The 288358-nt window shown below is 28.2% G+C and overlaps 4 protein-coding genes across 7 annotated transcripts; 3 read left to right on the top strand and 1 right to left on the bottom strand.

Moving 5' to 3' along the window:
- Positions 1–61539: 61539 nt before the first annotated feature.
- Positions 61540–256018, bottom strand: LOC107164967 (glutamate receptor 1-like). Its single transcript, XM_089220024.1, has 20 exons — positions 255853–256018; positions 222716–222868; positions 133104–133231; positions 130998–131127; positions 126692–126824; positions 123313–123433; positions 120589–120753; positions 117459–117692; positions 111681–111788; positions 111237–111353; positions 109750–109870; positions 100730–100824; positions 93590–94029; positions 82392–82590; positions 80678–80922; positions 74433–74532; positions 73190–73330; positions 63519–63593; positions 62857–62950; positions 61540–62316 (listed from the first exon to the last, which is right to left on the bottom strand). The coding sequence occupies exons 1-19, from the start codon at positions 255959–255961 to the stop codon at positions 62912–62914; spliced, it is 2853 nt and encodes a 950-aa protein (XP_089076150.1). The 5' UTR covers positions 255962–256018; the 3' UTR covers positions 61540–62316; positions 62857–62911.
- Positions 86244–86890, top strand: LOC149058698 (uncharacterized). The gene is made up of 2 exons (XM_089221213.1): positions 86244–86709; positions 86839–86890. Exons 1-2 carry the CDS (start codon positions 86327–86329, stop codon positions 86843–86845), a joined length of 390 nt encoding a protein of 129 aa, XP_089077339.1. The 5' UTR covers positions 86244–86326; the 3' UTR covers positions 86846–86890.
- On the top strand, positions 142122–154426 carry LOC107164965 (tudor domain-containing protein 7-like). Of its 3 annotated transcripts, none has more exons than XM_089221318.1 (12): positions 142122–142391; positions 145959–146081; positions 146737–146895; positions 150043–150210; positions 150272–150451; positions 150521–150685; positions 150752–151000; positions 151076–151285; positions 152498–152743; positions 152878–152982; positions 153171–153376; positions 154214–154425. In XM_089221318.1, the coding sequence occupies exons 2-12, from the start codon at positions 145959–145961 to the stop codon at positions 154218–154220; spliced, it is 1818 nt and encodes a 605-aa protein (XP_089077444.1). In that variant the 5' UTR covers positions 142122–142391; the 3' UTR covers positions 154221–154425. The 3 variants fall into 3 exon arrangements, with proteins under 3 accessions (XP_089077444.1, XP_089077445.1, XP_089077446.1); XM_089221319.1 differs by having other exon boundaries at positions 142122–142395; XM_089221320.1 differs by lacking the exon at positions 146737–146895 and having other exon boundaries at positions 154214–154426.
- A 19413-nt stretch (positions 256019–275431) lies between the features above and the next one.
- On the top strand, positions 275432–277659 carry LOC107166923 (uncharacterized). 2 transcript variants are annotated; one of them, XM_015515768.2, is made up of 2 exons: positions 275432–275802; positions 277158–277659. In XM_015515768.2, exons 1-2 carry the CDS (start codon positions 275670–275672, stop codon positions 277478–277480), a joined length of 456 nt encoding a protein of 151 aa, XP_015371254.1. In that variant the 5' UTR covers positions 275432–275669; the 3' UTR covers positions 277481–277659. The 2 variants fall into 2 exon arrangements, with proteins under 2 accessions (XP_015371254.1, XP_015371255.1); XM_015515769.2 differs by lacking the exon at positions 275432–275802 and adding an exon at positions 276545–276692.
- The last annotated feature ends 10699 nt before the right edge of the window (positions 277660–288358 follow it).

Raw genomic sequence — 288358 nt, 5'->3', positions numbered from 1 at the left:
TACTTGGGTGTGTTTCATATTTTTTTTTTATACACGTACATCTACATACATACAAAATACTACCCTCCTGCGCTAACTCGTCCGACGTGCGCGTGAAATCTTCGTTGCTCCTCACCACGTTATGAATGTTTTAAGGGCTCGCTCACGTATAATATACCTATACCGAAAGCGATAACGATGAATAACGGCGGTAAATGTTATTCGGAAAACGTGCGAAGGGCAAACTTCGCTGATGCAGTGTATACACCACGTATATAATATATATATATATATTATATATATAAGTTGAAGGTTTTACACGTCGAATTATTAACGTCATGTCCCACAGTTCTTCGTGGGTGGGGTTAGTCGGGTGCGTTTGGTGGAGTGAGAATAGTAGTCCGCTCTCACTCTCTCTTTCTCTCTGTTATTGCCATTGCCACGTGTAACAGGTGTGTTCCGATAATGTTATAGCAGGCGTGGTGCCGTGGTTTATGCGTGACGGAGAGACGTGATGCGTGTACCTGCAGTGTCTTTTTCTTCCTTCATTCACTCACTTATACACGGTTTCTCCTATCTCGCTTTCTCTTTGTCATCTTATTTCACTCTCACTCCATCTCTCTCTCTTCTTCAACCAGCGTTTATATAATGATATTTACACGTGTTCGTTTTATAATACACTATATACACACACGTCTCATCTCTCTTGAGTCTCCAGTCATTTGGCTCCTTCTCGGTAACCTTTCCAGTTTCCGTCTTACGTAAACTTTGAGTTTATACACGCACATAATACTATGAATACCTACCATTTGAAATTCAGCTATTATTATACTGCGTGTGTGTTATTTCACTAAAACTTATTTAATAGTAACTGTATTAATAACGATAATTATTGTCTCCAGCGTTAGTTAATGTGTCTCGCACGCTCCCTCATGTACCAAGTAAGCGTGTGCCACCAGGTCAATCAAATTCCGCATGGGATTAACATGAATACGTGTGAGGGTACGTACGTGCAGAATTCGGCTAATGTATACGTGAATACAAACTCAAACAATCCGTGTTTCCGTTGCCATGTACAAAAGTCGATGAGATCCAATAGTGAATTTTTGGCTTCGATCAAAACACGCAAATATTTTCTCTGAATTGTTTATCGCACAATATACGTAGTTACGATAATTCCTAAAAAAAAATTATTAATCCGTATTTATATCGAATCTTTTCGGCGGAAAAGGATACAAAATGATTCAAAGTATGAAAATAAATATATGATGTTGATAATGAATTATCAATACCAAAAATTTCTTACTTAGGTATGCCCACTAAAACAACAAAATGTCGTGCGAAAATAAACAATATATCTCAGGGGTGGACAACATGAATACGTCCACGAGCCACATGAATAAATACAATGATGTCAAAAGCAAAAATGTTTAAAAAAAAAAACAAATTTTACAACTTTTGTAATTTTATCGTTAAAGAGTAAATATTGCCTTTTTTTAATGAGTCATGAGTCGTAAGTTGACTACTTCTACAATATACCATTGAAAGACTGGCAGCGATGTTACATTAGTTGTCGTCAAGGAGTGTAGTGGACGACAAGCCCCAATGGTTATATATTCTTCAATTATACTTCAATTATAGATTTATCAAGAACCCGTTAATATTTATATGGTTAACCTTCAGATTAGTATATTATATATATATAATTCTATTTATTCTAAAAATAGATAGAATGTAAGTGTTCAGTGTATAGGTCAAAAGTAGTTTATATATATATTGTGCTAAGATTTTAACGATACGGAGATCAGGCTAAACTTACTTTGGGTAGCTAATAATTCATCTTTCTGGAACCTATAGGGTTTCCAAATTTTTTTTTCTTCTCGAAATCTATACAAAAATTAATAACACCACAGGTCAAAAAATCTGTATATAATAAATAATTTAATATCCTCCTGTATTAGTTGACCATAAGCCGTATATTCAGATTTGAAAAAGTGGTGAAACTAAACATATTATTCACGTTTAAATACACGATTCAATAGATTAGCATTAGTAATAAATATAATATAACATTGAAGTGAATTAGAATAGTTCAGCATCATGTCATTTTTTTTTAACTAGAAATGTTTTTAGAATTTGTATACCTAGTGTGTTTTAATAAAAATTAATAGTTATAATTATAAATTATTGATAAATCAATAGTCTTTAACTCTGAATTAAAGAATTCTAAATCTTACTAACAAGATAGAGTTTCTTACTCCATTTAAATAAAACTAAAATTATCTTATTAAGTTCGAAAATTTTAGACTTAATTTAATTTAACTAAATTTAATTTTTTACTAAAAAAAAAATAGTTAGTAAGTTTAATAAATTTACAATTCTATCTTTAATTCCTTATTAGGTTGATATATTAATAATAATACAAAAAATCAGTCATCTGATAAAAAAAAAACTAACAAAACAAAACTTTGTACAACTTTAAACAGAGCTATTGAATAGAAAAAAATAAAAATAAAATAGTACTTCTAACAACCAGGGTTTATCCAAACACTCGAGTACATCAGTGGCGCTTTTAATGTCCAAAAAAAAAAAGGAGTCTGCAAGAAAATAAGCAGAGGGGTGTGCAAGAACTAGGGAAGTAAAGAGGGAATTGTTATGATCCAGAGTGACCCTTTAGAAACCTTTTTCAACATATCCATTGCGACTAGAAAAACGTTTTAGTTTTACGCATATGGAAATGTCAGGGCAACTGTATTAGTCAGTGCCCCTGGGGGAAGAAAATAGGTCTAAAAAGGGCAGTATTCCATTTAGTTATGTTATAGACCGGTAGCATATTTTTCGGACTATAAGATTCCCCCAAATTTTGTTTCTAAGTACCATTTTATTCGTATATTAATATATGTGCACTGGTTCGCGGTGATTTTTGGATGTTGGTAAATATAATTTGATATACGTTTGTTATAGTAATATACTTTTTAGTAAAAAACTAGTAAACAGTCTTCTGTGTACACAATAATTTTCACTAAAGATAATTTTAAGCTAATAACTAAGTAGTTGATGCTGTAAGCTGTAACATAAAAAGTAATAATATTAATATACTTAAATTGTATTGTTTTAATTTTATTTTGTATATACCTAATAATGAGGTAAATTTTAAATTAAAATGATGATCCTACCATTTAAAGAGGCCTGAAGTAAAATTGTAGCCATTATTGTTCATTAGTAAATATGTAATATGTATTTCTTTAGTTCGTCGTTTTTTTTTCTTTATTTGAAGTAAGCAATCTATACCTTTGGGGCACAATAGGCTTTTATGATTAGAGTATACATATAATTAATTTTAATCATTTCTAACACAATGTTTATCGTATTAAAATAAGTAGAAAACAAATGTATTGAAATTTTACAAATTATCTTAATTTTTAATGATTAAAAACCATAATTATGTAATAAAAGATATTTTTGTGAATGTTGTTGTTGTGTATTGTGGTATCATATTTTTGTTGTTTATCGTATAAAATATAATAATATAAATCTATGTTTGTCTTGTAATCATAATCACACGATACTAATTTAAAAAATATTATTTGATGAATTTTTCTTATCAGTTTAATAGAATACAGTTAATTTATATGAATTATGTCACATGTTTGAGCTGTGTAAAGTTTATCAACATTGGATGATAATCATACTAATGATAGTTTTTTTTAATATGGTGTTAATAATATTTCGCAGATAATTGGATAAATAATAATTTATACTTTGCTACTTTTAAGTAGTGATTGAAAAATTCCTATGTTAAATATTTTATGAAATATGTACGTTAATATTGGCAGATAAAGGTATAAAATATCGGTAATTTTGAGAACATTTACCTTCTTAACGCAAATAGAATTTTAATTCAAGAACATTAGCGTATATTATAATAAAATATACCAACAGATTTTTAAAAAACAATCAATAAATGACATGTTCATTTTGTTCTCGGTAAATATGAAAAAATTCAACTAATAACTACTTTGCTTGGCGATAATAAAATAAAAACTAACATTTGTATAGTAATAAATCATTCTAAATATTCTTTATTTATTCTAAATATTGTATATGAATTTTGTTTACTAAAAAACCATTAGTTTTTTAATCTTAATTTGAAATTTATTTATTTAAAAATACTTTACATGACACACACATATACATATGAAATTATTTAAAACACTAACAACAAAGCAGACTACTATCATCTATTAAAATGTATTATTGGATGGAGACAGCAGGCGTGTAGTTTACCTTTTTGAAGGTGCGTGGTACAATGATTTATTCACGATAAAATAGACCTAAAAGACTGAAAATTATTTATTGTTTAGAATACTATAAATAATAATATTTATACAAGTACATATTTAAAGTTGTTCACCTATTTGCAATATTCTAATAGTTTGCAGGTACCATTATTGATTAAAATATAATTATTTGATGTTTGTATAAAAACTGAATTTATAATCATAAATTTATCATTATACGTTATAGTGATAGTGATATAGCCTGATTTAAGCAATACTATAATGGTATTTAAAACCAATAAGTTTATCAAAACTTTAAATATTGAATTAAATAAACGCTGTTATATAGCAGGAAATTTTTACGTAATGACATGTTGAGTTATTGTAAAATCGACAATGGATGCGGTAAATTATTGAACGATACAGTTTGCTGAAATTATATCTAATAATTTTGTAGTATATAAAATAGATGAACTAAAAAACATCTGTGTTGTTATTTAATTTGATAATTGAAATTGCGAATTGGATGGAAGATGGAATCAAATCATATTATTATACTCCTACAAGCCATTCGATGTGCAAATTAACTAATTGTGAGCTCTTGAGCATTATCGTAATTTCTATTTCTGCAAATAAATGTACAGAAATTGAACTCTAATTCAAATTGATAATTATAGATCTTTGAGTGTATTAATATAGTAATATATACTAAACGTAGACTCTAATAATATATGTATATGTGTTCGTATTATGTATACATTTTTTAAGTGTTGCCAAAAACTGCAACACTTGTAACTTTTTTTTTTTTGTCAATATACGTAATAATTAGTATAAGAAATTTGAAAACCAATTTATAGTCGTCATTGAGTACACTCTCGGTTTTAAATTTTCCAAATATTTCTGTTATTGAAACTATACGACCTATACTATGTTCTTACTAATTTTAAACGCTAAATAGACAGAATTAAAAAAAAAAGCATTATAAACAGCATATAGCACGCATACAAGTGCCTATATACAATATAATTTAAAACTTTTTTTCGGATTTGTTTGCTTAGTTGATTCATTATTTAGTTCACAAAAAATTATATTTAAAACAAAAAAATTCCAAACACCAACTCCGATACCTACTAAAGTTTATATTATCTACCTATAAATTCTGCAAATCTTCAATTTATATAAATAGCAGAATTTTAGAAACCATATTTATATTTTACAAATTTGTTAGTTAAAATAAATAAATTATAGCACAAGTCATAATGCTACATAATATATTAATATATAACTACGCATTGTGTATACTGTTAAGAACCACTGTTTTAACTAGTATATGTATATCTCAATATTAGTATAATATGTATATGTTAATATTATTATATGTATATGTGTGAGCCGTCGTCGGGCTCAAGGAATGTGCTGATGAAGCCATCGAGACCCGACGACCGGCCTGGACGCCTCGCGCATAGAAGGCGAGTGCGGCAGTCCAGGATTGGAGACAGAGCATTACGTTTGTACAGAACATTCAGAGCCTTATTTTTCATTAATATAGTAAGTTGTACGTTTATTCTTAATTACAAATACAGAAAGTTAATCAGTCCTAAAGACTAAAGTGTTTGTGAATTTATTTGTGAGGACATCTCAGAATCGTCCATAACACTACAATACATGTACATCGTACAAATATAATACTTATATTATTTATTTTATTTAAGATTGGTTGTATATACGTTAGTACATCGGGCTTACCATGTCTATGTAAAAAGTATAATTTATTTTAAAATATATTTATATTAATATGCTCGTATATAGTTTAAAAAAAAAATTATTTAAATGATAATACGCTACTCGTACATATAGACTAGTAGATGTTATATAATGAATGAATCAACTGTTCAACCGAAAATAATGTTGAAGTTTATAATTTTAAATATTTGTATTCATATATTACGATATATTCAATTAAAAAAGTCATACAATCGATGTAATATGCCCAATCAGTTACACTACAAGTTTTTAATAGTTATTATTGACAGTAGATATGTATATTATTGTATACGAGACTGCGTGGAACGATACATTAACAATAAATTTCATTCATTTAGTAACAAACACTACCGTAGACGGTTTCTGAGTATTTACATGATTTACATGCTATTCACAACAGTGAAAATATACAAAACTAAATGTAGAAATTATTGAAATTATCCTATACCAATTATATAGGTACCTAAATTAACCATCACCATAGATTAGTACCTTTAACACTAACCTACATTTTTGTAAACAAATTTCTTGTTGCGTTATATAGAAATTTTATGCTATAATATGATACAGTGTATCAATTATTTTAAATTATGTGTTTGGAATCTTATCCATAAATACTTTTATTTTTTTTTTTAAACTTCAGTACCATTCTTTAATAAAACGTCATGTACTTAAACATTAAAATATTGAATTCAGATAATACTCAACGTATATACCGTTCAACTTTTAATAAAGTAAAACATCTCTAAAAAATAATTTATGACGTGAAATCTACAAAAAATGTCCTAATCTTATAAAAAATAAAGTGCGTTTTTCTAAACCCTTAATCAAAGACTAAGGTAAATTAATTGTATGTAACTAGTAAAATATAAATAATTACTAAATGGTGGTTTCATTTTTCAGATCTCAGTAGAGAATGGAATATTTGAGTTATAATCATCAAGCACCTTGACTTTAAATGAAGATTAAAATAAATTTAGTTCCAGCTATTCAAAGTGAATTGACTTCTATCAATTCTACAATATATCATAGAACAGATTATTATATACATGTAATATGGTTTAGCACCAACAAAATAATTTTTGATTGGAACCTGCACATAAATATATGTACAAAAGCTATACATTTTAAATATTATTTGATTTATGATGATAAGTTGTTGTTATGTTATACAACTAATTTAAAGTATAATTAATATAATTAATTTAAAAATATATTAATATTAATATACTCGTATATAATTAAAAATGTTTATTTAGGCGATAATGGTTACTTAGTAGGTAATGTAATATAATGAATAAACCAACCACCACCATTTTTGAAGTTTACTATTTTAAATATTAAACATTTGTTTACATATTACTTTATATTCAATTTTTTTTAAGTGTGTGTACGATACGCACAATTAATACATAAATGGTTATCTTAAGAGGGTAAAGTATATAGTATTTACTTATAATATTATATTAATGGTGAACATTTTCATGCACGTTGTACGTGAGTTTTATTTAGTTAACGAAATACGCTGTTATGTATGATACATTTTTGAATTTGGTTGTTAGAGATATTTTAATTATATTGTCATTAAGTAAGCCTAATAATAATATTTCTATGAATTTGACTCCTGTTTGTTGTCAAGGTTGCAAGGTATGAATTACAGCTATCAAATTATAATGGGCATACTTAATCTCATAAAAATATAACATGATGTCATCAAATAGAAATTAATTAATTCTATTAATGTTTAACTTAGTTTTTTTATAGTAATTTTAAATTAATCTATGTGAAAAAAATTTATATACCTTTTCTGAAAATGATAAAAATGCAAATTGGGTAAGCAGTTAAATACTCTGATGTACTATTTTAAATGTTAAGCGCATTTCATCATTGAGAAAGCCACTGTGATGGTTATGTTAAATTTGAGTTCGATGATAAATCATTGCATATCAAGAATAATCCTAAGAGAAAACAGTTTCCTCAGCCTATATTTCTATATTTATTTTATTACCTATATATTTATACTTTTATTTAAATCATTAAGTACACGGTATGTGTTGAATTATTTATAGCTGAAAACGTTGCAAAATTAGAAATTATTATAACAATATTTTACATACACTTTCATTTTAAATATATATCATTTTTAATATATTAACATTCAATATCAATATCAATCAATATCTAAATATCATAGAGCGAGGTAAATAGGTTCATTGAGTAAATACCTTGGAAATAACTTAATATTAATCTAAAAACTTTAATAATATTATTGTTGTGTGAAACAAAATAATATTCTTTAAGTTTCATGTTTTCGTGAATCCTATTGTTGAATTACAACAAAATAACAAAAATTGATATTCATCGCTGTCGATATTCAAACTCTTGAAAATTAAAATTAAAAAAAAAAGTTTAATTATATATTAGTTTCAGGTTTTTAGGTTTCAGAACAATGAAAATCCTTATAAAACCTTAGCCATAAGGCTAAATTTACTTTTATACATTATTAACTACAAAATATTTTGCAGTATTTCAAGAATATATATTTTTTCAAAATGTCCACTTTTATATTCCAACATATTAAAAGAAAGTCACATATTTTTAAATTGCTCTTTATTAATATTAAATTTCTAATTTTTCAGTGTTTTCGATTGAGCCTAAAAATTTTTATTAGCACTTTTAAATTAATTTAAAATACCTAAAATGTATAAGAAATATTTTAGAAATTTAATTGAATATATAAAATTATGGTTTAAGTAAAATTGAAATATTTTAAGTTTCAACGCACAAAACTTTTTAAATGAAATCAAAAAACTAAAACGGTAGATTACAATTGAATATCCAATTTCACAAAATTTAAACTTCAGACGCTCATAAAAACGTTTTTGAAATTACACTTAACTTTTTAATAATTTGTATAAAAAAAATGTAAGAGAAATCTAGCATATTAAATATGCAATATTAATTTTATCAATTCAAATCTTATAAAATCAACAATCAATAAATACTCAAATCGCAGTACTTTAAAAAATAAAAATAAAAATAATATTCGTATTAAAAAAAAAAAAAAACCCTTCCCTTTCGAAATCTACTTAAATTGTGTTAATTTGCAAAATATTATAATACAAAATGTCACACTCCCAATCTTATTTACTTTTACATTTTACATTTTACACGTAATAACTGTGTTTGTCTCATCTTGCTGCGTTGAACTCGTAGTTGAAATTTAATAACATTTTCTACAACAAAATGTTAAATGCTTTTTTTTCTATATATATGATTTACATATTATATATGTAAGGTAAATAAATATTTGTTATTTTAAATTATTCGTCTTACTCAAGAAAATGTATTTATATTACAGCGTTTCTGCAGGCAAAGAACATTTTACAGAACATTTTTAATTCAGCAATCCAAGTGTAGGTCAATGTAATTTTATAATAAAACAATTAATGTTTGTGTTATTTGATTTAAAATTAAAAATATGAAAACCAAACATAATGACACAAGAAATGGTAAATAATATTGTTCACTTTAATATGCATAAATTAAAAACCAAAAGTATGTACCTAGGTCCTTGATATGTAATATTTGTATACGAAGTTATTATATTTTGTTTAAAAATTAAATAATATTTAAGAATTTTTATTTTATGTTTTTTTTAGCAATCATTTGAACACAGCCATTTCGCCTGAAATCTTAAATGATATTGAGATCAAGTTGACTAGCCGGTACAAAAATATCACCTGAAGTATTTTAGTTTCTGGGAATAATACTTACTATCAAAATCAAAGGAAAACAAATACGAAATAAAAGGTTTTTCACTTGTGCTATTATTACACTATTTTATATAGTATTACGGCATTTACTATGTAAGCATAAGACTAAACTGAATGTATATTTGATAACAATATTTTTGTTTTTCTTGAATTTTTTAATTGATTAACTAAATTTACGTGAATTAGCTGGTATACGTATTTATTAAAAATATGATCGACCGTCGCCAGATTTGATATGGCGTTGTTCGTATTTATTTATTTACATCAGTTACGGAGCTACTAAATTTGGATATTAAAGTATTGAACAGCAGTAAATATCATAAAGTGAATATCTACAAGAATAAAATCTAGTTCTTGTCATATATCATAATTTATTATTAAACCAATTGAATTTATAAAACTTTGTGATTGGGTGATTTATTGTGTGTTTAATAAATAAACTATATTAGTTTTATTTATAATTTAATGTTTTTTAAAAGCAATATAATTTCTGAACCTGTGAAGGAAATTAAATAGATTTTAAGTAAATTTTAACGAATATTTGATTTGAACTTTTAATCCTATATAAACTATTCAATTATTATTATTTACCTAAGAAATATAAAAATTATACAAAAATTACTATTAAATTATGAACTTGATAATACAATTCATATTTTATAAGCCTGTACTTCAACTAGTATTAAAAATGTGTATTCTTCATCTATGCTTACAGGATAGGTATGCCATTACAATAATTATATAATTTTAATTAATCTAAAACGAATATGTGTGCAGATTTTATTTGAGATATTGTTCACTAATAACCTTTTACTTTATATAGTTAGTAAATTTCTACATTGGGTGTATAATAGAAGCTCCGATATGTTATCAACGTTGAAATGTAAATAATCAGAGTTACATTAACGTTATATAATATGGGAAATTAGATTTGACTCATTGAAAATTGACCAATACACAATACAAAAATTTACAACACTCGTAATCAAACAAATGATTCTTAATGTTGACAATTTAGAGATGGAAAATCGTATTTTTAACACAAAAATAATGAATTCCTCTTATTTACAACTAACAATTATTTTGTCCTTTGACTATAATATATAGTATACATAGACCTCGGAGATTATCTTTTTGACTGAAACAATCGAGATATACCATGTTTGAATAGATATTACATTTTAATATTTATTTAATATCCATCGCACAAATATTATATTAACATTCGATTTTCTTTTAACACATACAACAATGTAAAAATTATTATTAGGATTATTTGAGTTATGTTTTTTAGTGACGTTCTAAGAACATCGGACGTGAAGTAATATCAACTGCAGGTATATTATAAATACAATGATATGTTCGTATTCAGTTACATAAATAAATATTTATTTTATAACCAACTAAAATCTAATTTTCTATCAGTTTACTTGTATTGCTGTTTCGTGAAATGTCTATTTTGTCTAAGAGCTATGCTACTAGTGCAACTCATCGTAATCGGATAAATGGCAAGTTTTAACGGTATAAAATAACAAATTTAAAAAAAAAATTATAAGCTAATATAAAAAACTATACGATTACACTAAAACCTAATTGTAAATTTAAAGGGATATCACTATGTGTGGATTTATCAAAGTACCTATATTTTATTTTTAAAAAATCAGATTTTTATCAAAACAATTAGCTTATTGATTTAATTATATATTATTCAATTTTTTTTTTTTATTGAGCAAATTTACATCGACAACAAAGGCCATTAGTTACACTTATTTATACAGTAATTATATAATATAATATGTATTGATACAATGGAAAGTTATTAATTTGGATAAAACATTTTTTTATATATATATAAGATTGAACAATTTTGTTTTTCTTAAAAAATTAATTATATCTAGATTTTTCTCATGAATAAGTTCGAGTGTGGAGTCAAGGTTGAATGATATTTTGTTCAGCGCGTTTCTGGTTGTAGATTAGACAGTCGGCTATTATATGTTTTACTGTTAATGCAGTACCACAGGTTTGACAAATAGAAGGATCCTCTTTTGCCATAAGGAAACCATGGGTGATTCTGGTGTGTCCTATGCGAAGTCGGTATTAAATTTTATAAATGTAAACAAGATAAGTTTTAAAACTTTATTTATTACAAACGTATTTATTTATTTTTTGTTCAGCTGCAGTACCTATATAGGATTAATGATTGCCTTTTATAACTTTAAGCTACTATTTAACACCATAAATGCTAAGAATAAAAATAAAGTAAATATATACCCTTACTTCATAACAATAAAATCAATTTCGGATGTTGAACGGAACTTCAAACGGTGTCGATAAATCTTAATACTGAAAATATAACAATATATTATTATTTGCGTTTGACTTTTGAACAATAAACGTAACGGGTACTGAAAAAGTAAAACTGAAATATTTCCTAACATAAAAAGTCTTTATACAATAATAATAAAACAAATTTAATCCACAATTTATTTTTAATTTGTTTAATTATGATTTAAAAATGTATTGGTATTCAGATCACATCTATTTTCAAATGCTGAGTGAAGCGAGGAATGTATTGGTTTTACAGTGATGATTATTTCTTTTTCTTTTTCTTTTTTATTCTGTAAACACTTTTTCTCCCTCTAAACTTGCTAAAAAGTATCAAGTGTAGCTTTTTTTCTGGAAGGTAATGTTCTTAAGCTGGTACTTTAAATAGGTAATTTTTCAATTTTCGAAACGATACTCGAAATAAAAGTGGTCAAAGGATAAAAAAAAGCGGGTAAGTGGGTATCGCTCTGCTGTACATTGGGGGTGGGTGGACCTCTGACTAGGGTAGGTTAAATTTGAATGCAATGATAGGTATCATTGCATATCATTGCAAATCTTAGATTTAAAAAGAAAATTTTTTATGAATTTCTAGCTTAAAATAGTTTGTGAATTTTCGTGATTTTACGTATGTTGTCAAAATTAAAATTTGAATGCATGTAAAAAAAATTGTGGCTATATATTTCTTTTATTTTTCAACTGCTATTGTAAAAATATGTTAGGAGCCTTGTATTAAATTTTCAAATCTTAGATATAAAAGGAAAATACTTTATGAATTTCTAGTCTAAAATAATTTCCGAATTTTTCATGATTTTTACGTATTTTGTCAAAATTTAAACACTTTGAATGCTTTAAAAAAAAAATAGTGCCTATGTATTTTTAATATTTTTCAACTGCTATTTTTACAATGTGTTAGGAGCCTTGTATTTAATTTTCAAATCTCAGATCTAAAAAGAAAAACTTTTATGAATTTCTATCTAAGATAATTTGAAAATTGCCGTAATTTTTACGTATTAAGTCAAAATTTGTTATAAAATAAATCGTGCCTATGTATTTTTATAATTTTTTAATCACTATAAGAATAACTTATGAGGAACTTTGTATTAAATTTTCAAATATTTTTATAGGGCCAAAAAAATTTATCGACACTTAAAAAAAAAATGTTCAGTAATATTGAAAATTTCAGTTGTTTATAAATATCTCAAAAAAAGTCAAAATATTTTGAAAATTAAATCATATAAAGAAAATGCCAATCTAAATAACTGATAAAATTTTCAAGTATCTACGACTTATACTTTTTGAATAATAACAAATATACATAAGTTTAAATAACAGTTTTCACCTTTTGTAGCCCCTCTAATTTTATTTTTGTGGAGTACAGAACGTTTGAGATTTTTTTGATTTATCATACTACAATATTATACAATATACATGGTCACTTTTACGTGTGCAAGCGTACCGATTAGACGTGCTTCCAAGTGTCGTTCCCTTATCTAACCGTTGCACATTCATTACGCAATTCTACGCCGACGTCTACTCAGGTAATACAATGCTTTATCATATTACGATATATATTAAAACATAATTACCCCGATAATCGTACATCCGTACAAAAGCGAACTAAATATTATGTCTGAACCAAACCGTATTCAATCTCCCGACAAAAAAAATATGACCGATCTTAATAAACCGTCAACCAACACTCAACACATACTTACACAAAGTACAAATACTCCAAGCTTTGCATCAAAAGTAGCCTCCGAACAACTACCAAAAAGAGAATTAGCCATAGTATTTAACACTATCGAAAATATACCACAAATTGAATATCTTATCGCTCTTTCCAAATTAATTTCACCGAAAGACATTACGTATGCTTCACGAGTATCTAATGGTCGTTTCTGTGTTTATCTCTCAAACAAAAATACAATCGACAACCTTCTTGACAATCACCAAAACATTACCGTCAATAACCAGATTATCAATATTCGCCGTTTAATTAACCCAGCAAAAAAATTAATATTATCTAATGTGTGCCCAACAATTCCTAATTCTATTATCGAATCGAGTTTAAACTATGCCGGTTTTACTTTAGTATCGCCGATTATTAAACTAAGAGCCGGATTTAATATAGAAGGTTTTACACATATAATGAGTTTCAAAAGACAAATTTTTGTCAAACCAGATGATTTTGAAAACAAACCTACATCGATTATAATTAACCACGAAGACATTGCATATAGAATATTTATAAACGACGACACAGTAACATGTTTCCACTGTAAATTAAAAGGACACATTTCAAACCAATGCCCTAACCTGAAAACACATTTAGTACTAAATGAAACGCACAATAGCTCTACACCCGAAACAAAAATAAATGAGAACATGACATTAGACAACGAACCCAACACCGAATCAAACGAAGATATTAACAATATTGAATTAAACATTGCACCTCCCATAGGAATAAAAAGACCGGCGCCTTCTACATCATCCCTTTCTCCCCCCCCCTACTTCCCCGAATAATGAAACCTCAAACGAATTCTCAATGGATCACACCTCACAAGATATAAACGAAAACGATAATTCAGATTGGATAACAAAATCAACAAAAAAACAACAAAAAAAACGAAAGAGAACCCCTTCTCTTGAACATTTCATCGCTAACCTGAATATAAGCTTAAAACCCGCAGAAAAATTTTTTGAAAGAAAAACACGTGCAATCTCATTTATTCAATTCAAAGATATGATTGAAAATGCACAAGAGAATAACAATATAATTGAAACAGTCCTACAATACTGTGACATACAAAATGCAATCTCTATAATCGAAATAGTAAACACAGCATATATAACAGACCGCAGCCTAAAGACTCGCCTAGGAAAACTACTAAAAATTTTAAAAACCCACCTCCAATCGTCCTAATATTTTCGATAAACTAACATAAAGCTTATAACATATCAAACTTGAAAAATGAATTCACTTATACAATGGAACCTAAATGGTTTTTACAAAAAAATAATTGACCTAAAACTCTTAGTAAATAATTTAAAACCTAGTATTATTTGTCTCCAAGAAACAAATTTAAAACCTAACCATAATGCAACAGTGAAGAACTACCAAGGATATTTCAAGGAAAGACAAACAAACCCAAACCGCGCCAGTGGGGGAGTAGCTATCCTAGTTAAAAATAATATAAAATCATCACCAATACCGATCATCTCAGAACTTGAAGTAATTGCAACAAGAATACAGCTACACCATGAGATAACCATATGCAATATATATTTACCTGATAGTATGGTTTTTTCTTACCAACAAATTATTAATATAATAAAGCAACTACCCTCACCTTATATAATGGTCGGCGATTTTAACAGTAGAAATACAAATTGGGGATGCAATCACACCGATCCTAGAGGAAAAATTATTGAAAAAATCATAGATGACGAAAACATTACACTCCTCAACAATGGAACCTGTACTCGTCATAATTCATCCAAAGGAACCTTTTCAGCGATCGACCTTTCCTTAGCCTCTCCGTCAATTTCCCCATACCTCTCATGGGAAGTCAAAACCGACTATTTTAATAGCGATCATTGGCCAATATTAATTAATATACACCATAGAAACAGTCCGCAGACCCCCTACAACACAAACAAATGGAACCTAAGAAATCCAAATTGGACGCTATTTTCAGACATAGTAGACAAAACTATGTCAGAAAACCAAATGCTTAACAACGAATTAAATACAGATGACATTGATATAATTGTAAAACAATTCACTTCAATCATAACTGAAGCCGCCCATAAATCCATAGGAAAAACAATAACACACCCCAAAAAAACTCCCGTCCCTTGGTGGTCCAAAGAATGTAATAATGCTATAAAAAACTACAAAAAAGCACTCAACAGATATAAAAAAACTAAAACAATCCCTGACCACATAAATTTAAAAAAAGCCAAAGCCCTATCAAGAAGAATTATAAAACATCAAAAAATTGAATCTTGGAAAAAACTTATAAATGATCTAACCCCCAATACACCAATTAAAGAAGCATGGAAAAAAATACGATTAATAGAAGGCATACAATTCAATGAAACCCCTCAAACACTGACAATAGGAGACAAAACCTACCACTCCTCCTTAGAAAAAGCTGAAGCCCTTGCTGAAATCTTTGAAAAAAACAGCAGTGATGAAAATTATTCCCCCGAATTTAGAAACTCAAAATCAAAAAATGAAACAGATAATCCAATTACATTTTCAATGGATGAAAACCATCCAATAAACACACCTATCAATGTACAGGAACTCTATGATGCACTTTATAAATGCAATTCAAAAAACAGCACAGGCCATGATGAAATACCATACATATTTATTAAACATCTTCCTATCAGTGCCATCTCTATACTACTAAAAATCTTCAACTTAATATGGGAGAAGAGGACTTTCCCTACTTCTTGGGAAAGAGCCATTATTATACCAATACTTAAACCCAACAAAGATCGACACGAAGTTACATCTTACCGGCCAATATCTCTAATATGCACCCTAAGCAAATTGCTGGAAAAAATTGTTAGCAAAAGATTATATTGGACTTTAAAACATACAAATTTTATCAGCAACCAACAATTTGGTTTCCAAAGAAATAAGTCCACCATAGATGCTTTAACTATACTAACAGAAGACATTTACTCAGCCTTCAACATCAAACAACACGTACTTTTAACTTCACTTGACATTGAAAAAGCCTACGATATGGTTTGGCGCCATAGAATACTAGATATACTCCAAAAAAATAATATTAATGGCAATACACTCGCCTATATCTCAAATTTTCTATCAAAACGAACCTTCTCTGTGAAATTAAACGAAACCTACTCCAGTAATCACAATCTCCAAAACGGCATTCCCCAAGGATCAAGTTTAAGTGTCACCCTCTTTATAATAGCTATTAACGAACTTCCAAGTATAATACCACCACCACTCAAAACCATTATGTTTGCCGACGATAGTACTATCTACTGCAAAGGAAGAAATGTAAACACATCTAAAACAATCATGCAAAACGCCATAAATGAAATCAGCAAATGGGAAAAATCTACGGGATTCAAATTTGGCCCAGCAAAATCCAAAAGTATCCTTTTTTCATACAAAACAAATATAACCCCACCTCATATTTACATGAACAATATTCTAATTCCGCCCACAAATGACTTAAAAATGTTAGGCTTAAACCTAAACAATCAACTAAACTGGTCCAAACACATAAAATTTTTAAAAACTAAGACCAAATCAAGATTAAATGTAATCAGGGCCATTTCCAATCGAGCATGGGGTGCTAACAGCATCATCATAATGAGAACATATAAAAGTCTAGTACTATCCGTCATAGATTACGGTTCCATAATTTACGGAGCAGCCCCTGAAGCAATCTTAAAACCATTAGATCCAATCCACAACCAAGGAATTCGACTGAGTATTGGCGCATTTAAAACCAGCCCCATACCTAGCATTCTATGTGAAGCAAATACTCCTCCACTCGAAATAAGACGAAACATGCTCACCTATAAATTTGCACTTAAAAGACTAGCCGACAAGAACAATGCTATATCACCATACCTTTTCAACACTTCACCTCCTTCATTACACTTAAAAAAAAATCAACCAATATCTACACGAATTAAAAAATGGCTTGACACAACAAATACACCACTGCCTAAACTGCTCTCCCCTACGCCCTACATATTCCCCCCTTGGAAAATGAACCTAAACATCAACACCTCAATGATCCAAGAAATCCAAAACATAGAGCCGTCCGAAATCCCTAAACATTTTAATGACATTATACTTAAGAATTTCTGTAATCATAAAATTATATACACCGATGGATCAAAATGCAACGTCAAAACAGGACTAGCTATAATCACAGATGAAGAAACCTTTAAGTTCTCTTCACTGGAGATTAATTCTATTTTCACCATCGAGGCACTAGCGATCCTGAAAGCCATAGAACTAACTGAACAAAAGTGGAAAAATACAAAATCTTTCTTAATCGCCAGCGACTCCCTTAGTTCTATTCTAGCTATACAAAACCAAGGGACATCAAATGAAATAATAAAAAACATACAAGAAAGAGCCTCTTCCCTTGCCCCCCGTTCGGTAACCTTCATGTGGATTCCTGCCCACAAAAACATACCAGGAAATGAAAAAGCTGATGTAGCAGCTAAAGAAGCCGCCTCCACCAACATCAATACCCCCAAATTAGACCTTTCGTCTTTCAAGGACACCGCCCGAAACTCCTTAATAAATAGCAAAAAGATTCACCAACGACTCTGGGACCAGGAACTGAACAACAAACTACATCAAATAAAACCTTTTCTGTCACCTAACCCAAATCCTCCCTCAAGTACGAGAAGACAACAAGTAATATGGACACGGATGAAAATTGGACACACTAACATCTCACACGTACACCTAATGAGAAGAGAGCCGAGACCAAACTGCGAACTATGCAACAACGCACCGATTTCCACAGCACACCTACTCCTGGAATGCCCTAATCTATCTGAACAAAGAAAAATCTTTCCACACTTAACATTAAAAGATATTTTAAGTATAGATAATTTTAACCTCCTAATAACATTCCTTAAAATAACTAATCTCTATAATAGAATTTAAATAATTATATATTACTGTTACCTATACCATTAACACCATATACCTGTATTATACTGTACTTCCTTTATTTAAATATTAATATTAAGATGATTGTAAATAACTTGTAAACATGTTTTTCCGGCTAATGACTTTATTGTTGAAGCCTTATCATTAATAAAAAAAAAAAAAAAAAAATATACATGGTATAACAGAAATAACTAACTTGTGGAATAACTTTTGTTCAAATTAATATTTTTTTTTTTTCATCAAGAGACCGTAATGCTATAATGTATATTTAATTTTTTTTATATTTATTTTTAATAACGAAAAAAAAATTGAATTTCATAAAAAAATTTTGGATAGGTTAAAAATATCCTATTTGTGAATCTGATTATAAGAACAATTTTTATGGAAAAAAATATTTATCTATTTCAAGCACTTTATTTTTAGAATTTTTTTAAAATTAAATATTGTTTTGGTGAAATTAATTTGGAACGTAATAACTTTTTTTTTTAAATTTGATTGTTGAGAATTTGCTGACATGAGTATATTTCTTAAATTATTTACTTGTCATACGTTTAATTTGGGAGCTATAGTTATAATTTTCTAACCACAGTAAAATTAATTCTCCTAACTCCTCCGATTATTCTAACTTTACCATCAAAAAAAGTGTATATTATAGGAGGGGTTTGAGGTAACCTAAACTGCGACTCTTTAACATGTTATTTGTAACTCTTTGAAAAGTTCATCAATATTTCAAGAACCGTAAGATATAAATTTCATGTAAAAAAATGGCAAAATACTATAACCAAGACTACAAAAAAAAAAAAGGTTGATTGGTTCCTTAGACCGAACAATCTGTGCGACTTTATGGGCATAATGTTTTAATAACTTTTTAAGAAGAATATCTTTTCTACGAAAAGGTTTCTGAACCCCAGTATATAGGCTTAAAAGTGTAGTTCAGGTTTAGGTTTCTACCAAGCTCATTATGAGGAAACAGCTGATTATTTTTCCAGTAATTATTAATGATTCAAGTAAACAACTTTCACATTTATACAGTCTACTAAAACATAGTAATTATTATAACACTATCCCATACGTAGACTGATTCGAATGAGGAAAGGTCCGTATTGCAACTCGAGTGGACTAATGTCCACTCGACCACTCCGCCCTCCATCTAACAGTTATAAATTGTATATTATGTAAATTAAATTTACTTTGATCGATTCTATTTCCCGTTCAGAGGCATGTCAATATGTTGGAGATATTTACCTTATTGATTTATAAATATACGTATGTGTAAAAGAGACTAAGTATAATTTGGTTAATATGCGATAAGCAAGAGTGACGAGTTTTATTCACAGTGTATATAATTAATCAAGGTTAGGGTTAAAATATCTCTTTAAAACAAACATAAAAATATGTAAATATTAAGAAAATATCAACATATTATTCCAATTTTTGAGAATTTAAAATTTAAACAAGAATCATTGCGTTAAAAAAAATCGATTTTCCCATATTTTTAATTAATACAATATTTCTGTTTGAAAATAAAATGGTTAAGTATTGTTTTAATTCACAAAGAGGAGTGATAATCTATATATATATATATATATATATATATATATATATATGGATTTCTGTCTGTCTGTCTGTCCTATATGCATTCATAAACGGCTGGACCTTTGAGCAGAACATAGGCTAAGTTAAAAAGTGATAGATACAACATGGGAGGTGCTCAAACAGACATTTTGAGATTTACGATGGAAATTTTTGTTTATAGATGGTTGCTATTATTGCGAAAGAAATTATTATTCCTGGATTTGTACGTCTCAAGCACGAAAAAAAATGGCTACAAGAGCTTCAGAAATAATCGAACAAAGAAATGCAAGATTGGAAACCGATATGAAATATGAAACAAATATGCGTTTACATCCACAAAATGATGCATCAGCCGATGATTTCACAAAACGATTGCTGGAAATAGGGAATGGAAAACTATCAATTGATAATTTAACACGATTCATCACATTATAAATACATTTCTGTAAAATAACAACAACGAACAATGAGTTAATTGACAAAGTAGTTTTACCAAAATTACAAAAATCGTCAGTGGCTACAGTGCACGGGCTATATTGGCAACCAAAAACTATTATGTAAATACAATCAATATCACCAATTTAAACGAAAAACCAGGTGACACGAAAACGTACCAGTCCATCTATGCCGTAATGAATCAAGACGAATTAGTTAAATATCTAATTTAATTCTTAAATTCACTTGATTTTCCAGGCATGACACCACACATTCTAACATTGAAATTTGGCATGCCTATCATTCTTTTACGAAACATTAATCCACCATGACTCTGCAACGGTACCAGGCTTTCAGTGAAAAACTTGATGAGCATTATCAAAGCTACAATTTTAAACGGAAAGTTTAAAAGCGATGATTTACTGTTGCCACGCAAGTGTGGACTGAATTTGGTAAATCATGTTTCTCACATGGGCAGCTGTATGTGGCATGCTCCTTCTGATTTATTTGTGTACACACCAGAATAAAGAACAAAAAATATTGTGTTGGTACTAAATCCACTTCAATAAATATCATGCAATTGAATAATTGAATTTTCAGACTAGATAAAATGAATAAAATTACATAATGATAAACCAAATTGAATATAATTTTAAGATTATTACTTAGTATATTTTAACTATTATTTATCTATATGTATGAAAATATACTGCTAGCATAATTGAAAGTAACGAATTTAACACACAACTTTAGACATACGAGTACATAATATAAAAGGTAGGATTTTTAAAGGCCTACGAAGTGCGCGGGTTCAGCTAGTGATGTTTTAATAATGATTATAATAGCTCATAAACATAGGTAACTAAAAACTTAAAAACGATATTTGTTACTTAAAAATACCTAAATCAACACGAAACTAGTTGAAAATTAAATTTTAACTTCGCATGAAATACAATCAATTTATAAACATATATAAATATTAATATATATAATTGCATATATAAATCATATTATATATTATTCAAACAAGTTTGAAAACTTTGAGTTTATAATTTGTACATGGCTGAAGTCCACTCCAGTTTTCATGCATACTGAATATTACGAATAATCTCAATACAAATATTTATCTACGTCTTAAATATTTTTGAAATAGACAATATTAAACATAGAAACATTATTTTGGAGATTCAATAATAATTAAAACATAACTAGGTACCGTGATTTTATGCACAAATATTTCAATCAGGTATAAAAAAAATTAAAAATTAAATAATTTACATTCATAATAAATTTGTAGCATAATAATTATTCATTCTTGGCACATTTAGTTATTTAATTTTCTATTATATAACTAGGGTACGAACAACGCCTTTACAACATACCATTACATTTGTATTGTATTATAATAAACAGTGTGTACTGGTTGCGGTAATAATCAAAAATTACGTACTAGTTGCGGTCACCCCTCAAAAAGGTTACATACTAGTTGCGGTCACCCATCAAAAAGGTTACATACTAGTTGCGGTCACTCAAATAATAATAACTAAGTATACTAAATAATATAATATTAAATAGTTTATATAATAATTAAATATGAAATTAATATTTCGTTTATTTATTTAATTTAGAAAAATGTATCAATCAACATTTTCCTTCCCATTTCTATCGAAAATATAACATACTTAGGACTGTCTACACACTATTATTTATTGTGTAGGTATGGTTAAAAATGTTGATATTTATGTTTAAATTATTCGAATATTCGAAACTATGATCGGAGTATACAATATTTTAATTTATTTTATTTATAAACGCTGTGTACATTATATCGAGAAAGATGTTTATCGTATGATATAAATTTCGCCTGGAATTGGAGTATAATAAAGCTATGACCACAATAATTAAGATATTACCTAAATTGGCGTGACCGCAACTGTTATATCTGTTTATCTCAAAAATCGTCATGACCGCAACTAGTATGCAGCTATAATAAATAGTTTGTAAATCGCTTGAGTTTATAAATTTATGATCGCTAAATAGCTTCTTTAATCTTTTTTTGCAACTGAAAGCATAACATAAAATTCAAAATTATCATTGAAATACCCATAGAATAATAAAACATACAATACAATGAATAATATTAAATATTATCGTTTAAGTGCTTGATTTGGTTTTGTTGTAGAGTAAAATATTCACTTGTATTAAGGCGATTTGGTTTATCGTATATTATTTTAAATGAATTATTTGGTTGGTATTAATATTTTAATCACACAATTTAAAATTTGTTTTTTGTGAATAAGAACAATTTACACTACGTCAAGCTCAAATAATACAATCCTAATGTAACGTTAATAATCGATTTCCCATTTTCCATTATTTAAAAATGCCAATCACCGTATACATAAAATAAATAATAATATATTAAATGGCGTTAAAATTTCAATTAAAAATTTATGAGTAGGTACATTCTACATAGACCTTTTAATACTTCACATATATACTTGTACAACTTTCATGTGACAAGCTATAAATTATGCGGGCCCAACATACAGTCAATAATTTTATATAAAACTTAATTAGCGATATTTTATTTAGTAAAACGAAATATATTTTCACTGATTTTCTTGTATACAGACGAATAGTGCTCTCTGTACAATAATTCAAGCTCGGATTTCAAAAATTATAACTTTTGTAACGATTATGATAATATTATTAATAACGGCGATGGCAATACAATACGGGTACGTGCGCCGATTTTCGCGATATATCGTCCGCATTCCGTGCTCTTATTCTTTAAATTGTACACTCTTCTAAGACAAACAGATGATCACGTAAAATGTGTTCGGAGAATAGAAAATGAAAAAAAAACTGAAAATAATATGATATGTGAAAAGTGACCAGCGGATAATTTTGAGACGCAATGCGGAAATATCGTAAGACGTATCTCGCGTGCTAGCTGCATAGTCAAGTCCAGAGAAGAAATACCGCGGTACTCGCGTATTTTAGTAATGAAATGTGTAAAAAATAATAATAATCGGAAATAAAAATCTAATACCAGACCACATATATAGATAGCAGCGGACAAGGCACGTTGGAATGGAAAACAGTACAAAATCGCCTGAACGGGCGATGTACCACGTGATACACACACACATACACACGGCTGCAGTGGCACGCAAGTTGGTTTTCCTCTTCGAAAATTTAACCGGCGTAAAACGTCACGATGATTTCCCACGAGATACCTTATGCACCGCTGCTTTATCCCCCGTGTAAACATGTACCTACTACTGTATACCCATAAGTGCAGACCACGATACCAGATATGTGTGGACGCCATATGCAATATGCCTAGAGATTTGACATCGCACTGCTGGCCGAGTATCGTTATACATGATAGGCAAATTGTGTGATTTTTTTCACATGTAATTATACGGTTCATTGAAAATAATATGACACTATACGGTCAACGCTACGACTGCAAGACGCAAGTGTGTATAATTATGCGCGCGTAATGTGAACGTATAATCATCTATTATTGAACCTTAAAACACCCAATAACAACAATAAACAATTCACTGCCTGACCATTCTCAATGTTGAGTGTTAAATTGTTTTTTTCCACAGATACAAATAAGATTCGCAGTTGGAAAATCAATACAATCATCGCTCCACTCAAAATCTAAAACATTCACAGCAAACTGTAATAATTATCAGATCTTATATAGCATAATTAAATATCAACAAATATATTTGCCTGACAACAAAAATGTATTTTAGTTAATCTCTCGGTTAATTATATAACCTAGTGTAACAAAAATACAAAAATTCTTACGTATCTCTTGAAACATTGTTTCACGTTTTAATATGCAACGTGCAACCTAATGAACAGTTGTTAACAATAATGGTATATTACCCAGACTAACTTTCACTGTATATTTTATACATACTGTTTTCAAGCAAGCTTTTAAAAATTGAAGAGTATTGTGGAGATTAGTGAAATCTGTGATTAGTTAAATGTAGATTAGACATTAGAGCCATTCCTCCATAGTAGCACTCATATTTCGATATACCTACCTAAGAAATTTGATACTTAGTACTAACCACCGAGTAAAATTTAAAGTGTAGCTGTTATTATAAAATGTTAAGATAAGAATAGTTTTAAAATAATGTCATTAATATCCTTTTTGAAAGATATTGTCTAACGTAGAAATGTTTGCGTTTTACGTTTTCTCATGCTATTACATGACCTACAAAAACTGTGAAACTTCTTCAACAGACAATATTTTACAAAAAAGCAATAATGAAATACGATTCACCGCTAACACGTTCTGCCTTCCGAATATGATATCTGTTTTTCAAAACGAATAGAATATTAACCTACAAAAATCAAATTCTTTGTTTTGCAGTCATTGGTTTATATAAAATAATATTTCGTTTTATACATGCGGATACAGATAGTAATATAGATTTAATTCAATTATTACTCTATGATTCTTCAATATTCAAATGAAAATTACGTGTTTAATAATAATATTATTTTATCCTTGAATTTTAAACTTAAAGATATTTATTTGCATTAGAAAGAAATATTTTACTAAATGGATGTTGAAAATACATTTTATTATTGACAAAATATTCTTTGAAAAATACTAAATTTATCGAAAAGACACAATATTTTAAGGTGAAAATCATAAGAATATGTTTTCTTTAATTCTAAAAAGCGAATAATAATAACTGTACGTTTGTAGACGAAAATATGTAGGAAGGGACACTAACGATGGGGTTAGGAGACTAATAAAAGTTTTTAAAACTTTAATTATCATAAATCATAGTTATACTAAATTTATGATCGTCTGGTAGGAATCTCTTGCGGATACTAAACAGTATGAATAAGTGGTTATAGCTTGAAATTTTTATCCGAATAAAAAGTTTATAACCACTAGTTGGTTCCATTCCAAAAGTTTTTAATAAATTTGAATATTGCACAACAATCGGAAATATAATTACTGATTTATATGGCTGTCTATCTGCCTTTTATTTTCCAATAAATACAATGATGTTTATTACTAGGTACTAATAATAATAACAACAAGAAATTTGAGTTTAAAGTATTTTTTTTATACATAATATTATATAACAAGAAACATTTTTGTACAAATATAACCAAAATACTAACCAAATAAGATAACAGATAATTCATTGAAATTGTGAAAAACAGAATATAAATACCTATATATTTGTATAAAATATAGAAGTTTAAATGTTTACTCTCATAATACGTGTCTTTTAAATACAATCGATGTTTACAGAATATAAACAAATGATCATTAATACTAGGTACAAAATAAATATTTTAAAACATATAATAAGTTATAAGTATACTCAAAGCAATAACATATAATTTTAAAAAATCAACTTATCCCCATAAAAAATCATGGAATGGAGTATGAAAGTGGAGTATGTTTCCTGATACTTTTCCTCCTTAATGGAAATTGAGGAATCATAGGAATATTTTTGGGTTTAGTGAAATGAACAAATATCTAGTGACATGCTTCATTTCGTAAATCAATTAAATGAATAAGAAATTATTATAAATTTATTTTTATGCATATTAATTTTTTTTTGGTTGCAAGCAAAGCGTTACATAAAACTGGTAGATAAATAGTTGTATTCATCCCAAAATCATATCTCTATGTTAAAAAAGTTTATAAAATAATTAAATTTAAAATCTTGTCATAAAAAGTTATTTAGATAAGATATGATAAATATTTTTATCATTATAAATTACCTTGATTTTAGACATTAAACAATATTTATGATTACTGTAATGATGTTTCAAAAACTTTATATGACATTAATTACCGATCTTTAATCGGTAAATTGAATTGTTTTCATCACAAAATTCCCGATGGAAAAAAAGAAAATGTGTAATGTATTATATTATTTGGACACAATTAGTAAATTGACAGCTGGGTCCATTGTCGAATTTTTAAGACTATTAGCAGAACACTAGAGTACAATGTAATATAATCAAAATCACCATACTTGCTAACAATGAGGTACACTTTATATAAAAAACTAAAGAATAATAGGGAAAATAGGTATCTAATTGTTTCATTGAAACATTTGGTCAATACTCAATAGTCATTAGTTAATTAATAAATCCATACCATGTTCGTTAAAATCAGACGTTAGTTTTTTAACTTGAACATTTAAACTTAATTCAAGTTTTTACTCGTAGTTTTTGTATATAGAATTAAATTATTAGTCCTTAAATACGAAATTTCACTTGTGCAAATTGTGTAAGTCGAATGCTATTGATCGACTGTCAGCCACTGATTATCTGCATCGGTAGTAGATACGTTAAGATTTATCACTAACGGTATCGTTCAAAGGCTAAAGTACTGTTCGACTTGTTTATTTTCTGATCGTCATGTTTCAACCATAAACTATTACAAATATTAAAGGTAACAACAATTAATTAGTTAGTTAACTGGCTTCTTTTTTACATTTACATAATATTTATTATAGTTAACACTATCAATATTAATTTATATTTTATCCAAAACCATAATCGGTATAAAAAACAATTATTATTTTTTTATAAAATTGGTCGTATTTATTATGATTTAAAGTTCAAACATGATTATTACACAGATGAAGTAAGAGTTCAATGATTTAATATTCTGCATAAATTGAATATATTATGTAAAACGAATAATAATTGTTTTTGGTATAATATAAACAAGTAGTCACTACAAAATAAGGCATTGTATAAAAACACAAAAATATTGCATAAAAAAAATATCCCCAGCGTGTACAAGTGGGTGATTAAAAATTAAAATATTCATCAATATCTGTGCGTATTATTGTTGATTTATAATTACTGATTGTATCATTATATTTATTTTAAATGTAAGCCAACTTTAAAAATGCATTTTCTTCTCAACATCCGATTACCATTGTAATTGTATCGACAGATGTCTAGAACAATTATTTCAGCGCACCTAATTCATTATGCGTGAGCACGCTAAAAATACATCTTAATTTCGTATTCGTAAAAACCGTTTACTTTCATTGTTATTAATCGGCTGGAAAAAATATTTTTAACATTCATTCGATTTCTCAAATCAGAATGTATATAAATATATTTGATTAATATACACTTGAAATTGCAAACATATATTTTACGTACAATCTCAAACATCAATCAAAAAACCCTTTAACACGAATAATTATATCGACAAAAATTATAATTGATAAAATATATTATATTAGTTTACCTGCTTATTATAAATTATGTTCAGTACACGCCCAATTCATTTTTTTTTTTTTTTTTTTTTTTTTATTAATGATACCCTCGGCAACATGGGCCATTGGGTTTGACCAATTCATTTTGTATTGCTGTATAACTATATATTATTTAATAAAATATAAATGCAAATATAAACACCTATTTAATATTTTTATTCGGAAATAATATACTTTACGATAAGTCTGTGGGCGTTACGACACATTTTAGTAACATTATAGTTCGAACGCTTGTGTTCTAAGGTCATATAGGTAAGCTGTGACTCAAAGACTGCCGAAATAGGACGAATGTTTAAGAACACATATACAGCACGAACGCGGGGGCGAGTTTAACGCGCTCCGTTTTTGTTTATGTTAACGGGTACTTTGTCGGGTGCCGATTAATTTCGGGAAAACTATATATATATATATATAAATATATATATAATATACCTACCAACTATTACACTATATATATATATAGCTGATAAGTTCTGTATACATAAAATATACGGCGCCCGCGGCCACAGCAATACGGTATGTCAACAACTTTTTGGCGCGTAAGTACACTATTTGTGTATGTATATAAACGTCCAAACACTTGGAATGTGTGTGTGTGTGTGTGTGTGTGTGCAATAATAATAATAATATGTGCTCCACGGTGGCACAACAAGGAGTAGGAGACGGCGACGTGGTGAAGCAACTGAAAAGTATAAATCGTCTGACCCGTGGCGGTGCAGTGTCACGCGCTTAGGAATTACTACTCCTATACTAAACGATCATAAATTGGCGAAACTCGTTGGCGAAACAAAGTAACCGGGTGTGTGTAATAGACCGTTCGTCGCCTGTATTTCTTTCTGGTGTGCGCCGGCAATAACGGTCTCCTAGAAAACAAAATTAATAAATTTCTATGATATTGTTCGCTAGATCAGTTTCATATATATAATATATAGGTGCCTATATATTATTGTTATTATTATATATCTATATGATATACGTTTCCGGTAAATTATTATCGTTTGCCGCCGGCGGGCGTGTTTGTTTTACACGCGCGCGAACTCCACCGGTGGACCGCTGCAATAATTCACGTCGTCAGCCGACGCGGTGGCGGTGTGAGCGGCCGCCGCACCGCACTGATCGGATTTATCGGCGGCTGCCTGCCCGGACGTATATTATTACCACAGGTAACATGTATATATGTATAGCGCAATATAATATATTATATACTTCTGCCGTTGACAATATAATAAAGTTATGGTCATTGTGTGCTGTTTATTCATTGGACGGAATCGCGGATTAACGTCCGACCCGCCCGCGACCGATACCAAAATTGATTCGTTTTCCAGACATATTCTTACGTATAAATCTCGCGAGTTCGTGTGCACGCCATCGCACCGGAGTATAATACAAAATGTGTTGTTTTTTTTCACTTTTCCACACAACCACCTATCCACCTATTATACTATAACAAGCTATGTTCCTACGTGACATGCACAAGCCTACTCGGGCTGCTGGGTATAACTGACAACACAATTGAACAAGATATACTTATATAGTTCCAGTAAATCGACTGATACATCTATAGTATGCTTACTGTCACGTTTTTAAACATTAAGGGTAGGGTTACTTAACGTACATCATCGAAGCTACACTAAGTATACACATCTCATCACACTTAGAAAGTTGTGACCTATTCGTATTTTATCACAATAATTATGACGACAATGCACCGCAGTCATCAATAATATAGTATTAAGCTATAAGTGATCGTACCGCGTCGTGTGGACACTAAAATCCATTGTTTATTACAGAGCATGTTTCTCAACATATTTTTTAAGCCATTGTAAAACAACATTTTTAAAAATTAATTATTTTTTTTTACTTTTAAGCCAAATAGGTACTTGTTGATATTTCATATTCTTGATTTGAATATTTTATTATATATTTAACAAGTAGAATTAGGAGTGGTGCAACGCAAAATATTGGTTTACAACTTCTCTTATCTAAAATTTAATTAATTATAAGTTATATCTAGTTAAATTATATACCTGTTGGAAATTCTCTTTTTGGTATTCTTAAATTTTTTATGAGATGAGAAATTATAGCTTCTGAATTATTTATTGTACACTCAGATACTATGAATGCGACAACTTATTTTAGTTACGAAAATTAATATTTATCGTCTTAGTAATGGAGAATGTGAATTTATGCGTTTAATACAATGGTCATTCATCAACCAATGTACATGTTATGGTGTAATTACTTAAAAAAGTACATAAAATGAGTTATATTCGCTGAGTTTATCAATGTCTTATCAACCAATCAAACTAATATAAAACATACATTTGACAATAGAAACATATGCCATGTTTCTCGTGGTAGATTCCCTAGATTATTTCATGGAACTGACAATACATATGTGACAAGCGATATTTGGTTTTTGACACAAAAATCGTTTCATAATAATAATAATAATAATAATTAATGCATAACATTCCTTATTGCAATTCAAATACTAAACTTGAATACCTAGCAATTGTTGACGATTTAGTTTTCTGTACATGAAATGTGAGCTAAAATCTCCTAGAGAAGTGTGACTGGTTGTAAATTTCAAGAAGATTATTACCTCGAGCTATATACGCACAAAGTATCTTGTGTTTATATGGCCCTTATGAATGAGAAATAATTCTGTGACTTACCGTGCACGTCAAGCCTAGACATTGTTCATCTACAAGAATTGAACAATTCCGAATTGATTAAACAACCGGCATCCACAAACATTTATTATATATATACCTTCCATTATATTACGCCATTTCACTAGAATATTTAACTAACACGCATCTCAAATTTCCTCTTCGTGGCCCCTTCATCAATCACACGTACAATGTTTGTTTAACAGTATAACATTATGTATAATATGCATATGACTTTCATCTTCCTTTAACCTATTTTATGATATATAATATATTTTGTGATCTTAAAGACTTATTGTCGTATTAATAGTTCGTTCCAGAATTCGTAATTCAACGTAATTTGTTTACGATAAAATATGTTTTACCGATTTTATTTTTTAAATTATTTATAGCAAGATAAGTATTAATAGGTATTGGTAAAATTATAATAGTTTATGAAATTAAATCACGATAGCTAAGACATCAATCATATATTATTTATAGTCTCAATTGTAGGCTGAACAAAAAATGAAATTGGTATAGAGATTTTAGTCTGAAATTACACCTATAGGTACTTTTGTTCCTATTAATGATCATAAAAACAACATTAATTTGTTCATTGAAATTTATATAGAATATAAGTTGTTGCTTATTGTTTAATATATTTTAACCATGCCCAATGAAACTAAAATACAACTAATTAAATCGATTTCTGTATTTATTTGTCTTCCTATTCATAGTTTAAAAGGTATTTTTTTTTTTTAATAAAACGTATTGATAATTTTAATATGCATAAAATATTTTTCATCTAAAAAGTTTTACTTATATCAAATACAAAACACCGTAAATAACTGAAAAAGATACGCAGTAGAAATTTTAAAACTGTATATCTTCACACTGTTTGGTTTTTCCGTCAGAGTTAAAATTCATAATACATTTATACAAATAAATTAATTACTCTACTAAAACAAAAACATGATTTACTCACTCTTGGACCAAATTTCAATTTCAATTATTCTCAGTACTATCTATTACTAACTAAACGATTAAGCAAGGTGTTAAATACAACGTAAAATGTATGCGTATATAAATTATAATAATAACAACCATAATAATAAAATTATATATTACACAGTTAAAACAAACTTTGTATGCTGGCAAATAAGTACAATAATAATATTATTGTATTAATTATTAAACACGGCACGTTGTTGAAAACCCCAGGTTGATACTATATTATCTGAGATTGGAACGGACTAACGTAAATAAGTTTGCACATATATTGTATGATTAATATGTTTCTGTGCTTTAGAATTAAACGAGTTAGTAAACTTCTATAAGTTCTATTTTTTCTATAATAACTTATTATTTAACTGACTATTAGTTATAATAACGTGTTGGTGCAATATAATAATTTCTAATGTAAATATAGTTTTTAAATGTATATTGAATCTATTTTAAAAACAGTTCATTACATTTACCACAAACCTTTTGTATGTCTAACCAATATAATAGTATTACTTAATTATGACATTATAGTATAATATATATAGGTATATATATGTACTATAACCTACTAACATATTTTAGTAAAACACTAAAACAATGTTGCATAACAAAAAATATTAGAATATTGAATAGTTATTACTATCCCAATACGGCTGTTGCAATAAGTGATACAATTTAAATATAATAACAGTCACATTATTTTGGTTTATTCTCGTGTAATACTCGTATAATACCATTAATTGTTGCGTTGTACTCAAGTGTTTGTTCATACGAAATAAAGTGTAAAACAAATTATGTGACTGTTTTCATAATTATTAAAGACAAAACAAGGACAACGACAAACAATAATTGTTTTATAATTATATAGAGAATGAACAATAAGTTCACTTGATATATTCTCGATAGTGTAGTTATAGTTTTACAATATTTAAAGAAAATTACTTATTATTCTATTAATTACAGAAAATTTAAACTAAGATTCCTTGACGGCTTGACGTGTATTTAAATTATCTTGTCACGCATATTCTTTCATTTTGAATAATTGGTATTCTATTATAATGCGAATTACGAGACGTTGCATGATTAATATTTTATAGCTTAAAACAACGATATTATTATTTTTCTGAAGTATTCTATTAATTATTCAAAAATAATAATAAAGTACTTTTAAGAGTCAAACTTATAAATAAATACGTGTTTTGGAAATTATATCACATTTTTTGTGAAGTCACGTCTACAGATTGTTAAAGAATTTTTTTTTATTTCATTTCATTTTATGTTATGATTATTTGTTGTGTGCTGGTTAATATTTTATCAATTTTTTATTAATATTTTATCTCGCTACAGCATACTAATTTAATGCCAAACGTTCATCGCGTCACATGAGTAACTAGGTGACAAAAATATATTTAATTTTAAAAACACCCTAAAAAAAGTTTAAGCCATTTTAAAAATTACCTAAAGACATGAAAAAAGACACCCAGAAAATGTATATAAAAACGGCTTATGTTTGAGTGGATTATGGAAAGACCACGGTTAATGCTAGAATCCAATATTCTTAAGTAAAGCGCTTCTAGAGATAAAACTCACTTAACCACTCGGGTGACATTACATAACGCTTTAAATTATTAAAAATATTATGTTTATTTAAAAAAAAAAATTATTGATGTAAGTTAGCATTTTCCAAAGAGATAAATACCAAACAAAATGTACTTTCGTTATACATAATTGTAGTGTGTTTGAATAAAGTCAGTGTATTACCTACATAATAATATTATACAGACGCTCATCGCATTAGTATTATTATTATTACATATTATTATATATTATCATTATAATACGTGTTGCCGTTATTATACGGGTAAGCTTATTTTCATTTAAGTGTTAATATTAATGTTTAGCATTTTTAGAATAACAAGCTATGATTGCTGGATTTTTAAATCACTTTTTCGAGTTCTGATTATAATATTGTACATCAGTTATCACCATCATCTATATTTTGAATGTACACACACGTAGGGATAATATTATTCGAACCCTCGTATTGGACGTAAGATGGACATTTTTTCATAGCTCCATAGATAAAGGATATAAAGTTCACCGTAAATATTAATAACGAAATTTAAGCAATTTATTATACGTAATGATATATATTTTAATAAAAAATATATAAGCAAAATAATTGTTCCTTCTTTATAAAAATATATGAATAATAATTTTTATTAGTCACTTGTCTGTTCAAGCTCTTCAAAACTGACACTTTGTCTAAAAAGTTATTTTTTACACATAAATATGTATATATTTTTTTTTATAATAATCAAATATATTTATTTTTTTGTTTGTTTGTTTTAGAAGCAAAATCAACAGACAAATCTCCATAAAATTCAGCATACAAATATACTATGGCTATTTTGTATTTTAAATTTAATCACAAAAAATAGATTTAAATATTCCATTCACAAGTATGCGTTTATGATTAACGAACGCTGGAAATCGGTTTATAGTTATGTAATCAGAAATGAATATTATATTTTTCGAAAAATCAACGATCAGCTATATATTATATTTCTAGCATCTACATCTATTATATCACTTTAATAGCACTTTGGAATTACATAAAATTTTAACCAAACTATCATAACCAGAACTCTTGCGCTTTATTGGAAAATACTGTGCACGAGTATACCGCATTGTACTCGTTAGTCGTACCATCGATTTGCAGTCATCTGTGGCATGAGCAAACCGGCAATATACCCAATGAAAATTTAAAATATACAAATAAAATGTCATAATACATGCACTGGGACATGAACTACGCGTACCTATTTATTGACGACCGTAGTTATCGAAGCCCAGTCGCCTGCTCACCGTAAAAAAATCTATTTACGTATTATTGCATTGAGCTCTGGATAATAATAAAATACTATTGGGACGTGGTGTATTATATAACTTCTCATAGTGAAATTGGACAACGCTGGATTATCCGAATTCAATGCTAATATAAAAATAACGAAGAGTTGACGATAGTCAGAATTATATTGTTGTGGTAACAAAATAATGTTATTAAAATATGCACCAAATAAAAATTTTAGATACTTACACGTTGCATTTACTATTACTATTTTATCTTATTACCTTCTTTTTACATTTAATAGTTCTACAATAATAATATAATAATATTATTGAAGCTATATTCTGAGATCAGCATATCGAAAAATTTATAATTTATTACATTAAATGAAATCTGTTTATAATTACCCATCAACTCTACTTAAAATATAAAAATACCCTACAACTCCAAGTGTAATGTTTAATAAATAACAAACGAATATTGATTTTTATAATAAATTGAGAGTTTAATAGTAAATAATAAGTTTATAAAATATAAAATTTCACCACGATCAATAGATTATTACTGATAATAAGTTTATAAAAAATCGCTTAAAAATCTTTTTTATGCGTTTACTCATTTACTGACTAGTCCAGTAAAATAAATTTAAACCTCATTTGGTACATATGTGAAAATAAAATAATTATCTTATAGCAACAGCATAACTACCTCTAACTGAAAAAATATTTTAATTTTTTGTATTGTAGTGTTTATAAAAGTGTTTAACCTTAAACTATCACTTATGAGTATCACTTTTTTACTGTGAATTTGGAATAAAAATAAATATTATTTCTATGTATTATTTATGATGAGTAGATATTTAAAATATGAATTTAATTGAGTTATTTTAAAAAGAACTGCATATAGTGCAATGATACTATAGGTATTAAATATTTAAAGTTTTTAAATAATATTTATTTTACTACAAAATAATCTAGATAAGAAAATGTACAGAAATATACAAAATGAAAATTTGTTTGAGAAATTTTTCGTATAGCTAAGCGAAGTTATGCTTCAAGCGTATAATAAATTACATTTTATAAAGACATTAAAAATTGTAAAATGGTCACACAAAAATGTATAGAATACTCAAATAAATTAACAAAGTAATAAAATTATAAAAATTATAAATCCAATAGAAGAAACTGAAAAAGTAAAATTTAACATAAACTTAAAAAATAAAAGTAACTCGAGAGAATATTATAAGATATATTTTTAATAATTCAATTAGGTATAATGTGTATGATATACCTTTATAATAATACAATATTTTATTACTCCAATAAATTAAATATTATATTATATTATTATGAAACCATTAAAATAGAGTCAATTTTCAATATTAATGATATGTAAAAAAAAACTTAGAAAAATAATAATTATGTACTTTTTAACTCGTATGGCGCTATTGTACCTAACCTACACCGGAGGCTTGTTTGGCCGAATTTCTAATCGTGCACCAATAGGTTTCTGCCATTCCCCGGAGTGGGAGATGGCGGCACTTTTTCTAGCTGTGCAGATGTCCCCATTTACAGTTGTTTATTAATTAATATAAATTTATTGATATATCGATATTGCAGCATATATAATAAAAAGCACAAAATTGAAAATTAGAATTCCTAAGAGTTTTTATGTTCAAAATGTCATGTAACACAAAACTGAAAAAATAATAAATAATTAAATTGAATAATTACATGAAGTTATTATAATATGATACATTGATTTATCTATAAACTAAACATAAATATTTTAAATAATTTGTATATGTTATTATAATTTATAACTCCAAAACCTAATCATATTACATTATACCACAAACATGTGGTACTGATTTAACAATTAAATACATAATGACTGAATGTTGATTATACTCTGAACCAAGATTGACCTTAAACCTTCAGGAACACTTATCAGAATTACTCAGCTACAGCAGATCATCGCTCTCAGGTCTCAGCCACCTTCGAGTTTATCACAAAGGCAAAACTACAAAACAAAATAATAAACACTTTATAAATATGTTGATGTAAATAATAACCATTGTAACCCAATGGCCTTTATGTCACCGAGGGTAAATTCTTTGTTGATAATAAAAAAAGAAAAAACCATTAAACTACATGTATAAATAAAATAATAATGTATATTATTGTGAATGTTTGATCATTTTTTTATATCTTTTTCCCGAATTAATTTACAGGTTAAATTTTATATCTTTGATTTAAAAACTGGGCATAAACAAATATTGTTGGCATTATTCCATTGTCCAAAGTTTCAATATTCCTATAAAGTTATTTAATTCTCATATCTGAATTTTTGGACTTGTCCCCGTTTTTACTCATGTTATATATTGAATATATATATATTTATATATATATACCTATACCTTACACCCTCCTTTCCAGTGAAAATGTGATATCTGCTTTTGAAACAAAGACCTACATTTTCAAGTGAAGTTATTTTGCAACTCATTTTTATGCACAGTTATTAATTTGGCACAGTATGAGCTCAGAATCAAAACGTGATAAATTATTTATTTATTTATGGAAATCTGATTTTTTTTTACACGGATTCACAATATTATTTATCAATGCTCTATAGTCTAAGCACTCTAAGCTCTTATTCAACCTTGTAGGTCCATAATTAAAAGAGTTATTCAAAACTAAATGTGTTAAATCGATCAAATGAACACATTTGTCATTTTATAGCGATTTAAATAGAACGTTTTGATTTTTAACAACAGTGTTAAAACCAAAAGTTTGTACCTACATCATAAAATAAATAAGTGATAACCAAAAATACTATATCATATTTATTGTATCGTATAGTATGATGTTAAAATATTTTAATTATTGCACGTTTATCAAAAAAACAGAAATTTCTATGTACAATTTAAAAATTATAAATTATATATAATATATTATATAATTATAAGGTATAGCTGTACTCATAATAAATTTTAGAGGGGGGGGGGATGTTATGAAAATCAAAACCATATAAGTTTAATGTTCAAATAAATATTTGTTTATAAGTTTATATAATCTGAGAAAAGGTTGTTAGATGTAGTAGGCTGGGTAGTGGTCAAACCTTTAACCCCTTTCCAAATATGGTCTTTTAAATATGAATCAATTTATATAAAAAGCTAATGTCACATTAATTATTATTTTCGGATTGGTAACAATTTAGTAAAAACATACATTTAATTCAGAGGGGAAAATTCTAAGTTAAATTAAATATAATATTAATAATAAAAAGGTAAAATCTGAAAATGTTTAAAGTACTTGTTAGATTTTATTTACATTGTCGTTTTTTTTTTAAAAAATATTAAGTTTTGATTGAAAATAAAAATAATTTAGTGTTAACGCAGAACAACTTTGTGGATTTTAAGATATGCTTGTCATTAAAATTCGTCCATTACGAAAAAATAATAATATTGTTTCAAGTTTAAAATAGATTTCCTGAAAAATATTATTATTTTGAGATCACACCTATATATCCTAAGCCCACTAAATTACAACCTAATAACCAAATAATAAATGGTTTAAAATCTATGGATCCTATAATTTCTTTGATAACAGGAACAAAGTATTAAAAAATTGTACTCCTACATAATTTTGAATGCATTTCTAATGTTCTTATTAATCATTTATTTAGTTCTTTGTAGACAGCATAATAGTGCGTATTTATTTTACGCCACTCCCAGGATATGTCCGACGTCCATTGTATGTTCCTATTTTTTGAACAGATCAATTTTGCAACTTTTACCAATCAGTGAGTTACCTTGCTCACTTTCTTTACCTAGATATTGAAATTCAATCTGCACAATCCTCAAATAAATATTACTAATAATTTTTATATTTTTATATTATTGTATCCACCGAAAATAAAAAAAATGCTAATATTATTTCCAATTCTTTTTTTCAAAAGTAACGCAAGTTACTGTTGAAAAACCACCTACACATTGGTGTACCGAAATTGCATATACACTACGCCGGCATAGTTTTAATTTTTTTTTTTTTTATTTGAGAGCTATTTCCTACACAATATTTTGTATTTTAGCTTGAGTCAAATGTCTTATTAATTGAACTTTTCATCTGGTCGTTTACATAATGTTTTATTTTTTTTTTTTTTAACGAAATATACCGTCGGCGACAGGCCATTGGGTTACAAAATTTTTATTTCATAGGGTTAAGATTACATTATTGACAACTATATTATTTACAATTTTCATATTTTATTTTTTAGTTCTGCCTCTGTGATGAACTTGATGGTAGCTGAAAGTGAAGAACTGTTTTGACGGAGTGACTCCGATAAATGTTATTGAAGGTTTGAGGCCAGCTTTGATTCGGAGTATGAACGACATTCGGTCATTATGTGTTTTATTGACAATTCAGTGCCGCATGTCGAACATACTGGAGGATCGTTTTTGCTTATTAAATGGCTGTGAGTAATTTGTGTGTGCCCGATCCGTAGTCTAGTGAGGATAACTTCAAACTTTCTAGAAAAGTTTGAGGGATGAAATCATGTGAACATATCTTGTTTTATTTCGTGGAGTTTATTGTGCACAGAGTTCCAGTTGGCCTGCCACATATTGATACAGTGCAGTTTTATTGTAGGTAATAAATCATGTTTGATTATGAGTTGGACTGCTGTTGCTAAAGGGTTAATTATTGCATCTTTGGTTGCCTTATCGGCCAATATTTTATTTATTAAGCTAGTTATTGTCTAAAACAATTATTCTTTTTACAGTTTTTTAAATTATCAATTATTTTTGTTTAATACTAATTTAATTAATTAATCAAATTATTTCAATAAGGGGATCAATTTTATTTATTACTCAATTTTTTTATTACTTTACCCAACATATTTACGTTCTGAATATAATATGTTTGAATTTTGAATTTTTCATAGTACATTTGTTTGTACAATTAGTTGAAAATTATAAATTGCTTATAACAAAACTGTAATATATTTAAACATTTCAAAAAAATAAAACGAATACGTTTGTATTAATAAATAATTTTAAAATATAATGCTTATTTTATATTAGTTATAGTAGTTTATATCAATACACCTGTATTGTATTAATTGAAGCTGATATTAATACATTTTAAGTTCTAAGAACAATAAATTTGGATTTCAACTATTAGGATAACTTTAAAATTAAAAAAAGATTTTAAACAACATAATTACAAATGCAAGAATATTTAATTAATAATTCAATTTAATTTGAAGTAAAAAAAAATTCATTAAAGTGCACTATCTGCTTGTGGTATTTAATATTGGATTGTTAATGTGAAATGAGTTACTTAAGTAAGTAATGACTTATAGTGGACTGCTTTTGACGGATGTATCAATAGATAATAGTATATAATTTGGTCTTGGAATGGAGACAAAATTACTATACAGTATACTGTATAGTATATATATGTATATTTTTACACTGATTAATTAATAAAGTCTTGAATTCAATATGGCTATTGATTTGTCAACGATGATACTTTCGGTCTACCATAAATTTTCATCAAATCAATTATCGAAATACTGTCTCGTGTTAATAATAAATGCTCGTTGAGGGTAAATTTTGAATAATGGTTTAAGCGTAGGTACTGTTTCACCGGAAAAAAACTTCCATAATGAACGAAATAATATACGTATATGTGTGTGTAAATATGTATATAAATCAAACAAGCGTTTGTTGAATTTGACTGTTCTCTTTTCGAACAATCAACAACCGATATGTTCAACAAATTGAATTTTTTTTATGATTATTATTATTATTATTTTATTAAAAGGACGTCCCGCAGTCGTCTATGCAAATGTAACGTTGCATATCACATTTTTTCAAAAGATACGGATAATCGGATCAAAGACTTATGTTGACATAAAAATAAATGAATGTAAACCAATGCTATGGTAAATAATCGGTCGCATCGATAAATTACAATTTTGAAATTAAAAGACTGTCAGCCATATTGATTGTGCGTATTAACAATACTATATATACACTATTACACTACTACCATTGCACTAACTGTAACGCATAAAATACCTGAAGAAGAGAAACGACAACAATGATATATAGTCATGGTATGAGTATACAATAATATAACATTCGGTCTTACGTCACCATAACTTCATCATCATCGCCGATATGGTAGTACTGAAAATTATCTATCGATGGATAGGATTTTGCACATCCTTATATGTGGATGTGTGTGTGTGTGTGTGTGTGTGTATGTGTGTGTGTGTGTGTGTGTGTGTGTGTGTGTGTGTGTGTGTGTGTGTGTGTGTGTGTGTGTGTGTGTGTGTGTGTGTGTGTGTGTGTGTGTGTGTGTGTGTGTGTGTGTGTGTGTGTGTGTGTGTATGCGCACGCGCGTGCGTGTGTGATGAGAAACTAATTGAACGGCGCTGGTTATTTATGTAATACCATTAATCCTCCACCGGCGAGTTATATACACGTTTGTATAGTAAATTAGCAATCGCCTATCGACTTCGGACGCTGATTGGGCCCAGTAAACCATTTGAAAATTAACGTGAGAATAATGTAACTCAGTAACGCATCTGACGTGCAATTCGTCACTCACATCCCTCGTATGATATTATTATGTATAATATAATAATATGTTAATATATACGTGTTGTGTGATATACCACGTGGGCAATTTGCGTGTCTATGTATACGTGTATTATTATTATAACTATTATTATTACCGTAAAATATGCAAGGACATAATTTGGTATAGTATAATGCTACAGCGTTGTATATGTAAACGCAACATGAGTATATGTATGGATCATAGATGAACGTATACATTATTGTTATTATTTGTAGGTAATTTCATCATTGATGTCCGCCCAATTGCATGCAGTTTACACAGACAACGTACTTGGTATACGAATCACTACAGTTTAAATTGGTATACAGTGAAACCTCTAAATACCGCACACTCTCGAGTGCATAAATGTCGTCCGCTATTTGGAGATGTCCACTATTAAGAGGATAAATACAGTGAGTGCTCGTTTGGCCGATCAAAAAATTCCATCCGTTATTTGGGGGTGTCCGTTAAAAGAGGTTTCACTGTATTATTATTGTACATGTGAGACTTAACTTGAGTTTTTGATAGTATAACAATATTGCGGACTTGCGGTTATAAATTGTCTTTTAAATTGATTCAAAGTGATAATATAAAATGTCAAATCGTATACTTATGTAAGCTGTATCGTCATCTCCAATACTATCACTCCAGCCAACACCATCATCACTATGTGGAATGATGTATAAAGTGGCGTGTAAAATGAAATCCCATAATCCTATATATAGGTAGTCATATTTGAACACCAGAAAATATCTGCGTCAGTTGACAAATATATATCTATCGATATATATCGATCTATCCGTATGACTTTTGACGAATAATAATAGCATAATATAATATTCAAAATGAATATATATACATATAATATCACATATAACTTGAAAATGTGATTTTTTTTCTAAAAAAAAAAAAATACAAATACAAATATGATTAAGTAATCCGCAATTTTTACGAAAATCATTAAGTACTAAATTCACATCTTTATATGCTGATAGACCAGGACCATGGATGTTGGGCATCGACCTCCCAAAAGTGAACACCAGCTGCCTGATCACTGCTATCATCAATTCTGACAAGAGCACCAAACAAGTTATATCAAGCTTACATTGCCTCAGTATCATGTACATTATTTGAATTTTAACCTTTGAAGTTTTGTCAACATTAATAGACACATTCTATAACAAAAACAAAAGTATACTATTTCTTACAGAGACTTTAACAATGCTATTATACTATTATGAAAAGATAATATTGTATTTCATTAAATTTTGTTCACAATGAATATTCTAATTGAAAATATCCACCAATGATATGATTACATAGTTTTTTTTTTTTTTTTGTTATAGGTTTTTTCAATTTTTACACATTAAAATGTAATATAGCAAAGAACCGAAATATAAAAACTTCACATGATATTAAATTGTTGCTCAAATATCGAAAATATCCAAATAATATTATATTCTCTATCATAAAAAATATAGAAACATAGGAACTAAAACCCATTATAGCTTGAACGAACATCTAAAATTCAAATTACAATGATATAATGTATGCGTGAGTGCGCGTGCACGCACGGGTGTATATGTGTGTGTGGTTTGAATACTACTTTTATAGCTTAGTAGTCACACACTCACGATGCAAATGTTTAGAGTTAAAAGTATAAACTTGTGTGTATATACCTACTCCTAAATTATACAAACCGCTTTTACACAAATTAACGTCTAATAGTATTTTCTTGCATAAATTTCATTATAATATATATAAATCTTCCGTAAGATCTATTCGGGCTTATAGTATACAATATATACATACATTTGAAACGGCTCTAAATCACCTCAAATCCACACCATTCAGGCTTTCCAATTAATATCCCTCCGCATCCGTGCTTCTGTTCCATGATACACGTGTACTACATACAGTATATTATAATTGATTTTAGAACAAACATAAAAACAAAACCATTAACTAATTAACAATCCATCAGAATGTCAAAAAATAATTTCGAAGTATTTAATTTCTGATACCTAAAAAATAACACTATTTATCTATTATCTGCAAACTTTCCTCACACTTTTAGATAGGTAATAATCATATCAGTCAACCTAAACAGTAGTAACTTTGATTTTGTAGTGTTTAAATATTATATTTCGAAAACGATTTTCATGTTTCACTAGTTTATCGGGTGAAATTGCGTAGTGCAGGTAATACATATTATTTTTAATCCAACTCAGAGACGTTTTACAGACTATTTTATACTATTAAATTTTAATATATCATATTTTATATTACATTAAAGAACGGGAGTATACTTGTACGCAGTTGTATGCCTACGACCACAGATTTTTAATAGTTCGGTCATCAGCAATTAGTAACATCATTTCCGCACGAAAAACTGAAAGGTTCATCCGTTGTGTTAATTGATAACAAATATTGCAGCAGAACCAAAGTATACAAAGTCAAAAGTATGTTGTAGGGATTACACTAAACCATTGTGTGGTCCTAATATATTGTTTAATGCAATATTTTGAAAACCTCTGCAAATAACATATAGGCATATAATATGCTTGTGTTTGACATACTATGTAGATATATTGCATATAATATAATTATCACTATTTAACAACACATTTTACATGTTTGTAAGTAATATAATATAAATTAGCGAAATTATAAGCAATAATAGTAGGTAAAATGAAGCAGATCGAATGTGATAAATAAAAATATAATTTATTGCAACGACGGATACGTACAATAATTTTTGTATTAACTGATGTTCATATATTCGATAAAAATGTTTCTAGCCATAAAAAATTATACTGATATTATATAAGAGTGTATATAAATAAATATATATATATGTATATAATTGACCTTGTGATAGGGAATAAATAGAGAAATAAAGAGTTCAAAATAAATTCTTGTCCTATGCCACTTAAACCCATTCTTTATTCTAAAAATCCTTTCCTATGACTATTGCCTCAACCTTCAAACATTTAAAATTTCTGCACTTTCTCCTTGATGCTATTTAAGGTGATCTTTATTCACTTTTATCTCTCTTCAGTAGTTTTTCCGACATGCCAAATTTCCTTTAAACAAGTTTCATTTCCAGACTAACTCCGTTAGTGGAATTGGCTTTTTAACGCCCTCGCTCGTTTAAATACTCAGATGTTAATAAATAATCAATTATAATACTTCACATAGTAACAAGTTACTAAAACATTTTTTTAAGTAAGATAAAAGAAATTCCTGAATTATGTGAACTTCTATAACGGTTGTTAATGATATTGAAGCGCGTATTAGATAACATTATATCATTATACAGATTGTTTCTAAATATATTTTCTAAGGGAAGTGTAGATTTTTGAGATTTGCTGAAAAATGGTGCAATTTTATGTAACCCTGGGGTCTGAAAATCTCAATTAGATATAACATTAAAAAAACTCGAAGTAGATTTTTGATTTCACCTACTAACACGAGATCACTCTTCACGTTTATACTTTATACAGAACATCGAAAACAACTTGTATTTATGATATGGGTAATATTGCAGTATTTGTCGAAAACACTGAAAACGGATATTACACAACCGATTAATTATTGTGCCAGACGTGTGGATCGGAAGATAACGCGGATCGAATACGTGAGAGAAACACAATATACAATAATGTCCTTCAGTCGAAAACGTTCATCGAATTGGATGCAAAAACAAATAATAAGCGTACGAGGGGTATATAAGATCGTTTAACAAATAACAGTACGTCAACTTGACTTAAAACCACGTACAATGCAAACAAAAAGCTGCAAAAACGAAATCTATGTAAATGCTATGTGTGATCTGTATACAATTTTGACAAAATTAAGTAAGTAACATGGTTCTGAGCAAATAATTTTAATTATTTTATTAGAAGCTATTTAGAGAGCACGAGAGACTTTAAACCGTAACATGATATTTCGATAAAATTAAGTATTTAAAAAAATATATATATAATTATGTACAGTATAATACAATTATAATTGAACTTGTAAGTTAAGGTTTGTTCTTGATATAAATTGTATGAAAATATTTCTTGGTTCTGGGTTTAGAGCTTCTAAAAGGTAGTTTGGAAATTTCCCATTTCATCCTCTTCTTCTAGAAGGTAGTCTCTACGTTCTATAAAGGTATGTTGTTATGTAAAAGAGATGCCAAAGCTAATACCTACATGCTATTTTCATAACATAGTTCTGATATTGTGTAAAGTGTGTACGTCCTAATCTGCCGTGGAACTATATTTTTTTATTACTGCGTTTTAGGTATAAGAGCCAAATAATATTTAAATAGTTTTAATAAATAAGGTTGAGAATTTGGGTCACTATTTTTTCATTGTGTACATATTTTCATCTACTTTTTCAGCACCTCTACTCGTATAAGAAAAAAAAAGATTTTAAATACGTCGATTGGTTATGTGCTAACTTGACAGTAATTTTGGCTCATCCTTTGACATATTTGTAGAGAGCGGAGAACTACTTGGATGTGATGTATTAACCAGTGAATTATATCCTTATTATACGAGTATTCGTATTTTACCAGAGATTTCAGAGGGGGTTTCTGAACATATGACATTAATGATGTCGACCATGTATATACAACATACTTTGAGACAGGCTAAAACCTCTGCAACACATATGAAACATTTGCTTGATTGTTTATTTGTATGCATTGTATTTGTGTCAAGTATGTATTTGCATATGATGGGTACCCAAATCTAACCTTCAATAACCGATGCATCGATAAATGTATAGACTTGAGGTTGAGTAATTCAAAGAATAGGTACTTTTTGGGTAAATTATGTAGATAATGGAACTAGTTGATATCGTAGAAAATTGATGTAAGTTGATATTACTACATGCTAGCCATGTTATAGACAGGATGGTTACCTAATTTATTAGGTGTGCATATTTTTTTTTGTCATTACATCGCGTTTGTGTAAAATAGTTTTTCAAATAAATAAATGCAAATTAAATGAATCAATACATCAATAGTAATAATCTACTACTCTTTTGGTTAATAAAACGTAACATGATGAGTTATAAAGATATATAAGGCATTTTAAATTATATGACTGACGAATATATTTTACGGACAGATAAAGTGAAAAATTAAAGGAAAATTAATTGAAGAATAAAACACAAATACAAAATTCAAAAGATTATAGATATACTTATAAGTATGATTCTTAACAATACATTTTATTGTTATAAATGTCTGTATAACAATATTAGATGAACATTTTTCAGACATTAAATTATTTGTGACGAAATCTATATTTCTAATCGTATAATATTATAATATATTCCAAAGGGTGCTAGAAACATCTACAAAAGATTAAAGTCGATCACACATTTCCCTAGTTACACGATTGTTTATATATTCATATTTTACAGACACAACGAAATAGAAATGCCAAAAAAAAAAAAACCAATGTATTCCCTTTATGTGTCTTCTTGGACGATAAAAATTGATATGCCGTTTAACACGCACAACTCATAAGTGATGGAAAACATTCAACACAGCTTTATTATTATATGTGCATTTTAATCACGGATGAAGAATATATTATGTAATAATGTATAAGTATCCGGGAGACTTGGTGGTTTTTGTAGGCGATTAACTGACGCACATACACGGAGCTTATCAGAATCACAAAATATTTAGTATTGTATTGTACATCTCATGTAGTGTTGGTATTATGATATTACGTTCGTTCGTCACCCTTACAATACACGTGACGTATACATTCAATACAACAATGATAATAATATAATATATAGGAACATACTTACAATGAAATCTCACAATAAAGTAATAGCATATGGTGTATTAAACTTGAAACTTTTTACTCGTAAGCTTTTAGCTATCATTTTTGTTTTTATCTCTTTATTTTTCGACGAGAGAACAACAATTATCAAATTAATATGCCACACATCATAAAAGAAACTGTGTGTACACACTCACCTTGCTAGTTGTGTTTATTTTAAGTTGGTATTGAGATAAGCAATATTAATCTACAATTATACATGATTAAATTCATAACAATATCGTTTTAAATTGATAATTTCTGTAAAAAAGGTTAGCGAATTTGTTCGTTTTTCTCATTATTTGTTTTCAATATACAAATAAAACATTTCAAGATAACAGGGTTTATATCACGCTATAACAAAACAAGTATTCTATATGCTTTATCAATAAGTGTGTTAAAGTATTCATGGGAAGTCATTATTTGGGATCGGAAGACAACAAATCCAGATGGCGCAAAACTTTGAGAGCTGCAAAATTGATGTCCAACCAACTTCGTGGGATACTTAGAGAAGATAGATTATGATCATTAGAAATACTTTCAGAAATAAACTGTCTAGTTAAGTTTGGGAGTTTTCATTCAAATACCCGTGTCCATTAGATTTAGCGAAATGTTGACCATTATGTATTTTAAAACCAAACAAATTAGCATGTAATCATATTATAACTCGGCGAAGAGTTCGTTTCAAATGTTTGGTTACATATTAATTAGAATAGATTATTATTATAAGATAATATTTTTAATAATTTTTCCAATCTGTTAAAGATATATTTTATTTTATTTTTATATCGATATTAAATCAAACCATATACTGGATGGGCCCATAATTTAATTTTTCATTTCTACATAAAATTAATACGTGAAACAAAGGGGCCAAAAACATTTTTTTTTCACCATACATAATATTATATTCTACTAAGCAGAGAATAAATTGCGTTTATCAAAGACATACATTAAATTTCGAGTTGTATAGGTTTAGGTTACAGTTCACAGTAATATGGCTACAGACCATTGTTTTTTATTATTACTATTATCCAGATCGTCGCTAATGAACAAATATTGTGACGAGCCGAAGTCTTCGAAAACAATATACATAATATAATACTTGTGCTGCACTGCTTGGGTGATTTCCGCTCAAAACGGAACCTTGGAAAATAATAATTGTGCATTTATTTTTTGTTCTCGTTTTTAATCATCGTCACCACCCCACTATATCGTCTATATATGTGGCGTAATGCACAAGGTATTATATTTTGTTGATCCACTGACGGAAGCCGCGAAATGTGCATAATATATGTTTATATATACACGCCTTTTTGAATCACAATACCCACAGTTGTGATGGTCACCGCAAGTTGTTGCCCTAGACAAAATGGAATTCGTAAAACAATACCCCATGTCCATTTATATATATTTAATATGTGTACGTATAGTACGAGTATATGGTATGTATATATTACGGTTGTAATATGTGCGGGTTACGATAATAATAATAATAGTACGTGTGCAAAACCGAGCGCCCAGTCATAAAACATAATAATCTATTTTTATTGAAACGCAAAAATATCGATGGGAGCGTGGTAAACGTGGGACCCGGACTCAAACCCGCCCAACCATACACCTAACCATCTAGTTAGCGTATTATATGGGATTAAATGTTTTTGACAACACGATGTTTAAGTCCCACGCCTATATACAGGCCATCGACTAAGGGGTTCAACATCAGTTTTTTTTATTGTAGTGATGAGTCACAGGAGGAGGGTTATTTTTCCTCTACAGTTTTATTGTTTTTTCTTGATATACGAGTAATACCTGTATAATATAATTTATATATTATATATATGTATGTATACAATACATACTACATGAGTAGTATGACACAACCATGCGCTTACTCTTGTATCCCTTTATAAATATATCTTATTAAAATCCTGATTTTTAGATTTTTAAGTATACTTAATGACCATATATTATATTTTTGAAACACTTAGATTTTGTATGCCATTTTAAGAGTCATACCTTTATCAACACAAACTTAATTTTTTTCAAATTAAAATTAAAATCACGCTTTTTAACAATAAAATAATTATTTTTGAAATTATATAAGTATATAAATAAAGTTCAAACAAGTTGTTTCTGAATTATATAACTGTGTGTATTACGGAAAATAATCGAAGAGGATATAATGTCAAATTGCACTTATTTTTTTTTTTAATTTAACTGGGTTTAAGATAAGGTAATAGTCGAACTGCATTTGGGGAAAAAATATATATTGATGATCAAACTGCATTTGGGTGAAGAGCAAGTTATGTTCGAACTTCACTTGAGTACTAAAAGCTTCAATAACTCATTTCCCTTCCCACATGAAGGCTTTAGACTAACAATGATTGTAATAATTGTAATAATTAGGCGATTATCATGGCTATAAATTAGTTTTTTATTGTACTTAATTGTAATTGTAATTAATGGGTAATATTTTTTTTTAATAATTTAATTACAAAAAATTATTTCATTAAATAATTGTTTAAGTATCTACCACTTACCGTGGCTAATATACGTTGAAAATTACCATTAATTGTAATAGATAATTGATTCAAAACCATTACTAAGGAGAAGGACTATTATCTTGGGAGACATTTAATTTAATAATTCAAAAACTATTCATTCAAATTTTAATTTATAGACATCGACATTTAAACATTATAACAGCGATATGTGTAAACTTTTATAGTATAAACGGGTAGTGCAATAGGATACATCTTGAATGGAAAGTAAATAACATTTAAATATCTAATAGTATGGTTACGGCATAATTGAATACTGAAAAGACGGTAAATAAATAAATAAATAAATCAGCCCGTAAATAATACAAAAATGCACGAATAAAATGTTATATTTCAATAGCAATGAAAAATATTTCAAAAACAAATTATAAGATAATATCAATAACAACAAAACAAATCTAATAGTGTGTGTGTGTGTGACCTAAATCCCATCATCGCTTGATAACGTGTATAAAATACAATTTACCATCTATACCTGCATACTACTACTCCAGAGTTACAGACTACAGAGTCACATGATATAGGCCAGGGGTCTCCAACCTTTTTTTACGGCGGGCCAAATTTGATATACGCTTTGGCATCGCGGGCCAACATTTTTAGAAATGTGTTGTCTAAAAAAAAAAATGTAAATGTGTGATTGACGAGTTTATCTATTATCAGTTAGTATTAGTGAATATGTATAACTATTATAAGTTGTTATGAATAATACCTACCAAAAGAAAATATTATAAATTCATTTTATTTTATTAATCAATTCAATAAAAAATAATATATTATTTTCAAAACATTAATTAGCTTAACGGGCCGGTGCAAAATGCTTGGCGGGCCGGAACCGGCCCGCGGGCCGTAGGTTGGAGACCCCTGATATAGGCCATCAGTATAATAAGCGATATTGATTATAACACTTAAGTCGTCCACGTTAGCCAGACAATCGTAGGTTGTATTGTAATCTCATGGCACACAGTGTGTAATATCATTATTAATTATTAAAGTCTCGATTACCTAGAATGGTTGAAGAGGAGTAGGAAATCGATAATTTTTCAAGATAACATTGCAGAGGATATTTGTAAGTATTTTACAGTTATTATTTATCATACAAGCGTAATCAATACTAATCATAAGTTCTTGTAAACTAACCATGCCATTTGGCACGTTGTTTTAAGTTATCAATATTTGGAGTTCTAGATCTAGAAAAACGAAATAAAAAGAAAGTTAAATTTTTATCTGATTATCTGCAGATAATCAAATAGTTTATTATGTATCAAGATAAAAAGATGAGGTTTATTTATTTTATCTGGATAATATTAATACATCAATATTTTTTATTTAAATAAAGCACAATACCTACTTATTAGAATAATAAATAAATTAAAAGTTATAAATTAAGTCCTTCATAAATTATAAATTTAATAGAATTAAATATCAAAGTATTTATAAGTATTTGCAGTAGCATAGTATGTGCCCCGTATTACTCCACTTGTCTAAAATTGAAAAAACGCAATAACACGATTAAAATTCAATTTTTATTGATTGAAGTTCTTAGAAAAAATATCGTATTTTAAATTAAAAATTTAATAATATTATTATTAAAAAAACCTTAAACTAAAAATAACTGTATCGATAAAAACCAGTTAAAATTTAGTTTCTTAAAACATTAAATTATAATTAAAAAAATACTGGCAAAAATGTTAATACTTTTTGATAATCAGTTTTAAATGAATTGTATAACATTGCATAATTCAAAATATAATATCTATAGTAATTAAATATATATTTTACATTGTGCGAAATAATGGCAACCATTATATAGCATTGTGCAATTTATATTTATAACTATAATCAGCAATCACAATTCACTTTGGTTTTATATTAGTGCTAAGGCTCGGAAGTTGATGACCTTAAAAACGATAAAAATTATCTTAAAAAAAAGCAAATGTGGCATAAAAATGGCAAAAATGTCCTTAAAAAATTGCAAATATCACTTTTAAATTAATAAAAATACATTTTTTTAAACATTTTACTCTATTTTACTATAAAATTCTATATAAATTTATCAAAGCTTCGAATTACTCAAAATATGACATAAAAATGACAAACATTTCCTTAAAATCAGCGAGATAAAATCGGATACTTATCGAATATTTGTAAAAAATAATAAAATGTAGGTATAATAATATTTACTACAATACGACAACAACAAATGTAATCGGATAAGTACTAGTCTTAGTCTGTGGTAATTTCCAAGTTTTAAGTTATCGACATAATGGTCAACAAGAAACGATAAGAATTGAATTAGTGTGAAATCAGTAAAAATTATTAAAAATGTAGGAAAATGTTTAAAAATGTCAAAAAATTACTTAAAAAGTAAACATAAAAAATGCAAAATAGAAATTAGTTATTCAGATGATTCACATGCTAGTGAAACAGATTTGTGGCCTGCAGGAGTGCACCATCTAAAAAGTTCCAAAAATAAATGCAATATGCATCAACTTCCGAGCCCTATGTATTACATATTTATATAATATGCTTTTTCTGAGTAGGTACCACAAATTATTTTTTTAAACGAATGCAGCAGAAAGAGAACATAACCTAACCTAAACTTCAAGTTTTGTTTTCGTTTTTGTGCCTTATCGCTCCCACAAATCGGAAACTAACTGCATGTGATCTATACGACGATCACCTTTCAGTCTATAATAGCCAACGTTGTTTCAAAACATAAAATATTATTATTACTCATCAATTGATTCATTAACACATATTTTATCTGCATAAAAAGCATAAAATTAAAATAGTATAATATAGTACCTATATTCCACATACTTGGGTATGCCTTACTAAATTGTTTCATTCATTATTTATCGAGTTCTGTTCAATCTCTTAATTCAAATCACAACGTACTACTGGACAACATAAAACTTTAAATGAAACTTTGAATGTATGTTAAATTTTAAATTATCTCACGTACATGATATTTATTATTATAGTGTATACGTCTGTTTCTCGACGAATGTATGCATTCTATGTCGGATTGGCGACCCTCGCCAACACTTCCAATAAATGTATTATTTAATTCCACATTAATACTAATTACGTAAATAGGTTGAATACAAAGATGAAAGATCAATGATCAATAAATTCTAATATGTGTATTGAAACATTAGACAAATCATGGAAATCACTCAGCCGCAGCGTATCATATGTGGTCCTAAGGTTATTTTATATCCTATTGGTATACGCGTGACGCGTTTTGAACACATATTTAAATTTATCGTAAATATAAATAATGTATACGAAACCGTCAGTCATAGCGGATTTATCGACGTTAGAGCGGTTATAATATTAAAATTGGAATCATGGAATTGCACGATAGCAGGAACTTCTGCAAATCGTTTAGACAAAATATAAAACTATAAAATAAAAAATACTTACGGGATGGCCATATAATAGTCAAACTCGAGTAATAGTACAGTCGACGTAAGCTTGAACATTTAAAAAAAACAACAACAAAAATATAGTGAAACACTCCGACCACCAACATTAACCCCTCACTAACCATTTTCCAGTGATGATGAGGCGCGGTGGTACAACACAGGAGAAAACCTTTTTACGACGAAGGTGTGTCGTTCGATATTTATAACGTTTAAAAAAAATAATTTAACCTATATCAGTCTCTTTTTATATACCATACACGTATAATATTATATGTGTTATTTTCGTTTCAACTATATAATATTGTATGCGACCCAAACAGCGCCGGAACTCAAGTGTACCGCCAGAATGGTTTCGTTACGTATTTTTAAATGAAATTTTAAAAGTCATCCGTGCTGAATACAATATCCAAACGCGCATACACCACTCATACTACAACTAGCAGTCTACATAAAAGTTTTTACGACCTTTCAAGACGGTAAATTTAAATATTTACGTAATAGCGACGATTTAAAAGTATATGTCAATACGGTTACGCATGTTTCCCGTTATGGGTAACATGCTGTCGAAAAAAGCCTCTGGATGAGATGAAGCCGTATAAAAAATATTTTCTGATCGTATTTTTATTTATTATTTGTATCGTTCTATTTTATCCATCATGTACCACTAGTGTAGGAAAATAATAATATGAATATGTACCTACTCGAGTGGTAGCCATATGCTATTAAAACCAGCAATACTCTTTGAAATTGCTCCTTAGCTTTCAATAATTCGCGTAACCATTTGTTCCGTTCAATATAAATACTATATATATTACGGTGTAAAACGAGCGTCACTCAGAACAGTTTTTCAAATGTGCCAGACAATACATTTGTTATCATTGTAGCGTTCGTGTTTGAAATAACTGAGCACTGCACTCTCTTTATACCCAATTATGAGTAACACAACTTTTTATGACGTGCCTCTACTCTCGATTGTCACCAAGTGGAATAATTTTAGAAACATTTAATTAAAGCGCATCTTAGTAGGTACACCTGCAACATTCAAATGTGCGATCTACAAAAATATCCAACGATCTTCATGAACACTGCTGTGATGGAACAAATCATGTGTCTATACATTTTTTTTTTTTATAACATATTGAAGTTAACTATATTATATAGTTGAATATATATTAGATAAATTATACTGATTGATAGACACACATTATAACTATGTATAGTAGGTACGTAATTGTATAACTTGTGGTTCTATGTCTTAAGCTGGTACATGATATTTTGTTTGTGAAATTAGAAGACGGTTTATCTGTCTAGGATATATTATAGATTATTAAAAATTTTCAAATCTTAGATTTAAAAAGAAAAATTTTTATGAATTTCTAGTTTGAAATAATTTGCGAATTTTCGTGATTTTTACATATGTTGTCAAAATTCAAACTTTGAATGCTTGTAAAAAAAAAAATTGTGACTACGCATTTCTTTTATTTTTCAATTTTTATTGTAAAAATATATTATGAGCCTTGTATTAAATTTTCAAATCTTAGATATAAAAAGAAAATTTTTTATGAATTTCTAGCTTAAAATAATTTCTGTATTTTCGTGATTTTTACATAATTGGAATTAAATTTGAATCCAATGATATTATATCATTGTATACAAAAAACGATTCTGAGCGAAGACGGTTTATCTGTCTAGGATATATTATAGATTATTAAAAATTTTCAAATCTTAGATTTAAAAAGAAAAATTTTTATGAATTTCTAGTTTGAAATAATTTGCGAATTTTCGTGATTTTTACATATGTTGTCAAAACTCAAACTTTGAATGCTTAAAAAAAAAATTGTGACTATGTATTCCTTTTATTTTGCAACTGCTATTGTAAAAATATGATAGGAGCCTTGTATTAAATTTTCAAATCTTAGAACTAAAAAGGAAAACTTTTATGAATTTCTATCTAAGATAATTTGAACATTGCCGTAATTTTTACGTATTTAGTCAAAATTTGAACTTTAAATGCTTATAAAAAAAATTGTGACTATATATTTCTTTTATTTTTCAAATACTATTGTTACAATGTGTTAGAAGCCTTGTATTAAATTTTCAAGCTTTTCTACCGAACAAATAAATTTTTATCGATATTAATAGAAAAAAAAACTAAAAAAGTTGAAAAATTAAAATGTCAGTAAACAGCTCAAAACAAATTTAAATATTTTGAAAATTTTATCAAATATATAAAACGCCTATATAAACATTCAGGCAAAATTTCAAGTATCTGCGGTAATTTGTTTTAGAGTTACACCAAAATAAGGAAATCGCTAAAAGTGAAAATCCAATGTTGTAAAAATTTAAATTTCAAATGCTCATAAAAATTTAATTTGAATTTCAGGTGGAATTTTTATTAGTGATAAAGATTGAAAAACTTGTAAGGAATCTTGTATTAAATTTTTAAATCTTAGATTTAAAAAGAAAATTTTTTATGAATTTCTAGCTTAAAATAATTTGTGAATTTTCGTGATTTTTACATATTATGTCAAAATTCAAACTTTGAATGCTTATAAAAAAAAATTGTGACTATGAATTTCTTTTATTTTTCAACTGCTATTGTAATAATGTGTTAAGAGCCTTGTATTAAATTTTCAAGCTTTTCTGCCTAACAAATAAATTTTTATCGATATTAATTTTAAAAAAACTAATAATGATCGAAAATTTGAAATGCCTATGAATAGTTCAACTTAAGTCGAAATCATTTATTTTGTGATAAAGATTGAAAAACTTGTAAGGAATCTTGTATTAAATTTTCAAATCATAGATTTAAAAAGAAAATTTTTTATGAATTTCTAGCTTAAAATAATTTGCGAATTTTTGTGATTTTTACGTATTTTGTCAAAATTCAAACTTTGAATGCTTTTAAAAAAAAAAATCGTGACTATAAATTTATTTTATTTTTCAACTGTTATTGTAACAATATGTTAAAACCTTGTATTAAATTTTCAAGATCTTCTACCAAAAAAGTAAATTTTTATCAATATTAATTTAAATAAAAACTAATAATGATCGAAAATTGCAAAATACCTATGAATAGTTGAACTTAAGTCGAAAATTTTTGAAAATTGCATGGTGGATAGAATATACTTATATAAACATTAGGTGAAAATTTCATGTATCTATGGTCATTTGTTTTAAAGTTACATCAAAAATCAAAATCGATTTTGTCGAAAAATGAGTGTGCGTAAAATTTCCCGTTTTTCCCTTAATTTTTAGTTTGTTTTTCTCAATTATTTAGAAAAGTATTAAGAATTTTTTACTTTTGACCACCCAAAGTACCAACTAGATTCACTTTCTGATCGAACGAGGTACTGAAGTCAAAAATCGAAGCATTTTTACTGCCCCAAAACGTGATGACAGACACAAAAAAAAAAAAAAAAAAAACACACATCATGGTAAAATCAATACATTCATCGCTCCGCTCAGAATCTAAAATCAAAAGATACTGCAGTATATAATCTTGAAGAGTTAAAAATAAAATATATTTTTATTTGCGTTTTATGTTTTGTATGATGATTGCACCATGTAATTAATCAGTATTCTGAAGTTATGATTTGAACCTTATATTTATTTGTGGATCGTTTAGTGAATGAAAAAAAAAACAATAACCAATGATTGATAATTGATAAATGATTGAAATTATTCAATACGATTTTGGCATACATTGTACGTGAACCGTGAACAGTTTTTTCATTATACAATTTAAACAAAAATAATTTCGCCATCTTAAACAACTGTTGTTCTGAGAAAACAGTTGAAATTTAATATCGTTTTATTAAATTATTAAAATGAAGACGTTTCAAAAAAAATATCTATGATATACACACTTATTCAAAATAAATACGATAAATAATGAAACATAAGTTTTACAATAATTTAAGTGTAATTCTGGTATTTATGTAGGATAAATATAGCGATTGGCCATATAATTGATTCAATTTTCTCGATTTGATACCTACTATACTAATATAATATTAACTTAAGTAGTGCCTTTAAAATAAATGTATTATAAAAGTATTACCTACATATATAAACACATACAGTTTCATAATATAATGTAGGCGTAAGTTTAATACATAAATTAAAGAATGGCACAATTAAATATACAACAAATTTATTTTTAGTCAACCCATTTAAAACGTCCAACTGTTTAATTTATATTAAAACAACACCTAATTTTTTAAAAAACAATAATTATAATAGTAATAACATTGCATAAGTAGATAATACAATTTACCTTTGTTGTGTTAGCAAATTGATTTAATTATTTTATATTAGTCATACATTACATTTTAGAAAACATCGAACGTTGTGGAAGCGCAATTTATGAGAAATATGATATGTATATCTATTTAGTCGTTACAATAATTAAATAATCGCGTAACCGTAAGGGAATACTCGATCAATATATTCATTTATCAACAAAATATTAATTAATATATCATTAGTTAACATAAATTAGAATCTCAAAAATAAAAAATAAATAAAATCGAATAATACAAACCTCAATGGAAAAATATAATGAAGAAGTATAGGATTTTATAGCACATAAAAAACACATTATATTATATAAGATATAAAAATGTTTGACTATATGTGCCAGTTGCGGTACACTCCTATCAATTAAACACATTGCATCCGAATGCCGTTTCTATTAAACGGACAAACGAGAAACTGGGATATCAACTATCATGTCTCTATCAGTAACTATCAGCTCTCCATCCAAATACCATAAATCACATGATAACCTTTTTAATTAAAACAATCTTATAAATAGTTGGTCATAGACGCTGAGGCTTATTTATGTAAATACAAATAAATTTCAAATGTTCATACAAAATATATATTGACTGGTGATAAAAAATTGATTTGAATTTGAATGTTCATAATAATATTGAAATGTATAATTACGTGAACAATATCGAGTACACGTCATTTTAATTTTAATTTTTTTTTTTAAATAACATTTACAATTTGTCAATTTGTACAATAAAAAAGTTACAATAAGCAAAGAGGTCAACCTAATATTTTATTGGACATGATGATGTGGAGAAGGGAAGGTATCAAGTAAGAGGACGCTTTAGACGTGTTTCAGCTGAAGTATACATTCAAAATAAAGTTTTAATGTGACTACTTAATGGTAAAAAAAAACCCATACAAATTAAAAGAAAATCGGCCAACAAATTTAATACAATGTTATATTTAAAAATCGGTTTAAAAAAAAATACGTGGATGCTTCAAAGGTTCTCAACATTTTTTTATATCCACGTACCACCTACACATTAAAAAAATGTTCTTGTTCCTTTTGACCAAATAACCTATTTTTTTTTTTATTTCAAAAATGTATACGTTATTTTACATTTATGGAATTTTATTTTATTTTATTAATGTAAAAATATTATTTATGTTATTATAAATATAATAAAAAAGCCAAGTATAATATTGGATATGAGTTTTGATTCGTTGAATATTTCATATTTTTTTTATTTTTTTCTATAAAGGGAAATTTCCTTCACGTATCACTAGTGGTACACAAACTACTGGTTGCTGAATGCTGTAGTACATAATAATTATGCGTGCTATATACAAATACTCGAAATTACTTCTTATTTATATTGGTGTACGATATACATTAACTCTATTATTAATATGTATTTTTTTATACCGAAAATAATTAGGATAGTCTATATAAATATAGTATACATAATTATCTTACCTTCTGAAAAAAATGTTTTACAGTATTATATTATTTTAATATGATTTACCATTTTGGCAGATACATGGTTCTGTGTTACTGTTTACATCAATGATCAAATATTTCCAATTGTATATGTCTGTTATTTTATTTTATTTCATTGTTTATCAGATGCAGATTATCATCAAAAAACTAATATATAAATTATAAGTACATAATTCTATTTAAACATACACAATATGTATTATCAATGGTTTTAATTTGTGTTTATCTATAAAAATATTTCAAGAAGCAATTTTAATAACCGTACTAGCTATACTATAAAACATATGTACTGCCAATAATAATAAAAACTCATGGTAGTTCTCGATAATTCCCATATGTGTATATTATCAATGTATTTTCACTTAATTTAATTTAACACGAGGACTCCCGGGTTTGATGACTTGCGGCTACAACCACAGACCTTACATTAGCACTGTGTGCTAGACAGGAGCCGTTAATTTAATTGATCAATGAATTGTATTCATACTAATTCTTACTATTTATTGATTCCTGTATCAGATCAAGATTTCGTCGATAAAATAAACAATACTAAAAAACATCTAATTTTTTTTTTTTTGATTATTAATAATAACATATTATACTTACGATATGGGCATATATAAATCATGCAGTAAACAAATATGACATAATGCTAAGGCATGATTTAAGACAAGAGAAGAAATGAGCTCAATACAAAAATCCTGAAGAGAGAATAGACCAGTTCTTTATGTATGACCTCGGTGACTGATTGGTTATCTTGTATTATCTTATATAGATTATCTTCAAACTTTATTTTTTTTTTCAAGTCAAAGTTTTTTTTTTATCAAGAACCCATGCGAAAGGTTATCACATTATGCATTTTTTATGAGGAAGAGATGCTTGTTTATTTAATGTTGGAATAAAAAGGAGTTTAAAGTAGTCCATTGATGATATACCTGGAAGTATACGTTGTTTGGCTAAAAATATTAACTAAAATATCTGTATGGTTTTAGAGTTTAAAAATGTAATGTTCGTTTGAAAATAATATATCTGATAATACAGACAGACAAAAAAGTCCACAATATCCAAACTTAATAAAATTAATAGTTCTTTAATTATTTAATAGTTTTTATCAAATATTATTACCTATTTTTTTTTTATTTTTTTTTTTGTTAACCCGTTGCAACATAAGCCATTGGTGGTGGGGTGGTACTTTAGGTTTTTTAACGGTGGTGGAGGGAACATGTGAGTGTTTTTTGGTAGAAATTTTAAATGGGCACCCGTAGATTTCTGTCATGCACGGGTGGGAGGCGGCGGTCTCTGTTTCCAGACAGCGTGAACTGCCCGGAAAACGATGCCACCCATGACTGGGGTTCGAACCGGTGACGGTGCGCTTCACAACCGCCGCCTTAATCAACCGGGCCACTATACCCCCCTTTTACCTATTTTATTTCTATTACATTTTTATTTATTGTGTAGTTACGATAATGCTCGTATAATATAAAACAATACTTTTTTAATTACTTTTTATGATGAAGAAAATAATCATCTAAAAATTCATTTTTTATTTTACGATATAGGTACTCGATATTGTGATACGGTATTATAGACATCATAATATATGAAGCCATATCGATTCTAAAAAAAAAAAAATCGTATACTACATTAATATTCATTAAAAAATAATTTTTCTGTATTTACTGTAGTATCCAATTCATTGGAATTAAAAAAAAAAAAACCATACAAATTATAAAAATTATTTTCAACATTATATATTATTAATATTTTAATTCTATTTAACTTTGTTTAAAAAAAAAAACAAAAATTGTATGGTGTTTAAATGTATGGTTATTACATATTCGATAATTTTACATGCAAAATGCATAATATAAATTTCAATAGATAACAATTTTTTTTTTTTTTAAACATTTATTAGAAAATACACAATCTGTAGTAATAGTTACAATAAGCATATACCTAAGCTGAAACCTAACTTATGAGTGCGTGAGGTGAGTAGCAACCCAATAGTAACACTCGACATAGATAACAAAATGAAATAAAATTACTAAGCTTTAACTTTCTTTAAATAATCATGACAATAATCACAAAACAAGTTTTAGTTATATTATATCGTCTGTATTGATTAAAATATTTGATTATTTTCAGAAATAAAACAAGTTTCATTAAATAATAAATATTGTAATGATATTTTATGTGGAAAAAAAATTTGAAAGTTTTTATCTGTATTTTTAATACTAGGATAACAAAAAAACATACCGTCTACTATTTATAAAACTTAATTATATTATTTTTTAAACATTAACACATTAATTTTTAGTTGTATTTTTCTTTTAATTATGACTTTTATTTTCGTTTTCAAGAACGTTTTAATTAAGTTTTATACGCAGAATTTGATCATTGATTGTTACGAAAACTTTACTTTCATCAACAGTTGAAACATGTTTGTTTACTTACTTGTTTAAAAAAAATATTAAACAACGAATGGGATCACAACCTTTTTTTTTTTGTTGTTGTTATATAATAAAGTGGAAAAAACACTTTCAAGGATTTGCAATTAATGGATTTTAATGGACAATAAATAAACACTTTTTTAAAAACAATTATGGCACATATTATATTATATTTACATACTTAATTTCTAGTGGTAATACAAGTTGTTCAAAAGGTTCATAAATTGTTGATACTTAAAAAAAAAATTATCTCTTAATTTGTACAAAATAAATGTGTAAAAACAAACAACGTCAACGTTAAATATTATTATAAATTTCAACTTATATTATCATTACTCAACTTAAAACAATTCAAAAATCCAACGAAAAAATAAAACAATATTTTTTAAAGAAAGTACTGAAAAAGTTAGTAACATGTTGAATAATATATATTTACACATTCTTATATTTTCAAACCATCTCAGTCGTCCTATAAATGTATCCAAACAACATATAAATGAAAACAATACAACAATGTAATAATTAAGTGTTTAGATGATGCTCAAATTAATAGTAACGATGGAATAATGAATGATATCTTGACATTTTTAATAACGCTGAAATATTACTATGTTTAATTAACTAAGGGGAGAAGGATGCATTTTTTTTATATATTTTTTTTTTTTATAACTGTACATCAATAATGAGCTTATATTACAAAAAAATTTAATTTATATATTTTTCACAATTCAAAATGTATAGGAATAGATATATGTACGAGATAGAGAGAGAGCAAAAGATATAGAAAGAGTTAAAGAAGAGAGAGAGAAATATAGAGCAAGAAAGAAAAAACAATTTCAAGTTATCGGAAAACAAATTCCTGAGTTTGAGAATTGAAAGTGTTTTTCATCTGCATCTGGGAGATGGGCTTCTGTATATATAATAAATGTACAAGGCATATTCCGTTTAGAACTTGAACGTATTGTTTTCCATCTGGAGAATAAATACATCATTGTCACAAGCATTGTATTAAGCAAATTGGTAAGTTGTATATTATATAGTTCTAAACGAAAAATATTTGACACTAATGTCACAATATCTCGCAATAACAGTATATGTAACGAGACAAACCTTCTTAAAAAAAAATAATAATAATATTAAAAAAATAATGTCTTAAACATATACTCGTATTGATTGATTATTGCGATTTGTCAAGGGCTAAAAATAATTTCCTTCTCTTTAAACTGTCAGGACCATAATTCAGTTAATTAAAGTACTATGTCAAATTTTATACAAAAAAATAACAATTCGTTACTTATAATAATTAGTTCCATTAGTTTTTTAGTTTTTTTTTTTTTTTTAATATTTTTGTCTTATAAATAATAAGTTTGATTATTTTCATTCGCTTAAATTAGATATATAAGTTTTTTTTTGATATTATTATAGTAAATAACATAATATGGACTAATCAATAATCAAACTCAATTTCACTTATATATTTACGATCAATTAATTAAAGACATTTACACTTACCAAAGATTATCTCCAGGGAGTTTCAATAAACGTGAGGACCAACATGTAATTTTTCCTACGTGCCGATCACTCTACACATGTCCACTGGAGTTTCCTATAAGAAAAATAAAAATAAAAACATTTTATTGATCAGGTGCAATACGAGACACTGTAATAAAAAAAAAAAAACAAAATATATTTTTTTATATTACTTTTTTATTGTTTTTAAAATGTTTTGAGAGAAAAACGATTGTTTTTAGTGCCTAAATACCCATATTATGGTATAAATATATTGTATACTGTCAATAAGCAAACATTATAATATCTCGTACATTACAAAAAAAAATTTATATTCACGACGGGTAGTGATAAACGAAATACCTGACTATCCGTCTACTTTACACACTTAAACTGCCATCTCGTTCAATATTATGAGCAATGGGTGCAAATTTTCAAATCGAAATCGAATTTCCCTAGTGTATAAATAATTCTCAACGCGGAAATCGAATTGTCCAATAACTACGCTGTTATGCCATACACTATATTATTACATCGTTCTGAACTACGCTGTCCCGGTGTAAACATGTGACTTTGGAAGTAAACTAAAATTGTTGTTCGCAACACAATCGGCGCCATATAATAATAACAAAAGTATAGTACCAAATATATATAAATACACTTACCCTGCCACCGTTCTCGGGGTCGTGCCTGTTGTTTTTGTACTTTCCGACTGTTTTCACGGCGTCCGGCAACTGAAACTAGAAACGGGAAAAATTGTATTAGGTTCAGGTTGAAATCGAAACACGGCCCCTGAGAGAGCGAGACCAAGATAACGCGAATGACGCGCGTGGTCGCAGAGTTGGCGTGGGGCACGCAGTCCCCTTCGAATTAATTGGAAAACTTGCTAAGTGGTTTTGTTGGTCCGGCGCTAATAGTTTTACACGCGTCGGATACCCGGGCTAACAACAACGCGATTACTACTGCACGGCAGTTTGTTGATTGGATGGGCAGATTATAATATTATTGTATTTTGCCCCGTTATTATCGAATAATATTCCAATATATTATTATTATTATTACTGGCGTAACGTTCCAGTCGAAATGTACAATATAATAATAATAATTGGTACTATCATTAAAATCCACGTCGTAGATCGCATAAGTTTTGAGGATGCGCCACTTAGCCACCCGCCTAGAATAATTTGAGTTCTAAAAGTGGACAAAAGTGTAGGTAAATATATTGGAAACCCACTGACAAAATGAGAGGGAAGGTATTAATTTCAGAACTCCACCAATAGACAACCGATAAGCAAAACCACTGGCTCCGTTTACAATAAACACACTCAATTTTGTTGATCAAACTATAAATGACGTTGCGAGATTTTCATCATTTATAAAATGTTATATTTACTAACAATACAAAATAATAAGATTAAGAGCACTCCAAATATTGGAATACAATAATTAAAGTATGAACACACATTACTCAACACAAAATACTTAAAACATTTATACTTATCAAAGTAAGTATATAATATTTAAACAATAAGAATTTCGATTTTAAAAACTCCATCAAGCCCGCACGCGTTTCAAAACAACTTAAAAGTGTTGCTAGAATTTTTAAGGTAAATTATTAAAAATAAAATTATAGGCTTTTCTTCATCTCTAACCTCTCCTCCCTCTCACTCCAAGATAACTCAATCCGCCGCCTCAAACGAAAATGTCCACGAAACCTACTAAATACCTAAATACAATTAAAATACATTAATTAGTCAAAATTAAATATCTACCAGACACATCAAGTTTGAAGTAGTGTCGCTGCATGGGCACCCTCTTCTACTACGCTACCACGCCTTGTACAAAATAATTAAAAACCATCAAAATTACCTCTTGTAAATACCAATTAATGATTGTATATTTTATCTTTTCTAACAAAAAAAATAAGGCTTTTTAACTGTATTTCAAATCCATTGAGAGGGGGGAAATGTCAATCTCACTAGAATTTAAATTCGACCCACTAAGTTGTGATTTCTCGGTTTGGACCTTGAATCTGTGTATATACAGCGAACGGCAACTGTAGACTAAGATATATTTTGTTATACAGCGCCATAAGTAATAATTATTAATAATTATAGTCAGTAGTAACTATAGACGGCCCAAGGACGTGAAACTTTGGCGACAAGTTTACGTCAAACCCCGGCTCCACTCGTTTATTATATTATTTCCATTCTTGGCGTAAACTTTTAAACACTGCCGAAACCGATTTCAGACAACGACTTCAAATACCAATCGAACGACAACCGTAAAAAATCGTTCTCGTTCAAGACGATAATTTTTCTAATTTCTCATCGGTAGCGGTATTTGCGTACGAAAACAATATTTATTATTAACGGTTTTCAGTGGCAGGCCATATATTACAAGCGAAGTTCCGACACACGAACCGATGTGTTTGTTTTATTTTTTTCCACTTGTCAAACGCCAGAAGAAATCGTTATAGTAAATATCAACAAAGACCATATTATAATAAAATAAACATTATAAACAAGGCGTATCAGTAAGTTATTTTTATGAGGGCTATGACACTTATTTATGACCCACGACTGTTTTTAAGCCTATAAGAAAATTCAAGATATGACAAATTTAATATCGTATATTCAAATAGTATTTCAAAATGTCTGTAACATATAGCAGTGTTCTGCTGTAAGGTCAAGTTGGGAAGAAATTAGGAGAAATAAAAATATATTAATTTTCAAACATTAAAATTAACAAGATAATTATACTGTTTTTATATAATTTTTATGCGTGCCTAACTTAAATACATGAAAGTTTAAGTATCGTTGGTAATAATGTAATAATTGACAATACATATAAAAATACGGTTCATTAGAACTTAATAGATTATAATCTCTAATTTTAATCCTTTGTAACAACATTTCAAAGAATATTTTACATTTTAGTACACGTAATACGCGTTTCTATACAAATCAAATCTTAGTCACACATCAAAAGTATCAGTACATAGTCAAACGACTACTATTGAATTTAAGTCTGTATTTTATTTATTAAGTAATGAAATATCAGTTTTTTTCTTATGTCTCGATGGAATACTGTCATATATTATCAGTAAAAAAAAAATTGTCAACTAAATTGGATTTTGATCTTATATTGATGGCCGATAAGCCACAGTCTCGGTGGAGCGTGAGGGTTTTTTGCAGTTATCCATTGCTAAGCCCAAAGGGATTTATTCAGACCCCCTTAATCATTCAACATGTTCCGTTAATAAAAAATAATTGAACACACAAGATCACTAACCGGTTATTACTCGACAAAGTATTTCAATTGTATTTAATTAAATAAAATATTACATGATTTTTTTTTATACTGTTCAGATATCGAAATTCATTTAATTCAATTATACAGTATATTTCGACGATACAGTTCTCTAAGTGTTATAAATAACTTCAATATAATAATCACTTGATAAATGATATTTTAGGTTATAGGTTTACAAACTTACTAATGAATCAAATCATATTAAATCATGTTATTCCATACTTAATAGCAGTCTCGATTGATAAAAATCCAGTAACACTTTTATTTAGCAAAAAAAAAAATATATAATTTGTCATAAAGTTTGTTTAATATAATTAAGAGTAAAAATACAATTAAGGAATATTAGAATATAAAGAATTTCGGTGATCAAGAAAAAATACAAATGTTTAGATTCATCGGTCCTATCCATCATAACCTCTAAAAAAAAAAAAACAAAAAAATTCTAACTTATATTAGAAGCCGATTACACTTAAAAATTACAATTTTATACGTTTATTCTGTGTTCTACATCACACCTAATTATTCTTTCACATAATTCAAATATATTTCTTATAAATAATAACTTATATTATAAGTTATAATATTTCAATGCAATGTGTGCGGTAAAATTTGTAATCATTAAGTAAATTTGTCTCGTCATAGAAAATCAACACATAGATAACCGCATAAAAATTTAATTCAATTGTCATATTTGTGGAATTTCGTTTACTAAGAATGATAATTTTACTCAATTTTACAAATAAGTCCATTGTTATCATAGTAAGTATATTTATAAAAAATTTACCGCAAACAACTTTTTTACACAACATGTAAACCCGCCGGGTTGCATAAAAAATCACTAAACATATTTTGATGAATCAATAGTGAACATTAGTTATACAATCACTTATCACATCACTTATACAATTATTTAGTTGCCCACGAATGGCCCAATAAGCTAATTAATTTTTCTAATAACTCAGTTGAAATATTTAAAATAAAATGTAAGTAAAAAAAAAAAGCTCTAATGGGTGAACTAGATATAATAACATCATTAAATTAACTTATATAATGAAGAGATTAAGTTACAATATAAAAATTCTATACCATGCTATAAGAAATAAATTTAAAATGAAAAATATTTTAAACAAAATATTTATCGAGTAGATAAGTTACTATTAAGTCAATGATTATATAAAACATGAACAGTATATTTGAGAAATAATTACATCAGTCAACCCAAATAAAAGATGGTACTGACGAGATCATAAAGATGAGAATAAAAATAATAATTTTACTAATTATCATTTATGACTTCTTTATTTAAAAAAAAAAATATTTTATTATAATATTATTGTGGATTATTTTTTGTAATCAAATTTCTAAAATCACTCAATTCAGCCATACATTTAAACATCCTATATATATATAAACCTATACTATAAGTGTAATACAAAATCAATACGATTACTATTGGATGATAATATTATAGGTATGTCGTATACTGTAATAGGTTAAAATCTAAATAACTATGTATCATTGGATAAATAATATTTTTCAGTTAATGTGATTCTATACTTAACACTTAACGACTATCTCAGCTTGTAAATTCTCCTCTCGATCAATGTTTTTTTTTTAATATAAATGTAGATGATATATTCTAATATTTTATGTAAGTATTTAGACTAAAATGTTTAGTTTAATTTCAAATATTAATTGCATAATCGTAATATTTAGATAAAAATAATTTCTAAGTTATAATTCATAATAATGAGTATAAAAAATTTATATTAAAAAAAATCATTAATTATTTATGATTATGGAAAATATTCTTTCAAAGGTGATAGGAAGATGACATAAATTAATGTACTCTTCTTAATAATTAATAAAGAGCGTGTACTACTAAAAATTACAGTCTTCAACATTTTAAGTCATTATAAAATTAAAAGTTAAAAAGTATCGTAGTGGGACTGTCTGTTCTTTAAAATTTTTTCTATTAAAGTAAGTGCAATAACCCGCAGGTGACGTTAATATATTTTTCTTTACTATAAAACAAATATCCTGCTGCTATCCATGTCACTTTGTTTGATTATAGTTGCTAAAAGGTGATGGTATGGCATTTTTTTAAATTATTTGTATTTTTGTACTAAAAAAAAAAAAAACCAAAACAAATTTTTATTTGTTATCAACAATAACACCTGTTTAATTTTGTAATTATTAAATACAAAATTCATTTGACGTCTAACGAATATAAATTGTAGAGTCATGCTATACCTACTAATTATATTATCCAATTTTAAATTGTAACTTTGTAAATTCAATAGGTATTTTTTTATTATTATTTATTATTAGAGAGAACCCGCGACATCATAGGCCATTGGGTGTGGTATGGTACGGAATAGGTAATTTTGTGTATTAATTGTTTGTACGTCTATAAGTTGATAGGGTTTTAACATGTGTTTGTGTATGTATGGCAAGGATATGTTGCTAAAAATCCCGATCGGTAACCCATTCGGAAGCTAGCAACTGCATTTCCGCAGATTGAGCTTACGACCACGCCTCATAAAACCACTGAATAAGTATTGTATTTTGTGTAAGAGCAATGTTTAAAAATGGCAGTTTATGTGCATATAATTTTGCATCAAATAGAGTATATTGATTAGTAAATGAAAATTATTTAATGGTTAAGCGTATAACGACGGGTAAACGGAAAACTGGTACGGTCTTTATAAATGCGGAATACTGATACCATTCACAATATGCATGGTTTCCCAAACTTAGATTTTAGAATAAGTTAATAACGCTTTAGCATTTTTACCCCTTAGTGAAGTAATAGATGGAATGGTTTATTTATATACAACGACACCTGCACAAATGTTACCTTTATTAAATTATTTTGACGAAACTCATGTTAGTGGGAACACTGAGAGCCCAATATTTTCTCCCCACTTTTGGAATGTGCATGAAATTACTTTACATAATAGCAACAGAACAAATAATCCATCATTTTGGTTAGTAGTTAAATGTAGCAACAAGATGAAACGGCAACGCGGATTGAAAGAACATACAATACAAATAATACCTTAAAAAAAGTTCAAAAAACAAAATATTTTGCAAGACAAACTACATAATGAATGTGAAAGCTATTTGAATAAAGAGATTAATTTGGACAATTTTTAAATAATTTAGGTAAGTGTACGAAATAGTTGTTTATATTTATTAACTATGAATTTATCATTGATCATAAATTATATATTGTATTTATTGTATATTTATTTTAATTATCAACTATTTTGTATGAACTTATTTGTGTGCTTTTTTCATTTTTATTTTTAACATTATTTTTTTGTTTTCAAAGTATTATTTAAATTTAACTTGTTGACGATGGTAATTTATCAAAACTATAAATAAACAATTCGTAAATATTTTAAGACACTGAAATTTAAATTTTGAAGAGTACCAGTATTCCGCGTTTTTGATTTCTTTTGTTATAAATTCTATGGACCATACCAATGTTCCGAGTATCATAACGACGAATGTATTTTTTCATAAAAGTAAATCGTTTTTTGGTAACTCGTTAAAATTAAGTTAAAATAAGTACAGAAAAATTAAACGTGTATTTATAAGAATGGTAATCTAATTGTTAATAAAACAAATTTAAAATAGTTATTCTTAGTTCATAAAAATAACTTCCATATATACAGATGATATCAGAAGATTTGTGTCATTACAAATACTGTACATTATATTTTGTACATAATACGAAAGTTATTAGAGATGATATATTTGAACATATATCTACTATTTTAAATAATAATTTAACTTTTTATTACTCAAGACAGTTTTAAATTTTGTGAAAAAATATCAATGTGATGATTAATCTTGTTGAAATTAATAAAATTCATAGTTAAAATATTGGATATAAAACACATTAAATAAATAAACAATATTCGTACTACAGTGTATCAATATAAAATTCACAAAATGTTTGTGTTATAATCATAGTTGTTATTTGTTAACATAAATAAAAGTAAATACAAATGTCATGTATTGCTTTTCTGACGAATTTCTGTTCCCTATAGTATTATTTTTCTATACATTAATTTTCTGTGTTTGTCATTGCACCAAATGACTTTCCTGGGTTTTATAGCCTCTCTATGCGCTGTCTTATGAAAATAATTAATTTTGATTTCTTCGACAGCAAGTAACGCATTAATATTTAAGTTAAGACGTGGTTTATCACTGTGACTATCAAAATATATATTAATGTACTCTAAAAAATGTGACCACTGGAACATAATTCAGTTGACAGAATTCATTAAGCATTAATTGATTCAATTGGAAGCATGGTTTCAGTGAGTGAAATAAACAATAATAATAGCGACGACAACAACAATGTTTTCTGTGCGTAAGTGCAACAACTAATTTGCATACAATTAGAGTGGTTGAGCTAAGACATTTACTAAGGAACATAATGTAAACAATTTGTTTTAAATGTCTAATGTGATATTCGTCGACACATAATTATATTGCTTGAGTTAAAAATAGGTACAACAATGCGTGTGCATATGTTGGATAGTGCGTAAATTATAACTGCCACAAAATCTTTATATGTAAATAATGTGTTATTATATTATAAAATTTTACCTATATAACTGAAAACGTTGAAAACTTTTATGCTGCAACAGATTCGAAATTATATTAAGCTACATGTACAGTACAAATAACACCAATTTTCACGTTGGGTAATATTTTTTGAATTCCATCTTATTCGTATAAATATAATAACAAATGTGTAACCAATGTATTTCATTTATTTAAATAACGAATTTTAATTTTAAGAAGATTTATTTTTAAATTTAGAAGACAATTAAATCAATGATATTCTTTGTAATGTTTTTAAGTAATTAACTTTCAATACCTATATAGTTAATTTTTGATAGGTATAATAAAATAAATTGTATCTATCAATATTTTTCACTTTAGCACTTAAAAGCTGATTAAAAATATTTAATAATAATGATTTATTGTTGAATTCAATAAATGGTACTAAAAACAATGCTTGATAAATTTCCTCAACATTTTTCACTAATAGTCGTAATTTTTCTAAAACTTCTGGAAACTACTTAGAAAATTGAAAAATTGATTTTCAAAATATAAACTCCTCTCAATTTCTCCAATCATAGAAATTTATTTTAAATTTAACGATAATTTATTTGTGTTATTCTACAAAGTGTTTAGTAGAGCATTATTTATACATAAATATTGTAAAATGATACATATTATGTAATTATAATGTTATAAATGTTATAATGTAATACATTGATATAATTATATGTAATATTAAAAATATTACTTTTATAAGAACAATTTAATTTTCAATGTTCAAATAATGTGGTCAGGTAAATTACATTTGATTCTGTTACGTTTAAAAGTATTGAAATCAACATAATGATAATTAAATTATCCAGAGTATTTAATCTTAATAGTTATTTTTAAAACTCCTATAAATATCTTATAATTCTTAAAAAATCTTTAAAAATACTTACCTACAAACATAATACTAGATAAAGTAAACTTTTGAGAAATGCTCTAGGCAATATTATCCAACTATTTTTATCCTTTTGCAGTTTATATGTAATACATAACAGGTATGTTATAACAAAATTAACATGTAACAGATGGTAAAATCTATTTGTAAAATATCTCATGTCTAGTTAGTAATTTATTATATTTATTATAAACGTAGCTGATTTCAAAGTTATGGATTTCAAAAATAATTTTCTCTTTCAGTTTATTGACAATTTATTTTTATATCAATAAATTATTCAAGACTAAATCGCAATAATTTAATTTAAAAAAAAGCGATAAGTTGTGGATGTCACTCTGCTGTGCAGTAGGTTACAAGTGGGTTACTTTAAAGGATGAAATTAAATTTGAATCCAATGATATTATATCATTGTATACGAAAAACGATTCTGAGCGGAGACGGTTTTTCTGTCTAGGATATATTATAGATTATTAAAAAATTTAAAAAGAAATTTTTTTATGAATTTCTATGTAAAATAATTTGAACATTGCCGTAATTTTTACGTATCTAGTTAAAATTTGAACTTAAAATGCTTATAAAAAAAATCGTGCCTATGCATTTTTAATATTTTTCAACTGCTATTGTAACAATATGTTAGGTGTCTTGAAATAAATTTTCAAGCTTTTCTACCCAACAAATAAAATTTTAGCGATATTTATAGAAAAAAAAACTAAAAAAGTTGAAAAATTAAAATGCCTGTATAAACATTCGGTGAAAATTTCAAGTATCTGCAGTCATTTGTTTTAGAGTTACACCAAAATAAGAAAACCCTTAAATGAGAAATCTAGTGAAAATCCAATATTGTAAAAATTTAATTTAACAATTTAATTTACTTTTATACATTAATAATATTTACAAAGATAAATTAAATTATTAATTATAAACCATTTTTCGTAACTATACATTATAAATTTATAACTTGAATTGAACAAGCTATGATGAGTAAAAAATAAACAAAAATTACCATGTTACCCAAAATTAAATGTATAAAAATCATTCACGTCTTTTGCTGTGAGACCACGCGTAAAATCGTCATAAAATCTTAATAACTAATTTTTTCCATTGTTCTTTAACATCTTGTTTCCAACAAGAGTTGACTATAAATGTATAGTAATGTACTAATATTTATTGTGTATTTCATTAATGCTGACCTCTTAGGTTTTTATGAACAGGTTTTTTTTTTAAAACTAAATATAACCTATACAATCAAATAAAATATCGCCTACCATTAAAAATGGTATATTTATTCAGGACTCTAATATTATATTTGAAAATGTCAAAAACATCCATACCCGAAAACGATGCCTAACGTGAGCATATAACACCAATAGAATTATAGAGAGCACTCGACTACTGACACTTGACTCAAAATTATGCATACCTACACTAACAATATCGCATTATTTATAAAACATAATAATATAAAAAAATATATTTTAATGATCGGATTACCTTTGAGTTGGCTTGATCCGAATGTGTCCGGTAGCAGAACTGGAACAATGCCACGGCAATAGCCACGATGAGTCCCAATACTAGTATGTAAAATATACCAGCAATGTTGTTTAACGTGAGCTCGGCATTGCGGAAAGACTCCTACGGGAATAAAAACGTGCGTTATGTAGAACGTTAGCAATTTTTGACTTTTTTAATAAAATTCAGTGATATTTCGTGTTTTATGATGCACAACAAGGACAGAGAGACGCGAGAAAAGTTTACCATCGCACTCCTGCACCAAGTTCAAAATAAAAAGGACATAAATTGCTGCTATAACCTATTTTTTCTTTCTTTTATTTTGTTTGTGGGTTTGCTAGTAATGTAAAACTGCGAACAAGCAAATGGACTGAAAGTAAAGTTTTAAAAATTCAACTACCGTTTTTGTTCAAAACGGTCTTTAAGTGGCCAACCCTCGACGTATTTTTCTTTTCAAAAAAAATTAATGACTTTCGGATTGTTTTATTTATACATTATTTCTATTCCCCAAAATTGAGATTTCTATCATTACCTTACTAAAACCAAAAAATCATATACCTACCAATTACCATGTATTTAACTATAATAGTCAGTCAACATTGCGTTACATAATATGAGTAATTTATTAATGTACCCTATTCGTTGAGAGTGATTTGTTTAACTTATAAGTTTAGGAAAAAAATAAAATGAACAACCGACGAAATATCCTCATGTAAAGAAATTATCAATTAACAAGAAAAATCGTGAATATTTTTATTAAATATCTTGCAATAACAATTAAATGTAATATTGTAGTAATTCAATGTTAATCTAAAGACTCTTTAACGAAATACCACATGTCCATATTAATTTTAATAAATTTTAAATTATATTTAAAATGTGTCAACATTTTACATGTTATTACAAGTTTGTATACAATTTAGAATTTAGAATTTATTATTAGGATAAATTTTAATAAATAAACAGTTTTATACAATATAATTTATGAAACTTATGAATATAATATTATTAATTTTAACCAATGATATTTATTATTTTTTTTTTTTTTTTTATATTTAATAATTTATATTTATCACATAAAATAGGTACAATATTTTTACCTATGTCAATAAAAATGAACCGAAGAAATAAATTTATCATTGAAAAATAGTTTCAAAAAATAATTTAAATTATAATATTTATTTATTTTATAAATAGCATGTAAGTATGGTTCTTTATTTCTCACCTTTGCCTCGTAACTGCACTCATCAATCCACCATTTGTTTTCCAGCCTTGTAAGTTCACCGCTATCAGTCAATTGTACGATTGCAGCGTTTATTCGATTCCTAAACAGAAACAACAACAAATCAACTATATTAATATGTATGTAAAAGTATAATTTATTTTATATATTATATTAATTGATATTATGTAAACAATACATTTATATAAAATAAATTAAATTATAAAATGATCTCCTTGGCTCTCAATGAAAAATATGGGCGGACTGTGGTAAGATTTATAGAAGATATGATTATATGAGGGATTAACACCGTACAATGGGCAGCGTTTATTAGATATGTTTGGTGTGCAAAAAATTAATTATAATTATTAATTAACATATGATACAATTTAATTTATAGATCTTCGACAAAAATACCATTAACTGTAATCGATAGTAAACATAATCTCATCATCAATGTATAAGAGTTATAAATAAAATTATATTAATAATAACTCTCAACTATTATATAATAAGTAAGTTAATTAAAAGATACTCTAATAATTACTTTCTAAAACTCCCTGCTCAACATAATTGATTTATCCACTAGTAGTATAAAAACCATTGAGACTTAATTCTTGACCTTCGATTGATGCTTTCATTTGTGTAGGTAGTTTAATAATTTTCGTAAAGATATAAATTGCCTTTGGATGTACCAAATATTGGCACGAAGCGCATAAAAGAGAAATAAGTTCAATATAGGTGTTGTGCTCGAATAGACCCAAGAGAATACCGTTTGGGCGGGGATAAAATTAACGGAAGGACAATCATATAGATCAAACTGCAAAGCACCACCATTCCTCTCTACTCCCCCCTTTTTTTGGCTCTAGAGCATTTTTCGGTGGCCCTTGGGGACCCTCTTGATACCCTTATAAATCGCTTATAGGATTCGATCGAATGGTAAAACAATGTTGAACGAGAATATTGTTTATATATAAAACCATTAAAACAAAAATACAAACGATTTATTACTTACTACAAACAATTTTCAAAAATAAATATATAAAAATATAAAATATTATTTTGTAAGTTTGATAAAAAAGGTATATAAATTATGTAACTATTAGTTTAAAGTTATGTATCGTGATGTACATACGGTACGAACTTTTGAAAATACCTATATGTAACACTGTTGAATTTCATAGGTACCTAACTGTTTTACTGATAAAACGTATATTTCTTTATAAGAGTTTCAATTTTGTATTTTGTACAACCTATGAATCCAAAAACGCATTATGTTTTCTATTTATTTATCTTAAACACATACGCACCAAGGCTAATCGACTAGATTTTACATCGATCACATGTAACTTTCTCTCATTTGGTGTCTAACTTAACATAGGTAGGTCAAACGTATTGATGGCGTACCAAATATAGGTACATCATAATATGTAGAATGCAATTTGATATTAACAAATATATTCATGACATACCAGCTTACTAGAGAAAGCCCAAAACTTCTCTATTTGTTGCTTAAGAACTTTGTCACCACTCAAACTCAATCACCTCCACAAGTGACTACAAACGCGGCCACCAACTTGTTCCGCAAAACATGCATAACACTCAGTTCTTTAATAATGTTATTAAATAGCATTAAATGTATTCATTGGCATATATCTCTTATTAAGTGAAAACTGAAAATATATTATTTAATTCTAAATCTATGCATGTCACTTGGCCACTATAACTACTAGGAAAACTATGAAAAGTAAATTAAATCATTTTTATATCCAGAATGTGAAACCATCTTTTATACAATTAAATAAACTTAACAATTTAGAAAGTTCTATATCGTAATTGTATTTACATTATACATTTTAACATTAAAAACCTTTCGTATACTACCATGTTATTGTGCATCTAATTCTATGTCTCCTTTGTAGTTATCATGTACGAGGCAGTTAGCCACAACATAATATTCAATGTTATAATTCAAACGCTCATAAAAATTTAATTTGAATTTTCGGTGGACATTTATTTTGTGATAAAGATTGAAAAACTTGTAAGGAATCTTGTATTAAATTTTCAAATCATAGATTTAAAAAGAAAATTTTTTATGAATTTCTAGCTTAAAATAATTTGCGAATTTTTGTGATTTTTACGTATTTTGTCAAAATTCAAACTTTGAATGCTTTTAAAAAAAAAAATCGTGACTATAAATTTATTTTATTTTTCAACTGTTATTGTAACAATATGTTAAAACCTTGTATTAAATTTTCAAGATCTTCTACCAAAAAAGTAAATTTTTATCAATATTAATTTAAATAAAAACTAATAATGATCGAAAATTGCAAAATACCTATGAATAGTTGAACTTAAGTCGAAAATTTTTGAAAATTGCATGGTGGATAGAATATACTTATATAAACATTAGGTGAAAATTTCATGTATCTATGGTCATTTGTTTTAAAGTTACATCAAAAATCAAAATCGATTTTGTCGAAAAATGAGTGTGCGTAAAATTTCCCGTTTTTCCCTTAATTTTTAGTTTGTTTTTCTCAATTATTTAGAAAAGTATTAAGAATTTTTTACTTTTGACCACCCAAAGTACCAACTAGATTCACTTTCTGATCGAACGAGGTACTGAAGTCAAAAATCGAAGCATTTTTACTGCCCCAAAACGTGATGACAGACACAAAAAAAAAAAAAAAAAAAACACACATCATGGTAAAATCAATACATTCATCGCTCCGCTCAGAATCTAAAATCAAAAGATACTGCAGTATATAATCTTGAAGAGTTAAAAATAAAATATATTTTTATTTGCGTTTTATGTTTTGTATGATGATTGCACCATGTAATTAATCAGTATTCTGAAGTTATGATTTGAACCTTATATTTATTTGTGGATCGTTTAGTGAATGAAAAAAAAAACAATAACCAATGATTGATAATTGATAAATGATTGAAATTATTCAATACGATTTTGGCATACATTGTACGTGAACCGTGAACAGTTTTTTCATTATACAATTTAAACAAAAATAATTTCGCCATCTTAAACAACTGTTGTTCTGAGAAAACAGTTGAAATTTAATATCGTTTTATTAAATTATTAAAATGAAGACGTTTCAAAAAAAATATCTATGATATACACACTTATTCAAAATAAATACGATAAATAATGAAACATAAGTTTTACAATAATTTAAGTGTAATTCTGGTATTTATGTAGGATAAATATAGCGATTGGCCATATAATTGATTCAATTTTCTCGATTTGATACCTACTATACTAATATAATATTAACTTAAGTAGTGCCTTTAAAATAAATGTATTATAAAAGTATTACCTACATATATAAACACATACAGTTTCATAATATAATGTAGGCGTAAGTTTAATACATAAATTAAAGAATGGCACAATTAAATATACAACAAATTTATTTTTAGTCAACCCATTTAAAACGTCCAACTGTTTAATTTATATTAAAACAACACCTAATTTTTTAAAAAACAATAATTATAATAGTAATAACATTGCATAAGTAGATAATACAATTTACCTTTGTTGTGTTAGCAAATTGATTTAATTATTTTATATTAGTCATACATTACATTTTAGAAAACATCGAACGTTGTGGAAGCGCAATTTATGAGAAATATGATATGTATATCTATTTAGTCGTTACAATAATTAAATAATCGCGTAACCGTAAGGGAATACTCGATCAATATATTCATTTATCAACTACAAAATATTAATTAATATATCATTAGTTAACATAAATTAGAATCTCAAAAATAAAAAATAAATAAAATCGAATAATACAAACCTCAATGGAAAAATATAATGAAGAAGTATAGGATTTTATAGCACATAAAAAACACATTATATTATATAAGATATAAAAATGTTTGACTATATGTGCCAGTTGCGGTACACTCCTATCAATTAAACACATTGCATCCGAATGCCGTTTCTATTAAACGGACAAACGAGAAACTGGGATATCAACTATCATGTCTCTATCAGTAACTATCAGCTCTCCATCCAAATACCATAAATCTAACACACACACACATCATGGTAAAATCAATACATTCATCGCTCCGCTCAAAATCTAAAACACAAAATCAATTAATATATGCACAAATGAGTTTTTGAGAGATTTTGAGTTTACTATATATTATGTTGTTGAATACACCATTTAAATTGATTAGTATTTATCCTTTCTGAATTCAGTGGTGTTAAAACATCGACTGTTTGATGTATTGTTCCTATATATATAATATATATAATATATATATATATATATATATATGCTCACGCGCTCAAGAGTATGCGTGAGTGTATGTAATATAATACATACACACTGAATAATGATGATAGACTTTGCACATTTGGATTTATTAAATCCTTTGCATATGGTCCTGAAAATCCTGAAGGAATCTAATTTGATTTCTAGTGATATAATAGAATTTGTTTGTAAAGTTGTTGTGTATAATAATTTGATAAGATACACGTCATAAAATTTCGAAAAAACAAGATAACAATTTAAAATTAGTCAAGATCAGGAGTAAAAAAAATACATATTTTACCAGGGTAAATAATATAAAACACAAGTAAACAATAATTATTAAAGAAGTAAAATGTTTTGTTATAATCATCAACTGTTTATACAGTTAACAGATTAATAAACATAATATCGAATATACCTTTATTTTGTCAAGTTGAAATTTATCATTAAACTACAATTGTCGTACCACCACAGAGTAAAAATATTTTGATTCACGTATGGTTAAAAATATGTATAATTTATTAATTGTTTTGTGTCATAATTATTTTTAGTTAGGTACATTTTAAAATGAAAAACTACATATTTCAGTATATAAAATTCATGGAATCTTATACCAACAACGATTTATCAGATTATCGTACGCATACCTAATATAAGTACAATATCCAACTGGATTATAAATAATTTAAATTAAATGGTTATTTCTCTCAGCTTGACTCAATCCCCGGTTTATTAAATAAACAGGACTGATTATTATTTCACGTATATTTAAAATTGACCATTTAAATAATTAAATCACCGTTAAAATGCATTGTTTAAAAAATACATATAAATTGGTTTGTACACTTCTGATCATTGAATTAGAGTCCAACCAATACCATTAGAATTCATTTACGATTTAATTAATTTAAAAAGTAAATAAGTACACAATAATATTATATTTGAAGTATCTAGATAAAATTTGATAGGTAATTAAAAATAAATATTAATAATGTATATGATTATGATAATAACTTATTAAATTATCGAGTATTTATATTATACTATTATCAAAAAAAAATTATGTAATTAACGTAGAAAAATGAAAATTATAACACGTTATTTTGAACATTAAAATGTACATAAGCTATAAACGTTTTTTCAACAAACTTCCTTCTCACCCTAACCTTCTAATATCTGGTTAGCCACTCACACAATCTCTAGAAATCCACCACGGTATTTAATTTAAAAAAATATATATAAATTATATTTAAGCAAAAGGATGTGCGATCACTAGATAATTTCTTCCCTCACCTTGTTCATGTTTTTCTTAAATTATATTGTAGTACATATTATTATTATGCTTGTGTATAAGTTGTATATTCTCAAATAAAAATTTTAAATAAAATAAAAAATTTCGAAAATAAATCGGTCTTTGCAATATTAGTATATAGTATCTTAGCATGTAAATAAATCTAGTAAACATATTATGCGAACACCCGCATTCTGTTAAATTTAGATTATCATCAGAATAAGATTAGAGAAATTTCATTTTTTATCATGAATATTCTAATAAATAGAAAACTCAAATATAGAAAACAACGTTTTGAAATCGGCGTCAGTTAACCAGTAGTTTTTACAAATCTCATTGAATAGACACGTGTGTCTCTCTATAATATATAATGTGTGTGTATAATAATATGTGTGTGTATATATATATATATATTTCTTGTGATCAAAAATGTGTCGCAGAAAATTGGGTTTTCTTTTTTTCTTTTTTCATATCAGACTCTCGTCTTGGAAAATGTGATTTCGCGGAATGTAATCCGAGAGAGTCATTCAACCGAAAGACGCGCGTAATATTCCCACTTGCGTCCCTTTACCCGTGCTTCACATCCCGTCAGTGATCTTATTTCCCAAAAGTCCCAAACGAGATTTGTCAATATTATATATAAGAAATATATAAAAAAAATAGATCAGTCTCACCTTAGCGGAGACCCAAGTGGCATCGCTATACCGTAGCCCTTGACGTCTAAGTTACGTCCGACTTTCATTGTATCACAAGGTTTCCTCATGTTCACAAAGTCATTTTTGGGGGACTCAATAAGTAAAGCAAACTTTCCATTTGAGTTCCTTACTCTTTGAATGCCTTCATCGTATGTATCCACGAACACGTGTGTCCGCGAGTTCATGAACTGCCACATTTTACTGTATAACGAACTGTGTGATCTCTATAATATAGTAATAAAACAAGTATAAGTGATACGTTTATAATAGTTATAGTTATTATATTTTATCGTTTGTATTATTTTTATAATTCAGTATCTACAGGCTACAAGCTACAACTATAGAAATGATTTAGCAAAATACAATTCACTATAACATAATATAATGTTATCAAATGGTAAATAAACTTTAATTATTATTAGTTATATTTAAAATGTATATTTCAATAAAGTATATGATTTACCTGTACATATATTTTAATAGGTAACTATTTATTTAAAATAATAATTAAGTAATGATAAAAGATTAAATACGGATTCAATATGATTTCTATGTTGAAATAAAAAATTAAATAACAACATATGTACAATTAATAACAATTAATGTACCTAATACTAGTTTTAAGTATACTAAGTAACCATTTTAGAAAATTGATTTATTCGATTGATTAGATAATCGATTATTCTCTTCATTTTTTATTTTTCCCTTCTCCGCGGGTTTTTTATGTGAAGTAAGAACATTCATAACAAACTACCGTGGCAAATAGCCCGAAACGAAAAGAACTCTCCGATAAAAGGAGTGGCCAACCCAACTCAAGATTTACAGTCGATAGAACTGAAAAACTGAACTCATAACGAAAAAATTATATATTAGTTCAACACCTTTTATTAATGTACCTACCTATATGAATTTTATTTTTATTTCTATTGCCGTTTTTCACATATCCCATAGTAAATGTATTGGAAGTTATTCAGAAAAGTGTTCAATTTTCACCCAGTAAAAAAGCAAATACAAAATTAATTCGGAGAATAATTTATCTCCATAGTTCTTGTGGTTTGAATTTAATGGTGTTGACGTTCGCAGACCTCGTTGGATAAACAGCTTATTAAAGAGGCAATCAAGTATTGAGAATAATTCCAAACGTCGACGCGACGAAAAAGTCACTGCCAGACGTAAAGTTTTTAAATAAAAAATGATTTTTTTTTTTTTGAATTTTTATAGAATAAGAAAAATAATAATAAAACCCGTGTCACTAGCCTCTTATAGTGTGTTATGCAGAAAGATAAAATAATACGTTTAAACAGGTTGGCCCTTGGTTGTTTACTTATATAATAGCAGTATAATTGAAAGTATAAATTTTATGAAAAATTGTTGTTTTTAAATCTTAAACAATTACATTAGTTTGAAATGTTGAGCAAAAATATATATTATATGAAACGATGATGCAATAATATTAAAGACATACAATTTTATTTTACATCCACATGTTTTGCTTAAATCAATCACAATGTCGTACGCTAACGATATCATAAAATTAAATAAATATTATAGTTTAAAGTGATAATATAGCAATAATTGATTCATAGAAGAATTATTATTACCCATGTAAATAATTTAATACATAAGGTATTTTTATATGTAAAAATGTTTGGAAAATTCGAAACAATAAATAAAGTGTGAGCAAACTACTAACTTTGAAAAAATCCCACGTAGACCCATGAGAAAGAACACCATATTCAATTTCAGTTTGTGCAGCTAAATCTTCTGGTGTGCTGATTGGTGTTGACATTTTCTGCACGATCAAATACGCAGTGAAATTAGATACGTACGATGATATCAATATCACTGCGAAGAACCACCAGACTGCTCCAACAATACGTCCTGGTGTAGTCCTAAGCACATGAGTTTATAAACAATAATATTATTATTTCATTTATGGTTTAATATTAATTTTTGAGTATATACAATCAGTTGATACATAAGACATAACATAATTGAATAAATAAGCTGAAATAAATTATAATACATACATTCCTAAAAATATTATTGTATTCGTAAAATAATATAAAAAGTTAAATAATAAAATTATTTACCTACAGTGTACAAAACAATGATATATCACTATTTATAATTTATAATAATATATTATATTAAACTAAAGTAAAATCGTTAAGATACTTGAAATTCTCATCAAATATTTATGTTGACATTTCCAAGACATGGTCAAATTTTAATATATTTTGAGTTGTTTTTTTTAGCTATTTATGATAAAATTTTCAAATTTATTTAATAATTTTTCTATTATAGAAACATTTTTCATCAAATTCAAATCTAACACATGTATTACACGTACCTACCATATGACATGAGGATTATAGTGACTCCAATTTTTTTAGTTTTTTTAACGTGTATTTATGAAAAGACAAACTTTTACAATATACATAATTATATCCACAATTAAAATTCAATTTTTTTTTAATTTTAATTAACAAGTTTATACTATCGTTTAGAAAATATGTAAGTTATCAAATCGCGTGGAAGAACAAACTTTTTTAATTTGCAAGAGCTTCTGTTGTATATTTTATATTATGAATTTGGTGTATTTTTTGTACAACGAGTTATGAAAGTTCTTCCTGTTATATAACAAACACTCCTTGTTTGATTAAAATTATATTTTAATATAAGAAAATAAAAATAATTTCTATAAAAATTCTGCAAAAACTATGGATACTTATTAGTTATTATATTTAACCATTATCTAATAACTATACAGAAATAATGTACGTCAGAAATCAAAATAGTATTTCATTAAAAATGTAACAAAAATACATTTTGACAGCAAAAGATTGAAATATATTGATAAAATAATTAAATTAGATATATCAAATAGTTGTGTCATATATGAAAATAAAAAATTGTAAAAATTGTAAAAACAGAAATTATGATGAAACAATTAAAATTTGATAAATAAAAAAAAAAATATATTAAAATTTTAAAATGACAGTTTTCAAATGTTTTAATAAATTACATAATATTGAATGTTTAATGAAACGTTAATTTTAATTTTTTTTTTTTTTATTGAAATAAACCTACAATCAAAACATATTATTTGTTCAATGAGTAGGTTTAATAAGTGACAAATAAAAGTACACATTTTTAACATATTAGAGAGAATATCCAGTGAATACCCTCATTTTAATAAAATATATTTTTTGGTTAGAAGTATATAATTTTTAATTATTCAAATTAAGTATCTATCATAAACTTGATATACATTGTCACACAGTTTGTTATATTAAATAAAATAAATACATATTATACAGTTTATAATAACTTTTATATCTAACTGTTTTTCAATTATTTTTTTTCTTTATTGGTTAAGCGTCAACTTATTGTAATCACTAAAAATAGTATTATTAATGTGCATGATATTGTTCACGGTGTCAATTAAAAAAATATTTTTTCATAATAATAATTCTTATAAAGTTATAAATATAAGTTTAATGTTACAAAATTGTTTGTTGACAAATAATAATAGTTATTCAAAATTATTTGATATGTATCGAAATATAAAATGAATATTTGGATGAATCAGTTTTGATTATTGTGGGTCACAAAAAAAAAAACAAAACCTCGCAGGATCCTCGACCTAATCTTATAGAATTATTGATGACTTTTTATGTACATTGTACATTTTTGTATTATATGTATACTTGAAATTATCTTTCTTTTAATTTTAATATAATGGGTTCCTATTTTTTAAAAGCTTTCATAAAATTTTTTTCATACAAACACGTTACATAGTAATATTGGCCTCAGTGTCTCCCGAGGTGGTCAGTGGGGGCCATTGCCGCCCCCCTGAGAATTTTCGTGTCGGTTACAAAATTGGAAGTATTTTTTACATAAAGCTGGTCTTGAGTATTCAGTGACTATTTGACAATCCTTGTATCTAACAAATCATATAGGAGGTATTTAATCGAAAAGAGTAAAAAAAAAATATTGTGATTTACGATTATATTCAATCACTCAGTCACTTTTCAGTGGTTTCTACAGATTGTCTTTTAGCGCGGATGAATCAAAGTAAAAAAAAATAGTCGATCTAACTCATTGCCAAAATCGGTGAATACACGAGTATGTATATGTCACAGTTAAAACCCGAAATCCGTCGAAACTAGTTTTAACTAGTCAAAACTAGTTTCGACGGATTTCGGGTTTTAACTGTAACATATATACGAATCCAGTATGAAATAGGTTAATTTATTTGATTCAAACAAAATGAGATTGTCATTAATTTTTGAATAAAATAATAAAATATGATGTAAATTCAATTAAATAAAGTTGTTTTTATAATTAAACATTATTATGTTTTTTTTATAAAAATTTGAACTAATAGTGTAATTTTATATTAACTTAAATTAGTTTTGATTTAAAAAAAATATATTAATGATAGTATTACAAAATATGAGTAGATGAAAAAAAAAAGAAAGATGTAGTGGTAAATATTCACATAAATATTTAGGTACTAACATTTTATTTTGTCTACCCCTGAGCTACCATTTTGTGTACGTCCCTGATTGGCCTAGTGTATAACTAAATGTTGCAAATGTATTGTATTGTTAAGTTATTTTGACAATATTCATAAACACATTATACATTCAGGTGCAAGATAAATGGTAACGGAAAACTTGCAGCAGCAGAAAACAATATTTTTTCTATTGTTCTTCAGAAAATTCCTCGTGGATGATTTTGTGTAATAATTCGAAAATTAAATACATTTTTATAATGTTCTGAAAACAATATCATTTAATTTTTAATGTAATAAAGATATTGTGTTATTCATTTGTACATAAATATTATTCCGTAGATTTAGAATATTATTGTGTCGTTTAAATTAGTAATAATGATTACATGAATATAATTTCATCTTGGTAGAACATGATATATACAATTGGATATTCTTTGAAGTCTATAACAAATAAAATAGATCGTATATGATAATAGTAATATTAGGGAACGGATTTGAATGCAAGTTGCACTTTTTTCTGAATATCTAAAAACGTTGCTTTTCAAGCACAAAGTTCATTTCCTGCATCAAGGAATTAAAAATGTATTTTTATGTTTTAAATTATTTTTATATACTATAATATAGGAATGGATAAAATTCGATGAAAATTTAGATTATTCATTCTAAAAAAAGCGAGTAAGTCGTGGATGTCGCTCTGCTGTACAGTTGGTTACAAGTAGGTTACTGTAATTTAGTTCTGTAGTCCCAAAAAAAGCAGAGGGTATAGTATAAGTTATAATAGTAAACATACTATCATTGGATGATACCGTATCGTCTCCCGTTGTACTTTAATGAGTCTGTATCGGCTTCGGGTCGTTATTCCTTGCCGTCCGTTGAATGGCCGTATTGCGTCCGGTTTCGATAACGAATTTTTGATACCTAGTTAATCGCATTTATACAGTTATATGAAATAACAAAATATTATCTGATGTTAGTTCACGTTTTATTGCGAAGTGTAGCGTGCCTAAGCATATTGTCAGTTATAAAATTATAAAAATATTACAATTATTATAAAAATTGCAAAGTGTAGTGCGTTTTTCTGTTTATTTTATTCATTTTTTGTCATGGAGTACATGCTTAGCAAAGCTGGTAAACAATTAGCTGTGATTGACGAATACAAATTCGGATTCCATAAAAATTTGTCAGGAGATATTGCGCGGTGGAAGTGTACGAAACGTGGGTGTACTGCTTTTATAAAAATCTTGAATGAAGTGATAGTGGAACAAAATCTTGATCATGATCATGGAGCAGATACTACTTTAGCACGCCAAAAAATTATTAATTCGTTGAAACGGAAAGCAAGTGATGCTCTATGTGAACGTCTTCCAAAAATTATTAGGCGTGAAATAACGAGCAGTGGAATATCGGATGTTGTGACTACTGATGATATGAATAGGTTTCGAAAAAATTTAAGTGCAGCAAAATTGAGAACATTTATAATGACGAGGTGAGTGATGTTATCATTTTTACATGCCAACATAATCTTGATGCACTTCAACATGCAACTACTGTTTTCGTTGACGGTACTTTTAGAAGCACTCCTAAACTGTTCTGAGAGAATTTCTTCTCATCGTAGGATCTGAGGACTGACTCAGCCTGTAAATGGGAAGGAAAATGTTGATTGGGAGCCGATACGTCCATACCACTGACATCGGGTTGGAGCCGATACGGCCACCTTCAAATGAAAGTAGGGAGCCGAAACGGACAAACGGGAGCCGATGCGGATACTTCCCTATCATTGGGTATCACTTTTATAAAGGGTAAATAACACAACACACATACATTAATTGTACAAATTACAACTAAACATTTTTTTTATTTAAATAAATCGTGTTTTATACAAATCGTCTATCTTAAGTGATTCTTAACATTCTTAGTTTTTCTATCAAAAACATTAGTAATAACCTAATGACTTTTATCTTTATATTTTTTGGTATTTCACTACAACAGAGAGTACACGACCTCAATCAGAAGGTATACGGTGTTTATTAGAAATAACCAAAAAGTACACTGCGTATACCGCCGTATACCGCCGTATACTCCCCACTACAGCATTGCTGTAATGTATGAAATTAAATTTGAATCCAATGATATTATATTATTGTATACGAAAAACGATTCTGAACGGAGACGGTTTATCTATCTAGGATATATTATAGATTATTAAAAATCATCAAATCTTAGATTTAAAAATAACAAATTTTATGAATTTCTAGCTTAAAATAATTTGAAAATTTCGTGATTTTTACGTATGTTGTCAAAATTCAAACTTTGATGAATGCTTATAAAAAAAAGTTGTGACTACATATTTCTTTTATTTTTCAACTGCAGCTATTGTAAAAATATGTTAGGAGCCTTGTATTAAATTTTAAAATCTTAGATTTAATATTTAAAAAGAAAAACTTTTATGAATTTCTATCTCAGATAATTTGAACATTGCCGTAATTTTTACGTATTTAGTCAAATTTTGAACTTTAAATGCTTATAAAAAAAATTACCTCTGTAAAGTACCAGCTCAAGAATATTATCTTTCAGAAAAGATGCTACATTTGATACTTTTGAGCAATTTAGAGGGAGAAAAAGTGTTAAAAACCTATATTATTGAATCCTTTTCATTCTTTCAAGAAAAAAGTATTTTTTAAATATTTTCCGATTTTCTCTATAATTCACCAATAATTTCATCAACAAGTAGATTTCGCTTATCTGCAGGTAATAATAAACTACTCGAGTAAACCCCTAATGATGAAACCAATTAGTTTAATCACTCATTATCAAAAGTTCTTAATACTATTAGTTCAAAAAACTTTAGATTCAAGATAGTCAAATTTAATGAAGTACGAAGACTTTAATATTATAAATTAAGACTTGATTATCTCTTTTTTTAATGTTATTAAGCCTTGGATATAATTATTTTAATAAAATAATTACATCTCACTAAATTAAACCTAGTATGACTACACAGTTTTCTTTCATACAATAATTAATCATGAAATCTACTAATATTTTAAAAGTAAATAACATAGATTTATTTATTACAAATAATACCATATAAATATGATCAAAACATGATTATGACGTATTAAAGTATACTCGTAATTTACTTATTTATTTTTCAAGTTAAAAAGTCACTGTAGTGAATAAACGTTGCAATAATTTCCATAAATATAGCTTTTTCATTTAAGTAATTTGCATTTCGTTCCAATCTCGATGGTCAAGCACATAAATAAACATGTTAACTATGTTAGCACTTACGAATTTCAGGTAGATATAGTTTTCCTTAGTCGACTGCTAGTGGTTTTAATGTAAATGTACGTAGATAGTAACACAACACGCGCACACGGAGAGGTCAGGTATAATATATTATACCTATACGTGTGCATCCATATACAATGCAAAGGGACAGGTGTAGAAGAAGGGAAAAATGTTATTTCATTAAAATGAAGACTAAAATTTATTTATGGTGATATAATTTTAATGGTACTGGAGAACCATCTAGGTATCATTATAGCGTTATACCCTAAAACATGAGAGTCAATTACATATAAAATACTTGTTAGTTGTTACTGTTAAAATTCTATCATTGCCAAACTTTTCACTCACGAGTTTGTAACTACAGGGTAGTAAAAAAAGTCTCAGAAACAAAATAATGTAGTTATGCAAATTCCATTTGAAGCTCACTACAATATAGGTACTTATATACTTTTTCTGGAGACAGAAAAGCGACAATTCAATTTTTTTTATTTCATTCATTATTTTAATTTTAAACAAATAAACATTAATATTTATTCTATTATGGTATATGGTTCAATATTAATAAGATAAGCATTAACATTGTTATATTGAGCTAATTACGGTATAAATGTAATTATCACAAGAAGTATAACTTATACAGTTGCGTGAATGTACTATTAAATTTACATTAAATAATGCCATGGCCATACAATAGCGGGTATGATCTATTTAACGTAAGACACTCATTATCTCAAAAACTATTAATGTTTTTGAAAATATTTCTTTACATAGTTTTAAGTAAATAAAATACAACATTTTCCATCAGAAATTATATTGAATTTATTTTATCATTTTCGTTTTTAAATTTTTAAAAACAACGTTCATTTAAAATTCCTTAATCCAAATAAAAATATTTTTTGGAATACTTTGATTCATATAAACTGAATTTTTTTACGAGTAGTTTATGAATTTATAAGTATTTAAAATGAGCCGTGGTACAGGAGCATATCACAAAATGTTAATCAACTACTCTCCTTGTTACGTACGTCTCCTCGTTTAAACTTAAAATACTTATAAGTTATAATACTAATAACTAATAAAATACTTTTTCGAAAATTCGATTTTTAATTTTTATAGATCGAAATTTTTTTGAATAATGTACTAAGTTATAAAAACAAAAATTATGTTGCCATTCAATAGTCAAAAACTAAAAAAAAAATATAATCATAAAAAATTGTAAATAAAACTATACATTTTCCAAAAATGTTGTTTTTGAACTAGGTACTTAAAGTTTTAAATTTATAAAATAAAAAATATCTTCAAAAACAGCAATGTATTCTAAAATAACGAATGCCTTGCGTATAGTGGATCACACCGTGTTAGTAAACAAATATACATGGTTTTATACGGTTTTAAATCAAATTTCAATTATTTTTTAATTAAAATGCTTCCATATTGTATAATAATCGATTATGTGAAATGTAAATAGAAAATGAAAGGATACTTCAAATTTTGTTCATTTTACTAAGTATTTTAGTAGGTAGATAAATAAAACTATAATCTAACAAAATGTAGTGCTAAGTAAATAAATATACCTACTAAAGCTTAAGTTTATAAAAAGAACAAATATTTGAATAAAAATATTGGTTTAAAGATTAAAACAACTGAACCGTAAATAAATGTATTTAAGAATAAATTTGAAAAAATTTTATTAATTTTAAAGGTTATAATAGTGGTTAAAACATAGACTGTAATACTTTCACCTGTTACAGATTAAAAGTCATTGAAACATATTGTTCAGTTAGATATAGTTATTTAAATTAAATGCTTCACCTGCTAAACATCTTAAACACTCAATAAAAATTATAACATAACTTATTTTATCCACTTTTATTATTAAAATTCTATTCACAAATATCTTAAGTTTAAAATATAAATTGTGAAAATAATTATGATAGTATAATATTACTTAGCAATATTTACAGAAGTTCTATGCATACATATGATGAACTTTAATTTTTATTAAAATTAAATGATAAGTACATTTAAATGATAAATGTATAGAAAAAATCGGTGAAGATAATCGGCTGCATTGTATACAATGTCGATGATACCTCGTGGTTGAGTAGGTATTAAATTTGAATTTAAGAAGACGCTACACTCCGAAACTCGTATGTGTTGTCTCCGTCTCCGTCTTACAAGTGCATAACATAACAAATTTTAGGCTCAGAAAATCACGTTTAGCTCTGTTAGTTTTTTTTTTTTATCGTTTAAATATACACAATCTGTAAATGTTGTTTTACAATAAGTGCATGTGATGGAGGTGACATGGATTGAGTGGCTGGAGATAAGAAGCCACCCATTGGAGGCACTTAAGATTAGGATTTTAGGCTAGCTCTGTTAGTTTAAAATTTAAAATTAGTTGACCTCTCATAAAAATTAAAGGTAACATTATTATGGAGAGCTTCTCATAGACTTTTTATTGTATTTTAATTTTAAAGCGAGTTATGAGTATTTTAAAATTATAAATTGTTTGTATATCTTAAAATACTCATAACTCGCTTTAAAATTAAAATATAATAAAAAGCCTATGAGAAGCTCTCCATAATAATGTTACCTTTAAGTTTAAAGAATATTTTATAGCATATTTATTTCAGTGTAACTAGTAGTAATACACTAATAAATAATTATACGGCAGGTTAAACTAATTTATTCCAAAATTAAAAATTCATTTTCTACGTTTAGATTTAAAATTTATTTAAAAATTTTAACTTCAAACACATATAAAAAAACTTGATGCAATGCATTTTTTATATTTTTAAATTATACAAAGTTTAACTTAAAGGGAATATTTTTTTAGATGTTCAAGTAAAAACCACTATAACAAATTGTATTAATGTTCGTGGAAGACAAAAAAATTCATAGATTTTAATTGTCTATCAACAATTTTAAATAAGTTACCTTTTCAAAATTTCAGCATGAAAATACGTACACAGATATCTACTTTGTGACGATTTCAAGTATCTTTCCCTCCCCCCTTTTATATACCGGGAACGGGTGGGAACTGTTTAGCACAATACTGCAACTTGAACCCGTATCGTAAACGATTTCAAGTATCTATAGTTATCAAGTTTTACAAAAGTACTAAATATTTTATACTTATTAGTAGTTATTACCTTCCAAAGCATTAATTGAATTCAATTTCTGCAATAAACTACCCTTCGCAATTAAAGATTGAAGAATTTTCCTAGGTACTATTAGAAGTGTCTTTAGGCATAAAAAATATATGCTTAAAAAAATAAAAATCATTGAAAATCAATACATAACATCACATCAATCAGATAATAAAAATAATTTTCATAGATATAAAATACGTAATATTACATTTGTTTCCAACATCGTGATTAGATCAAATCAATTAAAATCTTTTAAAGTGTCATTGATTTTCTATTTAAATTTAAAATAATAGAGATGTTTATAGTGAAATGAAAATATTCGGTGAAATTAAAACGATTGACGGAAACATTCATATTAATGTGCGGCTAATTTCAGTAGTAACTAATAAATTCTATGATTAAAAACATATAAAGAAATGTATAGTATTAAGAAACAAAATAAACAATTTGAATAGGCTAATGAATAATACAAAGGTAGTTAAAAATATAATAAAGTATAGTTTATTTTAAATATTTTTAAATGTATATAAAAATTAATAATATATTAAATTATATAGGTACCTAAAGGTGTACTCCTAATATATTATGTAAAAATACAAACCTGATATTTTAAATATTTTTTCTAACTTAATAATTTATTTTATTTGAGTTGAATAACTTTTAAATATTTCTACTCATTACAATTATTTTATCTTAAATTAATGGAATAACCAAAATCTATTTTCAACATTCAATGTAGCAATGCCCAATATAATATTTTTTCTTTGTAGTTTTTCCCTCCGTTTAAAGAGTATAAAGGGAATATCAAAAATGGCCTTCCAGAAGTTGAAATTTGATAAAACTTAGTATCGAAAATGGTCACTTATAACTTTGAGAGTGCTCCTTCTACTACGAAAAATGTTATCAGAAGAAATAATTTATCCTTGTAAGATCAATACTTTCATCGTTTTGCAGAAAAACTAATAAAATTAATCTAACAATTATTCAGTACAATTTTAAATGGCCAGTAGTAGTATATGTTTATGTATTATTATTAACCATTGTATATTGACAATTTTATTAACTTATATTATTATGACTTATGAGTTATGATTTAATAAGCGCCCCAAGGATGTGACCGAGACTTTCAATTACTGTAATCCCCTCAACATTTTAAAAACACCACATTAATCTAAATATAAATAAAATAGTGTGGCTTGGTGAGGCGTGGTCGTACGCTCAATCTACGGAAACGCACTGAGCGTACGTACCGGCCTCAGTTGCTAGCTCACTGATGGGTGACCATCCGGGATTTTTAGCAACATATCCTTGCCACACATACACAAACACGTGATACAACCCTACCCACTTAAAAACCTACAAACAAACATACAAAAATAACCCGTACCGTACCACCCCACACCCAATGGCCTATGTTGCCGCGGGTTCTCCTTACAAAAAAAAATAAATAAATAAAATAGTTTCTATATGTTATTAAAATACAATAAACCAATCGCTATTTTCATTTAAGTAGTATCAAATTGAAAATAATAAGAATAAAAATTATTTGTAAATAACAACCATTTGTTTTAAATTACCACACCAAATTTATAACTTTCATCACATCCCATTAAATCTTATCAATGATAAAAAATGGTACAGTGTAAACACAATTATAATTATGTTTTTGATTTTATGTTCTTCGTTATTTGTATAACTTGATATCATTAAACGTGACAAGGTAATATGTTTTTACCCAAAGTTATTCTCTCGAGGGTGCCAGTATAATGTACACCACCATAATGTATAAGTAACACAATGTTTAAATATTCAGCATGCAGTCTTTTAATATGGAAATTATTGACAACTAGGTATGCATTATTATTATTATTATTATTATTATTAATATTATTATTATTATTATTTCACAGTGAAACTTACTTCGGTGCGATGTCACAGGCCTGTTGAGTAATAGCCGCCACTGCAAACCACATGCTGTTTGCCAACGTGAAAGGATTATGAACAAACATTGGGGGTGGTGGTATGGTTTGCTGTAGTTCATGCCCTAAACCGCCACCGCCACTGCCTATGCCTATACCGCCGTAGCTGTTGTGAACTGGTCTTACATGTGCCGCGGCAGTGGCGTGTGCAGAAAACCGCGACACGACGTACATGACGATCACGACGGCTACATAAGCAAACCCGACGCTGATCCACACCTCTCGTGACAGTGGCGATAAGAAACTGAAAGCTCCGGGCTTGTGTTTCGACGGTTTTTTAATCAAGATGTTGATAGCCGTCGACATGAACGGCTTACTAAATTCAATCACTTTCTCCCGTTCTGCTGTGATGGTGAGTGGTGCAATGGCCAAGTCCACTTCCTACAATAATAATAGTACAATTGGTTAAGTCAAACAAATTAATTTAATTTAATATTTTAAATCACGGGCACTACTTAAAACTATTTAGGACATATTATATTAGGTAAATATTTGTTGTTTCTAATTTATGAACTATACAATTCCGAATTGATTATCGTAGAAGCCGTCGTGAAAAGTTATTTATAATTTGTTCTAAATCATAAGCTGTGGATCTCTATGCCTGTATGTTACATTATTTATAGTAAAAACAAACAGTATATTCTCTAGAACAATGGTTGAATCCTCCAAGAGTTAAAGCAAAACATTTCTCTTATATTTTCTTGACAAGGGAACAGACCAAATCATACTACTTTATCTATCCACCCGCAGTGAAAATAAAAATCATTAGATACCTTTACCAAAATTTAAATGTAAACAAAAACGATGTTATCAGTTAAGCCACTCCAATCGACTAAAGATGGTTAAAAAAAAAAAACCGCATATTTATGGACAACATATAAGATTTCAAACATTTTCATAGTTCACTATCAAAAACAATTATCATACAGTTTTCCCATTAGCATTAAACCCGTCTTCAATTGACAACTATTGATCAATTAATAAAAGTTTTGACGAATCACGAATAACATATCATCCAGCTAAAATTTTACATACAATTTTCTATTATAATAAGAAATCTTCAAGAATAATTATTCCCAAAAGTGTCCATATTTAAAACCAAAACAATAAAATATTTTGATTCAATACATTTTAATTTTTGTTACACAATTGCAAAATCATTCTAAATTGTCTTACACCTATCATTGCAGTTTTACAATCTAATTATCTAAATCATACAAACAAATATATTCCTTAACCAGGTTAATATATTACGTAATTCTATTTGAACCGAAAAAGCCCATAAAAAGCATTTTTTAATAAAATAATTATATACTCAAATTTCCAATGGTTTTTGCATCGCATAAATTATTATAATAATTTATAATAATTATAATATTTTTAAAACGAAAAACCAGAATGAAAAATTAACCAATGACCGTTACAGTCCAATCAGTTTATTAACACCATAATCAAATTTGTTGAAAAAGTAATTTAGAAAATACTTATCACATAGAGTGTATGGAAATAATTTCAAAATATTAAATTGGGTTTTTAGCACGCCATTTTACAATTCAACTATTTCTTTGTAAAAACCAGCATAAAAGTTTATAATATATATGTATATATACAATATATATTATAAGTAACTTATTTGAAAAGTACTGTCACACAGGTTTTGTTTTTTATTGATATATCTTAAAACTTTTGACAAGTTATCAAGACTTATTGTACAAACTAAAATTTATCAATGCACTCAACTACCTATAGGTATTTGAATTTCATATAATAAACTCATTTCTGACTAACATAGAACACACAATTTTCTGTCAAAATAAATTAAAACTTTTATATTTTTGAACATGCATATAACAGCTAGTGTTAGGTACTCGATGATCAATACTTGTTCCTACTGTATTCAATGTCTACATATTTTACGTCCCACAGACGCCACACACTTATTTAGTATGCCAATTAATTGAAAAGTTGGTACCCTAATTCAAAATATAATGCAGGTATAAAATCGTGTCACTAGGAGTATTTTGTACATTTTTAAATTATACCTCTAATTTCGTAACAAAGACCTGGTCCAATAAAACTGAATTGTGTATAATATCATAATAGATGTTGGTATTGAATAATATTATAAAACGAATAAAAAATATCATATACAGTTTCCACGATAGTGTGTTTTTTATTAATTACCTGAATTAGCATTAGTTATCAAAGTGTAAGATTTAAAAACCAAGAAATTTTAAAATTTACCTAATTCTCAAGTTTTGAAAATATAAGTTGCTTTCATTCGTTAAAAATTCAAACAATTACAAAATTGTTTTTTCCTTCAAATTATTTAAAAATAACTCAAGAAAATGTCTATTTCATAATTTTTTCAATTTTTTTTCAATCAAAAAAAATTTTGACATTTTTAAGTTTTTTTTTGACCATGATAAAAGGGAGACTTTTAGTCATATATATTAAAAAAACTGTTCTAAATTATCTGCATTATATTTATTATATACTTTATAATGGCCCATTTTGCTACGAATCAATAATTTTCACTAAATCTTAAATATAAGCATAATAAGCCAATAACAATCAATTTACAAAACCTTGTAAGAATTTTGTAGTCGTAGAGCAATAGTTGGAAAATATCAATAAATCCTTGAAAAAGTGTAAGTGTTCAGTCTACGTCGTAACCATACTCCACCCTTACTCAATTTCAACGATCTACCAATCCCTTAGAAGCTGACAGTTAAGTATCTTGATGTAATGTTGGATAAAAGATTAATTTTGTGGATGCACTTACCGTCTATACTCCTATAAGCTTATCATCGTCTAATGATGCTATTATCTATTCTAATCAGGAAGTCTATTTATACAGAATAAATGTTCCCTACTTTTTTATAAATAAGTAATGCACCAACTGTTTAGATATGCTTATTCTATTTTGGTCGAATTTTCACAAATCCACAAATTGAAAATATTTCAAAATAAAATCTTTAAAAAAGTAATAAACTCTCCATGTTTTATCCTTGACATACACAAACATTTTAGATTCCCTAAACCTCAAGACCACATTAAACTTTTGGCTGAAAGTTTCTTTAAGTTCAATCACATGTCAACGGATCCAATGCACCATCTCAATATAGAATGAAAATTTCTTTATGACTTAATCTAATCTTCTTTTGACGTAATTTTATTAATAACTATTAGCCACTCAGTAACTATACTATTAAAAAGTTTTAAATTTAGTTGTCGTGATTAGGAACCCGGGGCATTTGCATATTTTACATCCCGAATTGTAAATAGCGCAAGCTAAGAATGTCTTATTGTACCTAAGTATAAAAATAATACGATTTCGAGCTTGTTTCAGGAAACCATATATGATATTAATTCATACTTTAGGTTTTTATATAATGTAATCAAACAATTATTAAATTGAACTACTATTATAACAACAATAGAAGTAAAATTTATTTAAATTTTTTTTCTGGCAAAATATTTTAAAATGTATAATTTATAATTAATGTCTACATATTAAAAAACATATATAAACTGGTAGGTATTTCAATAAATATTCCGATTATATTTTTTTAAGAAAAATGTAGAATCGGAAAATAAGTTTATCGTAAAATCTGGATTATATAGGTATTTTAATACCATTTGGAAGAATTCCCTGCATAAAATAATCATAACTTTCAGAATTTATTTGTAATCATTTTTATGAGGCACGAAACTCGATGTATATTATGTCGTATTAGAGATAAGTCATTATTTGTTAAAGTACTTATATCTCTGTGTTTTAACTCTCTGCGAATTAATTTTGAAGGCTTCGCAAAAACATCTTCAACAGCTTTCCTTTTTAAGGAATTGCTCAGCGCTTGCCGCTTACTAATATTTTCCTCAATTTTGTCATAGTTATGATTTGTGTTGCTTTCTATAATCTTATTATTAAAATCGATTTTTAAATAACACTTACACTCTTGCTACAAGTCCAGCGTTGGATATCGTTTGCTAGCATTTTATGGAAACAAAACTTAAATCCATCCATTGGTATTAATGGTTTGGACTTTTCGCTCAATATAAATTCCATATTTATTCAAAAATGTACACAATACAAATACAGAACGACACAATTTATGTTGAACTAATAATGGTTGCAACAATACTGAAACACGCCTAATACTAAGAGATTATGTTCAACTATAAAAACTGCTATCTAACCATCTAAAATCAATTATCGTGACCAATAAAATATGCGTTATAATATATAAACATAGATAATAATAATGACGATAATCTTTGATAATATTGTGTTCGACCAACACACATGCGCGCATGCATGCGTGTGGTCTCGGTGGACAAGAGCGAGTTGTGTCGTTGTGTGTGACGGTCGAACTCTTTTCGGTTATAAACTCTTTTCTTGTGCAATATATTGATAATTAATATACAACAATAGGGAATCAACTTGTAAGTCCCTCTTAATGAACCGGGAATCAACTCGTACATACCTAATATTGAGCCGGGAGGTGGGAATCAACTAATACATAAAATAGGTCTCGGGAATCAACTCACCTACACCGCACGAAACACAGTTAATGTTTTTATTCAAAATTGAATAATTTTTTTTTTTATTGTCTTAAGCCCGGTGACGTAGGCCATTAGCTCTTTTAGGGGTTATGAACTGTAGTAGGGGTAAGGTTTTAGTACGGTAGGTTGTTTTTACGGTTGTTACGGTAGGTAGCAAACACGTGTATGTATGGCAAGGTTTCTAACTACTATGAACCCGGATGGTCACCCAGGCGCGGATCCAGAAAAATTTAACAGGGGATGCTCAAAAAAAAAATTGTTACACCTTACTATTTATTTAAATATTATCATTTTCTATTTGATTTATTAGTGCTAACTTTTTTTTCATAATAATTGTTATCGGTGCTTTCCGCCGTCGACGCGTGTCGTTGCATACAAGTAAGTATACTTCGAAAACAATTAACAATAGTTATTATTGTCATATGTGACGGTGATAACGAAAAGCACCGATATTATTATTATTATTATTATTTTTATTTTGAAAAATAACAAATTATATAATTTATAATATAAATTTATTTTGTTGGTGGCTAGATGACAGGGGGTGCTCGAGCACCCATAGCCCCCCCCCCCTGAATCCGCGCCTGTGGTCACCCATCCGGGAGCTAGTAGCTGTGGCCGTTACTTACTCCCAGTCGAATTCCGCTATTGGTAGCAGCCAACGCGCCACACCAAGCCACACTCAAATAATTGAAATATAAACTTGTGCAGCTTATAAAAATCTTTGCACTCCTATACAGTATTATGTTTCAAAATCATTAACGAAATAATCGGTAAAGTAGATATTTCAGTATGATTATTATTTTTAAAATAACAACCATATACCTACCTACATAAGTACTAATATACAACCAATAATTATTTTTAAAAACAAATACTCCATTAACATAATTTTCTATAGGTAGATCTTCAAAGTATTCAGAAAAAAAACAAAAAAACTTTTATGCTAACTTTTCAATGAAAACAAATTAATTAAATTGTTTATAGATATAAGCACTTAAATTAGCCGCATTTCATAATTGAAATATTGCCAATTAAATTATATTGTAAAGGAAAAAATATTACTTGCAAGTATTTGGTAATTGATTAGATTTCACACTTAAATATGCTGTACATTTTAAAATCAAATTAAAAAATAAATACAATAAATATTAAATATCCACAAATTTTAAAAACAGATATTTCAATGGCTAATTAAATCCATGATTGTAAATGTTTTTAATTGCAATCTAAAATCTTCAATAGTTTTTATACAAATTAAAACCTAATAAAGTATAAACATATTCATTTCGTTAGAAATAATTGTATCATAATTTATGGAGGATTACTATAATATTTATATAAAACGATGTTATTACTTACTTTCGTTTAGACCCAAAAACAAATATAATCAACAATCCCATAAACAATATTATTAGGTAATATTTATAGTGTTGTTTATTCAATTAATTTATTTCATTGTGTTTTATGATAATATGTAATATATAATATCTCAGCTATATTAGGTTTAAATAGAAAAACTGAGTACCTACCACCATGTATGTTTCTTAGGTATTACAAATTACAATAGTCACAAACGTAGTGATATGTGGTCTATTAATTAAATAGTAAAAATTCAATTGATTTTAATAAAATTAAATAATATTCATTGAGTGCACTATACAATGTTTACATCAATGATTAAAATATTTTGTGAAGGTATGAAGGTAAACAAGAAACCGGAATACAAACCTATATTATAAATAATATTCGTACAATCAACGGTAAAAAAAACCTTAGCAAAAGCTTTGCCACGGATATTGTAACCAATTTGGAGGTTTTTCCCTTTTTATTTTTCATTTTGTGTAAATTGAACAATTAAAGTAAATAAAAACTGATTAAGTTTAAAAAATTAAATAATATCAGAAACAGAGTATATAAAAGACAAAAATCCGGGCTATAAAGTTTTATACTTTCGTTATGCAAAAGTAACTTTTAGTTGGATTTTAATAATTATAAAAAATAATTTTAATGTTTATAATAAATAAATAATGCATAATGACAATACGCATTGTATTTTTAAAAAAAAAACTTAAAAAAACCAAAATTAATTTTAAAACTTCGGTGTAAAAACCATTAGCGATAAAGAATATTATATTTTAATTAAACAAACATTGATATAAGTTAAACGGTTTATTTGGTACCAGTCATATGAATGGTACTTCAAAATTGATTTCCAATACTATAAAATGTATTTTAAAAACAAATATAATGGATACTCTAATTTAATTTTATGTTGTGTTATTATACAGTTTATTATACACAAGGGGCATTTAAATTAAAATAGTATAAATAATAATGTTGACTAAACATTTAAACAGGTCAACTATATTTATTATTTATATACAATTATTTTTGCTTTATAGAAACAAGACGAAATGAAATGTTTAAATACTACTTTTAATTACTATAGTTATAAACAATTTAAAAATTATCAATTCAGTAGACGTTTTACAAAGTTTATATCACATACCTTTCTGATTATTTCGCCAACCATCCCGTCCCAACCACCTTTAACTTCATTATTCTCCATTCCATATCTTCGATCTTTGACAGTACGCAATTCATCTGAAAAAATACGTTAATAATAAATAATGAAATCAAATTACTAATTACTTCCATATTTCACCAAAAATATTATAGTATCTACATATAGATATTTAAATTATTATTCTTAAATCAAATTAAAATCATGTTTAATGTGCAATATTAGTTAATGTTTTATAGATATATCTATATACTTAATATAATAACTAACAATCAATACATACATCACTAAAGAAAAAAAAAATGAATATAATTAAATGCTTAAATTTATAAACATTGTTTGGTTTATTATTTACTCATTGAGAATTATTTTCTGACTGAATAGTTACTCAATATTGGTATTAGCAGATACCTAGAACTCAAACAGTTTTCGATATTAATGTAGATACCTCTCGTCGATGATAATAACTATATAGATCGAGTAATTGCGAGGAACAATATTAGGCCTTTGTGACAAACTTTAAAGTCGACATTGATGTGTAATAAACGACCATCGACACAGTTTGCATACCTACTGATCACGAAGCATACCATCGTCTTTTGTTTCATGAATATGTTGGATGTACTGTAGAAACGTAATTATCGAAATTAAATACTAATGCCATACTAGTAAGTTTAGATAATTAATTTAAAATGAAATGATCAAAAATGAAATATTTGATCAACACAAGAGTTATATAAATATATTAATTTAAATGAGCATTTATTTATTATTGTTTTAAAACTCTGAGTGGAGTGATTGGCTTTACAATGATGTGTAATTTCTTTTGGAGCAGCGAAAATATTTTTATTTTCAACTTTGAGCATGGTATCAGGTAGAAAATTGGATATAGTTGGTACTTTGAGGGTAAAAAAAATGTTAGTACCTACTTCTAAAAAATAAACAAAAAAAACAAAATAGTTTTCAGGAATTATTGAGCAAGATCAGTATTCCATAAAATCAAATTTGATTTTTTTACTCATAAAACAAAGAATATTTTTTTTATTTGATTTAAATTGTTAACTAATGCAAATCTTTAACCATAACTTTTTTTGTATGCAAACTGTTTGAATGTATAGTTAACATTTTAATATTATCTTTATAATATCGACACAACTATATATTATTTTTAATTTATGAAAACTCTATTAACATAACTGATATAAATATCACTGACATTGGGATTTTATAGTTTGTGCCTACACAGCTATATCTCATCTTTAGTAACAAGGAAGAAAAGGGAACTGTTAGCCCATTTTGCTAAGCTCTTGTTTGTTGTTAATGGATAGCATTAGTGATACTTGTATTCGGGTACGGATATGGTGATGTATATAATATGTAGGTACTATATTTTATATTATAGTCATATGGTCTAATCATCTGTGATGACCCCGAAACTTAGGGAATTGCCTAGCCTAACTATTGTCATAGATAACCTTTCCCACACATCTCCCAATTCTGAAAATTTTTAGTATTCAAGTATATGTATTTAGTCTACAAAAAAGTCGACTTTTTTCTTCTATCTGAAGCCGATGTCCCCATCATTATCTTAAATTTACAATTAACATAAATTAAATATGTATCTAGTAAATTACTATATTATAGAATATACTATTGATTTCCAACAATTAATTGAAACAAAGATTAGGTGATATATAAATTTGAAACTCCATAATATATTAAGTTAAAGAATAAACTTAACTGTAGTTTTGCCACCTTTACAGAAATACTGAATTCACTAATTATTTATATCATATTTTAAATCACAGATGCGAGGTCCTTGGGTTATGGATAAATATTTATGTGAGCTGCACCCAGGTATTTGCGTTTGTAAATCTGAGACGATACAATAACTATACAGAGTATATAATATAGTAGATCAATAATATTTGATATTAAATCAACCTGCAATCTGGAACATTCGATTTATTCAAAACATCGTAAACGAATTGTTTTGACCTCTCATACTGAATTATGGTGATTTAAATACAAAATATATAAATAGACTAAAATAACTTGCTGACGATATATTAGATAACATATTAAAATTCAAGTACCTAGCCAGATATTTTTTATAGTCTATATTCAATTTACGAAATTATTTGTGTTTTCATTTTCAACTTTTAACTATGAACGCAGTCGCAATAAAATTCTTATAGTAGGTACTATATAATTACCAATGGCCATATAAATGAATATTCATAGCAACAACTGCAACGAATACAATTCATTCTAATAAATTGTAACATTTTAATTTAGTATCTGTATCATATAAAATATGATATAATATTACATACAATAGTGTTCCTATAGGGTATACAGTATACTAAATCTCGTATATTATGTAGTATACTCTCAATCTTTTCTTAAAATATCATGGTTATACTACGCATATCCTCAAACAAACCATAAAAAATATATATATATTATATAATATACATTTATCATTTATATATATTTTTGATTTTAGTTTAGTGTTAACTATATATTCTAAATTTGAAAAGTATTTATATTAAATACTATTTCATATTACATAAGGTGAATCGTATAAAGCATAAATAAAATAGTGTAGATTTTCACTAAACCGTCACCCAACGTCCAATAACAGGTCACGGGTAGTTGACCAATACTTATACAGTTATATTACCGACACTCAATAGAAATGTAAAAATAATAAGTATTACAGAAAAATGGACTCCCCATCTTGGTCTGATTAGTTCACAAACCTAGGTGCACCAATGCTGAATTCCCGTGAACTGAGGTAAACTAAACCTACAGGAATACATCGATATATTATCATCGTATTCGTGTTTGTAACAATTTTTATAGGTGAAGTCCGATTAAGTATCTAGAAGCTTATAAAGTAATTTTGATAATATATAACGACGTGATATTGTTATTATTATTATATTATAGTAGTATAATCAGACATTTCAAGAGGAAAAACGAATAAACATCAAGATCAGCGTAGATCAGCACTACTAGACTGGTGTATTTCGGTTATTGTGTATCTTATAGTTCACGAGCAAATCAGAATCAGAGTACTTAACTTGATTTATGAATTAGTTCAGCCAAGGTTGGCAATCCATCTGTAGTGGATTAGTTATATTATATTTTCAAACGTGATTCAAACTTCTCTGATATCTTTAAAAATAATCTCTGAAACTTTCATCAAAATTGGTTTAAGATGTTTGGTCCATACATTAGTACAGACATAAAGACATTTCTCTTATATATTATGTATTATTCTTTTATATTTTCACAAAAAACAAAAAACAGTAAATTAAACATTATTCTCTTTTATTTAAAAAAAATCTTTCGTTGCATGGCTGGTCAAGTAGACTATATACTATATTATAGTGTATATAATATAGTAAAAGTGTACTATATGGTTATTTTTTATTTTATCAAAGCAACCCTATATAGTGTATACAAAAAAAAAATTATTCAATTTCTGTGAGTCACCTTATAGCAACCTATAAGTAATAAAAAAAAACTTGAAAGGCCTTCTGAATCTCAAAAATCTATTTATATAACTATTCTATTGAAATCGGTGCTTTTTAAGATAAGCCGTAAGTAAAAAAAACACATTCACATTTATATAAATAGATAGATAGATATATGCGATGTTTTTTCAAAAAATAGTTCTACCTGATTGGTGAAAGAAACATAAATATTACTAATAACAATCTAAATAAGTCATAAATTATGCATAGCAATGAGAACTAGCATGCGTCTCTCCTCATCATATTCATTTTTGTATGCATTGATTTGAAAGTTAACTCATCCGCTATATGACATGTAACTACTGCCTATATGCAACTTACAGCAATTTCCTCTGCTTTTTAATAATCATTTAAAAATGCATTCATTATTTAAAATCGGTTTTAACCTCCTTAATATTATGGCACGTTGATTGCTTACCACCCAATCAATCGTAAATATGTTCGATGGACCTAAATAGTTTCGTTTGTGACGTTTGGACGCGCGAGTTATTTGTAAGTACACCAAAAGTTTTTCAAGACTAGCATTACAGCATCATTATGTCGATCTTCCAGAGTCTCCTATTGACGGTCGAAGAGAAACACCAGCAGGCGCGTTTCCTCCGCCTAACCCTCTAGATTGTCAACAGCCAACAACCACAAATCGATTTCCTACAGTTCATCATTATTCGTTATCTTATCCGCACCTAAGAACGTTGGTGCCAACATATGAACAACTATACTGTCGAAAATTCTTTCTTCAAATGGCGTCTTTTCATGCCGTCTATCGTATGTTTATTTGACTTGCCATTTTTGGCATCATTGGCGATAATAATTATATCCTGTATCCTATTTCGGCAGAAATCAGCATAGAAACGATGAAAATTGTCGACATGACGTCTATCTGGGTTGATTCAACTATATCCAAAGCTGTACGGTAGTCAAAAGCTGTATCACACAATGATACGAACTAGCAACTGGCTGCTGTCATCCATCGCGTTAACCATTGATTACCATATCTGTATGGACCCTAGTCGTCTTACTGAATTCATGAATGTAGTAGTTTGATGTCTGTCAATAGTCGACATTTGAACTATAACTAAAGGAATACGTGTTACATCCCATAAAATGTTTGATATCAAATTTAATATTTCTGAAACAACAAGTAGGTACAACGTGTTACCACTCATGCAAGTACACAGTACATCGACACAATGAATTGCAATAATTTTTATTTTTTCATCAAACACCATTGAAGCCAGCATTATCATATTATTTTTATTTTTATAAAAATTAATTAAGTATATAAATATTTTAAAACAAAAGAGAGGTCATCGTCTTGTATATTTTTGAAATTTTGAGACATATTATTTTAAAATAAATAATACATAATAATATTACGTATATTTTTTAACACGTAATGCACATCATCATATTTGATATTAGGAAAAAAATGATAATGTGAAAATATTCTAAGTACCTAATTTTAGTAAAGCACATTATTTTAGACATAAATAAACAAATAAAAACAAAAGTTATTTTAAAATTGAATTAGTAATTACTTTGCCTAAGTTAGTTCTAATGAATTAATTTTAATTAGAAAATATTTTACTTTCTACAAAATATCTCTAATACAGAAAAAAATAATATATAATTTTAGATTTTAAAATTCACTATTTTTCAAGAAATCCCAAAGGACAAATTTATCACATCAAAACTTTAAATCATTATCTACTTAAAAATAAGGATAACTTTTCTTGAAATGTGTTCTACTATCATCAAATAATAATATTATGTTTACACGGAAGTATGATGAGATTCATAAAAGTTTTTTTCATTTATCTACCGTGTGTTCAATTTTAAAGATAACAGGAAATATTTCGAATGCATGATGATCTTGAATTTGATTCGGAGTTATTTTACAGGATACAGGACATATAAATACATATTTTTTTGATAAATTTATGTTTTTAACTTTTTTTTATCAGCGCATGCGCAGTAAAATAAAAATCTTAAATTTCTCAAAAACCATTATTTTTGACACTGGATTTGGATTGTTCTATTCTTTTTGAGCAACTTTGATCTTTACAGTTTTTTGATTACTTCAAAATTGACATTTTTAAGACAGTCGAAAGTTTTAAATTAGGTAATTCGTATTTATCGCATATTTTATGCGATAAATATCAAGCATTTTCAGATATTATAACTATTTATTTGTTAAAACTACTAAATTATTATTGGAATTATTATTAAATCATGTTTTTAATCAAATCAATAAACTATTATTGAAATAATTATCTTAATCGTTTTTTGATTGTATCATAGTTGAATGTTAGATTTTTAATAACCTGTGTGATACCTTTCTAAAATTGATTGTTAAAAGTTAAACGTTTTTCTTAACTCGTGTGTGACACATTAAATTTTCTGTATAATGGCATACAATTATTCCGAAAAAACCCGATATGGTATTAAATTTTAGAGAATGTCTTCAAAATTCGCGTAACGCAGCAGCACTTTATGCTGAACGATATCAAGAGAGATATCCTCCAGCTCACAATTATTTTTTACGATTAGTAAACAACCTTAAAGAAAAAGGAAAACGTCCAGATATACGTCCAGCTAACCACCGCCGCAATAGGAGACCACGAGCACATATGATATGCGATAAATACGAATTACCTACCTAATTTAAAACTTTCGACTGTCTTAAAAATGTCAATAAACTGTAAAGATCAAAGTTGCTAAAAAAAATAGAGTAATCTAAATCCAGTGTCAAAAATAATGGTTCCTATTTATATATTTATATATTTATATGTCCTGTATCCTGTAAAAAAAACCCTGAATCAAATTCAAGGTCATGCGTTCCAAATATTTCCTGTTACATTTAAAATTGAACACACGGTTATAATAGATTTTATATTTAAACACAAATATCCGAGTGAAATATGATAGTTTTATGACAGCTGTATTATATTTAATGTGTATATTTGTTAAAATATTTATATTAGTCACCGCAAATTCTTTATTTTTGCTAAAATATTCATGACCTTTAATTTTAGAATTTTTATTTTAATATTGTAGATTCCAATAGCCATTATTTTGTGCTGTATAGCCATAAAGTTATGAACATCGTGCCATCTAATATATCATATACTACTTGAATTTATAAATTTTTAATCCAACTTAAGCAGTTAATTATAATATTTTATTCGAAAATACAAAATATCATTTTTTAATATAAAAATGAGTTAACTTTTATTATTTTGTACTGAAATATTTTTAAATGACACTGCTATTATAAAAAAAAAAGTATTTTTCGGAATAAAATAAAATAAAAGTTATATGGGGACGATAAAACTGTATATTATCTGAGTTATGATTAAGCTCTTTAAAAAAAATGATTTGAGAAAATCTGTAAAATTTTAAAATTATATATCAAGCTTCTGTGATAAAATAAATATAGAGAAAATACAAATGTTTCTTAATCATAATCAGGAGTAAATGTATATGTATATATATATATATATATATTTTTTTTTTTTTTTTATGAAATAAAGTACTTACAACAACCTATTACATAAAAATGTATCAAAAACTCATTATGTGATATTTAGTCTTTTATCAATTTCTTTATATTATTTTTTCTTAAGACCAATTCAAAAAAGTAAAATATAATAGGTATGATGTAAGTTTTTCTATATTTTATAATTTTTTTATAATTTAATGATTATTTAAAAATTTAAGTGTTTGTGATTGATTATATTTTATTTCATGTTTAATTTACTAACTTTAAATGTAACTCGGTAATCATCAACTTCAAGTTTTTCAATTTTACAATTTAAAAATTATTTAAGTGATTATTAACTTTAATATAATGTATTTTTTTTTTATTATTATTAGCCTTCAGCCGTAGAATATTATGGCTCAACAAATATTACAATATTAATACATATTATGTAACAAAATCAATGATATAATAAAAGTGATTGTAGTAATAATGATATAGATATAGATAAATAACGAGTATATAACAAACAGTCAAGATAATATACAGCACAAAAGATAATTAATATTAATAGCTAGGTAGTATTTTTTTTTTTTTAATTTGAACATTCAATGACGATAAGTGATAGGACACTTATTGAGACATAACCCGCAAAGGAAGAAGACTGAGGAAGACATTCATAGGAGAGATGTTTGGACTGGCTGGATGTAGCAGGTATTCACATATGAAGACTCTGGCATTAGAGAGAGAAGAGTGGAGATCTATTTTCTAACTATGACAAGGCTAAGCATCATGGGCGCAACTAGGGGGGGGGGGGATTGGGAGTGCTTAGCACTCCCAAAATCAAAATTAGCACTCCCAAATTTTCTGTACCGATTTTTTACATTATCGGTGACAGTAACACTTCTGATTTTAAAACAAGGGGGGGGGGGGGTTCTCGTATTGTGCTTTAGATTTTAGCACTCCCATAAATTTTACCCTAGTTGCGCCCATGCTAAGCATTTAGAAAAGAAGAAGAAGTCGTAAAAGAGGATACGATTGGATAAGAGAGCGGCGAGTATATACTGCTAATAAACTAACGTGCGCACATTACGACAATTGGAACCGAACTGGATATTATGCATTATATGTATAAATACTAACCGCGAACAACAAAAAACCATTTTTTAGTCTGAAAAATTGTGTTCAATTAATAAACAATAAATGTATAACATTGTCAATAATCAATAATAAATCGAACAAATTTAGAATTGAAATAAGCTGAGTATTTTCATTGTTTTACAAAGACAATAAAATTTATAATTCAATAATACTTTGGTGAAATGAAAATGTATTTCTTCAAACTATTTTTAAATTTATTTATACCCTTGATATAATTTTTATTGAAAAACAATAATTGTGAGATACATTTTAAAATAATCTAAATAATAAGCTAACATTTATAATAAAGTGCAAATGGCAAAGCCCTTTCATTATTTTAATTTCAACTGTAATAACTAAGAGTTTCTATTTTATTTCTTATCCAAAATCCAATCTAGATAATAGAAGGTCCACTGCGTAAATAGTCTCAATTACCATCATAACACTTACTTATAATAAATAAAAATAATCGTAAAATATATTATTGGGAAATTAACTAAATTGCCGTTATATAATATATATTTATATACATCAAATACTAAATCCGAAAATAGTTTAAAAAATTTGAATTTCGGAACCAAAATATTAATCTACAATCATTAAATTTTTATTAGTTTATTCATACCATATAGAGCCTTGAAAGTATAGTTTTTATTATACTGACATGATTTAATAAAGAAGCATGTATAATAATAGTAGTTTCTTTAAAACTAATATTTAAATATGTAACTAATTATCTATTTTAATTAGTAATTACTAATCAGTTAAATAGAATATAATATAAATTTCAAATAGGTACATCAATAAGTACATACATATTTCTTATTATTATAACTTACATTTCACTCCAATTTTATCAGCCAATAGTATTGTTAGATCCTTGCAATATCCTTCAAATCTGTCATTTCCTGCTAGCGATTCACCATACTTAGGCTTTTTAAACATGATAAATGGCTCTTCCTGTTAAATTTAAAATAAGAAGTAATGAACATTGCATCCTGTATGGGAGTATCCAGGGTATGTATTTTTGGGCTCAAGCTTGCCCCCCCCCCAAATCTCAAGTGAGATAATTTTTTTAGTAATACATAATGGGTACATATCATAGTAATAATGTTGACGGGTGAGCTTCAATTTAAAATTTATTGTGACAATTTACATTAATAGGTATATTAAATGCATAATACATTAAATAGTAAGTATGTGTATACACTATATATATGTTTTTAAATTATTTCCAACTTTCCTAATGAGTTAAGTATGAATGTTTAAGCCCCCCCCCCCCGAAAACAAATCCTGGGTACTGTTAAGTTATACTGCTGTATGAATTATTATATGATAAAATATTTTAATCATTATTCATTGTCTTTTATAAACAAATAAGTAAAAACCATAAGTTATGTATTAGTATTTAATAAGTTGCATATTAGGTACTTTCATTAGTAAATTTTCATAAATTTATTGTAAAAAAATGAAGAATGATTTTAATATTCTATGAATTATGCAGTACAATCACAAAATACTTAATTGATGAACAAATTGGTATAATTAATTAAAGTATATTGATTTTAATATATTTTATGGTTTCAGTATATCGAGTTCCTGGATATAGTTTATTATAAGTATATTATATGAAATTTAAAACAAATCGTTGATAATACTAAAAATGTATTAAATGTTTGAAACGTCACGAATTGGTTAAGAATGTTTACCCTATACGTATATCGTATGTGACATTTTAAACTTTTTGCAATAAATATTAATCATAAGGTGAACAGTATTTTAGTACGACACACAAAGGAAACTGTGACATATGTTTAGAATACATCAACCACTTTTAGTGGTTTGTATAAAACCAATTTAACTCTCAACTCCTAGCTTAGCAACATCAGTCTATCTCTAACACACACTATATTTTACCCTCGCTCATCACTTGATGTTCATAAATTGATAATGTTCAAAGTTTTTAGTACGGTGATACTCGTATTTCATCCAAGGTTGGGAACCCTCTGGAATAATGCGCCATCTTGAAAGATTTACGACATTTTATCTTTTAAAATATCTGCATGCTCTTTCTTCAGTCTTAACACTAATATAGCCTTCTTTTCCAGTTTATTTCTCATCGACTACCTTCAATGTTTATAAATATATTTGGATTTCTTCTAAGCATATTACAGCACCTTATCCCCGAACTAGCTATAAATTTCGAGATTCGAGCTTTATAATCAGAATTTAGAGTACAATTGAACATGTCACTTTCACTAATAGTGTGTAGGTTTGCTATATTTTAAAATGTCATAATATAAAAATAAAACTTGTGTGCTCTCACCATTACTGTGGCCACGATCAATGTAGCGTTGCCTTTATGTGAATGTCCCAAGGTGTGAACCCTTTCTGGTTTGCTAATGACTGTTTTGAAACCATCTGTATCCGACCATTCTGCGATCTATATTTATTATAATGAATTAAAATATAGAAGTAATTTGTATAGTATTATTAAATTAACAACCATTTAAAATATATAAAATGTACACAGTTAATAAATCCATTCTAAAAATGAATAAACCTTAACCAATAATTTGACTGTTTTGTCATAGAAGTAAGTAGAATAATGTTAAATTTATTAGTATAACAACGCAATCTATATAATATTATCAGAGTGATACTATTAAATGAAATACGATATCTGGCAATCATTATGATTTTGTTATAATATGGATCAAATATTAAATTTTCTATAGGCATTTCTATAAACATCTTTAAATATCCTTACTTTTGTTATAGTACTGTCAATTGTCATCTGTACAACATGCAGTGTATAATTATACCGTTTTCCATCGTCATTGAACATTATATGTCCGGTCAATCCTTCCATCACAACCTAAAAATTAAAAATAATAATAATATATTTACTGATATAAATACGTATAATACTATATTTTAATAGTAGGTACATCTGTAATGTTTGTGTTGCAACATTCTTGAAAAATAATAAATGAGAAAAAAACTACTCGTAGAAAATATAATTTTATTTTAATCAGTTGAGGATATAATGGAAACGCGTTGCTGTTTTTTTTCAAATTTAAATTAATAGGTATGCAAAAAACAATTACGAATAGAAGTATCGAGGTTTTCGATTCATTTAACAAATTTGTAGCGTTGAAATAAACGTGACCAGCCTATAGGCTAAATAAATGCTTGGAAGAGAATGTCGGGGAGGGGAAGGGTTTGATTTATTTTTACGATTTTACGCACGATATTCTTGAAAATTAACAGTATCCCGTTTACTAGACTTTTATTTGCGTAATATAAATAAACGACTTGTATCAAAATGGAAACAGTGAAAAAAAATACAAAAAGTCAGTTTTTTAAATTGCAAAAAATCATAATGTTGCGTATAATACATTTTCTTATATCAACATACGATTAACCTTAATGTGGAAATAATTTATAAGATGAATCATGAACGATAATGTCCACGAATCTACATTAAATTAGATTAAGCAGTAATACTTTGTACATGGGTCAATTGTCTGATAGATTCAATTAATTTAACGATTCATTAAGCAGTTAAACAAATAAGTTTATCGAATTCGTAAACAATTGCAGCATGCAACTGCATGTATCAGATATAGAGACATGTAGTTACAATATAATTTATATAGATTATACACCCATAGATCATTAGTTTTAAGATAATTTTAAGGTTTATTATAAAACGATGACATGATTTAAATCAAAGGATATATTAAATTATAATCCTGGTTCAGATTATTATTATTATTATACTAATAGTCTACAATTTTTATGTATTTATTTTGTACATACTTTAGTACGGATTTTATAAAATTTAAACAAAGTCTAGATAAAAAAATATATTTTAAAAATTATTGTAATTTAAATATGTTGAATGATGTAGTAATTAGTAATAACTAATAAGTAATAACGATACCGGTGTGTATATAAATGTATACATATTACATAATAATATACCGATACTGATGCTGTTTTACCAACTTATACTTTACATACAGTTTATTTTTGTGTATCAAAGCCCAGAGGTGGCGCGTCCACCCAGAACACGTACATGTTATTATAACGTTATTGATTTGATTTTTAGTGGTATTTATATTTTATATATTTTATTAATTGTCCATTTTCTGTGTGAATAATGAGCCTGTATCAGTATATAAATATATAAGTAAGTAGATTATTTTCCGAGTTAAGGCCTACTTTTACACAATAAACAGGTCATGTTTTAAGTTAAACAAATAATACAAAACATTGATTTTTTTTTATCAATTATTAACACAATATATTATTGTTATGTTAAAATAACTTTTAGTAACTAACAAAAAACTAATAAAATATTTGTATTCAAATAATTAAATTCTAATTTGGTTTTACTTGTGAATAATATATGTGATTAATATGATTGGGTACATACATGTTAAATATATTATGTTATAGTTTATTTAGTGGCAAGCTTATGAGTTTTAATTTAATTGAATACCTTTGTTTCAAAATACATCTATATACCTATAGGAGACCGCCCCTATTCACTCATCAGCGCCCAGATAAAACCGCTGGGTTTAGATTTAGAGACTTGACATTTTGTACAGAAGTCCCTTAGGCAATATGGGTGCGTACTAAGAAATGATTTTTTTAAATTCAACCCCTACCGGGGTTAAAAATGAAAAAAAATCATGTAGCTGGAACCACTAAAAATATAAGTATGGAGTTCATTTTATAATTCGAAAATCCCGTAACGCAGGATTTTTCAAAATTCAAGCCCTATACTGCAGAGGTTATAAGGGTATATAATATAAAGAAGAAAATTTGTTTGTTTAATCGGTTTAATCTCTGGAACTATTTAACTGATTTTAAATTTTTTTACCATCAGAAAGATACACAATTCTGTGACTATATAGGCTATATTATATTATCTTGATAAGTTGCCCTTAATTTTTTTATTGCAAATTTGAGATTTTTGTGTATTATATGTTTACTATTGGTTATATAATTTAGTATGGAAGGATAAGAAATTAGCAATTTATTATTAGGCAACAATTTTAAAAATTATTTCACCTTTACAAAGTTAAAAGTGTGATAGAATATTATGATTGAATTTACTTTTAGTCCTGTATTTTAAATGACTGTGTTAAAAATCTTTTATGGAGATTAAAATAGGGTAAATCCACGGGAAGTTTTAATCATAACTAGCTGGGTATAAACGACGAATTAACCAACAATTTTGAATCATATAAAATCGGTATTATTAACGGGCAATGAAGTGCGCAGGGATCAGCTAGTATATAGTATAAAATAAAACTAAAATCTTGTACTTGGTGACTATGAATCATTTGTATTGTAATATTATAACTTTAAAATCGATAAAATATAAAGTATGTTGGTGTTATAATTACTGCATATTTCAAAGTTATTTTTCTACCAATTTTAAATGTTAATAAAACCTTAAAGTACCTGGGTAATCTAATTTGGTTAATTTGGTTAATCTATAGTATATTTAGGTGACACATTTTACAAAATTTTTTAACATAAGATGGCATTGCTAGGGTTTTTTTTTGGGGGGGGGGGGGCGGGGAGTTAGGCTGATAATACGCTATATAGAGGAAGCTAAACAAGGAATCCCTTATATGTTTGGTATATAAGGTTTATAATATACTAAATATGTAAAATTATGCAGATGCTGGGTCATACAATATACATATACCATTTTATACTTTTTAGCAACTCGTATACACATTATAATTATAATATCATATATATCATATGATATATAGGTATATTCGACGTTAATTTTGACAAGTACTTTTAAAGAAGCATTCATCTTATCATTTGAACGTTATATTATTTTATTTTTATATACGCATGCAACAATTATTAACATGTTGACGAAGACGTAGATCATAGGTATGCGATTCAAGCTTAAACCAGGCATATTATACCGATTTATAGAGTTATAATATTATGTTTAATAATACCTACAAATACCTATTAATTATTATTAATATAATACCTATAGTATAAAATATTATATAAATCGTATGTAATACATTAAATAATAAATATGTAGTACTTAATATAATCTTAAAAAATAAACTATATACATATTTGTATAATTTGACTACATTTGATTTATTTCGGCAATTTACATATTGTACGAATAAACTTATACGTGTTTCGTCGTTGTGAAACATGGGAGCTTCTTGTAAATACAAAAATACAAACACTGAAGTTACTATTTCGTATGATTTACGTAGTGAGCCGCATAGCATGCCGCATCACTATGAGTCCGCTTGCAATATCATCCCGTCGTTTATTGCCCAAAGCGCGAACAAGTTACACAATGACACGCGCGCGCGTGTGTGTGAGTGTAAACATCGTACATTATACACATTGCAGGGTAGTATATATATACAGAGATGGCGACGGCATTCACTCTTATTAGAGGGGCGTTTGGTGCGATCTTTTTACCGTATACTTTGGGCTTGTGGTGGGAGGTGGGTGGAGAGATAATAAAAGGTGACAGAGACGAATTCACAGCGAGCACCAAGTTGGCGGTCGTGACGTAAGACTCAACTGCTGCGACTACCACCCCCAACCACTACCACCCTCTTAATTCATCTCCAGTCCTTCTCGTCTGTGCAGGACGCGGTGATCGCGATGAAGATTGAACGTGTGCGGCTGAGTCGTCCCGGGTGGATCGCCTTGCAATATACGTGGGTAAATCACGACCGGTGCTCACTAATTTTACTTAGGCGAGAGAAATTAAAAACTCTGCCACCGAAAAAGAATGGTAGTGGTGGCAGTACTCGCAGCCGCCACCGGGTGCTCATAGCTCGTACATTAAACACGTATAAATATATATATAGCAATAGACATCGTGGCACGGTGGGTGGGTGTATGTGACGAACAGCTGAGGTGAGGGGAAAAAGGAGGGATTATTTCGCGCGGACGTTATTAACGCGACGGGACGTCCAAGCCCATTTATACCACTTTGGATAACCCCCAACCACCGTCACTACCATCACTACCACCGCTACCCCTTCACGCACTTACCACCCTCTCTGAGCATATATACATATAACGCTATACGCGTATACGGTATTACATATATGGTATATACATGAAAAAGGGCAAATGAAAAGGAACGAGGAAGAACGATTTCATAATTGAGTTTTGCCTGGACTGTGGTGGCACACGTTGCTGCAGATTTTAGTCCATTGAGAGTTTTTCATAGCTATGTAATGATAACTGTGAAAAATATTCTAACCATATTTTTCCTTCGTCATTATCGTTAGAACTAGATATACGCTAAAGTATGAACAAATAATGTAGGTATGAAAATTTAATATCTACAAAAATAATACAAAATCATATTTTCACAAGTAGCAATAACTTTTTAAACTTTGAAAACAGTTGGATAAGTATTGGTTTATCATTAATGTTTTTTCATGTTCTGCTGATAATTTTTAGAGCAGAAGAGGTGGTTAAAACAGAAATGTTATATTAATTATAAATTAAGTCCAAAAAATATGTTTAAAAAGTTATCCCAGATATATAACTATTAGTTATACTAAATACTAAATAGCCGTCTTCTCATTATCAAGTGAGATGGTCCACCATATTATTATGCCAAGTGATATTTTTTGTAAACAAACCTTATCAATATAAATATTTGGTTATAATTTATTATTACAATACGTTTTGATTTCAATGTATTATGCATTTGGTATATATGCAATTTTAGTACCTAACTACTAAAACTTTCTTTTCAATAATTAAATAAATGTAGGTAAACAAATTAACCAAAATTTACATAAAACACGCATTTTTAAAAACAACATTCAGTAATTTATTGAGATTTAGAAATTATAGTGAAATTATACCATTTAACAAAAATAAAATATCATAAAATGCTATGATAAACAAATTAGCATTGTTGGTTATAAAAAATAGTGAATACACCTTACTCCGTTCATAACAGTATTTTTGATATCATTATACATTTTCTTCTCTTAAATCAACTCGTAGGTTGCTTTACAACTCTATATCAACATTTACTTACCTCTAATTTATTAAGTTATTTGTAAAAGATAACACCCTTTATTTTTTATGTTTTATCTGGTATAAAATATGTGGGGGCGTGGGGCAATACTGCGTATTCCCTAATTCACATTTCCTAAAATCAGTTTAGGTACTCGTATAAATAATATTTATCTAACGTTTTAAGCCCTGAATATACCAAATTTTTTATTTGTGGATCAAAGGCACGAATGGAATCATGCGTTTCTTAACCTTACACCAAATAAGGTGAATAAAACAGTACGAGTTTTCAGTCCCAATATCTTGTGCTGATTTTATACATTACTATGTATACAAATAATGATTTTTATTTTAAAGAGTTAAATATTTAATACGGAATTTTGCAGAGGTTAGCTATAATCTGTTATTCTTACCAACATTCAAAAACGCTTCAAATAAAATATCTTATTTTAAAAATTAAATTGTATATAGTCGTTCTTACCTTTCTTAAAAATCGTGAAATTTTTTCTCCGTGTTCCCATTGATTACCCGATGTTCGGCCGTTATTACAGTCCAAACCAAGGATCTGAGAAGACGAAATACTAGACATAGATGAATTGCTGTTTGAAAGTGTTCTCTTGTTGTTCGTCTTAAACATATCAGGTTTTTTCCATAAAAGCTTGTTGAAGGTTTCCACGAGGACCAAAACTGCGTCGTGCATTAGTGCGGCTTGTGCCTAAATATAGAAAAAGAAATCGATCCATTAATGTATAACATTATGCCAACAAGAAGGTCCAAAAGGATCTTTGGAAGTGTAGGTAAAAAATGTCGTGTGTGCGTCTATATGTCTGTGCGTGTGTTTATTTGGAGGATGCTCGCAATACGTCAGCCGACGACAATCCGATGCGCGGATCATGACAAATGGGCAAAAAATTAACCCGAAAGACTTTTTCATCTTTAGGTCGTCACAAACAAAATAAACAAAAAAAAATTATACACATATATTGTGTGTGTGTGTGTGCAGTTATATATGAATATAAGTATTCGCAAGGTACGACCATGGGTGGAGGGTGGGATTCAGTGAACATTTTTGAATGTGATTGATTTGTTGTTGTTGTTGGGGGATGAAACGGTTGAGTGGCCATGTTTGTCAGTAGGGCTTTGGCTCATGATTGATAGTGGAACATTTTCGTGCGACGCCCGATTGAAGAGAATGGAGAGACGGTGGTGCAAGCAATGATGGTGGCGTGCACAAACGGGAGAGAAACGAGGAGTCCTGCAGGGTACGGAAAGCTACGTTCAATAATGCAGAAGCCACAGCGCAACCGAAACACAATCACACCCATGCTGGGGACTAATTCATCAACCAAGGTCGGTTTGAAGAAGAAAAAAATTGGTTTAACCTGTCAACGAACGAAAACCGACTACAACAAAAAAAATATATATTAGATGGAAGTCACTTAACAAATTATTGTAAAGTGTTTCGCAGAGAAATCGCATAATATCATGGTCGGTTAATAGTAGCAAATATTATATGTTTTGTAAACAAAAAACGTTTAATGTTATTGTCTACAAGATAATCGAATGTAGAGCAACGCAACGAGTATAATAAATTTGTTGAATTCATTGAAATAATTACATTTATTGGGGAATATTTTATAGTAAATACCTAAACATACCATTGTTTAAATTTAATTATTATTTATGATTCCATTTGACATTATAATAAAGATATAATTATTTGGGTATTATGGGTAATGAATTTAAGAAATTTGGATAGAAATATACCTACCAACAATAGGTATTTTTAATTCCTAACATTTTTAAAAACGTGTTTTAATGTTGACCAATTAATTTCTAACTTAATCATAAAACAATTTTAATTATTTAAATATTGCCTTGATCCTTGATGCTATTTTTTTTTTTTTATAACGGTGAAATATATTTTTTTTATTTGTAATTCGTTATACTTTATACATTTTAAAAGTTTATGTGCAAACTATCAATATACTTATGGTAAATTTAAATGTTTAATTAATTAGAACTGTGCAGTTCGTTTAAGTAAAAATTAATGATAAAAATTAATTATAATGATTCTGTATATCATAATATTTCATACATTTGAAACTTACAGTTAATAAATAAATAAGTAAATATTTCACATGTTAGTTCGATATAATAGTACTTCAATTAAAAACACCATTTTCGTAAAATGCTTTAATATTATTTCAAAAACCCAAAAGTAAATACTAATTTTGTTTTATTCATTGAGTTTAATACATGATAGGCATTTAATTATTGTAGAATACAGTTAGTTAAATTTAAATTTAAATATACGTACATAAATCAAAAAGTTGTTATTGCTAACAAAAATAATAAGCCACTAAAATTTAGAACTAGATCAACAAAAAAGTAAGCAAACGACTTTTAAAAAAAATTTGTTGAAAAGTAAAATAAAATGTCATATTTTATTCTATGTTTTATGAATCAATTTATAAATACCTACTATATAATATAAGCTCTATTAATAATAATTATGATAATAAATCATATTAAAGAAAAATATTATTCTTAAATAAACGTTAACCAGAAATCAAGTTATTTTGGCAAGGGTGTATTGAAAAAATGTTATGTAACAGAATCAAAACAGCAGCTGACATAAATAAAACAAAAATCATGAGTTATATCTCTGAGATGATCCAAAAGAGTAATACATGAAATTGTTAGTAATAAAAATAATTACATCACTCATAGAACTTCTCAAAGAAACGAACCTTCTACAAAAAATATAACTATATATTTATTGATATCATATTATTTATCTTATATACTTTTCTTCTTTATACTCTAGTATCATTATGTAAATATAATTAAACTGTAACATGTATATCTTAAACGCCAATAACCCTGGTAGTTGAGGCGTATTTCTAAATAAAAAAAAAAAAAAAAAAAAATAATTACAAAAGCAAATATCAACTTTTCTAAAAGGGAGTATTCAAAAAAATATTGTATGCTTATTAAAACCAATTCAGCTTTCTCACATTTAACCACAATAATATTCAGCACACTTTTATCCAATTAAAACAAAAGAAAAACATTAATAATGAAGGAAAATAGTAAATGCAGAGTAGAATACACTGATAAATTTTAATTTTCTATAAAAATAATGTTTATAATACTAGAATAATTATAGGATTTACATATTAAACTTGTTTAGAAACTCAATTTTAATATGAGTATATTCCAATGGGTGTTTTTACCTATATTTATATATTACAAGCCATCTTGTATGTACTTATGCTTACCTATTGTTAAATTTGGGGCCTTGGGGGCATGATTTATAAAGAACTAACAGTAAAACTAAAAGTAAAATGCATTATGATGAAAAAAATTCAAATTCATTTTGTAACATATAATATAATTATTTATTTCTTCATGTTTAGAATAAATATGTTATGCATATTTATTTATACATTTTACTTAATTCAAATAAAAAAGATATCTTAAACTTTTAAATTTTAAATATTAATGAATGAAAGTACGTCGGATTTTTACATTATATGATAATTTATATTACTATAAGCATAAAGTATATAATATATTGTGTTGGTATTGAATATTAATATTTTTACCGAAATCGTGTCCTTTCCTGCTCCAGGTGACGTGAGAGGATCTAAGTTTTTCCACTCCGATAGAAAATGCTTAACCGACCATTGATTCATATCCAATAGTCTAAATCCAGTTATATTGATAGCACCATACTCGATAACTTCTGTCTCCCAATGATCATCCATTATCTATCGAAAGACAATTATTTATTAATTATTACTATCATTAATCACAGACAACACGTCCCCATAAAATACATAATAAAATATATTGTTAATACAAAAGAAAATTCATAAAAAAAAAGCGAACAAGTGGATGTCGCTCTGCAGTACATTAGGTTACAAGTGGATTACTGTAATGGATGGTATTAAATTTGAATTCAATGATGTAATATCATTGTATACGAAATACAATTCGGAGTGGAGATGGTTTATTAGTCTAGGATATGTTATACTACATTAATTATATTGTTATAATTTTTTTTAAAAAAAAAACGTCGTCCGTAATTATTTAATATTATAAAAACGTGAAATCGTACTTTTTTCTCCTTTAACCGCTTTTATTTCGAATACCGTTTCGAAAATCGAAAAATGGCATCTTTAAAGTACCAGCTCAAGAACATTACCTCTTAGAAAAGATGCTACACTTGATACTTTTGAGCAAGTTTAGAGGGATAAAAAGTGTTTACAGAATAAAAAAGAAAAAGAAATAAACATCATTGTAATACCAATACATTCCTCGCTAAGCTCAAAATCTAAAATTAAAAAATACATTGGTTATTATTTTTATGTTTTATTATTATTATCATATTATTTTTTTTGTGCCTAATGTTTACTACTTATAAAGAGTAAGTACTTATAATTATATCATCAAGCTGTATTGTATATATATATATATATATATATATATAGAGGGAGAGAGAGAGAGGGAACACACGGCAACATAGACCATTGGGTGTACAGACCCTAACCCTTAATTAATATTTTTCAAAAATCAGAACTAGAACCAACATTTTTGAAAAATAATTTATACCTACGTACTATAATTAAAATCAAAAAATAAACAAAAGATCCATACTACAATTATATAACTTCTCAAGTAGACACATACTTTGTAAATTATCTTGTAAATATATAAATAAAGTTTCACGCCAAATATTTTCCAGTAACTTTTAAAGGACACATTTTTTCGTATAACTATTAAACTGAGGGATTCAATATATTTACTTCATGAATTATGTTGCATATTCAGCATTTATATTATATGATATTACACCTATACTGTTTATACTAACAATAATCATAAGTATCATATTACGATCGGTGGGGACTGTCCATCGGTTATTATATGATACTTATGATTATTGTTAGTATAAACAGTATAGGTGTAATATCATATAATATAAATGCTGAATATGCAACAAATTATATATTCAGATAATGAAAAAGAACAGCTTTAATTCCAATGTTTTATTAATACGATTACCTATATTAATATATAATCGACTTAAATTGCTTATCTCAATTCCATAAAAGGTACCTCAATTATTTTTGTTTATTTATAAATTATAAGAAATTTTAATGATAATATTTTTTTCAAGTAGGTAGGTACATAAAAAAAATTATTAATGAATGGATTTAAACTTCTCCTTTACACATAAATTTGTCAACGAAAATGTTTGTCTTTTGACGGAAACTTTAAAGAACACGTTCGCGTAATTAATTAATTTAACACCCCCAATCCATTTATGGAATCACTAACTTCAAAGATACCTTGTAATTAATCAGTAGTGATTCCATGTAACAAAGATAAACTCAAGCGATATAACACGATGGAATTTTGGGGAAACTCTAAAATGAAATTAAACTTGAATGTAATGAATTGATTGCTGCACTATAGTATACCAGAAACCTAGGGTAAAGCTATTTCTATTTAACTTTAGAATTGGTACCTACATGAATTCAAATTACAACTTTGATAAATCAATAGAATTTTTTTTTCATATCGGCTCTTAAAACATTAAAATAGCATAAATGTTATCGTAATAAATGAAAATATATGTGTGTATACCTTACGTACAACTAAAATGTATGACTATTAATTTTAATTTTAATATTGAAATATACATTGACTTTTTTCCCATTTATAACTATTTCACTTGAATGCGTATAATATCCAAAATCATTATAATAAAAGGAAAACTAACTGATTGCACGCCATTTAAAAATCGTAAGTGGATTTGATAATCCACAATCTCATAATATTCATAATAACTAGAGGTGTGTGAAGTTAGTTGAAAATGTCACTATATGTATGCACTAATTACAAATAGTATTATATTATATTATTAGGTGCTGAATTAGTGTATCAAGTAAAAAGTTCCATAGAATATAATTTCTGTAGTATAGTAGTTACCTATATAGGCTATACAGTATACCTATATCATTAATTTCCTATATTATTTCTATAACGATACATTTTAAAATCTCTGAAACATATTCATATAAAATAGAACAATAATAAAAACTTTAAAAATAAGTAGATAGATTATATTCACCATTTAATAATTATTTATTAATGTTATACATATCTTACTGAGTACTGAAATAATATACCAATTTTTAAATTCATTTAAATTGCATATAATATATAGATTTAATAAAATATCTTAATTTAATAAAAACATAATCTCTTTAAGCGTTACATTAAACTATAGCGTATAAAATAATAATTTAATCAATTATTACCAATCCACTGAGTAAATAATGATAGGTCCTCTTGCCTAATTGAATATCTTTAACATGTGATACGACAATTTGCTTAGCCATAAGTGTTGGACAATCAAGCACAATTCTTTTATTACCCCATCTGTAAATAAATAAATAAAATAAGCAACAATTAATATACAATGGTATTACAAACAAGATAAAAAAAACTTTTACATATTATACAATTATCCGTAGGTAAAAAAATAAAAGTAAAAATAGATAAACCCATAGGTAGTAATTTAATTTTAATATCCGATAAAGTTTTTTATTATTCTTAATCAAATATGTGATATTGTTTTCTTCTATATTTTTCACACACAAAATACCACGCAAGTGGTTTGGTTTGTAGAATCGAATCGATTAAAAAAAGAGGGATGGTTTCTGTATATTATACTAAACACATTTTATATGCAAAGCACGATACACAGTTGGCTGATGAACTGGGTCAGAGGGATGAGTAGAGATGGAAAAAAATTGCTGAGAAACCAATTCAGAACACGATGTAGTGTTAAATCGACCAAAATACATGCACGAAAAATTCAAGTATTCTAATAAATATAGGTATTGTACGCATATGGTTTGATTTTATGTACTTACATAATAATTTAAACGAATATTTTATTATTACTGTTAATATCACGGTATACTATTTACCTCAAACATTCATATTATAGTAGAATTACGTAAACTTATTTATTTCAAAATCTAAACTTCCACGTTATAGAAGAAGAATTATTCTTATTTATACAATTAAATAAGAGTAATTCTTACTCTATGTTTTTAAAATTAAATTGGAAATTTGTTTAGATTTAATTTAAAAAAATGTATGAAACAAAAATACATAAGACTAAATAATACTATTTTCATTTGGGATTGTACTCTATTAAAGGCAATTAAAGTACTCAATATATCAACATTAAATTCCTAACTATTTGATAAATATTAATAAAATAATATTATCTGCTACAACATTTAGCAATGAGGATTTCAAAAATAAATAAACGGAAAACTTATTAGAAAAATTAAAATTTTAACGTTGTAATAAGTCTGAAAATCCATTCTAAAATCATATTATCTAAGTCAATTGCAGTATATCTTGAATTTATATGAAAATAAATTATTATTTATTTATTTTATGAAAATAAAGCCTTAAGTAAATTTTCATAATTTAAAATTGTGAGTATTAGAATTGATTTGTCAAATAGATTATTGAAATTCCATATAAAATTAGATATTTTATGAATTTGTACGCATATTCATTAATCGTAAAAATTAAATATAACATGATCATTTGAAATCATAAAGGTCGATAGAGTTCAACAGATTCTTGTATAACATTATTTAAAGTACCGTTATACGATTATAAAGCCGAATTTTAGGATTTTATATATTATAAAGGGTGTCCCGCGAGGATTTATCCATTGCGATATCTCACGAAATAATGGAGATATAATATATTTTTTTATTTAATTATTTCCAAAAACTTAAAGATAGCCATTTTTTCTGAAAATATTGACGTTTCAAAATTTTATTTTCATTAATTACCTGATTTTTAATTGTTTTCTGGTTTTGAAGAAATAAAATACGATTATAAGTTATAATCATATTTTATTTCTTAAATCTTATAATTTATAACTATTAGGAACACGGAATATAATCGGCCGTCGTATGTGAGCACGTGGCGCGGTGAGTCACATGTTTAATAACATTACGCCCATTACGGTATTAAATATTTTGCAATTTTTATCAAAACTAAAAAATAAATAAAAATCAGGAAATTAATTAAAATAACATTTTGAAACACAATATTTTCAGAAAAATAAACTCTACAAAATTGTCATAGTCAATTTTTTAAATATTTAATAATTAAATAAAAATATATTTTTTTTAACTTTTTTACCAAAACATTAAAATAAATAAAGATATGAAATAATTGTAGTTCTTATCCCTGTTAGTCTTATTACAAAACCAGAATTTCGATATCACCATTATTTCGGGAGATATCGCAATGAGTAAATCCTCACGGGACACCCTATATTTATCGACCATATCCAGATTGCAGATAAACAAGATAGGTATATGTGGACAACTTATACAGTAAAAGATTTGTAGAATATATTTTGGTTAGGTATATAAGAATTTCAGCCCATATCTTCATATTTAAGAATATATTTTATTTTTTGTTAATTTGCCGAGTTCAAAATCTTTCGTTGCATGAAAAAAATGTTTTTTATTTAAAATTGAAAAATGATAGAATTATTTCATTAACAATTGAATTGTTTGTTGTTAAATTGAAGATTGTTTAATTTTTTGAATAAATTGTTTCAAGTGTCACTAAATCTAAATAGTTTACTAAAGGAAAGGTGTGCAATAATTATTTTTAAGTTTAAGCTTGTAATTACCTATACGGCTATACATAATGTGCAATTAAAAGATGGTAAATACTAAATGCAAATTTTATAAATTTAATAAAGTATAATGAAAACATATAGGTATTATATATATATAATGATATGTTTTTATTGTAATTGGTATACAGGTTTTTAAATAATTTGTTGTAAAACAACTTATTTTATAATTTAAAAGATTATTTATAGAATATTTTAAGTTTTTTTAGAGCATAATTTATATTAGACTCATATTTTAAACTTTTAAATTTTAATAACCTAAAAATACGATCTTTATTTATGACTAATGTTTTTATACATGCAATACAATTGTAATTCATTTTTAATATAGGTACATAATATATATAATATAGCATTAAAATACTCTTTTTTTATTTATTTATTTATTTATTTTTTTTTTGTAAACTTAGCAATTTAGGTAAGTAAATGAATAAATAAATATTATGTAATTATCAAGTTGGAATACGTATATAATGAAAACAAATAAATATATATATAGGTACATAGTATTTATAGATTTGTTTTATAATATACGATTAAATTTTCACATATTATTATACCTACAACCATAGTATTAAACACAAGATACATCATAGCTACTTTCAATAAAGTATGAAATGTAGTCATTAACTGACTATAATAGTAACAACGAATGTTAATTAAAAATTATATCTAATTTTAATATCAAATACACCGATTTATTTTCTAATTTATTTAGCCATACAATCATTATAGGTACCTATTGGTATTTGGTAACACATTATATCAATATGGTAAATAAGTATTGTACATTTATTTGAATTTATTATATGGGTTGATAAATATGTTATCAAAGAAAATTTTTAGGGAATTATCATCGTATTTTTACATAAACTCTAAATTGGTTACGATATAAATCTTATAATTTAATTTATAGCATGTTTATTGTACAAAAAAAATATTAATTTTACCTGTTCACTCGTTCTACTTGGTGAATAAAATTTAAAGCATCAGATACATTTTGGATGCGTTTGACCATGTCCACTTTAAGACTATTTGGACCCAGGTCTAGAGCTTCATATAACTGTTGCAAACGCAAAAGTCCTGAAAAATAACAATTACATTATTATTATATAATGTTTTTTTAAACTACCAGATATGTTACATGAACCAAATTATATTAAGTTTAATTATTTATTCTTATCCCATTTTCTTACAAAAACTCATTAGTTTTGTCTTGCTGTTTCACTTTTTAAATTATCTATTTCAGATTTCTTGCCTGAGGTTAAGAATATTTCACAAACACAAAGGTTTGACGCCATCGCCAAAAGAGAGAGGCTACAATGATGACTAAATAAGGCTGTGGTTTTAACATACAGAGGAGACATCTCTACAAACGCATTTGTTATATGTACCTATCTAAGACCTATCTATATTTGCATTTCAAACGAATTTTATCACCCTTGAGCGCACAATATCTTCAAACATCAACTATATTTGTTTGACGTTTAGATTCTATCTGCTCAAGAGTTCCTATATTTTACAAATACTGAAATAAAACTGAGTAAAATAATGTATCTAAAAAACCGATATAAAATAATGAATAAAGTTAGAAAAAAAAACCCTTAATACGAAATTATAAATAGGTAGTTCATAGTTTTTAACATTGCATAAAAGTACACACAAATGTCATACATTCAAAACAAGTTAACGAAATTGTATTCATTTTCACCACCGTGAAAAGTATAAAAACAGAAACATATGCTACAGTAATCATGAAAATATATGTTATGTGAAAAGTATAACACAGTGTACTCCATAAAATTCTCAGTTATGCTATAATTTATCACGTATACAAACTGGAAGTTAAACATAATATCCAAATGCAAAAATGTATAGCTAGAAACGCTTTTAAAACTGAACAATATGAAAAATATAAGTTCATATTGTCATATTATTGCGGTGTCAAAAATATGTAACAATAAATTTTAGGTGGCCTAAAATTTTTAGCTATTTCTTAGGAGTAAAATATATAAGTACTTAGATCGTAGCACATAATATTTTTACAATGGAGCCCGGAATTTTTAGGAGATAAACAATATTTATTTTAAATCATATTAATGTGTATTTCACCTACACAACATTTCTGTTTAGCAAAATTTAAGTATTTTTTTATTGAATAAATATTAACTACTAATTAATCCGATTCTTAAATACTACGTTTTATAAAAAATTAATACAATCAAAACATATATATAAACGAGTATTATTTGATATTACAATATCAATTAGGTATTAAATGAATAATTTTTGAGAACTTTTTTTAACCATATACGTATAAAAATGAATATAATCTCAATAGAATTTTTATAAAAGTTTAATCCACTTTTTAGAGTTGTAAAATTCGATTTAAAATGAAGAATTAGTGTTAGTAGCAGTTCGCTTTTTATGTTACAATTATCACGAAAATGTAAATGAAATAAATAACACTTCTATATATTTTTCTTAGTAAAAAATTACTAAAAATACAAAGCCAGATATTTATTATTTCTTTACTTAGTTTTTAACAAGTGCATTCCACAATAAATGGTTATTAAAAATAAAAGAACACTTTCCATTAGCGAGTATTATTTTTTACTTTACACATAAAGAGTCTTTTGTGTCTTATGAATACTTATTTGTGCATAAATTTGCCTTTGTCTTCATATTTTAATGTCATTTTATTTTAATGCTTTGGTATTAATCAATATTTAATTTGAGTCATTTTTACTAAATGATAGGGCCGTGGCTTAATATTTTGTAAATTCCATGATTGGAAAAATAAAAATAATTGATGATAAAAATGATCCTATTCATCATTAGGTATATACTATATTGGCTATATAAGTTTGACGCTTGAAACTTAATTTAAATAGCGTGAAAAATATTAAATTAGTGTATAAGTAACCAGTTTGTGTTGTTCGTATTTTAATATATATTTCAATGTTGACAAAGCCTAATTATTGGTATCTTGAAACTATCGAATTTATAACAATAAAAACACGTATTCTTTGAAATGAACAATGCCTCAAATATGATCTATATTACCAATATCAATCTTCAAAACATATACCTAAAAAAAGCTAACAAAATATTTTAAGCAATTATTTTTATTAGGACATAAAAATCAAATAATATATAATATATATTACTATTTGTCTTTGAACATTTAAATCATACTAAAGTTAATGATATTTCAAAAATTGATTATTGGGAGAAGTTGTTTAAGTCTACAATAATTGTATAAATAAAATTTAAGGTAAACTCGTAAAAAATTTAAAAATATTAACATAGTATATATAATTTTAATTAATAATTTTAGAATCAAGCAATAATAATGCTCATGAGTCATTAGTTATAGTTGAGAAATTAAATAGGTATTGATCGTACCTCTAAGACTATTTCCCAACCAAATTAATAGTTACACAGCATAAAATGATTATTTAAAATCTTTAATACGATTTGTCTCTTCAGTACTGTAATAACTAATAAGATAATGCAACCAAACTTATGAGAATATAACAAACACAACATATTTATGAATTCGTAAGAACTTATTATATTTTTTAAGAGCTTTTATTAAATATAAATAATAATAAAAAAAAAAAATTGAATAATATTAAGAACGAATAATATGTAAATGAATAAATTATATTAAGAAGTCAATGTTATTTATTACATTATTTGAATCAATATTTTTTTTAAATGACGATTTATATGTAAATCATATTTCATCATATACCTAATAATTTAAATTTTGTTTTGAAATTACTGATATTCTCGGTATAGAATGGTATTTTAAAATAATAATATTAAAACAATATGCCTTCAAATCCCAAAGGTAGTATAACAAAAATAACAAATAATTAATGAAAATGTAATTTTTAAATTATTTTACATATTAATCAAATTGACTGAGAGCAAACATACTATAATACGTAAAAAAAACTATGTAATAAAGTATTAAAAGCTTTAAATACTAAAATAACGGTAAGTCGTTATTGTGTTCGAACAATATTTGTCTAGAAATTGAATATATTTGGTGGTTGGTCCAAGGGACTAATTGAACCAAGGGAGGGAGCAACTCGAAACATTTGATTCTATTGCGCATACGAGAAAAAGGGTTTTATAAAATAAGTGTAATCTTAAAACCGTTATGCAATGACAAATCACAAATCAAATTAAAGGTCATCCGTCAGCAATATTTAGTGTTAGATAGGTACCCTAAATTTTGATCATACTGGATACGTTTTTATATTATCTAAAATGTCTAACAATAGAATTTTGTAACATTTGATGTGCTTTGTAATAATATCGGTGTATAATGGGTAATAATAAAAAAAAAAAAAACATTTAGATTGGAATCGAAAAGGATTGTATTATTTACCCTTACTTTTTATTCCAACTGATTAACCATTTCAATGTTCTCTAAAACTCTTTATTCTAAAGAGTATTAATAATGCATCTGAAGAAATTTAAATGACAAAATGAATGAAACTTTTTTAGAAAAGAAATATTTAAATTAAATAGAATGTGAAGGGACTTTTAAAATAAATTCAAAATGTTGGTAGTGTTGATTAAACGTATTTTATACTACTATGGTAGTACAATGGATTTTATCAAGTTCATCTTTAAAGTTTTATTTAGAAACACTATGAAGTAAAATGTACATAAATACGTAGGTAATAATAAATAGATACCTAGAAAATCAATTTATGTATAAGTTAATAGTTATTATCAAATATATTCCATAGATAAAACAAAAGTCACTGATATGAGTTGCCAGGCACAGTTATGAGGTTCGAGTGTAACGTGTAAGTAGACTTATGGAGATTGAAGAAAGTGTTTAAATATTTTTAAAATCTACACCAACTAGTTATTAGAATGAGGGTAAAAAACCTTCAAATTATCATATAATATATGTAAAACTGATGAGATATAATAAAAATAATATAGAATATTTAAATAAATAAATATTTCATTTTAAATCTGAATGAGAGAAAGTAATAATAAATAATTATATTATGTTTAACCCTTTGTCCCTTTAATCCAACAAAGATAATCAAAACAATATTCATTATTTACGTTAATTCTGGCGGTTTATCATACCTACCTAGTGATAATAAAATATTAAAAACGTCTCATTGAGTAAATAAAAAATGAATAACTTATCATAGTTAAGATGATGAACTTAAATAAATCGAAGTTAAAACTTAACATAAACATAAATTCACTTACCATCGTGTGAATCATACATGTAAATTATATTAGTCCAGCCATAATATCGAACTGTATCCAATATTGCACGGTGGTAGTCTGGTCTAAGACTGACCGCATAATCCAACATTCCCGATGAGGGTGACAATACCTGAAATATTCATCATACTAATAAATGAGCTTGTATTATATGAAAAAGTATAAGTAATAGGTACATATTATTTTAATTTCAATGATATTGATTATTAATATATTATATTATATAAACTATACCGGTGTATAGTACAAAAATATAATATTAAGTAGGTATCTTTTTGTAAATTTAAATTATTCAAGGAAAAAACTTTGCAAAATTTATAATTTATTTTAAACATAGTGATTAATTAAAGTATAGTATTGATGGTAAGTATTTATCAGTTAAATACAGTAAGTTTTTCTCTATTTGTCAAAAATTCACAGCACTATAGTGATATATAGAATATAGGTAATATTAAGTAGACATCTTCGGTACAAAACATTTTTTTACGTTGTAATCAAATAATCATGTTAGGATGGTTAATTTCAGTAAATTTAACTTATCTTGGGATTTTCAGAAATACCTGAGAATTGTAAGAAATTGAAGGGTGCGGTGCAACAACAAGATAACTCCATTTTGGAAAAATATTCAGGATGAAGATATAACACTTTCCTTAATTTTGCATTGAAGATAGGATTAATCTATCGGTATATTGAAGTTGAGGACATAACAATAAATAATTATATCTAAATATCAAAATCCTAGTTTTAAATATTGTAACCGAAACTATTTTTCAAAGTTGAACATAACATGGAGTTATCTGGTTCTTGATCAGAAAAGTGCTAAATTTCAAAACTAAAAAATTAAAGGAAATGAATGATGATCAATTAGTATAATGTTCTACTTAGCCTCTCAGAATTATCTTAAGCCCTCCCAGAATTCTGCCCATTTATGTGAAATGAAACATTTTTATTTTTAAAAAAATTAAAAGGCTATAGACCCCTCATATAAAGTCACTCTACGCCTATGGTAATAAAAAGGCATATTTTAATTAGATATCTACTTAAATAAAACCTTACACAGGAAGTTCAGTTACAAGTGAAAAACTTATAAGTTCGCCTAATATTACTAAAATTTAGTTGTTATGTTCTTTCATTGGTCAAAAATTAATAATTATTAAAATATACTTGTCCTAACAAAAGTTTAACAAAAAAATAATAATAATATTAATAATTATAATAATGTATTGTACTTAAACAGGGCAATTGTACACAGAGGATTTTTATTCGAATATTATATATTGTGAAATTATTATTCATGCTAAAATAAATTAAGTTACAGATTAAATTGAGACAGAATAATCTTAGATAAATTATATTATACAGGAAGTGAAAATGTACACTCCCAATATAGACTCATATTATATTTCTCTATATTCCTCTACGTGTAGCTGTTACCTATTTAAAATTAAAATACCTAAGTTCTTTGATTTATTTTGAAGATAACATTTACGATACAATAGAATAAATAAATAGGCTGTATCTTTGAAATAAAAATTATTATCATAAGTAAATAGTGATAACTATTAACTATAGCCGTATAACTATGAATTTAAAAAATTATAATAATAAATAATAAAAATGTACATTTTGATTTGATAAATTTACTAAAAATTTTTGGAAATTACCCAAAGACACGTTTCAGGAATTTTCGGAAGTGCCAACCTTATAATTTTGTGTAATTTTTTTAAAATAAAAACATTAACTTACTACACTGGTATGTTAAATTTATTTCAACTATTAAAATGTTAAATTACAGACTTGCAGATCGACGAATAAATTTATATTACAATAACGTTTATTTTTTTGGACGTGCATTCTAACTTTGGAACCGATATTTAACATTTCACAACACAAAACTCAATCAAAAACTGTATTTGCATTCATGCTAAGCGTACATTTTTTTTGTTTTTTTTTTAGTATATTTTTAATAATTTCTAAATTACAACAATAACACATTACAAAATTATAACTCTATATCAACTATAATGTATAAACATTAGACATGTAAGTGACAACAAGAAGAAAAAAATGTTTTGTGTATTTCTTTACTTGTTCAGGAAACCATGGAGTCACAAATGGCATCTGGAATGTATTGCTATAGGAGTGTAACGTATCAAATGAATCTGGACTGACACTTCCCAACATGGAATAAACACCTCGTGAAAATTGGATACAAACTGAAAAAAATAACATAACAATAAATAAATAAATAAATAAAACAACAGGTCAAAGGCAAGTGGGAAAGAACATAATAGGTCGTTTTAGTCAGACTTATATTCACTTCGCATGACAATGAGATGGATTTCGTTAGGAATTTGGGCAATCATCTTTAATTTTTACCAATTTAATTGGTATAATAAAGTACATATTACATGGTGCACAATTATATTTTCTTGTATATTTTTTTAATGTGAAATATTTTACTGTATATCAAGAAATTTGATCATTTTTACCGAGTATTAAATATATGCAGCTCGTATTTCGTACAAATCACTTCTGTCACAAAAAAACACGCACGCAACTCATCATCTACTACGTCAGTATGTCACCATAAAACCACGCAAGCAATTCTACCTAAAAACGATTTTTACACGCAATTTGGAGACACCGTATTTTTTAAACATTAGCTGTAACATTAAATATAACGTGTAGAACATAATGACATCGTTCATACTAGTATATACTATATACCACAACCAAAAAGCACAAACGTTAATTATTAGCGATTTGAATTTTTAAATGCAAGAATCAGGACTTTGGAATAAAATAGGTAGGTACTCTAAATGTGTCTATGCCACAGATTTTAGTTTTTTTTTTCTGCCTTTTATATAATTTTACTTAAGCCACTTACTTATGCCACACCCGCATGTGTTGTCTCCGTCTCACAAGTGCGTAACATAGCAAAACTGTTTCGCGCGGGAAAGAACCCAGAAAGCTACAGTTATAAATAAAATGAAATTTTCACCATATTATAAAAAGGAGAATTTCATTTGTGCAATATCATTTTTATTTTTTCAATATCAGAATAATTACAAAAAAATTTATTTATGCTTAAAAAACACAAAAATAATGTAATATGAAACAATAAGAACTTTTATTGTATAAATGATATCGAAAATATAAAAACGATATTGCACAAACGAAATTCTCCTTTTTATATCGTGAACATTTAATTTCTTAGTTATAACTGTAGCTTTCTGGGTTCTTTCCCACGCGAAACAGTTTTTGACATGTTACGCTCAGCAGATCGCGTTTAGCTCAGTTAATTTAAAAATTAGATCTATGTATTAATGTATTATGAAACTTGATGTTAAGAACATTATCTGTGTTTGTATGTGGGTTTTTTAGGATTGTCCAATTTTGTAGCAAGTTATGGGTACATAAAAAAGCGTAAATTAAAAATGATCATAACTCACTTAAAAACTAAGTTGTCGTAAAAAATCCACATGCAAACACAGATAATGTTCTTAACATCAAGTTTCATAATAGGTCAATTTAATTTTTAAACTATGTACCTGAGCTAAACGTGATCTGCTAAGCGTAAATTTGCTATGTTGCGCACTTGCATTTTGCATGTAAGACGGAGATAACAAATATGTGTATAACGTCCTCTTAACTTCATTTTATTTATATGTAATCACTAATCATATATAAACAAGCCCTTAAAAAATATGTTCTTATAATTTTTTTATCATTTCTATCAATTGTTTTTTTGTTTTAATTGTTTATATCACACACGCTCTATCTATAGTTTTTTGTAATTTGCCACCTAGCACAATATCACCTATTTATACCTAAATAAATTAAATATGTTAGTGAACAGAATAATATCATCAAATATGATGTGTAAATAAAAAAATATATCTACCTACTCTTGTATAAATTATACTTGATATACTAGTGAATTCTCACCTACGCTTGCCCGGTATGGGGTAATTGTGCATCCTCGCACATAAAAAAAATGCAAACTGTTCAAAACAAAGTCCTCAGAATAATTGCAAATGCTCCGTGGTTTGTCAGAAATGCAAATCTACACAAAGACTTTCAAATTCAAGATATCAAAGCTCATATTAAAACATTAGCAAATAATTTTCACTGCTCTCTTCAAAATTCATCAGGTGCAATTCACTATAACCTACTCACCCACCCAACTCATCGTCGATTAAAACGAGGTCGTCCCCACGACCTTCTACACTAAGCCACCTCCCAACACTCAAATCTTCACCCTACACATGCACTTCTTCCAGATCACTCTACGACTTCTGTTACTTATAGTTATACTATTGTAAATATGTAAATATCTTATTATTGTAAGCACCTTGTTACTTAAGTATATTTTATTACCTATGTAATTTATCCTTAGTACCTTTAAAAATCTTTTAATTATCACGTTATAATGTTAAAAATATTATGTAAACTGTAAATATCCCTAGATTTAGATAGCCTTAGGCTAGGAATGTCTTATGTTAATAAAAAAAAAAAAAAAAAAAAAAAAACTAGTGAATTTATTGAATCAACATTATTTTTTATAATTCTTAATACTTTTTAGACATTGTAATCAGTTAAATTCACTATTATTTATAATTCTATACTTATTTCTTATATATAGGTACCTATAATTTAATAATCCATAAAAAGAATCAAATTTTAGTTTGTACAGGCTACAGAGTAACTTAACGATGTGTTTTCATCAATAATTATAGGTACTTTTCCAAATTAATATTTAACTTTCTTGAGAAACCGCGACCCGCATTATAACTGTTGCATACAGCTTACGATTAAATATTATGACTCATTAATTTGTGGTTAAAATCAATTATACAAAAATAACAGAAACTTCATCCGTTTCACGAAACAAATTTTTTTCTCCGTACACTTGTATAACTAATTTACTTAACACAATGCCTATGGAAAACTTTTCACGAAACGTACATGGACATTATTTTAGTTGTGCAGAACTTGTACATCCCCATAGCTGATATCGAATCGATATTATCTATACATGATACATGTTCGGAATAGGCTTGAAGGCTTCCAGAAAAAAATTAAATAGAAACTTTTGAGAAATGAGACTAAATATAGAAAAATTTCACAGTGTATTTACTCAATTAACAATAATATTATTATATAATTAAAAATATTTTATAATACTTTGAAAAATATATTTTGTGAAAACACAATAGTTCCTAAACAAGTAAACAAAATTCAGATCGAATGCATTTAATTCACGTACCTATACCATTTAAATACTAACATTGTTATTATTAAAAACAGCTACGTAAACCTAACTGCAACGTCTGCAACATATGCATTTTGAACTGAATTCTCATTCATGATCATTGTTATGTTGATAATAGAGAAGCAATGAAGCAATGAACAAAATAAGAGTAAATATCTAGTTACTTTAATTAAATACCTATGATAAAATAATATGCAGGCATATTTTTATGGTGTAACATTTAGATTTAAGTAACCTAAAATTGATCTTTGCAAATTATTATAAATATTTATATGATAAATTATTTTAGTCAAATGAATATGAAGAAACGTTGATCTAAAATTAAAAATACATCACCAGACCAATTGATAATAGTGTTAATAAAAAAATAAGATACTGTACAACAAACAGCACTTATAGTCATGGATCAATCAAGGCTCAGTCAAAAGAAAGCGCCAATGTTAGGGGAGGACAAATTGAACATATTAATATGTCTTGGGCCCTGTTAAAGGGCCTCGCGATTTTTAATCATCGTCTTAATACCGTGAAACACATTAAGATTTTACATTGATAAATCATAAAATATCTATACATTTATTGTTCTATACTGCACATATTGTATAATATTAATATTATTTCTATATCACCAGTTATTTGGAAAACTATATCCAAAATTAGCCATAGTATGAAGTAAATCGTTATCGATACGACGAAAGAGTAATATTTTGACAATAACCGCCCAGTAGGATTGTAGGAGTATAGGTACCTACTATAATTAATAATATAAATATTTATTCCATGTCCTAAACGTCTCAACTCAAAAGGGTCCTATCACTGGATAGCTTCCCTTCTCATGTATCCAAAGTCACTATTATAATTGTAAACATATTTGCTTTTTGTATTTTACTATGCAGAGATTGTAAATGTTATTTTGTTAATAAATAAAAATAAAATATTTATTATCTTTATAGTTATTGTTTTCTCTGTTCTTTATTTAGAATGGTTTTCCACGTATTGCCGTATTATAAAAAGGGCAGGCGGCATCTTTGTTTTTAAAATTTAATAATTTAATATTCTAATATAATAATATAATATTATGTTTGTCAATTGAGTATTTGAAATTTGACCGCAACTCGCAGTCCGCGGTCTTATATTTTTTCAACGGTTTCTGCATACCTACCACAAAAGTAACTAGTAAGTTTTCATTTTATAAAATTATTATTACAATTTACTATTTAATTTGAGGCTCTGTCAAACAGAAAGCGTTATTTTCACATGGCGTGATTTTGTAAGTTGTTATGTACAACGTCGCGTAATTCACGCGTGTGAAAGCACCACGCCGACGCGCGACGAGCCATTTATCGCTTTGACGCGCGTTCTGTTTGTTCTTTATAGTACAACCGTATTGCGTGCGTACTGCGTATCATGACTAAATTAATAGGTATGATCACAACTTTGAAAATACGCATACCACCCTTGCCTCGTCTACCGCGAAGTTCTCCGCTTCTATTATATCTATTGCCGACCAATGAAATGCGGAGAAATATGAGCAATGGTTTTGTTTATAGAATAGTGGGGATATACTCAAACCGGACGAAAATGGTTTTTTTGTAATCACACCTATTTACTATTTAGGTTAGTATAGTCATGTTGCGTATCTAGTGTATCATAATAATTAGTTAAAATATTTATTTTCTACCGACGTCTATTGAATTATTTCAATGAAAACGAATATCGTAAGTAAAAATATACTGAACCACAATATATACATAATATGTTTTAACTAAATTGATCTTTGGGCTTCTTGAATATTTGAAAAATTACAGAGAAAATGGAAAATGGAAAAAAACTGATGGGTCATTTCCAAATATTACAATCGCATTATGAATAATTTTGAAGATACCATGTAGCATTGACTAGTGCAAAAAGGAGTTTTTCAAAACTCAAAATAATTAAGTCGTATTTAAGATATTCAATCTAACAAGACAAATAAACCAACATTACATTGCTATTTGCTCTCAATTGATCAAGAGATATCAAAAAATTATTTATAATCAAATCATAATCATCAACGCCTTTACTCAGAGCAAATCGAGAAGAAAAACATTTTAGTATAAAATTAATATGTTCCTAATGCAATTACAAATTGTTTTATTATTAGTAAATAATTTTGTGTTAATACATTATACAAAAAAAAAGAATTAGAATAACCTAATATTATTTTTAATATTTCGAAGAACAATTGTATGTTTATTTAAAAGTCTGATATTAAAAAGCTAAATCATCTACGATCAACTATTGTATGTTTAATATCTATATTAATATTTGTATTCAACTTTTTGATTTAGAGCGACAACTTTTATCTTTTTATAATATTTTTATAGTTTTTCTTGTATTATTATTTCTTTCTGTTTTCATTCAATACATATTTAATTTAACATAATATTAAGATCACTATATAACTAACAATGACTCTCGATTATTTTCAATCTTCATAAGATAAGAAATATTCTTTTAACCTATATTACCTTCTTTCTATTGCTTAAATTTCAATGGCAATACCAAAAAATACTCTATCTCTCCTCTCCCCCCTTAAAAATAATAATGTACCTATTCAATATAATGTAAATTTTAGACTCTAATATCAGTAATTTTTAACTTGGATCTTGTTATTTTTTATCCAATTTAGTTTTTACTATGATAAACCATAAATATTACAGTTTAGTTGTAGGTAGTAGGTATCTACTAAAAATATAGTAATTTATAATAATCCATCAATATACTAAGACTGATAATTTTAAGCTGTAACAACTATAATATACCTACTAGGTAATATTATTAACTTTTTGTTTAAAATGTGGATAGGTGGCAATTTATAATAGGTTGAACTTCGGAACTCGGTGATTTTAAATGATTTTTTTTTATTATTGAAGTTATTGAACCCGGTAATCCGTAAGCAGAAGAACTTTACGCAGACGTTTATATTATAATTAGAGATGTAGTAACATTAAAAGCCAAAAAACAAAGTTTAATTTGAAAGCATTATATTTTTAATGAAATTAAAAAATACGAATAGGAAAAAACAGATTTAAGTTTGTGAAATCTGTATTGTATTATTTAAAAATATAATTGTATTTTTAAGTAATTGAAAAAAAATACTTGACTAATTTTATGTACTTACCTAATTGTATATTTTATATTTATTTAAAAAAAAAAAAAATAATAATAATATTAAAACGAATTAATGCCATTCATATATTTTTGTTTTATGAATTAGTAGCCCGATCCCTGGGTGCCATTTAGAAATATATTATGTTTAGTTTGTGACCCGGATAATAAAACGTTAATAAATATACAATAGTGTATACTTTGTAGACAACATGTGACATAATACTACCAACCACCCATTTTTTTGGACAAAGTACCTAATTTTACTTATTTCTAGGTAACACCTGGTACAGCCAGGTAGGTATAGCCGGTATAGGTAATATTGGTATAACTAACATTTATTAGCTATATAGTTTAGGTTATTAGTTGGTAATAAAAATAATGCTATATGACCTACTTGCGCCGTGCCACTATCCACATTTTTTTTTAATTCATCACATTTATAAACACTACAATTATTAAATATAATACTTACAAAATCATAAATTTCATAAGCTATCTAAACACTATAATAGCAGGTACATATTCATCTCAAATGAAACTATCTCTTATGCAGAATTATATTGCATATTGCAATTCATATTGCAGAATTTTATTATAAAATTTACACGTTTATCCGGGAGTAAAATTATGTAAAATTGGTTTTGCTAGTCCATAAAATGATCAAGTACCTATTTGGCTATTTGCCTATCGGGTAAACATGTGACACGTGCCGTGGAAGTAAAAAATATTATTATTTGTCACATCAAGGCGACAAGACTCAACAAGCTCACAAATTCACCGTATTAATTATTAAATCCATTTATTAAAAAAATAAATATTTCAAGTCCGTATAATATTTTAACAAATTGTTTTAATTTATTATTGACTGCTAAAATGACAAAATGTAATCGCATTAAATTAAATGAACTAACCGCATAAATGTAACATAATGTAAATTATAAATCATAGACTATACATAGTCATAACATTAGGTATTATAATGTATTATGGTGTTTGAAATAACTGATAAACTACTGATGTATTTATTGTTATCAGCGATCGAAAGTTATTAATAAAATCTAATAATAGTTTTTTAATCCTTTTCCCAAATTTGTTATGATTCAATAGACATTTATTATTTTTAATGCAGCGTATTTTGTTAGCACGTGTCTAGGCCCTAGGTACTATGCACTATACAGTATACAGACATATAGTACACACTACACACTACACAGGCACGCCCGCAGAGATGTGGCTCACTAGGTGCAAAATATTTTTAGTATTAGTATAAGCCGTGGAGGGTTACGCGTTCGCCCCCCACACTCCCTAACAATAATGCAATGGCATATGTTATTTATAATCAATGGTGATTATAACAAATAACAATATATATCTAAAACTTGACTCGGTTTATTTGTTAGTTCTAGTAAAAATGTATATTCTTATTTACATTAATACATTATTAATCATTGAAAAAAACAATGCCAATCACCTAGAACTCAATCAAATATACAATAATAATAATTATACTATCATAATAGCTTATTTATAAACAGTATAATACGCATACACCAACATATTATTATAATGACGAACGAATTTACCCATAATGAACTATAATATACACACAGATAATGAAATTAGTAATAATATTATTGGTTACCAAAATAAATGTATTAATAGACGCGTGGTGAAATGCGACTGGACCTAGATGTACCAGAATGCGACAAACGACAGTTTCATAGAATAGGTAGGAATTTAATATTTACCATATTGGGTATAAATTATAAACAGAGAAGAAATTTTTGTATTTTATTATATTTTATTTAAAAAATCTAAATTATTACAATTCTTGGGTGGTGTATTTTCCGTTTATACCACCTGCCTCCTCCCCCCATCCTCCGACTGGGCGTGCTGACACTAACAAACTCAAGCCACAGCATATTGAAATTTTGTGAATTTTGCCAATATGATTAATATCATTTATTTATGTTCTTATTTATTATTAATAAGATCCATGAAGTATCTAAATAATATGTAAAAAAACAAAACTAATATGATTAATAGCCAATAGGTGAACAGGGCTCAAGGGACATAATATTATACACTCAATTGTATCTTTGCGATTATGAAGGTTCATGAAATTATTAACGATATTTAAAAAAAAGTATTCAGCGTTGTAAAATTATTTTCTTTGCTCGAAATCTAATGGGTTCATGAGTAGTTAATCTCCCATTTTCCGTAGGTAGGCTGACGGGGGCACCAATTTCTTTTCATGCTTAGTCGGCTAGACAATAATGAGACATTCACATTATTAATATTACTAATTTTGTTCTTATTGATATCAATACCACAGCAATTCGTTCACAATTTTAGAACGTTTATAGAGGAGTTAAAAAATAGGGGCCCAATATTGACAACAGCTGGTACTGTCCAAGTAAAATGGAAGTCAGCGTACGCCCGTATGGCGTACGCCTATAATTTATTATAAAAATAATAAATAAAACTATTTATGATAATAATATGTGCACGGCGGTCGCCAACACCGTCTTCAATTAATATTTTTAATGTAACACGTGACAATAAAATTATTATTGAATAGCTACGTTTTTCGGAGAGTAGTGGTCACACTGTACAAAAGTTGGTTATTATTTCCGCATGTACAATATTCATGTCTTTTAATAATAATAATTAATTTTGCTATTTTACTTTTACTGTTTTCCTTGCCGATTCAGAGTTCAGACCGAATGCCGACGAATGCTCTTTGCTCACTGTCCTCTGGACTTAAATGTCTATTATACTTATACAGCCCAAAGTATCACTTCTGACCAATTTGTAAGATCATTATAATATTCACGAGTATTATAATCTATTAACTTTTAAGTTTTGGAAGTCCGTTAAAGTATCCTACAGCGTTTGCCTTCACTCCTTCCAACACCGTTACACGTTTGATTTTGAATAATATCGAGGTAAGTGAGTACCTATTTAACGTCAATTATAAAATCGGCTGCTGTACGCCTGTTCGTTTATTAATTAATGTTCTGTAAGTACATGCACATTAATATATTATTATTAAATCCGTATGTAATACGGTTGCTTGCCGCCAAAAATGTCAACAATTAAATTTGGTAGTTGGCGATATTTCACTGATTGTCAATGGAAATCTATGTCGAACGCCATTTAATTTCATTACGACTGGCTGTTGTTGTGGTGGTGTATTCTCATGTGTCGTTATTATTATTTTAATTTTTGATTAAATCGACTTGATCCTTTCACTGTGAAACTGAATTTTTATGAAAAACATCTTATATTATGAATTTTAAGCTATTTACTTTTTTTTAAATGTCAACTACTAAAATTAGTTTAATAAACAAATTTGATAGGTTATAATAGTTAGTGACAGGCGATTAGCATGGGACAGGTGACAGATGGGATGGCACTCAGCAGTGTCACTCGATAAAGTTATTACCTATGATCATAACTCATCTGAAATCGAAATGAATGTTTTTTTTTAAACAGAATTCCTTTAATTTTTTTTAGTTTTTACATGATATAATACTACTTTGTCAGGTACATACTACCTTATATGTTTGTTATAATACCTACCTATCTAAATATAATTTACCTATTTACATTAAATTAGGTACCTATATTCTTAGAATATAAATATATATTAATAATGTGTTTGTGTACCTATGTCATACTTGAATTGGTTTTGTTAATTAATATCAATATGTTGGCCAGATCTTTACTAGGTACTAGTAAATAGTGAAATATTTTTTTGATAGAGAAAACTGCAAAAGGTACTTTTAAATTAAATATAATAAACATAATATTATATTTATTGTTAAAATAATCATTACAATATTTACCTAAATTAAAATAGTATTAAACCTTAAATATTATTTGTATGATGGTATACCTATCTCTATAAATAAATATAATATGTAAATACCTACCTATATAGGTAATAAATTAAATATTTTTAACTATAGAAATAATATAGATTTTAAAACCTACATTATTATATAATCCCATTAACAAGTTAGGTAGGTACAAGTAGGTAGGTACCTATATAAACATAACAAACAACCCAACATGTAGGTATTTCTAATATTTTAATTCATTACTTTTGAAAATCAAACGTAAACAGCTTTGAACAATAAGTACTTAACTATTTTTTAGTTTAAATTTTATGAAAGATAAAGTACAAGTATGCTGAGATCTCTGTTAACCTACAATTATTTTTTTACATTTGGTAGATAAAATAGTTAAAAATACTTATTATTGATTTACAAAAATCTTGGATAATGTAGTTTATCAAAAGTCTTTTTCATTCTTTAATTACCTATTTTAATTGTCAGTTATTGTATTTTATTAAATTGTTTTATTTTTTAACTTTTAAAATTTTTAATAGTTCATTTGATACTTTAATTGGTAAGTATTAAAATAATGGTAATTACATACAATATCTTAACATACAGTAAATATAATATATTATTTATTTTGTTATTTACCAATTGTTAATATACAGTAGAAATTTTTGATAATGATATTCGAGGGACTGATAAAAACAACTTGTAGTCAATATCAATCATAATGAATAAAAAAAAGTTTTCTTATCAAAATCAGTAATTATGTTGGTTATAAGTACACTGCATTATATTAAAATCAAAAAGTGTTAACTATAATAAATTATGTCTATTATTAAAAAGCAAAGTACATTTTTATTATATTATTATTTATTAAAAATTAAAAAATCGGGTAAAAGGGTATCACTGCTGTATAGTAGAGATGGAGAGTAGGTCACTATAATGGATGTGATACTTATATTGCAATGACAGGTATCATTATATACGAAAAATGATTCTGAGCGGAGATGATTTGTCAGTCTAGGATATATTGCATTACCTATATTTAAATTATAACATATTTTATACTTGTGCAATATTTAAATATACATTTTATGCACACAAAAAATGGTTTCTATGTTGACTGAAGTTTTTTTTACAGTTATTTGAAGAAAAAGTTATGGGGAACCTTGTGTTAGCTATTTTAACCTTAGTTATAAGTCACAACAATTTTAGGAATTTTCAACTTCATAATTCCATAAAAATTTTCGCGATTTTGACATATTTCGTAAACATTTTATCATTAAATGCTTATTAACAAATATTGAGACTAACGACTTTTGATTTTTTTTTACTACAATAATTACAACTTCTACTACTAAACTTTGTATTCAATTTTAAAGATTTTTTGGATAGCCAAATTTTTTTTATTGACATTTCATTTTTTGATTGGATTCATGATTATAACTTAAATATTTTTTCTCTTATACATATTGAGGGTTAAAACTAAATAAATATTTATTAGATAGATTTTGTAATAATATTATCTCAAGCCAATATTTAATAATCATTTCAGATAAGTATCTATAAATAATAAAATAAAAACTCATGATGGATTTTGTGGAATCTATGCAATTTCTTATTTTTCAAACTATTATTAAAAGTAAAAGAATTTTGATTACCTAATTAGATTATCATTTACTGTGATAATTTATTATTTTAAATGTGATCTTATTTTTATCAATTTTTACACCTGTTATTTTATTGAAATTAAACACAATACAAACTGTTCATATTCAAATATCTAAAACTAAAATCAAAAAGTTAATGCATGTGATTTAAAAAAAAAAATTAGATTTGTCTTTGGATTATGAGATAAGTTATTTATACTATGAGTATTGAGTAATTATTTTTTGCATTTTTGTATTTAAAAATACCAGCATATCCAGCAAATAAAGTCTGAGCATGCTTTTACAATAGAACCTCTCTAATCCGTCACCTTCTGGACTGGGGGTGTGGTCGGATTATCAGAATATACAGAACATTTTTATTTACATATTACATACAAGATTATATTAGAAATTTATTATATTTTACAATACTTAGAAAAAAAGCCAGTTATAGATTTTTGTTTAGCAAATGATATTCTAGACTTAGCTCAGACTAACAAGGGAAATATTAAACTAGCAACTAATTTTATATATCTACTACAAATTGAAAAATCCAAATTGTACTTTTTAAATTACATACATAGTATTCATATCAATAATACTATGGTCGGATCAACCGGAGCGGCCAACTAGCCGAGGGCATACAAGAGTAGTTCTACTGTATATTATAACAAATGAATAATATTTACAAGTGCACTTTAGTTATTAAATATTATTCAGGTTTTATATAATTAGTATATGGCTTATATCTAATAATTAATTTACACGTATAGCATCTTAAGGTACCTATATATTTCTTGTAATTTTCCCCGCAATTTTCAGTGTTGTAACATACTTATATTGTTAATAATTTTAAAACCAATAGTGAAGTCAGATTTAGTTTTGAATTTATAGCCATTTTAAGTCCGATTACCAACCCAAAGTGGTTTTACAAAGTTTTACATAAGTTGAGGAATGTATAACAGAAAAGTTCCCATTTAAAATATTGTTACCTATATGTTAAGTATTTTTTCAGATGTCAAGTTTTGATAAAAGCCAAAGTTGGACAAAACCCAGTGATAATGATATTAGTATAAATATAAAGGAACACATTAAGCATGGTCGTCATAGGGCAAAGTACACTTTTACTGATGATCCAGTAAGTTTAAATTTACAATAAACTTTGGTTTCCTGAAAACTGTAATAAAGTATAATATTTGTTTTATTTAAAAAATTAATTTTAAACTCAATATGTAAAATGTACAAATTATTAAACTAAAGAAGGTTGAAAATAATTTGTAAATAGTGTAAAAATTCTTAAATTCTAATTTTATAAATTCAACCTAGTAAGTATAGTACAAATATTTGCTTTTATATACAATTTTAATGCCTACATAATTTAATAATAAGTTTTGCTTCTAATATTTTTTGCTAGACACACGGACACGGGATAATTAATAGTGTCCATTATATAAAGGTTTCTTGTCATACCTATCTTTTTGCTTGGAACTTATTATTTGGTCTGTTAAAAGACATGTTTCGCTGTTATTAGTACAGTTTTAAAAACCACTTAATAGTAATGGCAATGTAAATTACTACAACAAAATAACTTATTTCTTTTTTTTTCACATTAGTTATTACACTAATTAAAAAAATATTTTCAATCTAAAATGATATAAAATATAATAGTTATATCTATGTAATCAAGGTAGCTAATGTACTATTTAAACTATAATTATGTTTAAAATAATTTGCACCAGTAATAAATGCTCAGTTTTCAAATTCTTGAAAAATAAATTTAATTTTACTTTCAGACTGATATTATTGATCATAATATCCAAAAATATAATGGTACTGATCATATAAAAGCTCTACATGCATACTTGGAGGAAATGAATTTAGGGAAAGTTGAATTTACCGTTTTTAAATGTAAATCAAAATCAAAAATACCTGCTCATTACGCCAATATTAAGGTAATTTTGTGTAGTTATATCTTATTATACTTTAGTGTAAAAATATGAATATATACATATATATTATGAAATAATACAATTTGGCATACTTTGTTTTTACAATAAACATGTTTTATAAGTCAATATTCATTGTATGAAATGGTTTCATCTTCATGCTTATTGTAAACAGAGTGATCCACTTAACGTAAGACACTCATTTTTTCAAATTTGTATTTTTTAAATACCTATTCAAATTTTATAATAGTTAAACATTTTACATATTACCTATTATTTTAACCCTTAGTTTTGTAGCTGAAACCACTATCAACTTTTGGTTTTTAAATTACAACCTATAAAAAAATATTTTTTTGTGAATTTAAATTTTTGAATAATCCATTGTGTATTTTTTGTTTGTTAAAACCAGACACGAGATGTTAACATATTTTGTCCTAGTTAATAGATAACCATAGTAGGTATCTATTATAAACATTTATTTTCATACTAATAATAAACTATAAGATAAGACGATAAGAGTATAAGACATTATATCATCCCATCCATGTCTTTATTATCTAATATCTATGACGTGTGTAATGTAATAAGTATTAATAAGCCGTCCTGATTACTCTGATTCAAAGGTTATTGATTTATATGAATGACCAACAATTAATAAGAACAAGTGTAAACAAACACAAAAAACTTCTCCCATATAATATTTGAATTGGCTGTATCTCAATGTATTGAATCAAAATAAAAAATTCAAACGCAAAAGTTCTTAAAAAAAATAGTTTTATAATTTGCTGATATTAAATATTGGTGTTACCATTTAAAAATCCAAAGTTGATTCATATTTATCATATAATAAAAAGTGTGAAAATATTAGGAATATTAATTATATGTACCTACCTAGATTTCATTAAATTTCAACATTTTCAAAAAAAAAAAGTGTCTTATGTTAAATGGATCAATCTGTATATAATGTAATCATAGGGGTTTCCACCTCCCCCTCTCCAAATGGAATAATTCCACTAAAAAAGTAAAAAAATTTTATTTATCTAATTCATTAATACTTCTATATTTCAATTGTTTGTGATACTTCCTTGAAAACTGTTTTCATTGTTTCTAGATTTTTTATACGATTCCAGCGTAAATCAATTTTGAGCACACTAAACGCCAGCATCATAGCAACATTTTAACATTTTAAAAAAATTGGCCAGCAATGCGCTTGCCGCTTATGCATCATATGTATTCTTTTGCATCAAGCAATTTATTCATTGATTTCTAACATATTTCAATTTCACTTAGTTAATATTTATTTATTGTAAATATCTGAAATTTGATGTGGCCATTGAGAACAAATATAAAAAAAAAGTTGGTTGTTTTTGAAATTAGTCACTGACATCACACTTACAATTAGGAAGGCTTTGAATGTGTTAGGACGCTACACCCGCATGTGTCGTCTACGTCTTACACGCATACTACATAGCAAATTTTCATTTGCTAGATTTAATATTGTGCTGTTAGTTTTGATATTAAAGTGAATTGACCCATTATCAAACTTTTTGGTAGGAACATTATTTGTGTTCTCATGTTGGTTTTTTTACGATATTTTAATTTTTACATGAGTTATGTGAATTTTCAAATATTCACACTTAACATGCTTATAACTCATTTAAAAATTTAAATATCGTAAAAACCCAACATGAGAACACAGATAATGCTCCTACCTAAAACTTTGATGATGGCTCAATTCACTCTAATATCAAAACTAACAGCACACTATTGAATCTAGCGAATGAAAATGTGGTATGTAGTATGCGTATAAGACGGAGACAACACATGCGGGTGTAGCGTCCTCTTAAGAAATTTTTGTTTAATATAATGTGCAAAATTATTCAACATAATTTTTTTTCAATCTATTTTAGTTCTTATTAATTTCATATTTTCATCACAATATACACATGAATAAACAGCTGCATGCCCCCCGACACAATTTTCCAAACCATATAGCAATTTGTTGTTAATAGTCTTTATTATTAACGATCTTCCTCTTAAATTGGAAAAAAGTATCCATAACGCATTTTTTTTTTTTCATTTACCAAGCTCATTATTATGTATATTTATTCTACAGCCCCCAATTAAAAATAACTATATTTGTTCATAGAGGGAAGGAAAGTTGTCCAAATACCATATAATTATGTATGTTCTATGTTATACTTGTCATGATTTAAAATTGGTATCGACATATTTACATTCAAATAATATGATATAATTTTTGTTGATATTTTGTATTGATAAAGCATTTGTTATTAATTAAATGTAATAACTAAGGCTCGGATGTTGTTGCACTAAAAATGTGATAAAATTGATTGCATTATTGCTGTGAAAAATACTTATAATTGCAATAAAAAAATATTTTGTACCAAAAATATATTAACAAATTATTTTATGAAATGGATTAAGTCATTTTATTAAGTAATATTATAAAGTTTTATTAGATAGGTTTTAAACGAGAAGATAATAAAAAAGATTCAAATTCAAACTCTCGTCAGTTGTCATTAAAAATCTGGTTAATTGTGCGGTCTAGATTTTTTCAGAAATCTACAAATAATTTTATCAAAATTTAAAACTTTTTATTTAAACTATTTTTGATTTGATTAAAAAACCCTTACCTTACCTTAAAAATTATTGCACTGTATAATCTAACAACAAAAAAGTGAAAAATAAAAAAATATAGAAAATTGTATTGAAAATGACGTCAATCAACAAAATTGCAATACAATTGAAAAAAGGTCAAAAATTGCAAAAAGTTGCACTTAAAATTTTTATATATTAATTGGTACTCGTTTGAAATAAATTTATAACTTCTTAGCAACGAATCCGAACAATAGAAAAAAATTGCAAATGCAACAACATCCGATCCCTAGTAATAACATACTAAAACCACAACTTATTTAATTATTTTAAATTATCAAATATTTTTTTTTTAAATAGTAAAAATTTTGTCATCTGTTGGCCAACATTTTTTTTCGGAAACCTTTTTTCATGCTAAATATATAATATCTTAATAATAATATGTACGCATTAAAATTTTAAATTAAATTTTTCGTATGGTACCTATATTATTTGTATTTTCTTTTGAAAGTAAACAATAATTTCTGGTTTTAGCTTGGAAATGTGTCTCTTGCTAGTTCATTTCCGGAAAAATATTCCCTTCCTGAAGTGGCCGAACAAGTAGCTGCACGTAATGCATTAAATATATTAAGGAAGAATCATAGTTATAAAAATATTCCCTTCACTGAAGATATTTCTATTGTTGCTGAAAGATTGGAGAAGGTCTGATTTTTAATTTTTAATTGTAATATTGGTAATTTATTTTAATTGTAATAATTTACAGGAATTACAAAAAAATTATGCTGGACTTTTTTGTGATAAAGTAGAAGATATTTATAAAGAAGTCTATAATGAGCAATTGCCTTCAAACTGGTTAAATCGACTTGGTCAGTTAACAACAAATATTGCAATTGAAGATCTACCTAATCAGAACAAATCCATTTTATACTATGATGCTTCTTCTGTATGTACACTAAAAAAATATATAATTTTAAATCCTTAATTTTATCCAATGTTTATTGACTGTTTAAAGGAAAATAAAAAAAAACATACAGAGCTTATGAATAATTCCGTGACTGAATCTTATGAAGACTTACCTATTATGAAATTTGTTGATAAAACTGAAAGGAGTGTTACTGTGGCTAGCGTAGACAGTAATTACACATTTTGGGTTCTTTTTGTTCATGACAGTATTAATGTAATTATAAGTTATTTCTTTTTTTAACATAGTATTCTGGTAAATTAATCAAAATTATTTTTATAGGATGATTATGACACTCTATTTAAATTAATGAACATGCCAAATGAATCAAAACATTTTATTAAAATGTTCAGCATTGAGGTTTCTGATGTGTATGCAGTTCAAATACAAGATGAATGGTATAGATTTCAAGTCATTAAAATTGAAGATGATAGTGTTACTGGCATTTTTATTGATTTGGGCATGGAGTGGTGTACTACTAAAAGTAATGTTATGTTTTTGCCTCCTAAGTTTCTAAAAGTACCTTCACAAGTAAGTTCCCAGAATAATATTCTAAGTAACCAATTATTCTTAACTAATATTGTAATAATGCTATGATGTTCTCAGGCTGTGAAATGTGCGTTAACATCTCTATTTTTTGCACCTTATTTTAAAGTTGCTAATGAGCTATTTCATAAAATGCTTTTTGGAAAAGAATTTACTTTAGTACCAGATGATATTGAATGTGATGTTCCATTAGTCACATTGTATGATGGAAAGACTAATATGAATAATGTGATTAGAAAAGCCATTACCGAAAATACAAATTTTGATAAAGTATGATAGCATCTTTCCTTATATATTTATAATTAACTAAATGTCTAATAACTGGTGGATATGTATTTAAAAGAATCATAGAAAACGAGGGTTTTAGTGTTTGGTAATAAAACTTAATCAAATTGATCTAATAGAGCCAATAGGGGTGGTGTAAAAATATAATCTCTAGTAAAGAAATCTCAAATAAAGACTCCAATGTTAAAATTATGAAAAAGTATATTTTCAACATTAAGAAGGAAAATAATTAGCATATAAATGGTCAATATTTTCAAATATTATAAATTATAATGTGTACTTATATATACTAACTGCAGACATAATGGATTATAAAAAGGTATAACTTAATCTTTAATTTTATGATATTATACTAATTTACCAGAATTCGTTTAATTTGTCACGTTCTGTTGTGTGGAGTAATTTGACTTCATTAGTATGTCCGTTACTTATTGATTCAACAATTTTTTTTATGATTAAATTTTAATCTTTTGAATGGTATATGTATATCATTCTGTTTTTTCACAAATATTAAAGATACCACAAAAAAAAGAAAATCAAGTGCATTTTAGAACTAAATTTAACATAAGACAAAATATTTTGATTTAAGAAAATTAACATCTAATTATAACTAACTATTATGACTTAAAATATTGCATTGCCATACTAATTATATGACTTAATTATTGAAAACTTATTACATATTATAATTTTCTATTCTACTCTTTAATTATTAGGAGAATGCATTATTTCATTTTTGAGCATATTATTAAAAAAAAACATTTGTTATATTAAGTTTAGAATAATGGCTTATTGAATATTTTATTTTAGAGACTATAAGTATGATATTTAAAATATTAGTTAAATGATATATATATATTTAGTATATTATATATTATATCATTAGATTAGATCCTTTTATTTAACTTCTAATATTTTAATTTACAAATGAATTACTATTTTATTTTACATACAAGTAATAGGTATACATGTATTATTACAATAATATGAAAAGTCTCTTAATATTAGTACTTAGACTGAATAACTTATTTAAATGTGCAGTAAATTGAATAATTAAACTAAAACTCATTATTCTTTGATAAAGAAAATAACCTTTTCATTACATTATTATTAAATTTTATGGAGTTTGAACATTTTTAATTAATAGTTTATATAAGTAATAAGTACCATTAATTTATTTTTTTCAATAATTTCTAGATTCATGAAAAAAGTGAAAAAGCTAGTCTTGCTTATATTGCTGATGGTTATGTTTATCTACATCCACCAAATGAGACATTGACAATTATGGAATCTATACTAGATTCTATTTCAGTATCTCAACCTCTTGACAATCTGTATTCCAAAAACAGCATTTCGCCTCATAAGTTATATCTTGTTAAATGCCCAGATCTTCATTTGTGGAGCAGAGCAATAATCCATGATTTTATATTTACTGACCAAAAGGTCAGTTATTTTTATACAGAGTAAAATTGATATGTATTTATGTATACACATACACACACACACACACACACACACACACATATATATATATATAAATTTCTATTATATACATATATATTTATATCTGTTTATAGTTCAAAGTATTCTTCATTGACTATGGTAACTATGGTTTCATTGATCAAGATAAATTTATCGATTTGCAGTCATTTGATTTATTGTTGTCTTCAATTGGCCCTCAGGTAATAATTTGCCTGATTCAATGTTTTAAGAACTTATTTTATTTTATCTTAAAAGCATACCTCTGTTCAAAAACTATTATTGAGTATATCATAATCATTTATTAAATTTTGATATTTATATGACAAGATTATTTTATACTTATTGCAGAATATATTTGTTTTTTTTACCTACCTTTATGATTTTATAGGCTTTAAAAGTGTCTTTTCATCTATTTCCACCGGAGAATCTTGTAGATCAATCTCGATCCAGAGCACTGTTTGAAATGATCAATGAAAAATCTTTGGATATATTTGTAGTTTCAACTAATAGTGATGGTATTCAAGTAGTTGAAATATTTGATGCTAATGATCAAAATCCAAATCGACTGTCTTTTAATACCCAATTATATCAAAGGTAAATTAAATATATTATATATATTATTATTTAAAAAAAAAAATATTTATTGTCTTAAACATTTTTTAATATTTTGTAAGGCTAAAGCTTATTATGTATGCCATTTATAACAGATCTTTGGTCATGCAGTTCAATGATTATTATTTCATAATTTAAAAAATTTTTTGTGTACCTAATTGTCCTAATTTATATGTTTTGTATGCAATTTTACATTTCTTTTTATGTATATTAAATGTGTGAACTATTAATTTCAGTACAAAATGATTTTCATTTGTCAAGATTATATTGGCTTTTGGATTATATTACTATTTAGTATTTAGAACTTATAGCATTGAATGATTATTTTTTGAGAAATGTATTAGAAATTAATTATTGTTTGCTTTTTAATTGATGATATAATCTTAACCAGAAACACTTTGATATAGATTTTATATTATCCAATATTTAATTTAAAGAAATTAATTAATGATAAACATCTATAATTGTGATAAAATTACAGTTTATTATTATATAATATTAAATCAAGTGATTCACAATGAAAAAATACTTGCAAGAATTTGCATGCTGTGCACGTTAAAATTATTATATTTTTCTATATTAAATAGAAATATTATTTACTTTCACAATGGGTTCCACTGGGTTCCAGCTATGAGAGTTCATACATTTTAAAGTAACATTGAGTGTAATTGATGTATTGTCTGAATAGTACTATAGTATTGACATTGGTATTCCAAGTACACAGAATTAAAATTTGTCTGAAAACTTAGTCAACATGTTTTCATTTAAAAGTATGTGAATTTTTTATAATCCTAATACTATTTTCTTTTCTTTTTTCAGTGTTTAGTTGAACTTTTAAAGAAACATTTTTTTTTAGAATTTACATCAAGACTTACTCATAACTCATAAGTGAAGTATTTATTATTAAATTGTCAAATAAATATTATGTTATTTAAAAATTCATCTTATTTATTTTTATGTTAATATGTAATAGTTTTTTTTCCATTTTATTTATATATTTTTTAAAAGTGTAAAACTTGAATTCACAAAATAAACAAAACAAATGTATGCAAACCCATTAGTTTTATATATTTGTTAATATAATTTATCAGTTAAGGTATAAAATGTTTGTTATTAATTGAACTAATTCAGTGGCTCATTGCTTAGAGCCCAAAAAAATTAAATGTCTGATCAAATAAATTAATTCAATGGTGGTGATGTAAGAACTTTTTTGTTGAATCAACGTATGCAAGATACAGTTATGAGTTATCGATAACAAAAAATATAATTCTTCTATATTTTCCCTGACACTGACTATTAATTGGCAGATATAAAGACTACAAATTGTAAACATAATACATGTCTAGTGGTTGTACACAGGCACATATTTAAGGGGATGTGTACTCTTTACCTGTATAGTTAATTATTCAGTCCAGCGTTTCTCAATCCTCTCCCCCCCCCCCCAAATTAGACTGTCTAATCCATTTAGGAGGCGGTTAATTTATTTTAAAATTTTTTCCCCTAATAAACGTTATACAAGATACAACTCTTTGAATTGAACATAATATAAAATTATAAAGTAACAATTTGCGTACATCAACAGAGTGGTTGGTTGTTATTTGTTAGCAAATAGCAAATAATAATAAATAAATAAGTGTAATTCCACAAATATTTTTTATGACCATGTGAAGAGTTAAATTTAAATTAAGAATGTATAAGATATTCACGCTTCAAGGAATTTTATAAAAGTCTCTTTATAATATTATGTACTATACATATAGTTAATAAAATCATACTGGAATCAAAAAGAATAATATTAATATTATAATATAGGTAGGTATGCAATATTTTTTAGCAAAACTTAAATGAATCTACCAGTCACTAGAATCGCTTTTCATAAACAAATTTATCATCCATTATAGTGACTCATTCAAGCACTCTTACAAAGCAGAGCGTTACCCACTTATTTGCCCATCTTATTTCTAAATTTTAAGGGTATAGGTTGATCTTTTGAACTAATTGTTGTTATATACTATATCTTATATATTGTGTTATAAATTATAATTATGTTATACGTGATTATTTGCAATGTCTACAGCACCTTAACATAAAACTTAAAAGTCAATTCTGACGTACCTACCGTAGGATGGTGTAAATATAGGTTCGTAAGTAGTTTAAAATTAATCTTAATATTTTGGAAGTTTCATTGTGCATAGAATATGATAACAAACCTAACTAATGATAAAAAGTTCCAAGTATTCGATTAAAATATTTGTATCACCAAAAAAAATTAATAAAATTACCATCTGACATCTGTTATGTATAAAAATATTGAAAAAAATTAGTTGATTTCCGTTTGATTATCAAATTTTATCGAAATATGAACTTGGAAAAAAAAATTAAAAAACAAAATTATGCCCATTTTTAATATTTTTAAATTGCTCCAAAAATAATAACCATTCATCATCCTCGTGTTTTACATATTTTCAATAGTTTTGTTTAAATATTAAAATTATGTATAAGGTGTAATAAATTATTTCCTTCTACACAACAAAAAAAGAAGCTAGATCGGCCCAGCTGTTCATGCATGATGACTAATGACGATACGTCCTGCTGCAGGTAAATATGGATTCATTTTCATACAATATATTTAAATATATTATATCGATATACATGATCAGTTATAAATAAAACTACAAAAGTGTAATGCCGATTTATTGCGAGAGGGGGGGGGGGGGGGGCAGTTAACTATAGTATTTGATCCTTGGCGCTTAAAGCATAATGATTAAATGCGTCAATGTGTGTTGGATGAACGTAGAGTCTATAACTGTAGACGTTTGTGTTGTATGTTCAGTCATAAAAATATATACACGTATATTGGACAAAAGATCGGACCAGAAACAAATGAAACCACCTCTAGCAAGTAGGAGAAACGACTACTCTTAAAAAAAAAATAGTTATAGGTACGTGTTGTGAGACTGGGAAAGTTAGAGTAAATATCTGGTAACCGGTATAATATAAAAACGTTTTACAGTAAGGGGATTGGAGTAGATGTAGCGAAGCCTCGTGAGTAACGGGAACGGTTCGAGGCGGGGATTGACATTTGACAAGGAGACTGGAGAGATAGTATTGAAAAAACCATACGCAAAGGTTTTTGGTTTAAACTTTCGTTATGTTGCAGGCCACTGATCAGCCCACGTGGATAGGGCAGGATTTACCGTAGGTACTCATTTAAAGCCTAATATCTCGTTGTTAATTGAATTCACCACTGGCCGTAACTACTGGTGTCCCTCCACACTATCAGTATTTAATTAAACGTACAGTATTTATATGTATACACACATATGTATATATATATATATATATAAATATGTATAGATAGCATAATATATGTTATCTCTGCCAATCTCGGGGACGCTGCGGGTTGTGTTTTTATTACTCGGGAAAAAGAAAAGAAAATCCTCACATAAATGTAGATTAGTTGAAAACACAAAACGGTTGCTGTGTTATCGTCACTAATCATTGTGTGCAGGCTTAGTCGGTTGCAATTATTTTCCTTCTTTGAATCCACCACTGCTATCTACTATTATATCTGTATGTGTGCGTGTGTGTGTATTGCAGTGCACAGTATTGCAACCAGTGGCGTAGACAGGATTTTTTTTAGGGGGGGGGGTTTAATAACAGAATACATTTTACTACGACCAAATGATTGTATTCCTATATTATAAACATTATATTTTTGATATAAATACGGCTAAGGGGGAGGGTTATAACACCCAACCCCCCCCCCCCCCCTGGCTACGCCACTGATTGCAACGAGAAGGAAAGAAGTATGTGTTTGATAGCAGCTGCGTAAAAACTAATTTCACACGAAGGAGTTTAAAATTTATAGCAATTATTATTATTTATGAAATATAAATTAATTATTAATACAGGTACCTGCATATTATACTTAATAATTTAAAATAACTACGAGTTATAACTATGGTGCACTGGTGCATGTTTGAACGATGGTGGTTTAGCTTTAGAAAATAGTAAAATATTAAATAGATAAATTGGACTAATGACGAAAAGTCGAACAACACTCGTTAATTTATTCATTTTCAATTGTCAACCTATATATTATGTTATTAGTATATTATTATTATTAAGTGTATTGTACACACATATAAATAGATTATACAGTGAGAGCTATTCAGTGCCGCATTTCTGGATAAATACTATATAAGCACGTGCTTATAGCATTTATATGGTACCTACTTACCTACCTATCAGTATTTAGTCTCCCCACGAAAACCTACTGGGAAAGTCGTTTTTCTCATAATTCGTGTAAACTGCATCATAGGTATAATAATATACTGAGTCACAGGGAGAAATTATGTGGACTTCAGAGAATTAAGCTCCGTCAAAACATACAAACAGACATCCTTCCACCTTTCCACCATACATACTAAGTAATCGTTATTCGTTGGTCACTGCTCTAAATAATAAATATAAAATAATTTTCAATTAAAATATAGCTAAAACACATTAGAGGGAGAACTTTAGCTGTGAAATTATCGTTTTAATTTTTTTGATATCAAAACTAGGTAACAAAAAGTTATTCAAAATAAAAACGATACTTCACAGATAATGTTCTCAACTATATTGTATATCAATTTAGGATCTTAACTATACACTACAATCTGAATTCTGAGTTGTTCTGTTCCGCGCCAAACAGTTTTAGCTATGTTGTAGGTACATTTTTAAAACTAAACTAATTCAAGCGGAGGCAGCGTCGTCTTAGAGTAAATGTTAATACAAAATATGCTAATAATATATTACACATAAATATTAATTAATTATTAACACGTATTAATCGTTTATTATGTGAAATAAGAATCACACTTAGGTTTTTCATTGTGGTAAGAGGATATGCGAACGCAGAGAACGACTATATGCAATGTGATACTTCTAAATATTAGCTCCCCTGAAATTATGGGAAAAGTCCGCTATGACTGGGCCTTTTTATCAACTATGAAAAATGAATGGAAATGTGTTAAGAGAAAAGCCAAAATTACTTATATTATGTAATTTATTTATTGAAGCTAAATACTTAAGTTTTATTAGATCCGTTGAATCAATATGAACTTATTGACACTTTATTCTTCGATGTTGTTTAAATTTGAAATATTAAAATAAGTACTATCACGCCATTCTCATCTCTAACGTGAAATGTTAATATTATAATTTATAGATAAATAAACATAATATATGGGCTGCATTTCAAGTGTATCATCCACTTTGTGGTGGTAAAAGCACAACTTACTAAAGTAGTAGCTATTTTGCAGTGTAGTCTGATTGAGTATCAATTAGATTAGGTACCTGTTACCCGAATTAAGCTCGACGAATATAAACAAAACAAAATCTTTGCAAACTTATTTTTAGCGTGTCCGCTACATGCCCACATGTGCACCCTCCTACACTCGTGACCGTGAAATTATATTTTGCTAACCATCTATAGTCGATCAAACGTTCAAACGTTTTTAACTCGTACTTTTTTTTAGTTTGCTAAAAGTACTATTATTGGTACAATATCAGTATATGACATTAATAGTATTAGTATACCTTATCAATTTACTATAAATGCGGTGTGACGGATACCATACACACGCCAGTACGCCACGAAACTCAATAAAAGAGTATAATATTATGTGGAGTCGTAGAGACTTAAGTGTGAGAGTTCCGAGCGTATATTATTATTATTATTGTAACGACCGCCGTGCGCATTGCAGCTCCCGACGTGTATATTTTTGGCTTAAGTCAATTCTTCGTATATAGATGCGAAATGTGTGTATGTATATGCAAATAATTTGGATTAAAATTCAAACCTCGATTCCCGAAGTCATTTAAGTTTGGGCTTGGTGGCTCGTCCCATGCCCCGTCCCTCAGCCAACGGTTGGTTCGTCGCCGGATTCGGAACCCCGACTCGAAAACGAAAGATTCACAGCCTCCAAGTCATTATTACGCTGTAAAGTCACAGCGACAGTTGTGGCGGCGACGGGACGGGTAGAGGATGGGTAGCGCAAGGACTGGGTTGGCACGTGGGGGAGGAGTGTTGAACCAGGGTGAGGATCTGCGGTATTAAACCGAAGTGTCGCGTGCTAGCGTGGGCGGATCTCGTGGAGCGGCGGAAGGGAAGGGTACCGTTTAAAACCGTCGCATGTATTGTCGTGCTCACCTATATATATATACATATAATATTATTATTATGTACATATACGTGTATATATTTATTATTATATAGCTGCCGTGCCGGTCCTGCTCACGGGTTCGTCGAGTTTCGCCGCTGATATTATTCGCTCGATGAATATTAATTTCGCGGTGTTAATTCGCCTCACCGTTTATATGGCTTTGTTTGCAACGGCGGAGAATCGTATTTATACATAATATTATGTATATATATATATATAATCTAAAGGTACCTATATTGTGGTCGCGGTCGCGTTAAAAACGTGATCGCTGTTAAGGCGGCAGCGTTGGTGAGGGTTTTTGCATTTGAATAAAACGATTGGCTCTCGCGCGCCTTGTATAATATTATTATTATTATTATTATATGCGTTTGTGTCTGTCTACTTACCTACCCTGGCCACCACACCCGTAGAGCGACATCGTCGTTCGTCATTATTATTCCCAACAGCAGCATTGGTGGTTTTTTTTCGGCACAATATAAATAACATCCGGTTGGCAGATGCCACGCCGCGTAGTAGTTAATCGTACAGGGCCGCCGCCGTCGCTTCGAAACCAGCGATATTTCACCATTTAATAATATTATGTAAACGTTTCGTCGTTATTCACAAGATGAAATAAGAAAAATTATTTTTTTCGGCGATTGTAAATTTTTCAAATTCGTCTCACGCCTACGTCATCATAATAGTTTTAATAACGTTATTATTTTATTACTACCCATCAATTGATAATAATAATTATGATTTCACCTCTAAAGCTGCAGGTTACACACTGAGAGCGGTTTAAAACCGCGTCCGCCGTTTTGTTTGCACACTACAAGTGGTTTTTTCGGCGCCTATTCAACAATAGTGAATTTCATAAAATAAATATTGGCGCGATTTGAAGCAAATTATCAGTTGCGTCAAACACGTGGTGGAGGTAAGACCTTTGTATTTGATTTTAGTTTTCAAGTTAGGCTATTAAGTGTTAACATAAATGTTACCCATATAATGGACTTATTAAACGACGTTGAAGCGATAGCTGTAGCATAATATATTACAAAAACGTAACAGGCGCGGTTTTGCCTGTTGGTATATGAATATATGCCAATTAAATTACCCATGTAATCCGCCGTAGATTAAGACCGCGACCAAACCGCTCACCGTTTAACCAGCTCAAAGTATCTACCAGGGCCATCCGAGTACCTATTATAGATGGGCTTCATTCTAACAGACGGTAAGAAATACCAAAACTGTTACGTCGAGAAATAATGATTATTCCGCGATTGTTTCGAATTTCGGTTCATATATTCCTCTACTATGAACTCAACACGATAAAGAATTCGAATTCATTTATATAATTTATATTGTATCCATATACCATATAGATATAGATGATAATATTAAATACCTATGAATATAAATATAAAAATATACGATATACCTAATAAATTATAATACAGACACGAATGAAAAGAAAATACTACAAACAGCAACTTGTTCCTTAAATTTCAAAAATATATCTTAAATTGTAATATAGTTTTATTTGTGTGTTATACTTATACTACGTATGAATTTATTTTTAATTGATGTATGTTTAATTCATCGAACATTGATCTTGCTTGACATCAGTGGCGCCAAAGTCCAAAATTTTACCTATGACATCAGACATCTCCACATAAAATTTTGACACCCACCTATTTCTTATAATTACCTTAACTTATAGTTTTTATGAAATATTATCAACTTTTAGTTTACAATTGACAGTAATATCTAATACATGCAATTATCCATATCGTAATATATTTAAAATGACAAACGTTACCCTCCTACCTACTAAAATCATCTATGACAGCTGTCATAGGTAAATATATATTTTGGCGCCACTGCTTGACATTATAAATAAAAAAACATTATTCTAGAACAGACATTTTTTTAATAACTTGGTTTAAAAAGAGACATTGTTGACGTATGTTTAGAAATGAAGGGAGAACGGAACAAGATATTTTAAAAAAACATTAATTAAGATACCATATCGTCCATATCTTCTTCTTCAAATCTCTAATAGGGGAACATGATAACTGATGGGTAAGTAATAAGGATAACATTCGAAACTCGTCTTCGTCTTTGTTGTATTAGGGTTTTAACTTTTTCGTTTTTTTTTAACCTTTGCCGCCGTGACGGTATTTTATATTCGTAGCGTGAGTAGTTATTATTTTTCGGCGCGTGTGTTTCGTTCTCAAAAACGATGTGTAAATATTAACATAATTTGTATGCCCAACGAATCTATCGTATTGCGTTTTGTCATCGACAGCAATTTTATTTCACATTTACTGCATTTCCCTCACATTCACAATAATTTATAACACACATACCTACCTATTGTCATATATTACCTGTTCATAAATTCATAATATTAGAACTTATGAAGAACATTTATAATTATTTGGGCTGATAAATTAGACTACAAAAATATTGGAAATTTGGTAACGTAAAATCTTTGTTTAGCATCTCACGTGGCAAAATCAAGAAAAATAGAGACATTATTATTATAGTTGTGGTATACAGACTATATCGCATACCTGCAGAATATTATAATATCGTGCCACTGTTTGCAGATATGACGAAACTATTAATCTATTCTAAAAATAGTTATAAATTTATAAGTAATATACTATCTTTAATCGTGTTATAGTAAATAAAATAATATGTTTTTATTTTCATAATGATATGACATATTTTACATTATTAAAATATCCAATTTATATTCATATTATTAAATATGTCAATCATGCTCAAAATTGGCAATGTTATGGTCTTCAGAAAGGTATAGTCTATACCGTATAGGCAATAATATAAGTACTTATAGTAAATACATAATAATATTATATTTTAACTATGAGGATTAATGAGTATATATTACGCGTGACACATTAGTTACTTGTCAGTTGTCACGGTATACGACGCCCGACGTGCACAGGACTTTAAACATTTTAACTCAATACAATATTAGATTACCCTTGGGGGGTGTCGTCAGGACTCGAGAGTTTTTGTGTTAGATTAACTGACGTGTTTTGGCGGTGGCGATCGTATAATTCGTTCACACACACAAACACAACGAATTAAATAGGTAGTAACTTTCTGCAAAACGAAACGTGCAATGGTAATAAATACTTATATTATTGTAATATGGTATTGTGGCCATAGGCACCCGTAGGGGAGGGCAAGTTGGGGCATTTTCCCCCCTCGCTTTTTCAAAATTTTTTTTTTAATTTAATGTTTTAAGATAAATTTCTATATAGGTACCATACAACAAATTTAAAGTATAAAATTCACCGAATGCTGCACATACCACAACATCCGATCAAGCCTCAACCTTTCCGAATCACTCTCCGAAATACTTCAAAATCATCCCAAGGCCATAACAGACATCATCCAATTCATCACAACAGCAAACCTTCAATCCAAAATCTAGAATTAAGTTCTCTCTTGTACGTTTCTTACTGTAAATATTTAATTTAAGCTATTCATATTTTTTAAGCCCAATGGCCTATGCTGCCGAGGGCTCTTTCCTAATAATAAAAAAAAAAAAAAAAAAAGTATAAAATAAGTTGTAATATAATAAAATATAATATATTGTATACGAGTATAATAAAAAAGGTTATTATTTTAAAACACCTAGTAAAATTATAATATTTATCCTCAAATCCTAACATTCCCCCCCCCCCCTAGAAAAATTTCTGCTGGCGCTTATGATTGTGGCATTGATATAAACGTATAATCGTCTAATCTACGCAATATATAACATTAGTCATTCAAGTCATTGGTTAAATGGTCAAATTAAAAAAAAAAAATGTGAATATTTTTTAAACTAAAAATTGTATATAAATGTCTTAAGTGGATGCTGATCACAATCAGGTTAGAAACGAGTTACCAGAATTTAACCTTTTGGTCTAGACGAAATATATAATCTAGAATTTAAAATCAACATTATTTTGAATGAAATTATGTTATAATTACCGTGTTTAATACATTTAAGTAAATCTGTAAATCTATATTTAAAAAAAATGTAATATCGAAAATCAGACATGTAGATTTTATGATCTATTTTTTAATCTTTATAACAAGTAAATAGTTATTTTATAATGTTAGCATATTTTATAGCGTTAGTCTTTAAACCTAATGAATGTGTGGTATACATCTCTGTGGTCGACTTTGTCCATCTCGAAGCAACGGGTACTATACATAAAAGAGTAGTACCTAATTATAACTAGCTATTAGCAGGGTATTTGAAAACAAAGTAATCAGTCTTATTTTAACCTCATTTTTTTTTATCACAATCATGTCACATTCATTCATATATACACTGAGTTGTGTGAAACATGAAAGCAAGTTCAAAATTGTACTTAAGAAGACCTTATCAAGGGGTAGCGGCAGGCAACAGAGTTATAAACCACACGCTCGTTTGGCTGCACTATAATAAAATATAATAATATGGAATCAGTTATAATCACAAAGAGCTTCTGCAACCATTATATTTCATGACTTTGTATAAGATTATAACACTATTAAAAATTAATTAACAATTATTTGATTGTGATAATCGTAGTTTATATTTGATATGTATATGTTTTGTACGTACCTATGTGTTAATGATATAATAATATATAGAGAAAGTTGGAATATAAATTATGCTACAAAAGTTTTGTGGGCATTGATAAAACGGGGGGTGAGCATGATGATCACGATTGGCGAATCATCCTGGATAATATGATTATTATCAACTATCGTCTTTCATATATTATCTGGAAGACATTTATAATCGTAATATGTCTACGACGAGAAACCGATCGAATCTGCAAAATTATTGTCGTTCGCGGCCACTTCCACTCCACGTCTTTTCCACCATTGTCCCATACAGATATATAAGTGCGAATTCTATATTTGCTCTATATAATATTTATTTTCACCCAGACACGAGACACTATATTTCGCGATGACATCGTCGCCACCGCTGCTACCGGACTTTATCGTTGCGTGTATATATAATATTATGATTTATCGGCTCTTTTTGCCCCGGCTCTTCACCCCATAAATCATTCCAATTTCGTTTTCCACGTGCAATATAATATAATTATGTAGGTCTACACTCTACACAAAACCTAATATTATTATGATGTATTAATATTTAATAGAGCACCTCAATAATCGTTGATTTCGCAAACATACTATAACAATGTTTGATATATTGTGTTGTAAAGCATTAAAATCAAATAAACCGTCAAAGTTTGTGTACATACAAGTGTTCATTATTTAAGAAAAAAAAATTAACCGTTACAGCGGATTACTTAGGTTTATTATTGTTAGGGATTTAAAAGTTCCATCATGCGTCTTAAATATGCGGTTGAAGCAGCCCGCAAGTATAATAACCAAAAGTGTCTGTAGTATATATTTTTTTTAAACCGACCGCGCAATGGCGCGTGATACAGCGAGAATTCAGAATTTTAGAATTGTTTAGGTTAATTTTAGTTAATTTTGTTTTTGATATTTATATTTTTTATAAGAAGTACTCCGTGACAGAAAAATAATTTAGAGAATCATGATATTTTGCCTACTGTAAATTCAAAAAGCAGAAGATGTATACATTCGTATAAAAATTCAGGAAAGTACATATTATCTACACATCGCCACAAGACACTCCTAATACGGAATGAAAAATGTGGGTATTTGAAATTATAATTTTTAAGTTAGCTAGGGTAATGCAAAAAAATCAAATATAAACAAAATACAAACTTTTCAAAACATAGCACTCAGGAAACTTCTAAACGCTCCTCCTTACGTCTCAAACCACACTATTCACACTGATCTAAAAATGAAACTGGTACATGAAGAAGCTATAGATCATTACCAACGCTTCCACAATCGTCTTTCCTCAAATAGCAACCCGCTAATACGTAATCTTGCAGTCCATACTATTCCTGGTAACCCACCCAGACGTTTAAAACGTAAATGGTGTCGTGACCTACTTGCTCACCCCCCTGCCCTCAACTAATAATTTACAGAGTATCAGTTGTTTAACTAATTATTCTAAAAATAAAAAAATAAAAAAAAAAAAAAAAAAATTTAAAAAATTTAAAAAAAAAAAAATCAATCAATTTGAGTGTCATTAGTGGATGACTTCTCACGTCAAGCGTATCATGTTGTAAATTCTCTAACCATATAAACTTATTGTGCCCCTAAGGTATAGATTGTTTATCTCAAATAAAGAAAAAAAAAAAAAAAAAAAAAAAAAAAGTTAGCTAGAAAATTTTGAACTCTGCATTTTGTGGATAAAGGCATTTTTTTTTACAGAATATAAAAAGACAGCGAGCGAGTTTGGCGAATCACTCTAAATCAAACCCAGATATGAAATTAAAACCCCAGTGTGCTAGTGAAACGGCGTGGGTGGCGTGAGGACATTGAGCCATGTGTATGAACAATTTTATCTGTTTAACCGGATGCTTGTGTCATAAAAATGCGACTCTCGTATTATGTCGACAGACCTCCAGGCTGCAGTGGACTCGACAGCCGGCCGTAGGTACTCATACTATATTTTAATGTAAAATAACACGAGAGCTGTTTTCTTCCGATATCCATAATAGCGAGTAAATTGTGCCTCTGATACAACAATATTACGTTCATTCTGTATGATATATTAATATATACATAAACGATCGGTTTCATGTAATTAGTTCAATCGGCGCAGACGTTTACCGCGCACTGTCCTGATGACGGTGTATACGTATTAGCTGCCTATCCAAAACGCTGTGTCGTTGTGTTTACGGAAAATCTTTAGTTTGTAAATGGGTTTTACGTATCTTCAATTTTGTCGCAACACCTAAACGATCCAATAATTTCTCTAATTTAAACAAAAGTATAAATAAATTACAGTTACGACTTAATGAGTTATCGCGAGTGTATAACGTGCGGTTGTAAAAACTATACTTATAACTATAGTAGGTAATGACTTAATTTTAAATAACCAAAAAAACACGATAGTTTAAAATGTATGTAAATTTTATCACACATTCTATTTATTAAGGTAATATAACTTAGGTAACAATAGCGTTCGTCATCGACTGTCTATCGTTGTACAAACGTCCAACCACATTATTGTAATAATAATATAGTTGTACTTTTTTTTGATTGCTTTTTGATAATAATATGAATTGCGGTGTTGGGGTAGTGAAGGAGCAATGTGTTAAAAACGAAACAAAAATATATGATGTTGAAATGTATTTTCGAATGGAAGATGGCAACTATATATAGTCTATAATAATAATTATTATTATCGTCTAACACAACACCCCACTGACAACGTTTTGTTCGTATCGTATCACGCTCGAAATCATTACGATGTTGTTATTATCACTTCCGCCTTAATGCTTTACTCGTCCGGCTGGCGGAGGTCGCGTGCTTGTAACTCGTTATCGTCGACAACGCCGTTTGTTGGTTTACAGAGCACGCCAGCATTTTAAGCGCACTTTTATTATTTTTATAATATTTTTATTTTACTGTCGGTGATTTTCACCACCGTGCCCCATAGGGCACACTGAAGACGCTTCGCGAACAATATACGCATACGCACACAGATATATATATATATATATATATATATATATATATATAACACTAATTTGTGGTTCCGCTTAAATAAAGCGAAACCCTCCTCACGAGTGTTGCTCTTGGAATAAAATAATGTTCGTTTGTGATTTATTATTCGATAATGCACATAATACAGCCTCCCTCCCCTCCCCGTTGTCTACTTCAACTATACCCCTGCCAATTTGCACACCCCCTTGCCTAATTACAACAGCTCTTATTACGTTTGTCGTTTGTGTGTGTGTGTACCGTGCTCATGTGTGCTAAGTAGGTATATAAAATAATATACGCTTATTAATTTCTATCGTGTTCATTTGTATATAATTTTAATCGCACCGTATTTTCCTGTTCTTCCTCTTTGTTTACCATGTAATATTTGCATCCGAAAGTATTTCTCGATCACCGGCCACCAAGATAGGATGTCGGATGAAAAATCAAACTGCGTACTATAGGTATTCGACGGTAGATGGATTATTATCGCTTTTACTTTTGTTCCACTCAATTGGCTTGAAAAGTTTTACTCGATAAGCGCAATAACATAATGGCCATTCTTCCCTTTCTTCCGGCACGTAAGCAGTTTCTCGCTTCGTAGAATGAGTTCCCCGTAGTAATAATTAATATTTATGTCCTTATAGTTTTGAAAATTAAAAACGTTCTCGGAGCGTTCGTATGTGGTGGCATATGTAATCAACAGATTCTACATAATGTTAATAATGTGGTTAGTATATATGTATGTCTATATGTTATGTCATCACACATTCATACTGTCAATCACTCCGTAATTCTTTTCGATCCCAACACCGGGAGCTCAAACTTAAACCATTGAATATTTATACCGTAATTTAAAAAAAAGTTCATGTAATACAATCGAAAGTTGTTTCAAACCAACATTCTAGAAAGGCATAAGGCAACTAAAAGTATAATAGCAGCGGCGCTTTATCAAACTAATAAAACGCATTTGAAGTTTTTTTTTACGTAACAGATTTTTTACCACTTAACTTATTAACAAACTGATAAAGTGATGAATGGTGTATTTATCCTGAATACTATTCAGGTTTGGATTTAAATGTTGTGCGTCAAGATAAAAAAAAGAATCCTCCACTTAAAAATAATAACGATTTGCTTTTTACAAGATTCACGATTTTCGATCATTCGGGTTTTCATGGAATTGACAATTCAGTAATTACAACTTGATTTTTTTGAACTAGAAAATCTAGCTTTGAAAAAACTAAATACATTATATAATGTGGCTAACTAAATATTGTAATATAATAATTTAAAATTTAGAGTTAAAGTATACTTGGTAATTGGTGAACATCACACGTTTTTAATTCTTTGTAGGAAATCGTATTATTATACAAGTGTATCATTATATAATGTAAATCTTCTCCTATTTGCAGATTTAGGGCCAACACTGTTTTTTCTAGTGTTTCTGATTACATGCGTATCTTTGATCACGCAAGCGCATGATGAGTAAACTATAACAATATTATTATTTCCACCCATTCGACCGGTTGATTATAAAACATATAACATTTCTATCATATTATAGGGACCTACATACGAACAATAGCTCAGACTAGTGGTTTTGTTGGAACAAATGGATGCCATGAATATAATCTTATAAAACCATATCGTAAATCGTTACGCGTACCAGGGCACACAATATAATGATGATACATATTATTATTATTATTATTATTATTATTGTTTTGTATTTTAACATTAACGATGCACTGCCGATCGGGGGAAGTGGTTTTGTGGTTTTCACAATTTTCCATTGTTTTGTACGGGACTACATCTACCCAAAACAGTATGATATATATTTTATTTAATACGGCAACGAAGAAAACGGCGACAACGCCGTTTGATGGAAATCCACTAAATATTTATAATGCATTTCAACGGTTTACTTTAATACGAATGTGATTTATTATTTACACCAAGATTTAAAAAAAAATAATGTATTTGAATAACTGGAGTTTTTTTTTGTTAGCCGTGTTAGTATGTTTATTTCCATGGTATATAAACGGGGAGTAAAATAAATCGTTAATATTATCAACGGGAAAAAAAATATTATTGTAAAAAAACATTTATTTTAGATCCACCGAAACTACTTGTTATACAAGTATATATACGCACCTTTGCTGCTACGCCGTACGTGCGTTATCGTACGTGTAGCGGTGTTAGTCGTTAGACGTGCCTTATATATAATAAATAATTTAATAATATAAAGCACTGCAGTAAGATGAATGAAAAGTAGTATAAATAATACCCATATTATTCATCGCAAACGTAACAATTTGTTTTAATAAACAAGACAAATCCGCGGCGCCGCTCCTTCACAGCCGCATATCTACACTGTGTATAATAATATAACAGCTAACATTAAAAAAACATTATATTGTCCAATCGAGGGATAAAAAACAATACAGATACAAGTTTTTTTGCATAACATATTATTATGCCACGATATATATGTGCATCGTATAATATTAATAATATTCGAATCGGCTTTTTATTTATACCTCAACATTTTGCAGTGTCATATACTATAATATAATACAGAGAGATACCTATACACGTTGATATTATTATTTGTATATACGCATATGATAATAATAAATATATAAACTTAACAGGCCGCGAGTTAATTTCGTGGATATTTGTGTTCGACCATCATATTTTGCAGGCTGCTGCACGTTTACGAAATATATTACCGATTTTACCTTGCAGCTACAAATTTGTATGATATCCGTATTTGTTTTGTACAACATATATTTATCCGGAAAATATCCATGTTCCAATTACACGGTCGCTGCACAAATGTAGTGAGGCTGTTGGTGAAATAATAACTGCATGTTCTAAGACGGAAATTCGACATTCGATTAAAAATCGTCGTTGATCCTATATGTATTGCGTTGCAGGACTATTTCAATATGTATATTCATGCCATGAATTATACGTATAATATAGTAGTTTGTGAGATAACTTCTTAACAAGCAGCTAGCTGTTTATCGAAAGTATCTTGTATTAAAATTAGTTGTATATAAAAAAAGAGTGTGTGAGCCCACCGTTATACCTACTCTGGGGAAGTAAAACTTCTTTCATAAGTATTGGGACCCGTGAAATTATAAATGAATTATAAATTTTAAATTTTAAACTATAAATTATATAATATATTAAATATATATAGGTACATTTATATATATGTAGATTTGTACGGAAACAACATAAGTGTAACTACTGTCATTATAACAACAATTGTTGCGTTTCGCATTTTTCGTTACGATTTTTATTCCACCCACACCTTAAGAAAGAAGTTTTACTTCAAAAATATCGCATATCTAAACATATCGACCGTTTTTAGTGGCGTACGCCGTCCAGGAAGCAGCATTTTTGGGCAAAAAATGTATTATAAATTTTCATGTGCTACAGTTTGAACACTTCTTATCTTTATTTTAAACTAAAACATATATATAGCAATTTCAAATTTAGTTTGTTTAAATTAATAATTGTTGGTATATCAATCCAACAAAGTATCTACAAACAAGAAAGTTAAAATCCAACGTTTTCAGTTTAAACTATATCTCAGTTCATGAACTATATTTTATAAAAATTATAAACTTTTCCCGCGGGCCACATAATATTGCTATTATGAGTGCCGAGGTTGCTGACCCCTAGGACACTGGCTTACATACAATCATATATTTATGCATACAGAAACACGCATACAATCTCTAAAAATTTTTGCTAAAATCTAGTTGTTGCATTATACTTTTATATAATTCAAACATTATTACCTATACACACATACGTCAATGTTGTAAAATGTTCAACGTTAGTGCCTATGCCAGTCTTAAATCTTTATCAACGACGCAACAAAGGCTATAAAGTGAATTTTATCATTGCACGTACACTTTCATTCTTAATGGTCAAATAATAATTTAATAGTTAGGTATACACCGCATTCGAGCGCGTGTTATTTAAGAAGGCCGTGGGCCGTGATGCCATATAATGGTGATATAAAAACACGCGACGCCTCCGTGGGGGGATGTTAAGGGGAGTGTCTCGTACCCCATTTAATTACGTCGTTTTCTGCTCCCGGGCTTCCGGGAAATGATCAACAACATTTTAACCATCGGTATACGGGTTTCCGGCGTTGGCGGAGAAGGAATGTAAGTATGCTATAAATCAACGGGTCGCGAAGAGGGTTGCCGCCACCGTCCCGGGGAGGGATTTTGAGCGCGCGTTTATATATTATATACAATAATACACACCGTTCCCAATGCACACACACACACACACACACACAGCGCATATAGCTCACGAGTATATCGATGTGTTTTTGTATGTGTGTACATTGTACAGCACTTACGACGACGGTGCGATGCTGTGCTTTTGCAGAGAGTAAATTATTTTTGTTTTATATCACAACCCTCGAAATCTCTCTTTTCCACCGCCTCTATCGTTCCGCCCCTATAGCTGCCGCTGCCAATACATTGTGCACTCGTCCCCGCGACACCTATCACGGAGAGCTTTTCATAATTCTGGCCATAAGGGCCAAATCGGTATAATTCACTATATACTATATAACATTATATTATTATGTTCCGCACACACCGTCTCGCGTGTCAGTGCAACTTCAATATACAAGCTGCAGGTGGGAAGCACGAAGAAAACCGATCATCAGGTGGCCGCGTGGGACCGGGTGTGTGTCGCCTGCGGTGTATCTCGTAAAATATATATATTGTATATATAAATATATATAACCACAGCGTTGGCCTTTTCCCTCCAGACTACATAAGAGCTACCGTTCCTGTTCTCTCCCTTAACCACAATTTCGTCATCCTCTCGAGCTGCCCGTCCATTATAGTACGAATTATTATTATTAAAATCCCTGGCATGGCATAGCTGCAGGTAGACGGTTGATATTAATAGTCGTAATATGTGTAAATTATAAACTATCAAGCGTAAATATAGTGCCTCGGGCATGTACTGCACGATAAGTAAATTTCGCACCGGGGAACGATTTTAAAAATATAGTACGTATATAAAAGTGCCATTATATTATGTATATAGAGTAGGTCAGGTATATTGTACATGCTACGCTGCCACCCGATATTATTTCAAACCTTTACTTCGTCGACGTCATTAGACAAGGTGGTTATATTATTTTTATTATAATAATTCGCGAACTTTTTTTATGATTATTATTAAAGTATCTCCTCGTCTGAGTTGCACATATCATACATGCGAGCGGACATGTATATAATGTTATAATATAATGTTTTATATTATTTTTAGCAAATATTACCACGCATCGTAAAACGAGCAGCAGTGCGTGCCTGCAGCATAATAATAATATATTTATATATTATTATACATGTACATTGTACACGGTGTACGACCCCGAAATACGACGCTGTGAAATGAATATTTTTCATCAATCCGTTTCGGCGAGACGATTACGACGGCAGCGGCTGAAAAACTATAATATACCACCGACGGGACGCCGAGCAGTATAGGGTGTATAGTTTTTGCCCTCAAACATTCTAAAAACGGTATAAATTATCATAATTTTCCGACTGTTATATATATACACGCGCGTACACACAAACACAAAAACACAAAAAAAATAAATAAATACTCCATACGCCCGTTCCTGGATCTACGCGTATATATACCTGTGGATAGAGGTTTGTATATATATACACAATCGCTGCGGCACTTCATTATTCCGCACTAATAGAAAATGTCATTTCATCGTGAATCCTTTTAATATGTAAATCACTGTTATTTATTTTTAGTTAAAAATTGTTATTATCTTTTTGCTCCGCTAAAATTTCTAATTATTATTCGGCGTTTTGCACAACTCTGCGTTTATTTTAAATAACGCAGCATGTCTAATGGATAAGGGCCACCTCACACATACCCAAAAAAAAACATTATAATATTGTACGGTGAATTATGAATAACAATTGTGTGAATTAATGTACCTAATTGTTAAAATGATAAACATCGATGTGCTTAGTAGCGAGACACAAAACAAAACAGTTACCTTACCCATTTATTTAATTATACATATAAACTATACTCATATTATTTAAATCGTAACTTGTGATTATGATATTTATGTATGCTGTACATGAACATTTTATAGTTGAGAATGTTGTTCGTATAGAGTGGAATGGAAACCGTCAAGTCTAGCATCTACTGTGTTTTTGAATAATTAAGAAAAACCATTTGTGATATTTACGGCTGCAATGATCAGGAATTTGAAAATCTAAAACGTTTCAATTTTCGAGTACGGAGGTAACTGATATCAAACAGAAGCTTGTGAATAAAAAGGGCAAACTTATCTAAACAACAACTCAAGCTGGTAATAAAGATATACACACTTAGGATTTGAAACTAATTGCTATATTTAAAATTATAAACAACACATGGAAATATTCAATACAAGTACGTGATAAAATGTATAGTATCTTTTAGTAGATCACTGTGCTGCACCGACTATGATCATTGATCACCGACTCCTACATGAATATATAAGGTAAATAGAATAACTTGGACCAAAAATGACAAAAACAATAAGTATTTGAAAAATTTAACCATTTGTACCTACCAATAGAAACATTGAACAACAGTTAGTTGTTCAATATTGATGGCTTTACAAGTTGATTAAAAAAATATCTTAAGGACTAAGAAAATAATGTCCATCTTATAGTTGTCCTAACTTCCTAAGACTTAGAATAAAGTCTTTAGTCACATCGAAACTAAGCACGACACTAGTTTTTATATGCCATACTAATCATAAATCATAACATCTTCAGTTAATGTATTTAATAATCTTGGTATCCATCACAACATTTTTTTACTGACAGTCTAAAACAACTTAGATAGGATAATTTAATTTGTAAGATATTTTATATATTTTAATGTTTTGAACCCACAAAGAAACATTTTGTACTCTTTTAGACATTCCCATCACATTGTAAAACTATTTTTAAAGTTTTTAATATACATACACCCTAGAGTACAATACAAATATGTTAGTCAATTGTTTTATGAAAGAAGCCAGTAACAGTGGTGAAACTTTCTATTAGTTTTATTATTATTATTAGTCCTTAGCCTAGTCATTAGACTCTAGTGGCCGATTTGAACTGGAAGGTTTCAACACCAGCTAGCTGGGTATTTAATTAAGCTTTATGTATTATTCTATAAAATCTTATTCTTAAAACAATTGTATGAGGGGATTTAATTGGTACGTTTTTTCATTGAATCTATACAACTAGTAAGAATATTTCCGTCTGGATTTTTATATCGTCAGAAAACTTCAAATCGATTTGATGATGAAAATAGTTTTTTAATATGTTTTTATGTGTTAGGGTTCTATAATGGTGACTGGTGAGTTTGGAGATCCAGCGATGGGTAGTTGGAGACGTATATTTTCTGGACTATTGTATAGATAATTATCTTTTTGCATTAATTGTCTTCTGTTGTTTGTTTTACGATGGATTTTTTCACACATTTTTATTTGGGTTTTCGATTTTGATTGGAGTAATCGGTTTATTTCGGTTATTAATAATAATAATAACTTATTATATTACTATTCAAAATTCAATTGAAATATATTTATAAATATATTGATATCGAGACAATAACTATAATACCTATCAGTTAAAGCGTAGGACGTCGATAAAGGTTAAATAGGGCGCTTTGGTGGTCGTAGATAATAAAATGTCGTATACGGTTTATCATACAGCACGCGATTGTCGGTAGTCAAAAATAAGTATTTTTTTTAAAACGCACTTAGTATACTTTAAGATTAAGATACAATACAATAGAAAGAAGTTAAGGTATCAGGTGATCAACATTTGAAGCACACTGTGCACATATTGTGTACCTATATCGGTTATCGGAGTATCGGACAACATCAGAATCGAATAAGAAATAAAATACATTTAAATATCTCATCGTATAGCTTTGAGAGTATGACTAACCTAACCATATGACGTCTAATATGTTAAGATCATTGAATTTCTTTTGTATCACAATTCATAAGATACAAAATACAAAGTGTTAATGTTTTTATGTAATATATTTTGATTGTGTTGAAAATTCACGGACGCACGACATCATTCAAATCCAAATCACCTGAATTATCGTTGTGGTAACACATAATATACATAGATCCGAGTAATATGATTTAATAAAAAATGGGAATGTATGTTATTAAATGGCTATGTATTTAAAAAACAATTTCTTAAACCAAAGCCTTGCTTTGGGCGTGCCATACTAAAATGTGCGTAATATGAAAAATCACAAGTCATAGGCAATGTTGGTGGTAGGTATGGCGAGAACCGGAGTCGACCGTCACAGAAGGGTTTAGTGGCGGTGATATATACACGCACCACCATCGATTAATTAATCACGCCGTAAACCCGAGAAACCCATAAATCAAGGCGAACGTTTGACATTCGATACCAATTATAACCTTACACTGCGACTGTGTGCACTTTGTACATATATACGTCTATGGAGTCCACGACGCGGATACGGAAACTGGTACGGAGGTGGTGATAGATATAGGTATTTAGGTTACACCGGGTGTATAGAAAGGGTGTGTTTTCTCGATCGCGTCGAACATATTATATTATATAAATTGCTGGAGTATATATAAAATAAGTGTGTATATATATATATATATATTGGAAATCCTATTTGCAGCAGAGCTAAAATGTCCTTCTCGAATATCACGCCCAGACAACGGATATAACTAAGCTATATTATATATATATATATATATTTATGAGTTGCGTGTGTGTTTGTATATGCGTGATACGGTCGGTGGCGTTTACTGTGTATATATGTATATACAAGACGCGCGCGTTATAAATGAACACTACCGTGCAGGCTGCCGGGTTTCCGGTGGAAGTTTGGACACCTCTGTACTTCCTCTGCCCCTTTCGAGCATCCCCTCCCAAGAGACTATTTCGTTACGCCAACTTTGGACATCAATAATATATATATATAAGTAGAAGACCAGAAGAGGGAGATATTATATACATATTATATATATAATATGTATGTATAGTTGCCTCGCCACTACCACAGTACCACCGCACCATCCGACCGACCAATAGTTTTACCCTCGTTGTCATCTCCTTATCGTATTATCATCATCATCATTATCATTATCATCATTATTGCCGCTATTAGTACATGGGTGTATAATAATAATAATGATGATAATAGCTACCAATGTACATGACAGCGTATATAAGAAGCTATAAGACATATAGAGAAAGAGAGATCGTCAACTCTCTCTCACTCTCTTTCTAATAATGCTTCCGATACCGCTAGTGTTCTTCAGATTCTGAGCTTTTCTAATCTGTTTTTAATGACATTTCAAAGGCAAGACTTCATCCCTTCCGTTTTTGCTGTCAGATGGTATAACAACAGTCAACAATTGAAGATCTGTGTTATGGCTTTATGAGGAATAAAATGTTAAACACACACACACACACGCGTACGCTATATGACACTGTAATATACGATACGCATATCTCGTAAGTGGTTTTCATTTGTTCGAAAATCCGCATAAATTTAATATCAGCTCGCGTGTGCATGTGTGTTTTTATTTTTGTATGTCACGTCCTTTAGCGTATGAAATGATTTTCTAAAAATAAGAAAAAAAAGAAGAAGAAGAAACGTTCGTTTAAACCAATAACAAAGTCGAATACAATATATTTTGTCAGCAAAAAAATAAATAATATCATACAAAAATATGATATACGTTTCATTCAGAGTTAACATTTCATAATAATAATAATATTATAAAACTACTCTCTGGATGATATCATCTTTCAAAGACGTCTGACTTTTTTTGAACGCGCAATTCTAATTTCGTACATTTATTCGCACTAATAAATGTATTATATAGAATATATAAATGTATTTCCAAACAGAAAAACTTGTATCATATAATACACAACGTCAGCCAAAGCACGATGGGACGTTTAATCGGATCGTAAAATGTGCCGGAGTAATGTTCTTTCTGTGAATATTATATTTTACATAATATTATCATACATGTAAAACAACGCTATGTTTATTAATTTGTCCCGGTCGGGAAACTTTGAATTCATTCGCAAACACGAGGTCGAATATAGTCGTTTAGATGTAGGTAACTTTCATTTAGTTTTATAAAAATAAATAACAAAAATAATAAAGGGGTTATTCCAGAGGAAAATGGTCGACGTCAAACTATTCACTTGCAAATTTATTGTAATGATCATTTTGAAGTTTGAACATTATAGCCGTATATATGTATCGAGTGTAAACAATACATAATTATGCGTAAACTTATCAGTGTCTTATAAAGTAGCAAGTGAGTATTATACAGAGTGTCTGTTGTGATCCAGGTCCAGTGGTTTAGACACGTCCGGTTTTTTAAATAGAAATGTCGAATGCTAGTAATGAATTATTAAAACAAAAATGTCGAGCATTCGCTTTGTATTCAGTTATGGCATCGGTTGTGAATTATTATGATACCAAGTGCCAGAGTCTTAATTTGCATGATATTTTCAATAATACAATTATTTTCACCCACATCATACGTATGGTATTATAATTTGCGTGAGTGTTTGATCATTTTACCGGATGACCTGGATTTCACGGTAAATTGAATTTTTTAAGTACACTACTGCGTTAACATTCTATGAAAAATGTGTAAAGTTTTGACTTCGCGTAATCCTATATGATTGCTTTACGTAATACATACGTATATTTATATATATATAATATATACGTGCCATGTGCTTAAAAATAATCTCATCGCGTGCGAGTTAAATAATTGCCCATTGATTATTAGAGCAGGTCGGCCCCGATCGTCCGACGCTATTTTATTATGTTGTACCTATTACCTGCACCTTTTTTTTATTGTTATTAAAATCCCTTGAATTATTTATCAGGAAAAAATAAAATAAAATCGTTACCTAGATGTTAAAATCTGTCCAGTTTTTTTCTCCAGATAAATGGTTTTGAAAGTCGACCATTTGCTATGTGCCACACCATTGCAGTAATATATGTGATGGTATATAATAAACAGTGGCACATATAGGAATTATTTTTACTATGGGCCAATTTAACCCCACCATAGCTACAACTAGAAATTTTTTAGGGAATGGTGGTTTTAATTATGGCATAAATTATACAAATATAGGAATTTAAATTTATACTGTAATACTGTATGTATAACCTAATAATTATATAATAATTTAATACCATTTAACGGGTACTTAATGATTGACGAGGAACAAACAAAAAGGTTTTCAAGTTTTTTTGAAACTCATGTTGAAATCAACGATACAGACATATTAAGGTTTTGAATTTTTATGAAAAACAACAACGGTAAAAGATGATGTGTAAGACAACTGACAATCGACGAAACCATTCCTAGCAACCCGTGATAAATTTATAATATTTTACATTGTAAATCAGTGGCGTATTTGAGCCTTCACCTAGGGGGGGGGGGGCGATATTAAGAGGAGTACACCACCCCCACCAATTAAAAACATTTTTAACGGGATGTTAAATCAGTTGCAAGTCGCAAGTGTACGAATAACGATTGTATGGCGAACAGGCGAACGGAACGGAACAGTCGAACAGACACAACACATTTTCATAAATATCATAATTAATTATTTCATAGATAAGTATCAGATAAGTTATAGTTTATCACAATGACGAAATGACCCATCGTGACCATTTAGGTAATCATTTCGACAGGTGACGTTCCGTTCCATCATTCGTTTGGCACGACTACGTCACCCAGTCCTCGGGCCAAATGTTCCATCTTTGCGTATCATAGAGCAATCACTAATCAGTAATCCGATTCATCCGATATAAAATGTATTATCAGTTGACAGTTATCACAAAAATTTCTCATCCAAAAAATATTATTTATTTATTAATTAAAATATTTAGATACACTTATAAGTTCAACAATCATAAAATATTATTTTCAAAGATCTCTCGGGGGGGGGGGGGGGCGATCGCTCCTATCGCCCCCCCCTCAAATACGCCACTGTTGTAAATAAAATAGTAAACAGATTTCTACCATTTCTAAAATCAAACGCGCTATCAACGTACTATGTAAACCATAAATACACAGCTTTATTTGTCGTATTTTAATTGGTAGTTGCAATCATGGACCATGGTATCAATCAGTAACGTGAATTGTATACCTCGAAAACAATATAGGTACTAGCATAGAACAACAACAATATTAGTAGGTACGGACTGCGGGCGTCGGGCCATGGTATCAAATAAATATATATGTGTATATATATACAATTTTTCACCTCTCTTTAATTCGAATTAATTTTTTTTCCCTCGATTATTCGAACACTCGGTAAATCGAAAACCTCTATAAATCGAATTTTTAACTCGGTCCCCTGAATTTTGAATTATCGAGTGACTACTGTAATTATATAATTTAGCAATATGCATAACATGTTTTAATTGAATTTGAAATTTAATTTCACTATGTGCCCGGGCCTAGGACCCGTCACTATATACGCCACTGATAATAAAGTTAAAATCGCATTTATTTGACGTATATTACGCTAACATAATTAAAGATAAATACATTATGTACATTGATAGTGATATGGGTCATAGTCATGCATGGGATGAATAGTATATATTTACATTTTCCTGTCATGTAGGTATATGTATCATTTTGTTATAGTGTTTTGGTACCACATAAGCCGATGCATAAAATATATATTATTATTTACTATGGATAATGATGGTTGATAAGAGCCAAGAGGCAATTATCAATACTCTAAATTCAAAACGTATATTATAATATTCAAGAAAGAATATAATGAGTAATATTTGGAATGCATTGAGATTAAACTGTGTGGCAAATATTCAATGAAATTCAAAATTTTTACTGATAAAATAGAAAACCTTATTAGTTCAATATTATCGACAATTTTGAAATATTATTCTGCTTTAAACTATGAAATTAAAAATACATCTACGTTGCGATAAAAAACAAGAGTTATTGATAGATGGATTGATCAAAAACATGCAAAGATGAATAAAATAGTACGATATGAAATACTTATTAGTTATTATAATAGCATGCCTCTACGGATTTTTTAAAAATAGGTGACACGTCACTGTGGGAAGAAATTATTTTGTATTCTTGTCAATGAAATACTATTCATGTTTACAGTCGAAAAGATTATAATTGATATATTTTGATATATTTGACATATAAAAAATAATACAAAAACGAGTTGTGAAATGTAGAATTGAAAATCACCACCTTCTTCAACGCTTGATAGGTCGTGCAGATAACTACGACAAGGCTCTCAATCTCTGGCTTACACAGTGTGACTTCTTTCTGGGGAGGAAGGTTTATGTAAAAGATATTTTTTTTGTTTTGCTGATGTTAAAAATCAGATTTTGGTATAGGGTATAAAAAAATATTGGAGTTAAATAAAACAACCATATGGAAATGCGTAATACAGTCCGTAGAGAGTGTACCATAGCGAAAAAGAAAATATAGTGGTTCAATTATGATTGTTGAGAAGCATTAAGAATATAATAAACGAATAAAATAACAAACTACAAAATTTATCTGAAGAAAATAAAATTGAGTCTTAAGACCAGAGAAAAGAAACCCACCAAATATTAAGACTTGATTATAAAAGCAATGATTACACCATAATAAATAGTATTTTAAGCATTAGTTAATAATTACTATAACAATATGTGCTCGGCACGAGATAAATTGTTATGAAACTGTTTTTATACCAAGTAATAGTGTGACCGAAAATATTTTATTGTTTTTTTTTCTTTTGTACTCGATTGCTAGCTGGCAGGAGACGTGAAGAAATGGGTAGGTTTAAACGCGTCCATGGTACCAAAATGTTTTACACCCTCTCGCGCTCGTTCCATTTAGACGATAATACCCGTGATAAACGAAACTGTCTAGTATATATACATATATTTATATATACACATATTATTATAGTCCGTATTGCGACTTAATGGTTTTTGTTTTAACGATCTCCGAGCGGAGGTGATGTTTTAATCGCTGGTTAGTAGGGAACTTTCAAAGTGTTAAAATTAATACGCGCAGGGATAAACGAAGAACCATCACGGTATACGGCGGGCTTTTTATATTATTATGTTATAATGTATCGGAAAATGACTGCGCAGCAAAATGGCATTGCGTGGAAGAAATATTTTTGAGAAAAATCGTGAAAAATCCTACCACCGTATAGACACACTGCTGTCATATGCGTATACAGTATTATGTGATATAATATGTAATGTGATGTTATATTTTATTGTTTGGATTTGGCGACGACACGCCTTTTCAGCGCGTGTTTCTATTTTGCTCAATATAATATTTATTTACACGCGTGCTTCAGATGTACCACCTAGCAATAACAATATTATATAGTCGTATTTTATTATTTCAGCCGTGGTCGCGTGCAGTAAGTTATACGTGTAAAATATTTGTAATAAAGTCGCATAGACGTTTACAGTTTACACAATTTATGTATAGTAGGTAGGTACCCGGTCACTTTATGTATACACATCAGGGGTGTACGAGCGACCGTTATTTTTTTTTATCGTTTTATTTTTTTCGATATCGATTTGGCGGTACGTTTGACGTTTTTATTTATATTTTGTAATTTTTTTTTTTACCCGGCAATTTCGAGAACTATAATAACGTATATATGTATAATTCAATACGTATACCTATGCGGGACGTGGCGGCGATGCACGCGCCGCGGAATAGACTTTTTACGTAACACCACGGATATGCGAATACTCACGTGCCATAATATATATATATATATATTATAAAGATACATTAGATAAAAAAAAACGCTCCATTCGTTTACGGGGATATTTTTAACCCTCCCTTTAAAGTAGGTATTGTGCGAGTGAAAAGCACCGTTATATTTTCACTACCTACATATTATGTACAATACGACTGCCGACGCCGCGAAGACGTGTAAATCAGTCGGAGGTAAAAGACACATACGAACGACAGACAGAATGGCTTCGGGGGTCCCCATACATGCCTCTATATATATATAGGTATATATTAATTTGTTAGCGAAACGGTTTGCTGTGCAGCGCAGCGAAGAATGAATGGCTGACGATGGAGATGCGGTGAGAGCTGCTATAGCGGGCTGCGAAACAATGGAAAAAAAGCGATTTCCCCCCTCCCCCCGTGACCCTTCTAATTGCCGGGGGATGCCGAGCTTTCAGGACCAATTTACTAAGGCGTCTCCGGGTCTGAGGGAGGTAAAAACCGCGTGTATATATATGTGAGTGCGTACATGGACATAATATGTATATATCGTATAATATGTATACATATATAGACGCACGAGGCTTTCGACCGGTCGTCGGATTGATTTACAGTGACATTGTGTCCGCTAATGGGAACTTATCGCCCAAAAATCCCCCACATATATGGTCTTATACATTATATTGTTGCGTCCAATGTGCAGCTGCTGCAGCAGTCCTTTGTCCGACGTTATTACATTATTATATAGACTGCAGTAAACAACACCGGAAAGAATTCGATTAGACGGATCCGGTGAAAATCACGTTTTGTCCGAAACTGCGTAAATCGAACAAATTCTTAAATATTTATTTCCCAATGAAAACGATTGAATAATTACTAAAACATACTGGATTTTCTTCAGTTTTCTGCGCTCTACCGATGATTTATAAATTTAGTAGTTATGTACCTAATGTACAGAACTTTTTTATAATTTGTATAAAGGTATTCTTTCAATAAACCTAGCACCATATAGTTTCAATACATAATTAATAATATATTTATTTATGTTATATTTAATAGCTGTATGGCATTTATAAGTAAACAAATTTAAAAAAACAATGTATAGGTATTGAACACTTGTCATTTAGTCACCTTTAGATTAAAATATGTGAGAAAATAAATACTATTATAATATACTTACGGCTATACAATGACTAAATACAAATTAACGCATTTTTTTTTAACATTTGTTTTTTCATTTTAAATAATAAGGATCAGATATTTTTTTATATATTTAGTTTTATTGTGCAAGCGGTGCTGTACGGTACAGCATACCAAATTTGAGTTCAGCAATTTGTGAAACATTTCCGTTTTATCATTAAATTTCAATACTATTTTGTGTATTTTGTTGAGTAGCCTAATATCAAACTTAAAGGCGAGAAAGAAATCTGTTTTAAAATTAAAAAAAAAAAATTATGTGTATTATGACTTAGGATTATTTCCTTATTTTAATTTTCTGGTTTTCGAAGTTTAATTATACATACATTTCGTATTCATATAAGGCATAACTAGTATTTTTGTTCAGTGACTACATTGGTGCACGTTTAACACAGTTTACGAAGTATCTGGTGATTAAGATACCAGAAACGTAAACTAACGATGGAATGTAAGGAGATGGCTATTTATATCCAGGGAACTGTACTACGAAGAACCATTTACAAGGTTACACTGTGAAGTATACTGCCGGTTATCTTGATGTGGTTGAAAACCACAAACGATCACCTCGGGTTTGGAACAGAAATTAGAAATGGGGGGTGCCAGTGACATGGACCTCCCTACGACTTTGACTATCATTGTGGAAACAGGAAACTCCAACTTCTAAGTATAAACACGCACAATGAGTGGTCTTGACTCACAAGACGATATATCTGAAGGACTGGGGGTGCCAGAGACATGGACATGTCGTAAGGTCCGTGGTGTAGAGTAACTATACTTTGTTTCACCTACCATAGTTAAATAAAACTTTAATTTCCAACGAATGACTGGACTACGTACTTTTCGAAATACAAATGAAACCACCCAAGTGTAAACAAAGGAGAATACTACCTGAAAACAGAATTGTGTTTTATGTGTTTGTATATTGTAAGGAAAAAGTCTGATGATTTAATGGAAGAAATAAATTTAAAAAATGTAACTATGTGAGACTATTTTACACTTTTGACACATGCGTCAAAATGTAATATTTTTACACACAGCTTAATTAATATATTGATATTTTTAGAATTCCTGTGAAGAATATAATATAATATATAATATTTGTTCTACCATCGGTGATAATATTACACAAAAAAGTGTTTAGTTGGTTTTTTGTTCACGAAATCGAATGGTTTGAATTATATTGACATCTCGTAGCAGAATTATACCATTCGATTATTAGATTTTGGACTAAAATCGCACCTGTCATTTTTGCAAGTCAGCCATTCAGTTTTGGCGGGTTCTTGGTTCGAAATTGTGAATTTACGGTCTGTTTTTCAGAGGTGAACGAGCATTTCTTTAGTGTAGTGTAGTTTTGCTTCGTTTTTTTTATTTTATTAATAAATAAGCCAACCATGCAATGTAATCGCAAAGGCGAAGTTTAATTTGAAAGTTGTAAAAACCGTTTGGAAAAGGTGTGCAGTCGTAGCAGCTATAGTTTGGGTATAATCGCGTCTTTTATTGCTCTTTCCCTCACCCGTTTTGTTCGAGTCTTAATATTTACGGGCTCAGACAAATTTGTAATTAGGTAGTATGTACTATATATACATAAATATATATGTATTGCAACGAATCGGCTAGTCCGTTTTATCCGCTCCGAGTTGATGTAGTGTATGTGTGTGTGTGTGAGTGTGTATGTCGTTGTAGTAAGTCTAGATTTCTACAATATATATATATATATGTAAAAGCTCGCGTAATGTTATTCGACGACCCTTTTATTGTTTTCGTGAACTTATGTACCTGTTATACCCGGCCGTGTTTTACTTACTGTCGTCACTATGGCGACCGTGAGGCTATATTATATGCAAACTTTTTAACACAGTTTTCAGCACTCTGGTTAACTGCCATTCTTTCCCTCGGGGTAGAAGTAAGAGATTTATATATTTTTTCACTTTTTGAAAAAAGCTAAGCGTATCGATGTGACACTTTAAAGTAGACTTCAGGCTCACACATGTGCACGATGATCGCTTTACTAATGATATACCCTCTCTATTGCTATAATAGTGAAAATAGGTTAGAGTAGCTGAGGATGGGACGCAAATCAATCACGGCAGCCATTCTGCCAATTATGACAATGGAAAACAACTGGAATGAAAACAAAAATATAGGGAAGACATGGGACTCTTATTTGTCGATCTAATAGACAATTTTCAATCAGATGTCGTGTAAGTGTTAGATGACAGATATTTATAGAGTTAGGATTTGGGGTTGACACTCATATGTGTAATATATAGGTACACCAATGCTCGCCTTGAACCATTAAAACCTTCCATACACTTGAACATTTCGAGAAAGTTGTAAATCCTGATAACATCGTCAACAAAGACTATCCAGAATCAAACTGTCAACCTGCCATTGCTTAGTAAATAATCTACCAATAATAACTCAATGTATGACAAAACCACTATAATAACAGTATTATTCATTACTAAAAGCTTACATCGCTTGAAAGGTCGATTATTATGGAAAGTCTCTTGGATTGAAGACGTATATACAACGTACTATTAAAAAAAAATGAATTTTTGTAAATCCCGTGAATTATAGTATTATTGTAACTTATTAGTACACATAAGTACATAAGTACAAGTAAGCGATAGGGCCTGGATAACTAATATGTGATACTCTACGATAATAATATAGCTTCCAATTTATTTGAAACTAAATTTAATTTGTTTTTAAACCGGTAAAAATTTCAAAACATACTGTCAACAAAATGGCGTGGACCAATTTCGAGATTTATTTTTAGTAATGTCTAGATATAGTACGGTGTTTTATGGAAAGGTCCTTAAGCCTCTTAAAATACCACTAAAGGATAAAACCCGTTTCAACACCACAGGAATTCTAGAGGGATTTTGTAATTTTCAAATTCTGTTATTTATCTCTGTTCATAAATATGTTTTCACAACACTTATTTTTAACAAGGTATATCGGTTGTACTCCATAACCATAACACTCGCGCATGACATTGTATGTGTTATGCACCTTCCTGTTGAAGTAAATTTTTTTTCAAGAAATAGAGACATTCATATAAAACTATATCAGCAAAATTACGTACGAAGAAAATATAAATTTTAAAAAGTTATAGTTTTAATATTTTGTTGTAACGATTTGAAGATGCTATTGTTATTGAGTGAAAGGATCCGAATAAAAAAATATACAAATAAAGGTTATTATTCAAATTGATTCGATACAATGTAGATTTATATAACTAGCAATTATTTCGACAATTTTTGTTAAAATATTATAAAAATTTTCCATGCAATTGAAGTATCATTTATGATGAAAATAATAATAATCATAACATCCCTTATTTTATATTCTTATTCTTATGATTATATTGTAAACAATGGTGCATGAATTTATATATACATACAATTTTGTTCAAAAAAATAAGAAATTCGATTTTTATTATAATAATAATAAAAAAAGCGGGTAAGTCGTGGATGTCGCTCTGCTGTACAGTTGGTTACTAGGGGGTTACTTTAAAGGATGGAATTAAATTTGAATCCAATGATATTATTACATTGTATACGAAAAATGATTCTGAGCGGAGACGGTTTATCTGTCTAGGATATATTAAAGATTATTAAAAATGATCAAATCTTAGATTTAAAAATAAAAACTTTTATGAATTTCTATCTAAGATAATTTGAACGTTGCCGTAATTTTTACGTGTTTAGTCAAAATTTGAACTTTAAATGCTTATAAAAACAAAATCGAGCCTATGTATTTTTAATATTTTTCAACTGCTATTGAAAAAAAACATGTTGGAAGCCTTATATAACATTTTGAAGGTTTTTGACCTAACCAACACAATTTTATTGATATTAATAGAAAAAAAAAACTAAAAAAGTTGAAAAATTAAAATGTCAGTAAACAGCTCAAAACTATTCGAAATATTTTAAAATTTTTATAAAATATAGAAAATGCCTATATAAACATTCAGTGAAAAGTTCAAGTTTCTGCCGTCATTTGTTCTAGAGTTACACCAAAATAAAAAAATTGCTAAAGGAGAAATTTAGTGAAAATCCAATGTTGTAAAAATTTAAATTTCAAACGCTCATAAAAACTTAATTTGACTTTCTGGTGGATATTTATTTTATGATAAAGGTTGATAAACTTATAAGAAATCTTTGATTAAATTATCAAATCTTGGATTTAAAAATAAAATTTTTATGAATTTCTAGCTTAAAATAATTTGGGAATTTTCGTGATTTTTACATTGTCAAAATTCAAACTTTGAATGCTTGTAAAACAAATTGTGACTGTATATTTCTTTTATTTTTCATCTGCTATTGTAAAAATATGTTAGGAGTCTTGTATTAAATTTTCAAGCTTTTCTACCCTATAAATAAATTTTTATCGATATTAATTTTAAAAAACTAATAATTATCGAAAATTGCATACGCCTATAAATAGTTCAACTTAAGTCGAAATATTTTGAAAATTTAATGGTGGATAGAATATACATAAATAAACATTCTTTGAAAATTTCATCTATGGTCATTTGTTTTAAAGTTACATCAAAAACCAAAATTGATTTTGTCGAAAACTGTGCGTGATATTTGCCGTTTTTCCCTTAATTTTTAGTTTGTTTATCCCAATTATTAAGAAAAATATTGAAAGTTATTTACTTTAGACCCCCTCCCCCCAAAGTACAAACTAGATTCACTATTCTGATCGAACGAGGTACTGAAGTCGAAAATTTTACTGCCCCAAAACGTGACGACAGACACAAAAAAAACACACACATCATTGTAAAATCAATATAAATCGCTAGAATGAAAATATACGTGCACCTATATTGTTTACTTGGTATTATTTCAGTAGATAAAAGAAATATTTTTTCTTTTTGTGAAAAAAATACATTGTGGCTGAACTGAATTCAAAATGCTGCGTTTTAAAACTAAATTATTTCATTTTGCACCTAACTTCTCATGAACATTAATGTTCATACGCAAAGAAATCTATCACAGATTGTGATATAATTATTAAAATCGTTTTAATATGTTAGCACTTATATTTAATTTTATATTGAATATTTTCTATGTGTATCTACTTTCATAAATCATAAGTATGATAATATATCGGTTTGATATTTTCTACACCAGAAACAAATATCAAAAAAAATTTTTTTTTAATCTTAATTATCTACTACTTTTCTTTCGTAAGACAGTATACCAATTTGTAGATGATTGTTATACGATTTTCTTTCAATATTTCTATTGTTGCCATCAATAGCGTATTCAATACTCGTTTGACTGTTTTAAAATTATTTTTTAAACGGATGTGTGAAAAAAAATTAAGTGGGAAAACGAATAGATAGTATGATTAAACCACATAAATGTTCATAACTAGCAAATTTATATCCTTTTCTCTATTTTCCATGTAACATGCAGTTTTTCTTGGAAATTTATTTGTGTGTGTACTTTGATTTTTAAACCTACTCCCTCCACTGTTGTAATTCCATAAAAAGTTCATCAAATTAGAAAAACATTGAAGCGAGGGAACAGTTGCTGCATAAAATGTTTAAAAATTAATCGTAAAATGCTTGGAAAAAATGTAATTTAATTACATCGGCATTTCATAGAAGACTGGTCTCAAACGGTTTTATTTTGCGCAATTGTCGTTTTTTATTTTAAATGGATAAAAACAAAATCATATAATATGAAAAATTCGGATTTAGGTTCTGAGGCCACTCGTTTCGGTCCGTTCATCTTTTCATGATGACCCACGCATTATATTGTATTGTTTTTAATTTTTCAGAAATGAAATAATAATTGTGGTATGTATAAATGTATTGTATACGAAAAACGGTCATGCAATTATGTTAAATTAGGGTAGCTTGTTTAGGTTTCTCCATTGTTGTAATAATTCAACTATTTTTTTCAAAGACTTTTATTTTGTTTTTAATATTAGTTCATAGTTGATGATTTAAATATAAAAATGGATTCTTTAAATTACAGTCAATCCAAAAGAAAAGGTCTCCACTTAAAATAATTTCAAATACTTTTACACGATTACGCTTAACATCATAATATATTTAGCTCCACCCGACATCTAAAATGATGTCATCTTATATACAAAACTATGCCATGTTTTTTTTATTAATAAGATCAGAATATAACATCATATATTTTTTTTTTATAATGACATAATTATTTATTAGAGCATATTAATATTTCAGTGTATAGCTCTAAAGATGAATTTTAAATTGTCTGTATTTTACTAGTAAATTTTAAAAATGTAACAGATATAATCTTGGATAATTTTCTGGTATAATGCCTAATACCTTTGGTATTTACTATCTAATTAGTCAATTGTGATTCTTCAAGGTCGATCGGAGAGTGAACGTTGTATTGGCATATATTTTTAAATGATGATTGTTATCTCAAACTTTCGTCAACTGCTCATCGATTTTAATTATTTATCGTGAATGCGTGGAACGAACGACATATTAATTTGATTTTTTAGCCATTTTTCAATGTTTAAAATTTAAATTTACACATGTAAATTTGAACTTTTACCTAGGTACAATATTGAATACATTTTCACAATGCCTAGTTGCCGTGAGAATACGAACGCGGTAGGTCATTGTTATCATGCTACCTTGTAGCGCGTAAAATACAGTGGTAGACCATCATCGGACATCGACGTACCGGTGACTGCACTAAAGCTTCAGACATTCCAGTCAATTGAGTTATTTGTTCGGAGAATCGGCTGGCATTCGAGGGTAAAAACTGCTTTACAATACGTCCAAATACAGTACTACTGAAGAAAATATACAATTTTAGTGATCAAAATCGACATTGGAAAACCGAGAATCTACAAAGATCTAATAATATTTCTTCGCAAAAACTACGTAGATACTAACTATACTACACTATAAGATAATAGTTAATGCTACACTGCAAATTATTAAAGTATCTATTATATAGTCTACTCTTTTTTCCATAACATACTTTCTTAATACCTCGATAACTCGAACTGTAATAATAATTATTATTTATATATATATAAATGTTTACGTTATATACATTAAACATATATTGAAGTATTATGACATTTGTAATCATTATTAGTTTTTAACATATTAAAAGTAATATTGCATTATGGTTAAATTACAAGACTAAAAATAAATTATAAAGATATATATTATACCGGATGAAATATAAATATTTAAAAGTATAGACAAATTGTTATACTGTTATCATTGATACTATTATGATTTGGTTATACCACATAATGACATAACATTAATTTTTTTTCGAATATAGAAAAATAATTAACATTATTATTCACAAGCTAAAAATAAAAATTATACTTTGACCATAAATAAAATAGTTATTTTTTAGGAAATAATAAATGTAATATGAATACTTCACCAAAATCTCAACTTTAATGCCCTATTCACATTATGTTAATCATAAATACACAAGAAACACACATATTATCATTAAATATAGTTAGATACAAACATTATTATTATAGAAATATTTAGGTACATAATGTTTTAGTTAAGTGCATGAATGGTTAAAAGTAAAAATTAAACCAATTAGTTTGATTTTCACACGCAATTAAATGAAAAATGTTGTTCGTTTAGTTTATTTATATGCACTCGCATTATTAGCATAAAGACCTTTTTAGTATAGCTGAGCTGGTAGTTTGTATTAATTATTGCAGTATTCAAATGCGAAGTGGGTGTATAATTGGTGCACAAGAAAAATTTTTTTATTTCAGCGAAGGTGAAGTAGCTCTGTAATGTTACTGTTTGCTATTTATTTTTTCATTATTATATTTTCTGTGTGCATAGGTACTTTTAAAAAACTAGAAAAAATAAATGGTCGAGAAGTTTCATACAATATAGTTGAACATCGGAAATTGAGCATGAATAGTATTTTTTATGTAAGGTAATTTTTTACTATTCTCAATAGTTCCTCTAACCGTTGTCGATAAACTACTTTTAAAGATATTTTAGCAAGTGTGATTTCAAATCTTATATTTGAAATACACACGATTCTTGTTCTTTGAAACTTCTAGTTTTAAGTTTCTTTCTTTTTTTTTATTTATTAATTTTATCGTACATTAATTGTTTTTAAAATTAAATTAAATCTCTCATTACGTAAATATTATCTTTCGAATATCAGCGTATATGTATACTTTTTGAAAACGAATTCGAGAAACAATTCATTCCAGGTTTAATTATTTAAAATAATTAATAACTATTTTGTTACCAAGTCATATTGCATGGTTGAGATAATATTAAATTGATTGATTTATTTTTGTAAAATAACCATGGCCCTTAGTGGTTGTGAATATGACAAGGGTTCGATATTGAGGACCTAAAAAAAAGATGTTCTGCATACTGTCATTATTATCATGCAAGATAGTTAAATAATATTATTACTATTAAACTTAGGTTAAGTGTTGCATTATTTTCATTTTGTAATTCTTCTTAGTACTCAGCTAAAGGTATTGTAAATGGAATGTTTTAGAATTTCTGCCTTGTCTGGCATTTCAGACATCTCAAAAGAATTTATGAGCTATAGAGATACACTTTCACGATTCCGAATGAAACGCAGAATGTTGACGTTTATACTCAGATAAAACAGTATCGAGTATGCGAAGAGTATAATAATATTATTATACCGAACGGTCAGTCATTATTGTTTTGAATTGAACCCTTTGGTTTTTTTTATGACCGACATAACTTTTTTATTCAATTGAACTATTGATTGAACTATCTGGTTTTTAATTTCAATTTCAATAAATGTATTTATTTGGCTACAGAATAGCCTTAATGATTCTACACGAAATTTAGATTTAAATTTGTTTATTTACGTTTATTAAATTTTAATTGTATATAATCCTAGTATTATAAAATTATGCATTCTGTGATGTCACTATATATTTATTTTTTAGTGCAAGTACAGGTTTAGCATATTATAATATAATATATGATATTATCATAGAAATTATCGATGTTTATAATTGTCAAACTTGAAAAAATTATCATCGAAAACCAATATTTATGCACACAGATAATCAGCAATGTGTAGTAAAATGTATATTCGTTTGTCATTGGATGATATTTTATCTTGAAAAACATTTTGTACTGGTAATAATTGTTTCCAAAATTACAACCGAGGTTCATTTTGTGTGTACCTATATACCATGTAGTATTGTAGTTATTGCTGTTGGCGCTTCTATAACGACCACAACACTCGGTACATCATAATTAATGATAAATTTACGTGTAGATAGATAATAATAATAAACGGGTCGAACTACTGGTAACATAAAATCTAAAATATTATGTTTATTAGACGAAACTACAGTGTAATCACATCCCTTTTGATCTTTATGTATTCGGTTAATCCGTCCGATTGGTATTATATTCGATTATTGGCTATACACTATACACCTACACATTGTAATGTAAAATAATTATGCGCATAGAATTAAATTATTATTCTTAGCCCTCGAAACATGAGATTATTTTATAAAACCGTTTTTATATTTATATTCTTTCTTAATTATAATATTATATAGGTACCTATTACCCGATGACGTATGTTTTCGACCCAGATATGTTAAGTCGTTAATTTTCTTTACAATATTCTTAATATACATATATCAGGAAAACTTTATAAATAATAATAAAAAAAAATATATCTACGTATTGAAATGTTAATGTAAGAAATTATTATTTTAATTCGTTTTATTTTAATTCTTTGAATTTTATCTAAGCATTATTATAAAGTTGGTATGCCATTTATATAATTATATTGTATTATACTTATTTCAAATAGAAAAACTTTTTTGGATTTCACTATTTTAAACTTTTTTCATGATTTTTATATTATATTATTGAATTCTCTATTAATTGTTATTCATTTATTCTAAGCTGAATAAGAAAATAAAAATTTAAAACAAAATAAAAACTGTGAATGTAAAGTGGTCACTCATGAAATAAATTTAAAATAACAATGGATAATTTTGCAAATTTTGACTAGGTATTTGAAAATGTAACTATACTTTTAATTTTGAATTACATTAGTTTAAAAAATAATATATAATATGCACATCCAAGAAACGCATAAAAATATTTTGCCTGATATATTGTATATACAATTTACATTTATTCTATATAGTACAATACTTTATAATATAATTGGTAGTTGGTACGATAATATATTTCGAAATTCGAAATACTAGTTAGCATGAACTTTTGTTTTTCGATATGATGCTTTCAAAATGAGATTGTATAAAATCATTTAAAAAAATATAACGTTTGTGAACAGAAATATATTTTCCGCATATAGGCTGAAAAGTTTTTTTATGGAAAAACTTGTGCCAGAGTTTTGAAAAAAATAAATATTTTACTATACAATATATACAATATTATGTGAGTAAAAAGTAAATTAAAAAATCTTCGTTTTTAATTGTATTGAGTTATAACATAAGCTTATATGGATGGTTAAACGCTTATTAACTGGCTACTTCTTTAAGTTTTTAATCCAAATTTGAGATTTTTGAAATAAAACTGATAACACACAATATTTTTTGTACTACTTTTTTTTTTATCAAAATGGTTTTTTGAGGTTCTAAGTTTTTTTTATGAACAATGGATGTCGAACAAATACATTTTAATTGTTATGAATAATTAATGTAAAAAAAAGTTTTGAGGAAAATCTAATTTTTGCTATTTTTAATCAAGTGGCATTTAAGTTTTTAAAATTTTTTTGATGACTTTCAATTAATGTTTAACAAATACGTTTTAATTAGTATAGGTAAACATAAAGTTTAGATTATCGAAGCTAAATAATACTGAAACTCAATTTTTGATGTGATATCCATGCAGTTTATTTCTGTTTATTTAAACTTTAAAAAATTATTAAGTATTATTTTTTTTTTTTATTGATCTTGAAATTTACATAAATAAATTTCCGCTTCGACAACACGGCCCGTGCGGGCACTAGCCACTAGGCCCACTAGCGTTAAAAAAAAAACAATTATTTATGATCCGCATTTTTCTAATATTTTATAGTTGTCGAAGTATTTATTAATTATTTTATTTATTTAAAAAATACTTATTCTAATAATACATGTAAACATATAAGTTTTCATCAAAAAATAGTGTTATTAAAAAACAATGATAGAAATAATAAACAATTATTTTTTACCTACATCAAAATATTTTGCAAGTAGGTTCGTTACAAGTAGTGTGTTTCAAATATGTAGTTTATTTTTCCAAAATACGATAATTGACTGAACGTTTGTGAATAACTTATAAAATGTATCATATAATTGAATAATATGATAAAATAAATATGTTATAATAAAATATAAAAATTAATATTACCTAATAATTAATTTGATAGTATCATATGATTCAATTATTTTATCTTTGATGATACCGTTTTAAAATAGTTATACAATTCATAGTAATACTATAATACATTTGTATTATAAATACAGAGAATGTTTTTTTTTATTATTATTAATGATTTCGTTTTTTTTACGTATTATCATTTCAACTATATCATGGTTAGATATGTTATGTGTAGAGGTCTATATAGTATAACGTTGTTTCGGGCTTATCGTGTACTTTAATCCAATGACATATCTCAAGAGTTGGTTGCGTTACGTAGAAATTATCATACTCTACTGTTTATACGGTGCATATAGCATATATATATATATTTATAATATTATAATATAAAATACGGTGAAATATTATTTTCCAGAGAGTCATTTTTGTTTTCTGATCCGTGCAGTGTTATGTATTAAATGTATAATACGAAGGCGATAGTCTAACAAATAGTTGGGAATTATTTCAGAATAGCGTGCGCTGAGCATCACAGTATATTATTTGTATATATATCTATATATGTATGTATGTGTGTGTATTTACAATGTACAGTGTAAAATGAAACCATCGCTGCGATATCTTATACTCATATAATGTACATTACATATATTTTATATAAAGTCAGAACAGATTAATCTGGTTATGATAGGTCCTCCGCTATGCCTTTTCCAGCCGCTTATCAAAAGTAGGTATTTGAGCAATAATCGAGCTCAACTGGCACGTTTGTGTACCGAATTGTGTACTTAAGGAAAACCGTGTTTATACGAAATTGAACTTTTGTAGTTTTGTATGATTAAATTCCACTTCTCTTTCACGTCTTCCATCCGTCTAATAACGAGTCAGTCACTTCTGCTTAATATGTATATATATACGTGTGTGTGTATTTATATGGATATAAAAGCAGCTTAAGTAGTAACTTATATATGTATATTACAACGTAAATTCTTATTTCGCATTGTAGTAAACTGTATGGCATACATATAAAATACAGCAGGTATCATAATATCTGGTACCTAAATATACCGGATTAGCAAGTCAATTACTTGTATTTATTTCGCATTGCAAACACTCCGGAGAAAATATAGGCACAACAATAAAAAATGACTAAATATTTATTATTTTTGTTCTATCGCAATAAAGAGGCGTCTTAATTCATTTTTTTATAACCATTAAATTCGTAAAAAAATATTTTGTTTTTCTAACAGAAATAATAATCTAAGAAATTTATTCGGTATCGAGTTTGGATAGAATTTGGGTATTTGTTTTCATAAATAAATACATAAAACTTATTAATGTGTCAATGCAAATTATAATATATAGGTATTAACTTTTCTGAGCACTTAATTATGTTCTACAAAAAGTTAAGCTATTATAATACAATATAAAATTATGTTTTTCTTTACCAGAAACAAAACTCGTTAATCATATTTTTAAACTAAACAATACAAATTGTCTACATCTATATTTTGTATCGAGAAAATATTATAAAATCAAAATATTAAATATAAACAGATTTGTAACATACTTAAATTTAACGTTAGAATATATTATATTCCCCAATAATTAATTTGTATTCGATTTGGTTGAAATACATTTTGATATTCATCATAAAATTCTATAAAATATTTATTTTTCTTGTGAATCACAAAATTCGATCAACTTAATTTATCTTTCTAAGACATCGTTAAAAAAATCATTTTTTTCTCCTTTATTATGATCGGAAAATTTATTTTATATTTCTATTGTATTTTAATATTGTTTTAATATAATAATTGGTCATGCTTATGGTTATGTAATCAGAAATTAAATTATACCATTAAAAAGTAAAAAAATGTGTTATTTTGTTCAGTGATATAACAGGTATATACAGGATGTCCCACGGAGATTTGACATTCTGACAAATGAGATAACTGTTGTTCTAATCAATATTTAAAAAAAATTTCTTTTAAATATAACCCATAGACACTTGTGCTACATTTTTAGAATACCTTTTTTTTTTTTTTTGATACTGAAAATAAAAAACTTAAAAATTGATAAATTTTTTTCGAAATATTTCATATAGCCAATTTGTTAATTTGTTAATATGATTTTTAGAAAAAATTATATGGTAAAAACACTTATTTAAGTCAAAAGGCTGATTTTTTACAATTTTTTAAATATCAATATTTTCGTTACGTAAATTATAGTAATTTATAGTTTATACATCACATATTATTAAAATAAATACAATAAAAAAAATAATTAGATTTTAACATGCACTTATTTAAAAATGTTCTTATAAAATATTTTTAAAAAACGTTATTATTATTTGAAATTACAAGGTTTCTAACATAAACTATATCGTAATATTTACTTAACGAAAATATTGATATTTAAAAAATATTGTAAAAAATCAGCCGTTTGACTTAAATAAGTGTTTTTACCATACCTATAATTTTTTCTAAAAATCAGATTTACAAATTGGCTATATTGAATATATCGAAAAAATTTTTTATCAATTTTTAAGTTTTTTATTTTCAGTATTAAAAAATAAAAAATAAAAAATGTATTCTAAAAATGTAGCGCAAGTGTCTATGAATTATATTTAAAAGAAATGTTTTTAAAATATTGATTAGAACAAAAGTTATTTCATTTGTCAGAATGTCAGATCTCTGTGGGACACTCTGTATATGAATAATGCGAAAGTATAGTTTTATAAAATATGTGTTTTGTTTATTGCCTGCAACCTTTATGACAGTGCAATTATCACAAAAACCGAGTGGGAGAATAATAAATAGTTATTATTGTACATAATTGCATGGAATGTATTTATATGTATTAAAAACTTTAGACAATTCCAGATTTCCAGCGTCGTATAATATGGGCGATAAAAAAAATTTCTACTCACTTGACCTCACAGATACTTTAGCTCCACCTTCTTGCACTTATATTTATAGAATATTTATCAAATTTAATTTCGTAGAATTATTCTAATTGTTAACACTCACATATAACTATAAACGTTTTATAAGTTTTATGATCATGCATGATTGTATTATTTATTAGGTGTATAAAAAATATATGTTTTAATTTTTTTGTGGTGTGGTGACTGGTCACGGTCGCCTATGTGTGCTGTGGTCAAGCATAGTCTGGCATTGCTGGTTCTCGGATGGGTAACCTCCCGAGAGAGAATCCTTGCCCCACTTAAAAACACGTGTTCAAACGATACCAATCGTTACCCCTCACAAACATACGCACATATACATATTAAACTTTTAAAGCATAAGATACAGCCCATGTTTATATTGATCTTCGTGAATATTTATTAGAGCTGGATGAAACACAAATTTCAAGTGCGTGTGTAATTAAAAGGACACTTTATTAAGTTTAACATAATAAAATGTTAAATTATTATTCAATCATATGGAAATAATATTAATTACCATAACATCTGCACTTATCGATTGGAATTTCGAATAAACAAAACGCAATAAAATGATAAAATGTTTTCGTAGACTGTGACGTCCTACGTCCCACATAATAAATAATGATGATTTTTTTTTAATTACACGCGCACTATCCCAGACGTATATGCAGAATATGATAATAATAATAATAATAATAAAAAATATATGGTTGCTGGGATTGGGTAGAGGTCGGTGGAAGCGTTCACGCTCGGCTTGAATGGTTGGGATTGATTCGGGAGAGAGAGGGTTGGTTCCGAGTGCTGTAATCTCGCTGTTAGGCTGTTTATAACTTACTGGGAGCACAGATGCAGTGGTGGTGACGTTTAACACGTTGTCCTCTGCTCCAGGAGCATCTGCGTATAATTTAACGGCTCCTGCTCACGGATTAAATTATTGTTGTTATTATAATTATTGTGACAATCCGAAGTCAACAACGTCTTCCGCTCCTTCAGTATGACTTGTGGTGCCGTTGTAGTACTAGTATAATTTTTAATGCTCGCGAGAAGTTAAAGAAGGATATTATTAAATTAAAATTATATTTATAATAAATAAATATATTATTATAAAACATATAGGTAAAAAAGAATGAAAAATCTTCCATCTCTTTGAAGGGATGGTACTTCAATGATCTACAACTTCTCGTTGACGCTCTTGTAGCTCATAATAGTATGCATGGATATGACGGTAGTGTACGTAATGTTCATAAAAAAATTATTTTCTACCCCAAAAAATTCCCTCGAGGTTTCTATAATATTGTGCTATGATATTATGTTATCCCTTATCGTCTTGGGAACGCCAAACGGTCGCGTTGTACCGCCACCGTTAGGTGACACGCGCAGGTATACAATATTTACAATACACATCAGTCTATATATAGCATTTGTGAAAAAGAAATTCTGTTAAATATCGATCGAATCACTGGAAAATAATTCTCTCTAAAAAATTCAAATTCGTATTTTAATCGTTGTCATGGAATGGCTGCACCCATCTATTATTATTTTCTAATTCCGTTAGGTGATTTTAGAAAACAATCTGTAGACGTGGTCATATTATCACAATTTTTTTTTTTGGAGGGTTGAGGCTTCGACAACAAGGACCATTAGCCTGTGGAACTGTGGGGGAGGAAACTGTAGGTTTGGTACTCGTGGATGTATAACAATTTTGTATTCCTATTAGAAATTGTTAACGTGGATGAATAGTATATAAAATGGATATTATAAATTTATTTAGAATCTGAAAACACAAATGGTTTAATTTTTCAATAAATCACACACTATCCATTTAATTTTTTAATTCTGTTTTCGTTATGACAACAAAAAATGTCCTCTTACGCACCAATATAATTAAAATTTCTATTATTAATATCTGTTTAACTATTAAATTCAATATATCCACGTACCAAAATTAAAATAGATATTATATAGCAATGTGTGTCTAAACAGAGGTTATGAGTGATATTTTTACAATGAGGTATTTGAGGTATTTTATTTAAACGAAATTTCCAGTTTTATTGTTTGAAATAAATAATAAATTGTTCATTTTCCAGTTTTGTTAAAGATAAAGTTTCGAATACCAAATATATATATATATATATATAAATCAAACTTTTTATAACTTTTACACATTAAAAAATAAATAAAATACATGATATTCCAATTAACAATAAAATCGTCTAATTGAATTAGAATATAAAATTATTAGTCATCAAAAATATATTAAAACATATCAATAGTTTCATTCTCTAAGGTTAAAATTTTTCAAATAGGAGTAATTACGTCAACATGTATTTTTAACACGCTAAAATTATTTTTTTTATATATTTCTATAATACCATATATTGAACAATATCTAATTCATAATAAACTAATATAATTTTATGAACGTGCCAAATATTTTTATTTATAACAATATATCAATATCTGTGTACAATATTGTATGCATAATGATATAATTTGGGTGATAAACCCATAATGTATATTATTTGAAATTCATGAATATTTGAGCTCAAAACCATTTTGTGTTATGACACTTATTGCAATTTATTGAATATTTGTATTTCAAAACAAAATATGAAATCTGTAAAAGTATATTTTTGAAATGTTTGTTTTGTAATAAAATACTTAGAAAAAATAAAATGTTTTAACTGCGTTATCCAAAACGGTTCGAGGTTATGTTAAAAACGGGTGCTTGCTTTCATTCATTCACCTTTTGTTTGCCAGTTTCCACAAAAACTACCTACTCGGATTTTCGAGTACAATTACCTCTTTACAGCTACAATCTGTGTTCACCACTTTACCTGTATGTAAAATCTTTATAGAAGCACTAAATGAAACTTTTAGAGTCTTTTTATGGACTAAAAAATGTTATACGTTGAAAAAAAACATATCATTGTAAAACCAATGTAGTTCTATTTAGAGTTTTCTAGCACCACTCAAAATCTAAATATTTGGATCACGTAAAAAGATCAACACCATCTCTAGGACAGCATATAATTATTTTAATCTAATATAACTTATAAAATAAAAAATTACAAACTTAAACTTTTAACGTTAATAGTTAAAAAAAAACGCGATTATGATTTCTTTGAAAAAAAAATTAATTTTGTGTATAAAATAATATTAAATAGTCTTGTGTTAAAATATCAAGTTTTTCTTATAACTAAAAAATATATTAATAATCTAAAAATATTTACTTACGTAAAACCAATTAATTTCATTGCAGTAATTAAAATGACAAACGTTTAAAATGAAAAAAAAGTTCGGTAAAGATTTTTGGGATGATAGCGTTTAGGGACAATTAGATTACTGTTCGAACATCGGAACAACTTCACGTCGCGCCGATATTATCGGCGGGTGCTATCGTGCCGTCGGCGTTGAAGTTCACCGAGCACCCTACCCCTCCTACATCGGTAGACAACTCGTCGCGAGTTAGGACAGATTCGCCGGCCGGTGCTGTCTGTTTTCCGCGGTTGAGACTGACGGACCATTTTCCTCAGCTCCCGCCGACTACGCCAGCGTGCTTGGTTCTCATTTTTGGCTAACGTGTGTCTTATTATTATAATTTCTACCACGTGTCACCTGGTGATCGGTCGCAGCATATCTTGTATATATTATACAAATAATATACACATATACCCGTACTTATTACTCTCTGCGGAGATCGCACAGTTGTGTACCGCGTGCGCGGTGCTGGAGTCACGGTCACTCAAATTCATATTTCGCCATCAGCCCTGGAGCTTCCTGTCCCGTGACCTGCCTGCCTGGGAAGTGTACCACCCGTTGCCGTCACTTATTGCCATTCAATCAGGATATATTATAGCTCGTCGGAGTGGAGACGTGCGAATGTCGCTGTCAGCCGTCAGGTCGTAACATTATTGATTTGTATTCATTCTTAATTTATCGATTATTATATCATAATCATTGTAACGATATATTTATATTTTGTATGATCGACCACTTTGGTCTGAAAGTGTATTATTATAGTATTGTGTATTATTCAGTATTCTTAAGTATATATATTGGGGCGCCCGCTAGGTAGAGCTTTTTTTATGTATTATATATTATAATCATGTCACGATGTTGATATATATTATTACTATTATATTTGTATGAGTGTACACACACATACGTGGTTAATTGTATTTATAAATATTGTGTATTCATTTGGTGACCCGAATCCCTAACGCCGCAAGTCGATATAGCCAACCGCCGAACTTGTAGGAGCTATCTCGGCGATCAACATTTTGGTAGCAGAGCGTGGTTTTTCCGACCTATTGGGGGGTCCAGTTAGCGGTGTATTTGGGTTTCGTTAGTGTTTCCACGTGAATCGACTTTGTGTTGCGTACAGTGTTTAGGAGGTTGGTTATTATAGAATTGTTACACCACCGAACACCGAAGGTATATCGGGTTAACCCACTGACCTCGTAATTAATTGTCACGGACACGGTTGTTAGTCAGTATAATTATAGTGCTAGTGTACTTATCACCGTCATGGGTGACGATAAAGAAATTGAACGTATTACACGTATGGCCGCGCGTGCTGTGGCAAAACGAACCGCGGTTATCTCGCAGATAAAGTCTATACACTCGATGGCATTGCGTGTATCGGGTGATGCAAGTTTAGCATCAACATTCTCTGTCCTTGCTGCGGATTTAGATTCACTATGGTCTCAATTTAAGAGCGAAGACGAGTCTGAATTAGATTGCCTATTAGTGTTAGATAAAATAAATGATTATTCCACTGATCTATCGAGTGAAGTGAGGAAGTTGATAGGTGAAGCTAAGGCGGTGGCCACCAGTCTCATCCCCACAGGTGCGGAGGCCATTGACCTGTCATACATAACCAAGACAGTACCCGCAACAGGCGCCATGACAAATAGCGGTGCGGCGTCTACCTCCAGTACACCCTCATTCTCGCGTCTACCGGAGATCCCGTTACCGTCTTTCGACGGAGACTTTCGTTATTGGCCTACATTTCGAGATAGGTTTTCGGCACTGGTGGACTCGCGTTCTGATGTATCAAATATCGATAAGATGCATTACTTAATCAGTTGTTTAAAAGGTGTAGCGGCCGACGCTGTTCGCGGTATACCAGTATCTGCGGATAATTATAGTTTAGTCTGGTCCACACTGTCTGCTCGTTTTTATCGACCACGCCTAGTGGCTACGTCTTTGGTCGATAAGTTGTTGCAAACGTCATATATGACTCAGGAATCTCACCGAGAACTTAATGAATTTGTTAACTCGTTTACAGGAAATATGTCGTTACTAAACGCACTGAAGATACCGGATTTAGGGTCGTTTATATTATTTTCTATTGCGTTTCGCGCGTTGCCGGTGCCCACTCGGAAGTTGTTCGAATCAACCACTACGTCAGAGTATCCGTCCGTAGCCCAACTGTTAGAGTTCGTCCAGACTCGCGTATCGGTTTTAGAACTCGCAGGTGAGCCGCGTAAAAAGTTAGGTGCCACTACGTCGACAAATGTCGGTCAACCGGCACATCAGTCGCGTAAGGTGGGAGAACGATTTGTAAAGGCGGAGGGCTTCCGACCTGTTCCCACTTCATTAGTTACGTCGGATTCGAACAAAGGTTGTCCATGTTGTGCGGAGCATCATAGTTTGACAGCTTGCGCGCGGTTCAAGTCCTGGTCTGCCGACGCGCGGGCGCGGTGGACGCAAGATAAGCGCCTGTGTTATATTTGTTTTAGTAGTAGCCATTGGGCACCAAAGTGCAAGTCGAAAAATCGTTGCCGTGAGTGTTCGCGTAGGCACCACGTCCTGCTTCACCCTCCCGCTACAGGTGCCGTTGAAGTCGCTGATACCCCCTCTCATACACCTTCTCCGGATACATCCGTGTGTGCCGCCGCGTTACAGCCGCCGCAATGTGAATCGTCCGCCGTATTATTAGGCACAGCGTTAGTGCATGTACGTGATCGTTCGGGTACCTGGCAAACAATGCGTGCGTTGGTTGATAGTGCATCACAGATAAGCGCAGTGACAGGTGATTGTGTTAGCCGTTTAGGTTTAAAATGTGAGCGGTGGACCACTCCGATTAGCGGGTTAGCGGGAGTGCCGGTTGTGAACGTTCAGGGCCGCGTAAATCTTGCGGTGCAGCCACGCTTCGCAAATGAGCCCTTACTTGACGTAAACGCTTGGATTTTGCCATCTATTACGGGAGACTTGCCGCGAGAGACGCTTCCGCGTGAACTTCTAAATCACTACTCAAACCTCGCGTTGGCTGACCCTATGTTTAATGTCTCGTCGTCAATCGACTTGTTGCTAGGCGGTGACGTATATGCTGCAGTTATGGATGGGCGGAAGGTGACTATAAGTAGTACTCTCCCTGCAGCATTTAGTTCCATTTTCGGATGGATTTTGATCGGCCCCCTGTCTCATGAATTTACGCATCCACACCAATCTTTACTCGTGTCGTTGACCGTTTCGCTAGAAGGGTTAGTAGAAAGATTTTGGCAAGTGGAGGAGCCCGAACCTGCCCCCGTAAGTTTTACCGATGAAGGACGTTGTGAACGGATATTCCGTGACCAACACGTACGTTTGCCTTCGGGCCGATTTTCGGTGCCGCTTCCGTTCCGCGCACAAGTGTCCGCCGACGCATTTTCCGGTTCACGTGACATAGCTGTGCGCCGGTTCGAATCTCTCGAACGCAAATTGATAAACAACTCGAAACTTAAATCATTATATGATCAATTTATGTCTGATTACATTTCATTGGGGCACATGTCGGTTGCCGCGTCACCGGGTCGGTACTTAATTCCCCACCACGCAGTATACTGCCCTGAGGTGGACGATAGTAAAATTCGAGTAGTATTTGACGCCTCCGCGCGTGGCTCTCGCGGGCCGTCGTTGAATCAGGTCTTGTTGCCGGGCCCTAAACTGCAGTTAGACATTATCGACGTATTAACTCGTTTCCGGGTCCATAAATATGCGTTTACAACTGATATATGTAAAATGTATCGGCAGGTGTTAATTTTACCCGAGTACAGGCAGTATCAACATGTATTATGGCGCGCGTCTCCACATGACGAATTAATTGAGTATGAATTAAACACCGTCACATACGGTGTAAATTGCGCACCTTATCTCGCGCTGCGTGTGTTACAGGTTATTGCGCGAACTGATTGCGATACCTGCGAGCCGGTACAAAATGCACTAACACGCCAAACCTATGTTGACGACATCTGCGACGGCGCAGATACGATCGATGATGTAGTAAAATTACAATTAAATTTAATTTCGATTCTTAAAAAATCGGGTCTTGAGTTAAAAAAGTGGGCTTCTAACACTGATGTCATTTTGGACGCCGTTCCGGTCTCCGACCGTGTAAGCAAACCGACATCGTTTGACGACGTCGACGGTTATGGAACAAAAGTTTTGGGGTTGGAGTGGCACCCGGGCGGTGACTACTTTTGTTGCGCGCTTAATGTTGATAAACCACCAGTACTTACAAAACGAGGTATCCTATCCCTCGTGGCGCGTATTTTTGACCCGCTAGGTTTTTTTGGACCGGCGGTTTTTATGGCAAAAACTGTTATGCAGCGGACGTGGCGGCAAGATCTATCATGGGATGATCCCCTACCGCTGGACATTCGCGATGAATGGGTCGCGTTCGTGTTCGACCTGCCGTCGCTAAGAGATATAAAAGTACCACGCTACATCAGCGCGAGCAGTGGGGCACCGTGTTACCTGTTAGGTTTCTGCGACGCGTCGTTGCTCGGGTATGCCGCAGTAGTGTACGTGCGGATGCACGACGCGCCGGCGCACCAGTCAGTTTTTTTACTCGGGACCAAAACTAAATTAGCGCCACTGAAATCGATATCCGTACCGCGCTTAGAGTTAAACGCTGCGTTATTGTTGGCCCGTTGGCTAGGGCGCCTCCGTAACGTTCTGGAGCCGCAGCTTAACGTGGTTGGAGTCCGCGCGTGGTCAGACTCCATGATTGTGTTGTCTTGGTTGAATGTGCCCCATGAAGCTATAAAACCTTACGTGTCAAATCGCGCATTTCAAATCCAATCGTTGTTGCCTGGTTGTAATTGGCAATACGTAGAGTCTCAGTCAAATCCCGCCGATTGCGCGTCGCGCGGTCTAATGCCGTCGGCATTAGCACGTTGTAATTTGTATTGGCAGGGGCCGCCTATCGCGTATGCAGATCCGTCGGAGTGGGTCACCTCTCCGCCACTGATACCTTTGAGTGAACTTCCCGAGATCAAGCCAATTTCTTGCGCTGCCCATATCGTCACGACACCCACTGAGTGGTTTGAACGTTTTTCATCATACGACCGATTGCTACGTGTAGTAGCTCGGATGTTGCGTTTTGTTGCCCGTGTGCGTAATAAGGCTCCACGCACATCACCTTTCCTACACAAATCTGAACTTGATCGCGCTGTGCAGGTGTTGGCTATCGAGTCGCAGCGAGTACATTTTGCCGTGTTACATCACGAGTTGTCTAATGGCCGTCGGATATCATCTAAGTCGATGGCGCGCCTGTCCCCGTTTATTGATACAGACGGCGTAATTCGCGTGGGAGGTCGCTTGAGACATTCTTTGTTGTCCTACGATTGCCGGCATCCGATATTATTGTCGAAACGGTCTGTTTTTGCGTTTTTGTTGTGCCGCCGGTGGCATTTGATCACATGTCACGCCGGCCCCCGTGTTTTAGCGGCGCTTATTTCACGGCAGTTTTGGATAGTTTCGTTGAGGTCTGTGTTACACCATGTATTAACTTCATGCGTTGTTTGTGCGAGGTTTGATGCTAAACCGCCATCTCCGTTCATGGCTGATCTACCGGCAACGCGAGTTCAACCTCAACGCCCGTTTTCCTACGTAGGGGTGGACTATGCCGGCCCATTACAAATGCGCGAACTTCGATTGCGTAAATCGCGTGTGTACAAGGTATACATCGCCGTATTTATATGTTTTACAGTGAAGGCCGTTCACCTCGAGGTGGTGTCTGAGTTGTCGACCGATGCGTTTCTGGCCGCATTTGACCGTTTTGTGGCACGCCGCGGTCTGCCGAGCGATATATATTCTGATTGCGGTACCAATTTTGTGGGGGCCGATAAGCAATTAAAAAAGTTAATCAACAGCCCTGAAAGTCAGGTCGCTATTGCCAACTCACGTTCTGCGTGTGAATGGCACTTCAACCCACCCAGCGCTCCTCATTTCGGGGGTCTGTGGGAGGCTGCGGTGAGGTCGACAAAGCGTCTACTTATACGGTGCATGGGTACACATATTTTCACATACGAAGAGTTAAATACAATTTTGTGTCGGGTAGAAGCTGTCCTCAATTCCCGCCCACTCACACCGGCCTCTACTGATCCGCACGACCTAGACTGTTTGTCTCCGGGACATTTTTTGGTAGGTCAACCGCTGCTCGCTGTTCCCCCTCGATCAGGCCCTGACACGGGTCGTACTTTAGTTAATCGTTGGAAATTGTTAGACCAATGCCACCAGTCATTTTGGCGGCGCTGGTCATTGGAATATTTGACTACCTTACAAGAAAGGTCCAAGTGGACTACTCGTACGCCTCCCATCAACATTGATGACATGGTAGTTGTCGTTGATAACCAGAGCCCGCCCCTTGCCTGGCGTCTAGGACGCGTCGTCGAATTATTACCCGGTTCGGACGGCCACGTTCGTGTGGTTCGTGTACTCACCCGTGCTGGCACTATAATTCGTCCTGTAGTTAAATTAGTACCGTTGCCTTCTGGTAAGTAGGTGGATAATATTTATAAAAAAATAATAAAAGTAATATTAAAAAAAAAAAATAGTGATATGTAATATTTATTTGTCCAGTTATATATGTATACTTCCGAACGAACACTGTGCGATGTGACTTGAACCCATATAAACCGTTAGGACCTACTCCTGTGTTTTTTTTTTTTTTTTTTTTTTTTTTTAGCTTTATGGCTTTCATTGAGCTACATAGGTATATGTTTTTGTAGGTGTTCGGGACTAAGGTGATGCCATAATGAATTTTTATTTAATGTCGAATTTATATATCTTATTTATTTATTTTGTATTGTATCTATTATATTTAATGCATTTATTGTAGACCGCGCCTACCACTCCACGTCTATACTACACGTTGAAGGCAAGTTCCTGTTCTCACTTATGGATGGTGAGGCAAAGCTCACCGGGGGGGAGGATGTTCGAACATCGGAACAACTTCACGTCGCGCCGATATTATCGGCGGGTGCTATCGTGCCGTCGGCGTTGAAGTTCACCGAGCACCCTACCCCTCCTACATCGGTAGACAACTCGTCGCGAGTTAGGACAGATTCGCCGGCCGGTGCTGTCTGTTTTCCGCGGTTGAGACTGACGGACCATTTTCCTCAGCTCCCGCCGACTACGCCAGCGTGCTTGGTTCTCATTTTTGGCTAACGTGTGTCTTATTATTATAATTTCTACCACGTGTCACCTGGTGATCGGTCGCAGCATATCTTGTATATATTATACAAATAATATACACATATACCCGTACTTATTACTCTCTGCGGAGATCGCACAGTTGTGTACCGCGTGCGCGGTGCTGGAGTCACGGTCACTCAAATTCATATTTCGCCATCAGCCCTGGAGCTTCCTGTCCCGTGACCTGCCTGCCTGGGAAGTGTACCACCCGTTGCCGTCACTTATTGCCATTCAATCAGGATATATTATAGCTCGTCGGAGTGGAGACGTGCGAATGTCGCTGTCAGCCGTCAGGTCGTAACATTATTGATTTGTATTCATTCTTAATTTATCGATTATTATATCATAATCATTGTAACGATATATTTATATTTTGTATGATCGACCACTTTGGTCTGAAAGTGTATTATTATAGTATTGTGTATTATTCAGTATTCTTAAGTATATATATTGGGGCGCCCGCTAGGTAGAGCTTTTTTTATGTATTATATATTATAATCATGTCACGATGTTGATATATATTATTACTATTATATTTGTATGAGTGTACACACACATACGTGGTTAATTGTATTTATAAATATTGTGTATTCATTTGGTGACCCGAATCCCTAACGCCGCAAGTCGATATAGCCAACCGCCGAACTTGTAGGAGCTATCTCGGCGATCAACAATTACAGTTCGATTTACATTAGAAATTATGTATCTAAGTACCAACTAATGATTATTACCTACTTAAAATCTGTATAAAATAAATATAAATAAATACCAAATATAGGTTTAGTTAAATTTTTTTCTTATATCATCTGTTTCTTAGTTTAATTATTTCTAAATCTTAAAAAGTAAGTATATCATTTATCATTATTGAGGTTTTTATATGTAATAACATAAAGATCTTAGTTTTATTTTAATATTATTTTTCTAATTTATTTTAGATGAAGAGAATACACCTTAAATTTAAACACCTACTAATTGTCAATTGCAAAGGTATATAATATTACAATTAATAACTGGAGAATTGAATTTTGTAACGAAAGAGTATATTTTATATAATATATGTGTATGTATATGAAATGTAAAAGACTTTTCACAGTGTCTTATTTTATACTTTCCCGAGTAGAAAAGGATTGACCTCAAATAGATGACAGGAGATTACGCTACTTCGCTTCTTCTTAAGATAGCAGCGAAAGTACCAAAAAAAAAAACTATTTATATATATATATATATACGCTAGAAAAAGTTTGAATGTATGTGGATTTGTCATTCTGCCATACGTTCAGATGAACAATTGTAAGGTGGAAAAATCTGTTGTAATTTTTTACCAAGTTTTTTCTTTCACCGCTATTTTCATGCCATTGAAATTCTAATTTTTATATGGCCATGTGATATCCAGTATTATTTTTTGTTTCCAGCGTAATTCAAAACTTTTGTTTTGTATAAAGTAGAAATTTGAGTTCATAAGTCACACAACTTAAAGATGACCTCGGCCGAGTGTCAGTTTAATATACAGAACGTATTCACAGCCAAAGTTTTCATCGAGTTTGTGAATTTAAATATATCCGGTCTTTAAAACAATGTAAGTTACGACCACGATATTCCTGTGTACATTTTATAAACTTAATATTAGTATGTAAATTACATTACCTATGCAATGACACAACGCCTTGTATATTTATGTATTGTTGTGTTAATAATATTGTATTCTAATAACAATACGTACATTTTTGATGAACAACTATAGTAAGTAATAATAAAGTATTTATGTAATAAATGCACCCTGAAATGTTGCGTCATACGGAATTCAATAATACGTAGTAAACAGTAAACTATAAAATCATACAATTATACAAAGTACAGGCACGTGCAATATTATACTACGATTTAATCAGAGAATTTATAATACCTTACGCCATTTTTGGTTGTATGTAAATATTATTTGTGTAACGTTTGAGTGTATTTATCGTCTAATTATGTTCTTTTAATTAGGTACATATTGTGGGCTGTGGCTACGACGCGTGCATGTTTATATAGACGCAAACCAAATATTTCAAAATATAATCTAAACAGTAAACACGCGTGATAAAAATAACATTAATGCGGTACATTATGAGTATTATGGTATAATATAGTGTTTATAAGGGAGAAACCGACTTGTCGGTGTATAAAAATTATAACAATCCGACCAAACAGTAGATCGACCGCATAACACATTACAATTTCGTTAGTACACGAGACGAAATAAAAACGGATAAATACCAATGTAGGAATTATGTACGTATCATTGTACAATTAATGAAACCATATATTGTGTTTGTTGTACTTAAAGCTCGTACGATCATTTATCCTACACGAATCCCAATAGAATTAATATTTTGTCATCGTGACCAGGGCCGGAAACAACGAAAATAAGACAAGTTAAGTTATCACTGCAAAGGCAGTAGCCCCTTGGGGTATTTCCAACTGGGGCTCCGGTTTCAAAGCCAACAAAACCGCATTAGTGTTGTCTTTTGGACAAACAAGAATCGTTTCCAGTTACCAAACGGATCAGCGTCATTCAATCGTCCCCTTCTGTTCAAAGCGTGTATCCGTGTAAAATATCAAAGGTCTCGTGTTCTTCGTCTACGCTTGTATAACGATCCACCCCCAACCCCATGCCACTCTCCATGCTAACCAAACCAAATGGTATATTATTATTATTAATTGGACTAAGTACCCGTTTAACGAGGATGGAACGCGATGTTAACGCCTCTAGCAGCTCAGGCCTTCATTAACGTCCGTCACAAAAATATGAATCATTAATGTGCGCTGTGAAACACCTTCTATTATTTATTAAAATTAAAATAAAGTGTTGGTGGCATTCGTTACGATTCATTTTTCTTCTAAGCTTTTCTTTTGATTTTTGATTTTTTTTTACCTTTTCCCCACTTGAATCGTTTACTGAAACAGTAAACGATTCAAATAGCGTCGTGTAACAAAATCTTTCGCGTACAGTTCCATAACGATGTATATTATATAACGTGAAAACAAAGGTGATATTATATCAGCACATCAAATATATATATATTTACCGTCTATAATAAATGGTTTATTTTATTTATAATCCTTAAATACTGTAGTCGAGAAACAGTGTTTTTTCCTTTATATTAATAAAAATGCGTTTATACTGTCAATATAATTTAATTTATAAATACTAGAATAAACAAAAATCATTCTGAATACTATTAGTTAACCGATTTATGAATCCATGTAACTGATTAGAAGTAATGTCTAATTTTTTTTTTAAATGGAAAATGATGTTAATTTGCTGCAGCGATCATGTTAGTTTTTCGTAGATCATTGCAATCCGTGCGTGGTGTGCCATCCCTATCGATTACGACGATAGACATATATTTATATTATATTTTAATTCACGTACTCATGTATACATTTAAAAGATATAAACTAAAGATTTAGGCCAAAACGTAATATAAAAACGACGTGTGCGGAAATAAAGACGAAAACTACGATACCGTTGGTTGGTTTGGAGTGTAGAAAAAACAACGTTCGTCAACGTGAGATGAGAAACCGTAATTTTGTTTGCGCATAGAACTTCACTATAGTGTTGGGTTGTCTTAAACCACGGAAAACTTAATTCGGTTTAATTCACAAACGGAAATCTACTTAGATTACAATCTCTCTCGATTACTTGTCAACAGCTGCCGGTCCGCGAACACCATTAAAGAGCAAATTGTTGGCAGCGGCGTGCATATTGTGTGCAGTCGTAAGTTAAGGATGATGTTGCACTACCGATTCGAAATAAACTATACTGTTTCTCAGGCTCATATAAATGGTTCTGATTTAATAATAATAATAATAAACTATGAACACACGAGCGTATGTGTTTTTTTTATCTGAACATTGCGTTTAATAATTGTATAAATCGTCTATGGACTATGAGTTTAAATAGTTAAACGAACCTTAGGTATATACAGTAGCCAGTAGGTATTATAATTTTTCTACGTATGTATTTAAATTATTATCATTCACTATCAACAATTTAAATTATGTTTTTAATTATACTCATACCACAGCCACTGCAGACTTTAGTGGATAAACCAACATTATATAATGTATGTAATTCATTTGTACAAACATTTTGTTGATAAATAAATAAATAAAGAATAATAATAATAATACTGAGTACTGTTATTGAATACTTCAATTTAAATTTTTAGGTGATTCATTTTGTTTTATTGTTTTGTTAATAATCATATGAATTGTTGTTTCAAATTTAAATCAAAAATAACAATATTATTTTGTTTAGTTGCTATTTATGAAAAGTAGATAATGGCCTGATAGGATGTATATATCAGAGTGCTCATTATAATGAATGTTACAATAGTAATACAGTGAGTTGAATTCATTTTTTCCGAAAAAAATTCCATTTTAAAATATCATAATTGTGTAAATAACATCTAACAAAATAAATATATACTTTAAGTTTCAAGTACCCACGAATATTTTTAAATTACAGCAAAATAACTAAAACTGTTATTCTTCATTAAAATATCTAATTTCATCCAAAATTGAAACTGAAAATACGTCCATAAAAAAAACTATGCTCAAATATTTTTATATATTTTGGCCATATTATAAATTAATATTATGATAAAACTAGTATTAAATTATCAATCCTTAGCTATAAAAATTAAATAGTTTGTACATTTTAAGCTAGTACACAAAATTATTTGTAAATGCTTATAAAAAAAAAAAAGTGTGTATTTATACATAACATTATTCAAAACGTGAAAGATGAAAGATGAAATTTTTTTACCAATTTCTAACTAGTAAAAAATTTGCAAATTTTCTCAATTTTTGAAAGAGTTTGTGAACTTTTTAATTCAAACGCACCAAAGAAATTAATGTGGATTTAAAACTTTTTTTAAATCACAGCAATGAAATATATGAGAAACCTTGTATTACATTTTAATAGCTCAAAAATATAAATATAAATAAAAAGATTTTGAATATTTGAACATACAGATGCACAAAAAAATAAAAATAAATTTAGGCAACAACTAGTTTTGCCTGGGGGTTTTCCCTTTTTTTCTAATAAAAATGGAATTTTTTATTTTTGACCCTCTAAAGTATCAACTATATTAACTTTCCTATTTGGTAAAATACTAAAGAAAGAAATCTAAGCATTTTTATTGCCACAATAGATGAATGATATTATATACTCACACATCATTGTGAAATAAATACATTAGTTACTCCGCTCAAGATCTAAAAATTGTATTAGATAAATAATTATTAGTTAAAGTTTTATTGTAGGCAGGTATCTATTGAAAAACATTTTAAAGAAAATTTGATTTAAAAAGCAGCAAAGCGTAATAAGGATTTATTAAAAATAAAATAAATAAATATTTTTTTTTGAATAATTTATTTTTGTAATTTAACTCTCGTATATACATTGGACAAAGAAGTATTAGATAAGTATTTTATACAAATTTTATATTTTTTCTTTACCCTGTTTTACATAGTATAGCATTTAAGTTAGTAAAAAGTATCAAGAATTACACTTATCTACATATTTCAAACAACGTAAAAAAGTATTAATAAACTTTTATTATTCAATATATAGTTATTATTGTTTAAAAAAAAAATCAACAATCTAAATACGGGGAGGTATCATTAAAACTAAGAAAATAAAAACCACTAGGTTATAAACTGTAATATAATGATTTTTATAATATTTCCAAGTTTATTATTTTTTTTTTTTTTATTATTATCAATTCTTAACTGAGTGTTTGAGGGAGAAAAACCTCTTAATTTGCATTTTCATTGAGATAGTGTTCAATTGTAATACATAGGTAACTACTGATTTTTTTCAAAAAGTAATATATTAAATTTGTTAGATTTAGAATTATTCATTTTCATATTACATAAATATTATGTGATTAACCACATATTTTTTTGCAATGTATCCTATTTGGAGTTAAACCTTGATGGTTTTATTTTTTTATGACACATACCCATGTAATATTATAGAACAATAAATCATTTCACACCAAAACCACGACAATCGTAAAATCGTGATATTATAACATTGTTTTATCAAAGGGATTCACGTACTCAAATAAATTCATTTATTGTATTTGGGCGATAACTGTGACGAAGACCGATAAAATATTTTATATTATTACAGTTACTGCAGCATAATATAATATTATACTAAATAAAAACATATTATGTAAACGCAAAAGTGGATGTGGGTTATACAATGTGCTTGTGTATGGAGGTGGAAACATTGGACGATTCCTCGGAATGGGTGATGGGCCATATAATATCCACCCGGTGCATAATAGTTTCCTTCCAAAATATACGAATCGTCTCTCATCCTTATCGTAAATTAAAATGTTAATATATACTAGCTTCACATGAATAATTAAATTATGGTTTACAAACTTAACTAAAATATGCCACGTAAATAGACGAACTTTTATGTATATTGTATACATAATATTATACCATGTTATAATTATAAAAAAATAAGTTGACAGCAGGTATCTAACATGTATTTAATATATTTTTAGTCTAATAGCTTTAGTGTATATTATGTTTACAAAAATTATCGTGAACAGCAGTATAATATATACATATTAGTGTGTATAAATATATAATAAAATATAATATAATAATGTATAATATACAACTATTAACTATTTAAACATGAAATTATACTCTTTGTACGGGAGGGGGAGGGGGGTAGTAACTCTGGAATTACTTATCAGATCTTTTTATTTTTTAAACGAAAGAGTTCATTGTGGATCAGATTTTTGGCATACATTTAGTCCAATAAAGTTGCGAGGGTAATAGGATGACCATACTAAAAAATACAAAAGTGTCACAATCTTTCCACCAAAAAATATACTAAATATTAAATATTTTTGTATATTGTGAGGTTGCTATTAGTTTCAAGTATAAGGTGGATTATTTATTAATTATAACTATTCATAATTGTTTTCGCGTTTATTAGTTTTTTTAAATTTGTAAATTTGTAAATTCACGGGAAGTTTTGTATATGACTAGCCGGGTATTAAACGACGAATTAAACAAAAATTTCGAATCATATGGAGTTGGTATTTTTAACGGGCAACGAAGAGCACGAGGATTAGCCAGTTATTTATATGTATTATTTTATTTCATGAATTTCAGCTCTGCTGACTGAGTATTTATCATTCATAGTAATTTACGAATAAATTGTATCAAATTTATAAAAAGTATATAATTGTATTATATTAATAATAATAATAATAATAATAATAATAATAATAATAATAATAATAGTAATAGTAATATTTTTACTATAAATATTATGGTTTATTGGTTAGTGGAATATTTCCTAGTTTTCTACATATTAGGATGGAGTGATCCAGCGAATGTGTTTGTATATTTAATTTATTTCATATTATATTATGTGTATTTTACTCAACACTATGAAGTGAATTAAAAACCGATTAAAATGACTCTGTTAATCGAAGACTCACCGAGCGTAAATTGTAGATATTCGTTTTACTCGAAACAAAATTGATATCATGATTAACGATCCGTTAATTTTTGAAGAGAAACACATTAGTTTTTACTTAGTGCCTACGTACGGCGAGACCTATAATATCTACATGTTTTATAAAATGGAATGCCATTTATCCGTATCTAAATATTTACCACCTCCTGTTTTCATGGGAATCGACGATCGATGTTCTTTACAATGTTCGTTATGATGTTGGTTGGTAAACGGCCTCTCGAGTTTGAATATGTATTGTATTTATAAACACTTGATAGAAATAAATTATGCGTAACCATCATGCACGTATTGATTGAGCTGAATCAAATCGAAGAAACAATGAATATTTTTTTACTCAAAGTGTATTTATTTTAGTTTTTATTGTTTACTGATAAATCTGCAGAAGGAAATATAATAATGACGTGGTACATTAATAGGAATGTATTTTAGTAAGTAATAAGAATTAAAACTTAAAAACAGCTGTTTTTGTAGTCTTAATTTTTACGTCAATTATTGACGTTGTGAAGATATCTTTTTCTGTAGTCACGTACTTTTTCTATATCATTTTTCTATATCTATAATAATTAATATCACTTTATACTCATACCAGTTATTGAATTATCATAATGTATTTCTATATAAACGATGATGGGCTTCGATACCCATTATACTGTTAGCGTATACAGTTACTAAAATAACATAGTATGTAGATTTAATAAAATAATACGTTTTATTTTAAGCAGTGGAGGTGTACCTGCAGATAAGCCTAGGATAAAATAATCCGAAACATCGGAACTATACCTACTGAAATGCACACGTTTTGTAACGAATGTTTGACAATTCCGCAAAAAGTTATATCAAACTGTCAATGGATGAATTTCAACTACCGAAGTTCGATCATAATTGACGGATAAAAAAAAAGTATAAATATTCATCGTCTCGTTATTTATAATATTATATTTTACATTCGCGTAAAATATAGAATGAGCCACGAATGTCAATTATATTGTTGACATAATATTTTGTCTGTCGTTAGTACGCTCCATATTGATTTAGCGTCAATTTGACTTCCAACTCTGTTGTGAAATAGTTTGCAACGATTCTTTTTTAAATTGTTCTTAGAATATTTAGACGATATAACAAAGGACAGCCAATAAATATGTAGGTACATAATAAACTTATTATGATTATAAAATTATTACTCGCCAAACCGTCACTTATGTATATCGTAGTCCAACCATGCACAAAAATATATTATCAAAAATTACATTCCACCATGTGTCACCTAATACATATTATATATTATTAGTAAATATTTTATTGTTATTAATAACGGGTAAGAACCATATTTTATAATTTAAAACTAGCAATTTCAATAAAATAGAATACAACTAACTACGCATCAAGTAAAGAAATTAGACATACAAATGTAGAGTTAATTAAAAATAGAAATTAGTACAAGTCAAATTTGAATATTGCTTAAAACCAAAAATAAACGTACATAACTTGACATTAGGAAATAGTCGATAACACAGATGTTTGGTTTGCTAATATGAGAACTCTAGGAAAAAAAGAGTGATATAAACTATAACTATTATAACAAAGAGGAACGGAAATATTGTTATTGAGTAGTCAATATTGCCATTTAATAAATCATATAAAAATATGAAATCAGCAATTTTTTTCCCTAACTCACACAATTAAATTACAAATAGATAAAGAATTTTTAGATATTAGTAAATTTAATTTAAGACATTTTATTTTTACAAATGTTTATTTCCTGCATACATAGTGTTAATAGGTAGTTAGTACAACAAGAATAAAACGACAATACTAAATTCTTAGAGCAATGTTATAAGCTCATAGCAAATGAATATTATTGTAATCATTTTTTTTTATTCTAAAGCAAGGCGCATATTATATCAATAAAGACGATTATCACAACGAAATTAGTAATAACTATGATACTTATAAGACATCACTGACGGTACGGTAAACGAATAGGTTGAACGCAAATTCTATAGGTTAAAAATGGTTTCAATAGAGTTAGATAGAGACTAAGATGTTTATATATATATATTTATTCATATATAACGTATATAATATCCAGTATCCTTTATTATAAACGCGTCATTGTTGAAGAAACTGTCTACCACGCCTATTATAGCTGTGGTTTGATTTATATCTGTGGCATATATTATAACAATACAACTCTTTGTGCGTTAAACATCGATAGGATTGAGTCAGCGGATTAAGCCAAAAAAATATCTTAGGCGTGTTGATCTTTTTTTTTAGACTTAGAGATAAGAATATACTCCCCAAAAAATGTCATAGTGGCATTGGCCTTAGATTTTCAAAACCTGTCCATTTTAAATAACTACAATAAATTATAATAATTTGTAGGTATATAACGGACTTAATATACTAAAAGTATGAAATTGCAGCGTATAACAACATTATCAACAATAGAACCTGTGGACAATAAAAGTGATTTTGCGCATCTTACATCGATGCAATTCCCGTCACATAAGACCGTTGTGCATCGTATAGGGTCGAGGGTAATCAAGTGTCGTTTTGGCCAGCGCTATATGAGACATACTTGCAAACAATGACGTGAAAACGGTTGGTCATAGATCAAGATTTGCGCCTGGAATTTCGTTACACTGCACAAGCGCACAACATCATAATGCATAAATTATAACACATTGAACTTATTTAGGCGAAAAACTAAAATAAAAACCTCTCGCTATTTGTTATTACGGTAGGAACTAGGAACTAATCGCGGGGTAAAAAATTGCAGTAATGCATAAAAAATGGTTTCGATGACGTTTCACGATTCTATCCGATTGAAAAAAATTGCGGTTATAATCTCAACTCGAATACCATGACGATTAATAGGGTCGTCTGTGTTCATCACGGTTAGGTCGGCTGTGCTTAGAAACTCATCGGATTTCGCTGATAAAATTGAAATTCCATAGAGGTTCTGTATAAACGCGTGTTTTTTACGTACACTAGGGACCGCAGAAAGATCGGCCGACCGTCGTATCATTTTTCATCGTACGCAGTAAACTTTCGGTAAGCGGTGGGTAACCGCGGTATTTTCCGCCGGTCACTCTTACAAAGACTGCGGTATTTTCCGCCGGTCACTCTTACAAAGACTGCGGTAATTGTCACCGACCACCTACTGTATTCAACGTATTTGCATCTTCACCATTGCCTGATTCTCGAGGATTTTTAATCAATTTTTTTTCATTTCATTGTCTGCGTATGCGTATGCAGTATTACAGCTATAAAAAGTACTACATAATATATGTTCAGAATTTTATAATAATATTACTATCGTAATGTACCATCAAATGTCGGTGAAACGAATTCTGAACATGACTCGGCCGGTATCACCTCCGGTTAAACGAAATACGCTATCCGCTTTCCGAGGTTTATGCATCATGTGGCTTTTGATGATAGGATGTACACCAGTCTCTTATATTATTCACATGTTCCTTGTAGTTATAGCTATTATTTCATACACGTCTAATTATAATATTTATAGTTTATTATATATACGTTATAGAAGTATGACGTAATGTATAGGTTTAAAGTAAATCCAAGTACATTTTTGGTACAAAAAAAATGTACGTTATCTATCAAGTATAATAAAGTTGTGCATTATCAATCAAATATACGATATACATAATATTATGTAGATAATGTAAAGTTTATTTGCAGCGTTGTAATATTATTTTGGCCGTCAATAATAGTATTATTTGGTAGTGTATGAGTTTATGGTTGTGAAACCGAAAAAGATGTTTTTATTTTACTGTAGTTAAATTCCTTTTTAATCTTAAAAAAAATTTAAAAAAATTAAATATTGTTAATTAATAATTGCGTAAAAGCCAAATTATTGGTTTAAACGGATAGCAATTTTTCAATTTTGTCTTTTCTATCTGGTTCTTATTGTTAGTATTTATTACTTTGTTCAATAAATTGTTTCCTATGATATGATCCTCTTTGATCATACATTATTATTTGTACAAGCGACATAAAAAAATTTAAAATGTCTTATTATATAAGTACTACAATACTATTATCTTCGTTCCAAATCCTATGATTTATCATTGGTTTCAATTTCAAATGTCTTTTAATACGCGATAACACACTACTTTAATGTGCTGAGATAAGTGAAGCAAAACGAGTGCCAAAAACCGTACCTTGTCTGCATTTTTTCTAATAATATGATGTGCAATAGGGCGTATTGAATAGGCAATATAGATACATCAATGTGTGGAAGAACAATGATAATAATAAATAAATAAATAATAGTAATAATAATATTAATATTAACAATAAACTACTGCGTCAGTCAATGGTACATCTAAGGAAAATGTCAATGATAGTAACTATCAATTTAAGCACTGAAGCTCAATGTTCTTATGACAAAGTACAAATTACAAAAAACAAAAAGGAAACTACACAGATAAAGCTATTTATATTATGTAAATTTCACAGATATTCGTTCCCGGCTAAATGAAACGAATAATTAATTAGTTTAATTAATTGTTAAGGATATATACGATTTTACTGTTTCAATTGGCCCGCCATCATTTTTATTAAAATGCATAGTACTTACATATTATAATTTCATTTTTATATCACTTGTAATATAATTCGATGTTGGATTTTTTGTTGTAAATTGATAACAGTCGCATATTTTTATGAAAATACAATGATTTATTTTCCAACAACTATTGAACAGATTTCAATCAATTTCTTTGATATAAATTCAACGTTAATTATGATAATAAACGAACGAGGATATATCACTTGTCAGTCAGCGTGTATTGATTTAATGAGAATGTTACACTGATGTTGTTTTATAAATTTATTACTTTTTATTAATTATTATTACTTGTCGGTTATTTAATATGGTATATTAAAAATAATTTGTATTTATACTGCATTTATAATGTGCGTAAATTAAAGTAACTCACCAATCTTTGTAATTTTTATATATTAATTTATTGTTAAACAGTTGATATTTTATATTATAGTTAAATTACATGGTAATAGTATAAATAAATAGGCACATTCTGTGGTGTCTAAGTCATCATAAATCATAATCTCACTGAATGCCAAATATACCACAACAACAGAACAAGTTCCAACCTATCCCAATCATTAGCTTAAACACACTATAATTATGTCAAGTCAATACCCAACATAATTGAATTCATTAAAGCCACCAAAATTTTAACTAAGATTTAAGAAATACTTAGAATAACTAAAATAAGAGACAATACATGTAATCACACCATTCGTAAAATATTAATAGCTCAAGTTGTCGAATGTCTTAATAATAATAATAAAAAATAAATAATAACAATATAAATGATTATAGGTAGTAATATAAACCATACAGTTAATTCATGACAAACTTCGAACATAAATGTATTGCTCAATATGCTTTAAAATTGAGTAAAAAAAAAAAAACAGTACCATGCTTGTAGTGTCACATCAAGTTTTTAGTTATAATAAAACTCTTAAGATAATCAACAATTATGTAGGTACCATTTTGACCTTGTTTGATCATATAAATCGTCCGAGTTAGTATATGTACAGGAAATTGATATTGTTACTGATAAGTGACTCAAAATCTAATAACTGTGAAAATATGAATGAAAATGTAAAAACAAATAGTGGTTTTAGTTTAATAATAAACAAAACTATCTAACAGAATTTCAATCTAATGTAATGCGTTAATATTATATTAAATCATACAACAAATTCTGAATGTTTATTAGTGGCTGTATAATATGACTGGAATGTTTCAAAATATCATTATTTAGTCAAGTGGTAATCGGTAACCCAAATGTAAGTACATTGAAAATAACAAAAATTATTTTTCTATTTAACAGTTAGAATTTAAGATAATTGATGGTAAGGTATCAAAAAATAAATAAAATAATACATTAATTAAACTTTTTTTTTTTGAGCAGTATAAATCGATTTTGAATAATATACTATGTATTCCACAATTTAATATATTATGTACAAATAAAATTGTACGTATAAATAATATAAATTATAAACAACATCATATATTATTAAATGTGTATGATACGATAGTTGCAGAGGTATAATATTTTTTTATGCAATAGTTTTATAAGTTTTATAAACAAAGCTGAATTTTGTCAAATTGAAAATATTGGAAAATCATTTGATGACATTTTTGTGATAATGTCCCGAGTTCTTTTTAAACTAAAAACTGAGATTTTTTCTGATTGATGAAATTTGAAATTGTGATTGATAAATATATAATAGTAATACTAGAAGAAAATTGACTTATAATTACATAAAAGGTATTTCTAGAATACTGTACAATACAATAATAATTGTTAGAATAAGCAGCACTCTATCCCTATTAATTATAATCAGTGAATAAGCTGCACCCTATATGACACTCAATACGAGTACAGATTCATAATTTCTTCTTAAGAAATGTATCCAAGTGGAAATTAATATATTAATATCATCGGATTCGTAACAATTAAGCTATAAGCTATAGAGAAAACAGTACATACTTCACTTCAGTTATAGATTAATTTAAATTTAATTTGTATTAATGAAAATTGAAATAACAATTATTCACACCAAAATAGTTGATTTTAAAATAAACATGCTTAAAAATGTGATAATACCTATATATATAAATTAAAATTCACTAATAATTTTTTTTTTTTTTTTTTTGTAAGGGGAACCCACGCCAACATAGGGCATTGGTTGTGGAATGGTACCGTAGGGGTTATTTTTGTTTGTAGGTTTTTAAGTGGGTAGGGTTGTAACACGTGTTTGTGTATGTGTGGCAAGGATATATTGCAAAAAAATCCCGGGTGGTCACCCATCCGGGAGCTAGCAACTGCGGTCGGTACTTACGCTCAGTGCGTTTCCACAGATTGAGCGTACGACCGCGCCTCACCAAGCCACACTAATTAATTATAGGTTAAATAAATAGTGTTTGTAACTTGTTTTTTTTTTGTTCAAACTATTGTATAGCTTATCAATGTTATTTAATAGAACACTATTTTATGATAAAATCAAATAATCAAAATAACTCACTAAGTTTGGATAGCTTGAAAGCATCTGCAGTTTTGATGACGTCCACATATGCTTGTAGTTCAAATCGTCTTTCAGTGTTGTTTTGGTTATGTTTAAACACAGCTAATTTGAATGCGGTTTGCACTTCATCAGATCCTTGTTCAAAAATCGCTCCTGTAAAAAAAAAAAAAAACAATAACAATAATAATAATGTATTTAGTGAATTTAGTGAATTTTGTATTAATTGAGCCAAAGAAAATACATTTGCAATGCGCTATGATGGTCATCAGACGTATCGTGTCATAGGATTTATTCACGGCTTCGCCGTATAGAGAAAAGTTGTCCCTTTATCAGCCGATCCGATTCTGTATGTCTTTTGGGTCACTAGAAATTTGTCCTTAGTTTTACACTTCGAATAACTATATCTTTCTTTCTAATACAAAATCCTATTCTCTTTTAGTCCAGTGCACATTTTGTTTAGCTGATCCCACTAAGGCCCTTTCCCTTCCCACTTACCATCTTTGCCGAACTTCGTCCGAGGAACAGATTCACATTAAATCGTCTAGAAAAGTATTATTAGAATGGCCGTAAGTTTTTATTTTACCCACCAGCACCCACCACCCGTCATCCATGTATTGTGTACTAGATAAATATTTGAGCCATTCAGTTTGGGTCACTTCATTGGTTACTGTTCTTGTACATTTATATCACCGTGGTATATTGACCAATCATTATGTTTCGTGAAATAGACCCCGGAAAAATATGAAAAGTCTTTTGTGTTTTGAACGAAAACCAATCATCATATTTAACCGACCGTTGTTGCCAAGCGGCTTAGTTTTTCAAGAACATTAAATCCGATCATAATAGTATTATATTGAAGAAATATTCGTGTTTATATAAAACAGTTCTGAAAACTTATATCTCTACTCCAATAATTCAAATTGTGTTGCGTAATGAGAATCTTTTCAATTTTCAATTCTAAAATTATTACATTTGTACAATTAAATTATTTGATGATGAATTATAATAAGATATCAATTGGTAAAAAGCAATTTAAATAGTTTGCACAAAATAACAGTGATAGGAGACTCTGTAAAATAATATGTATGTTATTTATTATTCTTATTGTATTTGGGTCATCAGTATAAATTTTCCATCAAATTCTAAGAAAATAACATATTTATTGTGGCTTGGTGTGGCCCAGTGTCTACTCTCAGTTGCGTACGCGCTCTGAGTGTACGTACCGGCTGGCGTTGCTAGCTCCCTGATGGGTGACCCGGGATCTTTAACAAAAAAATCATTGTCACACATACAATATGTGTTTCAAACCAACTTTTCTTCTCTACCACTACAGTTTCCACGCATACGACCAATAAGAAAAATAAATATATATATTTATTGATTGATTGTTAACTTGTAAATATCTTATGTGTATTATAATCTTAAGGGGCATTAAGAAATGTTATAAATATTTCAATAAAAAAATATTATTATTATTTTTATTTTTAAATATATTTAGATACAATTACTAGTTTCAATTTTCTTATGAAATATTAATGTAAGTTGTAAAGATTCTTATATGCATTGTTAAATATGAAGTAATAGGTTTATGGATAATACATTGGTAATACCTAAGTTTCTTATTGTTATTCGAGACTACAATAATCGGATTTATCTCGAAAATAACTTAGGTACTTTCTTTTTAATTATAAATTTAATTTATTCCAAGTAACCATTTAAACTAAATATAACGTATACACAAAAAAAATAATTAAAAAAAATTGTATGGTACGTATATATTGGTACTCGTGGAAAATGGCTTTGAAGAGTAAATATTTTACGTCGATTTGTTAGATAATTATTGGAATTTCGTATATAAATGTTATGGTCGTGATTAAACAAATTAACGCATTTTACAAATCCATTGCAATTGCTACGAGTCTTATTAAATAAAAAGCGACATTGTTTCAATCTAAAGAGAAGCCCAACAAATTTAAGTACATTTCGCTACGCCTTAAGTAATTTTGTACATTTTATGATTTTATTATACAACGTTTATTCGTTTATCCTATAAATCCAAGGAGAATAACAACTATTGATCATTCTTATAATATGGGTATAGTAAACCTGTAACAGTTGGAGTGCTCAAAATACGAAAACAGCTTTTGTTCACTCCGTTTGTTTTATTTTGATAATTTTTCCCTTAAATCTAATGGCAGTTTTTGTTTTAGAATAATCAAAGTGGAATTTGACTAGTGGGCAAAAATATTGAAGTATTTTTCTCGTATAATGTACTAAGAGCCTCTACCCCTTGTTGTTTTCATTGAATAATCTCCATTCGACCCATACCAACCTCAATGTGGCTCTAAACCCTCGAGGGCCACCTCCTTTGCGTATTGGAATTTAATATCTGTACATTTCTAATGACAAAAAAGTAAAAAAAAAAAAAAATAAACTATGATAACATCTCTATACAAATTCTGTTGAAATATTATCAACTGTATAAATTATATTGCAGTAAGTACTGCAATGGTTGAATTTAAAATTTTGATTTTAATAATAAATACCATTTAATTTACTTTAGTTTGGTTCGGTTTTAACCTTGTATACTTAAAGAATCTAAAAATATTAGAAGTGTATTGATTTAAGTTACAAATAACTAATAAATAATAATATATTTATGCTCAAATAATGTAATATGTAAAACATGTACTTTTTATGGGTAGTGAGTAATTTGTTTTTCGTTGATTATAAAATTTTCAATCAACATACTTTTCGATATTCAAGTATTTTACATGTTATTAATGAAGATTATACATATTTTAGTCATTTGTTTTCATAAGTATTCTAGAATAAACTCATTATTTTATTATAAAATATCTTTTTGTACAAAAATCTCACACATTTTTAATACAAAAAACATCATAATCGACTTTAATAATAAATTAAGATTGCAGATAAATATAATTCTTTAATATCGTAATTTATTCATAACACTGTGTTATTTTTTTAAATTTAATTTGATCAATTAGTAAAAAATTAACGAAAAAGGTGGCCAGTATCTAATTAAAATATAAAAAGCGTTACGCTCCTACGTCTTTTATAAAATACGCATTATATGAAAGTTATGCTTGAAAACTGCAATTCGTTGCATATTTGCTTACATGGTATGCACTTCAAATACGTTTTGAACAACTGATGTAATGGCGTGCACAGTTTACATTCGTGCATTCCAAAGGAGATTTTACTGTCGTGTGAAAAATCGAAATATTCACGATAAAAAAGCTTCATCTTTACGGTGCGTTTAACGTAATGTAAAATGTATCCAGCATAAGACTGTTTGTTTAATAATACAATGCTCAAAATATTCTGAAGTGTATACATTATTTTGTGTACAAAAAACCGCCTTCGTCGTTCGCTCGAATTTACGTGTTAGAGTATTTTCGTCTTAATCCACAGTTCACTTTCAGATCACGACTTTATGTATAAACTATTCTATAGTTAAAGTTATGAACAATAAATGTGATTAATATAAATTAATGTATACATTTAAAAATCATTACACATTACAACAATATTTATGAACAATGTGAAAAATAATCAAAAATAATGAATAATCCTTGAGGATTATATTCTGTATTTCGATTTCATTGTATTATACTTGGTAGTCGGTAGATACTCGAGTTTATATGAAGTTGTACGATTTGTGGTTATATTTAATGAGAGTGAAAATAAAATGGTATTTTAAAAGTTGAAAATTTTATATTGTTCCAACTAAATATAAAAACTTAAGTCAGACTTGGTCAATTTCAACATCATTTTTTCTTCAGAAAGTATGGTTGTCCGTGAGTGTTTGTCTACAATTCAAGCACATACCTCAAACTGTAAAAACTTAAAGAATTTATATAACAGTTATTTATAACATTTTTTTTGTTTTGTTTATAATATACATAATTAAAATGTTGACAATTAAATAATATTTTTGACAGTAATAGTCTTATTTCTTACGATTATGACGTTGTGAAACATTTTAAAATGGTTTTATTCTTTAGCAGTCTTGCTCGTAAAATTGTTTGTACAGATTAAAGCACCCAAAATATTACCGCTGTACAAATATTTAGTGTTGATTTTAAATGTATATAAATATTAACATAATTCTGTGCACTAAACAAAAAACAAAAGAAAAATAACTTAAAGAATCTTGAATGCAAAATCTTACTCAAAAGCCATTCATATTTCTAACGCATTATTATGCACATGTTTCAGGTTCTGATTCATATTTTATCGTAGGACATACTGTTGTTGAACAATGTTTGTAGAAAGTCAAATTGTCTGGCCATATAAGATACAGTATTTTGATATATGTGTATTATGTTCGGTCATCTATCATTATGTTATGTAAAACAAATAGCTCTGGATAAAATCATCTCCCTCTGCTGTCGTCCCGACCTCTTCTCTTACAGCCTTTATATAGACTTTTTTCAGTCAGAAAAAAATAAAACATATAATATTTATATAAATAACTATTACGAGTTACCGTTCCGGCGATAAACAAAAAAGCATTTGTCAGTACAAAATAAAAGGTAGTCTTGATAAATTGTTGTCGGGCCGCCACCGAGAGATTGGCTTTCGGTCGGGTGGTGAGGGGATGATGGATTGGGGTAGGGGTTGAAACATGTAATGTATAAATATATATTATATATAGAGAGTGTGAGAGGGAATGAGAGGTAGTGAGGAGGATAAATAGGGATGATTGTAGTGTGTATCGAACTATCGAACTCTGTATAGTCGTCCGTCGTCAGGAAAAAGGAACGCTAAATTTGTTGCCAAAGACCGTGTCCGGTGATCGGGTTCGTGCCTAACGGAAAAGGTTGGACGCAACGATTGGTAAGCGGAGGTAAACGTTCACGTGCAAAGAGTGACGTAGTCGCATATAATAGATATATAGTGATAGCGTATGTATTTACACACACACGACACACACACACACATTATATACACTATTTTCTGTGTATTCGTAATAATAGTAATAATAGTAATAATAGTAATAATAGTAATAGTAGTTGTGTAGTTGTGTTATATAAACTGTATTGCAGAGGAGTGTATATAAACTGCCCGCACAAAAGCTCCAAGTCCCTATCATCTATCTAACGTGTTTGGTACGCGTCCAAACCACGCCCACCGTCTGTGTCTCACCCTCTGTTCACTCATTCTATCTATCTCTCTTTCATTCACTACTACACTGCCCCTTCACTTAATCTCACGTTCTTTTTTCCACTCTACTATCGCGTGTTATCCCTAACCCCTACATGCACAACCCTTCCCACCCTGTCTGTGAGTTTTTGTTTTCCGATCGGCCAGGTTTTCTGATGTAAAACAAATTGATTGCCTCGGATTTTAGCCCATTTCTTTCCTACCCTCTTGCCAATCCCATCAAATGTGTGTGTGTGAGTGTGTCTTTCTCTTTATCAATCCTCCAAGATCCCTTTCCTACGATCTCATTTTATCTATCCATCTATCCCACATCAGTGGCCCGGATTGACTTGACGGTTTATTGTTATCTGTAAATGCCCTAACCGGGTCGGCTAACAGTAGGCTGACAACATATATTGGTAAGTAGGTATATAGTATATACTATCAGCTCTCACATGTCCCGATATTCTTTGATCGACGTGGATTAAGCTTCAATTTTTGTGTTTGATTAGGGATTCCAGAAAATAAATTTAATTAATTTGATGTGCAAGACAGGTTTAACGCCAGCTGTAAAATATTTTCGAACCCATACTTCTAATTCAAAAGTCAAGCTCTTCTATTGATTGTTTGTTTTTTTAAGAATATGAAAATAAAGTTTAAAAAAGTTTGCCTTTGACCAAAATTGATTATTAATATTATTCTAAAACCCAAATATGGATAATTATTGTAAAAATGTTAACTGTTATTACTGATGATATATGATTTTTAAATTTCATTCAAAATAAAATATTTTAAAATGTTTTCATAGTTATTTGTAAATTATAACACTGTATATAAAATTGTTATTTGTTACATATTATGATCAAATATAAGAAATAATAGAAATTTCAGTACAGTATTTTAATACATTTTAGTAAAAATTATTCAATTTTAATTAAATGGATAATTATCATGTATCTGTAAAATAAACGTTTTGTTGACTGAAAAAATATTTTAGACAGTAAATATAACTTTTAATTAAATTTGAAACATTGCATTTTTAGCTATACTCTTAACTCATTACTCATCTTTTACTAAAAATTCATAAATTTGAATGTCCCATGTGCAATTAAAAAACTTTATATAGTACTTGGAAAACTATATTTATATCAACCATAAATAATGATTGAATTAAATATTGTATAAAGTATTTTTCTTTCGAATACAAGATAGTTACATAACCATGTTAACTTAAATAATTTAAATCGTTAAATTAATTTATGAAAAAAAATATTTAATCACTAATTTATCATTTACCTGTGTGTAATTGTAATTAAAATGTATTCTAGATATTATTTATTTTTTCACATTCATAATATAGGTACCATATCTTCTTTGAAAACTCCATATATTATGACGTAATATAAGCATAATATCCATTACAAATTTAAATCTAATATTCATTACGTAATTTTTGAAAGCCTGTAATACATAATTATTTTAATTTAATTTTTTTATATTTGTATTATGTTGCAGGATAAAGACTAAAGTAAAATCGTCCTATTTCATTGTGTATGTTTAGGAAAATAATCGTATAATTGTATAAACACTAGATTAAAAATAAAAATATTTTAAACAATTCCTTATAATTAAATTTATTCGTAAAACGGCTTAAACTTGAAAATTATTTGAATGAAAAGTTTTCGAAACATACTTTATCAGTTATATACCATACTACCATGCCTCAACTATAACACAAACATATTGGATGATTTAGATAAAATTAGATATTTTAATTTTAAAACAAAAAAAATGTTAGTTAAATTAAATTTTTTGAGAAGGGGGTGTACGAGATTGAGCTCACTCATTTTTTTTCGAGTTAATAGAACAGTTTTTAGTTTATAAAATAGTATTTAAAATAAAATTATTCACGAGAATAAGCAAAAACAAATTAATTGGTATATAAGTAAATTATGATAAAATAATTTGCTAAAAGTAAAAGAATCACATAATATTGATTCATTTTAGTTTGTGTCGTACTTTTATAAGTATGAAACAATTTCTTGAAAACGAGTACATTTTTTAAACAAAATAAAGACAAAAATGAGAGTTACATTGTACTTTAAAATTACCGTATAATAATATTAATATTAGGTACTTTATATCTTACTGTTATCGTGTTTATCCGGAAAATAAAGATCGCCGGTCGCGATCCCGTTTCTTTTATATTATTATAAAAACCTCCGCATGACCTAAACATCTATTGTTACTGACGGGATTTTCCATATCTCTTTTCTAAGAAAGGAGCTTCGAAAAATAGGTACACTAACACCATGGATTACTGTAAGAGAATCATGGCCGTGGAGGCCGCGGGCCATCTATAAAATATTTGCCAGGGTACAATGCACAGAGTTCTTTTTATATTATACAATCCACGAGTAATATTTTTTATTGATTTTCGTTTACTCATAAAACCATATAATGGAAAATAATGAATTTATGTAAATTATACTGAACGTTTTTTTCACCCTCGTTTTTATAAATTAATGGAAATGTCGACTTCATGACATTAGGTCTTACACGACTTACCACGAAAATGTAGAATTTATTTTATTCTGTTCACTCATGTTTTTGAACAAATTAATACCAACGTATATTTATTTATTTTTCACTTTTATCACGAGATGTTGTATATTACATAATATATTAAATTATGTTGGACGTGATAGTATTATTTATTCAATAATATGTACGCATAAGGCAACTACATATCATCGCGCGTAGTGTTATAAATCTATTTTTACATATAAACTAAACAGTTTCAATCAGCATTGGTGATATAACATACAAGTTATCTTAGATATTTTAATGCCATGTAATGCATAAACGTATCATAAATAAAATTAACATGTACAATTATTTATTAATTTAATAATAGGTAATTATAATATGATAAAATAAGATATCATATTAGAAACTGGGAAAGATTGGATTTAAGACGTTTCATGACTCTAGTAATTAGAGAATCATTCATATACGTATAGAAATTAGTATTTTGAATAGGTAAATAAGAAACGGTTTTATGTATTAGTATTGTATATGAGATATATGTTATATAGATATCTTAGGTGGAAGAGTCAAGACTATTTTGTTTCTTTTGTCATCCGTGCCCGGGTGAGACTTGATGGAGGATTTATTCAAGAACCGTATTGCCGAGCTTTCAGTGAAATGTAAATAATAAAAGTATATATATTTATATATATATATATATATATATTCATCTCAACTAGTAGGTATACTATTATAATGTGAAATGCACTGCGCCGTGTCGTCGTCATACACAATAATAATAATGATTACAATAATGAAAATAATAATAATAATAATAATGACGATGATGATAATAAGACTATTGTTGTCTGTTTCTATAGGAAACTATAGAAATAGGGAAAGTAAAACACTCACACACATAAACACGCGTGAGGGATCGCAAGTACACGTACACGTTTATGTACTGCACACACACACACACACACACACACGCGCGCGTGCGCGCGCGTCTGACAAGCTACCGGGGGAAAGAGCAGAAATATCCGTCTGCGTCTGGTGGTAGGCGTCATGGATAGGTGAACCCCGCCAACCACCCCCCTCCATCACCCACGATCTCGCAGTCAGTCGACATTCTGGGTTTTCGAATCGTCTCCGCACTTATGCATTTATATGTACATAATGTTACGCAAGCATACCAATATACCTTGTCAGTAAATCATAATATATTATATTCACGTATGTAATTATTATTATTATTATTATTATTGATGTATGCGTATAATATTGGATTCGGGATTGAATGACGGTCAAAAGGATTCGGTCGGTGGGCGGTGACGTGCACATTGTTGCAACGACTCGCTTGTTAATTAAATACGCGCCATCGGTGGAGGTGTCTTTTCCTCTTTGTATTAGATATTATAATCATATAAAGCCTGTATACCTGCGGATGCAAGTCTCGCTGACTTATATATTATTATATTATTGGCTAATTATTTTGTGTTTGAGCATCATTAGTATATAGACTGTTAAGTATGCCATACATTAACAAGGTCTATGAGTGATGCACTGGTGTGCCGTTGGTGAAATTTTTCAGCAGACGATGGTGCAAAATAGGTGATTAATTTCGAAATAGCTCCGAATAAAAATAGCGAATTTCCATACTACAGACTATAGTTGCTGACTGAAAGACTAGTCCGTTCTACCCACAACCAATGAAATGCAGACATATTTAACAAATAATAAAATTGCACAAAGTATCAGCTGTAAAACAAATTCAAAAGGCGAGTGACAAGCAAAACCGAAAGAGGCAAAAAAAATACCAAGTGTGTATTATCTAGTCTCGTAAACATGATGTAAGGACAAGTTTATGCTACCCTAAAAGTTGTACTTTGGTATAGTATAATAGCCTAATATATATTATATATGTTTTATATATGTTTAGAGCGTAAGGCCCATTTTATGATATAATATTATTGTTTGTATACTCACCTTTCACTTGTGATTATTTTTGTGTTTAATGCGATTGCGTCAACCATTTCAAAACACCAGTATCAATTATCTTACAATTAAAATACACGATGACAAGCAATGGTAAATAATATTGGTTGTCTTGAAACGTTGATCTCCAAACTTTAAAACAATTTTAAATTTATTCCTAATATTTAATATATATATATTTGTTTTTGAAATTACTATTTATATAGAATTAATAATATTAACTAATCGTTATTTTATTTATATAACATACAGGAAATTAATTATTATTAGACTGCCAACCGAACACGGCGATGAGGTATTTGGGTAACCCTAACTGTACTGTCGGCATTCGCCAATTCGCCATCGGCACTATATTATTAATATAACATTTTAGACTGCAGTCATGTCGAATTTTCTGGCATTTCTGTAGACGATAAGCGACAATGTTTGTAACACGTACGTCCCGTTACTCCTCCTCGCACATTACTAAACACTAGCATTTGGTCACTCTCACGTACGTGCAGCGATACACTACGCGCTAATGGCTGGTTTATTTGTGTGACGATTTTCACCGATTGTCACACTCGGTCTCACGCAGTGTGTTTTTGTCATAAAATTATAAATTATAATGGATATTTGCCGAGCGCTTCGTGTTGTGTTATTAGAGCAGGTTTATACTGTCCACCGTTTTTATTAATATTATCAAAAACAACCCAGCAAAAAAAAAAAAAATTGCATTTAACAACTTAATGAAATAACTAAGTACCTATATTGGATGTAGTTTGGCGACAAGGATAATTATTATTATGAAGATATTATATCAAACATTTTCGATTTTCCAGGAAAATATGTGAGCCTGTCACTTCCAGTTATATAACTATAAGACTATAAAATATATACGTATCTGTATAATATACCAGTAGGTATTTAAGTATATATTATATAATACTATAATATAGTGGGTATTAGACTGGTGTGGTGCGTATAAGTAATGCTGAGGCAGTGTAGTACCAGCATAACATGTGGTAGGGTCAGAAATTTGTAGGGAGGGGTGATGGTAGATGGACGGAATCACCGGATTTTAATTAAATCTGGTCGGACGGTCGGCCATGCAAGCGTCCGGTGTTGTCATAATCACGTGTCAGTCGTACCGAATACGCATGCGCACGTTATCGTCGTTGTTCCGACCGATTGAACGTCGCCGTCGGCCCAACAGTATTCCAACGTAATGTCTACACGACAAAAGTAAAATGGCTGTGATTGCGATCGAAATCGTAACATGATATATCATCATAATTATTATTATTATGTACATGTGGGAACGATGCCGATAATATTATAATGACCATAACCACACCTCTCGTGATGACGCGAAGAACATTAGTATAATTATTAATGTTTTACCGTATGATGTTCATCTATATAATACATATATTATGTTAACGAGTGAGTATAAGGATCTTTGCGTCGTTATAATGATATTCGGTCTTCGGTCTGTATTTGGTATTGTTAGTAAACACGAAATCAGTACACCCACTAAATGTATTATTATTATTATAAAATCAAATGAACCATATTGATAGAATGGAGATAAACTAATGTCTCCGTCTCCTCAACGAGTATAAACCAAACATGTTAACTTAAGAACTGTAATATGGTACTAGGCTACTAAATTTTTTCGTTGCATTTATTTTGAGTCAATCACAATAGGCATCCTTACATAAATTCGTATAAGGTTAGGTTCTCATCTGAGTAAACATTATTAATTTTTAATATATATATTTGTATCTTATACCCACAAATATACAAAATCTAAGTAATTAGCACTAATTTTAAATATTAAAATTATGCAAAAATATTTCAAATTTATTAGAAAATAATATATATATTTGCAACTTAGAATGAAAAAAAAACTACAGTAACTCTAACAACCAATATTTTGTTTGACGTCCAAAATTATTTTATACAAATACTTATTATAAACACACAAAATATGTATGTATTTTTTATATTTATTATCATTTCATTGAAATATTAAATAAAGACTATAAAAATATAATATGAATCCAATGGTGTGATAGGCAATAAGCATATTTTATGGTGTATACGTATTTTACATACAACTTTGAATAAGAGCTTGTAAATTAAACTTACAAAATATTGATAATATTATATTATTTTAGGCACCTATTGGAAAAGAGAATTAAACATAAAATCAACACATCAATGTAGTGATATTGCATATTCAAAGCGCCGCCAGTATAAAATATTGCTGCCATGCAACGTGTAATAAATAATAGTAATACAATGTTAATTAGAGACAAAGTTGGTAATTAAATTAACGTGTAGCACATGAAATCGATTTATGTTAATTGCTTATATCATTACTATTATCTGGTTAACTTTATAAACATTATGTTAAGGTGTAGTGTGAATAACGTTGTTGTTTTACCAAAATGAACTACCTGAACAGGATAAGATAAATATTATTAAAAACGCAAAATATTTTAAGTTTGAAAATAATTAATGACATTTTAGAATTAAATAAACTTATGTATTTTACACTTGCCTATGCTATAGTTGAAATTACTAGTTAGTTTAAGTTGTGTTATTTACGAGGATTATAACTTTTGTCTATTTGTTTAAAAAATAATATAATACGGATTTTACTTTTGAAAAATTACATTTATTATTGCTTACATTAATTCAAGCAGTGTCTGTTCCATGTTTACAAAATATAAGATAATTTTCTATTACTTCATAAGAGGGTATTATTAATTTCAAATAATAGTATTTTATTAGTTATTAAAATTCTTTAAAACGTTCAAAAAGAATTTATCTTTTGTCTTTGGAACAAAAACCTTTTTTTAAATTCAAATATTAAAATACCAAAATCAATTGTTCAAATTTTACACAAATAATTATTTTTAAAAACAGAAAATAAAAATTATTAATATTCGATTATTCAATATTTTCAAGCATAAAATATTAATGTTAAATATTTACTTATTTCACATTCTGTTTTGGTTATTTTTTAATTACGCTTAATTGACTTATTCTCATAAATACATATTTTTTCACTAATAAACTGCATTAAAAATTAATTTTTATATAAATACTTCATTTATAAATATCCAAAAGTTCTATAAATAAATAAATCTAGTTCTACAAAAATTATTTTCAAAACCAACTCAAAAGAATAATTTATCGTCATAAAAGAATATTAACGTTGGCTAGATAAATTTATTTCATGCTGATTCATCTAAGTGTCCATTCAGTAGAGTCAGGAGATTTGTAATCGGTCGGAAACTAAAAACACGGTTTTACTACCGTTCTCGGAAGTATATCCGGTCTTTACAGAAGGTTTTAGTTGTATAGTGTATTTCTGTCCTCTCTCTCTTTCCATTTCACTCTCTTTTTATATGATTTTTTTTGCACCCTTGTGATTTTTATTTCGAATTATATGACCGGAAAACAAGGCTTTTGGATTGCGTCCAACACCTCCAGACAAGACCTTTGAACCGGTCTTCGAAAACGGAAATGCTCTTATCCCTAACACAGCGGTTGCTCGACCAGTGCCAGCAACTACCAATCGTTCCAGTATACGAGCATGTTAAAACTACAGAAAAAAATGTAACGTAATCTCTCGAATATTAACATAGCCACCGCTGTGTGTGTGGGCACTGGGCATTTATCGAACGTGGAGATCTACAAAAGGGATTACCTATGGTGAAAAATTAAAAAAAAAATCCTCAGGCTACCCGTATATAATACGACGTGTAGATACGTAAAGTTTTTACTAGAACACCCGCAGATAAGGGAATAACTGCAGGGGTGATAACGGTTAAGTAACCGCTGCGCGTGGAAAATAAATAAATTATCTCGGAACGGAAATGCGTGTAATAAGCAGAAAATGTATAGTGCCGAATTCCACGAGAAAAATTCTCCTGAAAACTTATTATTTAGTGGAACAACTATCTACTACGTTTTATTTTCGGGAAGAAAAAAACTTATAATTAGTTATACCTATTTAATTTTAATTTGGGTGAATGACGTTATGCACGATCTAAAACGTTAAATAATGATACATGGACTTTAAGTTCAGTGAAAACTTATATACAGTAATGACAGTTAAGTACAAAATAATAAAACAATTCTTATTTATTATCATAAAATGAAAACATGAGCTTTTCACTTGAACAAATAATCGACGATAAATTATTTACTTAAATGCTTATAATTATTATTCTACGAAACGAATTGGCTTAAAAATATAACTATTTAATTTAACATTAATAGATATGTTAGTTTAAGAACTCGACTTTACTCGAGAGTGAAACCACAAAGAATCTGCTTAACAGCTGAAATTATTATAAGTGCCATTTCAAAGCACACTGCAGGTGTTATATGATAGCTCATAAATGTATAATATTATAAATTATGTCTATATTAATATGTAGAATATTAATATTAATTTTTGTTTTAGATTTGAAACAATCTATATTTTTTTTCTCCAATTATGTTACATTGTATTATAAATTTAATTTAACCTAAATTAACTTTTCCAACATCTTATTACGCTATAAAGTCATGTTGGTTTGGTTTCAACATTAAACTAGTTTAGTGAACTTGCTTTAAAGGCCATGCACGCCTGATTTAATCTATAAAATCTTTAGTTTTATAAATTAATGATTCTCATGTTTCAACAAAATTTGAGGAGGAAAAAATGAAAATAGAGAGGGTCATTAGTCTTTCATGGATTGAGCAGTTATTAAAAAATTGTTAATTACTCATAAAAAAAATAGATTTTTTTAAACTAATCATAGAAATTAGTATAGTAGATGGCTTCTTTTTTTCACATTCATTGAATTTTCACGAGATGTTAGCCCTTTTACGAGCAATTAATTAGTTATTTTTTTAGATTTTCTTATATACTTCGTATATAATAATTGTATTATTAAAATGCAATTAAAAATAGAATGAAAACTATCATGAACTGTTTTTGAATAGAGAATTTAATTAAAAAAATAATTCTCTGTTTGATCCTGAAATTCTATTATTGCCAATATTTTATTTATTATTTTTTATCGAGTTGCAACATTATAATTTATAATATAATACATAGATATTACGATGAATGAATTGCTTGAACTTTCGAAATTCAATAACACACAACTGCGGGATATTCGATGAATACGGCTTAAGGCCATCATATTGGGAAGGGGACAAAAAAACAAAAAAATAAATAAATAACAATAAGACTACCATCGTCGTCGAACACAGTTTAAAACGAGAATCTCTGCAGCAGCAGAGACACCCCTATCCGAACACACGGTTGAGCGAATTTAAAGGGTCTACAGGGTTATATGATTCTTCTTTTTATTTATTTTTTAGGTTATCCCTGTTTTTACTTTTTACTCCCGTTCTTTCCCGACGACCAGAACCAGTGTAATTCTCCAGCCACCGTATTTTTTTTTAACGTCATAATGGCCGGAGTTCAAGTCCAGAGATTTCGGCCATGAAATATCGCCGTCCAGCCAATTTATTATCCCCTTTCCCTCCTTTGACTTGCCTCGAATAATCATCCACGGTGGTCTACCGTCAGTAGGTATACCTATACATACATACATACATACATGCATACATATAAACATACATACATACATATAAACATATATTCATACATACTTCATTCATATATGATATTATATGTATAGCACACTCCATAGTTACTGTACCTACAGATTATTCGAGTTTATCTACGAATTCTGTTGTATTTCTGTTTAAGCACACGTGCGATGTGATAGGTATACACTGAGTTTTGTATCGCCACCTTTTTTTTTTTTTTTTTTTATAAAAAATCATTTTTATACCCTTTTTTATGCGATTCATATAACAGGTCGTCCAATTCGTAAAAAAATTACGTTTCAAAGACGGTAGACGGTCGGAAGAAACAAAAACACACAAGATTGGTGGTGGATACGCCCAAAGTTCAATAAAAGTCACATGCTCTGACCATAAACATTTCAACGATATCTCGCTTCTGACCCCCTTTTCCTCTCAGCTTCTATTCATCCCCCGACACAACCACCCACCGGGCGAAATGACCGTCGCCGCCTTCGTGCCGATCAATGATTCCCGTTCATAATAATATTATCGTAGATGCCATCTTTTAACGCTTTACCCTCCAAAATTGATTTCACACACCACTGAGTTAAACAGTTTAACTGTGATAGTCGTAGGGAATAATGATAATAAAAAATAGATGCACATCTTTATTATGCATAGACGAGAGCGTTTGTAAAATATGTAACACAATTAAGACCAATAACGTACCTACATTTACTTCGCGTTCATAATCAAGAAACATTTATTCATAATTGAATACTCGACTTATCGGACGTTACGTTAATTAGTTAGGCACATACATAAGTAACGAAGATTGAGTTTTAGTTTATAATAAAATATAATTAATTAATTCGTTAAATAAACTAGTATTATACTTTATACCATGTTAAATGGTTTATAAATATTATAACATCATCATAATAGTAACCTCGATATCATTAATAATATTTGAATAAGATGTCTAACAATATTTTAATAATAATCATAAGTTTATATTTTTGATTTCTTGAAATTTAAATTAATACAACGTACAATATACTTCACAAGTTCCAGCATAATATTTAGTAAAATCATGTAAGCAATAATAAACAGGTAACTATAGCGCGTGTTTTATGTTTAGTTATAATAAAAAGTCAAAATATGTATAGGTTGTATTTTTTACTATGAATATCGGAACATTTCAAACAAACGCCATTTGAACACAAATACAACAAATGCTAATTTAAAATAACGCAATTTTGTAATATAATATAATAATTAAAGTATTTCGTGACTTGTATGAAAAAAATATTATATGATAAGATTAACTAGATTTGGACCGTTTGTTTGTTTTGAATACATATACAAAACAACTGTGTTTCCGTAAGTTTTTAGATGTGTGAGCTTGGTGATGAAGTTCACTGTTATAATACATATGAATTTATAAATTACTCTACTCGGTAAATTTAAAATTATTCTAGTCATTTATTTCGGGGTTTTGCCAAAAAGTAAAAGCGTCCCGTATACAATATATAAATCGCCAGTGTTTGGCACAAATTCACAAAGTTTGGCCAAACATAACATATATGTATGTAGTTATGATATTATAACTTACTTTAAATTGTTAAAAAAAAGTTAATTTAAACTGTGCATTTAATGTATTATACAAGCTCACTTGAATTATTCTAATTTAATTTATATGTATTATCTACATCGGGTTATCTAAAAACAAGTATTATTTTAATTTTAGCTGATTAAATTTTTTAAACAAACATATACAGCGAAAAGAGTATAAAAATTAAATAATTAACATATTTAAAAATATTGGTTAAAAGAAAATAATAATTTACAATACATCATATTATTGATATGTTTGTATACAATTAATTGTTAAAACGCTTTAAAAAATATAAAAAATATGTAATACTTAATAACGAAAGATGAAATTTTAAAATGCCATTTTCTTATTGATACAATACTTCCATATTTTATATTATATACAATAGTATATCATGATTCAATGGACAGACTGACGCCACTCGAATGTTGTTATACATTTGAAGTTTGGACGCTGAACAACTTTTACGAAGCTCATATAATTTATGAAGATGAAAGACTTATGTATTGCAATTCATAAAATAAATAGACTTTAAAATAAATTTCGGTTTTCGTTTTCGTTTTAATATGAGGTCCATAGGTAATAATAAAATAGTTTAATTTTTTGGGATAATCGTTAAATATTAACGAATAAAAAAGTTGAATATAATAAGTATTCATAAAATTAAAATCGCACAGACGACCGATTTGGAATGAAAAAGATGACTTTTTGGTATGGAAATTATTAAAATTTTTTTTTTTAAAACAAATTTATTAAAATAGTGCCCAACTCACAGGGACAAGTATTTGAATATTCAATTCTATCATTTTTATCTTAAATATAGCACATAGTGTGTACTGTGTAGTTTCATTGCCATTGCATGATGTTTCACAATAAATATTTAAAATCATATTATACCTAACGACTTAAATATTATATATTATTCAACACTCGGCCAATGTTAATTTGATCAAAATAAGTACATTTTTCATTTTATTAGTAATATAATGTTTAATTAGCAATCATTCAATTTAGATCAGTATAATGTTTCAATTTATTTATGTATACATTAATATTACTAAATTATTATACTATTATTATATTAATAAGTACCTATATAACTGTAAATACAACAATTGTCTTATGCAAACAAAATTAGTCAGATTTACGCTAAGATAAAAAAAATTATTTTTATTCGATAGGTACATTTAGTTTAGTTAATTAATTCGTATGTAAATAATTGAAATGATTATGTTCATCTAATACCCAAGATAATATCGTTATAATATTTCTTAGTAAAAATGATGGATATTTTGTAAGTATTTTACGGAAATAATAGTTTGACAATAAATATACCTTGTTTGGTAAATACAAATATTTTATCATTACTTAATAGCATACTTAACGCTTTCTATCTTATTTAAATTATCTTTAACTTACATATTAACGGTAATTTAAAAGTAGTGCAAGAATATTTCGCAATTCGCAAACTTAAACTTAAAATCCAAATGGTTTTAGTAATTAATTAATTTGTTGATTAAATGACATTCCAACTTAATTTCAAAAAGTAGTCTTTATATTATATATTATATCGGGTAACTTTTTTGTTATAAAATTATGTATAATTTATTAATATTGAAATTACCCAGTACCTAATAAATAGTAGGTAATCGAGCAAACGGTTTTGAATTAAACATTTTTCTTAGAATGTAAGATTTATAATTGTATAATGTATGAGTTTATCACTCCCTTTATGAAAATAAGTTCAATTATTTACAACCAATTGACCCAAGTAAATTTATGTGACCAATGTGTGTAGCGATAAAATTAAATTAGAAACCCATAAAATTATCCCAAATATTTAAATTACCGATTTATTGCTTGTCCTCTTCTTAATAATTGTATGTTTATATAATTATTTACCCATTATTTTTTCAAAATATTGTTTCAAATTTCAATAATAGTAACATATACATAGTCATAGATACATTTTTTGTTATATTAAAATTGTAAGAATAGATTAGTTATTTTATAAAAACGTTATAACCCTTTATATATATAATATATATACATTATACATTAAAAGGACATAAAACATGAATTATTATCCTCTACTTGACTATTTTTTTTAAATTAAGACTATGCATAGGGATCAAATATTCAACAACTACTCATACTTTAAGTTAAATGATAAATGAAAAAAAACGTATATTTTTGATTTCCAGTAAATCATTGTGTTTATTTAAAAAATGTGCATAAACATGTGGTAATTGCATTGTTTAGTTTTATAATTAAATTTAAATTAATATTTATCAAACAATAACTGTTAAAAATACTTTATTCTGTTTAAAATATATTTAGTTTAATTATCATACATTTAAATGTATTGTGATTTATTCGTACAACACTTATTTTTCAATTAATTGGTTCTAATGACTTTTTTTAGATCGTTATGTCATCTAAGTATAAAAAAACTTTTAATTTATAATTTATAAGCCTTTCAACAAAACTTTTAAAAACTCTATAAGAAATCTTCGCACCTTTAACAAATGCACTTGATACACTTACCAAATAACTAAATGAAACCGACATCCAAAAACTAATTTAATACAGTCGTAAATAATCTAAATTAAATATTATATTGGTAACTACTTTAATTTTATTGTTTGATTTATGAAATTTTTAGAAATAAAATTTTCATTATTAAAAAAAATATATAATTTATTATATTATAAATCTCAAAATCAAACAATGCGGTTGAAAATTTATAGCAAATTCATATTCATATCGAAATATAAGAAAAGAACATCATAATATATATATAAAGATATATATATATATATATATACCTATATAAAGATAAGCTTACAAAACTTTGAAAATAAATAAATGATGAGAACTCGATTTTTGCATAATTAGGCTGTCGTGGGTCGCGTATATTTGTTACACTTCATTGGTCACATGGTCTGAAATCCTTTGAATCATTTTTGTATGTAATACCTTTTATGTTTTGAATCACCAAAACATATTTATTATGCAATTTATATTACCTAATTATGTTCACATTTAAAATTCATATATTTTAATATGTATTGTTTGAAATAGGTGCATATTATATATTTAAAATTTGACAATTGATTTTTATATAATAATTATTAATTCTATGAACCTATATTTTTAGAAAATTATTTTTCTCGCCATCTAAGTATATAATATTACGTTAGTCGGATATGGCCAAAAGATAGTCAATTAAAATGTCCTATAATATATGTATAGATTATATTATTGTATTACTATATAATTGTGATTTATGTAACTGTATAATATGGTCAGTATACACTACCTAGGTAGGGAAGAAATTCAGAATATCATCACCCGTTAAAATAACAAAGGTGATCAGTGATCACTCAATCTCGGATATCTTTGTTAATTATACCACTAGATATAATATGTGCATATTAAACCTTTTGGTGTGCAGTAATCGTCCATGGCTTAGATATTCGAACATTTAGTGCCAGATAAAAAAGTACTTCCTGTATTTCAGAGGGATAATGGGAGAGGATGTATGTCCTCGGTTCATTTAACTGCTTTAAAACTCCCTGGAATTTAGATTGTATAAAGCGATGTTATACATTTTCACGATAATGGTTTTTCTTTTTTCGCAGTTATTTTGTAATTATTTATTATTATTACTATTATTATTATTATTTTTTGGTAAATTTATCCTCATAAAACTGTCTCATACATTGGAATTAATAAGCTTTTTTAAACTTGTTAAATACTATTTAATTGAAAAAAGTGATACTCAATGAATTAGTGTGTTTTTACAAATTAAAATAATCATGTATAAGTATTATTAACAAAGTGAAACGAATTAAACACATACGTATATGAAGTACAGAAAGATGAATTATATATAAAACAATACAACGATATGTACATATAATTTTATGAAATATATTAAGAAATCTATTTTTATAAATTATCTAAATCAAGAAAAATTATACTTGAACTAGTATATTATAATTATGTGGTGGACGGTGGTAAAATAGTTATGACATTTAAAGTTTTTAACGTATGTATATATCTTTATAAACACACCTAACACATTGATCTTAGTATACTCGAGGTTTATATATTATAGGAACCATTCGTAGGTTCAAGGTAAATATTACAATAATTATATTATTAATCCTTAGCCTACGTTAATTGTAAGTAGAAGATGATGGAGGAGTACCCGTCACCATATTAAGAATTTTTATATCTCAGGTTCTTAGACTCTACATTTTGGAATACTACAATAAGTTAGTGCATACACATATTGATTGCAGTATGTCAATTAAAGATTTATAAAAAATACAAAAATATCACCAACCCCAAGGAATATATATATATATATACCAGTCACATATATAAAATACACACAAAAAGATTATTTTTTTAAATAATGGTTCTAAATTTCTAATTAAAAATGTTCTTGATAGACAGTTATTGAAAATAAATACCAATAAAAATATTGGGTTGAATCAATGATTATTAGAACCGTTGATCAGTATTTCCCCTTTTGAGGATTAATTGGTAAATAATTTTAATCGATAAATTATGATACTATTACACGATTTAAATGCATTATCATTATTTTTGTGGTTATTCATAGTCTTTTTGTACGGTCAACTTAATTTAAGATACCTACATTAGTTTATTAGGGCAATCGATCAAAATATCCAAGGAAAAAATATCCAAACCAAAATATCCAACGGTCAAAATATCCAAATTTTACGTAAGTTAATATATTACACTTTACTTTCTAATAAAATTAACTCCTAAATATATAAATTACTTTAGTAGTATAATAATATCACAAAATATACTGCACAAACATTAGTCAAATTGTCAAATATAATATAAAATAAAATGTAAAACAATTTGTTTTTATGAATACAGGAATAATTTGCTAAAAAAATGACTACCTACACTTTTTTCTAAAAATTTAAGAATTATGAATATATTTAATTATATAATGTATTAATTATATTTATATAATTATTATATATCAGGTATATTTTTATAATTAAATAATTTGATATTTGAGTTAATTTTATAAGAAAGTAATGTGTAATCTATTAATTTACGTAAAAACGGATAAATTTGGATATTTTGACCGTTGGATATTTGGTCCTTGGATATTTTGTCCTAGATTCGTTTATTAGATGTTGAGGTGACCGGTATTACCCAATCACCGTTATTCTCTCCTACACTACATTATTATCGTTAGTGAGCGTGGTGATTACTATTGAAAATAGTACGAATATTATCTATAATTTTAAAATGTAAGTAACTACCATATATTTTCTAATATAATGATACGTATTACCTAAAAAATTACCAATTAACATAATATGGTCATTTTAATTAGCAATGCAACTATCCATGAGTCAATTTTCCCATGTAAATGAACGTAATTTAATTATCGCTTCTATTGATTTAACAAGTTGTGTTTTTTTAAAACAGTTTTTGTAATCCTCGACCTTTAGCTGTAAAATTAAAAACAAATACTGATCGGAGTTATCGGGTTATCGGGTTAGAGCACAGCTGCCTACTTAAGATAAACCTATTTATGGTTCATTACAATTTTAGTGTAGATGTGTGTTTGAAAATTTTTAAAATTTTTATATGCAGACATGTATCAATCAAATATTTAGATATCTGTCTACCTTCTAAATATATAACTAACTATAAGATTTATCGTTGACTCGTGATAAATAATAAATTAAAAGTTTCTTAAAATTGTAATATAAAATATTTATATTAATAATTTAAATTATGTATAAGTAATATAAATGTTTGTTTTTTTTATTCTTTTAAGAGTAATTAAAATTGATTTTGAAAAAGTAATACAATAGACTGATTTTTAGAATTCACTTCACTGCAGATCTCAGTGGTATACTATGTTTAAATCATATAATAAAAAAAAAAAAACTATTTTAAATGTTTTAATTACATTTATTAGATTGTGTTGAAAAATATTTCTAAGAAATTTTAAATTGATCACAAGCATCTAAGTAAATATTTTAGTCACTGAAGAAAGAATGTAATGATTTCAAGAATTTTAGAAGTAATGTTAAACGTGGAAGATACTTTATAATAGAAAAAAAAAAATTTCATAAAAACGTCAGTGAAATTCTAGACAAATAATTGCAACAACTAGACTTCTATTGCATATTTGTCATGCTTATAAAAAGAAAATATAGTTGATAAATTTACCATTGTAAAATACCTCTATTATCTGTAATTATCTAGTGGCTTATAAAATTACGTACCTTCGTTATTCATGTTTATTAAATATTATTATTTATTATTATTATTATTTATTAATATTTTTTATGACAATTAATTTTATACTTTAATTACTAATCCAAATATTTTCTTAAACAAATAATATTATAATGCAATATTTCAACCATAAATTTAAATCGCTAACTTAATTGATAATATATTACGTATTTATGTATTATTATACATACTTATAATTTTTTACAAAAATAAGTTTTATTTTTATGTTATTAGTATATATTGTAGGATTTGACTTTTAAATATATATATATATATATATATATATATTATTTAAATAAATAACCCTCGGCGTCTTTGGTCATTGTTATACAAAGAGTTTTGAGCTTAAAAATTTCTTAAGATACAGTAAAACAAATTATAGATTATAAACTATTGATAAGATTGGTCTCTTAAATATTGTATTCCCCATAATTTGGTTTTTGCAACAGAGACAGACATTAGTTATATATCGTTATGACTTTTTGTTATGAATATTATCCAACATAATTTTTATTGATGGTACGTAATACTAAGTCAAAAAGCATAAAATAATAAAATAATATAGATCTGGAATATGAAATGAATCCAACCAAGATCTTTTCAATTAGCATAAATTCAATTTTATTTTTTGAAGAAAAAAAACTATAGTTTTTTGTGAATTTCATCTTTTGAACTTAAACTGATTTCTTAATTAAGTTTATGTTGCAATTATTGTTTTTTGTTGTTTAGTAGAAATGTATTCAAACTTTTTCAGTATTATGTTAACAGTTTGTTTTGTTGTAAAAAAACTATACCACAATCATTGATAAAACTAAATATAAATAAAACGTAACTATGGAAAATCAAAATTATGTATTTTGAAAATTAATTTAATTTTACTTGAATATATACATCATTTATAATGAATTTAATGAGCAAATTTTAAATAAAATTCAAAATTAAGCATTTAAAATAATATCAATAATTTACTTGGTAAAAAATTTTATACTATAATTTTAAAAATAATTTAAACTAGTAAGTAATTAACCTACTGTAAGTGTTATTTTTTTATGTTTAATCCATAAAAATATCAGAATACAATTCGTTTTATAAAATCCTCTTAAGTTTAATTCATAAATGTTTCTGTTAACCATTCCAGATTCTCGGAAATTTAAAATTAATTATTCTAAGGTAAATATATCTTTGATATTATTGAAAAATTAAAAGATTATATGTTATAATTAACCTATAAATATGTTCTTCATTACACTAGTTTAAAAAGTCCTTTTAACGCTTAAACGTCATATCTAATTTATATAACGACTTTCAAGTATCATTGAAAAAAATTGTATATAAATTGTTTTTTTTTTTTGTTTCTAAACTCCTTATTATATATTTTTTCATATTTATGTATATTATAATATATACTACATAGATATATCTACTTAAGACACTTTTAACACTATCACACGTTTCATATTTTAAAGGAGTACGTTAGAGAGGGGGCCCTCATATTTCTCAACCACAAAATAGAGTAAATACCAATCTCATTGAGAATACTGAAAATATTTTAAAAAGTAGTGATTCTCCAGAGAAATATTTGGATTTTTTTTCTAAAACGACATGAAAGTCTAAAGTACGTTATATTTAGTTCCGTTATACCGGTCGCTTGGGGACTATAAGTGGTTGGTTTCAGTTAGTAAAACCGTGAAATATGTATACAAACGTGAGAGTGTGAGAGTATGTAATGCTTGAGTCTGTGGTGTAATCGATGTAGAGTATCCCGTTTTGAAGTCTACAGGACCCTTGTGTGCATAGAAGTTTGGGAACGAAAAGGATGATGGCTGTTAGGGGAAGTGGGCTGGGAAAAGTCGAGTTTGACGCGATAAATAACGAGAAAATAACGCTATTCTTCGCGCGGCCCAGGCTGTGTCAACCCCTACTGCGCTTTTGTACGCTTTCGGCTTTTTCAACCCTCATTTCTGATTGCTGCCTCCACCGCAATGTGATAAATAGGATTAGGGTGGATACTTTTTTCCTCTTCTCCACACTATACACATTATACAATTTATATTAGACTAAGGGTTGTTTTCGTTTTCCGTATCTTAGACACCTTATGATATTTTAATTATATAACTATTAGAAAATAAGACAGTGCTAGTTTCTATTTAATTAAATAACGAGAATCATTGTGGGTCAATTTCATTTTAATAAATAATAAATATTTTTATTACTTGATGAATTATTGATTGTTTATGGTGTTTAAATTTTTCAATATTCGATGTACCTACTACGTTACGATTGCTCATAAATTTAACAATTTAGTCAAAGTTTCTATGTAGATATGAAATAATGGAAGGTTTTCATTATTATATATGAATTGATAAACGTTTAATTTTATATTATTATCAACCAATGATAAATTGGCCAAATATGTTAACAATTTCAAAAATATTACATACTAAGTTACTATGATACATTATTTTAGAAATTAAACTACTTGTAATAACATAAAAACTATAAGGTGCAAATTACTTAAGCAAATATTTAATCATTTATAAGTTAAGCTTGCAACAGTTTCTTTAATTTAAATTAAAACGCTGTGGTTAATTAATGCATTATATCTAAATGATATAGAAAATTAGTATATATATAGTTATGATAACTATAGAAGTTAAAAAAGAGTACGTATAAGATAAATGCTGACTAATTATATTTAAATTTGGTAATGTACCTACTAACAGGTAATTAAAATTAAATTTAAGATAACTTAAGAAATATGTACACTTTAAATATTTGATAAATTTACAATTATTTATTAAAATATAATATACTTACCTTAAATGTTGTTAATATTTATTATTTAATCAATTTAAATTATAGGTATAGTTGGCTTCGACTATATAATTACTATTTAATTTAAACTAATAATATTTAAGAAGGAAAATTCATAGATCATATGGTTCAAAGGTATAAGGCCTACTGGAAAATCTCACTCCATTAATATTAATATATAGAGACAGCCGTTTTCTATTCGAAATTTTATAAGTCAAAATATAAAATATTATAACGAAAAATATATTTCATGTAATACTGCCAAATAAAATTAAATAAGTTATTTTGAAGCTGATTATTTGATTCTCTCAGAATCGTAAAAATATTATTTTTATACGTTGTCTCCTCTTCTCTATTATTTTATATTTAAATAAAAATACAGTTATTGAAAATTGAATACACGAAATTATTGCGTTAATATAGTTTTGTTTTGTTCGATCGGTAGTTCAATTTAACGGTCGGAGCGATTATTAGTGAAATGAAAGTATGTTATTTATAAAATATAGGTAAAAAAATCATATATTAAACTTCTTAGCATAGTACAAAAATTTACAAATAATGCTTAAAGTACAGCTACCCTCATATTCCTTTTTTTACTCAGCCGTTTGCCAAAAACTTATATTGTCATGTGACACGTGCACCATTGTTGATTTTATAATAATATTTTGAAACGATATTTTTTGGCAGCCTCCTATCATAGGTATCGTCGTATATTATATGATTTATTGTTTTTTACATTAATCCGGCTTCTATTATTTTCTTTTGTCTGATTATTTATATATGGATAGTATTTAAAGTTATTGAGATGAATTATCTATTATATTATTATTAAAACGTGAGGTGATTTCTTATGACAGTTATATCTGAAGTTCTACCGTTCCGATTTTCACGTTATTTATTATTATTTGAGTTTATTTTGTAATATACATTTATCAAGTAATTTAATAACAATAATTTACATTCGTGTATATAAATTGCATATATTTATATGTTATAATATATGTATATTATAGAAACTTGGACTATACTGTTCGAATTCTGTGTCTAATTTTTCATTGAAATTAATGAAAATATTGGGAGTGGCAACCACTACTATCACAAACGTAGAGTAGTCAATCTTTATGGAGTGGTTTTAGCCTACAATTTTTTGGGTATCTATATAACATATATTCTAAAAATTATAACTAAAAAAATATGTATGATTGGGGCAAAACGAAGATCCGGAGTGGCAATACCCCTCTCAGTCCCTCCATTTTACGCGTATGTTACTATATAATGTGGATAGGAAAATAATTCACACCAGATACCACATTTTTATTTTCGTGTTAAATTGACGGAATGCTCGATCCTACAACATTTTGGAACATAGCAATTGCCGGTTGTAAACAACGATACGCTCGCTTGTAAATATTCACTAAACCATTTGGATTTTAGCCAAATTTAGGCGGACGAATGCGTAACTTTTGTGGAGCTTATTACAATCAAATGTTTACATGACCTTTATTCGGTAGATTTAAATTGAACTATTTAATTTTGATTATTTTACAATCCATAATTATAAGAATTGGTCATCGTTCTTTAAAATTGGGAATTTTAAATATTTCAGCTTTGTAAAAATACTTTTCATCGAATTATTCTGTACCATTAATTTAACATAAAACGTTCATTTCACAATCAAAAATTTGCAAAGTATTGAATTAACAATTGTTATTTTGTTCCTGCGTAGGTACCGTTAGTAACGTAAAATTTATTCGATCGTCAACTACGGCTGTTCTGGATTAATTATTTTCGCTTTTGTGTCCGAGTGTCATAATGACGACCAATAAAAATGTAGCACGCCCAATGTGTTAGGGATAGGTAACAAAATGCGTACCGTTTTTTTTTTTTGATTTTATTACTTGACTGGTGAATTTATGTAGCGATCCGTTGCTTGTATAAATCACCTAATAACGAGCAGCTGGCTCATTTCGTTTTTGTTTCGTTTCCCCGTTGATAAATCCGAATTTAAAACGCCCTCGCCAAGAGAGTATTATGAACGCTAGTCAATATTTCACTAGCTTATGCAATTATGTAGAAATTTTGTTTGATTTTTATTGTAGGTACATATTTCGATTTTGACATGCTCAGCTTTACATATCGATCAATCAAAGTATTATTAAAAACGCATTGTATTTGTTACCAGTGATAGGTATTACTTACTATATAATATTAAATATGCATTTCATACTTATACATATACAATTTTATATAGATAATTGTAATATAATTCAACTACAATTTAGATATTGTCGTTTCAAATAATCTTCAATTAATTGAAGAAAATAATATATATAAAATACAAATATACAATTGTGTATAAATTTGTATTATTGTAATTATTTTTAATAGTGTTCGAATTTATTCAAAATCAGTAATATTTTTTTTTATAATTTAACTGAAATCGTAATTTCTAAACGTCAAAATAAATAAATTATGATATCGTATATACTCTATGCATAAGAAATTGTTTGCAAAAAACACATAACCGTGAGCAAAACCCTACATAGATGTTAGTTTTTATCTGAATTCAAATTGGATTTTGGAATTTCAAACGTGGATAGGGGAAAGTTAGGATTTACAAAATCCAATTATGTATGGAAATTAATCAAGATTTACTGAGAGCAGGGTACACCTTAATGAAAGGCCAAAATTATTATATGCATTATTTTCACTGATATTAATTAATTAAATTAACCGTAATCTAGTAAATCGTGGTGAATGACCATTGCATTTTATGAATACATCTTCCCGAAACTTAAATTTTGTTCAATTATACATATATTTTCAAAATGATTTGAATACTTTTTTTAAAATGAAAAATAGTTATAAACAAGAATGAACATTTTTATTCTATTTCTATTTTAATTTTTAATGAAAATTATTGAATAAAATGTTAAGCTTTTTCATACAGTTATGCTTCATAATACATTATTAATAAAATATCAAATAGATAACGATAAATTAATAATATTTATCTAAATTATGTTTAAGGAATATTTGAAAAAATGTGATTTTTATCATTTTAATCATTTAATTATTTAATGTGTACTTTAAAAACTTGAGGACCTTAGGTACTTTTAAATGCATAATACTATGGTTGTCATAATATTTTTACATTAAATACAGAATGCACAGAAAAATGGAAAAACATAAATTATGCCGTACATGTATCATGTATAGTATATTAAACAAGGAAGTAATCATTTAAAATTAACGTCAAATTGATTTCATTGAAATCACTTTCAACCGACAAACTAAGTATAAAATATAAACTAAAAAGTTTCTTTTGAAAGATACCCTAAAATAAGGTAACTTCGAACTTATCAGGTAAATTTGGACAAAACTGTTTTTAATTTACACTGGATATTTCTAATAAAGGAATTGATAAATTCATAAAATTGTTACAAAATACTATTGGTAAGTATTTCGATTGAATAAACTATGTTGGTTTATATCATATACCCTCAAATCACATTTATACTATGGAGGTAAACAATTTACATTTATAAATTATATTTCTATAGTTCAAGAATAATAAATTGATTACATGTATGATATTTTAATTTTACTTAAGTTTCAGTTAAACATTTAAATTTTTTGCTTCAAAATATTTTTAACAGGAATTGGAATTTATAAATCTATTTTATTTATTTTAATTCGAATTCGTTAATTTCTCTTATGAAAATAATATGTTAAACAATGTTTAAGAAAAATTGCTATTGTTTAACATCAATTAATATTTTTTTGAAAACGTGGTATTTAATCTGGTGGTAACCATTAAAAAAACGATATCATCTTTATTGATGAATTATGTCTGGAGTTACCCCATTTTTGTAACTGAGAAGTGGAAAACAGTTTTAAAACACTTCTGTCGATTTACTATCGTCACCTTTAGTCTTAGTTTTTCGACTATTTATTTTTATGAATTTTAGAGCACAAAAAACCAAAAATTTTAATAGATGTATTTTTTTATTTCATCTAATCGATGAGTTTAATGTCCCCAAATAAAATATATTATATATGATAACATACTCTCTAAATTAATATGTATATATATCTGGAAGTATTTGAATGATGGTAATGTTTAGAATCTTTAAGAAACATTAAGAAAACATTAAGAAACTATTACAGATCATTTCAGATCTAGGACGAATGATTAAATTTTATTTAATCCTATTTTGTAAATTATAAACATATGACAACGAGGAATTATTTAAATGGGCTATAATAGTGCTTGATGCCGAATGACAATCGTGTTTACATCGTTTACACGGAATATATTATACTTAGATTTTAGAGTGTATATTGTAAACTTATATGTGACCGAGTGAAGAGATTTAAAGGGTTGAAGCGAAAAGCACTCACGTAGTGTAAAATATATACTACAGTACGGCTTTAATAGTTAAGTGTAGTTGCATATCTACATAGTGTAATTATTTTGAAATATTTTATTATTTACATAAACATAGTGCAGATTGTAGGAGGTATAATATACTATCTTATGGCGTATGCCGATCATTGATAAATATACGTATATTATTATGTTTCGTACATAAATAGAATACGATATAATAATAATAAATCTTATTAAATGCATAAATAGCTATGTATTGTAATTCTGTATTTGTTGCCTGGTCTAAATTTTAATGAAAATTCTGATAACCGTCACTTACCAATTTAAAAACCAGTTAGTTATTTTAATGTATCTATGATTTTATTTTTGCAAAACAACATTTTTAAGTACAAAATATAAAAATATTTTTTGGTAAACATTAAAGTTATCATTGCATCAAAGATTTATTACGATAAGCTACTATGAATTATTATGATCCTGGCTTTCTGATAATCAAATATATGATATTAAAACACTGTGAGTTTATTATATATTTTTCTATTTAATCCACATTCCTCATGACTCTATTGATGAGTTAATGTTTTTCGTTGTCGATTGTACGAAAATCAACTACCAATATTAAACCACACAACTTTCGTAGGAGTCATCAGTTACAATAATATTACTAGTATTTTTTTTTCTCTTTTCTTTTAACTTTTATTATTGACACGTTTTTATAAGTATTAAGAATTATATCACGAACTTTACATGAAATGTCATTTTTCCACGTCAAAACCCATACTTTCATTCATAACTATACTCGTTTTATGTATTTTTAAAACAAATAAAACAACTGATGAATATAATATTTAAATTATTGAAAGCTATACATGATAATTGATTTAAAAATATATTTACTTAAATAAAAATGAATAATTCCTTACATTGATTTTCTCTCATATGAAAAAATAAATAAATAGATATAGCAAGTGAGTAATTAACTTTTTTTTGTGTATTAGAAATTGTGATCTATGATTGACCTTTAAATATTTGTCTGGCAATTATATTCCTATTATGCGTGTAAATACACGCATAAATATTTACTTATTATTACATTGATACATATTAACATCCTGTTTATCATAGCGTAGTAACACACTCGTCACACATATAGTATACAAAGTGATTACCTATTTCAATAATCAATAAAATAATTGGTATAGTTTACACTTTACTCCATTGAATGGAGTCCGTTGGATTTGTAAAGTAGGTAATTAATATCTGGACGCAAACTCATTTTATTTATTTATTTATTATTTTCCTTTTGGTTCTGGAATATGTCCAATACCCTCATATCCAGCTATTAAATAAAGAGTACATAAGGAAGAGTATCGAATAAATCACATTTTAAACACAAACAAAATATGTTGTTTTCCTGTTCGATTAATATTTTTTTGTTTGAAATGAATCTAATTAATCACCCTTAATTATTGCTTTTTGATTCATTATTACGCATAATTGCATTGTTATTCGTGTCCAATTTGAACAACAATTAGGGATGCAAAAGTTAATGAAATAGAATCGAGGTCAATTGCTTTATAATTATTATTTTATGTAAATTAACGGCTGGTAATATATTGTATTGTATGAGTGTATATGCGTGAATCACTGCAGTATGCTCAAATATAAATTAAAAAACAATAAGGGATGCATAAAGCAGAAGAAATCCGCTTCCAAATAAGTTATTTAGTATTATACTATATTTTTTTGATAAAATCTATGGTAAGTTATCGTAAATAACATTTTGATATTAATTAAACGATTTATTAAAAAATATAGGTTATGAGATGTTGAGAATAATTATGATAGGTATATATATTATATATATAAAAAAAAAATGCTGATTATTGAATTTTTGAAATCTTCTATCGTTTAATAATACATGATTTATAAAATATAAGTAGGTACATGAAATAAGTTCGTATGTTTGGTAACATTTTTATTTCAAAGCACAAATAACACAGTTTTGCAATTTTAATTTAAAAATTATCTAAATCCAAAATAATAAAACACAATTATTAATAATATTAGTAAACGAGTATTAGTTATAATACTCTATAAATTTGTTAGCTTGAATACTATTGTCATTCGTTAGCTATAATACGATAAAAATATTGCATACGTATAATTCAGTATTTATATTTTTTTTGGAATATTTTTATTGCACGAGATGTAACAATTTTAAAACCATTTGGGTTTTAACAATTTCGTCCATAAAGTGGAAGTGTTATGATAACACTGTTATCAGATGTTATAGTTTAGAATACATCATACAAAATGTGTAAATTAATTGGAGTTTGATCGTAAAATAACAATTTAATATGTATGGGTATCCAAGAGGGCCTGAATGTTATTATGTAACCAATTTCGACCAGTCGTGTATAGCATGTATATTTTATTAATGACAATCTGTACCATACGTGGTATAATCAGCGAGTGGTACTCGTCGAATAGTGACCAAAATCAGTCGTCGGTGTAAATCTAACACAGTCGACACGAAATCACAATTAGAACAATATTAATTTTCTAAATTGAAAATACAATACTATGTACAATACTCTAGTAGGTATGGTCTGCTGCAGTTGGACAAAACACAAATCGAAAACGTGCGGTAATTCTCGTTTACGGGGGGGGGGGGGGGGGGATTTTTTCAGTCCAAGCACGCAAGTCACTCACCTAGGGGTATCTTCTCGTACACGATGCCGTCTGCGCGTGATGCGGTTGCGGATACGGCGAATGCGACACAGTACAAAACGAAGCACCGCGTAATACGTGGCTCGGCCATTTTGCCGGTTCGGACGACACGCACCAACTGGAGAGACGTCGTCGACGGGCCGCGCGAGTGATACGGTACGGTCGCCACCGCCGCCCGAGAAAAAGGGACCTTTGCGCGCAACTCGCCCGGCGTCCGCCACATGTCGGCCGACTATCCGACGGCGGCTGCGGTGGTGGCGGGAGATGCTGTGCGCAGCTACACCCCCCTTTCACCCAATCACACCACATACTACCCCCCCCCCCCAATCATCAACTGTCGTATAAAACGAGGACGGGTCGTCGGCGGTGTACATGCGATGAGTTTAACACGTCGAGGTAATTATTTTATTGCTAAACTGCGCAGTTGTTTTCAAAAACATATTTATTTGAAATTAAGTCATTGTAATATTATTCGTGTTCTATTTACAATATAAAAACATAGATCTTCTGGTTTACTTATGATATTATAAATCAGTAAAGTATAGCCTCAAAATGATTGTTCAAAAGACATATGTAATCGTTGATGTACACAATGATATTTTTATTTTTTACACGCTTTAATTTAAAAAAAAAATAATAATAATTGTTTTGATAACAAATAAAATACCTAATAGACATAAAGAACAAGTTTTTAAGTCAGTTGGGTATTTTGAGTCTCAAAACATATGATAATAATTTCCAATCACATATAAAACAAATTAATAAATATATATAGATATTTTAAATTTTTTGAAGACCACTATACATAATAGAACATAATATTATATAAAATATATCGGACGACTATCTAAAAATTGTATTTGTGATTATTTTTTACTGTTATCGTCATTGTTTTTTTTTTTTTTTTTTTTTTTGTAAAAACGTAACCTAGGTTATATTAATATAAATACCAAGACATAATATTTTTATCTACCTATAAAAATATAATATCGAACAATATTGTAGTTATAGGTATTTAAATATTAAATAAATGGAGTAATGTTGGTAGTTTGGAATATTACTCCTTTTATTTGAACTAAAAATTCGCATTTTGATTAAAAATGTATTTTGTTAGTTGAAAAAAAAATATTGTTTTTATCAAAAACATCAATTGAACGAGAAATGGCAATTTAATGATAAAATTATAATCCTATATTGTATTCATCCCGGCATGATGTTTGGTGGTTTTTTATTTGTGATTTGTTCGGTCTGGGTGGTATTATGATAGATAAATCCACCTTGGATGGAATTAATTTATCGTGAAATATTATCAATAAAACTCCGAGGAAATATTAATAACAGTACATTTTAATCTATATTTAAATACCTGTTCTACATTCTGATTCATAAAAAAATAAAAACAGTCCTATATAAACAGAACATGCATTGTAGTTACCGGATATTGGATATTTAATATCGGATATGGTTTTTAGGCTGACAGTATTAAAAACTATAAGGGGATATGAGTAGAAGATTTTAATCGTATGTCTGTATTTTTTAAGATATTATTTCTATATATAATGTACATAGTATGATATGTGTACGAAGAGTTTATTTCTATCGTTTTGAAATCGAGTCCGTAATTCAACAAGTCGATTTGTCTGCAATAAAGCGCAGGGCTGATGACGTGAACTGCAATCATGTGGGAGCAAGGCGCTTGTACATTTTGCTTGTGTGTAAATGTATTTTAACAAACGATTGGAAGTAAAAAATATTCGTGAGTTCTTTGAATTTGCAACCACTTACACTAACTTGTAGATGGAGATGATATTAAAGTAATATGATAACTGTCTCTCATATTATAATATAATACTAATATCGTCTTTTTGTTATAAGTGACCGGTGCACAATACGCCCACGAGAAGAGAAAAATTCTGTTTACAAACGTTATCTAACAAGCCTAATCATATTATATCAACATATATCATCGTATCCAATATAATGAACACTAGAAATACTTCCATACTATTTGCACTTTTTAATTATTAAATTGTTATTATTATTCAAATATTATTTGAATTATTATTTGAATTCAAATTTTATATGTAAGACAATTATTTTCAAGTTATATGTGTTATTTGAGTATCTTTATTTTTACGGAAAAGTTTATATAAGAGGGAATATATATGAGAGAACTGCCGTTAAAACTACGATGATATTCGTCAAAATATCTTGATGTAATACCAAAATAAGGATTTTCAAAACAAATATAGCTAGGTGTTTTAATAACTCATAGTTTTACAAATACTCGTATTTTTAAATATTAGGTCATAGATTATACGCAGTTTAATGCGGTCTCTTGAGGTAATTTGTTTACATCCAGTGTTCGAATTGGGAATTATAAAGTAGAGGAGCTCAATCTAACAATTTAAAAATCAAGTACAAAAATATTGAACACAAGCCTATGGAAGGGCTTTTCCTCTCACACTATCTTCCCATTCCTAAATTTTGAATACTACATATTAACTTAGTTAAAGCATTTTAGCTTTTTAATAAACCAAGTACAATATATATTTAACTAAACATTGAACTACTAAAATGTAAGTGAATATGGATTTATATTTTATGTTCACGTGGTTTTTCAAAATTTTTCACAATTAAAGTTTATGCATTCAGTATTGTTTAAAAATCCATTTTTTAATATTATTATTTTTCCCATTTTGATAGCAATGATACCTAAAATACCTAAAATGATAAATTATAATATAATATCTTAATTTGTGGTTCAGACGCATGCCTATGTCAATACTCAGTTATCAACACTAGTCCATAGATATTTGATAATAGAATACACAAAAGTTTACTATACATAACGATACACTATGAAATTAGACAAAGATCAAACTTGATATAATACAAACAAACTAAATTTAAAAAAAAATAGCAAACTATTAAGACTCTGAATCACAGAAGAAATAGAAAAATATTTTTAATATTAAAAAAATGTAAAATTCTTTAGATAGGTTAACAGAAATTTAAATCCCTTCCAGATGTTAATAACAATTATTTCTGGCATTAATTTATACTACTCCGTCCCCATAAGAAAGAAAAAAATAGTAGACTGTTCCGTCTTCCCCGCAAACCCCATTTCAAATATCGAGCATAGTTCACATTTTGTGTTATGTAAAAAGTTTGTAATAATACAAATTAAAGACCGCTTTACTATTTATACTTAATATTTCTAACGAATGACGACATAAACATAGGTACGTCTTGTGTTGTACCACTTTCAGAATTTTATTTGATGTACAATGGTTGTAAAGTGTATTTTTTGTAGCTACAATACTAAAATCAATCCTTACTTGTCTTTTCATTTGTGAGTTTATACTAAACAATGAAACCTTTTAATGCCAAACACTAATTCGTCGAAATTTCGTCCACCATTTCAGAGGGTTTAGTTTGTAGTCGATTCTTAAGTAAACGTCCGTTATTTTGAGGTGTCTGTTAAGATATGATTTACAATCATATATATTTTCGTATATGCACCTTTCGATGATATACCTCTACCGACACTTGAGTTACCAAAAGACCATAAATTAACCGGTTACAATTTGGCTCTCAAGAAAAACGATATCGCTACCTACCTTACTGTTTAGACTTTCAATCCTCCCCGGAGGAGAAGTATTGGCAACATAGTTCCTTCTCCGGTCCTCGATACCATAGTAAAAAAAAGACTTTCAATCCTCAACGACCATAAATTAACCGGTTACAGATCAGATTTGAAAGAATACAATTAACGTAGGACTACCTATACCTTCACCGTTTAAACCTTAAATCGTCAACGACCATAAATTAACCGGTTACAGATCAGATTCCAGGTTTACGGTAGAATTGTGTGACTACTCAAACAAAACATATAATTTTATTGGTCGGAAACACTTTAATTAATATATATTTAACAGTCAAAAAGAAAAACACACTTTGCCCGTACTCTGATCGTCGCTCTTGACGTACAATCGTTGTTTCTATGTCTCCGTCGATTTCCTCGACGGCCACGAGCCCCTTGCCTGTACGTACGTGTGGTGGTGTTATATAGTACAGTTTATGTCACCTCAGCACATCCCGCTTCACAGGCATGACCTATATACTAATATCTTAGTTGCTAAAACAATTCCTACCTATAATACATACACGACTAGAAATATTATATCGATGACTGTCTACAATGCATGACATAAGTAAATTATGTCATGATTACAACGGTAAATAACAATATACGACAATATGTATATTTTTAAATTAAGCTTTGACAATTGAGACTATTAGCTGTAGGTTGGTTCGTTGGTACTGTTGGTTTTTTGGTACTGTAGGTTTTGGAACATGTGTGTGTGTGTTTGGCAGAATTTCTAGTGAGTACTCGTAGGTTTTTCCATGTCCGGGTGGGGGATGGCAGCATCTCTCGCTATATAAACCGTGATTTCCCGAAGAGGGTTTCCACCCCTGACATAATATTATTATCAAAATGTCTTATATTCATTTTTAGTAAGTTTACTAACATAATATGAATGAAATGGTATAAATAAAATTATGTTTTTTTGTTTACCATGTTTTAAAAAACGTTTAAGTTTCTTTCTGATCATGCCTATAAGTTCATTGCAATTTGAAATTAACTCAGATTAAAAAATTGTGATAGGGTTTGGTAATAACATCTTAATGTCCCAACGTGATCACTGATCATATATCAATGTAATTTAAATGTAAAAAAATCGTCTCACTATTGATAAAATAGTGTTTAATTCAGGACCACGACGTCCACGCGTATGTTGTATCCATTCTTTATTGTCCATGGTTATACTTATACTATGTAATGTACAATTGTACAACATATACATTATGAAAGTGAAGACAAAGATTAAGTGTCAGGAAAGGTAGGGGAGGCGTACTAAATATTAAACATTGCCAATAGTTATTTTATAGCGTAAATGGTGAGAAATAAGTTTACTAATAATTTTATTACATGCATTCATAAGTCACAGTACAGTAATTTTAATAAATAGGCGAATATCGTTGTCAGTTGAATCAAATGCCGTAATATTCTATCAATATGTATCAACACTTATTATCAGGTATGTATTTCTTTTTATAATTGTGTGAAACAAATTTTTAATAACTATCAGTTATCGATGATAATATAAAATTACAATGTATTTATAACATTATATATGATGTTTAATATAACAGACATTTTATTGAAATTTCAATAATATTTTATTGAAATTACGTGTGTAGAAGTTTCCTTTGAGCCTTTGAACATTATAGGTTTTTAGTTTTTCAAACGGTATTATTATTTGTTGTGGGACAGTGAAATTCAATTCACTGGAAAAAATTACCCTTTGTCAGTGATAAATAATAACAATACCAGCCAAACATCTAAGCGTACAATATATATTTTCTATTTTGTATTTTGTATTGACAAAAGGTACATTTCTTTACATATTTATAATATAACTATTTTTTATGAATATATAAGTCTACTTTGTATTTACTTTATTTATATTAATGATTGTAATACAAACAACAGAATAAATAATATTTTTTAAATACCTTTTTAAATTTATTAAAATTTTTTGAAACTATTGTTGTTAGTTTATAATTTTTTTTAAAGGTACTTAATTAATTGTGTGTAATAAAATAGAATTTTATACTATAATATATAAGAAGAACAGTTTTGTATAGATCATTAATATTATAGTGGTTACTAATTATTAATAAATTATTTAAAACAATCTGTAGGTGCACCGTGTACTGCAATGTACCTTATTTACAAATAAAAGTAAAAGTAAAATTACTATATACAAGCAACAATTGAAACTACAATTACGAGTATAGGTTAGTTGCGGCCCGACAATATTTTAGCGATAGGTGAGTTGCGGCCCAAGTACTTAATTATCATTACATATTATGTACCTTACTTATATAATATATATTATATTATATACCTATTACCTATGTACCGTATAAACGAATAACGATAAACGAAATGTTAATACGTATGGGAAGTTATATTTTTGTATATAATATGATAAAGATAATATAGATCGTTTTCAACCCGTCTTAAAAACACGGTTAAAAATATAGATATATCTTAAACCGTGGTTCTATCGTATTATCTGCCATATATGACTTATATTATGAATGCTTTGATTTTTTTTGGACATTATTATCATAATATATTACACCAATTATACTTTTATTTTTTATTATTTACTGTCATAATATTAATATATTATATTATATTCTATAATTTTATGAATACTTTTATTTTCTTTACGACCAATATTAATATAAGTACGTCAATTTATATTAGAAAATACCTACATAATATTGTGATGTTTATATACTATATACATATAGACATATAGTATATATATATATATACATATATACGAGTATATATGTAATATATACATTATTGTATGCCCGCAATTCGTACATACCTTTCATAAACCCGGGCCGCAATTCGTATGTTCCTTTCATAAACCCGGGCCGCAACTCGTACGTACCTCTCATAAACCCGGGCCGCAACTCGTACGTTATTTAGGGTTTGGGCCGCAACTCACCAACACTGACGAGTATACAGAATCTAGGGTTTCATTTTTTTAAATATTATATTAATATTATATTTGTACTGACATGACAAGAAAATCGTTGTATGATAATTTTTTAATTTTTGGGTGAATTTCCATTGTCAAATTTTCAAACGATCGTAAAAAATTAATCGAATTTTCATAAAATAATATTATGGATATGAAATATATATCTGAATATACCTGTAAATTATTACTGTACAAAAAGTATAGATTGTATTTTCAAAATAAGGTCAATTAAAAAAAAAATCATTGTTTTATTTACGGTATTTTTCGTGTACATAGTATTCTAGAATCTTAAATTGTAATGTTTTATTTAGTGAAGTACTAAGTCTATATAATAACTATTTAATCAACCAACTCAAAAATGAGTAACAGACGGAAAATATTTTTTATATTTTTTTAAATTATTATATTTTATATAGATTTTAAATTACAATTCAATACTATAAATAAACTTAAAACGTAGTTGTAAGCTTATAGTACAGTTCGTACATTGTCTTATTATGAATTTTAATTACAATTAAATTATATAAGGTTCATTAAATACTGAAACTTTGAGTTAATAAAAATGATTATTCTGTAAAATGAATATTTTAAATTATAATGATGAGACGACTTTAAAGAAAATTAAGTTCTCTGAAGAGATTAATTATGACACATATAAAGAAAACGATTATTTACCATAGTACGTACATTTTGTACTTATTATTCATCTGTGAGTTATTACTGTTTTGATCAATGGTCTAAAATATTAAATTACAAAAAATACGTAAGACATTGGATAAATTTATAAGAGAGACCGAGTTAAAAAAATTAATTAAATATAAAGACTGATGAGCACTTGTCATGGATCACTCGCTTTGCAAAGGCTAGTGATGTGTAGGTATGTAGTATTACATTTAAGACTTAAGTAGCACAATAATATAAATCAATAAATTCTAAAATCAAATTTTTGTGGAGTTCCATTAAATCAGACTTTTACAGATATTTTTTTCCAAAATGAATTAATAGTTTTGACATAACGTTGATTTTTTAATATGATCAGAAAAATCAATGAGATAATAAAAAAAAATGCCATTTCACTCAATATAACGACCACCGAATAGCAATTTTTAAATAAAAACACCCGTGTTGAACATTTAAAGTGCCTAATTTAATTTAATTTAAAGGATTTGATTAAGTTATGATGTATTACAGGATCGTGCTATGCATATGCAATTAATCTAAGTAGGTAAACGTCAAAGCCCATAAGTAATTTTAATCATGAGACAGAGTATAGAAATGATTCAGAGACTGATGACTGGATATACGTTTTGCTCCGTTCTACTTGTTCATAACTGATTGCATAGTGCATACATACATCTTTTTTATTATATGAAATATTAATGCAATAATAAATTATTGGGTTACAATAAAAACTTCTGAAAATCTAATTTTGTGTTTGTGTTCAATAGGAGTATTTAACTCAATTAAAAAAGGTATCTATATTTCAATAGGTAGTTGATAAATAATAAGATAACTTAAACCTACACACAGGATTCTCGGACAAGTTAAGTAATATGTGCAGTTATGATGGTAGTTATTAAGAATATTTTTGCATGGACGACAGATGGAACATACAGGGTAATTATAGCGGAATTAATTTAATATTTACCAAGATTGGGTCGTAATTTTATTTACAGAAAAAAATATATGGCTGTATAATATTTATATAATAATTTAATAATGATTATATGTATTTGAATAAGTTAGAAATGCAACTAGTTGTAACGAACATGGAATAGCACGCACCATGTCGTTATCAGTTATACGCTCACGACCTGCGACGTAGCGGTAGGATCCCGATCTACACATGCGCGTACTCCGATAACGCGACAACAGAGCGCGCTATGTGGCGGTGACATATTGACCACGGTCGGCGGGACGTCTTTTATCGTCTTTTATTTTAATTCACACTGTAATTAACACACATTAATTATCATTTAATATACATAAAACATCTATATACTATCAGCTGTACCGAATACCGAACGGAGACATGAAAAAAGTCACGAAAACCAACATTGTCAAAACGGACAACTACGAACGGCACGCTGCGTAATTGTCGATACAATATTAAAATGGAAGCGATCTGAAGCCAATGCTTTTAAATCCCGATTAATCGACCTCTCTGTTGATAACTGGATAGTAATAATTGATGTTATGTTTCGCCTACTTTGAGATAAAGTTATTGGCACGGTCGATCAGCAATGGACCGATAACTCTCCCGGAGCCGTGTTAACAGTTCGCCCGCATACCATCCATCCGCTCGCATTGACTAGGTATACTATTCTCTTGCAAGTGTTGTCCCATGTTTTCGGCCACCTAGGTTAGAACAGCGACGTAATGACCGTCATACCGTCCGTCCGATCATGTTGTCCTCCGTTTTCGGTCACTCAGATTAGAACGGGGACACACTATCTTATCGTCCATCGCGCACCGGCTGAAATAATCACCGCGCCGTCGTTTATTATATCTATTTACTGCAGTCATTACAACTTTAATACAAATTTTATCGTGAGTAGCCACTAGCCAAACAATAGTACTTGTGAAAGGGACGGTAGGATTGTGTAGAAATTATTCGTTATTGTTTATATACTGATTATTCGCGGATTTAAATTATATTCTTATATCTTCATATCACGGATGATATGAAAATCATATAAAACTTTTTATAATCAAGATTGTTAATATTGTATCACCATTGCTAATATCAAAACTTTTATTATATTAAATTTATTTATTTGTCGTTGATAATATTATAATGTTTATAATATTCATTATATTGTTCAGAATTATGTTTTGAAATTATTTATGTAATTAGACCATTAAACGTCTATAACATAGTATTGATTAAAATTTCACATTTCGAGAGGTCCACGTAATAGATAATATGTTGACATGGGATAAAAGACCTTTTATTTTTAATTAAGTCACCATCATGAGTAAACAGTCATAAAAGAGGAGAATAAAAAAGCTATAAATTGTATTAAAAAAAAAAAAGTGGCCAAGGAATAACAATAAATATAAAAACTTGACTGATCCAGGTATGTGTTATTTACAAAAGAGATGCATATAAAATACTACGTTTACGTTGTACAGAACATGACATAAGCAGAAATCTTCTCGTATTATTTAATATAATTTTATAATACTTTATCAAATTTGTCTTCTCGGAGAAGCTTTTCCCGCCACCCTCACAGACGTTTCGTAAACCTTTTGAAATGTCAGAGAAACGGTTTTTAATACTGTTCCAGCTTTTCTTCCTACCTCTATCATTCCAGTGCAATGTCGTAGTAAATAATCCATGATGTCATATAATATAATAATGGTTTTAGTTTAAGTTTTATTTTTATTTTATAATAAAGAATGTATTAATTTGAGCTCACAACCATTAATAGTGCTTAACTGATAATAAAGATGTTTACAATTTTTAATTAAATTTCAATAAATATATTACTATACCTATATTACCTTAAACCTAGGTAGTATGAAAAATACTATAAAAGCTTTGTAGTTTAATGTAAATAACACGTATAATAACAACAGTTTTTAAAATCCAATGTAATATACTTTATTATATACTATATAATACTATAGTTTATTGATGCAAAAAACATATAAGACAACAATATTCGCAGAAACCAAAACACTAGAAAAATTTAAGAGTTGCACGATAAATACAATTTACGCCTAATAAACACATGATGCGTTTACACAATGCTCATCTAAAGGTCCGTTATATTAGCACCAACATATCGGAAAATCCAACAAAAAAAATATACTAACGATTGTTATTCCATTTGTACACATTTGTAATCCTAATATAAACATTTGTACACTACCCAAAATCACCTAAAAAACCGAAAATTCGAGGTGGTGCTAATGTAACGTTACACCAGCACCCCACTTTTTGTACAATTTACTTTTGGTCTTCAAAATGGTGCCAACGATTGTTATTTCATTTGTACATATATTTGTAATCCTAATATAAACTTCTGTACAACTCTCTATATCTGGCAAAAATAATTTTAACTAAATACATATATTTTTTCATACTCACCAATTTTAAACTAAATAGATTTTTTCTATAAAATGTATATTATTTAAGAATACTAGATTCATCATTTTGTCGTTTTTCACTGCATGCGGTTTTGATAGTGGCATCAGGCCTAATGTATGTAAGAGATTCCCATTATTCCGAGCAACATGCCTACGAGCCTACGTATGTATGGCTGAAGTAACTTTGTCTACCAGATCTAAACTTATATTAAATCCAGTTTTTTTCCTAATATCCAAATGTATGCCAACTATTTCTAAATCAATAAAAATGAATATTGGCATTTATTTCTGTATTGGTAATATTCAGTATTAATATAATATTTTTAAGCTACAAAAAAATAAGTTTCATTCATGCAAAAAAGTATACTTTGGTTATTTTCATCAATAATTTCATTTTTGTATTTTATTATTTCCTTATTAATTATTGAGCATGTCACCTTTGGTTTTCTTCTCATCTCGATCGAAAATCGAGAGTACTTAACTATTTAAGAAAATTGTATTTTAAATTTAAATTAATTTAATTTAATTCGGTAATCATAATTTACAATATTGTTGGTGTTGAATTTTAAAATGCTTCACAAAAGTTATCATGAAGTATTTAAGAGATAAAATTACCTATATTTCATTATCTAAAATATAAAACAAGTTGCATTTAAATGAAAATTATTTTAAAAATATGGTAATAGTATATTACCTTACATATAAAAATCAATTGTATATAACATAATAACATGTAAATTATGATCTACAGGACAGTACTACATGTCTCTCAACCGAAATAAATAATCGTATACCAACTAAAAAATAATATCAAATTTATATATGAAAGTTCTTTTAACTTACCAAAATGTTGTTTAAAATATCCTAATAAATATAATAAAATACAATCAATTACTTTGATATCCTCAAACCAAAAAAATTTAAATGTATACAACCTTGCTGTACAAGATGTTATGTTAAAATAAGGAGACTTTGTCAATCCATTTATAGAAAAACTATTAGAATACATATTGATAAAAATGATTGAATTAAATTTAGTTAATAATAAAATATATTAATATATACAGCAATATAACCCGACTAGATCTGGGAAGTCCACAACTGACGTAAGTTTGGCCAGCCCCCCCCCCCCAAAAAAAAAAATAGGAAAATCCATAAACAATAACTATACAGATATTTAGCATGTAATTCACCCGAATTCGCACGCCTAGTTTGAAAATTAAGTTTGGCAAATTAAAAAAATTAAATAAAAAACAAAATTTCAAAATAAAACATATTTTAATTTGCCTTCTTCAAGAATAGATTTATTTGTATTATGCCAAAATGATTTTTCATAAACAATCTTAACACATTCCTAGTACCTACAGGTGGAATAATATTTGATAACATGTATTATTAATTATTATATATAGTGTGAATAAGTGCTACCTAGTAAAAAATAGCCAATTCTAGACCCTCGATTAAGTTCATAATTGTTCATTAGATCTTGTGGCTGTGCTCATCAAGTGGTTAGAATTGTCACATCAAAGGTTAGTTGACGTTGTTACGGATTCGTAGAAGATCCTATATTATAGTCGAACGTAATCATGCAGCATTGATGAGCTGTGGATGTTGTGGTGAGCCGTGACCGGATGTGCAAGGTGTAGCTAAGGGTGTAAAATCAGCTAGGTGTTTACTATAAACCTCCTTATAACAGAATCTCTCAGTTTCAACTGATTTTATAAAGTTGTTTCCATCATTGGGAGACTATGTACGGTATGTACAGGTTACACTACGGAACTGTAGTTATTTTCCATTATAAGGAGATTTCCGTTTTATATAGGATGGTCCGTTACAAGGAAGATATTTTGTTATATTTGTGAAGTATTATTATTATATTATCTCGTGTAAAACGATTTAAAATTGTTCAACACACAACTAAGACTACGAAGATTTTGCTTGCAAACCTAGGCGCTGATTTACGGTAAGCGCATCACGCGGTGAACCATGACGTGGCAGCATAGTGTGCTAGTCGATTATGGTGGCGTATTTTCAAAGAGTATATTATTATTACTATCAAAAGCACGCCAATTTTTTCACTGGCACGTGTATGATGCGTTGGCTGTCGTCAGATATATTATATTATTATATTATACGAGCTTGGAAATCGTGTCACGCGTACCGGAAACTACCGTACAAACATTTCTACTGAATTACCTCGAGTTCAAAAGCATATAATATAGGTACCTAATATTTTAATAATAAAAAATAACAATAATATAAATATATGCGAGTACGTGTGAGTAGTATCTAAGGTAACTGGTAGGTGCACTATAGAATGATATCGAATATGGACGCCCGGAGCAGATAAAAAATCTGCGTCTGTTCCCGCAACAAAAAAAGTAAGTTTTTAATTTTTTTTTTTTTTTTAAATTGAAGTTATTCATTATTGAATTATATATTTTTATTAATTATTCTTTAAAAACATAAATACAAAAAGAATCTAAAAGAATTTAACTTTCACAATTTGATATTTAAAATTAAATTAATTATTGCGCACTTAAATTATAATACTTTTAAAACTTATTTGTCTAACATTTTTTGCAGAATAATTATTTATTATTTATTTATATTTATATATAATATGATTTGTCGTTTATTTTTATGCTCTAATAGTATAATATGTTAAACGTTGGTGATCTTACTTCTAATTTCAGAGGATGTCCAATGTACAAATCTTTCCTCGATTGACGTAAAATCGATCGTTCAAACCATTTCATACCTACAAAAACACACACACACACACACGCCATCTTTTCTCAAATCTACCATTCACCAGACTAAATCTTATTGCCTCATTTTCTGACTCCAATAATACCATATTGCCATTGAATGGTATTGCCTAATAATTCCACTTACGATTTATCGTTATCTAAATCCTTCCCACACCTTACTGAATTAATTAACCCACTATTTTTAACAAAACTATCTCAAAAACAATAAATCGCATAGTTCTTTCTATTTCTATCACATTTACTTTAATTATTTTTATAAAACATCATATAAGTTATTAGAATACAATTTTCATTTTTATCCATTTTATTGGTCTCTGATTTATATTTATGTTTATCCTATTATGGATCTATGAATATTGATCTATAATTATTATTTGTTAAACGCTTGATTTTTAAATTTTTTTTTTTTAATGTGTCTTATTTATATACTTTATACATATAATTTGTTAATTTATTTTATTTTATATTTAATTGTATTATAATAAATAATATTATAATTGTATAATATTGTGGGAAACAAATTTTTTTAAATGGTTTTTAAATTACTCAAGTTTATTTGAAAATTTACAAAAGAATAATAATTACAACCAATGTCTAGTTGAAAGTTTTAATAAAATATTGTGGACGTGAAACTGAACAACTTTGTTCATAGAGAAAGTAATACAACAACAATTATACTTAATACTCAACAAAAAGAATCATACTATTTACTATTATACTCTGAACTTTAACTGAATCCTGTGTGTAAGGCGTTATTTAATGACTATAAGTCCCGATATTCTATTGACAACAACGTTATCTGTTTTTTCTATATTACATCCTGTTGTCCCGACAATAATTACAATGCATTTTGCCTTGTTACACAAGCGTCGATTTGTTTCTTTCCCATTTTCGTTATTTCTTTGAATGCAAGAGAAAAAAATCATGGACTGAAAAGATTTTTGAATTATTCAGCACAAAAGTCAAAACAATAAATAAATATTAACCGATAAAAAATATATAGAATTTTAATCTAAAATATTGTATTAGTGGACTACTACTGCAGGGAGGTATAATACACGATCAAAGGGAATCAAATTTAAAGTTATAAGCGTATCCGTATAATTTCACTTTTATTTTTTGTATGACTTTACTTTATTTAACATTTACAACTAATTTAATTTTGAAAACTCTAAAATAAAGCGTATTGCTATCATAAAATTGAATACTAAGTTTTCAAGACGTCATTAAATTAAGATACCCCGAGAAATGAATCAAGATTAACGGTGCGGAATGATTGTTTGATGTGTAGAGGGCTACACTTAAAAATCATTTTAATAAAACAATTAATTTTTACGAATATTTAAAAATGTGGTGACTCAGGTAGACTGGTAAGTCTAGTTGTAACAGACTGTGTCACAACGTGCACAGTCGGCGGTGGTGGCAGTGGTAACTGCTTTAGCCACGTGTGTACACAAACAAAACGCAGTGTTTAGGTTAATGGAATGCAAATAGTGTAAACCAAGATGCCACGGAGATTTGTTTAAGGTCCTCTGGTCCTCACCCCCGACACTTGTCCCACCACCCCAACTTCGTCATCGTTATATTCCCGCGTAGGTATTCTTGCGCTTGAAAACTCACTCATTTTCGTGTAAACTTTTTGCTCTCGCCCTCTATCCCGTCCACCCTACAACCCCCTCTACCAGACCCTAAACCCACCACCCATAAACCCACTCTCTAGTGATAGTAGCCACCACACATGTATAGGTGTTTATATATAGTTAGATAGATATATATGCACTTGATTTCAGCCACCGACACGAGAACATTTCCCAGGGAGCTTATTAGCGCGCGTTACAGCAACAAACGTTGTCTTTGTCACCACGTCAACGCGACCAACTTCTATGTACACACCTGCAAACGCTCAACTCCTCCACCACGCCATCCAAGACTGCCAATGTTCCCCACGGATAGGTTGTTATTAAACATTTTAGGTTTTACGCGCGCATTTAAGCCATATTATACACTAAGATATTTCACGGAATTTTCTTATTCCGTCGACGTAAGTGCTCATCATTATCATTATCATTATTATTAATTTTATCGTCATCATCATTATTATCGTTATTATGATTAATAATATTACTATTATTATATTATAAATATGGAATAGACATACGACGGATAATACGATTCCCGTGTACAATAATGCCGTGTGTAGATAAAAAAACACGTTTAAAAAACATTTTACTGGAATATAAAAGCACTTTCCCCACTCGATATTATATTCAGTCGTACAGATATTAATTTTTTTTTATCGTCTAGTGAAAGGATTATCAGCAGTTTATCCTATACCATAACGATTATTATTAAATATTTTTTATTTTTTAACCGTTTTATATATAAAACGTATCCATTAAATACAACAAATTATTCTCAGAATATTAATAATTCTGGGTAATAATATATATTATATTTGTATATTTACGTATACAGAAGGTCCTTAATGAAACGTTAAAATAAGTTTTCGTTATCAACTGAATTATATCAGTGTGTGTGTGTGTGTGTGTGTGTGTGTGTGTGTGTGTGTGTGTGTGTGTGTGTGTGTGTGTGTGTGTGTGTGTGTGTGTGTGTGTGTCTCTCTCTCTCTCTCTCTCTCTCTCTCTTCCTTAACTTATTTCACTTATACTCATATGGCTTCAAGAATTTGAGGCACCCAATGTCTTAATATAATGAGTTGTCAAGAAACCTTTTGATTTCGTTATAGATATATGATATTGCAACGTGGTCGAGGGACCTTGTTACGATATTAGTTATCCAGGGAAGGTTTTCTATTCCTTATGGATAAGTTTTCCATAGCTGGGGGTTAGAGCACTGTGCATGAGGTATTTTATCAACAATAAGACACGTTTGGTTTATAGATCCAAATTAATTATTATATTAAAAATAATACTTTACTAATGTAGATGGCTGTTATTAAGGTGTATTGGTGAGTTCGCTCCTGTTGATGGTGACTGTCGAACTAACTGCTGTGTTTCATTTTAATAATAATTAATAAGTAATTATTTGCATGGGTAGAAAATTGTTGAGTGTGTATGTATTGGTCAATTATATAGTGTGTGTTAAGTGTGGGTATAATAAAAATATAAGGTGTAACAAATGTTACAATATATTCAAATAGATGAATTAATTCTGTAGTTGAAGTAGTATACTGCGATAATAGTACGAAAGGCAATATTTTTACAATTTAGAATGACATCGATGTTTGATTTGCTGGCACAAGCCCACAATAGTATGCCATGATTCCAAATCAATTTGATTATAGCTACAAAAAAAATTATTGTTATCAATAATAAATTAGGTTTATGTTTTCATTATTTCAATGAATAATTTTTGTATTATTTGCCTATTCATATTCACATACAATTTTTGAATATATGGAAATTTAATTTATTATTATTTAATTTTAACTTTAAAAAAATACGATATTTTCTTTCTTTAATCATCTTTTACAATTTGATGTACAAAGGGTTTCTTCTGTATACGTAAAATATGGTGAGATTATTGTCTAAAATTACTTTCTGACTTTGCCCACCATAATTTTTGATCATAAACCTACTTCTTGCAAAGATAACTAGATTTCACTCTAAAGTAAATGAAGTATCTTACATAATATGTGTTTAGTATTCAAAATTACTAACGAGATATTATAGAACAATGTGGAAAACTTGGTTAACGATTTACCTTTTGATGTTGGACATGGCACAACGTATACAAATATAATACTATTTATTTTTGTTTATAATTATTAAACTTTTTTGAATCTAAAAAGAAACAATCCCTAAAATTCTTCTTAGTAATTACTTCTCTGTAAAAATGTTATCAAAACGATCCAGTGATAAACCAAACATATAACATTACACATTCTACACATAATCTTACGCACTTAACATGTACAAGAATACAATTTTATACACGATTTGATATGACTGTAAAGTAACTGTTTAATATTAGTTAATTTTTACCTAGTATGAAATAGATTTGAAAAATTGTTAGTATGTACCAAAAGTCATAAAACTTCTTATATTTGATAAAAAATATCAGCGGGTTCAAATACTATTTTCTTGTTTATTATTATTACTAGCGTTAGTGCACATCAGAAAAAGTGAACCTTACTACGTCGGGTGTGTACCCTTTAGTTTGGACTTTGGATTATATCAAAACATTTATAGTATATTATATAAGTGTTAGGCCGATCCAAAAGTTTTGTCGTCTTTATAAGTGATAGTTGATGGACGATAGTTGATCGTTGGGAATCCAATAGGTAATCCTTACTGCTTGACTATATACTCTCTTGACAAAATATTTTTGTACACATGAAAGGTCAACGTGCTAGAATTTTTCAAACATCAAACCCGTATGGTTTGTATTAAATTACTTTTGATGGTAAAAACTCTACTACGGTATTGTTTTTAATATCTTTAATTATCAAACCACCGCTTGATTAAAGATATAGAAGTTTATCTATGGGATATGTTTTAAGTTATTAATTAAAATACTAATATATTTTAAGGCCCATAAAAATGATAAACATATATTTAAGCAAAGGTATACTACAATTTCTTGGCCTCACCCTGTAATTTTATACACACAATAAATATTATTTATTGAAAAAATCTTATAACATTTCAACTAAACAGGTACCACCTTGTTTTTATCCAACAAAACATTCATTTATACAATTTCTTTTTTTATTAACAGGATTATTTGTTGCTGAAAGTCGTAAAATTATTAGGAAAACAAATATAGGCAACTGTTGATAATTCATTGATAATTTTGTCAATATTTATTTGTTATAAATATTTTAATATTAATGAAATTATAACTTTTATATTTATTTTAAACATAAACATTTTTATATGCTTAATTATTTATTGTGAAATATAATATAAAAATATGACTTAAACAATATGTTTTTTTTTTATTCATTTTATTTGTATTACATAAACATTATTCATATTCATAATTCCTTACCAGAAAAAAATGGACAGCGAATAATAACGATATTTCATTTTTTTAAGAAATGGCTAGGTCTCATTCCTATAATATTATTATCGTTGTTTATTACAACTTCTATGAGAAATATTCGAAGCTTTAGGATTTATAATTCAAAATTTGACAGCATATTTTTACAATGCTCATCCAAACTGTTGTATATTCTTGAATGTTTAAAAATATATATATTAAGATACCAATATAGCACTAAGATGTATTCACATAGAGAACCACTGAACTAATACAATAAACAAAGAAATATGCATTGGAAATAAAATGCCACAATCAGAAAAAAATCAATTTAATGAATACTAATTTATGAAAAATATTTCAAATAAGTTTTTATCAGTGACATGATTGAAGAACATAAAATAATTCAAAAAATATAAAATAAATATGACAACATTGGAAAAATAAATTTAATAACAATTTAACCTACTCATAATAGTAATGACTAATGACTAATGATGTTACAGACAGTTCTAAATTTGTGCAAAAATTAAAAAGGACAATTAAGCTATAGTAATATGAAATGATATAGCCCATAGCCATAGGTAAGTAACTATAAAAAAAAATTACATTAAATATTATAGTTTTTAGCGCGAAGCACAAGAAGTAGCCACACATGGCTTCATTAGGATATAGTAAATGTTGTACTTAAGTCTTTGTATGATAAATTATCTACGTGAAGATATGTTTCTTTGTAATTGACACTCTAAAAGTTTTATTTGATAATACACACATTACAATAATCGAAGAATATAATCTCCTATAAAAACAATTTTATGCGGGTAATAAAACGATTTTATTCGCATGATACAAAAAAAAAAAAAAAAAAAAAAAAAAAAAACACTAAAAATGTTTAGTATTGTCGTTTGTTAAAAGTGAAATGTCACTTATTGAATGGGAAACATAATGGTGTGTTTTTATACATATAGTTTATTAAAAAACTTAATCTGGTCAACATTTTTTCAAGAGAACTTTCATTGTCATATTTAACTCTAAATGGTTCAAAAATAGCTTTATTCAATAAATATATTCTATGGTTACCTTTCAGTGATAAATCACTAATGAAGACAGCCGGTCATGCGTAAAAAAATTATTATCATACGGAGCTCACTAAGCATTCGCACAATAAAACTAATCAATCAGCCTCCAATTCATTCCCAAAACCTCATGGCTTATTTCCAATGACGAATACTTCATTCAAACTTCCTGCACATGAAAACAATTAACGAAACTGTCCCACAATATTCTGCAAATGGTTCCATTCAAAACTCAACAATCAGTCAAACAAACTCATCGTAAGACTCGTGTTCCATTTATCGACCTTATCACGGACCAATCAGAAAAACTAGGCTTGAAAAAATCCAAATGGCCTAGTTATCATACCGGTAAGTATAATCATTATTGGCTGTTTCAAATAAAGACAACTCAAGAGCTCTACCGCAGGTTATTCTGTTTCTTTTTCTTTTAAACTGTATTGATTCTTTTCGCAATCTGATTTGCCCATGGTTCTGTATTGTAAATCTATATTAAGGTTTAACATTTTATAACAAAAAAAAAAAAAAATGCACTTAATACTTTAATAGCATGTTTATTATCGCGTATTTTGATTAAGTTTAACATCTGATAAACGTATATAAATGTATAATAATAATCAACAGAACATGGAATGGTGTTTAATACATAATTAATAAATTATTTACTGTGTCTAACGATAAAAAAATAGGTGATTTCAAATATTTGCATATAATATGTATACGAACATTATATTGCTTCAACGTAATGCTTCCACATAATACATTTTATCGGAAAGCTTTGACTGTTTCTAAGGATTTATCAAAACGGTATTTTTTATAGTTCTTTATAGTTACACTCAATAGGATACTATTAATGGCGTAAAATCAAAATAATATTAAATAACACGTGTATCAAGATTATTGGTAATTAAATAGAAACACAATTGAAAAAATGAAACAATTATTTTAAGGAATTTGTATGTAAAAATGTAATGATGAAATGTTTATAATGTAATATGCATTTTTACTCTATATAATCCTACTTAATACGATTTACTTACCTATATATAGTGAGTTACCTTGATTTCATCATAGCATTAGTATTCACGTTACACGATAACGTTTATGCATAAGATTCCTTATAAGAGGTTTGGCATTAAAATTCTGAATCACAGTTCTTTTTTTATTTCTAACTAGTTGAAGAATTTAAACTGACAAATACTATTTATATATCTTTATCTATTTTTATTTCATAATGATGAGTAAGTACAATTTTAATAATATTTATTGAATATTTCTTAAAATATGTTTAATAATATATAAATAATACTAATCAGTATTTGTTTTTATTCAATCTTTATTCATTTATTATCAACCTTAATTTAATACGATTTTTAACAAAAATTGAATTCATCTAACAATTTTGTATCATCTGATTTTATTTTATTCTAATACATGTGATTTAATATTTATACTACCATACAGTGGTACTCGAAATTGTTTTTAAAAAGAAATTCAGATAGTTTAATCGTACATATACGATATACGTATATTAGTTTTTTCTGGACGCTAATTACAGTATAACACTATAACGTAATAATCGATCATTGCATGACAGCAGATATTTATAAAAGTTGTGGAGGTGCATATATTTATTGACATAATTTCCTTGCATTAATTAGATGAAAAAATTTAATTTCTATATGCGTATTATTTTCTGTTAACAGAAGTGAATGCAAAAGTTTTATTTACACTTATATTGGTCGTCAATACGTTGGCGTCTGGATTTGTTATTAGACCATATGAAAACATCGATTATGAGGTACCGGATGATATTCCTGAAAGTGATGAATCGTTAGACCTGGATGAAGAGGACACGGACACAAACTACGAAGATCTGCCCAAGACCTTGTCAACGACTGTTTCAAAAGTTACAAATATTACACCTTCTACCACAACCATCGTCTATGATTCAGATGAGAGCTATGACGATGATTATGTTAGTCGACCTCAACATATTATGATTATTCACGATCACATTAACCACTAATAATATTTAATATTATTTATGTTATTTTATGCACATGTATATTGTATATCCAAAACAGAGAATGTGTATTTAATTGGCACATGTTTTATGATGATGATAATTATTTATATTATTATTTAATAGTTATATTCAATGTTGATAACTATACAAATTATAATAAATTATGATATCAACAACAATTCAATATTCATAATTGTTATATCTTTTACTACTACTATTATGATTATTCAATATTATCCATAAAGAAATTGAATTAAATATTTTAAAAAAAGATCAAAAAGAATAAACACATATTATTTATTATGTTTAATTACTATTTAATAATATTTATTTTATGTTAAAGTGATAAAAATAATTATAGTATTTTTTAAATTTTTTTTTTTATTAATTGTTTGAGGCATCAACTGCATGGTTATTAGCCGGCGTTACATATTTAATTTACATTAATTTCTTATATACTTTCTTAATTTCTACTTATTACCTATATTTACAGATTTACATTTTAATCTAAGTTAGAATATTCAAATCAGTTGGCGTAGTTCTGTTGAGTTGACACGAAAGTGAGGAGTTTTTTGGTCGTCTCGGGAGGTTATAAATAAAAACTGTTACAGAGTAAAAATTATATCATTTTAAGGGGTCCATGATTTGAGCATAGGTTTTATGGTAACCTTATTATATGCAAAGAAGATCTTACCTAAAGCACAGCCTCAATAGAGGACAATAAAATTATTAACCGTTAACACGGTTCAGTTGTTGAATAGCTACAAGTTGTCAGAAATCATAACAATTTCCCTGAGTTGCTCCATTAATCACTAGTAAATCACTAAAACAATTCAAAACAGCCGACAAGTAAACACTAAAATTCATTAAATAAATTGATATTGATGATAATTGAATAATATATTGTAACGACACCAATCAGGTAAATCAAATTATATAAGTAAACAATTATCAGCCTCTATGCAACAAGCACTTGGCGAAGATAACTCCAAAAACATATACAATTTTTTCAAAAATATAGGCTTAGCAAAATTAATTTAGAAAAATAATTGAATATACATATACTCTACAAAACCCCTCTATTGTTAAACATAATGTGTCCCCATTTAAGATCAATACTCTATGACTATTATTTTGTATTTTGTATTTACTGCAGGCTAATAACCTCAGGAGTTGAAGCCTTATTTAAATAAAAAAAAAATAAAAAAATTATCAGCCAATGGCACAGATGGTCAGATGCCGGGCTTATATTAACAAAAGTAAAAAATTAATTGATAAATCTTAAAGGATAAAACAAAATAGTTTGGTATATTGATATACCAATTATTACCATACACACTAACTTTTGAGTATGTACACGCTTGTGTGAGTATATAAAAAGCACTAAGTATTCATTATAATATAACGAATATACTTTAAAAGGGATTTTATAATTATTATAATAAAACCGTGTTCGTCAAAAGGGTTTTATGCCGTTACTTACCTATACTCATTTAAGAACATATTATTTAAATAGTAGTATTACATGATAATTATACGGTCAACAATCTTCGATTGATATAACATTATTATTCATAGTCGTTATCAGCGTGATAATGTGTGATTTACGCATCATACTCTTCAATGTGCATGTTAAATATTCTATATTATATTGATTTAACAAATTTACTTATATTATACATATTATAAATTGACTTGTTTAAATATAATAAAAATAAATAAATAATTGAGTTATACAAAATAGCAGGTTAGCATCCTTGGACTTAAGAGTACCTTCTACCTATCATAATATAATAAGTGGTTTCAAGAGTGTTTTTTGCACAAAAGCAAACGTTCCAAGTATCTTATGATTTCTAATTTTTAAAATATTATTATTATCTAATATAAGCTTATAAAACATAGAGGAAAAAATACATTATTCTAGAAGTTTGAAGTTTAAGGGTAAAAAATAGCGAATAATATCGCTAGCTAACAGTTTATATTTTATTTTCACAGGGTTTTCCGACATTACCGTACTCGACGTTCGTCTTACATTTTTATTTGATCAGAAGGTGACACAGTGCGCCACTCTACCCCGACACTGCGTCACCAGGAAAGGATATTACTTTAGTTAATTTCAGTTCGAAATTTTATATTTTTTGAATAACACTCCATGCGTACACTTTTAAAAGTAATATATAATGTTATGTTAGTATTTTTCCTCTTTTTACACTTTCAGAAAAGTGACTACTAAAAATTAAACTGTTTTTAATAACATGGTTATTATTGAAATACGTACAAAGATAACGCAATATATAATTAACCTTTATATTATAATTATGTAAGTAATAGATATTATATTATAAAATACACAACAAAATTTTGTTTAAAAATTGGTTTTTTTTATACCTCAATAGTTATTATACTATTAAATCAAGTGTAGATTTTAAAAATGGACTATGTTTTTTTTGTAAATTGATTGTTATACATATGTTGTACTTAGTATAATTTTATGCTGATCGGTGGATATTAATGTGCCTACTCAACGTTTATTGCTTAATCTCATCTTCATAAGTAGGTACTTCATAAAAATGTATTATCGTTGAACGTCCTTCTTTATTATCCAATATTGGTTTAATACGCTGTGCGCCTGTTCACTGTGGATGACGTGCAATCTTTAGTTCTTAAACAACAATACATTTTTACAAATCGTGCCTCTTAATTTACATCACATTACAATGATGACATATAATTTTATTTTGCCATTTTCAAACTATTGAATGACAAATTTTTTTTCAAATTGTTTTTCGTTTTTTTGATTATTAATAATATAGTGTTATCATTACATTGTATTCATCTGCGTAACATAATAATCATTAAATATTTGTATGAATAATTCAAAATAACAAAAAAAAAGTCGTTTTGTGAATATATTTTTTTAAATATATTAATATAATTGTTTCAATACATCAAGTATTTTTACAATGTTTTTACAATATTATAAAGTTGATTAATTAAAAAATAAGTTTATGGATAAATTTTAGCTTGATTATGAGTCTGGATAATCTTCTTCTTGAGCTTCAACTGCTTCAAGTAAAATATCTTGTGGTGGCTTTAGTTCGCGGTTTTTGGTTCTTTTCCAATGGTGAAGTAAGGAACACATTCTCTTGTTTTTAGATTCTAATGAAATTTTGTAAATTGTTCATTTGCCATGTGGTTAGGTATGGTATTCCAGTTTCATTGTGGAGTTGTGTGTTTCACATGTACATTGAGGCTTTAAGAGCTATTCAGAGATATTATTTTTGTATCGTTTGTAATTTTTGTTTGGGATGCGGCTGCTCATATTGGGCATGCATATTAATTAATAGTCTTATTACTGATGTGTAATGAATAGAGAAATGATCATTTAATCTGAAGTGTTGAGCTGTAATTTATTAAGAGGTACCTATAAGATTTTCAATCATAAATAGGCTTAGTTAAATTTTTTATTTATATGCATTTTCCATCTTAATTTTTTCATAAAGGTAAACTCCGAGATATTGAATTGATTATTTATTATTATTTCATAATATAGGCTGATTTTTAATTTTTAATTGAGTCGGGTTTGTAAATCTCTTTATGGTAAATATTTTCGCTTGGTTCTTAATTGGGTTAAGAGCGAGTTTCCATCTTATAAACCAGTCTGAAATTTTTAGATCTATTATTGAATTTTCAAGATTTTTATGTTGTGTTAAGATAACAGTGTCGTCTATGCACATTGCTAATTGACATTTTTGTGGAACAGGGATATCATAGTAAGAAATACAAGGTGGGGCCAAGGACTGACCTCTGTGGGACCCCTGCTTTTATCGGATATTCTTCAGAGGTATCAGTATTCGTACTTAAATGTACGATTTGTGATATTTGTGAATATTAAAGCAAAGTAAATCAATTATAATTCTTAATTAGCATCATACTTTTAAAAAAATTAGATTATTGAATACTGATTATATAGGTACGAATTTTTACTATTTGAAAATATAGAATAATATATTTGTAAGTTTGATTTTTCTTAAATTTTTAAACACGCTGGTAAATTTACAAAATTATTTTTTATATGTTAGTAGAAAAATAACAAGTAATTATGAAAAAAAAAACAAATATAATTATTCTGGTATCTGTTATTTAACTATTTATTTAATTATATTTTCAAAATAATAGGTATTTATATTGAATTAGTTCTGTGGCTTATACCTACCTTGGTCGGATAATCAAAAAAAAAAAAATTTTATTTCAGGTTTTTTTTTTATTAAATACTTAAACTATTTAAATAAAAATATACGACCTAATCTTTGATAGTGGATCTTTCATTGTTTTTTCTTGAATAAATTAAAAGTAGATATTATTAAAATTATTATACCTACTTGAATGGTAAATACTTTTTTTGTTTTTTTTCACATTATAATCCTGTTTTCTTTGATACATTACATTTCACTACTATTTTAAATTACATATATAATAATATATATAAACATAAAATCTCTGTATGGGTAGGTAACCACCCTTTGATGTTTTCATTGAATATATAATAATTTATAATACATGATACATATATAGTAATCACATAGATTATAGAAATTCTTTTATATTTAATACATTACGTTATAGTCCGTTTGTGTTAAAAATATAATATTAAGATACTTGTTTTTAAAATAATATAATCATAATATTATGGTGCTCCAATCAGGATGCCAATAATTAGATTTATTGATTATAACACTTTGCTCTTAGTTGGAAAATTAATCTAAATAATACAACAGAACTTTAATAATATTTCATAATATTTATAATTTTAGTTAATTTTTGGTCATAATACAATAGTTGTACAGTTTTAATGTTTTTACGTCTATTGGACCAACAGATTATTGGTATCTAAATGTTAGTGATTAAATTATATATATTTTTTATTTAAATCTAACAATTAGTTATTGTATTATAGCAAGATTTTTTTGTGAGTCAGAAAAAGTGTTATAGTGTTACCTGTGTTTTTTAACCCAAATTAAAAACAAACTACAGTATACAAAATTTCAGACATCGAATAATGTAAAAAAACATCCGAGTGAAACATACAAAAAATGTATTTTTTAATCCATTGATAGTATAATATATTCTAATATATAAAAACTGAAAATGTTCGTGAATTTAGATATTTTATGACATATAAGTGGTCGCATACTTGACTACTACGTATTTTTATACTAGAGCTAAAAAAAATAAGAATTAATAAAAAAATCCTTCATTTTAACTTATTTTATATATAAACCGCATGAGACAATGTTGACTAGTCTTTAGAAAAAGGATAATGGAAAGTACGAAGAATGAGAAACACGTCTTATTGAAAAACTTTTCACCAACTTGAAATTTCCAACTGAGTTGGAGGTTTAAATTGTTATTAAAATGGCGTCGGCAATCAGACACTTATGAAACTCCAGCATCGGTTCTAATAGTTTGTATAATTTTGTTACGTAACTAAACTTTTATAAGTTTTTGAATAAATTTATGAAGGTCAATAATATTTACTGACATTTTATTGGCATTTTCTACATTATACGACATAATATTATGTTAAATATTATTTGTCAGGTGATATTAAACATTTTATTTTTGTATGCAACTCTTACAGTTTATTTTCAGTTTTAACATGATTAAAACTTTAAATTTCGATTTAATTTTTAATATTGTATAAAGAGCACATTGTAACGGTTATTCAGAAAAATCTCATTTTCAGAAACTAAGCGTTTTGGAATTAATATTTCACGGTCTAAACTAATTTCTAATAACTTAAGTTATTTCATTATATTCTAAGTATTTATCAAAGTATTTATAAGATAATTACCTAAAAATGTTTTTCATGATTATGTCTATGTGCACTGTATTTAATAATATCGGGTTCGTACAATCTTTGTTTAGTGTTTGTAATACGCAGAGAATGTAAAATAGTTTAAAACAAAGTTTTAAATGCTTTTGCATTTTGTCTCGTGTAGCCTAGCCGTCTTATATATTACTTAGTTAATTTATAATTAGGTGATCATACCTACCTACCTACCTTCCTAACACAACAGTAAAATTGCTGTCAGCGTACTTTATTTGCAATTTTAAATTTCTATAATTCAAAATATTTACCTTAACTCCTTTAATTTGTTTTTTAACTGTTTATTAAAAATAATTCTATTAACATAAATTAATTATAATAAGTTTTTCAAATCTAACCCATCATAAACAAAAACATAAGCAACTTATTGAACACGGCCAATATAAAATATTGCATCTTAGTGTCATAATTTTGATGATGACCCTATGATATGGCTGAATTATCTTTTCGGTTAGGTCTATGATCCAAACTATATGATCTACAATAAATAAATATCCACTTACTTATAATGATATCTTTTAGGTAACTATAATAATAAATATTTATTTTATTTTAGTTTTAATGTTGTTCTACTTAGGCAACATACTGCTTCAAAATGGCTTACATAGTAACAATAATTAGACATGCCGAAATCTTATGCTTATATTTTCTATTTTATAAATGTCTTCATTATTTAAAAAAAAATTTGATAAACTGTGAAATCCATATACCAATAAATAATATGTAATCATAGGAATAAAACCAGCTGAAATTCGTTTCCACACAACGACACATTCACACACAGGTATTATGTATACATAGGAGTATCACTACAGACTATAATACAAACTATAAAATATTTTATAGCAATATTATCTTATAAGCGATACCGGTAGTGTAGATTATATTAATTTAGATTTTTCGTACCTAACTACTTTTAGTACAGTTTCAGTATTTATGATTCAGTATAATATCGGTGATTATAAATTTAAGTAAATATCGTTTTAGGTTAGGTTAGATATTCAAATTTTAGATGTGCAAATAAGAAATGTCCTGCGAGTGTTATTGTTGATAAATTAAACAAAATTATAAAAGTAATCGACACTCATAATCATGAAAAGTAAAATAAGAGAATAATTATACAACAAACTTAGACGTAATGATATAAAATTGCTTCGAAGATCAATGTATCATGTATGAATCCAAAAAAAAAAACATCCTAAGCCTGTTAAAGTGAGAAGGAGAATGTGTGCGCAAAAAAGTTATGGTACTAAGGATTTTCGTCATAGGTAGCCAAAATATATGGGTGTCATCAAGTTGTGTTTTTTTTTGCGTGAATAAGTTGTAAAAAAGGCAAATGTGCGCAAATGAATTTTAGCTATAAAACCTATATTTATTTATAGGTCTTTCAGACTTTGCAAAATAATCCACGGAAATTGAAACCTTAATTTATTCTTGATCAAAATAGATCTTGAAGTTTGAATCTATTTTAGAGTTGAGACGTAGCTACTATTACTTGATGTATTTTTTTTAATAAGCCTGCAGTATGAGTTAACGAGATTTATTTTTAAATCATATCATAATAATATGTTAACTTACAGTTTCATTTAACAAAAAATCTTAAAGCAATTAGTAGGTTCTGTATTTTAAATAAGAAATAATGTCCGGTGTCCAATTTAAAGGTTAACGTTGGATGGATGGCAATAAACAAAATACTATTACAGTGAGATGTTGGTATTTTGACGGTTTTGTCCACGTTATGAGCAGCATTAATGTTATGTACCTCTCACCCACTTTTATCGTTTGAGAGTGGAATATCTAGATGGCTGTTTATATATGGAGAGAACCCATTTAAGAGGATAACGAAGAGAGGTGGCGTTGTTTTTGTGATTGAAAGTCCCCCGGTGTGAACAATATAGAAACGCAATAATTTGGCAGTTTTACTCTCTCCTCACCAAGCTATCGGGTGTTACGACCCAATAAAGAGGAAATGAAAACAATGAACCAAATAACGGATTTTTTTCAACCTTCCATTTCTTAACTCTCCCATATAGCTTCCAAATCTTTTGTCCCTAGTTGCGTTGATTCAATAATAAACGTAACAAGAAGAAATCGAAATACGTGAGCAAAGTTTGATTATTAACGCTATATATAAAAGTTGATTGGAAAGTTCATATTTTCACCTCTTCTCCTTGTGTACTTATTCGATTACACCTTGGGTTATGATTTCAAGTTAAATTAACTCCATGATATGTATGAGTGTTTACAGCTCATTTTGATCTCGCAATAATTTTATCAAATTTTTTATAATATAATATTTTTCATTTATTTTCCTCTGATTATTTTGTAATATACCTAATAATATCGATAGTTTTATTTAAATTCTACAGTCATTATAATAATAAAATGTTTTTTGTTGAATTAAAATTTACAAAATAATATTTTATTTCTATTACCAATACCTAATATTTTAACTCTGTATTTACATATTATGTAATATACATACATATATAATATATTCTATTAAATTATTTACGATAAGATAAACATTACTACAAACAACCTCATAATTTTAATTTAATTTCTTAAAGGTGCCTAATTTTATATATTTGTCAAAAATGAACTATTGTATAATCTTTCTATATAATTCATTACTGCGAATTTCAGTTACTAATTATTATTTAGTCACATAATATTAAACATTTTTTTTCTCAATGTTTTATTCAATCTGTTGCCAGAGAGAAAAATAAGAACAAATGAGGAAGAAATAGAAAGTAATAAAAAAAAATTGATAGAGATAACAGAGCGTATAAGCCTCCCAGAGGAGGTACTACAATATATTATACAACTATATGATAACAATTTAATCTATAATTGAATACTTAATTTGGTATAAAGTTAATTAATATGGGATAAAAATAAATAATAAAACATAAAAATCATTAAATATACATATTTCACCTAGCTTTAGATGGGTTTTTATTGTTTTTAAGATTATATCCTTTTTTGACGTCATACCCAGTTATTTACACACATTTTAGACCAAAATCATACTGAAATATATAAATACACTATTATGCTTATTTTTTTATAATCTTATATAATACTTCTTTTTAATAAACTCGATAAATATCAAATATATTAAAGTTTTAACAGATTTTGTTCGATCATAAATATTCTATAATAAGCAAAATAATCCATAGTTAATAGATACTGTTATGTCATGGATTATGACTTTGATTCAACAATTTATGTAAATTATGAAATTAAAAGATTCTGTGTCATGAAAAAATTCTCTTCGTAATAAGTGCTGCACTAAATATAACTTAATAATGGATAATTAATGAAGTGAGAAACAAAAAAACGAATAAAAATATAAATATTGAGTTGTTTTTAGTTACTCTTAATGAAATTAATTGGATAAAATACATTGGATGAGAATTTATACTACCCCAAATACCAGTATTTGTGGTTGTAGAAAAGTCTGGTAAAATCTTTTATTGACATTGGTAGCATGTCTACAGTAATTACTTTAATAATCAAAACTGAGACATAGAACTTACAACTAAATACTTTCAAAACGCAACTAATCGTAAAAGCATTCGTTCTTATAGTTGTTCCTAGTCAATATAATTTTTCTGTCCTTTTCCAATAAGATAATTATATTCTAATAGATATAATATTACTTTCCAATCAGATAAAATCGTTTGAATTTTTTGGTGCAACCAGGTCCAATCATCGGAAAAGTAAAGAAAAAAACGAATAACTCATTATTTCCTTGAAATTCTTCACGTAAGGATGATTAATACTAAGTTAAGCTGCAGTGACACAATTATGCGCTTTCCGTAAATTGCAATAACGATTTGACGTCATGAGAAAAAGGTGAAAACCTCATCCTCTATGTCTGTAGTGCTATTTTCGCAGTATCTTATTCACAAAGATAGTTAGTGTATTTATCGAGGAATAATAGTATAATACAGTTGGAAAGATTAGATCGTATGATATTGCCATAGGATATGTCACCATGGTGCGCGTTTGTTCGGAGATCTCTCCACAGTTGAATGACTGGATGGATGCCGTTTTTGTTAGCCAGACAATCCGTTCGTTTCATAGTTTCATTCATGGTTTTATACACTACGTTTTACATCACCTGTTTGTAGCTGTTGAGGTAGACTTTTTAAATTATTTCATGTACCATACCGACGTCATAGATCTCCGCACATGACCGAGCTAACCTGACATCCATCGCTGGAATCAAAGTGTCATTTGGAAATCAGTGTTTTCTGTTGAGCCATTCTAATCCCCAATAAAAAGGGATGTTTTTGAGGGTGAGTTGAAGTAAACAAAAAATAACTTGTCAATAATTAAATTGATTTATGTGAGTTATAGAAATCGTATTTATATTATACAGACGTACTTTTAGTTTAATTGTAACAGATGTAAAAGTTTCACGGAAAACTTGATGTGAATTCTCAAGCTTTTTAACCAAAAAAAAATATAATGTAAAGAACGATATGTGTAATAAATCTCTTCATGGATTTAGAGTTCTCCAGAATGCCAATATGAATTTATTTAATTATTATATTATCACCATTTAAATATTCAAACGAAATTTATAAAAGTTGAGAAACGAAATGTTAAAAAGTAGCCCAAACAATTTCAATCAGACTTACTTACGAAATTCAAATCAGTTTTAGAAGTCTTATCAAGTAATCTGATCCATCGATATATGATCAACAAAAAATGCGTTCGTTTTGGTTGAAATAATGGTCCGTTGGCAATCCCCTTAAAAGTAGATTATTTATATAAAAATTTAATTTATTCATATTATAACTTTGCCAATTTCATAAAGAAAAAAAATTACTTTACTAGAATCTCTAAGCAAAATTGGAGATTCCATTTTATGAATAAAGTATGTCGTATAGCGCATGCACGTGCCGAGAGTTTGAAAATGTGTATTTAGATACTCCCTATCATCTCTCAAAAATTCCATTTCAATCCAACGTTAT

This window comes from Diuraphis noxia, unplaced genomic scaffold (genome assembly GCF_037042655.1).
Source record: "Diuraphis noxia isolate RWA-SAM2 unplaced genomic scaffold, SU_Dnox_SAM2 contig0002, whole genome shotgun sequence".
Lineage (NCBI taxonomy): Eukaryota > Metazoa > Arthropoda > Insecta > Hemiptera > Aphididae > Diuraphis > Diuraphis noxia.
This window is presented reverse-complemented; position numbering and strand designations above follow the sequence as displayed.

Excerpts from the sequence above, each read along its gene's own strand:
- LOC149058698 (XM_089221213.1), top strand. The coding sequence starts at position 86,327 with ATGGAGTACATGCTTAGCAAAGCTGGTAAACAATTAGCTGTGATTGAC.
- LOC107164965 (XM_089221318.1), top strand. The coding sequence starts at position 145,959 with ATGTCAAGTTTTGATAAAAGCCAAAGTTGGACAAAACCCAGTGATAAT. Across the intron at positions 146,082-146,736 it reads ACACTTTTACTGATGATCCA|ACTGATATTATTGATCATAA; the intron begins GTAAGTTTAAAT and ends TTTTACTTTCAG. Across the intron at positions 151,286-152,497 it reads AAAATACAAATTTTGATAAA|ATTCATGAAAAAAGTGAAAA; the intron begins GTATGATAGCAT and ends AATAATTTCTAG.
- LOC107164967 (XM_089220024.1), bottom strand. The coding sequence starts at position 255,961 with ATGGCCGAGCCACGTATTACGCGGTGCTTCGTTTTGTACTGTGTCGCA. Across the intron at positions 120,754-123,312 it reads ATTATTTACTCAGTGGATTG|ATAATGGATGATCATTGGGA; the intron begins GTAATAATTGAT and ends GTCTTTCGATAG. Across the intron at positions 82,591-93,589 it reads GCCTGTGACATCGCACCGAA|GACTACACCAGGACGTATTG; the intron begins GTAAGTTTCACT and ends TCATGTGCTTAG.
- LOC107166923 (XM_015515768.2), top strand. The coding sequence starts at position 275,670 with ATGGTTCCATTCAAAACTCAACAATCAGTCAAACAAACTCATCGTAAG. Across the intron at positions 275,803-277,157 it reads ATGGCCTAGTTATCATACCG|AAGTGAATGCAAAAGTTTTA; the intron begins GTAAGTATAATC and ends TTCTGTTAACAG.